Genomic DNA, 243793 nt, shown 5'->3' with positions numbered 1-243793 from the left:
GGCTTTCTTACTCCTTCCACTGATATAAATAGTTTCGTCTTCTGTGGCAGCTCTGCCTGCAGTAACAACGCTGCAATGCAGCTGAGACGCTCGTGTCAGGACTGCAAATTATGCATTAGGGATGTTCTTGCTGTGCTCCAGCTTGAAAGCAGAGGCTTATTTCTGAGTCCACACCTTTGCCTGCCAGCGAGACAACAGAGCGTGACCTGGGTGCCTTTGGCCATCTGGATTCGTAAGCATTCCAAGCCAACATGGATGATTCCATGACCAGGAAAATAACAACAATATACGCCCCTCTAAACAACAACAAAACGCTCACCCCTTTCATAATTGTTTTTAACTATTTCAGAATAAAGATTTTAAACTCTTCATGGATTCACTACCTAGAATTGTTTATTCAATCCTTGGGATATGGTGTAATAAAGTCTAGGAACTAGCTCAAAAATATTACCAGTATAACATACCCTTAAAATCAAAGTATCATCTCTCATCAAAATTTTATCAGCCCTTTCAGCACTTAAGTCCCTCAGAATATATTTGAGAATCTAACACGTAATGAGTATCGAGCTATCCACAGAGAAGACAACCAAATAAAGATAATATACAGCATCTTCTTTGAAGACCTTTTAACTTACGTGGGGCCATACATATGTAAAGTTGACTACATGCCATGAAGTTACAGATACATAGGACTTACCTTAGGAAATAGACATCACGCTGGGGAGAAATGTTTGGAGAAGGCTTCTCAGAATAGATAGAACGTGAGCTGAGTAAGACAGGTAGAGGTAGGGTTTTTCAAGCCAGAAAAAGGAGCCTATCTTTGATGAGATATACAATAAAGAGCAACTGAAAGTTCTTCAACAGAAAGTCTCGTTATTAAAGCAGTACTTTTAAGACAATGTGTTTGTCAGCAGTAAATAAGGCACAGAGAATAGGGAGAGACCAGACAGATGCAGCTCATCTATAAATGCACGTGTTTAAGAAACTGCAACAATTTTCATTATAAGCCTTCATTTTCCCTGGGTGGCAGAAACGTCACGTCAGTCAGTTTCCTGGGGGTGCCTCTCATGTTTGGGTGCCACCGCGATGCTAAGGCACTGAGTGTTTGGCAGGGGCTGAACATCTCGTCCTTGGTCATCAGCCCACACAGGTCTCTGTTGAGTTGCCCCTTGTTGTCATCCACAGTGGCTCTCTCGGATGGCTCCCTTGTCTACTATAGGGCCCCTCTCAGGTACACGGGAACTCACTCTCCTGCTTCGCATGGGAAACCTCTGAGAGTTCTCAGTCATTTCTCCCACAAGCACTTTCTAGTATGCAGGGAATTCTGGGGTCTACTTGAGACTAGGACACAGATTATCTCTGCTCCTAATCCCCTCAAACCTACGGGGCTTTTTGTTATGTTATCCCACTCCTCTAGGGTTCAGCCTGGAAGGAACCTAAGGCACATGCCCCTTTCTCAGATAAGCAGCCCAATTTCCTTCTGGCTTTCCTTCCAATTCTCCCTCTCATCCCAGTCCTGGAGAATCTTCCTGGGCAGGGCGAGTCCTTGCTGCTACATCATCATGGATTTGCTACTACAGGAGCCCTGAATCTCCTGAGACCCTCCTGGGCTTCAGGAGCCTTTGCTCCTCTTCTGCAATATCATTTCTTCTCCCAGTCAATGCCCCTGACTGAACGGGAGGTCATGGTTAGGGGGATAAGAGGAAACGCAGAGCCGGATGTATGGTCTTTGGCTAACTCAAAATGTTACTGCTATCGCGGTAACGCAGAAGTGAAGCTGTAAGAGCCAAGTGGCATAAGAAAGGAAATGATGGGAGATGAAATATAGAGATGGAAGAAATAACAAGATCTTGTTGTGGAATACTCACGGGACACAAGGTGGGAGGAAATGAACCTGAGGGATTGGATGGAGGTGATGTCAGCTGTCATGGGACATATTTTTCTGTGGTTCATATCCCCCTTTCTCCTTTCCCTTCACATACTCTCATCACCAGGTCCTGTTAATTAATTAAGTTCTTCAGATCCATATCCCTCCTCTCCATCACCACTGTCACAGCCCTTGTTCATGCCAGCATCTCTCCTCTGGACTATCTATTACATTAGAGTCCCTATTTCTCTCTCTCTGTCCTCACCCTTCTGTAATTTATCCTACATTCAGCCGCAGAAATGACCTCTCTAAAGCAACAACCGGATCATGTCAGCCAAATTTCTTCTCTGGCTCCGTAGTACCCAAACAGTGCATCTAACTCCTATGCACATGGCCTTAGGGAATGCTTCATCACTGGGCCACTCCTGCGTAGGGCTATAGCCTGGGCCAAACCACAAGGCAGTGCCGTGCAATGGTCTAGAGCGTGGACTCCTGCCACAGCCTGGCTGAGTCCTCACCGCACTGCTCCCTTGGACAAGTTATTTGACTACAGTGATTCAGCGTCTTCATCTATAAAATGTTGTTGGGAGGACTAAATGAGAAGATATTTAAAAAGTGCAGGGTGCTGGCTCCGTGGCCGAGTGGTTAAGTTCGCGTGCTCCGCTGCGGCTGCCCAGGGTTCGGATCCTGGGCGCAGACATGGCACCGCTCGTCAGGCCACGTTGAGGTGGCGTCCCATATCCCACAACTAGAAGGACCTGCAACTAAGATATACAACTGTGTACAGGGGGGATTTGGGGAGATAAAGCAGGGAAAAAAAAAAAGATTGGCAACAGTTGTTAGCCCAGGTGCCAATCTTTAAAAAAAATAAATAAATAAATATAAAAAAAAATTAAAAGTGTACCTGGTACATAGTAAGAGCTATGGAAGCATTTGTTAAATAAAAGAAAAATACTTCCCTGGGTTGTCAAGTTTCTTCCTACCCCAGTGAATTTCCACCTTCAGGTTCTTTTTTTAATTTTATTTTATTTATTTATTTTTTTTTCTTTTTTCTCCCCAAAGCCCCCCAGTACATAGTTGTATATTGTTCGTTGTGGGTCCTTCTAGTTGTGGTATGTGGGATGCCGCCTCAGCGTGGCTTGATGAGCAGTGCCACATTCGCGCCCAGGATTCGAACCAACGAAACACTGGGCTGCCTGCAGTGGAGCGCGTGAACTTAACCACTCAGCCACGGGGCCGGCCCCCACCTTCAGGTTCTTAAACCCACTTTGGGGGCCCCTCTTCCCCTTGGTCAATTTTCAGTCTTCCTTCTAGAAGGAGCTGAAATGTCAGGTCCACTGTGAAGCCTTTCTATTACCCTTTGCTCGTCCCCCTATTTGCTGTATTACAATTTGTATCTGTTTTCTGTGGTTGCTGCGACAAATCACCACAAACCGGATGGCTTAAAACAACACAAATTTATTCTCTCGTGGTTCTGGAGGCCGGAAGGTGAAATCAGCATCACTGGGCTGAAATCAAGGTGTTCGCAGGGCCACACTCCTTCCAGAGGCTCTGGGGGGAGATCCGTTCCTTGCCTCTTCCGGCTCTGGTGGCTGTCCCCATTCCTGGGTTTGTGGCCGCACCACTCGAGTTTCTGCCTCGGTGATACCAGGGCAGCCTCCTCATCTGCCTGCGTTAAATCTCTTCTCCCTCTCGCTTGTAAGGACACCTGTGACTGCACTGAGGGCCCACCTGGACAATCCAGGCTAACCACGCCATCTCAAGAGCCTCAATTACCACATCTGCAAGACCTTTGCAAACCACAGAAGGCAAGATTTACAGCTGCCAGGAATTAGGAACGAACGTTTTGGGATGCCTTTATAAGTGCTCGCATGTATGTTGGCCTCTTCACCTTTGTATGACAAGGGTCCATCATGGAATAAGCACATAATGTGTAAGCAATAGATGACATGCATACAGAGGTAGAGCGGCACGAGGTATAGGGCCATTGTTCACGCTCATCTGCATTCCTTCTTGGCTAAGGCTTTATTTCCCCAGGCCAGAGCTATTTCTTTCATGTGCTAATCTCTGGTTGGAAGGATATTTACTCATAAATCAGACTGACGTCTAGGTTAGAGAAATTAGGCAAAGGGGGCCTTCATCCTTATATTGCTTCTTCTGGGCTACAGTGAGGTGAATTAACCAAAAATCTCCATTCAGACTCCATCCCTTCCCAGCCCTGGGGCGGAAGGGAGTGGAAAAGGTGGAGGGGCTCTGGCAGCTGGAAGGCGACTTTCACGGAATGTGAGAATGTGGAGTGGCAGAGTGACAAGCATGAGCTGCATTAAGAGTACTGTCATCGGTTTGCCCCAGCTGGTTTGTTGCCATTCCTTGGCCGTTTATTTTAAACACGGTTTTCTCCGTAATTTAAGCTCCTAACTTCACGGCTGTTGCTTAACTTACCATTTCCCCAGTTTGAGTCACCTGAGTTCACACAGGCATTTTTCTGAAATGAGGCTGTTTCTTTTCCAGTGTTCTTAAATCCCAGTCACCTTTTCCCCCGAGAATAAATCTGTTTCAGCCGCGGCTCACCTGGAAAGACAACTCGGCAGCTAGGCTGTTATTTCTCTTGGCTGTTGGAAATCTTGATGAAAGAGGAAAAAATTAATTGCAATAAAAAAAGCAAAGAAGTAGGTTATTTTGCACAATTAATCCTTGAAACAGTCAATTGTTTACTGTATTATAATTGTTTGTTTACTTCTATGTCAGTCTTTCCATCTTTGTGCTGGTTAGATTCCCCCAGAAATCAGGAAGTTAAAAAACTACAGAGCCCCCCCTAATTTATCCAAGATTTGCCTAAGTAGGCATGTGTCCAGAAACTTCTAAGGTTTGAGAAAATTCTTTCGCTAACACATAACATCCATCTGTAATAAAACATAATTGTCAGAGTCTATTTAGGTAGCATGACTGGCATAAAGCTCCTCTAACATAATAGTCTGGCACCTGTCAGAGGCTTTTTTGAACAGAGTAGACTCCTGAAGCCTGTCCAATAAGACCTACTTACCTCCTAAAATCATCTCGAACAACACTCTCCCTCTAGCTCTGCTCCAGCTACTCTGTCTTTCATATGGGTCATGCTTCTTCCTATCAATGGAACTTTGCACATGCTGTTCCCTTTGCTTAGAATGCTTGTGCCTCCTTGTCTTCTCTTGATTAAGTGCTAGTCATCCTTTAGAACTTAGTTCAGGCATTATTCTCACTGAAAAACTTTCTCAGACTAGGTCAAACCCCCAAAGCACTGCCTCAGCACTCAGACCACTGACGGTTTGTATTTGTCTGTGTGATTATCTGATAAATGTCCACTTCATCTGCCAGACTGCACAGAGCTCTGTGAGGGCAGGGAATAAGTCAGTCTTTGCTACCATGACATCAGCAGCCCTTACGACTGTTGCCGGAACACAGTCAGCATGTAACAAATATCTAAATGTTGACTATGTCGTGGAATCTCCTGCTAGCTCTGCCAATGGGTTATTAGGCAAGTTACTTAACTCTACAGGGCCTCGCTCTCCTCTTTGGTAAAGAAAATGCTTCTTTCATTCCCCAAATCCTAGGATATTTATGCTTCCTGTCTTGAGTCTACAAGATTGATCAGGCTAAAGCTAGAAAGTTAGAAAGTCAACATTATCTGTTATCGGCCTGCCGTGTATCTCCTCACATGGAAAAATCAGATGCCAAGCAAGAAATTGGAATTACCTTCAACATCTTTGCCTCTTTCCCTCATGCCACTGCCTTGATTCCAGCTTTCTTCACCTCTCACTTAAAATACTGCAGATGCTCCCTTAACTGGTGGTCCTGGGTCCAGTGCTCTCCCCTTCCAGTCTATCTGCAAAGCTGCCAATAGAACTCGGTCTAAAACACTGGACCGATCAATTGTGGCACCCCTCTGCTTGAACGCTGTCAGTGACTCCCACATCACCTCTGGGACAAAATTCATTTGTTGAGAAGATGCCCTTCCACTGTTCCTGCCTCACCTCCTGACCGCTCCTCGAGAGCTCACGCTCCACTCAGAACGGCTCCAGGGGGCCCAACTACACATGGTTCTTTCAAGTCCCTCTGTCTTTGCATGCAGTTCCTTCCGTCTGGAAAACTGTTCTCCTTTCCTGCACTTGCCAGGTCCCGTCCATCCTTAGGCTCAGCTCAAACGTTACTTGAATGTGGCACCTGCCTTGATCAAACTCTCATTACCCAGGCTGAGCTTGTCACACACTGCCTGTGTTCCCACAGAACACTTTGTACAAGCCACTGTGATGACACTTATCTCAATGAGCTGTAGTTGTCTGCAGAGGGACATTTGGGTTAAGAGCATGGGCCTCAAATTCAGACTGAGTTGAGGTTGAAACCAAATTCTGCAACTTACTGTGTGGCCTTGGAAATCCTTCTTTCTGAGTTCTACTTTCCTGATTTTGGAAAATGGGAGACAGAACACCTGACTCCCTGGGCTGTTATAATCATGGATTAAAGGAGATAATGCACTTGGCACAAAGCCTGACCCATAATACTCAATAACTAACGGTAATGATCATTGGCTTGTCAACGTGTCAAATGCAAAGATCCAGGCTCACGTCTTGCCCATCTTTCTATCCCAGTGACTGGCACACAGTGGGTGCTCAGTGAATGCTTCTTAAAATGCATAAACGAAATAGTATCCATAATGCATTTTTCTTTACAGGAAGGCTAGAGGTTTATTCATTTTAGGAATTTTATTCAAGTGTCAAAAACTCTACAGATCTTATGACATACTCCAAATCACATTCAGCTTTCCCTTTGCTAAACTAGCCTGCACTTAGACGTGTGACAGTTTCAGATCAAACCTAGCTTTAAGTATTAGCGTTTTCTGCTCAATTCTCTCTTCACACTGAGTCTTCACTGTATTCACATCAGTTTCAGCCTTTACACAATCCTCTGTGGAACCCAGATTATATCCTTCTTCCTCATGTGAGCAACACCCACAGCATGCATGTGTATGGGACTTGGGTGCCAAACACTGTTCTATGAGCTTTACGTGTTTTAAATCCGCACCATGACTCATCATAACCTAACTGACTTTTCTGAGATGACAGTGAGCAAACCGATTCAAACCACTACAAGTTCTAGCCTACTGTTCTGGCCACAGCCTGGCGTTGCCCGCAAGAAGCCTAAGTTCCTTGAAGGCAGTTGCCTCCAGTTTCCTCTCCATGGTCCCTGTCCGTCCGCAGAGACGCCCAGGGAGCTCGGCTCACTGTGTACTTCCTCTTCCGTCCACGTAATTAACTTCTACCAGGGGCCAGAGGGAAGACTGTGTTCACACCGAGTACTCGAGAGACGCCCCAGGTTTAAAGCCTCACAAGGTTTAAAAACTTTGAACCTGGGGAAAGCACCCTTTAACTGTCAGCACATCAAACTTTCCCACCGTGGTTTCTCTTCGGTGTTCCCCATGACTCCTCCTAGGGTGTCCCATCAGCACATAAGAGCAGAAGGTTGAGAAGCATCTTTGCCCCCTTCAATTTACCCCGGGCGGGTCATCCTATGGGCCACGCCGACTGTCCAGGGGAGGCCTTGGATACCTGTCCCCCTAGGCGACCCCATCCCGCCCACGGGTGACGGGACGGCGTCCGGCTCTCCGTAGAGACGCCGCGGAGGCGCAGACGCCGGCTGCCCTCCTTCCAGGAGCCGCCAGGGCTGCAGCTTTGTCGCGACCACACCAGAAACGGCCCGGGGCGCGTGCGGAGCGGCCACCGAGGGTCCCGCGCGCCGGGCTGGGCGGTCGGCCTGTCCCCCTCCCGCGGGGGCGCGTCAGGACCGGGCGGGGCCGCCGTCCCTTCCGGGGAGCGCTGGCGGCCGGGCCGCGTCCGCCGGGCGGCTCCCCACCCCGCCCCCGCGGCTCTGGGTGACGCTTCTCCAATAACAGCTCGCGGGGAGCGCCACTCCGGGCACAGCCGGCGCCCTCCGTGCCAGCGCAGCCGCCCGCCTCGCCGCCACCATGCGGGCCGAGGGCGACGGCGGCCTGGAGCGCTTCTGCAGCCCCGGCAAGGGCCGGGGGCTGCGGGCCCTGCAGCCCTTCCAGGTGGGGGACCTGCTCTTCTCCTGCCCGGCCTACGCCTACGTGCTCACGGTCAGCGAGCGCGGCAACCACTGCGAGCACTGCTTCGCCAGGTAGGGCGGCGGCGGGGCGCGCGCGCGGGCGGGCGGGGGCGCGCGCCGGGGCTCGGACCGCGGCGGGAGCGAGTGCGCGCGGCGCGCGGGGTCCTAGCGCCCGCGCCAGGGGCAGCGGTCGCGGGGGCGCGCGGGCGCGGGTGGTGCGTGTGAACCCCACGCCGGGCTGTGCCACGTGCGTTAGGAAACAGGAGCCAAGTTCCCGCGGCACGCCTTGCACGGCACGTTTTCAGAGTTGCTCACACGCAATGTGCAAACCTGGGAGTGCAGGGTCCTGCCCTCCCACTTGGGCTCGGGTCCAGGCTTGGTCCCAGCGTGGGCAGGCGCTGCCCTCTCGGTGCAGTCCGGGTTCGGGCAGCCATAGTCTGTCACCTTTAACTTGTGCTTCCTGCGGTGTATTGTGTCCCCCACAGCTCAGCTCTGCCGCAGACTTGCCGTTTCCTCCAAGGAACTTAATGACACCTCATATTTCATGTAAAGTACGTGGCCCCTCTTCTTCCTTTCTCACTCTCTGCACTTGGTGTTGGGAGAGAATCCCGAGGGGTACTGACCACACACCCGGGATTCTGAGGGGCTGCACTGATGGGATTTATCTAGCCCTAGTTTGAGATTGAGAAAACGTGGTCGCTGGGGGGATGAGGCAAAGTGTGCGACTGGAAATGGTATTTACCTGTAGCATATCATATGTGTCTATGTCTATGTCCATATGTATTCACATACACTAACACGTAATTATATCCTCAAGCCTTAGGACAGTGACCTCAAAGGCACATTAGAAATCACCAGTGCAACACTCTCTCCATTTTACAGGCGAGAAAACGAATGCCCAGACAGGAAGTGTGACTGTATGTATATTCACGCTGCAGTTAAGGGAATGAAATTGGTCTGTTCAGTTCTGCCCGTTTCCCCCCTAGTGAGGTGCTCCATGAAATGACCGAGACAGGAAGCGTGGCGTTGGAGTTAAGTTTGTACCTGGCCTTCCACTGCTTTCTGAGGAACCAGCCCTGCTTTACTCTCTTTGAACCTCAGTTTCTTCATCTTTGAAATGGAGATTCCCAGATTAAGCCAGCCTGAGGTCCTGCAGGTACCTGTTAGTACAGGTCTCAAGTCCAGCATACACTGAAGTACTCGATCTCCGAGATCTGTGCGCCTTATTCTGCGATAAGACTTAGCAAAAGAAGGGACAAAAGCTAAATACTCTAGTAATCTTGCGCAGACTCCCTGCCAGAGCTGTCTTCCGCTCGGGGGGACCTGGAAAGGAACTAGACACAGAATCATGCCGTGGGCAGCTTAAGGGCTGTATGTGATGTGGCTCTTTGAATTGGTGAGCCAAGAGCTAAAGGGTCATGGCACCACTTTGCGACGTTTGAGTGAAGTGAGCATTGGGTTTTCCCAAAGTTAAAAAGGCTGCTGTGACTGGTCCCTTGATCTTCTGAGCCTCGCTGTGGCTCGGAGTCTGAAGCAGTGTGGGTGTCTGGAGTGGCAGGAGCAAAGCAAGGTCACCCAGCACAGAAGGTGCCTCCCTCCCTCAGGGATCCTGGTGATTCCCCGGAGTCCATGGTGAGAGAAAAGACTGCAGTCCAGGCACATAGTAGGTCTCAGATGATTGTCACTGGTCCTCCCCTCCAGTGAAGTAAAGATCAAATCCCTCTGGGTTCAGAGGGGAGAAGCAGAGCTGAGAGATGCTTCCCTTTAGCTCTGAGTCTCCTAACTGTGTCTACTGCGCACACCCCAACTTTGAAAGATTAGTGTGCAGTCAGGTGCAACTTTGCAGATCACCCTGCCATATGTGACGGAGTTTGCTCCCCCCCTTTTTCTGAAGTTAGTGTCGCTAACTGTTGCCTTAGACCCCTCACTAGGGCTGCCACGTGGCTGGGGCGGTCTCCTGCACCTGCCCCGACCTTTCTCTCTGTGGCTTAGGTGAACTTCTGTCAACACCCACAGTTGGTTTCCTTTCTCTCCCCAAGGAGTCATTTGAAATCAACTAAAATGTACAAGAAGTGATGATACCGCGATGCCTACGAAATGAGAAGTCTTTGTACCCCACGCTATGATTTCTATTAAATCCAGTTAGTTTAGAGGTAGTGGTTAAATTATTCTCATAGATTGAACACCGTTTCCTCTGTCAACTGTTTGTATGTGTTCGAGGACAAATCAGTCTGTCCAGCTGTACTAGAGGAACATGTCTGTGTCCCATTGTGCCTCAGGGGAGAATGACTAGAATTCTCAAATAGGGAAACGTACAGGGCAAAATGCACTACTTCCCCTCCTCGTCCCTCAAAAAGACAACTGCTTCTCAGCCTTTCTGTGCCAGAAGTTTAACATACACAGTATTGCTTAAGATGAATAAGCCAGTAGAGATTTTCCATGTCATAGTCATGGTATCAGAGTTTAACTTATTTTGAAGGAAAATAAGTGATTTCTTCAGGAATAAGTCTGTTCTATAAGTTAAAAATAATGGGAAGTTTCTTAGGTCACAATGGAATAATGGGATGCTTACTGTCAGCGCAGTTCAGACAAAGGTTTGTTTCTGGGCGTTTTAAATTTGTATCCCATTTTCTCAGTTCAGTGGGTGATGCCTGGGAAGATGTGTGTCTTGCCTCAGCTGCTAGAAGGCAGTTCCTAAAAATATAAATGTCTTTCAATTGGGAACTGTCCTTATCAGACCTCTTCGATATGTTTTCTCTGTACACACAGACACACAAACAAACACACACACACACACAGACATGAATGTTTTTTGGCCATTGGCCAACTTTTTATGACAGAATTGTTTTATGTTATATTTCAAATTTGGTATTTGGCATATTGTAACACGATGTAATTTGTCTCAGAAAGGGAAAAATCCACGGTAAACCTGTGTACCATCTGAATATTCATTCTGTGTGCAGTTTCTTGGGTGAGCACATGTGCCCTTCTTGATCATTTAAGGTCATTGAAGGGCAAGAATCTTGTCTTTTTTGTTAGTTTGTTCAGAATATGGGAGAAAGGTAGGAAGGCCCACTTAGTCTCCTTAGATTTGAGCTGTTGGAACCCAGTTTCGGGGAATTTATATTATGTCTGGCTTACTCAGAGTGGTTGTTTTAAAAATTAGAATGTTTGCAGGAGCACAGCACAGTGATCAAGATGTCCTTTTTCAGCAGTTATGAAGATGTCGTGTCCCCTGCATTTATTCAGTAGCTGTGTTCATCTCCTCTTTTCCATTGTTTTACCAACCTGTCAAAGGAATCTCCACTTGATCTTAACCAGGATTAAGAGCCGTGAACTCTTGATGCTGTTTTCGTAAGGCTGTCTGAAGTTGTCCTGGTCCTAGCCACCTGAAGCTGCACAGGCAAAGGCGGTGTTGTCCCAGGGCTACTGTGATTCTGCTAATTCTGAGAATTGGAGTCACTAAGGAGAGAAATGGCTTCAAATCTATTCAAATTATCTTGCTTTCTCAATGAAAAATTGGGCACATGCTCTCATAGACGATTCCCCCCTTTCTACATGTATTTTTAAAAAATGGGTAGTAAGATAAAAACATACAACAGATTTCCTCTAAAAGGTTACAATAAAGATTACAAAACCCAGCCTTCTGTCTATTAGATAATGAGATATTGTGTTGTCCCTTTCAACATTTCAAAGTTTGTATTTATTTAGAGACAAAGGAGGGACTTTGGTCTCAGATTGACTTGGTTGGAATTCTGGCTTCATCCCTTCCTGATGGTTTGTCTTTAGGCGAATTATTTAACCTCTCTGAACTCCCAGGTTCCTTTGTGTGTAAAATGTGCGCATTAATACCCACCTTCGGAGCTGGTCCTGGGATAGTGGCAGTCACGTGGTCAGTTCAGCCTAACACGTAGTAAGCTGTCAAAATTGGCCTGGTGTCTCGTGTGTACTTGTTTGATGAGCTCTGCCGGCTTAATGTTAAACAGAGTGGTAAAATATTATAATTTCAGAGACATTTTTATGAAGTTGGGGTTGGGGTGGGGGATCCTGGGAAGGAAGTACTGGAAATTGTTGACCAGTGGAGTTGTCATTCAGATGGCACATTGACCTAGACCTCAAAGCAGTGGTTCTCAGCCTTGGATCCCCCAAAATAATGTGGGTGTCTGGAATCAGTTTTCAGTATTTCCAAAAACCTAATGGAGATGATATCATGAAGCTACTCAGCTAAAGCTTTTTTTTAAAAAAGAGCTTTTTCTAGCTGCACAGTGCTTAGATGTTTTAATACTCTTCTACCATGAGGTTAAACAAATATTTGAAAAGAGTAAAGGAGGGAAACAGAAGTTTCCACATAACAAGGACGGCCTGGCTGCTCTGTTCTTTTTGTTTAGTATGAATCTTTCCGCTGTGGCGAGGAGCAGTCCTGTAAGACTTCAGATGTGTCAACTGCTGTAACTCACTAATTTTTCAGACAGGGGGGACACAATTTCTGTTATAGCTTTTAGGGGCTCAGGGACCAAGTTGCACGTTTGGAAACAATTGGAGCTGAAAGAGACGGAGGAGCAGCAGGGTGTCCTGGAGTGAAATCCAAACCCTGAGGAGTGAAAATCAATGCCCAACACCTTTCCCCTGCAAAAGCAATTGCACGAAATCTCTCAGTCCAAAAACTCTGAAGATCCCACATAAAATGACCTTCCTTTAAATCCTGTTGCTCTTTGCAGCTCTTCAGGCGTTTCCAGATACGTCTTATTTTGATCCTCCCGAGAGTGGCTGGGGTAGAGAGGGCCTTATCCCATTCTATGTGGGAAAGAAACTGAGTGTTGGAAAGGGTCAGTTGTTTCCTTGCATGTCACATATTTTTGGTCAAATATTTATTGAGTGCCTCCTAAGGGCCAGGCTTTGTGGAGCCATGTCTTCCTATTCTGAGTGTGAATTGTGTGCTTCACACCTGGACGCAGGGACTTAATTCATCTCTGATTTCTCCTCCAGGGAATGCAATTTTGATCCCCACTTTTTCTATGCTTCGCCCTCCCCCAGTAGGTAATTGAACAAACTAGCATGTTGTTTCTAAGTTTGACAAAGAAATGGATTCAGCTGTCTTGGATCTATATCTTCTGCTTCGGTGGGTTCAGAGATGTTTTTAGTACAAGGCTTTGGAATTTGCATAAGAGACACATATATTTTTTAATGTATCAATTATTACATAACAAAACTTTGGTCCTTTTGAGAGTTTGGAATATTTTTAAATATTATGCTAGAACTAAGATGAGTTTGTCATCTTAGTCTTCATGCCTACATATGAAAAGTTTCTTTCTGTGCCCTCTGAGAGGGCAGAATCAGAGTATAACCACTTTTCTTTTTCTTTAACATAGCCATTCTTCAGAACCTTGCTCTATGCGAAGTTAAATCAATGAGGTTTGGAAATAGAACGTATGGTGCAGCTATGCTAGGAGGCCCCTGGATGATATTCCTGTGGGACAAGCACATTGCACACTAGCTATCAGAAGCTTCTTTAAAAAATGCTAAGAAATGTCCTAAATTTCTTTGGGAAGATCCATAGCTCCGTGCTATAGTTAGGCAGCAACTGGTCTTCAGGAGAACTCCGAATTGGTGAGAACCTGGGAGAGCAAAGTTGTCTGCTTTAGAACTTGAACTAGAGAATTATAAAGACAGTTTCTATTTTATTTTGGTCTTTTAGACTTACCTCTTTTGCCTTAGGTTAATAGCTCTTTTCTTTTCCTTGTCAATATAAAGGAAATATAAAATAACTACAATTTTATGCAACTTTATTTCTGCTTCCCAAGGAGGCAATCAATAATTATAAATATCGTTTATATTCCTGGAGTCATTAAGAAGTCAAGTCACTCCTGACCACCACACATCCCCCCTTCTTTTGGACCTCAGGTGTAGAGTAAAGTAATCATATTTCTCACTTCTGGGCATGCTTTCATCTGATCTGGGCAAGGCCTCTTTGATTTACAAGAATGTCCCCTCTGTTGCTGATTCCCCATTCCGTCTCCCGCTCCTCTCAGACTGCCCCTCTCTGGGTTTGCCTCCACGTCTTTGAATATGTGTGTCTGCGTGTCCTGAGCATCACCGGGGAACTAGACAGGCCTAGACCAGGCCACCCTGCTTTGACTGGCCCACATTCAGACTTTGAGCCCTCCTCTCGTCAGCCTGGCAGCCCGGCAGTTTTCTGTAGCAGTTCCGAGCTGAGAGGCCACCCTGCACCGGCCCCATGTCCCTGGAGAGCAGCCAGTTCAGGACTAGAGGTGTCTGTCCCCTCTTAAGCGACTTGCATTATCAGCCTCTATACACCGCCATCACCTCTCCCACCCACATCCCCAACCCTCACATCTTTGGATTTCTAGCAAATCTCTGGTACTTTAGGGGTGCAGTCCTCCGGCAGGGAATTGACTGAAGTAACTGCCTTTTCAGGGGTTGAACCCGTGACCTTGGCCTCATTAGCACGGGCGCTCTAACCAGTCACAAAGCCGCACACCTCACTTTGTGTAACTTCTGCTGACTCTGTTCCTACCACCCTCGGAGGCCTCCTTTTCAATTGCAAAGGCGTTCACACCAACACAATAGAACAGACGGAAATCAGATCTCTTCAAGACTTCTCTGAAGGACAGAAATATGCGATTTAGCAGGAAAATAATACCCAAAAAGTCTTGAGGGTTCAGGAAACAACTTATCTTTCTAGTCCATGCATTTGCTGAGTATCCAGCTGTGTCTCACAGATTCTTCTCCAATCATAAATTTAAAAATAGCACGGAACTCTTTGTGCCAATTTATTAACATAAAATCTGATAACTCGTACACAAATTGGAAGGTTACAGATGACTAAGTGGAAATATTGCATGTATCTTATTCCAATGGATTGGGTTAGATTTTATAGGAAGGAGTGGATCTGAGAATTCCTACATGCTTCTCTTTGGCAAGTTTTAGTCCCTGGAAACCAAAATGAATGTTTGCTGTGATCGCTAAGACCCTGGTATGTATCAGCAAGTGTGCTATGTTGTACAAGGCGCGTCGGTGCCCAGGGGATCCGGAGTCCCAGGGAGGAGAGGAGAAATAAGGACAAGTCACTGGAGAAGAGAATTTCATACCAGGGCTTGAAGACAGGCATATCCTGGGGGAGGGAGGTGCAAAGAAAATCTGGCTGACCAGCAAGGTACAATTTTTCATCTGAGCTGAATAAAAATCTCAAGGATTTTATATCCTGGCACTTGGAAGGAGTTATGGTGCCATCTGTGACAAAATGAAAAGATCTTGGACAGGGGGAGCTTTTTCTCTTCAGTCTGTGCCAGGAAAGACTCTTCAGGAATGTGGGTCGTGGGCTCCTATTTTGTTGATTTTCCTCACTGTGATAATATTTGCATAGGAGACACTCAGCCATGTGACACCTGAAAAATCTCTTCTCTCTTGTCAGTTGCACAAATCTGTAGTAGAGTGACCATTGCTGTTCACAGTGACAGCCTCACATCTTCTTAAAACCTCAACAGTCAGGGCTGGCCCGGTGGCTCAGTGGTTAAGTTCACATGTTCTGCTTCGGCGGCCTGGGGTTCGCCGGTTCGGATCCTGGGTGTGGACATGGCACCACTTGGCAAGCCATGCTGTGGTAGGCGTCCCACGTATAAAGTAGAGGAAGATGGGCATGGATGTTAGCTCAGGGCCAGTCTTCCTCAGCAAAAAGAGGAGGATTGGCAGCAGATGTTAGCTCAGGGCTAATCTTCCTCAAAAAAAAAAAAAAAGAAAAGAAAAACCCTCAACAGTCAGAGACATTTAATTATGAGCAGATGGTAAACTCCCTGAGGGGAGGGATTCTGTTTTTAATGTACTCAACAAATATTTACATTAATGGAGACTTGCTGCCTTCTAAATCCCTAGGAAACAACTGTGAAGAGAAGGAAGAAAAATCCCCACCACCATCGAGCTTATATTGTAGTAGGTTTTATTAATTTTTATTTTAACCCACAGTGCCTAGACCTTTTTAACGTTTCAGCAGATTTTTTGTTCAGGGCAGTAAGGTTTTGGGGTTGAATATTTTCTTTTTCTTTCTTTTAGTTAGTTGAAAACTGGTAATCCATGTATGTCATAAAGAAAATTCTGGTGACCAAAATGTTTACCCTCACACCCTAATTTATGACTTATGCAAACTAAGGGAGCACTTTGATCAGATGGGACCTAGGTTTAATGAAATTCTAACATCCCTGCATTGTGTTAAAATGGCAGCAGCTTTGGGTAGACATTTTTGGAAAGTTAATGAAATTTAGTCTACTCATCCACCTGAGTAAATATTTCTAAATATCCCTTAAAAAAAAACCTGTAGCGTTTTTTTCACCTTAAAAACTTTCAGGCTCACAAAGTAATAGGGATTTAATCTACTACGTATTTCTCTCAATATGTAATTGATTTCGGCACGTATTCAGGCCTTCCGAGTCACCCAGCTACTAAATATGTTCTAGGTACAGCGAGGGGGGAGAGAAGCACATCTCCACCTTCTCTTTCCATGGATCTTCAGAGAAGGGCGGTGCTGGACCTCTGCTGGAGAGTCGGGGCTGCCTGATGGGGAGCCCCTAGAGCCAGGCATCAGGAGTCCTGTTTGAGTCCAGTTTGCTCTGCTGTCCCAAAGTGCTTGTAGTGATACACACGCATGTGCATACATGCGTACAAACGCGCATACACGCATACGCATGCGTCCTGCTGATTCTCTCCTAATTGTCCCTGTTGCCCTGTCTGACTCTCAGGTTCTAAGAAGTCTGTGCTGATTTCTGCAGACTGGATGAGCTCTCTTCATCTTTGCTCCCAGTGCAGCTTGTACGACCCTCCTTCGTTGCACTTGCTCCTGGAGTGCAGGAGCTAGACCTTACTCATCCTTCTAGCCCGAGGCCTGGCACTCTGTTACTTCAGTAAATATTTATTAGATGAATAGTCTCATTTCTGCAACTTGTTTTCCTGGTGGCTCTTTGGGCAGGCCTGTCACCTATCTAAATAGACAATTCTGATCATTCTTGGAAATGAATCCTTGTAACTACTCGCAGAAGCCTTCATTTATCCCTGTTTTCTTCAGGACAGGATCTTGACTCCATAGTAAGTGCCCCTGCCACCCGCTCAGCATTACCCTCCGCCTCTTTTTCACTTACACCCTAAACACCATCTGGGTGGTCTTTGCAGCATCCAGCCAAGGTGCTGTGTCATTGTTTATCCTTCCTTTTGTCCATTCGTAACCTAGAATGCTTTTCTCTGCCGTGAACCCTTCCTTCCTCAGCCTCCCTCCCAGGTGAGCCTTTGTGCCCAAAGTCTGTGCCTCCTCAAGGAAGATCCAGCTCAAATTCCATCTCTTTTACGAAACTTCCTCTTAAATACTTCAGCCCACGGATCTCTTCATTTTATTTAGTTACTACTTTATGTTTATTTCACAGTAGTTTGCTATTTGCATTGACTGAACAGCCTGCTATTCCAGGCACTGTGCTCTAACCCTGGGGATTCAAAGATGAATAAGACCACATCCTCTGTAAGTACTCTGACTTCCGTGTCTGCAAAGAGCTCGGTCCTAGGAGCAGCTTCCTGCTTTCAATTCAGCGTCAGCTGGGCCATTTGGGTGCTGAATCATTTTGCTTTTATATTTACCATTCTCATGAAGGTAGGGCTTATTTCCCCAAATAGCTCAACTTTTACAAAAATATCGTTCCTCCAGAGCCTGGCACAATACTTTACACAGAAAATAATACTTTTTGAATAGAAATTACTTGGCTCAGGTAGATTAACGTATTTCCTTCCTGCCTCATCTACAAGGCTTTGTAATATAAGAAAATGTTCTTTATTCAGAAATACAAGTGGAATCGATATGAATTGAAAGAAAAATGTCTGTTAAATCTGTTCAAATGATATCTGATAAATTTGAGTTCTCACAGTAAAGTCCACAATTGGGATAATTTACCTAAACAAACTGGCAATTCAGTTTTTTTTTTTTTTAAAGATTTTATTTTTATTTTTTTTCCTTTTTCTCCCCAAAGCCTCCCGGTACATAGTTGTATATTCTTCGTTGCGGGTCCTTCTAGTTGTGGCATGTGGGACGCTGCCTCAGCGTGGTCTGATGAGCAGTGCCATGTCGGCGCCCAGGATTCGAACCAATGAAACACTGGGCCGCCTGCAGCGGAGCGTGCGAACTTAACCACTCGGCCACGGGGCCAGCCCCTGGCAATTCAGTTTTTAATTGTTTGTCTATTGGGAAATAAAACCAAAGGGATGAGAGAGTGTCACCTCTTAAAATTCTTCTGTAAGCAATTAAACAGGGGTTTTTTCATGTAAGTCAGCTTCAGAGCAGGTCACCCATTTCCTGGGCAAGGAGTTAATGCTCGTGTTTGGCTGCAGAGGGCCTGGCCATGTTATGGAACTCACATTGAGCATTAGGTTATAAAGTTATTTTTACTTTTTTTTTCCCTATTCTGTGGCTGGAATGTTGAAGTGAGGAATATTGTGTGGAGGATTTTCAGTTTTTAACTAGTTAAATTTATATGACCTTGGTTTTGTCCTTTTCCTTAATATTTCGTCACCTGGGTGTTGTGAACGTTAAGGCAACAGCAGTCATAGGGGAATCCAACATTATTGCTGTCCATTACAGAGTACTAATGATAACGTCTATCATTTGTCCCATTGGAGGAAGTGCTGGATGTTACTTATTGTCTGTTCCTTTATGAGAGAACTGTGTTAAAAAGAAAGGCACTAGTTGCTTCTTTCCTTTTGACTTCCCAATCAGTAGGCATCAGAGAAGTAAAAGATCAAGAAGCAAGAAGTGTTATTCTGATCTCCCACAGAAGTTAAGAGAGAAAGCATTTCCAGAGGAAGATGTTACATTTTAAAAAGTGCATACCTTCGTTCTTGGGGCAGGCTTCAATTGTTAGGGGTTTTACAGGACCTGCAAGATGAGGTTTGGAGGTAGGTGTCGTCGAGGGGCTGAAAACATTGATTAATGTTCACTGTTCCGTAGGCTGAGTATTTTGCTCCTGTGTCCGTAAGTTTGGTGAATTTTTTTGTTGCTAAGGCAAAGGTAAATTTCATTTCGACCAGAGCCTGCATTAAAACAAATCCTAAATCAGAATCATCATTTTTTTTCATTGCTGAGCTTGACTTGTAATGAATCAGTAATGTGTAGAGTCGTGTTTACAGTATTCTTTTAGCTTTATTGAGGAATAGTTTACGAATATAATTGTATATGTTTAAATTGTATAATGTGGTGATTTAATATACCTATACGTTGTGGAATGTGTAATTAGTCAGATCTAGATAATTAACACATCTGTCACCTCACATAGTTAACTTTTTTGTGTGTGCTGAGAATGTTTAGGATCTACTCTGAGCACCTTTCAAGCATACCATATTGTATTGTTAGCTAGAGTCACCATGTTATACATTAGACTCTCAGAACCTATAACTGAAAATCTGTACCCTTTGACCTCCATCACCCCAGTTCTCCCCAGGGTCATAATTTTATAACAAGGCCAGCCAGCCATCGCCAGGACCACCAAGCCTAGCGTTCGCCTTGTAAATCACGGCTCCTCTTCCAATAGTTGGGAAAACCTATTAGTTGCTACCTTACTGCCCTAAATATTTCCTGTCTCCCCTAGATCTAGGCCCCGGGCTGTAACTTTTAACAAGCCTCAGAACAAAGCCCAGGGGAAGGTTCAGGAAGAAGCTTCCCGCTTCACGTGGGTTCCGTTTCCCCGTGACATTGTGGATTAAAGTGCTATGTGGAGCGTCTTTCACTATTACACAAAAACCTATGGCCTTAGTATTCTCCTTGTCCCCTGACCAGGGTTATAATAGGTTCGGCCACAATTCCTCCAATTTTTATTTCTCTCAAATAAAAATTTGCTAGTGTGACCACACTCTCTCTGGGTGGGAGGCTAACTTTGTTTCTGACTGTCTTGTTTCAACCCATGTGAAGTTATATTGCGCCGCTGGGCTTTTTTCCTTTTCTCTTTTTCATTTGACTGGGGCTGCCTCTGTTCGACAGAGCCTACTTGTCACTTCTTCTGTCACCGTTAGTTAAAAGTAATTGTTATTGCAAACCCCCTCCATGCCAGTATCATTTTCTTTCATGGTAAAACCCACTAAGCATTCATTTCAGTAGCAGAAAGTAGGGAGCTCACAGGATCAAATCCTTTTTATCTGGATCAACAGCACCTGCGGCAACGCATTAACTAGCAGGAGTTGTTAATTACATCGCTAACTTGTTGATCTTCATGGCTTCCGAATTTTAAAAGCAAGAAAATTAATCACTGCATGTGTCTCCTCCACTAGAAAATGACAGGAGCGTGTCTTCCAAGTTCTGTTCCAGTCACTAATAATCAAATGCTTGCATTTTCCTATAACGTTTCTTTCCTCCCTTTGTGGACGGAACCATTTCTTAAGTTCAAAGAGCCCTTCCATTCACAGCAGGGTAGATATTTCCCAATAAAACAAAGGTTTTGGAAACATAAATTGTCTAAATATGAGTCTGAGTGAGATTGTACTGAAGGTATTTCAATAGTTGATATCACTTTAAAAAAAAAGAGTGAAGGCTAATTAAAAGTGTAGTAGTACACTCCACTTGTATTTTCTCATTTAATTTTCATAACCTATGAGGTTGAAACTATATCTTGATTTTACAGTGGAGGGAACGGGTTCAGAAAGGATTAATAACTTGCCTGAGATCACATAGGGCCTCAAGCACCAGAACGAAAAAAGGATTTGAGATAGGGAGGTGGGAAAGGCAACTCATCAGATTCATCCTAAGTTGTGAAGCTGAGGAGGAGGAGGAGACAAAGCTGAGGCTTCTGTTCGAAGTCTCACACCGGCTTCCAGAATACAGGCTGGTCCCCCATTTACGATGGTTCAACTTAACGATTTTTTGGCTTTATGTAAGGTGGTACAAAAGTGATACGAGTTAGTAGAAACCATACTTCGAGTGTTGATCTTTTCCCGGGCTGGTGATGGGCGGTCTCAGCCTCTTTCGTGATGCTGGGCAGCGGCAGCATCCGCAGCTCCCGGTCAGCCACACGATCACCAGGGTAAACAACCCATACACTCCCAACCATGCTGTACCCATGCCACCATTCTGTTTTTCACTTTCAGTACAGTATTCAATAAATTGCATGAGATATTCAACACTTTAGTATAAAACAGGCTTTGTATTAGGTGATTTGAGGTAGGCTAGTCTAAGCTATGATGGTGTGTAGGTTAGGTTTATTGAATGCTTCTGCTTAGGATATTTTCAACTGCCGATGAGTCTATCAGGATGTAACCCCTTCATAAGTCAAGGAAGGTGTGTACTGACTTAGGAAGGTCAGCCACTTTATTCTTATTTAAACATTCCTCATCAAGGTCACTAAACAAGCTAATCCCTAAGAAGAGTTACATGGTGAACAACCTGCATTGCAGAGAAGAAGCCTTCAACCCTATTCAGCAACTTCTGCTGTCAAAAAAATGCTCAACCCGGATGGATGACCATAGGCTTGGGCCCATGGTTGTGCCTTCTAGAAGCGCATTAGAATCTCCTGGAGAGCTTTCAAAAAAATCTCAGCACAGACCAAGCAAATGAGAGTTGCTGGGTTCTGCCCCAGGCCCAGACGGGCGTGTGCTGGAGAGGGTGAGAGCGTCTGTAGGAGGCTGTTCGTGATTCACTTTTCACTGTCTTTCAGTTCCATTTCTTTGGGGTTCAGTTCATTCCTCCAAGTAACCTTTATTAATCTGTCTTCAAGGGGAATTTTGTTTTCCTTGTTTTGGTATCTTTTCCCCAAACCTCCTGGATAATTCAGATTAGGTTACACGGCAAATGGAAGATTTATGGCTGTGTCTTCTGTAGGGTCAGAGTTTATTCCAAATGCCTTGTATATTCCTGCAGTGAAAGTGGATATCCCATATGAAGTTTCTTTCTGGCTGAACTCCTCAGTCAGCGAGAGTCAACCACTCACAGGCTATCTCTTTCTCGTTCTCTCCTTTCTCTCTCAAGCACGTACACAATGCAGGTACCAGCTCGGCAAATTTTGGTTTGAGTTTCAAACATTAGATTTATAAAAGCTTACATCTCTCCCTAGCTGTGGAAAGAACTGAAGCATGAGACACATATCTGGATAATGTCAACAGAGCTCCCTCTCCTGTCCCCACTCCACCTCATCTAGAATTGCTCCTACCAAAGGAGATTCTTAAGCTATTCCCTCTCAGGGACTGGCTTAGCTTTTCTCCTTCTCTGTTCTGAAGGTAGTCTGGCTCAGGACGATCTATATTAAGAAAAGTCACGTATAACCGGGTGGTCGACTTAATGAGTGTATATACGGTAAACTCTGCTTCAGAGCCAGGCAGAACTTTTCAGCTGTTTGTGAGAGCTGCAGTGTTCTCTCACTCGGTTCCCAGAGGACGTGATTCAGCTTGGACTTGCCCAGTGTGTGTCTGAGGAATACTTAGATTTACTGCACTGAATGAGAGGGAGGGACCTTCTTTGCGCGGACTAAATACAAAATCAATCCTGTTTTGTTTCAACCCATTTCAGGTGAAGTCAATTCCTGTCTCACAGTTGGTTGGAAGACCCTCTTGGTGGGGAGGCTCCCTCCCCAAATTTCTTTTTGAAAAATGATCCTAGATACTCCCCATTGCATCTTTGAAGCAAAGTGACATTATTGGGATGCCATTGGAGCTGGGACATGATGCAGACCAGACTACAGAATGCTTTTACTTAGGCTTTGTTATTACTTTTAGCTTATCCAAACATATAGATTATTTTTGCTTCAAGTGGTATATCCTCCTGGATAATTGTCACAGTACTCAAGAAAGGATGCTCTTATAGGATGAAGACAAAATGTGCACATTGATATGTGAATTCAGATTCTGCTACCTACTTGCTGAATGACCACGTTGGGTTAGATATTTCACCTCTAGGATCCTCCTTATCTTCATCTGAAAAATAGGAATAATAATATATTCATGGAGCTGATGTACTTATTAAGATAGATCAGCAGTCTTCAAACGTTTTGGTCTTAAGGACCCCTCCATACTCTTAAAAATTGAGAACTCGAGAAAACTTTTGTTCATATGGATTATATTTATCAATATTTACCATATTTGAAATTAAACAATTATAAAGCATTCATTTTAAAATGGCAACAACCATTACTGTTAAGATAACATTTTTTTAATGAGAACTGTTTCCCAGAACAAAAGAATTATAACAGTGATGTTGTTTTACGGTTTTGCAAATCTCTTTAATGTCTGCATTTCCAGAAGACAACTGGATCCTCAAATATGCTTCTGAATTCAGTCTGTGGTATTAGGTAGTTTGGGTAGGCGTATATGGGGAAAATCCAGCCTCATATAGATATGTACATAATTGGAAAGGGAGTACCATATTAATAGCTTTTCAGTTAATTGTGGATATTCTTTGATTCAACACCAAAACTCCGTAAGTGATACTGTCTTAAAAGTTAGCTGTAACGTGCAATCTGAAGCCGTATCAATGAACTTCATGTACTCAGTTACATTAAAAATCCCTTGGTCTGTCTTGTACTTTGAGTGACTCTTTTAGCCATGCATAATTTTTTAAACAGCACACGCTGGTCATTTGGAAAATATTGGTGCACTAAATTACGTGGACCTTCTAAAAGTTGAATCATTTCATCAAACTATATCCAAAAAAATCACAGTTGTTAATATCACCACCAATCTCATCAGATGAGAGACTGTCAAGCTCGGGGTGGCAGATATATGTTTTCCAGATTTCTCATTTTTGCTTGAAAGCCCAAATTTTATCATTGGCAACAAATATTGCCAATTGTTTTCCCTGATGTAACAGGCTCACTTCATTCGTTTCCGTCACGTGTCTGCCAAATGCTCAAGTCAGAATAACCACAGTTTGTCTAAAGGTGTTCTTTCAAGTAAAATGGTATTCCAAGAGAAAAGTGGCTAGTTCAGTTTATAACTAGGGGTCACCAAGTGCCTTTCCTGAGACAGCCATCATACAGCAGTAGGCAGCAGAAATACTTTATGCTTTCTTCCCAGTTCATCACAGAATATCAAAAAGATGCATACTGAGGAGTCGAGATTTAATAAGCTTAACATTTGTTGCTGGTTCATCAGGGACATTCTTAAGTGAAACTGGCTTTTTTTCCCTTTGCTGTGAGTGTGTGGAAGTGAAGAATCCTGGACAGTTTGGGGCCACTGTGATTTGTACGAAGGCCCTGGAAATTTTGCCTTCCAGGCGCCTTGACACCTTAAACCTTCTGCAGCACAAATGTCAAGATGGTAGTATTATATGAAAATAGTTTTGACCACACTGACTCCCTGAAAGGTCCCTGGGACCCCAGAAGTCTACAGACCATGACTTCAGAACCACTGGGATCGATGGTACATACTGCTAACACTTAAAATTAGCTTTTTCTCCCTCTTCTTCATTGTTTGTGGTTTGTGGCCTTGGTGACTGGCCGGGTTGAATGAAGCCCGGCCTCTAGGAGATCTATTATTTTGATGAAATCCCGCTAGAATCCTCACTAGCTCACTAGAGTCCAATTGCCTTCTCTCTCCCTGGGATGCCAGCTTAAAGCTGAAAACAAACCTTGGTTTCCTGTTTACTTTGCGGCTGGCATCTGTGCAGGAAGACCTCTGTAGTCCTTGCTTTTTTGTATGGTGTACTGCTAATAAAGATATTTTTGTGATGATTTCCTATTCTTTTATATCAAGGGCTCTTAACTGGTTTCAGAGGCTCTTCAGTGATCGGTGTATGGGCTTTAGGTGGCTCACGAGCCCTTGAAATTTTACAAAATCTTTTGTTGCTTTTTGGGGGTCTGAGAAATTAATTGCTTCCATCAAATTCTCAAAGAGCTTCTGTGGCCTCTCCCCCTGCAGAAGCAAACATTAACAAATGACTTTTTTCAGATGGACATTCTGATAGGGTGACATCTACCCATCCATTAGCCATTTGCAAATGCCCCTCTTTTGGGAAAGAATTTTCAAAATTCCATCCCTGGTTTTACCCATCTTTAATTTCCATCCCCTTGGCATTTCTTCACGGTCCACATCACTTAGCGCTTGCCTGCAAGTCACTTCACGGTTGTTTTTGAGTGCACCTCTGTCCTTTTCCCCTTGGTATAAACTGCAAGAGAGCAGGGACCGCATCGTATTCCAGTGCACCCTCGAGGGGTATTTCAGGCTGAAGAATACACTCAGCTAAATTAGCGGGTTCCTTTTTGAACTATTGAGATATGCAGACTTGGAATATTTATTTATTGCATCCACCACAAGATGTGTTTTCCTCCCACACGTTCTTCAGTCTGCTTCTTGGAATCCAAGCACTGTCATGAAAACTGCAAGGCAGTCTGTTTAGTTCCAACAGTAGCATTTTGGGAACACTTTCTCGATTCCGTGGGAGGAGTGTGGTGACTACCACTCGCTGACAAAGAGCAGAGGAGGGCTCTGCAGCGTGATTCTATGTGTATTATAAACTATGAGCTCCTCCCGGCACGCTGCAGGAGGGGTGGGGGTGGTGTGGCTCGGCTGCAGTGCAGCACCCCTGGCAGCAGCGAGACTGCCCGTCGTGGTGGCGGCATTTCTGGAAGTCAGAGAGCTGGGTGCGTGAGAATTAGACGGCAGGTTTTACAGACAGTGCTCTGATCTAACCCTGTATTTGTTCTTCACCTCAAAAGATTTTTTTAAACTCTATTGTGCGTGGCTTAATTCAGTGACTTCACAGTTTTTGAAAAAGCTCCGGCTTGTCTAGCACAGCAAACACACCAGCACCTAACAGCTGGGAAACAACAGCATCCCTGTCCTTTTTGGGAAGCAAGAAAATAATATGGCAATGAACAGGGAGCATTGACCTAATTATGAAGGGGCAGAAGAATTGCTCCATAGTACATCAACAAGGTGGCTGGGCGTACCAATCAGATCCAATAATATTTTATTCCAGAATACGTCCCCGCTTGCTCGGTTGCATTATTTTTTAACTTAGCTTTCTGGACAACGTTTGAATTACTGACATACTCAATTCTATCTTCTGCCTTACTTGCGTGTCTGAATAAGAAAGGTTGTCGCTCCCATTGCATTGTCACCAGTGTAAGTGTGTACCCCAATCCTCTGTCTTTATGATGTCAAACCTCCAAGAGGGTTTTGTTTGTTTCTATCCCTCTTTAGCAGGTGAGAAAATCAGGACATAAGAGCCTTTGACTTGCCCCAAACTACTGAGTAATGGTGCAGGTGATGTTAACAGCTGTGTCATCCCAAGCCAGGCTCATGAGTCAAAGAGCACGGTATTCATCTCTTTGGAAAGTGCCCTTCACGCTGTCAGGGTCGGTAACTGTTGGAGCGTGTGCTATTTGACTAACTCACTCCTACTCAAGGACTGAATCTGGTCAAAATCTCCTTTGGGAAAATGCCACTTCTCAGTGGGAGAGTAAGGTAAGGTGAATCTTGGCTCTGCTTACCGACCAGATGGCTTTTATGATTGCATGATAAAATGTGCAGCTTCACGTTTCTGTGCCTCTCGCCACTACAGTGCCCTTTCTGTTTTTAAGGAAAGAAGGATTGTCCAAATGTGGAAGATGCAAGCAGGCATTTTACTGCAATGTGGAGTGTCAGGTAGGTGCTGGGCCACCTGGCAGGGAGGGCCTTGTTTCCTCGGAGGATCCGGACCCCAACGTCCTCCTCTTCCTTGTCGTGGCGTTCCCCAGCGCCCTCCTGCAGCCAGAGCTGGAAAGCTTAGTTGTGGCGTAGGATGTGGCTGGATACCCCTGGGTGCTGGCCCAAGACTAACGGGCAGCCAGTGATAAGCAGTAACATTTTGGGGCCACATGCAGGACCAAAAATGAGGTGCCGGAGAAGTAGGAGGAGAGCCATGTTAGATGCAGGCAGGTATATTACCAAGGTTGACAGTTTGCCCCCAAGGCTGCCAGCAACAGATGGAACATGCAGAGATGACAAGTGAAAAGTGTTGAAATGCTATCTTTAAAATTCTAAAATTTTTACTGACACAGGCCTGTATTTTTATAAATCCCTGTAGCAGGCCACACGTCACTCTTGGGCTGTTTGGACCCGGCCTGACTCCAGCTAGACTTAGGGGAGCCCCTGGCACAGCCTCTGTAGAGCCAGACGGCGGCTGCTCTAAACTCGTACTTGGAACGAGTGCCTCGGAAGCAGCGGGGGCTGAGCGGGTTCAGGAAGGTGGTTGTGTGCACACCATGGCTCGTCTGGTCTGGTGGATAAGTCTCAAGGAAATCCTCTAATGCGGGAATGGGAAGCTTATGGAGGAGTCTGCAGGAGCTCTTGCTAGGCTCTTTGAGGAACTAGGAATAGTGTTTTCCAAACTTTTCTACTAGATGCTAGTTCCACCAAATGTTCAGAGGTATTCCACAGAAAATGCATTCCGTGTTCTAACGATTTGAATTTGGAGAGAATATGATCTTTGACCTCCGTAAACCCTCCCCGGTCTATTTTTTAATGGAAACCTATTCATATACTTTGGGAAATACTAATATTATTAAACAGTGGCTTTAAGTGACAGGAAGGGTTTTCTGCATATCTGTACCTCTTTTTATGTTGTTTTCTTCCCGTACGTGGTGTCATTCACCTCCCCTACCAGCTCTACCCCTGGTCTACTTCTGATTACCCACTATTTCATTGTTTTCTTTCTCTTCTCCCTGTGCAGTTGGCCTCCACAAGTCCCCAGAGAGCCTTATTTAGCAGTGGGAGACGTTGCTAAGCCTGATGTCTCATCTGACCGTAGAGCTCGGCCACAACAGCTCTGGTCACAACAGCTCCTTGCCAGAATCAGGCACAGGCTGAGCCACTGGCTTGGGAATGTCTTCCTTGGCTCTGAAGGCCACATGCACAGTCCACTTCCCTGTGTCTCCCACGGCAGGCTTCCAGAGATTGCCAGCTTGTGTGACAGCGAGAATCTAAGTGGGCTCCTCGCTGAGTTTTCAGGGAGCATGCCTTCTTCTGAAGAGACGAAATCATACTTTGCTCCTCCAATTGTGGAGAGAGCATTCTGGGGTTAGATTGCTGCAGCATTGGAGAGATGAGCGAGCCTTGGGAATTACGTGACTTGATTCCAGGCCTGATAAGTTAGCTGTTTCTATATTTAAGTTAAACACGTCTAGAGAAATTAACTCATTGTGTTCTGGTTCTTTAGAGAAGCAAGATAATAAATCACATACAGTCGAGACGATATAACATGGAATAGGAGGAGGAGGGGATCCCAGCCCTGTAGCTTATGAACTTGGCAAGTCACAGAACATCCCTGAGTGTCAGTTTCTTCAGATGTAAATGAAGACAATAGTGCCCATCCTGATGAATTCTAAGGACCTAGTGATATGATAGATAAGAAAATTCTATATACACTGTGATGTTGTGGACGGGTATGAGGGCACAGGAAAAATAATATTATAATAATTTAGGCTGGGCTGAAGCTTAGCTTCAAGCAAAGAATAAAGTATACAGCATACTTTAGATTTAAGGGACTTGTTTTTTAACCTAAGAGAATGGATGGATTCTAAGAACTTGAGAACACTAATGGTGTACGTTATAGAGTAAGTGACGCTAATTACAAAATGAGTCTTAACTTCTCTGGTTAACTATGAAGTCTGCATTAATATAAAACATCAGAATGTATGAGATGCTGAGCTATCTCTGGGTGTCCTGAGTGTGCTGCTAAGCCATCTTTCATCAGGCCTCACTAGGTGGCATGATTTTGATGAAATATCATGGTCTGAAGTTGGGGTTTTGGAGGTGGCCATGTGGTTCCCCTGCCTTTAGGACCTAGTCTCCCAGGTTTGCAGACTCAGAAACCTCGTTTATGAGCACACAGTGAGGGGTGCCTTCCCTTGGGAGGTTCACATGCACCAAATACACCAACCTGTAAGTACCACAAGTGCCCGTTTATTACTTTACAGCACGCAGTGTTGTTTGACAATCCGTGCATTCTCCCCCTACAGACAAATGGTACAGGTGGTCAAATTATAGTGAGATCTCTTGGGTAGCGAGGAAGCCCAGGATGGAGGATAGAGTCATGTGATTCTAAGTTGTGTCCAAAGGCCTTAGGCCAAGACAGTTTGCCATGTCAGGCTCATGATATGGACTCTCCCCTGCTACTCATCCAGTTCCTGGGCCAGCGCTCCCTCAGCCCTGGAGTGTACTTCTGCAATTCAATGTTTCTATGCTTCTCTTAAGTCTCTGGTGATCAAAGTACCCTCCTAGAGGACAACTGATAACACAGCTCCTGGAGCCCCTTGTTTCTAGAGGTGACAGGCAGGATATGACCTGTAAGTTTCATCTGTCTCCTATTGTTGAAGGAAAAGGCTAATGGCCATTAAGGCTTTGCATCCTTTAGTACTGAAGAACTACGTAAGTGCAGGGCAGTGTATGATAATGAGAGAGAGTGGTCATAAAGGTTTAATAAAAGTAAATGCCTAGGAATAAATGGCTGTACAAGGGCTTCATACGTAAAATCATTAGGGAGGAATCTGGGACATTTACTCCAGATAAAAATGTATTCAGGGTTCTGCCTAAAGGAATGCTTGGATGGGATCAAAGTGGAGACTGCTCCAAGATAAAATGTGTCACAAAACAAGAGCAGTGATGAGGAAGGTGATTGAGTGATTCTTCCCCTAGGAAAGCACGGCCTTCAGCTGCCCATGCTTAACTGGGCCTTCTTCAAAGGTCGACCTCCCCGACCTGGAGTCACAGGTGGTCTCTATCACACAGCAGATGGTGGGGTTGGAATGGAGCTTGTCAGATCCAACTCATCTGTAGATAAGGAAACAATGTCCACCGTGGTTGAGTGACCTGCCCAAGGTCACACAGTGGCAGAACTGGGACTAGATTGTAGCTAGGGGAGGGCTTTCTCCACTTCCCATCGCTCTGCTTGGGAGTCCTGAGGGCCGTCCAGGAGAAGAGGTGCTGAGGGAATGTGTCAAAAGAAAGAGAAGTGGCCTTTGATGGACGTGAAATCCAAGAGCCCCTTCAGTGCTGTTGTCTTTGCCAGAAACCTCTCCAAGAGGGCCAAGGCACACGTTCCTCCTGGAGGGTTTCCTGTTTCGACAGAATACAGCATCTTGGGAGATCCCAGTCACTATGTTTATTCTGTTCTATCTTCGGTGCATTAGGATTTTGCTTTATTTTATATAATCTGACTATAGGTGTCTCGTCCTGTTTACTTCCCTCTTCATTCACTTGACTCAGTGTGATCCTGCCAGAGGAAAGATTTTAATTGATGATGCATGAAAGGATAATGGGAGGAAATATAAAAGAAATCGAAATTCCTTTTTAGTTAGGCTTGTTTTGTAACCTGTGTGTTTTAATGAACTCTATTTATTTTTATAAATATGCCTAGAAAGCTAAGTGTGTTATTCACACTTCTTCATTAAATTGTACCATGACACGTTCAAGAGAATAGTTTTAGAGAGTTATTGTATAGAGGAATCGCTGTGGAGGAGAACATTCTAGGGTTGCATGTAGGGTATTATTTTTTAAACATTAACAAATAGAAAAAAATCTGTTTGTGTTTTGGAAATGGAGGTCATGGGCTATGAGTGTGCTTTTGGAAGTAGGAAGGAGCGTGCCCCGATGGGGATAAAAAAAGCCTGTGTGAGGAGCATGTGACTCAAGATGTGAGAAAATTCTTGACTTTGATCAACTAGAAAATAACTGAAATGTAGAAGATGTTTGAGAAATGCTCACATGACCTTGTCGTTGTTGTGGGTCGTTAGTGAGTGGGGCCAGAGTCGTAGGTCTAATCCTCGTTAAATTAGCTTTGGTCTCTTAACCCAGACATAGGAAGCATCTCAACCAAGCCACTCTTCTTTCTAAGTGTTTAACGTCACTGGTAGGAAAAAATGTGTATGAATGAATGAATCCCATCACTCTTTTATGGAAATATAAAACAAAGCTTCTGTCCTCATGCTGGGGTTCGGTGACAGTAGTCATTTTGTGTGAGTTGGTCTGTATGGACCTGATTCCTTTTGCACTCTTCCTCTCGAAGGTAATGTAATGGAAAGCAGAAATCCTGTGGCATTTTCTTACCATTCCACATTTTAAGAGATCACATATGCATGCTATTCCACATTTCAGGAAATCACATATGCATGTGTACAAGTAGACTATGTCTGTTTTGGAAGCTCCATTACAAGAGAAACACCGAATGCAAGAGTTAGAAAAGGGGACTTCACAATAAAAATCCGATCTGCTTCTCCAGGAAGACAATGTATCATTTGCTTAGCAGAAAACTGGAGGACGTAACAATCACTCTTTTCTTCCAGTGTGGGAGATGCTGGTACACCCTGAGACAATTTTGCAACTCTCTCTGCATCTTTAAGCATTTTTGTCCAAGCACAAAAAGCAAAATCATGCAGAGTTGTTATTACAGTGGCTGAAAATGAATTAGAAGTTTATAAAGGATACAAAAAAATTCCGTCTTACTTTTACGTAGATTTGTTTGTTTATTGCACAAATCATCTATGCTCATTATAGAAAAATCAGAAGGTACAGACTGAAAGAAGAACAGAAAAAGTCTCCATAATCTTATCCTTCCAGAGAAAATCACTGGTAGCACTTTGGCGGCTGTCTTTCTGAATCCTTCCTATGTATGCATTTATTTATATACAGTCACGTGTCGCTTAACAGCAGGGATACATTCCAAGAAATGCATCGTCAGGCGATTTCATTGTGCGAACATCATAGGGTGTCCTTACACACAAATCTAGGTGGTATAGCCCATACACACCTAGGCGACATGGTACTGGTCTTATGGGACCACTGTCATATGTGCTGTCTGTAGTTGACTGAAACGTTGTTATGTGGCGCATGACTGTATTATTTTTCTGGAAAATGGGATCCAAGTTTACATAAAATTTTATAAAGATTGCAATCGTGGCAGGAGTAATAGCTTGACTTTTGAAGAAACATAGTAGAAAAAGTTTTAGAAAAACTGACAAAAATGTTTTAAAAAGCATAAAGTGTTGCAAAACCATTCTCTGTACAAAGAAACTGCCACTACTAAGAAAACAAGAACAAAAACAAACTATAAATTGATAACATTCATTCTTATTCATCAGGCTGGCTGAAATTCCTTTTCAATTTTGTCCAAGCTGTTTGTAGTTTCTTATGGGCAAATTGCCCGTCAGTTTCTCTAAGATGTGCGAACCATCTGTATGAATGAAGAAGGTGTGTTGAGATTTGCTCAGAACCTATCTGACATTTCTTCCAGACGCCATCCTCCTCTACCTTTCTTTTTTAATAATTAAGCTGAGTAGTGCCCCTGTGATACAGCTCTGTCAATCCTCCCTTAATCCACATCTCTCATCACCTTCCAACAGAAAGTGACAATTTATTATCCTGGTGAATTTCCCTTGAACAACTTACGTCATTCTGCATTTCCTTGAATTTATCCAGCTCTCTGATCTAACTGCTGTGTGTGGGACATTACAGGTTGTCTTACTTCGACCTTGTGTTCTGACATAGTCAGAAACTACTTAAAGTCAGAGACTTCATCTCCCATCCCTGCCTCTCGGGTCCGTTGCAGGCCTTATTGAATGAATGAATGAGCCAGTAAATGAACAGTTACCACCATTGTTGAGAGTGCACGGTGTGCCAGGCGCTGTTCTAAGTGCTTCTCGTGGAGGAGCTTACTGGATGCTCACAATGACCTTTTATGGTTGCACAAATGCCTGGTTATCCCTGTTTGAAGGTCCTGCATTTCTTGGTATTCTTCAATCTATGTGTCTGATTATCACTCTTGGAAGGTGTAAAATCCTAGACTCAGGATTCCGGACCTGCTAAGTAACTTAGGGATCATGTTCTTTACAGCCCGGGATACAGATGCACAGGGATTAAGAGTCCTGCCTAGTGTCATGTAGCTTCTTTGCCAAGGAGCAGGGATAAGAATGTAGGTTTCCTGAGAGCCCCAGAACGGTGTCCTCCTGCTTGACAGCACTCTGCTCTCCTCCCAGAGCGTTCCTTGTAGTTAGCCTCTCTTCCCTTTGAGGACATTTGCATCAATAAATGTCAACATTGTATTATTTATATTAACATTAATTTTATATTAATTATATTAATAAATTAATTCTATTAATAAATAATAACTGAATCATATTAAGAAAGGTTAATATTAAACTTTCTCCCAGGAGCTCATGGTTGTTAAACACCAAAGACACCACCTATAATTTAGAAAACCAGCATCTTAAAGGCCCTGCAAAGCCCTTCTCTTCGAGTTCCCGGGTCATAGCGGACGATTGTTCATAGATGTTAATTATCCATCTGTCCCCGGCTGGTGGTCTCCATTTCCCTCAGATATCCCCAGGCCTGAAGCCCTCTGTCTTTTCCTTTTTGCTTTGCATCTGGAGAGGGAGCTGGTTTGTCTGCAGGGAGCTGGACCCACCTGTTCCTACCTCTTTGCCTCATCACTGTGCTGTCATTTTAGACTTTGGCTAAAAACAGATCCTCTTCTCCTTGTGCATGTCTTGTCATTTCTTCCTCTCCCTGCTCTTAGTTATATTCGGCACAGCGTTATTGAACTCTGCAGAACATCTCGGCACAGAATTTGAGCCAAGGTTCTGTACCATGTACATACTTCAGTAAATCACTTAGTGGCATCATGTGCTTCCTCCTTGGGATGGGGGTGGAGGGGAGGGTGGAGGGAGACATCTTCATTCATTCAACAACTTTACTGAGTGCCTGGTAAATGTCAGGCGCTGTTCTAGGTTCTGGGGTTATGCATGCAAACGAAAGAGACTGAGTCCCTTTGTTTTAATGGGAGGAGACAGATACTAAACCAAAAAACTAATAAATAATGTAATATATCAGGCGGTGAGAAGTACTAAGAAGAAACACAAAGCCAGGAGACGGAGAGTGATGGGGAGAGTGCTGTTTTTGACTGAGTGTTCATGGCAGGTATCTTGAAGAGGTGAGATTGGAGCAAAGACCTGGAGGAGTGAGGGACGGAGCGATATGAACATCTAGGGGGAGAGGGTTCTAGCTGGGAAGTACAGCAATCGTAAGAGGTCTTGAGGCAGGGGCGTGCTTGGTCTGTTCAAAGGACAAGGAGACCGTGTGGGCGACGTGGAGTGAGGCGAGGGAGAGCCTGGTAGGAGATGATGAGGTCAGAGGAGCGGATGGGTCTCCCATCTTGTGTGGCCTCGTAAGTCAGTTTTAGGACTTTGCCTTTGCTTTGAGGTGAGAAGCCAGTAGATGGTTCTGTGCCGAGAACTGGCATGATCTGAGTTTTGTTGAATAGGATTGATTACTCTGGCTGCTCTACTGACCACAGTTGGTAGGGGGCAGGGGCAGAAGTGGGCACTGGGTAGAAGGCAAGGGCTAATTCCATGAGAGGCGTCGGGGCTGTGACAGGGTAGGAAGGTGGGGGTGGTCAGAAGTGATGAGACTAGATGTGTTCTCAAGGCAGAGACGGTGGATTTTCCAGACAGCTGGATGCGGAGTGTGAGGGAGAGAGAGGTGGCAAGGAGTCTGTGGATATCTGGCCTGAGCATCTGAAAGAATGGACTTGCTGTTTTCTGAGATGGGAAAGGCTGAGGGAAGAACAAGGCAGTACCCCATTCCACTGTGAGAGAGTGTGCAAAGACTCCCATCAGTACCAAAATGTGCTCTGATAGTTCTCATCCCAAAGATAACTCCCCCTCCTCCGTCCTCTGTGCCTTTGCCCCATTTCTCCCAGTGTCCACATCTCCTCCCATTCTCTTGAATCCACTCCAAGCAGCTTCTCATCCTCATCATGTCACCAAAACTGGTTTTTATCAGAGTCAGCCATGACCTCCATGATGTGCCATCAGTTCTCAGGCATCCCACGCTAACCCTGTCACCAGCGCTAGCATCATCATTTACGGCCGCCGCCTCAGAGCGCTTTCTTCCCGGCCTCCGCAACCCCGTGCTGTCCTTCTCTTCCCTCAGCCTTCCCCGTCTCAGTTGATGGCGTCTCCACCCTTCCAGTCACGAGTGTACATCCTTTGCCCTTCAACCTGGGCAATAAAAGCTTCAAGACATGTGATAGAAAGAAATCGTTTTCCTATTTGGTCAAGTGAATCTTTAGGAAGTCTGTGTTCCTAGATATTCCCAGTAGGTGCCCATAACGGATTCTTTGAGAGCCCTTGACAAAGCCCTCATTTGTGTTCCATTTTTGTCACCTATAAAAGGGGACTAGTTGTTGGGTCTGTCCACTGTCAGAGCCGGAACACAACTGTAAGGGAGCAGAGCCAAAGCAATGGCTAATGCCCAAATCACTCACTCCTATGAGTCGACAACTTCCGCAGATAGTGGAAATGTATATGTGTTGTTTGGAATAATGAGGAGCGAGATGAAAGACATGAGATGCTTGATGAAAAAGCACAAAGCACATTTTCTCATCCCAACAACCTTGGCCGGGCCCGAGTCAAGGTTAAACAACCATATCTATCTTAAAGGATGTTTTTCTCTCTAGCTTTTGTGAGCATCGTCGTGTTTTCCAAAAGGAAACATATTTCACTTGACCTTAACTAGGAGGACTTACTGTGTCCTCTCTTCCTGCACTTTATTCCAGAGTGTGTGTGTGTTTTTAATAATTTTTTTTAACCTTTCCAGAAAGAAGATTGGCCCATGCACAAGCTGGAATGTTCTCCCATGGTTGTTTTTGGGGAGAACTGGAATCCCTCAGAGACCGTAAGGCTAACTGCAAGGATTCTGGCCAAACAGGTGAGGAAATGGGATCATATTCAAGTGCATTTTGTTTTATTTTTTTTCTTCAAGGTCAGAAAGATGAGTAACTGACTTATGGTGATCATCTCTTGTGAAACATTCTTTCAAACATTCTTGGACTCTATTTCCTGTCACATCCATATGGACAGGGGTGGGAACAGCACTCCAGGCATAAACCGGTTTGAATTTGCCCTGTGCAACTAAGATGTCGCCTGTCCCAGGCCAGGAACATAGCCACAGCCATTAAATTCTGAGCTTTTCATGAGACAGGTTTACATAGAAAAATATGGCCTTTCAAGGCATGGAAACCGGAATGAAAATAGTTAGAGCGTCCTAGGGAACCTGACCGACCGGCCTGCGGGGGTTCGAGATTTTCCCCTTTTCTTTCTGACAGAGAGCATGCTGCCCACTCCCCTCCCGCCCCCTCACCATCCTCTGCCATGTCGTTCTCTTCCCTGTCTCCTGGCTTGCTCGTGCCTAGGCAGGCAAGCAGTGGGATGGAACAACCAGCGTGGCATATGCAAAGAAGAAAAAAGAGAAGGAGTGGAAAAGTAGAAATCGAGGCAAGGGGAGAGAGGAAGAGGGTAAAAGGAAGAAGAAGGAGGAAAGAAAGAAGTGCCTCTGGTGGGCACAGACAATGGGCATCAAACAGTTCCTCCAAAGATGATGCGGCGCTGGCTGCCTTCCCGGGTTTGGTCAGTCTTGACTGATCACATGATAATGTGATGCCCGGTCTCCAAACCCCATAGGACTTGTCCCTGTGACCCAATGAAATAGGCCGTGTGCTTAGGAGGTATCTCTCCTTGGAGGTGCTCGCTAATAATCAGTTAGTAGTAGGGAAGGCCTCTGTCCTGTCAGTCTTTTAAAGCTGAAATTTCATCCACATCTTCTTTATACCTGCCACCTCCCCAACCTTTACAATTTTCTGTTTTTTATCCAAGCCAAATGTGATGGTAATGAGTAGCACATAGCTGTCCCCAGACCAAGTCAGGATCCTGGGCCGCATAAACAGAAGTCAAGCATTTCCGACCTCTGAGGTCATTGTTCCGTTCTGTTCAGCTTGGGTCAGGCGCCTGCAGAAATGCCACTTCACCAGCTCAGGGTAACCGAAGGCATTCAAGGGTTGCCTGTGAAGTGAGAGCGAAAAATCAGAATTGTTTTCCCTGGAGGAGGTTAACTTTGGGATCCTCAGTAGCAATTATCTTTAAATACGTGCGGAGTCCTTGGTCAGAAGGAAGGGGTAGGAGGAACTGGTGTGATCGGGTGAGGCATCGGGTAAATAAACCATCAGATTAGATCTCTGAGCATCTGGGGAGCATTGAGTGACCAATCTGCTGGTTCCCCCACCCCCAACTCATTGATGTCATTTATAATGTTGAGGGTAAGAATTCAGAAGAAGCTGGTGTACTTTCCTGAATGAAAAGCCTCCCCAGGCAAGATGACTTATGAATCTTATGGAGCGTATCCCGTGAATGGAAGATTTCGACTCCAAAAAAGAACTATTGAACTATTTTGGCACCAGGAGGGAGGTCGGAATGCTATGATGAGTTTATACCAGTTTCATTCAACTTTTATTATAATTACTGCTCCTACTAATAGTCTATTAAATGGAAAGTTACCTGGCCATCTTTTCATCTCTATAGGACTTGATGATTAAAAAAGCAGACCATTTGTATTCTAGTAGCTTGCAAAGGATTAGGGGAGACAGGCTACCCAACTACCAAGGGGAAGCTTAACATGTTAACTAGGGAGGTGAGAGCGCCCTGCCAGACCACCTGTATCCCCAAATTGAATAGCCAGATTACAAAGACGCGGCCTCGGGCCAGCTCTTGAGCTCTGCTTTTGAACTCTTGTCAACACCAAGTTTATTCATGTCCTCAAAGCCTAGCGGGTTTACTATTGTTAGCTCCTCTTGGGGTGTCTAGAACAAAGCCAGCAACACGTTTAAAGTGAATCCGGGCTCACAGATACAACCAAAAGTGTTCTTTTTGAAACACAGAATTTGAGATCATTTTAGCCTATGCTTAAAGAAAGTGTAAAATGGATGGGGGGTTTGATTTTGTTCCTTTTTAGAAGGAGAAATAATAAATAGGATGGTTCATCTGCCGACTCAGTCCTTTTAAGTCGGGGCCCTAAAAAGTTGTTTTCTAGCCAGTGTTCTTTCCCATAACAAGCATTTTTGAGCCTACTGTGTGCAGGGCATTATCAGAGTGGTAGGAACGCGGCAGACACTTTAAAAAGCTTTTCAAAAGAGTCTTTTGGATTTCGGTGTTGGGCAAACACTCTCAGGGCCCCAGTGGCGGACTCCTTGGATGGCCTTCTTTACTTCATTGAGAATTGTTGCTTTTTCTTCATGTGGATGTAAAAGTGAAAGTGCCACTTTCTGCACTGCTTGTTAAAATCTGTATCTGCCTGATTTCTTCCCCAATTACTAGAAAATCCATGCCGAGAGAACACCTTCCGAGAAACTGTTAGCTGTGAAGGAGTTTGAATCACGTAAGTATTCCTGTGACTGGCTGAGGAGTTATTTTAGCCACACATTTATTGTGGATTAGGCGGGACTGAAGGAAGAAAGGGGTCGCTTGTATTCTTAGTGATGGTGATGACTTCTTAATTATTAGTTTTTATTTAGATTTGTATGCTGTTTTGAAAAATGACTATAATTTTTTTTTGAGTTGACAGGATTACTAGGAAATAATTCAGGGAAAGGAGGAACTCGCAGGATGAAGGATTGCATCTCAAGCTATCTCCTGCTGGCTCTCCTGGCATGCTGAATATTTTTGGGCCTTTGCTGAATTGCAGTCCTGTAAACAGCTAATGTCCTTAATGAAAGGCATTAAATCAGGGGCCATCCAGTTTCTTGACCATGACACTGATTCCACGGCCAATTGGGGGGCCCTTGACTAGACTGAAGCTGTTTATCAGTCACTGCCACTTATTCCTGACCTCATTGCTAATGGTCAGTTGAAATTTCATGTGCTGAGTGATTTCCAGTTGTCAGAGGAAGAGGAGAAAGAAATGGCATGCCCTTCTTCCCTCAGGGCATATCAGTTAGACCAAGTGATGGGAAGAACATTTTCTAGGGGTCTACATTTTTTTTCCTTCCCCTCATGCCACTTACTAAAGTGAAAAAAAGGATGTAGCTAGAAATCAAGAATTTTCTACCTGGTGAATAACGGACTGTTCATCCACAGATCTGGAGAAATTAGACAATGAGAAGAAGGATTTGATTCAGAGTGACATTGCCGCTCTCCATCACTTTTACTCCAAGCACCTTGAATTCCCTGACAATGATAGCCTGGTAGTACTCTTTGCTCAGGTAAGAAGGTCAGCATCAGGTAACACTTAGTCTAGCCTTTCCTTTTCCAAGCCCCTCTCCCCAGCACACAGTCAGTGAAGTTGAATGGAAATAGAATGATGGGATCAACTTGACGACAAGGCTCTTGACCTGTTGGACCCTGTTTTGCTTAGCCTGCTAGGTGACCTTGAGCGGCTCAGGTCCTCTCTCGGCTGGCCCTCACTGATGGGTGGAGCATAGGAAGTTTGCCTCTGCTTCTGCTGCTGCTGGAGAGTTTATAAAAACAGAGGAGTTGCCGGAGCCCCGGTGCTGTAAGATCTTTGAAAAGAGAAGACCATTTGAGGCGCCTACATTACATTTTACTTTCCTCCTCTTAAACCTTCCATTCTGACAGTCGTGCTTTTTTTTTTACTCCCCCCACCACTGTGTTGACAAAGCAGAGGTGTATACAGATGTCCCCAAGTGGGAGGCTCTCTCTGATGGCCCTAGGATAGATAGTCACCATAGAGAGGAGCCCAGGTGGGTCTAATACCTGAAGTCTTTCCTGACGGTTGCTAAGAAATTTCCTTTAGAGAAGCCTAGGTTTACCAAAATCAGATATAATAAAAAATTAGAGAGGCTTCTAGACAAGAGGAACTTAAAAGCGACTGAAGAACTGGAAACCAGCCGTGTGGAAAGGCCAAAGCTGGGACATTGTTAGGACAAGGGAAGAAGGAGCAGGTGTCACCTTTCGGCTGAATGCGTGATCTGGCTGTTTCAGTCTCCCTGTTATTTCAAGAGTGGCCCTTCCTGGCACAACTTGCCAGACTGGATTTCTCTCCCTCATACATCCTTGTGTTTTCCCCTACAAGCTGGGCATCCAGTTGAAGGTGACCTTCCCAGACAGAGAAATACTGGAGTACTGCTTGATGGGTGCAAGTAGCTACATTCCCCTGCCAGAAACTTCAGTCTCTAGAAACATAAGAGCTTGGGTGGGTCCTTACATATTTTTGTCTTAGAACAAATTTTGACTTAGAGCAGAATAAGCTTTGACCCAGTAATTCCATTTCCAGGAACCTGTCCTAAGGAAATAATCAGAGATTATGGTCAGAGATTGGCACACAAATTTTGTATTGTGGGGTTCTTTAAAAAAAAAAAAAGAAGAAGAGAAAGAAATATTATAAATGGCCATCAGTAGGAGTTTGGTGTATAATTTATGGCATAGCCTTATGGTGGAAAGTTATATAACCTTTGTAAGTTATATTTCAGAGAATGTCTAAAGACATGGGAAAACATTGATGATACGTTAAATGTAAAAGCAGAATAAAAAATGTGTATAATATAAAAATGTACATATATACTTAGGAAAAGATTAAATGGAAGTTCACAGTTGGTTATCTTCTGAGTTGTCGGAAAGTTTTCCTTTTTTTCTTTGGATGATTTTCTGGATTTTCTACAATGAGCATTTATAACTTAAGAAAACACTGAAAACAAGAAAAAGATAAAAAGCACTCATAGGGGCTGGCCCCGTGGCCGAGTGGTTAAGTTCGTGCGCTCTGCTGCAGGCGGCCCAGTGTTTCGTTGGTTCGAGTCCTGGGCGCGGACATGGCACTGCTCATCAGACCACGCTGAGGCAGCGTCCCACATGCCACAGCTAGAAGGATCCACAACGAAGAATATACAACTATGTACCGGGAGGGCTTTGGGGAGAAAAAGGAAAAAATAAAATCTTTAAAAAAAAAAAAACACTCATAATTCTTCCTTCCACTTTAAAAATGACGCATATAAAGGAGAAAGAAGTGAGTCTGCATTCCTTCTCCCACCCGCTTCACCTCTAAGGGAACCGTTGTTAGCCTTTTGGTGAATTCCTTGATAGACTTTATGTTTCTATAGATAGAGTTCTGTCGTGTGACTGTCATAATCAGAAAAAAATGCCGTTCTTTGTAAAAGGAAAAATAGGTCCCAGTTATAAGTGTTAAACTAGAAGTGATAAGAAACCTTCCTGATTTTCATCCTATCATCCTGGATTTGCATCATACTTGCCTAAGTGTCCTCAGACGCTGGATTTGGGTGAGAGTGGAAGGTTCAGGAATTGACTTCTGTTATATATTTTTAAAAACTAGATACCTGACTTTTTTTTCTGGATTAGATGAAGCATGGTTATGTGGGAGAAGAAATAAATATAGGGTCTCTTTACTTCTAGCTCTGGAAAAAAGGTCACTTTTCCTCCAGCACAGAAGCGCCTGCTGACAGGACTTCTCAGTGTTGGTGTAGTAGATGTGGGCCCATATTTTCCTAACCAAGAATCAAGGCGCTTCTCTCACAAGCAGAAGTATATTTGTGGTGAAAATGACTCAGAGTCTTTGAAATTTGGACTGACTCAGAAAATCCAGGAAAAAGACACACACACCCCTACGCACACAGATATAACTATAGATAATTAATTCCTTTATAGACTTTATATTTATATTTACCAAATCATAATATCCATCCTGAGATTGTATATACACACATACACACACGCATGTATCTTTTTTCTTATGTAAATTTGAAAGGGGCATTCTGTATCCCCAAAGAAAAATCTAAAGCAAAAATGAAAAATGCCGTTCCAGCCCCACGCCACCCTCTGGTCCTGCCCCTCAGCCCCCAGCTGCATGTCCGCTGTTCCAGCTTTTCAGTTCTTTCCTCCTCCTGGTTCATGAGAGGGTGTTGTGGGTTAACTTGTGGCCCAGCAACAGCTGGCAGCAGAAGGTGACTGTCCTCCTCCGACAGCACTGAGGTGCGTTTTAATCACTGGGAACATATGCATGGTTGGGAAATGTATTTTTGGTGTGCAGCCTACATCTAGTCTAAATGCTAATTATGAGAATAGCTTCAGCAAAGCACTTACGCCTGGTTTGACTTGAAAAAAAGGCTTATGGCCCATGCATCTTTCTTAACACGCAGGTTCACTTTCCTTCTAGCAGGCAAATTGCTATGCAGTTTGGCTTAAACATCATCACCACCTCCCAGAAAGGAACAGTGATGACACTTGTGCTTACAGGAGCCTTTACTTATGAAGTAACACCCTCACTCTTCCACAGAAAGAGGAGGAGGGCAGAGGGAATAAACCGACCGATGGTCACGGAACATTCGAGCCTGAAGGAATCTGGAGTCATAGGCTGGTCCACTTGGGCTCCATGCAGAGGAAGAGGCTAAGAGGCGAAGAGGCAAAGTCTCCCAGCCCTTAGAGTTAGTCAGGAGCTCTGTCCCTTGATTGGTTGTGAAAATTGTTGCTAAATTCTTTCATTCATTGTTTTCATTCTGCAAACATTTGTTGTGCTCTCGTGGGTACCAGACACTGCTGAGGCATCGTAGTGTCCAGTCTGAGGCCGTATATGGATCATTCAGTACCTAGTAAGGTGCAAGACGCATAGTTCTTGCTCCAGTAGATTTTAGTGAATGAATGAATATCCTCATATACCCTTACCTAATGTTGATTGATGGCTGTAGGTTAATGGTAACTGGTTAATGTCCTGATGACAGAATAAGTTAGGGTACCTGAAGTTGGCACAAAAAACAGTATGCTAAGTTTTCTACTTAGAAAATGCTTAGCCCCTCAGCATTACAAAGGCTGTGTATGGTTCTGCTAACCTGCAGTGATCGTCTCTTTTTGTGCTGAAAATGGTAAACACGATTGTAAATATGTTGAATTGTAAAAAGTACAAGTCAAACCCATCATAGCCTTTACTTCTCTGTGTACCAAGACTTCCAAGCCTTTGACGTTGGCCCTTTAATTTTAAGTAAAATTGCCACGTGGACGTTCATAGATCAGAACAGTTTTAGAAGAAACATGGTGTAGTGGAAAGAAACATTTGTGTTTTGCTGTCAGAGTGTCTAGTTTGAATTCTGACTCCTGTTCTGCCGCTGGCTACTTATATGGCCTTGGACAAATTACTTAATCATTGACCTCCCTGAGCCTCAGTTTCCATATCTGTAAAGTGGATTATGCCAGGGTAGTGTTGACAATTTATGAGAAGGTAGTATGCAGTACCTAGCATAGTGCCTGGTCCAGAATAAATGCTCCGTGGATGTTGATTTTAAAAAGTCCATCCATTGGCCTGAAGTGTGCCAGTGCGCTCTCCTGTGTTGAAGAGCATGGTTCCAGCCCACAGGATGAAATCGTTCAGCACACATGCCTTACAGACAGCCTTCACAGCAGCTGGGGAGGAGCAGGGCTCTCAGCGTTTACCCCAGGCTTTGGGCAAGTCACTGCTCCTCTCTGACCTCAGTTTCACCATCTCAAAAGTAAAGAGACTGAGTCCCCTTCCAACTCTGAAATTTCAGATACAAATGAGAAACACTCACTGAATTATCTCCCAATAGACTGGGTGTTTCTTGAGGGCACGGGTTTGGGCCCGTTCATCCTTCTGTGCACAGCGCCTCCAGCACATAAGGGCTCTCAATGAATGTCTGCGGAAAGAATGAATTTATGGAACAACATAAAATTGAGGATGTATACTACTAATTGTTAGCCTGCTAGCTCTAAGTTAGACTTCCAGAACAGTGAGAGTTGCCTTTGGTATTTTTCAATGCAACATTTCTTTTCAAGGATGAGAAAGTGGCCAGTGGTTGATTTGGCTGAGATGTGAAATAAAGGTCTGAGTTCCTTAAGTTCAGGCCCTTGACCTCTCTGCCTCTCAAGGGGATAGAGAGCAGTTAGATTAGCTGTATAAGGGCTTTCATATTTACTACCTGACCGGATGAGATGGGCAGGGGATTAAGTGGCTTTTTTTTAACGGGAGAAAATCGAGGACAGGCACTCAGTGATGGGCTGAAGATCACATGACAGATCTGTGGCATAACTGGGCTTAGACCGCAGGTGCCCTAACTCCCATGCGTACATGCAGACTTCAGTCCTTGGAGCCTTAGGGGGCTGTGGCATTCTTGGGCCACTGTGTGTACGTGGGTGGGAAGGCTGGACCAAGGAGGGCCTGAACCCTGACAATCCTTTTATTTGTTTACACATGTGACTGATGGTTAAAGTTTGTTTGAACAAAGGAGACTGTGGCCAAAAGAAAGGTTTGACGATCGCTAAACCAGAACATCTTCCTAGCTAATTTGTTAAAATAAAAGAAATGATTTCTAGCCAGAGAGAAGCTTTAGCTCAGTTTTCTCTTTCTTTCTCCTCCTTCCTCACTGCAGGTTAACTGTAATGGCTTCACAATCGAAGACGAAGAACTTTCTCATTTGGGATCAGCCATATTTCCCGAGTAAGCGGAGTTTGACTTCATTTCTTGTCTTTTTACTTTTATTTTTAACACTAATTTGATTTTTGTAAAAAATTTCTAAACAACCTGCCTAACTGCGTGTGGTAGACATGAAAGTCCAAGTGAATTAAGACGCCCTTTTAATTCTGCCAGAGTTCAGAATATTTCCCCTCCATTTAAGGATCCGAAGGTAGTAGTTAAGAGAACAGTTGCTTGTTAAGTCCTGCTGGGCAGAGAGCTGTTATTAAAGAATATTTGAAAGTGTGCACAGAAGGAACAGCCCATGCCCTGCTGAGAAATTTGCTTTTTGCATATCTGTCGTTCTAGAAATCTTTGGGTTTCTTTTACTCAAAAGTAAAACAGTAATTTGCAACCAAGAATTGGCCATAGGCTTCTGTAGGGAATATATGAGCTTCTTCTCCATCTGTTGTTTTTGAAAAATACCAGTATAGACACAGCACAGTTTGGAGGGAGAATATGCTAAAGTGGTGAACGAGGGGAAAATTTCAAAGAACTATAGGATTTTTTTTCTCTACTTCGGGAATACTCAAGTAATTCAAGAAAGGCTAGCCAGTTGACAAACGGAGATCTTTATGGCTCTGACTTTAGTAGATTGCCAAGAATGGCTTTGCCATTGTCTCTTTGACGGAAAGGGTATTTTCAAAACGCTTTAGTCGCCTGAAATCAAGCCCCCTCTTTACAAATGGAGCAGAGGAACCCTTCCTGCATCCCTTGTCTAAATGAATCCACAGTGTGGATTAGTTCCATCTAAAGTGGAATTGCTTAATATGTACTACAGGACCCCTTGGCTTTTGGGTGAAGCAGATGGAGGAAACTCTTAACACCCGTGCGTTAGCCATGGGTGATGTGTGCGCCCCTGGTGTGTGTGTGTCTGTTGCTGCCCAGCTCTGGGCCTTGTACAGGTCTGAAACATAAGGATGGATCTGTACAGCTCTGTGCCTCGTGAGCAGCTGTCATAGGCTTTCTTGAACCAGAGAAACAAAAAAATTTATTCACGTAATATTACTAGCCTATGGCCAAAATGTGTCATCTGCAGTTTGAATTCCAATAGTGAGGAAACAAGTATTTTTGAGAAAGGCTCTTTTGAACTTTTGCCCTGGGAGAAGGAAGAAGAAAAAAAGAAAGGCTCCTGTTGACAACCTGAAATGAACTCTGGAATGTCTCTGCTCTCAGTATCTTAAAGACGGAAAGAAAGGATAAGAGTTACAGTATTGTTTCGTCCTTTTCCATGATGGCCAAGACAATAATGATACCAAGAGCATGAGTTGTTTTAGGTTCTTTGCCTTATGGTCCTTTTCCCCCACCTTCATTAAAAAGATATGGAGGAGCTGTCTTGAAATGAGTTACTTAATACTTCTGCAAGATGGTTCTAGAAATCTGCTTTTCCGTTAATAACCACTTTGGGTGCATTTGTGTATTTCCTAGGGTCTGGTTCCCTGTGCACCACTTACTAGGGAGCCAGGTGGGCTGTGATGCAGGGCGGAGGTGACCATCCCCAAAGACAAAACAAGGAAGTTGCTACATGTTGTCCCAGGCTCACGGCCAGCCACTAACGTCACTCAGCCCTCTAGCAACCCCACGGTGGAGGACGGCTCCCCCTCGTACCCAGACAACCCAGGGCAGCTCATCCTCATCAGGCTTTGCAACTCCTTGGCTTTTTTGTATTTTGGGGGTAAACAGGAGAGGGGTTTTGGTCACTGAGGGTTCAGGCAGGTGACACCGGCCACCAGAGCAGTGATACATATGGATGTGAGTGCCCATATGAGCCCCAGTTTCCAGGCAGTTTTAATTGGGGGAAAAATCCCTTTGGGCTGAAATCATAGCGGCCTTGTGATTTCAAAGGCAGCATTTTCAGAGATCAAGCACTTTTCCCCTGTAGTTTAGAAATTTCTGTTCTCAGAACTTTGACCTTGATATAATCAGAAAGCTCAAAGCCCCTCGCACAGGCGAATCTCTCTATCCTCGCCGGCCCTGAAAATCAGACAGCGAGCAGCAGGAACAGTGGTGTCCCAATTTTCCAGATGAGGAAATTGAGGTGCCGCGAGACTCAGATGGGCTTCTCCAGGTCTCTGGGGGGATCACAAGCCCTCGCTTAGGAAGCTGGCATCTCCCACCGTGGCGATTTCTCAACATCTGAAGAAAAGATGGTAGAAATAATCCACTACTATAAAAAGTGCTTGGAAATAACAACCCATTTGTCTTGCACGGTGGAGGAGCAGTTCACTGCAGGAGTTGGGTTTTGAGTCCTGCCTCTAACAGGAAGGAATTTCTGCGGGATTTGTTGTTCTGCTGTTTTTATTGTTGTGTGCTCTTTGTTTTTGGTTTAGACGTCACCATTTGGAATTGCACATTTCCCTTTTCAATATTGTTAAAGTTTAAGATGTTAGATATTACTATAAATGCATGCAGAACCACCTCCTCAAATACGATGGCCAAATATTAGATTTTTTTGTTAATGTCTTGCAAAAACCCAGTTCCTGTAACTTAGCAAGTAAGTAGCCAAGGAGTTACCTGAACAGTCTGTCTGCCTCACTGAGAATATTGGGTTTTCTCTTCTGATTGACAGTGTTGCACTGATGAATCATAGTTGTTGCCCCAATGTCATTGTGACCTACAAGGGGACCCTGGCAGAAGTAAGAGCTGTACAGGAAATCAACCCAGGAGAGGAGGTGAGTGTGTGGCCAAAGGTGGCTGTGGCCGTGTGCTTCAAACAGCTGTTGTAAAGGACAGTGTAGAAAAACCAGCACAGCCTCACCGGACAAGACTGGCTGTGAATGGCTCCAGCAGTCACGCTGTGTCCATCCTCACACCCGCCAGGCTTGATGCTCAGATTTGTGGCCTGTGGCTCAGAGTCCCAGACTTTTGTCTTCCGCCTGGTGCTCGCCATTTCCATCTTTGGCCAAGAAAAAAACAGGAAAGAGTAAATTTGAATTAAATTCCTCACAAGGATTTATGGAGATTTATAGAGGAAGAAGACTGCCAAAATGATCAATGTGAAATATTTGATTCTGTTCAGGGTCTGGGTATTCCTATTGCCAAACGATTCAATTTGAGCTCTTTTTTCTTTTGGATTAGTGAATTTTGGCCTGTTTTGCTCCCCAAGAAAGGTCAAAAGCACTGTATCTAAAAGAGAAAGAGCACCTCAGCAGAGGTGGAAGAGCTCTAACTCCAGGAACACATCAGCATTTCACTTCGTGAACTCCGGAGAGCTTGGCTTTTAGGGAGGGCATTCATGGCTGGTTGTACCCACTGGTAGGGCTGTGGCCAAGAGGCACCCTTAGCTTCCCTCCTTAACTTAGGGCCGTGGAGAGGACCCGGTGTTCTGTCCCCTGCTCAGTGGTTCCCTTTTCCTTTCCCATGCTGTGATTCTGTGACTGCTCGCGGAGACATCTCACCTCGAAGAGGCTGGCCTGGCAGATTGCTCCATGTGTGATAAATGAAATCCCTAGCAGGACACGTAAATTTTTAGGGAATATCATCATACACTTTAAATTTCAGTTGAATAATCTTTAATGCTATTGTGAGTGCATGTCTGGGTATTTTAAATTTTAAATATGATCAGTGGGCTAAATGATAAAGGTCTTACTTTCTCTGGAACTTGTTAACTGACCCACAGCTGGCCCGGGACCTGAAGCCCAGTGTTCACATTAGACTTTCTACCTGTTGCTAGATTCATCATGGTGAGGGTATCCCGATTTGGGTTTGGGTGTCTTGGTTTCCAAATGTATAGTGGAGACTGCCCTGATGCCTCTAGAACAGACAGTTATAATCAGAATGTCAGTCACCAGGCCCCCGTGCTCCTGTGGGCTGACTGGAGACACGAGCAGTCAGTCACCTAGCCTGGCTCTGTCTGGACCTTGAGCAGTGACACTGAGCGGCCTTTGTCGCCATCTTCTGGGCCCTTCTGTTTGCTGCACTTTGTGTCCGTCAGTCATTTCAAAGAACTGAGGCAGGCTCTTGCCACGGGAGGCAGGGAGAGCTTACTCCTGTTGGTTTGCCCCAGTGTTCTCACAAATCTGAAATGCAGTAATCTCGTTTCGGGGAAGTCCCTGCTTTGGGGGTGACCCGCCCTTCAAAGAGGAAGAAGCTCATTCCCCAGGGTGTCAGAAGAGCCACAAGGTCTCCCCTACCGCTCTTTGGGTGAGGGAGAGCTTGGCAGCACCTGTGAGCAGCACCTAGCCCCTTGGGAGTCCCCCGCTGCCTGCCAGTGCCCGAGGTTGCTGGCACGCTGACAGCTGTGTGACATCCATCTGTTCAGTCAGACATTTGCCTGATGGTGTGGGATGAGCAGCAAAGCCATCCCCATGAGAAGATAATGGGCAGTTTAATGCCAGCCTCCTCCGTAAGCTCCAAGTCTCTTATAGACCCCATTAGGAAAAAAAGCAAAGATGGGAGGACCCAGGAGCCCAAAGGTAAGACTTTTCCAAGCTCTTGGGCCCAGCTGGGAAAGGCAGCAGCATGCTTGTGTCCTAGAAGCAGCATGCTGACTTGTCCCAACCTGCTGAGCCGAGCTTCTTGCTCCATTGCCAGCTGGTGGAAGGAGAAAAGGAAACATATCAGTATGTGTGTGTTCATGCTCCCCCTTGACCCACCCAGCAATGCATCTGAGCCGTCCTGACTGTGAACTAAAAGAGGCTAAATAGAAGCCAGGCAGACGCAGCGCAGGGCCAACTCCAAGGCTGAGTGGAGTCTTTGCCGCGGGGATGGTGGCGGGGCGGCGGCCGTTGCTTTCATACACAGTCAAAGGCATCTGCTGGACAGGTCCTCAGCTTCCTCTCCACGTCCCTAAGTTTGGGGAGGAAAGAGGCGAGGGTGCTTTTACTCCAGTCTACTGTTTTAGGGACTCCTTGCTTCTGCCGAAGGTGGGAGGAGAAGCCCTATCTGTCCACCCCAAGGAGGGCAACACCAAGGGGCTGCTGAGTTTAAGGAATTCGGCATGTTAAAGTAAAGAGCGTATCCTGAGCGGTGGTCCTCCTCAGGACCTCCAAGCAGACCACCACAGATGTTGGCGGAGCCAGAGGAAGGACAGGGAGCGAGTTTACCTGCAGCAGACTGAGGTGTCAACTTTTTGGACCCCCTTAGGTTTTTACCAGCTACATTGATCTCCTGTACCCAACAGAAGATAGGAATGACCGCTTACGAGACTCTTACTTCTTCACCTGCGAGTGCCAGGAGTGCACCACCAGGGACAAGGTGAGCCCCCTGAGCCGGCCAGGGCGCTGCCCACGCTCTGTGTCTCAGGACCTTCTGCCATGTGATCGCCCCTGTCTGACTTGGGGTGTCTCCTCCTTTGGTATTTTTGACCCTTTAACCCACCTTACTAAGACAGCCAGGGGGATCCGGTTAGATCAGGTCTCTGTTCCAACCTGCTCCTCGTAGCTGATGAAAACATTTCTGTTACACTGTACAAATAAGAAGAGGATCTGCCCAATGGCTATTTCTTGAAAAGAAATGACTGCTCAAAAGAGAGGGAAGGGAAAAAGTACATGAAAATCGTTTTCGGGCTTTCCAGCCTATTCACCAAAATATGCGGATTCTTTGGCGTTGCCCAAATTATGTGACATTGCCCAAATTATCGATGCCTCCTCTCCTTATTGTCTCCTCTTGATTCGTAGATGTGTTAACACATTTCTGCTCGTCGGAAACATGGCCTAGGTGTCCTGCCTAGATAAGGATTGTCTAGAAAATTAATACATTTGTTTGTTTTTGTAAAAAGGTAGTGGAGTTTTGAATTTCTCTTGGATTCCTTGCCTGATTTCCTGTCGTTCTTTTGTAACTTTAGAACGGGCAAGCCTCTACCTCTGCTTGGGAAAATGTGCTATGTGAGAGGTTTCCCCATCAGTCTGGTTTCGTGGGAGGTAATGCCCTTGCACTTGTGGACCTTTCCCTCAGGATAAGGCCAAGGTGGAAATCCGGAAGCTCACTGATCCCCCTAAGGCAGAAGCCATCCGTGACATGGTCAGATATGCGCGCAATGTCATCGAGGAGTTCCGGAGGGCCAAGCACTACAAATATATCCTTTCAAGTGTCCCTCAGCTACAGGGGTGTTGGAGAGTTGGGAAGAGGGAACCAAAGAAAGATGGGTTTAAGATTCTGCATTTTGAAGGAAGAATGTCTCCTAGTAAAATGTGTAAAGACTTGGTGACTCCCCATGACTTGAGTCAACCACATCAAAGTTTTATGATGTTGATCTTATCTTACTTCTCCCTGTTTGACTAGTTTGGTCAGGAGCTTAATGTAGCGGGAGAGTTTTATTGTCTAAAACTGTTGAGAACAGTTCCTTGAAGGCCCTCCTTTATTGGGTATTTTATTTGGGGGAAGGCCCAGCGCTGAGGGCTTTGAGTATTATCTCCCCTCATCTCACAAGGACACTCACAAGGGACTGTTCTGTCCCCCTGTAGCAGATGAAGACAGACTCTTAGCTAGCAACTAATTTGCCCAAGGGACAGAGTTTACCATGGCAGGTCCAGGATTTTGCCCCAGGTCTGCTGACTACTACAATCTATAGTCTTAACCACTACCTTATAGCATTTTCTTGGGTGTTGAAAAGGCATGCGATTTTTTACTGAGAGAAGAACTAAAACCAGTAAAAGGAAATTGGAGAAAGGCACGTTTTCTCTCAGTGTAAAAAAAGCTTTCCCGTGGTGGGGACTTCTTCCTTAAAAATGCTTCAGCTAAAGTGCTCAGCTTGGGTGAGGGTTTAAATTTAATTGGAAGATTGAAGATTTGTGACCCTAATCAGCCATGTTTACAGCAGAACTCGAGTCTGTTCCCTGTGGCTGAAATTCTTGAGTTGTGTTTAACAGCTGAGGTCTTCCCATTTTTCCTAGTTTGTTTCTTCAAGAAAAATGTGATTCCTTTCACTTTTGCTTGGCTTTCTGTAATTTACTTTTTTGGAGGGTGAGGGTAGGGGCAGAGTGGATGAAATAACTCCTTGAAGGCAGTCCTGGGAAGTCTGCAAGCCAGGTGGGCCCGGCCTGTCGTTTCCTTGACTCCAGAGCACCCCCTAGTGAGCTGCTGGAGATCTGCGAGCTCAGCCAGGAGAAGATGAGCTCGGTGTTCGAGGACAGTAACGTGTACATGCTGCACATGATGTACCAGGCCATGGGCGTCTGCCTGTACATGCAGGACTGGGAAGGAGCCCTGAGATACGGACAGAAAATCATTAAGCCCTACAGGTGATTGCAGTGGCTGTTCCCATCATCTTAGCATGGAATGGAATTTGGTGATTTGGAATGTGTACCCTGGCTGTCTTGCCTCTTGACCGTATTGTGTTGGAACATGCCTAGAACAGCTTTCTCTTCTCTGCACCCACATCTGGAGGTTCAGTGCAGGGTGCTGCTCCATCGGGCCCAGCCTGTTTCCTCCACCATCTGGAAGAGACACCTATGGAGGCAGGTTGAGTTATGCAGGGGGTGCTGGGGCAGGATTTCCCCCAGGATCTATCTGGGGCGCTATCTCCCTAGTGGTTAGTTCAGACCAGTATTAAAAAGCCATCAGTTGGTTTCTTTTCCCTCCTATGCCTTCCTGGTTAAATGGTACTTCTTAATTGGTAAGCAGTGGTCTCAAAAACCCTGCTTTTCCATCATTATTCACACTCTCCCCACCTTGTGCTTTTAAAAATTGCAGCCCAGTTTGCAAATGGAGAAACTCTGGGACCATTGGGTTGGCTGTGGTTATTCAGTATCCCCCCTAGGTTTGAATAAAACAAGTTGGGTTTTAACTTATGGGAATAATGAATATCAACTACGGGGAAGTTTCTTGTTGAGAGGGTTATTAAATCTGAAAGTAGATGACAGATGGAGGTCGTGGCATCGTCCTCTGGCTCTGACTAGCTACTTCATGGCTGGGATGGCCGAGATTGGGTCACTGGGGTGCTTGTCAAACACATTTATTTACCTTATGAATTGTCTTGGGTCTCCCCAAGACCAAGTGGATCAGAATCTCTGGACATTAGAGATTCTCTGTGATCATCTCCGTAATCCTTGTGTTCCAGAAGCACCCCAGGTGTTTCTCATGAATTTGAGAAGCCCTCAGTACTCCCTTGCCTTCTAAGATTGGGGACTGTGAAGTTTGTGCCTAGTCTGAATTGCCACTGCCAAGTCGCCCTCCACTTACCTCTCGCTGCCCTGAGTAGTCAGCAGGGGGAGCCCAAGGGGAATCGAGATCCTAAAATCTGCTCTTAGAAACAGTTTGCTGCACTGGGGATAATCTCAAAGCCTATCCTTCTTCTTAGGGTGGGTGAGGAAGTCCTTTAGCCTCATGCACACTTCCCTCTGTGGGATCTGTAGGGAGGGAGAGAGAGAGAGAGAATGAGAATGAATGAGCTCATCTTAGCCTTGTGGTTCCTCTCCCAGCAGGGTCTTGCAGTGCTGGAGCCTTCCTCAGCTAAGTGAGACCCTCCTGGAGGCCCAGCTCTGGCCTTCTGTGGGGACACTGGCCCCAGGGCTTCCTCCAAGCAGCATGCTGCCCCCTGCCCAGGCATACAGCTACAACATGTCTCTTTTAGATGGATTTTGAGGGTAGAGCAGTACAGACCAGCCTGTAAACACATACCTCCAATACACACATACACACACGCACACACACACACACACACACACACATTCACACACTCTCTTGCCCACAAGCTGCCTTCTGGTCTCTGTTCCTAGGGAATGGCTCTTTCCTAGGCAGGCACCATCAGTCAGCCTTCAGTTAAAACCAGACAGAGAATACCTTGTGTATGTAAAGCCCTTCAGTGGACAAGAGAGAGAGACTATCTAGAAGAAACAGTTCTCCTGATGTCAGAGAGCTTATAGTTTTGCTAAACCAACTGACATCAGAGAGTGTGAGAGGAAGCTGGGGTCTTGAGACATATTGGCGTGTGTATATTTAAAGTATACTGCCTTGTTAATAGGAGGCGCTAGACCTAAGGTCCTCATAAATAGGGAATGTACTCTAAGAGATGTTTTCCCAGTGCCCTGCTTTGGGTGCACCTGAAACAAAACTCTGGGACTGGGATTGCATGTTGTGTTTTTATAAATGCTTCTGTATAGGATTTCTCCTGCAGTTTTTATATAGCTTTTCAGAAACTCACAAACTGCATAAAATGAGGTGCATCTACTTCCTTGGTTAGAAGTGGTTAGACAGGGTTGAACCATCCACACCTTCCACCCAGAGCCTCCCAGGGTTTGGAGAAGCCTGGCTGCCGTGGAGAGTGTGGCCATGCGCTCGGCAGCCACTGGCTGACTGCTGTGGCCTGTGCGCTGCTTGGCGGCCTTTGACAAGGCAGCCTGTTGTCCTCTCTCTTCTTCCAGTAAGCATTATCCTTTGTACTCCCTCAACGTGGCCTCCATGTGGTTGAAGCTAGGAAGACTGTACATGGGCCTGGAAAACAAAGCTGCTGGAGAGAAAGCCCTGAAGAAAGTAAGTCGGTGACGTGAGGTTGGGATTCCCAGTGCCCGGCCGGCCTCCTTAGCATCCTTCCTTCATGCCTGATAAGGCTGAGTGACTGAGGTCGTGGACAATGACCAGCTCTTGACCCACCCTCTGGCCAGAGAAGTGGGAGCGGGTGGGTTGAGCAGGCGGCGGTGGAGAAGGTCATCAAGCCTTTGCCAGGTTTGTATCCAAGCCCTCCCCTAAGGAAAGGGGTGTACACATTGAGAGGGGTTGGCCGTGACTGCAGGCTCAGCCCATGCCTGGGGAGAAGCAGGTACAGCGGCTGTCCCATGTGAAGCCATGGAAGCGGACAGACGCCACTGGATGGGTCAGGAGACCGTGGTGAGGGAATTTTCCATTTGTCTGCCCTATAGGATTTACAGATTTGTGATAGTGTATGCCTGATTGTGGTGAAATCAAGGCAGCTGGCTATGGAGAGTTCTTCCCCATTAGGATTGTGCCTTTGTGGTTTCTAAAGTGTTGTGATGATCACCATCACTGTCCATTGAGTACTAGCTCCACGCCAGGACCCTCTTGTGTGTTTTTTCTTTTCATTCTCACAAAAATGAGAGTCCTTGTTCAACTGGGTTCTTTCTGAGTTGAAAGCTTCAGCTCCACCCACTCCTGCTGTGACTGACACACAGGGCAAACTGGGACCCTGGGCAGCATCTGCTCCCCTCAGTGTTTCACAGCTGCCCTGCTGCCAGTGGGCGAGGGCACCCGACTCTGACCTTCGCACCTTACAGCAGCTCAGGGTCAACGCCCTGAGTGCTGATTCTCATGGTTCTTCATGTAGAAGTTAGCCGTTGATAAACTATCTTTGGGACAGTCTCTTGACTCCTGTCAGAGAATGTTTGTAAAAGTGAGGGCCACCAACTAGGCCCAGATGCCTAATTCTCCAGGTTCCCCAAATCTTCCCAATAGACTATTCAGAAAGATGGAGTAAGGGTCCCGCATCCCCACTGGAAGGGTCAGGGCAAGGCCAGGCTACAAGTGTGAGTTACGCATAAAATTTTTTGTTTTTAAACCATGGAATTTGCCATCTAAGATAACATATTTGTTGCCTTAGTGAGTTGAGGGAAGATAAGATTACCCAGTGTGGTCACAATTGTGACGTGCTGGTGGGTAATTAAATACAAGATCAATGAAGGATAGAGTAGATCTGAGCAAGGAACGTGAGCCATGAAATGAATGCAGAGGGCGAGGGGAGGCATTCACAGCAGAGATTCCTGAAGGCAGACACCGTTACTTGGCCTGCCACCTATTGGTTTGGGATCCAGAAAGAGAATAGTAGAATGGAAAGGAATGCCCGTCAGAATCATAGGCCCATCCCAAATTCCCTGTTTGAGGGAGTGGAGTAATTTAGGTTTTTCTGTCTATGAGTAATATAGTTGAATACAAAAGAGCAAAATAAATTCTTATAGATTATATTCGATATATACTTCCTGTTTGCCAGGCACTATTACAGACACTATTCTAAACTCTTGAGAAGTAGGCATCATTCCTACTTTAGGGATGAGGCAAATGAGGCACAGAGCACTTAAGTATATTGCCCAAGGTCACACAGCTAGGAAATGATGGAACCTCTGGCACCTCTTCCACTTTATATTGCCTCACTATAAAGAAACCTTATTGGACACATTCTCTCTAGCTTCCTCAAATAAAACCTGCACCTGTTTTTAAGTTCTTTAAAGAATATGTGTTAAGAGGAAAGCATGCACTGTTTGAAAGGGAAAAATGGTTTAATCACATCTTTATTAGTGATGTAAACCAAAATCAAAGGAGTTTTGATTAAAGTTCACTGTGGCCTTTTCTGTTTCAGCATTGCCTGTTTACGTAGTTTAGCACAGCCAAATACTTCTGTCCCCAAAGCATTTTTTACTGAAATATCTAGAATATTGAAGCAAAAAAAAAAGTCATGAAATCAATTTCTCTGCATCATTTCTGCAGCTATTGCCGAATGTTTTACTCAGAATGTTTAGAGACTGGGTGACCAGTTGGTTACCAGATAATCTTGTCTCTCTATTTTTTTTAAAGCCAGACTCTGGATGAGAACACAGGCTCTAAAAGCCGGGTTGTATCCTGTGCCTTAAAGCGAAGTCCGACTTGGATTAAAGTTAGCCGGGGTGGCGGTGCAAGGGGACTGGCTGCAGGTTCTCAACTCTTTTTCTCTCTCTTTCCCAGGCCATTGCCATCATGGAAGTAGCTCATGGCAAAGACCACCCCTACATTTCTGAGATCAAACAGGAAATCGAGAGCCACTGAAACTATGCCAACGTGTTAGTTTTTATTTAAATACTAGCGCAGAAACCTCCAAGGATTTGAATATTTCAAATCGTACACATCACTCCAGCACTTCCATAAAATCATTGGAATGAAAATACTACTTGCACTTAAACCTTACACATGGCTTACTTGGAAGTTGGTCTTAATCTTTAACCTTAAATTAATTTTTGGATGCTTTTTTTTTTCTAAGAGAGAATGGCATGGTTTCATATATTATTATATACTTTAGACAGAGTTTAAAAAATTCAATTATTTTTCCCTTCATGCCTATTATAATGTTCTGAACAACCTCAGTGGTGAAAGAGAATAAAAAAAGATTATAGTACTTAAAGTTTGTGTTTTCTTCTATCTCCGGGAGGATTTCAAAGTGGCGGTGGGAGCTAGGTCTTGGAGCGGATGTCATGCTTTTTGACACCTCTTCTGAATCAGGTGGTGGGCTCAGGCCGCCCCTGGGGCAGGGGGGTCACGTGGCCTCTAGCTTGCAGTTGCTTTCAGGGTCCACTGTGATGGAGGAAGAAAGAGAGAAGCTGCAAGAAGGGAAGAAAGATATCTGTGGCGGAGAACAATTGACTGGGAACCCCTCACTGACGGGAGAATCTGCCTGTTTCAATTCTTCTCTTAGTGTCTGGGGTCCATTCAATGCATGAGGCATGCCTCTCTTCCTTGGCTTTTTTTTCTCATCTGTCTGAAAGCAGACTTTCCGTCTCTCATTTTGTTGATTGTTCTGTGCCGTACTCTCCTTGTTTGGAAGCACTCCAGGGCAAGCTTGCGAAGGAAGAAAAATTTTCCTTACCAACTGTGTTATTGAGCAAACAGGATCGCTCCCCGCGCGGCCAGGCTTCCCCACAGCCTGGATGGCAGCAACCTGGGGAGTGTTTGTTAGCAACCACGGCAGAGAGGGGCACAGCCCAGAGGGGTGCTCTCTGTGGAGGTCAGGGATGTTTCTCTTTGGAGTTTCTTGTAGTCCAAAGACAGGAACATCCCCGTTAGGTAACAAAGCCTGGTGGAGTTTACACTTCATCTTTCTTTCATAGTCCTAATCTGCAGACAGCTTGAACAGCTGTAAATCTGGTACATTACCCTTCCTTACTCGCCTACACACCCCCGCACGCAGCTCTCAGACACACAGTTAACTGCACACAGTGGGAGTCAGCAGGTAGAATGCATTGCTTGTCCAGTGAAGTGCAATGACATTTATTGAACACCTACTCTACACAAAGCACTCTGTGTAGCTCTGTGAGCGCATAGATGCATAAAGCATCGTCCTGGTTCTGTGGAGCATGATGTTTTAAGAATGCTAATGTAGCTAAGCTTAAAATGTGCTTAGCCTACTGTCTCTATAGGATTTATAAAATTTATAAAATTAATACTTTCTGGGGGCTGGCCCAGTGGCATAGTGGTTAAGTTCCCACACTCCACTTGGCAGCCTAGGGTTCATGGGTTTGGATTCTGGGCACAGACCTACACCACTCATCAAGCCATGCTGTGGCAGCAACCCACATATAAAATAGAGGAAGACTGGCACAGATGTTAGCTCAGGGACAATCTTCCTCACCAAAAAAAAAAAAAAAAAAGTAATACTTTCTCAATTTAAATAGTACAAACATATCTGAAAAAAAGCAAGCTGTTCCTTCTTCCCTGTCAGTCCCACTCCCCAGAGGTCACCACTGTAGACAGTTTACTTATGTGGTCCCAATTTTTCCCCTGCCTGTATAATGTATCTATATAAATAGATTTAGAAAAACACAGGCAGAATGGTACTGACATATTTTGTAATCTCCTTCTCTGACTTAACAATATGGATCTCTTTTCATTCCAGCATTCACAGACTCACTTCATTCTTTTTAGAAGCAGAACGTTGCATCAAATGTGGATGTCATAAGTTGCTCAGCCATTCTGTTTATGGACATGTGGTTTTCCCACTTTGCTGCCGTGATAAACAATGCCACAGTGAACAATCCCAGACACAGAACTTGGCTGATGTGTCGTAGCATTTTTGGAGACAGACTCCTAGAAGTGGAATTTCAGGATCAAATAGTGGAAACATTTTTTTTATTTGAATAAACACGGCCACATTTCCTTTTTAAAAAACTGCCATCAGTTACCAATAGGATATAATATTTTTGGTATTTTTTTTCCTCTACCCTCATAACACTGTATTGTTTTAAAAAATTTTTGCTAATCTAATGTGTGAAATATTTTGTTTTATATGCATTTTTTAATGAGATCAGGCATTTTTTCGTATACTTAGGAGTTGTGTTTCTCCTGTTGATCTTCATGGCCACTGCCTACTTTGCTATTCACGTCTTTCATGATGATTCCTAAGAAACAATGAATATTGAGATATTTGCTCTTCGTTCTGTATTGAAAATATTTCTCCCCTTGTTGTCCATTATTTTCCATGACACTTGCTGTACAAAGGTAGATTGTTTTCATCTTTAAATGAAAAGGAATAAAACAATTTTTTCTTTGTCTTTGATCTATCTAGAATTGTTTTATTTAATAGTAAGGGATCCGATTGTACTCTTTAAAATTTTTAATTTTCAAAATTGTTAGCCCTTTTGGCCAGCATTGGGCTGGCCTGGTGGTGCAGCGGTTAAGTTTGCACATTCCACCTTGGCAGCCCAGGGTTCTCCGGTTCAGATCCTAGTTGCAGACCTATGGCACTGCTTGTCAAGCCATGCTGTGGCAGGCATTCCACATATAAAATAGAGGAAGATGGGCGTGGATGTTAGCTCAGAGCTCATCTTCCTCAGCAAAAAGAGGAGGGTTGGTGGTGGATGTCAGCTCAGGGCTAATCTTCCTCAAAAAAAGAAAAAAAGAAAAGAAAAAGAAAGAGAGAAAGCAGGCCAGCATCATTTATTGGATGATTTATTGCCCTGCTGATTTGAATTGGTATCATTATCATTGCCCTAAGACCTAAGTTTATTTCTGCACTATTTCACTCCATTGATCCGTCTATTCCAATACCAATAAAATACTCTTAATTATTGTGGCACTGCAAAACTTTTAGTATCTACTAGGGCTAATCTTGTGTTCTCTTGAGTTTTTCTGACCCTTCTCCCATGTTTAACTCTCCAAAGTACTTGAGAATCATTTGGCCAAGGCCTCTCTGGGCCTCCCCTACCCCCACCCCCCGGAAAAGTGCTGCTGTGAGATTTACTACAATTGCATGGAGTCAGTGACACAGAGAGCTCAGCTCTTCCTCACATGAGTCTTTCTATCCAAGAATGTGGTGAGTTTATCAATTTGTCTACGTTTTGCCTTAGAGGGGTTCAGTTAGGTTTATACAAGTCCGACACATTCTTCTTAATTCCCAGATTTTATGTTTTCTATAGCTATTATGGAGGAGTTCTTTTCTTCTCTTATGTTTCCTGTTAAGTCTGACATGTTTTCCCCATTTGTTAAGTAAAATGTAAAATCACATAAAATAGACATGTTTGATCCTGTTTTTGTCATTTTATTGCATATTTTTCTTATACGTATCTTTGCTCTTTTGAGTTTTCTTCTCTCTTTTTTAAAATTTCCTTCCTCAGCTCTGCTAATATTCTATTTGGAGATAATCAGGTTTACTAGTGGTTAGTTTTATTTCTAAATTATGTAAGACTACTTTTTCTGTTTATCAACCAAAGGAAATAAACCAAGTCTATTTACACAGTCCCCGAAAGAGAAAACAAATTAATGTACCTTTTCTCTTGCCATTCCACTTGACTACTCTCCATTTTCATTGGAATTTTGTCTATTATCATTTTTTAATACTATGTGGCTTTTCTTTCAAGAACCTAATTGTCTTTTGGCCACATCACCATATACACAGAACTATTTATATGTTTAATGAGATTTGCTGCCATCTCCTTCCACCGCAGAGTGGCCCAGAGGATTCTCATTTTCATGATATGGAACAAGCTGACGCCTCTGGTAGATGAATGACTCCTGGTACAGTGACAGGGTTGTAGGCGGGTTACTCACAGAAGTGGTTATTTTGCCCTGTGACTTATCAAAGACACATTAAAAAATATCCACCCTGATCACCAGGGGTTCATGTGTATGTCTACAACAGTTGATTGGCTGAAAATTATGCGGCAGGACAGCCACCTTTAAAGGTAGAGATGAGTTGGGCTGTTAATAAAGTTGAAAGCCAAAAACAAGACTTTGGGTTCTATATCTGCCTGGTGCTTATCTTTTCCAGGTCAACAGTCTGGGATCTGAGTAAACATCAGCTGGAAAAAGGGCCATGGAGCTTAATAAGGTTTATCACTGCATTTGTGCAAAAGACCCATTTCTATGTATTCTTCATTGGCCTAGCCATCACCCCTTACAAAAGGTTTCTTCTAACAATGACAACTTTGGAAATTTCAAACTAAATTTTCAGTATGATCAAGTTATACAGGAATGAAAAGTGGGTGGTAATAAATGGGCTTTAAAAAACTCAGAAAGCTGATTTTCCCAGGCATTCCTGCCTATCCCAACATAATCCTAGAGGTAACAGATGTTGGTGCTTTCAACTAATGCAAACATACACAGGACAGAAGAGAGTTAGAAGATGCAACTATTCTCTCTGAAAAAAAAAAAGTTTATTGCATATGGAAATCAATAGATATCTTTTACAAAAAAGGTTAGAATAAAGATCTCACATTTGTAAAGGCACATATGAAACATTTTACAGCAATGACAAGGGGAGTGAGAACATAATATGCAACTAGGACCAATATCTAAATAAGACTTTATAAAAACAGATAGGAAACAGTGCAAAAAATACTGTCAAAAGTCAGTTTTATACACCTCATAATTGTGTATGAAACTGGCAAGCATAAGCTTATTTACTGATATAAAAAAGCACATAGAAGAGCATGCATAGTTTTATTTAAGGCTTTCAATATCATCAAATCGAGAGGGAGTTCATACCAAGGTAAAGTGGACATGAATATTTAGATAAATCACTCCCCAAATTAGGGAATGTCCTATACGCGTCCCACTCCCTCTCTCCCCTTATAAATGTAGTTTGTTGTCAAGAGACTGGACTTCCATCCTGCAAGGTAGCAAGAGGCCGGCCACCACGGGGAGAAGAATGTGTTTTCAGGATCCCAAGGCCCAACCTGGAATGCATTTCTCACAGCAACAACTTCATAGGTGGCTCGATTTCCAGGTCAGCCCACAACAGTCAACCAGCTCTGGCTGACACAGCCCTACATTTCTGCCGTGTTGGAGATCAGAAGGCTTCGGGGGGCTGACCCAAGAACCTTAAGAACAAACTGGTTTCTAAGTTGGGGACTTGTCTATACATCGTTTCAAAATGAAACCTATTCAATGTCAATTGTTTTCAATGATACCACAACAACAGTCCAGTGAAACCAACTAGATTGGCCGGTTACTTGATGTAACACAAATTACATAAGGTTATACGTTTAATAGTCATCTGCATATGTAAACCTTTTTGTCTTGCCATGTAAGTATCCTTAAGCAGGTTAGTTTGACTACTGAAGGAACAAAGGACATACACAGGAAATCATCTCTGATGAAGAGCAAGCTTACTTCTAAAAGGATAGGGTGAATAGATTTTTAAGATTCCAAACAGTGGCAAGAAAGTTCAGTCAAAGGGAACTGCAGTAACATTTTACAGTGTTCAAGCTGAAAAAGAAATGGCTCTGAATTACAGCTTTCCGCTCTCTGCTGAAGGTATTTATTAGCTGACACTGCAGGTGAGGAGGTGGGAGGCCCCTGAGAAATGCTGAGAATGCCAGGCACCCCCTGCTCTGAGAGCTGCCCTAGCAAAACTCAGAGCAAGATTCCTGAGATTTTAGCAAAATGGTTCCACCCCAAGGCACAAAAAGACTCCGATCCAATCTTTTCAGCTTTCTGTGTTTCCCTGAAGGAGGAGGCTGGGAAGAAAGAGTAGAAGTCACAGGTTGGATGGACAGCTTATCCTGCTCCTTCCTAGATAACTGAGACCTGATCACAACTCGTAAATGTTCCTGGAGAGCCCCAGAGCTTGACCTGTTTCACTGGATGGATCAGTCTGTGTAGAGGCTGTGAGGAAGGGAACATGGTTCAGCAGGAAGAAGCTAGAACAAATCGATTTGACTACACACTTCACTATGCCAAACGCAGCCACTGTGAATCTATGTAAGTTCACCTTGAAATAAATACCAAGAATGGTTGCAATCACCCTTTTAAACAGGACTGAAAAATCGAATCCATCTTTTCTTTCATCTCTTCTAGTACTGAATGATAATGTCCATCTCCAGGGGGAAGAAAAAGAGTACGTAAGGGCAGCTTCCTGGTTGCCAACAGCTTCGGAGCTCTTTCCACGCTGGTTATTTCCGTTTGCCAGATCTTATTCCTTGAAACTATATAAGCTTTTAAAAGTTAAAATTAGATTTCCTAATTACATAATTTGGAGAGGTTTAAGAGAAGGATTCTCTATGACTAGATTTAACTGTTTTGTAGAGGTTGCACTAAGAGAGTAGGGAAAGGAAAGAAAAAGTGCCCTGTTGAGAGCTGATCCAGAAGGCAAATGAAAAACAAGGAAAGGTCGGGACAGCCCTCAAGGAATGAGGTGCTCTTGGAATGAAGAGGGTGACATCAGAAAATAGCCCTGCCTGTGCCCCCCAGTGAGACAAGGAAAATGGCAGTCACGGTACTGACCTCCTCCCCACTTCGGTGCCCTGATTCCCCCCTGGGATTACAGGAGAGAGGAATCAAGATGCCTAGGAGCCGTGCTTGCTAACTCTGGGAGCCATGTGGATGCACAGAAACCCCTGCTATTAAGGCTTCAAGGAAAGGAAGGGCCAGCAGCAAGCGAGGGGAGACGGCATTCTTGAGCAGCAAATCGAGGCATGCATCAGAACCCGTGACACTCATCAAGCTCTCCTGCGACAGTGAAGACAGTTTAAAACCAGAAGCAAGGGTGAGACGGATCCCAACATCGCAGCCCAGTCTTTCTGAGGGGTGCCACCTCACCGTTTCCATCCCTCTGGCCTTGCAGAAAGGGATATAGGGAGTGAGAGAGACATGCCAGAGCTCAGAAAATTGTGAAACAATACACTTTTTGATAGCAACTTCAGGGCTGAGCTAAAAACCCTTCCTCTTCCCATTTATAGCTCTTCTCTGGGCAAGCTTCTGGCACTTTTTGGAAAGAATGACCCTGATGGCCAGAAGGAAGAGTGACTCTATGCAGATGCTTGTCATACTCGGGCTGCATGTCAGCTCTAGCCCTCCTGCCTTAGAACGAGACGTCCTTGAACTTATTTTTAAAATGGGAGGGCTGACTGCTCTGAAGAGGAGTAACTGAGGCGCATCCTTCCCTTTGCTGCACCAAACAACAGTAAATTCCCCCGTCCTCTGAAACCGACTGATGCCAGATACTCCACGCCAGGCTCACGGACATTTAACAGAGAACTTTTTAGTTTGACCTTGTGAAAGCAGATGCAGCTATATTAAGCTGCAAAAGATAAGGTTGTCAGCTCGATAAACATGTGCACCTACCTGGGTTTACAACCCGAATGTAAAACCTGAGAGCAGACAGGAGAAAGGGTAAGTATTAGCCGAGCTGGCTGTTGAGTTTCACAGGACCCCATGAATAACTGACTTTCGGGGCAACACATTTGGGTTGGCAGAATTTGATTGGATACACCCTCACATTTCTCCCAGGCACGTTGCTGTTAATTTCAACAGATGTATTAATAAAGTCTTTTCCCCCAAAATATCTTAGAAGTTGAGGCAAAGACAAGAGGCATTCTGCTCTCTTGCTCAAGAGTCCAAGGCAAGTGTCAAACAAAGTTTAACATTCTAGAGAGCCACTCTATAGGGCCAACTAGTTCTTCACCCGTAAAGCTGGAAGCCACTGGAACATCTGTGTGGTGTCCATGGAAAACCTCAATGTCTCCATGTGGAAGCCCTGCTGGATTAGTTGTTCCTTAGCTCACGAAGAAATCACTAAACAAGAGCGTGACGAGTGTCTGATAAAATCCACAGCCAAGAAAATAAAACACAGCAGCAGAAGAATCTTGGGTAAAACATGAAAAAGCTGAAGTCCCAAAAAGGGCCACCTTAAGAGCCCAATAGTAATTACTTGGTGCTTCTGGAAATTTCTTACTCTAGGACCCCCAACAATTATTCCCAACACAGAAGAGGAATGAAGGAGTCTAAGCTCCCTGGCATACATCTTAGAATGCCCTTGTACGTTCTCCCCCTCATCCACCTCAAGTGACTGACATATCTCCCCAAAAAGAAAATCAATAACCATAGCCACTTTCACCATCAAGCATACCACTGGCAGTGGAGGAGAGAAATTAAAAAGCACATTCTGCTTTCTGACCAAGGACACCTTCAGGTGCACACATCATGTTTCATTACCACTGGGCTGAAGTCAGCTAACACAGATGGTACATCAAGAAAGGATGGGAGCTGAAAACCCCATAATGATGTGCCTGATGGCCAACCCTGCCTATGAGAATCAACGGGGTGCTAATGTCTCTGCAAGGAGTACTTCCAAGCCCCAGAAGATGGCCCACTCACCGAGTGCGACAAGGGTCACTACAGCGAGGCAGCAGGTTCACAAAAAGAGCCAAGAGCCCACGGCACACACTTCATGTTCATTAGCACTTGTTTGGAGAAATGACATATGGCGTGCTGGGATCCATACTATATCAAGGAGAAGAAACAAACTGTACATATTAGGTTGACTCATATGAATTTCCTGTCATTATACATAAAATATGATCCAACTACTGGAAATTTCATATGGGTCAACCTATATTAAGCTGGAAAAGATAAGAAAAGTAGGCAGCTAGAGAAAAATGCTGATCTACTGTGTCCACTGGAGTTTATAACTGAACTGCAAAAGCTGAGAGCAGGCAGGATAAAGGCTCAGTGAGTACTGGGCAAACCAGTGGTCAAGTCCCACAGGACCCTCCCAGCAGAGCCCACAAAGACCATCTATCCAGGCTGATGGAGGAAGGGGCCAGAGATGGCCAAGGGACTCATAGGCAAACAATGACAGATTCATTACAGTCAAAAAACTTAAGTTCTTCTCAATCTAGGACCACAAAGGTTGTAAAAGTAAAATTCTGTTTAGGCTCCTCAAAAGTTTATTACTCAAAATATTCCATGTGAGGATGTTTTCACCTTCCCTAATCTTCCTGGGCCCCTCCAACTGAGGTGAGGAGCTCAGCCCTCTTTCCTCTCCTATAAAGAAATCAGCATTGACATCCCTCTCTAACGCAGCTAAATCCTCCTTTACTTCCTATCCAGGGAAAGTGGTGTATAAAAATGTAAATGCTACCAAAAGGTGACTCCTGAGGACCCAAGGAAACCAATAATGCTCAACAGGACCTCACTCAGCTTTGCCAGCAGGTTCGGCTCAGCTCAAGGATGAAGACGTCAAGCTCAGCCCCCATGATCCAGGGACCACAGTAAACAAGGATGAACACCGAGTCAATGTCTCCAAATGAGCGTGGATGAAAGAAACAAAACATCTCAACTGGAAACTTCAAGACCAGAGGCCTGAAAGTGGTGGATGGCTTTGTTATGAGATGGTATCTTTTTTTGCCCTCCATTTTTAATTTTCTCCCTTCAAACCCAAACTACAGCAACAAACCCTGACAGCTCCAGCTTCAGACTTGACGCATCATCAGGAGCTCATTCCAAAAGCTCTAACTAGATAACTAATTTAATACACTTTGCTTCAAGGTTTATTCCTTGGCCGGCTTCCCAGATATAAAGCATCTCTGGGCAATTATTATGCAGATGCCACTGAAAGGACTTTAAATGGCTGCTGCTAATTTAACGGGAGATATGTTGGCATTTACTGGAGATGTGAAAAGGAATGCAAAATGTGCTAAAGGACGAAAAGCTTTTGTTTTTAAAAATGAAATATGTGGAATAACTTTTAAATGTTTTCCTTTGGGTGTCAATATAAACGTTGGCTAGGAAATTGGATAGTAAACCCACTTCTTCCCTGCATTTTGGGCACTAATGAATATTCTGTAGCATAAAGTGGCAACAGTGGACGGCTTGAAAGGAGGACCATGAGCAAAGAGCTCAAAGAGACAGCAGGTCTACATGCTGCCCACGTGAGACTTAATTTGAACAGTGCCCATGTTGGGGCCTAAGAGACGAAAGAGAAATACTGACGTTGTTCATCAAACAATAAACCAGTTGCTGCAGACCAACTGTTAAAACATCCCAAACAGCAGACTATCCCAAGGATGGAAAATCTCTAAGGAAAGGAAACAAATACTTCTTTGCCTGTTGCTGATCAAATTCTGGGCGTCTCATAGTGAAGGTTATGAGCTCTGTTCCACTGAAAATACAAGTCATACTAACGGTTTTCTTTTTTAGAACATACACCAGGCTCCCTGAATCTACAGACTTCAGTTGAAGTTATACTCCTTGACTGATTCTGCAGACCTTGGAGGAAAAGAAAGGAGGCCCTCCATCTGCAGACACATGGAGTCTAAATACAGAGAATTACAACCCCTAGGAGGAGGTGAAACTGAGTTGATGGCGAGCCCGAAGTCGTTCGTTGGGAATCTGCTTCCACACCCGTCTGCCAGCATGTGGTAACAAACTCACAAAGGCACACTCTTTCTGGTTGTTTGATGCTGTTCTTTGCATTTTCAGCTCAGGGAAAAAAAAGAAAAAGGCAGCAGTGGAGGAAGGCAGGATGGAGCACCTCAATGGTCAATTCTAAGACCAAAACCACAATTTAAAAGTTGCATCCAAGAAAAACTAGACAGTAGAGAGGAAAATTCCCCAAAATTCAGCAAGAGGGAAAATGCATGGAAGATGATTTATTGTGTACTAACCTTAACCTCAGAAATTCAGAAGGACAGTGACCCATGAAGGCACAGGAAGAGACAAACCAAGAACTGAGCTTCAAACTCAGCAGCGTTAATGCCCTCACTGACCAGAGAGTGGATCGTATGGAGAAAAGGAAAGCAGCAAAGGACTTCGGCACAAATTCCACCGTCTTCCACCATGCGGGCCCAGATTTGGACTACAGGGTCCTGAGTGGGCTTAGTTCTACTCTCGCAGACCAATGCCTGGAGACGACAGCAGCACAGTGGGGGTCATATTTGGTGTGGCTCCTGGCCAGGCCCCTGCTCCCTGAGTGCCAAAGAACCCCCATAAATCAGCCTTCCCAATGGTTTCCTTTATAACCCTTCCAATGACTTCATGACTGATGCAGAGACAGAATGCACCCAGCACCTCGACCTCAGGCCCTCATCCAGCACACACATCATATGTGAATAAGAAACAGGATCAAGAGCCTGCCTGCCTCCTTTCTCTGCTCTATTATCTTTTCTCAATCAGGCAAGAGGCCTAGCTGCACAGATGGCCTGGCCCAGGGCCTCAAAGGCCACCAGACTGGGGCCCATTGGGCAAACGAGGAGAAGCAGCAAACACTGAGGCTGCAGTTCCCGGCAAGGAGACCCAGGCTCCAGAGCCCAGCACAAGGTGGTGGAGAAAGACAGAACACAGAGCTCCTCATTCAGCCTGAGTGATGGCAATTACTGCACCATAAAAGGAGCATTTCCCGGAGCTTTTCCCACCTTTCGCTCAAGCTTGGGGGCAAAAAAAAGAGACAACTGAGGGTGAAAACAGAAAGGAAGAGAGAGGAAACTGTTCATCAAGCCTCACGAGCCCCAGAATATAAGAGAATAGTGTCTTCTCCTTCAGGGAAGGGTCTTGCCCTTCATATTTTAGGATATCTTTATATTTTAGGATAAATTCATTTTCTTTCCATCTTTGATTTGGGCACAAGCAATTAAGCTGATGAATTTCAGTTGGTTATAAATATGGCTACACCTTCACTAGAGATGCATTCCCTTATGCCTCTGTCCCCAAAATGATCCACCAGGCAACCTTTCCCTACTGACGTATTACAATGCAGATCAGTCAAAATGTGGTTCAAAAGAAAAGTACTATATTATTGTGAAAACTGCATTACAATGACTCACAAAAGTTATTCCAAAGGGGAAAAAAATAAATTATCTCATATAAAATAATACATGAAGTTTTGAATGATCTTGGCTCCCATCTTCAGGGAGCCTGTGGCCTGCCGGCTCCAGCCATCTGCACCGTACTGGAGGAGCAGATGTTGTCTGGAGGTGCCTCCCCATCTGCAAGATGGAGCCAGATTCCTCTTCCAGGAGCTGGATCAGGGGGTTAAATGAGTCTGGAGTTTTGGAGGAACTGGATGAGAACTTGGTAGACAAACTTGTACTGAGCGATGGTCTGGATCATGAACATCCTTTGCTCCCTGAGGAGCCTCAGCATCATGGGCACTTCCACTTTCTGCAATAAAAGAGAAAAAGGACAAGATCTTGAGATGGGGGGCTTCCCTTGGGTCATTCCTCATTCCCTCATCCAGGAAGCATTCGCTCACTGCCCACGTGCAGGTACAAGAGAAAGCAAAGAACTGGGCCCCCTCTAGGTTTTCCCAATCAAAGACTTTACACCAACAAGTGGAGCACCTGGTCATCACGTACCACGGGTGTGATATTTTAAATAGAGACCAGTCTGTTAGAGAAAACATAGAGGCTGGAGTTAAACCCAACTGGTACTCTCAACTCTACCACGCCCAGTGGTAGGACTGAAGACATCTCTGGGTCTTAGCTTCTTCCTTGGTAAAACAAGGATAATGATGCTTCCTCTAATGGCAGTGTGGCCTTGCCCAAGTTTGTAACATTTCCTCAGCAATAACATGGGGCGATAAATAGCACCCACCTCACAGGATCGAATGATGAAATGCATGTAAAGCATTTAGCACAGCGTCTGGCACACAGTGAGCTCTTAATGAAGACTACTCACTACTATTTTATTAATATTAATCAAATAAGAACAAGCATGCCCATCGTGCCACGTCACGGGATCATAATCATGATCAAGCAAGATAATTTACGGGTAAACCTTTAAAACGTCAAAGCACAATCTCTGAATGCCAGTCACGTTTGGAGTGAAAGCCTTTAACTGAAAATGTCTTGAGTATTAAATGAGCTTGCCTATGTGTCAATTCATTGAGAATACAGATTTATCTTCAATGGAAGGGAATTAATAGGGTGGGTCATGGTGTATGAGCAGACCAGAAGCTGTCCTGGTCCCCTCAGTTGCATCACTTCCATCCTCCTGGACCAGCCACGGCAGAAGCACATTGAAGCCAATGACGCCAACGACGCCAACATACCCTCTGCACACTCCCCCTGCTCAGGCAATCAACCACACCCACAAAGTTATCAAGGACTGAGCAAGCACCGAAAAGAAAATAATAAAAACTCAGCTGGATGCCTTCTCGTACTTTACTTTCAAACTTTGCTTTCAAAAGTAATTTCAGCTATTTCCAAACTTTGTGTAGCTACGAGTCAACCCACGCCATCCTTTTTAGTTGCTCTTCTCCCAAACCAGTTAAGTAATGCACCCCACAGATTCAAAAGGGACAAAGTCAAGTCCCTGGTAATAAGGAAAGAGAAAAAGGTATGTGAATCCTCAGACTTTCAGTCAAAATATAGAGTCTAGACATAAAGTTCTGATGGTAACTAGTGGGTCTTTGCCTAAACTATTCTCCAAAGTGACTGATATCAAGATATACAACCTAGAGCCCCCTGATAATGAAGTTAATTAACATGACATTTGAGAGCATTACTCTGTGTTGGACACTGAAGATGAAAGGATAGAATAAGGCTGCTTCTCCCCTGCCCATCAGTCTGTGACACAGAGGCAGGGTCCCGCAGGAGGCAGGAGCACAGGCTCTGGGTCAGGCTTCATCTGCTGAATCAGAGCCGGAATGTGGGCACATTCCTTCATCTACCAGTGCCTCAGTTTCTCTTCTGTTATGCAAGGGCACTAATAGGACCACTCTCATAGGGGTACTGTGAAGGCTACTTGGGCTAATACTGTAAGGCTCTCAGAATAGTGCTGCCACAAGGGAAACACTTGAAACAGGTTTTGCTGTTGTTAGTGCTACAGTGACACTGTGTACAGCAGACTAGAACCCTTCCAGGTCTTTCTGCACCATCCTCTCACCTTCCGGTGCCGTGTCAGACAATGCTCCACTGCTATCCACAGGGTTTTCATGGCCAATTTTGTCGGAAGTGGGTGGCCAGGTGCTTCTTCCTGGTCTGTCTTAGTCTGGAAGCTGTGCTGAAACCTGTCCACCATGGGTGACCCTGCTGGTATTTGAGATACTGGTGGGGCAGCTTTCAGCATCCTGGCAACACAGAGCCACCACAATATGACAACTGACTATGGTTGCCTGACTGGGAAATGAACCTGGGCAGCAGGGTGAGAGTGCCGAATCTTAACCACTAGACCACTAGGGCTGGCTAAAATAGCAGCCACCTCCACCACTTTCACCACCATCTCCTCCACCTCCCCCTCCATCTCTGCCACCACCACCTCCATCATGATCATTACCATCTCAACAGCCTGTAAGACTCAGCCCCAAGGACAGTATATTATCTAATATGGGGCAGTTTGGAGACACGACAAAGATGGTTCCCCTGGTCCTCAACGAAAGAGTCCCAGTTGGCTTGAAGATTCATTTCCACAGGCTCTGCTGACCATTGTCCCTAACCCAAGAAAACATGTGGCAGCTGATTCTGGCTCAGAAGGCATTTTCTCCTCCCGACTCTAGGAAGGAAGGATAACTTATTCAGAAAAGCAGCAAGATCAAGACATCTTGCTCTTTGGCTAGTGAGACAGCTGAATCCAGGGGGCCAAGAGTACTGCAAACCATAAAACTAGTGTTGTCTGAAAAAGCGTATGGGCATTAAAATGTCATGGCTGTGGGCCACAAAGAGGCTTCTCAGAGCAGCCTGAAAGAGTCCCTTCCCGTCCCCACCTCACAGTTACCCGACCTCACTGTATGTATCTTTGTTCCAAGAGAAAGAAAAGGCATTTCACTAAGAAAACTCCAAACTATGAATTACAGCCTAAAACATAAAGTATGCTAAATCCAGAGGCCATGGAAAGAAGGCAGGAAAATTTGGACAGGAGAAAAATGGGACAAACAATTTCATATTTTTTTGTCAAAACCTTCGTTTAAAAAACCAATGAACAAACTAAAATGTCCCACTCTTCTCTTGAAATAAGGATTTCAATCTTACTAGCCAGGGCTGAAGCTACATCAGAACAAAGCAGAGGACTTTTTTCTCCGTGATCATCTACCAATAGCATTATGGGAAATAGGACAGAGAGGCTGGCTATATATATGCCAGGGGAAGGGAAGTGAAAACCATGAGTCATCTTGCTATCTTTGAATATCAATGGGAACAGAAGTCCTTTCTGGACTGACCACGCTCCAGCGAAGAATGTTCTGGCATGCAAGTGGGCATTGAGGAAATCCGCTATGTGCGGACACACCATAGAGAATTCAATCACCCCGAGCCCTCACCAAGTCCACACAAGGCCCCAGTGGCCGAATGCCTCCCTCTGCACCATGCTGGCCCTGACGCGTGGTGTTTAGGTTCTCCTGGGCCAATAACATCTGGTGATCAGTGCGCGTGCACATCATCACACCACTGAGGCTGAGCCTTTGATGGGTCTCCAGAGAGCTCAGGACAGAACAATTTTCAGGGCAGACAAGACAACTCAAGTCAGAAAGGAAGAAGAGGGAGCTGAGGAAGAAGAAAGGGATACAAGAGGCGGGGGGAAGATATGTAAGTGGGGAGGGACTGATAAGGCCCTCTGCGTCCCTGGAACCCACAGATGCCACCAGCGGAGCTCGGCTATGCTCAAGCCACATGCACAGTACGCTGATTCCACTTTATCTTACTCCATCTTCCAAGCACTGAGTGGCTTTGGGACCTTTGGGACTTAGGGGCAAGTCATTCACTCTACTGGAGACTTCTTATAGTGACAGGGTATAGGAAGCAAATAATCAAGAAATCTCATGTGAGACAAAAGGGTAAAAACTTATAGAAGATGAAAACTTTTGTTAAGTCTATTCCATGATGGTCATTTTGTTCATTAACAGGATGTCTGCTTTTTTTTTTTTTTTAACAATAGGCCACATTTAGTAAAACTCTTCCCCCCAGTTTTAGCAGCACAAACATTCCTATGGACAGACTGAAAGTTATACAATTAACTTTTTATAGGCAGGGAGTTTAAAAATCCTTTGAACATGTTTAAACAGCATTTATTGTTTTCCTGGAAGTTTAAAAAAACAAACTTTGTGGGGCAGTATTTAATCTGATTTTCAAACCATTAATGATATTGAGTAGACACATATATTATTATATAAATTTCTTTGCAGAATGTGCCTTAAAACGTTCCCTAATTTTAAAACTACTGAACCATTTCAGAAGTTTCCTTTGATTCTCCAAGCTGTATAATTTGATTGAACAAGAACCAGATGATACTGGGCATTTGCAGGCAGAGTGAAGACAGCAAGTAACTGTGGACCAGGAGGTAGGAGCCCTCACTTCTCACCTTGGTACCAGTGCTTAAGAGCCACGTGGCACCAGACAAGCCACTACATCGTTTCTGGGCCTCAGTTTCCAAATTTGTAAAACAGGAGGAGTGACATGTGCCTGGCTTCTCTACCTGGCTGCCATGAGGACCCTGACTAAGAAAAAGTGAAAGCCATTTAAAAACCCTAAAGCCCCATGAAAACAGAAGGCAGAAGAACCATTCTTCAGCCTTTGATTGCTGTTTATCTGATCTCTATGAAATTGACCAGCCCTCTGTGTAACTCCCAGACCCCCAGGGAGCAGTAACGGATTGCCGCGTCCCCTGTGGGCCCCAGCTCCACTGCAGCCCACTCCTCTGGGGGGCAGGGCTTGGCGGCCAGCTTTCGGCACGGGCAGGCCCTGTCTGTGCACTCAGATTATGTACCCCACTCTGCTACAGCACACCACTGCCAGCCAGGACGAGAACAGAGAACCTCCATCAAATAAAACCTCCCTCTGAAGAATGAGAAACAGTTTTAGAGTATACACATTTTCACATAGCATTTAGGCCAAAACACATCCCAGAAAAGCAAGATGCGTCTAAACTACACGTAACCAAATAACCCACCACGAAAAACTACCCACTGTAAGACCAGATGGTCTACAAAACACTGCAGACTTCTGGAAGTCAATGCCGACTAAGTTCAGATTTCCTAAATGTTTCCTATCTCACACTTTCATCTCTTCGTCTATATTGTCTGGGTATCTACAGAGAGCAGCAAAAGACAAAAGATAAGGAAGTCTGGAAATGTCAGAGTCCAGTTAGGAATCACGGGTTTGGAAAACTCTTGTCAGGAGAGAGGAAATTAGGCATTGGAAACGAAAGGGCACAGGGGAAGTTCTGGCCGTGGTGTAGATTTGTCCCCAAGGTGGAGTATTCAGAAACCCAGAATGACTCACTTCATTATGCTCCAGGCAGTAGATCATCAGCTCAGAAAGAATGACCACGCCGGTCCTTCCCACCCCAGCACTGCAGTGGACGACGATCGGAGGGTGCTGGTTCTTAGTGCCTTCCAGCATGCTGTTGGTATGGCGACGGACCGACTGGATCTCCTCCAAGTAGGCTGCCAGACAAAATGCAAATCTTGTCACCAAAGTCCTACATGGCTTTGCATACAAGTGAGGGGGGCGAACCTGATGGTGAATCTTTCTTTTTCAAGTGATGATAATTTACACTTCTTACAAGACACTAATTATTGGCTGGTACCCACTGTAGGGTCCGGGATCCAGAAAGGACCAGCTGGGAGTCAATTAGGCCAGGGGAGAATTTGTTCTTTAAATTAAATAGTTCTTTTTTAAAAATTAAATTCTGTTTTCCCCTCTGCAAATCCCAAAGTCCCCCAAGCAGATGATTCTCGACATTACTTACAGCAATTCCTACTATTAACAGACTGGGATCAGAACACCAGCGAGGTCCCCTTGAAACGACCGCCTGTCAGAGCCAATTTCTGGTGGGAAGAGCATCCATCTGCCCCTTCTTCCTTCCCCTCACTGAATGAGTGAATGTCAACTGAGGCTTGACTTCAGTTTTAGATTTTAAAATAGACTTGTAGGGGGGCCTGCTTTTCAGCTGGGATTCCATGTGGTTATGTGAGCAGCTCAAGATGAGCCCCCCACCCCCTTGCTTTCTGGAGGCAACATGGCTGCAGGGGGAGGGGTGGTGCCACCCCCCATCCCTTCCAACATCTGCCTGGCTCAGCAGGGCCGTGCAGGGGTCTGTGCAGTACGCCAATTGGGCACAAATGAAAAATTACAGCAATACAAGCCTTAATGACTTTTTTTTTTTCCATGATCATGGAAAAAAAGGAAAAGTATATAAATGTAATCCTCAAACAGTTCAAGAACCAGAAAAGGTCAAGTGGTAATTGAGATTTTGTAGTAGTTAGCTCAGGGGAGAGCAGATTTGAAGATTCTTGATACTCAGAAAACCTCATCCTAATGCAGCGATGTAAAACAAGGGGAAACACTCAGGTTCTTGAAGGGGAAAAAAAGTGAGTTCACACCATTCTAGTAATTTAAAGGTATCTGTTTACATACAATTAATAAGAACTCCTATTTTCCCTTATAACCATATCTAATTACAAAGTCATTTAAAGTAGTTTACCAAAAAAACCCTATTACCACCCTATTAAACCCTAGGACCACCACCACCAGTAATGTAAAATGAAACAAAAAAGAGGGAGGACAATCTGAGATGACTAGATATAGTAGTGGCTACTGGGTGCCAACAAGAGCTAAATACTGTGCGTGGAATTCTCTTCATGATTATTCTACGAGGAGGAAAAGAAATTAGGCGACTGAGCATTCTCTGTCTGACAGAAGGCAATGCTCACATACGAAAGACAAGGCTTTTCTTGTGCTAAATTTAAGAACAGAAGTAAAAGGAATATTGATCAATAAAGCAGATGCCACCATCAAATGGAGTTTCATGAAACACAGAGAAACTGGATTTAAATGAATGCTTTCTCTAGCCATCATATTAATAGAGTTCCTTAAGCTGTAGCTCAGTGAAGACACTTGGAGGCCAGAAGACAATTTGGCATAGGTCTTCTGCATCCAGGTAATCTAATACAAACATGAGCAAAAACCTTTTTAAATTCTTAAAAATCTAGAGAGCCACTGTTTCTAAGATCCTGTTCAGCACACTTGTCCTGAGTTTCTTAGAAACGTAAGTTAATAAATATATACTGTTTAAACATATTCTTTATATTTTTCAGTAATTTAAATTGGCATTCCTTAAATTGGTTCTGAATTAAAAGCTGTGACTAATTTTAACCACCTTTTGAACTTAATCTTCTATCAGAGGTATTGCCAATCAAACTGATTTTTTTTTTTTTTTTTTTTTTGGTGAGGAAGATTGGCCCTGAGCTAACATCTGCTGCCCATCTTCCTCTTTGTGCTTGAGGAAGATTGTCACCGAGCTGTGCCAATCTTCCTCTATTTTATATGTGGGATGCTGCCACAGCATGGCTTGATGAGTGGTGTGTAGGTCCAAGCCTGTGATCCAAACCTGCAAACCCCAGGCCACTGAAGCGGAGTGTGTGAACTTAACCACTACGCCACCAGGCTGGCCCCCTGATTTACTTTTATTGTTTCCATTTGCTGCGTCTTGGAGAAAATTCTAATAAGTCAATTACATAGCAAAAGATTACCAGAAAGGAATAAACAGAACACTGTTATGAGGAAAGAAAGTTCTGCAAAGGTCATGGCCCTCCTTATTAATATTTTGAGCTACAGATAACCGTTTGACCTCAAAATCACTAACCCTCTCTAAATCTTGCTCTAGATCCATTGATTCCAATCATCTTTCTATTTTCTAGTTTCAGTGTTCAACTCCTCAAGTACCATTGTCACTCTAATAGGAAATTGGAACTTGTGAAATGGTACTTTTAGGTACTTGAAAACTTAGTCTCGCTCTCTTCTCCACCCCGCTCCCATCTAAATGTACATCAAAATAAAATCAAGGTTTTGACATTCTCCAACATCCAGAGGATGGTTCCTTCGTGGTGGTCACAGGTCTTCCGCCAGCTGGAGAGTCAACAACATAGCAGGTATAACAGATGTGCAGAGAGCCCAAGGGCCTCCTTCTGAGCTGGGTAAGGAAGGAATGAGGCTTCTCCACAAGTGCAGGACATTTATGCGAACACGTGAAGAGGAAGAGAAAGCACTGCGGCCACCAGACGACAGTGTCAGATCATAACCCCTGGACTGTCGTCATGGGCCTTTCTCACGAGACTGTGAGTGCCTTTGAAACAGACTGTTTCATCTCTGGGTTCTAACAGCCCAATCCAGTGCCTGGCACATACTGGGCACATATCCAGTTTTTGACCTTTCAAATAAAACTCTGAGTATAATCTGGGTGAATTCGTTTCTAAGATACCCATATCCTGAAAAAACATACAAAACTTAATGAATGCAAAAATGGCAGTTGCAAAAACTACAAGTTGACTTCAGTAATTCTCGGTGTCTTAATCACAGGTATGAGAAAGTACTCATTCGGATTTACGGCTGTAGGGAAATACAGGGCTTGTGAGATGCAAACTTCCAGGAGAAATAAAAAATAAGTGTTTTCTTTATTGCTCTGTGGTTTTTTGATTGCGGTAAAATATACATAACATAAAATTTACCATATTAATCATTTTTAAGTGTACAATTCAGTGCCCTAAGTATATTCACAATGCGGTGCAACCATCACCACTATTCATTGCCAGAACTTCTTGGTCTTCCCAAACAGAAACTTTGTACTCATCAAACATTAACTTCCTGTTGCCCCTCCCACAGCCCCTGGTGACTTTTATTCTACTTTCTATCTCGATGAAGCTGCCTATTCTGGGTACCTCACATAAGCGGAATCACACAATATTTGCCCTTTTATGTCTGATTTATTTTACTTAGCATAATGTTTTCAAGGTTCAGACATGTAGGATGTATCAGAATAGTTCTTTATTAATGAGTAGCTAAAGGTCTAAATCAAGTAGAAACAATTAGTTCACCAGAGTTTTAGCTTATTTGCATAAAACAGAAAGAGAATATGATAAATGACATGTATTAGTCTTCTCTGTTCTACACATATGATATGAAGGGACATAAACTTCAATGTCATAAAACTTTTGCCACTTAAGAAAAAGCATCCTTTCTTTCCATTTCACCTCCAACTGATAAGACCATTGATGCAGTTGATCAAACCTCAATTGGGAAGAAAAAACTTACACAAAAATCCTTGGACATCCTCTGGGCAGCCATGATCGGGCCAGTCAGTATATTGCAAATGCCACACGGTCCTTTCCTGTCCAGACAAAAGGTGCTTGACCTTCAAGCCGGTGGTTGCATAGCAACCAGAATCTGTCCGGAACTTTGTGGTGACCTTAAACTTGCCATAGGTGGCTGAGCTGTGCTTGGAACCCAGTTTGGGCCAGTATCGGTGGCTCTTGGTTCGTCCACCTTCCTGAATGACACACAAAAGCAAAACTAGAAATAAGTCAGGGGAAGCGCTTATCCTCTTAATCTTGAAAGCTAAAGACAGAGGAAAATGCTAATAGCTTCTAAGTCACTAACTCAGTAGCACTGTGCAGTGTCTATCACAGAATAGATCCCATAAATTTTAGCTAAGAACAATAGTAAGATTTACAACGGTATTGTATTATATTAATGGAAAAGTTAACAGATTCACAACTGAGCTGCAGTTGAATGTTAGAGAGAAGAGCCGGTGCTAAGTCCAGAGGCAGAAACAAGCGTAGTGTGTTCCACAGACAGAAAGGTCTTCAGGGTGGCTGCAGTCTGGCGGGTGCTGGAGAGGGTAGTAGAGAGGAGGGCAGAAAGGCCTCCCAGCCACGGTAAGGACTTTGGGTTTCATTCCATGGACAGTGGGAAGCCAATCGAAGGTGATGGAGTGACGGATTCTGGCAATCGTTCTAGGTCATGCTTCTCATTTCTGACATTCATCCCAGGTGCCTTCTGTTATACTACACTGACTACTGACTACTGATGCTGTCTCTATCTTCTAGTGTCAATCTCACATTTTTTTTCAGCCTGACCCATTTGTTTTAGTTCAATCAACAACTCATACAGAGAGCTGGTTACACCCCTTTCTGTCTCCCTTAGTTTTATAATCTTTCCTGAGGGTGTGCATTTGCAACCATTTACAAATGGGGTCTGTTGTTAAGTTTGCAGGCTCAGGTTTCAGCTCAAATGCAATCTCCACAGAAGGCCCTTGGCTGCCCAGCTAATCTAAAGTTGCCCCCCACTGGCACTCAACCCCATCACCTGGTCCCATTTTCTCCATGGCACTTACCTCTATCTGAGCTTACTTTATTTGTTCCCTTTTTACTGTCCTTCCCACTAGGATGGAGCCCCCTGGGGCAGGGATCATGCCAGTCTTGTTTACCCCCCTGCCCCTGAGGGTAGCACAGATGGTACCCTGTATTAAGCAGAATGAATCCCTTACAGTGAAGCAATCTGGAAAGGTGATAAAACTATTCTAGAGATTTTAAGGAGACTTTACTCTTTGTAGGAAGGTCAAACAGTAGGTCAGCCTAGAGAAGTACAACTGGCTTTAAAGGGCTTGAAGTCCCTTCACCACTATCTTCTAATGAGCTGTTCTGGAAAAGCAACTGCTCAGAACAGTCAATGAAGGGAATAACAACTTTTTTCTCAGTTCTCTCTGTTCCCCATGCTTTTAAAACTGTTAGGAAAGAGGTATGCAATACCATAGATATTAGTAAAAGACAGATGAAGCTAGTCCCTTCAATGACTTCAAAGCATAAGCTAAAATTTAATGAAAGGAAAAAAAGGAAGTTGTTAAAATAAAAACTTAAAAACGTGACAAGAGAAGAAACACAAAACTTCTTCCCCTAAATACAGCAAGCTCCAAGCAAATTGCTAGATTGACTGGTGGTGCACGCCAGTTTTTATAACACCACGTAGAGTTCTCTGGTTACAAAGGAAAAACTATGTTTGACCTGGCAAAGGAAGAAAAAGATTTCTTTTTTCTCTCCCCAAAGAATAGAGACCTCTACAGGAGACAACAGCTTCTGGTCTTTCTGCAGCTGATAACCACGATGGCATGTGGAGCTGGTCATGCCCCCGGGTTGGGAATATGTGTCAATTTACCCAGAGCAGCCCAAAGTTCTCAGATTCCAGGGGAAGGATTATTGCTTTGTTTGGCACACGAACGTGAGCCGGCTGAACTGAAGTTTGGTTCGTTTTGTTTGTTCATTTGATTTTAGTTCACGTCAGTTCAAGGAAAAGAGTTAAAAGCTGGATGAAAATGGGAGGCGACAATAAATTGTCTTTGGAAAACAAAACAAATCTATGTGGAAGTAAGAAGAGAAAATAGATGCATGCCAAAGAGAAAAGGATTTGCAGAGAAATGGAGCTGTAGTAAGGAGGATGGGGCAGGAAAGTCACCAACGTGAAGCCCGTCTTCTGGCCACCCCGCCCCCGGGAACAGACGGCCGTATGCACAGCCATTCCTCTTACCTCTTCTGCGGTGACCATGGCGATCACATTCGCTCCCTGCTCCCACACCATCTGCCAGAAGTCGTGGCATGTGTGTGGCAGGGGCCCCTGAGTGGCTATGTAGTGCCATTCTGCCCCACCAACCACCACCTGGAAACCAAGAAAAACATCAGTGAATGAACCTCAAATCCAGGACAGAACTACCTGCTGACCACAGGTCCATGTGTATCCACCTGAAAACCTTGGATAAATTTTTTGGGGGCCAAATGGGTTACTGCCATTAATCAAAAACCCTGAGATCAAGATTGCTAGTGACATGTTCTAACATGAAAACACTTTTTGCCACTCGAGCCTATTAAAATACACCTAAGCTTTTTTGCCTACAATCCAAAGTAATTACGTGAAAACCAGTACATATTAAAAATATATACATATATACATAGAGAGGGAGACATATATATCCATACCCAAAATAGTACATGATTATACGTGTATACAACCTAATATAATTTGTTACAGAAACAATAGCTATGCTTACTATGTGCACGGCAGTCTGATAATTTCCATTCCTTTCTTTATTCTAGTCTATTTCATTAAAATAAAAAGACCCAAACTGGTCCTGATTACTACATTGATTTCACCCTCCCACTACTATATTGTGATCTGCAGTTTGAGAAACAGTGCTCTGGGGCATCCTTTTAAACAATAAAAAAGTCTACTATGGAATAACACCCCTTTGGGAACCATGTCTTTCTATCGCTGACCTGATATGAAGTGTATGATAAACCTCCATTGTACTTGCTCTTCTCTGGTGCCACACACAGTAGCAGTGTTATGAATGCACTTAAGTCAACAATACGTGATATTTTACCATTAACTTCCCTTTGTGCAGTACTACAGTGTCCAAGCGAATTTGGGAGTCCTGAGATGATTTTGGATAATAAAAGGATTACCCCATACAGCTCAGGCTGATCTTGGAAGGATAATTCTGCAGCTATCAATATCAGTGGCAGAGAATCATAAATAAGAATTTGTGCGCCAAGTGTTAAAGGTCATGCTACCAGGCTGAAACAGTGGCCTTTGGAGAGCTTCTTTCTGTGTTCTCTTCCATTCCTGTGCCTTGATATTGCAAAATCAGGCCCCCTTCCACATCCACCAGTGCAGATCTCTAGATAGTTCTAGGAGCAATGAAGTGATCATTGTTTGAAACTTTTTCCCCTCATTTATTTTATGAAACTATATGCTAACTTGATTCAAACGAAAACAATGTCGGTTATTGTCTCATTACACAAGACATGTTCAGGTCAAAGCTGGCAAGCAAAATCTATTTTCCAAGTACTGGTGGGAGATAACATTCATATATTTGTTGGCTGGCTAGGAGTTTGGTTTATCTGTGGAATTGTGATTTTAAACATTAGCCTCTCTGGCACCCAACCTATAGGAACCATAAATACTTCCAGAGTTTGCTGCGGCCTGGGGTCTTTCGGCATATTCCAAGTATTGACAGGAGGGTATTAAAAAGCGCATTAAAAACACAACAACCAATGCTACTGAGGTAGATTTCACAGACGTGATTCCACCTCTGGAGCAAATAAATTTCTGTTCTGTGTTAATGGCTCTTGGAACCCAGGGAGAAAACATTGGAAGATATACAACTCTATTCCAAAAACACAAAGACAAGTTCTTGCAAGCTCTATGGGTCTATTAAACGCACCCATGTCTAACCCAGATCCACAAGATGAAATGTGGGCCTCGGAGAATACTGAGGAAGTAACGCTTCTGTTAACAATACCCCATGGGCACAGCTGATGCAGAGTGACAGCTTTTTCCAGGGAGCAGATGGAAAATGGTGGAGGAGATTTGGCCAAAAGAAGAAGACAGTATAATATAACCACGTAAGATTTTCATAGACATTCTATCAAGAAGCAGCTGTGTCACCTGCATCTTTGTTTGAGTACATTATTTTGGTCATTGTTTCACAATCTAAAACTAAGCCCATGAAACTCACTGTTGTCATTTTACTTCAGAGTTTCCTGGGGTTCACTTTTTATTGTTTTAGTTCTCACTCTAAAAAATAAGAATAAAATGCGCAATATGATCCGTGATAGTTGCTCTTTCGTATTTCTTTTGACAGTACTTTCTGATACATATATATATATATATGTTTATCTTTGCTCTATGTACAAAAACACTACACCCAATCAAGGTATACTTTTCATATTCTGTATCAAAATCATTTTAACTGATACATGCGCCAGACATCTGGCTATATTTTAGAGGCTCAAAGGAACCTACCAATGATTCTTATAGAGTTAAAAAGTCCAATGAAGAAAGAAAATAACTCTGGACAAAGCCAGAAACAGGTTTCTAAGGCTACTGATCACGACAGACTATACTGTGAACTACGTATTTTTAAAAACATCCTGGAACAATTGTTTTAACATTACTATATGAACAAATTCTCCCACTTCAGAGCTCTGAGCAAATGGCGACTTTCTAAACAAACATGTTCTGTTATTAGGGACACTGAGAAGGTGAGCTATTTAGGGAATGTTTAACCGTATGTACGCTTTTATCCATGACGCTAAATTCTACCTAAAGCAAAGCTGACACATGAAATACTATATGAAAGACTGAGATGTGAAGGGTGGAAGTATCTGAAATAGAAACAAAGATTTAATGCCACTAATGCACTGAATAATTTAGCAAATCCTGCAAGATTCACTGTCGACCACACCTTTATGGTTTACGTTTAAAGGAGTCCACTCCTCTAAATATCACGCAGCTGGAAAAGGCATCACCTGTCACATTACAAGGGAGAACGGAAGAGTTCCTGCTGCTCTTGAACATCATAAAAACTCCAACGGCAGAAATACAATCTCTGTGACTTCCACTCTCCATCATCCGCTAATTACAAACCAAAAAGGACAATCCTCAGCTTTTCCTGTAGGTTTTAGGGAGTGGACCGACCCACAGAGAGAAGAGAAAGTTAAATCCTGGGTGATGAGCCAGCTTCAGAAATAGCTGACCTGAGGCTTCCCCGGAAGCTGCGAGGCTTCCCTCTCTCTGCAGTGGCAGGCATGCCCTTCCAGTCGCCTAAGAGGAGCACAGAAGTTCAAAAACACTCCCCTCAGGGTCTGGGGACAAGCCAAGACGCACAGTTGCAGCCTGGACGTTTTTTTCTCCCTGCATTTTCACCGTGAACCCAGCACTCCCCTTTCTCACCTTGATATGGGAGGCATTGATGTAACCTGTGTTATTTTCTTTGGTCGGTATCAGCTCCACTCGGTTCTCCTCGTAGGGCACTACTTCTCGGATTCGGCTGCGCTCGGCATTTTCTGGCAGAGCCGCTGTGCTGAAAATGCCATTCGCCTTTTTCTTTGGAATTTGCTCATATTCTGTGAACACCATTCCCTCTTCTAGCTTCTTCTTCAGGGTTCTGAACTGCAACAGAAATTAATCTTCAATTCTCCACATTATTTTATCCAAAACTCCAACAAAACAGCCAGATTTCTTTAAATATTTACAGTGATAGCGTTAATAAACAGTTTCAAAATGTACAACGAGAGCTTGATTATTTGTTCTCGTTATTGACCATATCGCTAATTTCTCTTGTCCAATAACCAATCTCCTTCTCGCTCATACCTTAAACAGAACAAATCTGCAAGACCAGGCAAGAGCTGAAATTCAAAATCAGTATTTTTGTTATTAACACCTCTGTTTAAAGTCCTAGTGACAAGGAGATCGTTAATCATAATTATCCAAACATTCTTTTCTCCACTTACTTAGCTGTTTCTCCTGAGCTAAATTTTAAGATGATATTGGTCCACAGTTCTCTTGTTCAGAGGATTAGACCCTCCACTCCTTTTATTTTTCCCATGGCCAAACTACTAATTACAATAACAAGGTATAAACTGGATTAAAGGATATCACTAAAGTTTCTTCTGGCCCTAAAACCCTTCTAATGCTTCATAGATACTGACAGAAACCTAAAACCCTCATATTATGAGCACTCTATGAAATTTACACGACCTGTTCCTTAACCTGACAGAAATTTCAGGGACTGCAGGAGCACCTTTCTTCGCCTCTAAAACCACCATGAGACTTCTCTTTGCTTTTCAAAACCAAAGTCATCACAATGCATTATCCCAACAACCATAAATCAGCCACATTTTATAGACAAATAAGAAGACAGCCTATTAAAAGAATTCTATAAATGTTTGGGTAAAATAACCAGTTCCTAATAAAGATTAATCGTTCACAAAAGTCGCAGAAATGGAGAGTTCCAGTAACTGCTTAACTTCCTCACTTTTGGAAAAGAAAAAAAAAAAACAGCCCCAAAGGAACTGAGTGACTTGACCAAGGTCACAGAGCATGTTAGGGGCTGGTCTCTCTCAAGCATCACTGCACCAGCTTGACAGAGAGACACGGGATGTTGGAAAGGATGGACTTGATGCAGCACAGACCAGGTCTTGCTCATTTCAAATCGAAGAATTAATTCATCACACAAAGCTTCTGCTGGCATGTTTGGGCAAGGAGAGAGCGCTGGAATTCTAAGACGACAGAGAATGAATCACATGTTTGACAAGCCCAGTGCTTACCCTCTCGTCCATGGGAACTCGGGTGGCATCGACTCGACTCTCTTCCCGCCCCGAGACCCGAGCAACCGAGAGTCCATTCAGTGCCGCCAACATCAGTGGCCTCTTCTGCGCCTCCAGACCTGCCATCTTCTGCTTCTCTAGATTCTTGTGGCAAGAAAAGGCATGTTCTCATTGTTTATAATACCAGTAGAATGCTGGAATGTGTTTTAATCTCCCCAAATCTGTAACTCCCCAGCCAAGGAATGCAGACAATCACCATTTGTACGGCAAATTCAAACAGAGCCTTCCCGTCCCTCCCATGGGCCTGAGGAAGCCGGTTCCTGCAGGATTCTGGAGCTCTTATTTAAAAATGGATGGATGAATGAACAAACAAACAAATTAGAGCAAAGACTCCATATGAACACACCCTGCCACGGGGCTCACAAAACAACAGGGTACAAGAAAGACACTTTAGGAAGATAAGGACTGAAGGAAGACAGGACGAGGAAAAGAGAAGCAGTTTCATGAATAATTGAATCCAAGCACAATCATGGACCTTTTATACAGATTAAATGGTAAAAAAACATATAAAAACTGTTTGCTGCATGGTTAAGAGATCTAGATACATAAATTGCAGAGAAAAACCTTCCCAAGTTTCCATTTGGAGGGGCTAAGACTGAGGATGTCAATCCTATATTGAGTCTCTGGTCACTGAGCTACATGCCCAGAATGAGAGCTGAGGTGGTTTAGCAAACTTACTGACACTAAAGTCTGGGGCCATCTACGATGACCCACCAGGCATTCCCTTTCATGCTTCTTCCAGAGGGCCCAAAGGAATGGACATCATGGCTCCCAATGACTATGGTGGGACATCACAGGATGTGACTAAGCCATGGGAGGATATGGACTTGGGGGCTGAGCAGACCAGAGGGAAAGGCTTGATGCTAACACCTGGCCCTTGGTTGTGGTCTTTTGATTTCCTCTCTAGCCTTGCCTGCACTGACCCTCTGACACTGGATCCGTCCGGGCCCTGGTTAGTACATCTACCACTGCACTTCCTCACGTCCTCCAAACTGACTGAGGTAGGAAAAAATCTCCTTTTACTAAGTAAAGGTAAGCCAATAAGAGCATTTCCTAAAAATAATTTTGTCTTAGAAGACAGAAGAACAGAGGGACTTCATAAGCACACAAACAGATGGGTTTTTTACTAAGTTTAAGATTTTGATCCAAACAGAAGTGAAGCTAATTTTCAGATTCCTTTGGCTGCCACAGGTGAAGGGGTCATCTCATCCCTGGCCTCTTTTCCAGCCGTTAGGTATTTTTTTCTTAGTCTATCATTTATAAACGGACTCCCTAGGGAGGTGTTTTGATGGAGCCATGGTGTTGAGAGATGACATGGGGTTAGCAGATTATTCTAATTGTGGGTAGAAGGGATGGTATCACACTCTTATATGCGTCCCCTGGTCATTGCGATGCCACCTACAGTCAAAATGGAGCCCTGGCCTTTGTGAGTGATGCTGCCAATAGGAGGCTCCGCCCAGGGATACAGCTGATGGATCAAACAGAAGGAGCATCTCAGAGGAGGATTAACTGTGAGAAAGTGAGAAAAGGATCAATGAATTTTCAGCAAAAAAGTATAATAGTCTGAGGAATGGCCCTGATTTCTCAATCCCAGGCTGACTTTGAAGATTTTAGATTTAAATTTTGGGGTGTTTGTTGGCTTATTTGTTTTTGTAAGGGAGAAATTTTTTCCCACCACCTCTTTGAGTTGAGAATCTGTTTCACTCTTGCGCAAAGCTTTCAGAAAGTAGGAATTACGGAAAAATGGTCCGGAGGTCCTCCTGACAGCCTCTGCTTCCTTCCCACCTGCACCCACAGGGGACCCTAACTGGGCCTAAGGCAAAAAGGAACTAGCTTGTCTTTCCCAGGAAATGATTATTCCTTACCTAGTGAAAACTGAGACCCCATGATAAACTATATCTCTTAGCTCCTTCTCACTTATCCTATCAGCTTATTACCAGAGATAAACAATAAATAACTCAAAGATCTGATTTGTCCTTTTCTCGTCCCTGCACCTGAATTTGAGTTACAGGGCTACAAGCAGTAAAATGTTTTCAATCAGCAGCAGGAGCCAGAAGGAGGAGCCATCAAGACAGCCGGCCTGAACCATCCATCAAGTAGACAAGCAGCCCCAGAATGATGGAGAGTTGCCACAGGGCAAATTCTCACCATACCTGCCCCCATCCAGTTCCCACTGGGTTAAAGCTTCTCATTGTTTTCTTATCCTAGAGAGGCGGACTGCCTTCTCTCCCCATCCATTCCTAACAAGCCAGGCAAAAGCTGCCCATGGCAGGGAGGGCAGAGAAGCAGCAGAGACGTGGGGTGAGTTTCTTCATTAAAAAAGAGATGGCGGCAGGGGGCTGGCCCCGTGGCCGAGTGGTTAAGTTTGCGCGCTCCGCTGCAGGCAGCCCAGTGTTTTGTTGGTTTGAATCCTGGGCGCAGACATGGCACTGCTCATCAAACCACGCTGAGGCAGCATCCCACATGCCACAACTAGAAGGACCCACAACGAAGAATATACAACTATGTACGGGGGGCTTTGGGGAGAAAAAGGAAAAAATAAAATCTTAAAAAAAAAAAAAAGAGAGATGGCGGGACCAGCCCCATAGTGTAGTGGTTAAGTTTGGCATGCTCCACTTTGGCAGCCTGGGTTCACAGGTTCGGATCCTGGGTGCGGACCTGTACCACTAGTCAAGCCATGCTGTGGCAGCGACCCTCATGCAAAATAGAGGAAGATTGGCACAGATGTTAGCTCATGGTGAATCTTCCTCAGCAAAAAGAAAGAAAAAGAAAAAAAAGAGATGGAGAACCATCCCAACCTTCAGTGTCCCTGGCATCATCACCATCTTGCCTGGCACCCTGGCTCACTGAAGAATCTCTTAATCCTACCCTAAGGTCAGGACACAGCCAAGGGCAGCAGTCCTTGAGCTCCAGAGTGTGTGGGATTTGGAAAAATGTCAACAGGGAAAACGAAGTTGGGTTGGGGTAACAATGTTTCTGAACTGCAAGTTAAGGAGTAAACTTGGCCACTCGCTATTACCTGTATGGATGGGATGGGAGAGCATATGCGGAAAATAGTGGAAAACCACCTTGCTACTTTGTGATAACGCATGAAGCTCTATGCAGGAAACCAGTGCCATGAGTTTGGCTACAGGCTTTGGTGTAACACAGGTAACAAGAGGATGAATACGGCCAAAATGAGGCCACGGGACCACGTAGGAGGCAATAAATATCAAGTTAGCAAAGGAAATAGCAAAGCTGAATGCTTAGACTGATGGGTTCTTGATTCTGAGTTATGTTCAAGGGGCCTGGGGCCAAGAAGTGCTGAAAATCCCCCTCAACCAATGAATTACTTTTTCCAAGCTGGGAAAGCTCTCCCTGAGGGCACCCACCCCCGCATTTCATTCCATCCCCCAGCCAAAAGGTTTCATTTGCCAAAGGCACAAGAACATCTTTCACAATTTCCCTCTAGGTTTGCAAAAAGTGGAAAAAGTTATGCCTGTACCAAATTCTTAGCACCACTCTACGGATGGCCAGAACGGTGGGGCTGCTCTTAGGGTTTGTCTAAACTAATCAAGTTGCTATGGATTAGATTCCTGAACCCAGCAACTTGGCTTCCTCAAAACTTTGGCCGTTAATTGTTCTTTCCAGATAGATTCCCACTGGAGAATCAGGGAGACTTATAAATGAAGGGAGTCGAATGAACTCCATCAAAACAAATCGTAAGTTACAATTCTTCTGGAGTTCCTAATTATATAAGCCCGGCCACCTTATGGTACAGATGTGGTCCATGCAGAGGAGCAGCCAATCGGAGTTTGATTTGTTAGAATGAAATGTTTTTTTTACTGTTAGAGGAGTGAAAATTTCCAGGAGAAGCAGCAATGGTGTTCTGGGATATTTTTTAAAGTAGCAATTACAATCTAGCAATTTTCTCCTTAGTACGAGATAACTCACTTTGTTGTTCTACGTGTGCTCCTATTGCTTTCACAGTCTGCTCTGACAACATAACAGGCCCTCCAGATGGCACATATTCTAAAGGGTTACTTATGTCTAATACAGGAATCTTTAAATGTTATGAGTGTGTGATGTGTATGTGTAGGTATGTGTGTATTCACATACCTGTGTGTGAATTCTTGATAGAACAAGCTTAATGTGGAGTTGAAGCTCAGTGGTAAACTTCCGAGTTTCTTGTAATTCTCTTGGATTTGTGTTAAACAGCTATTGAAAGAAAAATCTGAAAATAGAGCCGGACACATCATGGTCCAGTCTATACTGGAGAGCCATCTGGACAGACAGATCCATACAGAAAGCTGTGCTCTGAAGGCATCTTGCTCTTTTCATATCTAATTGGGAAAAAAATGCTTTCCCTGGACAATAACAAAATACCAAGAGATGCAGGAAGGCGTGCTCCCAGCAGCTCACCAAATAGGAAGTTTGACCCTGAATAAACAGCAAAATGCTGGCCAAGACATGGATCTCATCACCACCAACCTGTCACATCTTAACTCCCTGACTGCACTTTGCACCAAGTATCCCTATGAGAAGCCATCCATGAGAATGGAAGATTTATTCGAAGGGGCAAAAAACAAAGTTTTGTGAAATAAGGTACTACCTGCTTAAATGCCAAGGGATTCTTAAAATCCCCAACACACTCCCTGAATGAGCCTCGCCCCGTCTTCAGTGCCTAAAGTATGTCAGCTTTCACACTCGGAGTATGATGACGGAAAAGGGGCAGAGGAGCCGGCAGGGGGAGACCAGCACGTTTAACTGTCTCCCCAAACCAGCCCCGGGTGAGGAAGACACTTACCCTGATCATCATCTCTCTTTCTATGATGCTGTCCTCCAGGGAGAACATTTCCGACACAGGTCTCTCCTTCACAGGCTCTTTTTTGACTCGTTCCTTCACGCTTGTCAGGTCGGGTTCAGAGATGGATGGACCAAGAGAGGACCCGTTGACGGCCAGCTGGTCAGCTCGGGAGACGCTGACGGCCTTGGCCGGCCCGTGCCTCAGCAGCCTAGCTCTGGCCATGGCAGGAGGAAGGCTAACCTGGTCGTGCCTCAGCGCCCCATTGCTAACACTCTTCCTCGGTCCGGGGTACTCGGGCGGGGGCTTGTTTGGAATTCGGGCTAAGGCCGCCTGCAGCTGGGCGCTGTACTCCATCTTCTCGTGGAGCACGGGGATCTGTGGCACTGATTCTGGAGCCTCCTCCTCGTCCTCCTCGCTCTCGCTGCTGTGGATCAGCATCGTGGCATCAGAGAAAGTCTTCTTGTGGTGATACTGGGGAAGCGGGTGAACCTCGTGGCTCCCTGGCACCTCTTCCGGGGGTCCCTGCTCCCGGAGAGTGTTTCGGCGAGCCATGGGGATGTTGAGTGACTTCAGTGTCATAGCTTCCATGCCCCGCACCATGCTGTTCATCACCTCCAGACTGTGGCGCTTGTTCACGGTGCCATGATGCTTGGTGGCTGTGAGGGGCTCGCTCACCTCCTGGAGAGACTGATGCACCACCGGGGAGCTGTCCTCTTGGAAGGTCTTCACCGAGAGCTGCACTTTGCGGGTCACCAGGTCGGGGCTGCTGCCGCTGACGTACTTGTGGCGGTGGCTGGCCAGGTCTGGGGTGCTGGTGGCAGGGCGGGGCCGTGGGTAGGGGGGTGGCGGCCTGAAGAGATAGTTTTTGAGCATATGGGCCGTGTTGTAGTTATGGGGGCCTTGAAGTTGCATGTTGGCCAACTCCGGGGTGCTCACTGTGTGCGAGATGGCACTTGCCCCCGGCTTGCTCGGTACTATGTTATTCTTTGGGTTTACCTGGTCAGATGGCCCGAGAAGTTTGTTATTGTAGCCCCCATGTGGCCCATAAGGGACAGTGTAGGGGTGCCTCTCCCGCATCTCGGGCTGGCTGTACACCAGATCCTCTGGCTGGTTGTAGGCATGGGTGTTGATGATGTTGAGGTTTCGCAGAGACTGGCTCTGGCTGTCTGTGTGCATGACCCCCCTCTTCATCTGCCGCATGACTGTCTCGTAATCAGGTGTCGGTCGGTAAGACGGCACGATGATCGCGCTGTGCCGGTGGCTAGGGATGTAGTCAGCCCGCATGATGTCACTCCCAGGGATACTGAGGTTGGAGGATACTGGAGAAGCCTGGATGAAACTCTGGGAGCAGTTGAGGGAGTTGACGCTGTGAACACTACACACGCTGCCATTGGTGACAGTGCCATTTAAATAATTTAAGTCCAGGCTGTTGTGAGAGTTGCAATACAAGGCTTCTTCATTCGCATGGAAAATGCTGTCTACAAGAAGGCAAACAAAGGCACGTGAACCTCCATGCCATCCTGCTTCAATAAGTTCATCCTCACACTCATGGGGGTGATTTGTAACTTACAGAAGTCATGACACGGGAAATCCCATGTCTCCACCCACCTATTCCATAGAAAAGCTGGTAATCTCTTAGACAAGATGCCAACATACAGAAGGAATGCTTTAAAGTATACTAAAAAGAAAAAGTGAATCTGAACAAAGAAAGCTACGCGTATTCGGAACAGTATCGCCTGGGTAAGTTCTCCGTTTTGCCATAAGCTTCGAAATCAGGCACCAACAAGGGTCCTCGTGTTGGGCAGAGCTTCCCCCTTGTTCAGGGCTCAACAACAGGACTGGCTATTTGGGCCAGGAAGTCAGGAACGTCAATAAGCCCAGAGATTTGAAGTTATTGAGTACTTGGAGCTGATCTTCCTGACCACAATGGAAAAGGTCCCGTCACCCAAGGGACCACTGAGCATCCATAAAGACACAAGACAAATGATGTAGTCAGGATGTCAGCAGGCACGGCTAGTTCACTCTGATCAGCAACCAATGGAGGGCAAAATAAGAAAGAGGAGTTCTTTTAGCCACTGCCTAAAACTCTTCTCTAGAATCGGATGTATCATAGAGGTCAATTCACAGAAAAACTAGTAATAGCTTAAAGAGGTATCTAAAGAGAGAAAAAAGTAGATTTCTAAAGTCAGGCCCATTCTAGGTGTCTGGTGTTCCTATAACACTAACACACAAACACGTCCCATAACATGCACACACATCCCATAAAACACACACACACACACACACACACCCCAGGAGGACAAACTCTTGCCAAAACACTTTTCTGTGTGCAAAGTACATTCATTTTCACATGATAGATTTAAGCAGGAGCAAAGCAGAGGAAAACAAAGGCAGAAAAAGTGAAAACCAGAAAAGGTGACTGAAAATACTCTGCTGCCTGAAGAGAAGGGGTGTGAACACAGCCAGATGAGATGAGACAGGCAAGAAACACCAGGAGAACAGAGAGACAGAGCTACTGCATTTATCCACGTCTAGCGGGGTCTGGTGCCTTCCCACAGAGCAGAGTAACTGTGCTAGTCTGCCTATAATAAGTAGTGTTTTGTTCAATTAAATCATCTTGATTATCTGTTTTCATGCTCGCACTTTGACGGTGCAGAGAGATTCAAAACAGCCAAGCATATAACATAGAAATTAATTATGCATTTAAGATATTGTCGACATCCAACGTTTAGTACCATTCCTCTGAGATGCAGTTAGTGTAAGGATTAAGGGTGTTGGCTCTTATCAAGATAGCAAGTCTCAAATCCAGGCTCCTCCAATACCCTTTCTGTGTCCCAGTGCCTATATCTGTAAAATGGAAATAATAGGCTTATTCTGAGGATTAAATGAGACAGTATATTGCAAATGCTTAGAACAGCGCTTACGGAGAGGAACTGCTCTATAAACATCAATTATTATGATGATTATTGGAATGGGGTTTTTCACACATTTTGCATGGGAGTGTGTGGGGAGAAAAAGAGGAATAAAGCAGACTTCCTTCCCTCTGAGGCAACAGCAAGGGCACTGAGAAAGGGGCTGGGGGAGAGATGGGAAGAAATGGTGAAATGAGGGGTTGAGATTATTTGTGTGTTTTTATTCAGTTACTCTGGATGTCTGTGTTCTCTGGCAGCATGAAAACCTGCCTGCCTGTGACAACCTGGCAGTGAGGATAGAGAGTCGTGCGCTGGGCTGGGCTGTCCCTCTCTCTTCTCTAAGTCCACTTAGGAGAGAAGGAGCTGGCTCACGGGCCTTCTCCCAACTCCCTCTGCAGCCAGTTCTGGGGAAATTTTTCTCTCAAGGGTAAATGACATTTGATGCCTTTCACAAGTCAAAGCTGCTGCTGTCTGCTGCCATTCACACAATGACAAAGTTAAAATAAAAGTATCATTGTCATTCAAAAAAAAAAAGACCTTCTGCTTACTGGTACTCAACTTTTCATCTTAAGAAGGGAAAACGGCAGGCCAGTTACCTTGTGAAGTGTGTGTTTCCGAGTAGTGTTCGCCACACTGGACGTGCATGGGAGGCAAGATGTACGGCTGCTGCCGGGGCTGAAACAGAGAACACGGCACAGGTGGAGCAGGCCTCGGCGCAGCAGCCATCGACTCTCGCAGAGAACCAGCCCACACACGACAGTCCCCATCACTCACCCACGTCCACAGGGAGGCACACTGTGGCTGCTCTGCCTGTCCCCCCTTAACCCAACCCTCTTCTACTCATCTGTACCCCCATCTCATCACTAAGGTTAGGACTGGAGAAACAAGAAACAAGGTTGGTTCAAGGGGAGGAAGAAAAGAGGCTACCATCAACACGAATGCACCTATTTACAACCTATTTTCTAACAGACTTGCAAAGCTCCCAATGCCTTTTTAAGGAATAACTCAGAACATGCATATTATTATATTCCACCCAAGAAATAATGAGAATTGTATCCAAAATTGGCTCCCTCCTGCAGCCACCAGCTCATACACATCAGCACAGTTGGATCTGTGACCCCAGTTCACAGCACCACATCAGCCTCAAACAGGGACAGAGGCAGTGGTAAGGCGGGCCCACTTGCCAATGTATGTAAAAACCTAAAATGTGATCCACAACAATGAGTGCGTAGTTCTCAAGACCACTTGCTGACCCTCCCACTACAGAAGCAAATGCGGAAAGGCCTTGCTGAGAATCCAGTTCAGCCACCCATCCCTTCCATGAAAAATCTTTTCCATAAGACTCTTAAAGATGGCCATTTAGACTCAACCTGAATAACTTCCTGATGCAGGGAAGGGTAAAATCTTTTAGAGAAAAAAAAATGCTTAGATGGGTTCAGTATGTGGTGAGCCAACAAAGGAAATACGGTTACTCTGTAATGCGATCTAGCTTGAGTCATTGAACCTCGGTAGGTCTCAGCTTCCTGTCAATCAAATCAAGCCTCCTCCAGACCCCTGCCTTAAACGTGATCCATTCTATTTATTTATTGGGGTTCTAGATAAGAATTTGTTTGAAGAGTTTTGATGCTAAAAAATAAAAAAAAAAAACTTTAAACTTTTAAACCACCAAACAGGATGTTCTCTTATATTTCTATTTGACGACTTTAAAATTAGCCTTATAGGTATCACTTTAAATGTTACTGCTTTAGGAGAGAAGCTGACACCAAGCCCAAAAAAAACCGAAGCCAGCAGGGGTCACACTTTCTCAGTATCCCTCAACAGAAGAACACTGGCCAGAGTTGGAAGCTGGGTAAAAGCTCATCTACTCTCTCCCCTGCCACATATAATGCTTAAGCATCAAAAGGGCAAATAAAGAAGGTAACGAAGACAAAGGATCCAAAAATTAAAAAGAATCGGAGGAGAAGAAATAAAGAATTAGAACTAATCTAAGAAAGAAGTTCAAGATATGAAAGAAAAGGTGCTACATATCAGCTCTCCTAAGGATTCTCAAATCCTCTGGCTGGTTTTTGAGTTGCAATTTAAAACTATTTTTCCTCTTCTTGGTAATACCTAATTCAACTCAATTTTTCCAGAGTGGGACAGCCAGTTTTGAGGCTTAAAAAAGACATCGTAGGAAGGGATTCATACAAGAGAATAGAAACACATGGCAAAGCAAAATCGGTTCACTGACTTCTCTTACTCTTTTTTAAAAAAAAAAATCCAGTAAGTAAGTGACTGTTTATGAACTGGCATAAGTGTACAGGCAGAGGACAATAACAGCTAATCCTCCAAGCACCATTTCAGGATTATATTATTTATTCCATGTCTTTATATATTCCAATATATTCTTCTATTGCTTTCCAGACCTGCTAAAACAGAAACAAATTAAATGCCATCACACAGGCAGCAGACGGGCAGGAGAAGAACAGCAGTCAGTAGCCATGGTTGTCAGCTTGGAAGCCAAAAGGAGACAATGTTATCTGGCTTTATTCTCACTCATCCCAAGGAACTTTTGGTGAAATGGTTTAATCTTAAAGGGCAGAGGAAAGGGAAAAGCATGAATCTGGCTTCCTGTAGATTGTCTTCATCCAAATAAAACAGGAAAGCCTCTGTATCTTCTCTGGATAATTAGGATGAGATTAAATCACAAGATAGTCTTAAAACACTTTGCCTCCCATGGTGTTTCACAGACGTAAGTGAAAAATTATCTCACTAAGAAGACATGTGGACTCTAAAGAGGGGAAAAGGAAAACAATATTAACAAAGGAGAAGAATAAAGATGCCAGTGCCATGAAGAAATCTATTGGCACTTCAAGGGAAAAGCCCAATGTGACCTCTAGGTCACCAAGGCAAAGTCTACTTGTGAGAGATTGTGCATAATATCGAGATTAAGACTATTCACATAGGTGCTCGGGAATTATTCTGTGATGATGTAATGGCCCAACTCTAGAATTCTAAGTGTTCACGTCTATGCGTGTTAAAAGACAAGTTAAAGATGTGCTATAGGGCATACGTTGTGTATGAAAAAAATTCAATTTTAGTCTCCTATTAACTCGAAGGAACTTTTTATGTAGAAAAATCTAAAGGCAATATGCTTGATTTCATGTAAAAAATCACAACCTAAAATAAAAGAATTATGACTTAAAACAAGTAGATACTTTAAAGGAAACCAGCTCTCCCACTCTTTCTTTGATATTATCCTTGAGTAATCCACAAAATAAAACACAGCCCAAGACAGGACACATGCATTGAAATTGGAGTTGTGTTTCCTGATTCACAAGATGAGGAAAGCAGTTTAAAAAAAAAAGTTAAAGTTAGGTAGAAAAGTGGATCAATTCAAGTTTTGTTGCCCTTAAAATTAGACAGTGTGCAATTAATCTTCCCACCAAATACCCTACCTGGGATCATCAGCTAGACTCATTCAGTGCTTGCTCATTTAAAAAGCATTTTCTGTCTAGTTTATTAAGCTCTGTCTACGGCAATGAATACAAAGGAACTTGTGGCGCTTATAACTGAAGACATGTCTATACGCAACAACGAGAAAGAGTGACAAAGCAAGTAGATAAAAACACACAGTAGGTTGTGTGCTGAAGGAATATGGTCTCATCAGCCTGGAATAAGAGTCACGGGGTGAACCTTGAACCACACTTAGAGAAGTGAGGGGTCTGGGTGGGCACAAGAGGGACCAAACTTATGCGCATCAGCCCTGCTTGGTGGACTGATGTCCTTCTGTGTTCTCACCAGATCTTGCCCGGTCATGATGCTCTGGTCACCTTTCCCCAGTTTATGTAAATTATCCCCAACAGTCAGACTACTTGACAGCTGAAGGCTTTACACATACCAGGGAGGACCGGCTCCAGGTGGGCTGGCGTCTGATAGGGGGTGGAGAATTCGACTGTCTACATGAAAAGTTGAACAAATGAGAAGGGTTATTATTATTTACCAGATACAAGAAGATCAGATAAATGAGAGAGAGAGAGAAAAGAGGAGAAAATAGACAAGCAAGACTTACTGAAAAACACAAACGTTATTTCTAGGTAGTGAAGTTAAGAACAATTTCGATTTCGTTTTTTATCCTTTATTTTCAAAACATTTGGAACATGATACTTTCATAATAAGTTTTATAAAGTAATTTTAGAAGAATGAGGCTTATTTATATAGAAAGAGTATAAGGGAAATTAAAATCAGTGACAGTTTTTTAGAGGTCATGCAGTGGAGCCCTCTGGAGAAGGATGCTGTTAAGATGATGCTAGTTTCATGAAACTCCAGAGGGATATCCCAGGCCTTCACGTATCCGGTGCTGAGACTCTGAAGCTGTGTACACAATTTACTGTGTATGCGGGGGGCGTGTGTGTGTGTGTACTTTTTAAAGAGTCCCAGTTTTTATCAGATAGGAGGTTAAGAACAGCCCATACTCGCTTAGGAAGAAGAATGGAACGGTTACTACAAAAGCAGAAAGGAAAAAATATAATTTCCTTAGTTTTCAATCTGATATGTGATGTTTGCTTATATTCAAAGAAAAGACCACAAAAGCAATACAAATAGTCATCATCTTTTATAATAAAGCCACTTGCTGAGAAATGGTGAAACCAGAAGACTACAGCGAAATTTACTTCTCAAAAAACATTTTTAATTCGCCCCTATGGAACGCGACTATAGAATTCCTGTTAATGTCAAAGACACCCCCACAAATCAAAGGCGACGACAGAACTGTAAAGTGACCTATAGGTAATCTGGTCAAAGGAACGGCATGTGAGTGTGCGTGCGTGTGTGCAAGTGTGAGTCTGTAAGGTAGATATGGCTGCTTAACTTGCCACTCCTTGATCAGTGCTCTTCTGACCGCACTCGCAAACTTTGCAGGCAGACCTCATACGATCAAATAGAATTTCAGACTCTGACAGTGACCAACGGCAGCAACTAGTTTGAAAGAGCCTCCATCACGTAGAGAAAAAAAGTCTGCCAGGACCCGATGCTCCAGTTCTAAAGCCGGACCTGCTCTGGGACAATACTTACACGCCCTTGGATGTGTCCACTGGGGGAGTGGAAACACAGTTCGTCTCTTGCATTTACATCCCCAAAGCTTTGTGAAACAAAATTAAACACCTTGGGTGCCCCAAGTGCTTATGTACTCTGCTGAGGAACGTCTTTTGAACGCAACCAGGTAAAGGCAACGACAGCGTGAGCCCCAGCACGCTATAGCCAAGGTCAGATCACATTTAAGTTCCCTCATCAGACTCCCATTATCATCTTTATTTCCAAATTAAATTAAAAAAACACACATGGATTTGTGACATCCATTAGTGTCTTCCAAGTCTTCCTCTAATTACCCTGGCCTCTCATTTACAGGCAGATGACATGACCCAGAAGCACACGCAGGGTTAGCCAACTGTGTAAGCGAAACGGGGCTGAGGATGACAGGGAGCGTCTTCTCTTTCAAGTTGGCTCGTCACTCGGTTACACGCTTCTGAACATACTCCACATCTGACACGAAGGGGCATCCTGGCAAATTGGGAACTGCTCTGCTCCTCCAAACTCAAGGCAGAGGTTGGAAAGGCACTAATGTGGGCCAACCTGTCCAGGTAGTCAAGCGTTCACAGTCAATTTGTGAATTATTTTCTCTCTAGGCACTCGTACTACACTAGTCGGTCTTTATCATTAAAGTTCTTTCACTCCTGCCTGGCTTCAGCCAACTCCTTTAGCTTCCACAAGGAATGAGGGCGAAAAAAAATGAATGGAAAAAGCAATCTACAACATCCCTAAAAGCATACGAATTTAATCTGAGCAAGCCATCTAGTGAGAGGGTGGACTAAATGTTTACTCACTCAGTGCAGATTTTGTTTTGTTTGTAAAACTTGTGCCTTGTAGCAAACAACCGTGAAATATACTTGGCGTTTTCAATATCATCCTGGGAAGAGACAGAAAAAATAAACATTTGTTTGATGATATATACATTTCACTAGGATTCCTCTGGGCAGGGGCACATCCCTCCCTCCCTTCATGGCAAACACAAAATAATACGCTGAACCGCAAACCAACGTGCTGAAATTCAGCGGCAGCCATCCCTAAGAAGCCCACTACAGGATGGCAGACGATGCTGCCTGCAGAAGAATCCTTTATGCCCAAGATGCTGGGGTGAAAGCGATGAACTACCAGGTCTGTACATAACTGCAAACTAAGACCTTTAAAAATAAATAAATGAATCAAGGCACAGCACGGGATGAACGTCAAGCATCAAGAAATGAGAGGTACTGAGGTGCATGAACAGCCTTGCCTCTGGAGGAGGCACTCAACAGATGGGCAGTCACTCAGTTTACTTCAGGTTAGGCTGGGCTGTAATGGCTACGAAAATCCAGGTCAGCCAGCAAAAGACAGTGCCATGCAATATAATCAAGGGTTCCTGGATAAGGCTGTAAGGAGAATGCTGAGGAACACGGCCTGCCACATAACATGATCCATCACAAACAAGGCAGGTGGAGAAACCCAAATCCAAGAGTCAAAACTCAGCCTGGAAACCAGGCATTTTGAACAATAAATCACCACCACGATTCTGAAATGAGTAATGGCAGCACTGGGCAATATTGGAAAGTTATGGGCTCAACAGAACGTTTATTCTCTCAAACATGGAGAGCAAGGAAAGGTTATTATGAGTTGAGAAGTCAAACAGCGAGTTGCTTGTCCGAGCCTGCCTTTGTCTGTCCATTTTGCTTACTGTGTGGAAGAGGGCAGTCTCCTCCTTATTGATGAGCTCCACTAGGATCGTCGACTTGTTATGAGTGATGTTCCCAGTATCATTCCACCTGGTTAAAAGAAATGAAACTGTGCTTGCGCAAAGACCTCCCATGCATTTATGAATCAGCACAGCAGGGTCATCTGCCACTGATGAGCCTCATTTTCCGAATTATGATTTGCCTATATTTTTAAAAGCTAAATGTTCCTTCTCTCAAAGCAGGAAAGTAAAGAAAACCCAACATGCATCTATTTAAATAGCTTAAAATCCTATGTAAACTCTATCTAGATACTACTGTTTATGAAGTATCATTTCTTCTATGACTAGCTATGAGGAAAATTTGCAAGCCCTTTCTGCCACCTTCTTTTTTACATTTCCAAACTGACCAAGCCTTTCCTGTGATCCCTGATGGAGGCGTATATTATTTAAAAGTCGCGTGTTTCCAGGAATCTAGGCAAAAGAATCTAAATCCACATAGATTCCGTGTCGCAATGTACATTACAGGCTGGTTATGCCACCGAGGAAAAATGCCTGGGGAGTGCTTAACGTGCCTACATTTTTGTGATCTAAACACACATACACACAGAATTTCTTTCCCTTTCCTCATGGAGACCTTATCTAAAACGAGATACGCAGAAATCACCACCAGACAAGAGAAGGCAAGCTATTGCTTCCCATTCTACTTGGAACCAATTGCTAACCATCTCTTACTGCTATCTACCCTTCATTCTGTGCCCCAACTCAAAAAGGGGACCCACTGCCTTTTCACTCCAATGATGGACCATCCTGCACCTGCATGATTCCGTTAAGACTCGGTTCAGGAGTCACCTTCCTGAGGAATCCCTTCCTCCTCCCCAACCACTCACATGCGGGGAAAGAACCTGGGGGAGTCCTTCATCAGTCGCCACAATGGATTACAAATTGTTCACTTCTGTGACTAGATTGCTAACTAAACCAAACTGGACCACAGACCCCATGGCCCAGGGAGAGATCTACTTTCTTCACCTCTGTATTCCAAGCCCTGAGCCAAGTACCTGGCACACAGCATGCAAGAAAGGTTTGCTGAAACAATTAAAAGTAATCCTATTGCCTCCCGTCTGTACAGAGTTCGGTTCTTTAATCAACTCTGTAAGGTAGACAAAGCAGCTATTTTTGTTCCTACTTTAGAGATGAGGCAGTTCAGGCACAAATGAGTACATGACTTAGCCACATTCACTATGCTCATCAGGGATAGGTGAGTTCTATACCTGGGGCTTCCAGATTTTCCTGCAGTCACCTCTCCATTACACCAGTACCAACTGTGTTTACCTACATCTGCCGGGGCTACACTCCACAGGAGCTCAGCACAGCTGCTGCGGATTTACAATCCCATCAGATTACATCTACGTGGACTCATAGTTACATGCTCCTCAGTGAAGGTCCCTAGAGATAAGAGATATTTGGTTTCCTCTGGCTCCATTCCTTCAAAGCAACTCCAAAACTCTGGATCTCCTCCTCACTCCACTGTATGACTTCATCTAGTGGCACGATTAAGATGACACTATAGTAAAAGTAAATTTGTATCTTGTAGGGGTTTCAAGATAAGTGCTAAAGGAAGAACACTGGAAACTGAATAAAACCTGTGTGTGGCTTACGATCAGCAAACTTCGAATTGCTATTTTTTTCTATTTAACCTCAATAGCTGGAATGCAAGACGTGTCTACTTCTCTTCTCCAGGCTCTAGGAGAAAATGAAGCAATGATTTAGCTATGGAGAACGGTACGGGACAAACGCCTGGATAGCTTTAAATGGGCATAAAAATTTATAGCTATGATTCTGCACATATTCCTCTATTTCACTCAATTAATTTATAATTTGCTGTAGGTATATAGAGTTGACTGAATATGTCCAAAAGTCAAAAAGTTTTTTCTGTAGTTACAAAGATCTTTCTTCTGACTCCTGCTTCAATGCCTTTATTGAAAGAGCAAGAGAAAATAAACGGACAAAAATAAAGCCAGGGTGGGGACTTCGGGAAATAAAAGCCAATTAGGAAGCTTTTGGTGGAAACTTTCTCAAAATGACCTGCCGCAACTGCTGATCCAGAGAGCACATGGCTGGCCAAGAGTCACTTCCAGAAGGTAGACCGTGTTTTGCCTCTGAGAGCTGTCTTTATCATCTGCCCTAGATGCACGGCTCTGTCAATCAGATGCACACACAGGAAAGCTGTGCCTCCAATAAATAATAGGCCATACTGCCCTTGTAAATGAAAGCAAGCATTTTAAATTATTGACACTACACTGGAATCTCTGGGCACCAATACAAAGCAAGCTCATTGACATGTAATGGGCGGGACGCTCTGCTGCATCCCTACACTGGATCCATTCATGTGAAATGGAAAAGAGGGAAAAGCATAAAACAAGAAAAAGTACAAAAGTCCTTTAATTTATAACAAATGGATTGACTTTTCAAAACACATTTTCACAGATAATCCTCTTTTGTTAATATAAAAACTAGTTTGCACTCTTCTAGCACACGTGGGTAGGCAGAGGGTGCAGGACAATGGAAAGAAGCCAGTGTGGGTTTCCTGACTGGTCATGGATGATGCCAACAAAGGTAACCAGCAGGAGACTGACTGGAAAGCCTGTTTCCAGTCAGACTCCTGGAGTTCAGTTCCACTCTTCCGGCTCAGTGAGGTTCAGCAATGCCACCTCGGGGAGGCAGCTGGGAAGAAGGCTTTCCTCCAATCCCCACCCCCAAACAGGCCTCCAGGAAAAGTGAGGAGAATTTCTCCACAACCGCTTAAATCTCTGCAGAGGGCTCATCTCATCTGAGCTGAGAAAGCTCGACTCCGATGACAGTCTGTCTCTTAACTCCTCTGGATAACTTTCACATTCAGTGGGGTTTTCTAGAGTCCCTCAAGGGGAAAAAGGGAAAAGGAAAAAAAGACAAATAAGACTACCTGTATATTACTGCTTGTCTTCCAATTCTGTTGCTCACGAAAATCCCCATGAAGAAAATGCCCAGGTGCACACTGTTTCCATGATTGTCCTGCATTAGATCAACAAAAGATTGTTGTGATGGAACAGATGACCAGCAGCAGGGCAGCATCAAGCATTTGCGCAGCAGCCTACCCAGGGGGACCGCATCCGCTTCTCACCCATAAGTGGAATGAATCAGAGAGAGCATGAGGGCAGTAGAGCAAGCAGGTCCTGAAGGGAGGTCCCCTACTGCACATCCTAGGGACTATGTCTACCTTTTTTTCTCACTTTGTTGCAACACATTTCCTGTTTAAGAGAGAATTTTAGGATTTTCTCAGATTTGTTGGCAGTTAGTATTTTCTCTTTCGTGAACATCTAATAATATCTTTTTTACCTTTGTTTCTCTTTTTTAAATCAAAATTATACATGCACATAATTGGATTACATATACATATACAATTATATATATACAATTATATATGCACATAGTTTGAAGAACTGAGTATTTTCTAAAGCTTTTTTAAAATCTGGCCCCACCATTTCTTCTCCCTCAAGGTACCAACCTCCATCGCCAAAAGCCCTAGTATGACTGTTTGCATCCATTATCCTTGGCCTTTCAATTTAGAACCCCATGTTCCTCAGTTCTGGGATATTTTCTCGAATTACTACCTTCTGTTTTCTCTGTTAACTCTTCTGAGAACTCCCATTATTCAGACGTTGGACATCCTGGGCTAGCCTCTAATTTTATTTCCTGCCTCCTACATTCCATTACTGGTTTTTGGTGAGATCTTCTTAATTTTAGTTCCTATCTATTAAGTTTTACATTTCTGCCTTCAAATTTGTTTTGTGTGTGTGAGGAAGATTTGCCCTGAGTTAACAGCCATTCCCAATCCTTCTCTTTTTTTTTTTTTCGCTTGAGGAAGATTAGCCCTGAGCTAACATCCATGCCAATCTTCCTCCACTTTGTATGTGGGATGCCTCCACAGCATGGCTGATGAGTGGAGTAGGTCCTCACCCAGGATCTGAGCCTGCAAACCCAGGCTGCCAAAGCAGAGCACACAGAACTCTAACCACTTGGCCACAGGGCCAGCCCCTCTGCTTTCATATTTTTAATTTCTGAAAGTTAACTTTTATTTTCTGAATGTTCCTTTTAAAAAGTACTCTATTCCTTCAAGGAGGTAATATATATATTATATATATATATATTACATATATATATATATTTTTTTAATCTGAGACTCAAAGTATGGTATTTTGGGCAGGTGGTCCTTCACCCTGCCGAGTTTCCATGTCTTCCAGGCTGTTTCGTTCTCATTGAACTGGCCTCTGTCACAACCATTAGGGCACTGTGTAGGGTGCTGCTGGGCTGTCTATTCACGTAACAGAGTGGGATGCTAAACACTGGTTGGGAGCTTTCTGGGCACAGGAGGGGCATGTGGACCGCAGACTTCACTATCAGGCAATCTGCTGGGCCCTGTGTTGGGGAAATTCAGATGTCTTATCTTCAGTCTGGTCTCTTGGTCTAGTCAGGGGCTTCCAATGTCCTCCCTGGGAGAGCATAACCTGGCTGCCAGTGTTCTTGAGAGTGGAGTGGGAACAAGGTTCAAGATCCAGGGAGTAAACTGTCACTCAGCCCCCTGCTTTCACTGGGGGGATGTCCTCTCTGTGGAGTGAGAAGAGGGCCACGTACAACTAGGCATAAGATTGAAAAGAAGGACCTCTACATCCCTCAGAATATTCAATTCCCCTTAGGGACCAGCCTGGTGGCACATCAGCTAAGTTTGCACATTCCGCTTCAGCAGCCCAGGGTTCGCCAGTTTGGATGCCAGGTGAGAACCTACACACCGCTTGTCAAGCCATGCTATTGCAGGCGTCCCACATATAAAGTAGAGGAAGATGGGTACAGATGTTAGCTCAGGGCCAGTCTTCCTCAGCAAAAAAGAGGAGGATTGGCAGCAGATGCTAGCTCAGGGCTAATCTTCCTCAAAAGAAAAAAAAAACACAAAGATGACAGTGTTCCTTCTCAGTGACCTCTTCTCAACCCACCTACCTAAGCTGACATTAGAAGAGAAGTCTTCTAACAGGGTAAGGCTAAGACAACTGCTGGTGGCAAAAGCAGAAAGCTTTAGGAGAGAAAGAACTGGGAAGAAGGCAAAAAAAAAAAATGCTTTGGTAATTATGAGAAGGTAAAAGGTAAATTATACTACAGAAAAATATATGTGGAAAAGAAGATAAGAGAAATGGAGAGGGGAAGATAAAGGAAAATTCTGCAGTAAGACTTCCCTGAGCAATTCGCCAGTAGATAGGTACAGAAGTCTGGTGGGGATGGGGACATGGGAAGAGCAGTTCACCAGGACAGGGCAATGGAAAAAACACCGGACGGATGCCTGCGGCACTGCATTGGTCAAAAGTTAAGAGCTCCAAGGATGGAGGCTCCAGATTCTGTTTGACCCATTCCAGAAGCGCCCTCCCCGTGTCCATGTGCTCGGACAACACAAGAGTGACTGAGGCAGGGCCACACGTGTGTTTGTGGAGAAGGAGGGGCAGACCTGTCAGGAAATGGACCAGGACTCCTCCAGCCTTCAACAGTTTTGAGGAACCACTCATGGACAAGCCCCTGCTAAATGGAAATTTTCTTCCCCAGGACACATCTGTAACACGCTTTTTCACTTTATTTGGTCAACAAGGATCAGTCCTCACCAAAAGGGCTCCAGTGCCATTTGCAGCCTGTCCTTGCACACTTCCCTGTCTGCATTTTCACTTATCTCAGAGCAGACAACATCACTGCCCCCACTGGTACTGCAGCCCCACCCATCATCCTTGGGTCACCAGGAGTCATGTCACCTTAGTCATGAACAAATATGTGGGGAAAAAGAAAAAAGAAGAAGCCTGGCTACGTTACTGAGCAGTGAGTCAGCAGTGCCTGCCTGCCCACTCAAGGTACAGTACCCCCTTGTACTTTTCCCACTAAAGAACATACTAGAAAGTGCATCAGAACCAAGCACAGTGGATTTCAACAATATCTCACTTGCCCCTACTTCCCACAGTTCAGAATCACTAAAAACAACCCAAGCAAAGGCCCACGATCACAAAACCCCAACTTCCAGGGACTGAGAAGTCAGTTTTCCAGAAGTAGAGAAAAGTTTACTCTGATTTTTCAATGACCCTAAAATATCATGACTATATATGGGCTGCTGCAATGTAAGTGGGATGCAGATGGCTTCATAAGGCATTATTGCAAGGAAAATGGCTTACAACCCTACGAAGGGCAGCCACTAGAGAAGCAAAAGAAAATTAAACAAATCTAAAAAAAGAGCCATTTAGCCCTTTTCGCAAGCTGCGGCCACCCTGCTCGATTCTACTTGATGCACATGGGCAGTTCTCATTAAGGCAAATTGCAAACGCGCAACAGAGAGGGAACAGAACACTTATAAAACAGCCAGCGGAGCCAGTTTGGAGTGAAATGTTTGTGCTGAAATGGCAGGCGTCTCCCAAATTGCTGAAATGTGCCAGTTGCTTTTAGGTTTCTGATAAAACTCCATCTTTTGTGAAGCTGGTCAGCAGAGAGAGGAAAATGAGTTTGGAATATGGGCTGAGCTCTATAAATGACCATGTACCATAACCCCCACCCCCCCAACCACACCCACTTCAGGAGGTGGATTTGTTGCAAAGGACGTGATGTGCTGTAATGGTTTCCTAGGCATAGTTTCCAGAAAACACCAAAGGGGCTGGAAACCCACAATGCAGACGCTATAGAGGTGCAGAAATAAAGTATGATTGCATACAGGAAATGTTTCATTCCACCTCACAATTATCCCTGTATCAGCTCAAAGAAGGAAAGAGAGAATAAGCCTGTGGAAGAAAATTACTGGGTAGGGTCTTTATTAAGGCACACATGACATTAGCTACTTGTCCCCTTGTGAGACTGGACGTGTGCCTTGATACCTTCACAGCGCCAGATGGGCTGGGGTCTGGTGCTCACTCAGACGGTTGTCTTCCAAATGAGATATTCTACTCAAGACCACAGAAAACTTCAAAATCTCTTAGTTAAGAAAAAGCGTTTGCTTTACCTCAAGTAAACTGGACTTGCCAACTATGCTACGGAGAAGAAGAAAGCCATGCCGTTCTGGCCCGCTGCCATCAACACTGGTTTTCCAAATGCCTGCACCATTCTGAGAAGTGAGGACGGGCCAGGGTATGTTACCTTTACAGGAAATATTTCCTGTCCAAATCCGTCCAAACGTTCCACTTCGTTGATGTACATAAGCTCAGCTTCGGCGGGCAGGATTCCACTAAGACCAAAAGAGCAGCGAAGGAAGAAATGATTAAGGGCAATAAAGTCAGTGGAAGCTCCTATCCTCGTGGTGGCAAATTCCAGAGCTGTGGTTTAGCTCTCGTTTCTGGGAAGAGCAATCATCACCCGACTGCGAGGGCATCCTGCATTACTAAGGAATTCATTAACATATTCCCCAGTAGGCTTTTACTTAACAGGGAATAATGAGAGGAAGGTAAAGGATTTAATTAAGAGCCACAGCCCTATAAACACTAAATAATTATTCCAGACATCCCTGTGAATAATGTTGCCTGCTTTAAAAAAAAAAAAAGAAAAACAGAAAAGAAAAGAAAAATGAAAGAAAGAGAAAGTTGACGAGGATGCTATTTTGGGAGCTAAGTGGCCATGACGAGAGAGCCCAAGACCACTGCAGAGGCCCTCTGAGGTTGGAAGGGAAGGGTGTTTGCTCTCCCTTGGTCCCAAAGAGCTCCAGGTGGCCCTGATACCAATCTCCCAGAGCTTAAGTTAAAATCTCCCTCCTTTTCTCTCTTGATCCTGACCTTCCCCCCAAAAGTTGCTCTGGAGGTCTTCATTCCTAGCACAAGCAGTCCCTGGCTTCCTAGATCCATCCACCCATTTTTAGGAAGGTCACGGAGAGGAATTCTCCTGGCCAACAACTCCACATCTGTGTGGGCCTGTTGGTGCTAAAGAAGAAAAGGAAGCAAAGAAAGGGAGAGAGAAAGAAAAAAGAGAGAGTGAGAGAGAAGAAAGGGAAGAGAGGGCAAGCAGCGCAATTCCCAAATCTACACACACCTCCCAGAACAGAGCTGAATCACAGCCTGGAGGAAAACAGAGCTGTGTTGACTCAAGTCAGGGGCGGGTAGCAGGGAGCTGAATGCCTCCTGCCTGCTGCGGACAGGACAGCAGCGACGTGCTGGGCCCTCTGCCTACCTTACCTGTGGGCTTTGTGTTCCTGGGCAACCTTCTGTGTCAGCTCCTCCAAGACAGCCTCCTCCAGAGCCAAATCCTATCCGAAGAGAAGGCAGTTAAAGGCATTCACTAGTTTGCTTGCAAACCTTAAAAGCTCTCTTCTGCAGAAAACATTCCTAACTAGCCTTGCTTCCTCAATCTCCCCTTTATTCCTTCGAACAAAATATTGCAATTTTTAGGACTGAGGGTTCATTTTTACTTTCATAACATGGCTCTCTACTGTAACTTAGGCTATTTCAAGGCATATTTTGGGTTGCCACCTAAATTCTGTAGGGCCCGGGCATAGCTCTTTTTCATTTATCTTTTCCTGTATCTGCCTAGCTCTCAGACTTACTTGTATTAAAAAATGCTTTGTAAGTACTTACATGTTTTTAGCAATCAGGGTACAGGCAAATGAGTTTCTAGGCCATCAGTCCTTCAAAAGCTGAGCCTAGGAAGAGACTGTGCCTGGCTTTTTTGTCCACCCTCATGACACCAGCAAACTAATTCAGAGCCACCTGAAGGCAGTGCAGGCTCATTCGGATGTCACTTGACAGCGTGTAAAGCAGAAGAGGCCAGGACGGCTAAAACCTCAGGAGAGCTCTATAAGATAACAGCTGTCTCGATCAACTGCATCCCAGGCTCCCGGGACCACTGGTGTGCCAGCTCCCATGGGATTAGAGCCAATGACAGACATCTCTTCCCAACTCCTCTTCAATGACAGTAGAAGTATTTACAGGGCTTGTTAAACATTTACCAGCAAAGCACCGTCTGGGGTGGAGAGATGGAGTCTGGAGGAAGAAATCTAAGACAGGAAGACCAGAGCAATCAGTTCCTGAGACACTGACAGATGTGGTGATGCTAGAGCCAGCTGCATCCCTTGTGTTGGCCTGGGGAGGCTCAAGCCATGGGGCCAGCTGCCTCCAACATTCCCAGGGAGCAGCTTCCACAATCCAGGGCTAGCAAGCACAGAGGCAAAGAGAGGCGTGCACCACTTTCCTCTGAGCTCCAGAGCGGGTATCAGAAGGGGCTCTGAGCTGTGCATCCTGGTAAGGCCCGCTCAGGCTTACCACAGACATGGAAAGTGGGGGGACAGGGCTAATGTTTTGGCAGAAAACATCCAAAATGCCTCAGTCCCTTAATTCTAGAATACCATTTGTACAAAGATTACCTCCGATTTAGCAACTTTTCATGGATGAAACACTATCTCCAAAAAGGTACACCTCAAATCTGCAAGAAACATCCCCTCTCAAATCCTGAAAATGTGAAAAATTAGTAATTTTTGAAGCTGGAAAATGAGAGTGTAACTATATAGTGGAAATTCTCTAGCTCTGCAGATGGTCGTGAGAAACCTGAGAGAAGATGGAGAGAATTTCCGGCAGCTTTTATTTTTCATGTGTTAATTGATTGATTTGCTGTTTCCTGTTCAGCCATCCACTGAAATGACTCAAGTCTGTGATAGGAAAGAAGCTTGACATTTTCAAATTTACACTGTGGAATAACAAAGATACCACATGGCTTAGAAATTTAGCTGTGTGTGTGCATCTAGGTATTGAGTAGTCATAATAACCCGATACCAATTTTGAAAAGCTAATGAAAGGCATGCGGCAATGAATAAAATGAAGAAAGATAAGTGAAGATCAAAAAGTGCTTCATTAAACCTCTGCTTCTTACTTTCAAAGAGGAAAAAGCCCCAAGGTACCCCTCTGCTATTGTACTCAACTCAACCGCCTCCATCTGCGTCCGGGGCCTCCCTGAGGTATGTGCCCCTGCCACAGAGACGTGCGAGAGTGGCCCCACACGAATGAAAAATGGCAGCGTGCATGCCTGTACACAGCTGCACACCTGTGGAGCGCCTGTGTACTTAACTTTGTTCTTTTCTCTGCTGCAGAAATGCCATTTGACAAATTCGGTTACTTTATAAGATCAAACACAGCCATTCATTCCATCTTCCCTCCCCCACCAAAGGAATGCATTCTTCTCTTTGAAAGCTCTAGTGGAACCAAGCAGAAAGTTTACAACCTTCCATGGCTCCCTACTGCCTACTCAATTAGGTCAGCACCTGGGCCTGGCATTCAGACCATTCTTCAACGTGACCCAGCCTTCCCCTCCAGACCTCGTCTCCCAAGGGCTCAAGGCTTCAGGTAAACTTTCTCCTCCCAACACAGACTGCTTTCACATCTCACTCACGCTCATGCGTGACCCCTCCTGCAAGAACCATCCAGGCCCATCACATCGTGTGAAATGTCACCCCATCCTTCAGGTCCCGTCTCAGCTACCATTCCCTCGACAGGGCTTCCATCTTCCCCTGGCTGGATGTAAGCCTTTCCTCCCCTGCGCCTGCCCCTTCCGCTCTGTGTGTGCCTCTCTTACCGCCCTTACCATAGTCTGCCGACTGTGTTTCTTACCTACTTATTTGCATACTCATGCTTTATCCTTGTCTCCCTCCCTCTACGAGATGACAGGCACCTAAAGTCAGCAGTTCTTCTCCATGCCACTTCCAGGGCTATCAGAGGGCTTTTATAAATGCCAGCTTCTAAGCTCTCCACATACAAGTTAGCGATCAATAAATGTTTGCTGAACTGAACTCAATGTGTAATGCGAAAGTTTCATATTGTCAAACAAGAGTGTTTAATTACGCAAAACTGGTTAATGACTGTACCCTCTGCTTGTCCTCTGTCTGCTTACATTTCAAAATGCATATAGTATTGTTACCTGGAAAGCACACTCTTTAGCATCCTTGAGCTTGCACAAAGGGGCAGAATAATAATGTGGATAATAATAGTATGACGATGACAACAACTAAACACTTCCTGAGAAATTTACCATGCCACAAGCGAAGTACTTCACATGCATTCTCTCCTTTCATCCTCACAATCGGACTAGGCTTGTTAGCCTCATTTTCAGATGAGAAAACGGAGGCTTCAGTTAAATAACTTGCCCAAGGTCGTACAGGCAAGTAAGTGGCACAGCCAGGATGTGGGCACAGAACAGCCTGAATCCCTTACCCTAAACCTCCTGACCGCGGGCCACAGTGCATCCAGGATAACACAGGGACGGGGGGAGCGGATAAAAATTCACGACTGATGGCAGAAGACCAGGGATATTCACGATTCAGATATGCACACTGACATCAGCTTCTGCCATGTCATCTTCAGTGCCATCCAATAGGACTTTCTGTGACGATGGAAAAGTTCTGTATCCAAGCTTTCCAGTACAGCAGCCACTAGCCACATGTGGCTTCTGAGAGTTTTTTAAATGCAGCTAATGCAACTGAGGAACTGAATTTTCAATTTTATTGAACTTTTATTAATTGAAATTTGAATGGAAACAGCCACCTGTCACTAGGAGCTACTATCCTGAAGAGGGAAGTTTTAGATCCAAGAATAATCAATATTTGTCGTCCATGATGTGACGTCACAAGGTCTATGCTATTTAAATACCTGATTTGCTCAGAGCCCAGTGGAGACAGAGGCCTATTCTGAAAAGCGTCTGATACACAAAATAACTCTTTTACTGCTTTTTAGAACTTTAACCTGTCAAAGCATTTTCCCATCTCCAGACTCATAAATAGCATGCTGGTGACTGCCCATGAAAATTCTAAATAGCACCCAAGCCTGGTCTCTGCCTAAAGGTTATGTGATGAAGACCTTTAATGAGAGAAAGGTGAAAAAAGATTGTGGAAAATTATCAACCCAACTCATCGTCTCCATTTGACACAGAAATGCACACTCTCTAAAATTCGAAGGTAGGGGCTGTCCTTTCCCCTAACCAAGGCCACCGGAAAACCTCCTGACTTTTGAAGCCAGCTGCTGAGATGCTCATTCAAGCATGTTGACACTAAGTCATATGAAGAACTTCTCCAATAATTAATATGCTAATCTCTTTGAACAGAGGTTGATTTAATGGTTAGAATTAATAAGGCATAAAAAACAACAGGCCCAGTAGATAATACTGTTTTCTTGAAGGGAAGAAGAATAAGGATAGAGTTATTCAAGAAAAGTTAAAGAAATGGCAGTATTTTCCTAAGCTATGAGTATATAGTAAGCTTTGGACCAATTTAAATGCATCTCATGCACTGATATGGATAATAATGCAGCTTTACTCATCCTTGTCTCTTAAAACTTAAAACCTTTGTCAGGAGACACTCTATTCTCTCCCATATGCCACAGCCGATTAGATGCCAAGTTCTACCCATTTCACTTGAAAACTATCTCCTGCTTTGCTTTCTTGTTTTTCTTTGCTGCCAACACCTAATTCACACCTCTTGCCAAGAACACCACAACAGATTGTCATCTGACCTCCTCCCACAAATGGTCTCATTGCTCTAATCCAGCGGTTCTCAAAGCACGGGGTCTGCAAACCCCTGGATGGAGCCCATGCGTTCCTACTCCTCAGGAGTCTCAGTCTCATCTCCCACCACTCCCCTCCAGCACCAGTGAGCACCAGTCAAGACTGACCAGCTGACTCGTATCCCATCACCCACGCCACCCTGCCTCTGCTCCTTCTCTCTCTGTTTCCATCATTCCTTGCTCCCTACCTCTCTGCCTGCTGCAATGCTGCCCAACCTTTAAGATGCAGCTCACACACCCTATTAGTCTTTAAACCTTCCCCAACCCGCCAAGCACAGGTCACCTCTCCCCACATAAAATCCAGCCCGTACTTTATTACACTTGGTTTTGATTCTGATTTTTGCAAACTTCATATCTACTCAACCACTCTGTTGTCTGCCTGGGAACAAGCACACCATTTCTTATATAACTTCATCCCCTGGGGGTTAGTTATCCAGGTCAGGGCTTTGGGCAAAACAGTTGATCAAAAAAATAGGTGGTGAAGAATCACGATTTCTAAAATCAGAGCCAGAATGTTGGAGCTCTTCCCTAAAATGGCTTTTCAAAGGTTTTAATCTGTCCTCATTAAACCTCTCCTCATTTACTCCAAAGCTACCAAAAAACAAATAAACGAAAATTCCCCAGGGATTAAAACCTAGCTTCATCCCTAATTTAACCCAGGAATGGACATTTTACTCCTTTGACAAACTTTTATGAACACAGACTATGTGTCAGACAACAGTGAACAGACAGAGAGGGTCCCTGTTTAGGGACACAGAGCTGACATTCTGGCTGACAATAAATAAATGAAAAAAATAAATAAATAAAATGAATAACTTTAGGTACTGAAAGAACTCTGAAGTGCACACATCAAAGGTGACTCAGCAGGAAGCGTTTGACGGTTGGAGTGTATCGTATAGATGGTCAAGGAAACGGAAGCCCTCTCTTAGGGGGCAATATTTGAGTCAAGACCTGAATGACGCGTCCTAGGAAGATCTGGGGCAGCGCAATCCAGGCAGAGGAAGCCCAAGTACAAAGGCTGTGGGATGGGAACAAGCTCTGGGGGCTCAGAAAGGAAGAGAGCCCCAGTCAAGGCACTGGGGGTGGGGGTGGGGGACAGGAAGCGTCTCGAGGTGGGAGGGGGCATCTCTCCATCTTGGCGTTTTATAGCACTCGTCTCCACTTTATAAAGGAGCGGACTTTCCTCCCCAGGGAAAAGATGTCTGTAAAATCCTCCGAGATTTTTCAAAGGAAAGAATTAAACATCCAAAGAAGGGAGAAAATTAATTAAGAAAAAGGAAATTACACTTACCATAGGAAATAGGACATATTCTCTGAGGAAATCTTGAGAATCAAACTGATTATAGTCTCCAAAATCAGCTGAGAAGAAAAGAAGGGGGAGAGGTGTTTATTACATGAAATTAAAGATGGAATAAGATAGGGTACACTTACCACCACATTTGTTCTTCCCACTTCATCCTATTTCTGCATTATTATGAAATACAAACTGTGCCAAGACGTGTTTGATATTGTTACCACTTTTACTTAGCAATACTGTAAATATAATGTGAGCACTGCTGCACAGTTTTCTAGAAAGAAGGGGGAAATTGGAAAGTGATTCCTTAAAGGAGATTTTAAATTTTTAAAACAAACCTGTATTTGTCTGTTTGTTAAATATGCATCAATATGTATCTTAGGAATATCTGCCAAGGGGACTTTTTAACTCAAGGTTAATTTAGAGAACTAAACAGCCAAACCCATCTGCATCTTTTCATATATCTGCAGCTGGAAATTCCCTCTGTCAATCACCCTTGGCAAGCAACCCTGCAAATCTTTCCACCTCCTAAACAACTGCACACGGAGCAAGATGCCAGAAATTCTGTTTTGTCCTGTTTCCATCTCACAATGGTATGTCTGAGCACATGCAAAAATGAATACAGTGAGTCTATATCACAAATGTCTTGCTCCTAATAATCCTATTCATTCTTTAAAAAGAAAAAAACAGAGGACAGCCCAGTGGCTTAGTGATAAAGTTCATGTGCTCTGCTTCGGTGGGCCAGGGTTCATGGGTTTGGATCCCGGGCGTGGACGCACACACCACTCATCAAGTCATGCTGTGGTCGTGTCCCACGTGCAAAGTGGAGAAAGACTAGTACAGATGTTAGCTCAGGGGCAATCTTCCTTAAAAAAAAAGGAAAAGCCAGCGTGAAATTTTAATTTCATGTACAAGATTTAGCATCATGTAGACATGGATTCAGGTAACTTTAAGGAAACAAGAGGTACAGAATGTAAAGATCCACACAGTAAGGCCAGTGTAAAGACATGGCTGAGAAGGCAAAGACCCACCTACAAACTCAGCACATACTTCATTATCAATTAGGTGAGGTATTCAGGAAGAGCAAAGATCATGCACTCTGCCTATTTTCAAGTTACGTCATCAGTTATCATATTTCATCACACCCTATATCTCCTTTGATGTATCTTTCTAACTGCCCAACAACGGTTCCCAAGGAAAATTATTTTACAAAGCTTGTAACTGGAGGAGGTTTCAGCAGACTGAACAGCTGGCTTCAAGGACCCAGTGGAAAGGGAATTCAGAGTTCATTTCACCAACTTCACTCAGCCTGAAAGCTATCACTAGTGTCCTCTGATATATCCAGGACGCTTGGAACAAGCCTAACGATTGAAGAGTGAGAGGAAAAAGAGAGAAAATAAAGCGAATGGGGAAAAAAAGCTTTTTCAAAGGAGAAAGACTCAATTTGAAGATGGGGGACGTAACGGATCTTTCCTTTCTCCTCCCTCTTGAGAGTGTCTCCCCCCTGATTTCAATGATTTTTCTGTTATAACCACCGACTGTTCCGTTATAACTGGGCATAGTTTCTTCCCTTTCAGTCTTTAACTGGACAGACGGGATACAAAATATTTTGTGTACTCTCACCCACGGGGTAACAGCAGAAGCTAACTACGTAGGAATCGTACGTCCAACAAAAATTGCTAAACTGCTAACACCCCGGAATGAAGGAGGCCATGCAAAGGCTGCCTCTTTAGACGTTTTAGAACCCAGAAGATTCAACTTCAGTTCAGTCTGGGATGGGAAGTTCCGTTCACAGCTTCTAGAACAGCAGTCCACAGAGCAAGGACTCAACAGCTGGCTGGATTACATTCGAACATTATTAAAGAAAATAATGACTGAAAGGGAAACACGTTTCTCTTAAAAAATTACATTCTCTTGTTTTCAATATGACTAAAGACAATTTAACCACCACTCAATAAAGAGTAATATATAAATATTTTTTTTAAATTATGTAACATATTACATAAATATATGTAAAAAAATATATAACAATTTAGAGAAGATAAAAATAGCTGTCTGACAAATCTAAGTAGGACAGATTAAAAGAAGAATTCGCTCCAATACATGTTTGTTGTTTCACATTACAACTGTACGTTTTAAATTTCTCTCTTTGTGTAAGAATAAATGATACTATAACGTTTAAAGCTATCACACTAGAAACTGATGTGAAAGTCACACAGTCATTGCCTTGAGCCACAAAATATGACCACATTGGGCAGTGGAATAATTCTGAGAAAATGTTCCATAAACCCTGAAATGTAGCTTTAATTAAAGGCAGGATGAAAGCTGCTATTTCTTCAAATAAAACTGAAATTACACAAGCATGAGCAATTTTGCAAAGGACTTTGAGAAATCCACCATCCTCCCGCCAAAAATCACTAACTCCACATTTTCAATGTAAGATATCTTGAAACGAAAAGCGGGCATGACTAAGGGATCATTTAAGTAAATCTAACTTTCCCCTCTGAGAGGCCAGCAACAGAGTAATCAAACAGGAAGTGGAATTTCACATGCTGGTCATCACTCTCTCTTACCTTGTACAGCTAAGCCGGCCAGCCGAATCACCTGTTCCAACGTACACCGCAACCGCCCTTCCAGCACATCTTTTTTGACTTGCAGGTAATACTGATATCTGTTCATGGGAATAGAGAAACAAATAACCTTAAAAACACATACTTGGAATGTATTCCCACGACACTGATGTCTCTAGATGTAAAACCCTGTGTACACAGCAGGATACACAGGTGATGTTGATAAAGGTCAGCTCTATAAAAGATGGAAAGTGACCTCTGCCTGTGTTTATCTTTGTTTGATGTGGCAGGTGGCACATCCCGTTCATTCTGAGTTTGAGCACGTTTTCATCAAATCATTTCATTGTGGGCCAGCAGGATGAATCACTGATAAGGACCAGTTCTTCATAACAGAGATCAAGAATGAAAATGCTCTTCCACACCTGGACACCCACAACAACACAGCTGCCAAAGCTACATTCGACAGTGTGCATTCCTGAAAAAATACTGGAAACACAGCATTTCTTCAACGCAGAAGTCTGGTAGGTTGGATGACAAAAGGGCCAAATAATCTGGAATTCTGCTAATGGATAGGATAAAGCTTTTCAGAGTGTGGTTCACCCTACGTGTCTGTGACTCATAAAAATTTAATCTAATGCAATCTCGAGCCTTCCAACCTGAAGTACTTTCTCAAACCAGCAAAGTGCAGACGGACAGAACGTGCCCATACACAACATCAAACCCCAGAGTAGACCACCATTCTCAGAAGCTGATTCACTGTATTGTTTCCTTGCCAATAAAACTGCACTCTTAGAATCACCTAAAAATTTAGAAATCTCCTCACACCAAACCTTTACTCCCCAGGACTCCACCTCTTTGACCACACTCTTAAAACACGGTCACCTCTACAACAGCCAGACCTTCGTAGCATTAATTCCTGGCCAATACTAACGACCTTTTTGCTCCTGGTAACCATAACTCTCTGCTTTTTCCAAACTTTGACATGTCAATCAAGGAAACTCAGGAGTGAGCCAAAGCCCACCTCCTTTGGAAACTGGCAATCAGCGTTCAGAGCTAACCATCGCTGGCTCCAGCTTGATATGACAGATATCATTGCACCACGATCTAGCGCCTGTCTGAGGGGAGCATCTGGCTCTACACCCACTCCAGCACAGTCTCTACTTCTTCCATCCTCTTGGGTCTACCGGACAGGGGAAAGACAACCATTTTGTCTCTCAAGGGAAAAATCGACACTCAAATCAGAAGGACCAACACTTGGAGTTACTTAAAAATTCTTTTTAGTCAAAATTAATACATAATAGAAAAGCAACCCATTTTTCCTACTCCCATCCTATCTTTGACCTAAAATATCCATAGTCATTTTACAGGGTTCACTACTGAATCAATACTTTTACTGCCTGTCCATATCATTTGACTAAGTTAATTAATGTATATACAAGCGTCTTCGCTGATTTTCAGAGATAAGTCCCTGATACGTTAGAAAACCTTCGTGCCCAGTCACCACCACCCTGAGACCAGTGGACACTGCTTCACCTAGTCATTGCGTCCCTAACTGGTTAGAGGCATCATGGATTCTAAATCCCACCAAATAAGAACAGAGGTTATATATAAGAACTTGTGGTTAAAAGTCTTTTGCCGGTAACAAAGTAGCAGTTCTGCTGTTTCTGAATGTGCACAAACAATAAGGAAGAAATACTAGGTAGGATACTTTTAAAAACCCTGTGAAACTGAAGGCACTGTGGGCATGTGTGGGTGTGTGTGTGTGCGCGTGGGTGTGTTTGAGGGAGTTTTTGGCAACAATACACGATGGATGGAAAAGGGGAAGTCATGACCTGCCTCTTCATTCTTCATAGGAGAGAGTCAGAGTAAACGAAAATATTTTGAAGCAATAATTGTCTATGAATTTAAAGAAACATCAAAAGAGTAAATCAAAATATCGAAGTCTAAAGAAATCTGAATTGCTACAGTTAAATATGCCATGGTATCTTCTGGCTTCCTTTTTCCCCCTGTTCACTAAAGTTAAGCCCCTGATCTTGGGCGCGTTTTCAAATGTTTCGCCCAAATAAGTTAACATTACAGAAGGGTGGTCCCATGTACCCCCATCACCCAAGTCCCTGCTGTTTGTCTGATTGTCTCCATTCCAAGCGGAGAAAGAGAGCAAGTCTACATATGGTGGGTGTCAAGCTTCCATAGTTTCATTTTGCAAACCAAAAGCTTCAACAAAAACGCTTTACATTCACACCTTTGCTTCAAGGAGTGTGCACCCTGTCAATTATAGGCAAATCTCAAGGTTTTATAGACTTATTTAAGGAACAGATTTATGTCTAAAACCAGAATGTAACAATGCACACTTTTTGTTCATCTCCTGGGAGAAAGCTCAGTAAAACTTTAACTAGGAGAGAAAACATGTGCTTCAGAAGCTTTCTTCTCACACCATGTAGCACGTTTCCTGTCTGTGTTCTTCATCCTTCCTTCGAGGTGGCTGTTCCTCAGCCCTCTCTGCCATGCTCTTTCATTGTTCCCCAGCCTGTTTCTTGGTTTTCTTCCGGCACCTGTCTTGTGCTTCTGGGCCAGTTCTCAAGAAAACAGCAAAAGGTCCACCCATCTGTATGCGGGAAACTTCCCTTCAAGAGACCTCAGGAATTGCCTGTGAGTCTTTTATGGAAGATCTCTTAGTTTATCCCCAGCTGGTTCTTAGACAGGAGAACACCCTTCCGTGGAAACCTACGCAAGCAAGTGGTCCTAGGTCAGCAAAAGATCTTTTAAGCGCCAAGCATTCATTGTGAAAGCGGATAGGTCTTTGAAGAGAAGCCACTTAGAATCTGAAGACCAGACTTTCAAAACTAGGGGAATAAGAAAACAGCGATGAGGAAAAGTGTTAACTTCATCCTCTTGCCAGAAAATCCCCCTGTGCCTTTCTTCAGAAAAGTTAAAGGATACCAAAAAACAAATAAACAAAACTACCAAAGAACTTAAAACAGAATCTCGGGATCGGGATAGAAAGGAATTTTAAAGTTTACTGAAGAAAGGTACAATGGGATTCTGAAAACAAACAAACAAAAAACCAGAAGACACAATTTCAAGGTAGGAAAGGATGGTGAAGCTCACCTACTCCTCCTAATCAGACAATGTTTGAATCTCTTCTGCACGACATTCACTCCTTCCCATCTCAAGTGGTTTCAACTTATTTTCTGCTCTACAAGCCCATGGATATTAATACGTACTCCCTAAGCACTTCCCCCACATATAAGTCGGCTGGATGCCAAGGGACACCCTAGAGAGGTCGGAGAAGGCCTTTGACTTACAGGCATGCTCATCATCTCTTGGACCACTGCTGTCATGTTTGTCTCTCTACTGCACTATTACGGGTTCAATTTTTTAAGAACCAACAAGTGAAACATTTTAAAAGGTGTCATCCTGGCATTATCTGCCATAGCCAGAGTCTTCTTACGTCATGTTGGAGGTGAAAATGCTCAGTTGATATCTTTAGGAATAGACCACCAACTAATTAATCCACAGGATCCAGGAAAACACTAGTTCTAGCTTTCTTACTCTGCTGATCCCAACTTTCATCTACAACTATCACTTCTATAATGTACAAGCAAATTCCAGATCTATCCCATGCTAGGTGACCTTGAATCCCCAATCCACTAGGAAGCAACAGCAGGATTGTTCCTGGTCACTTAGGTTGGATGTAGGTCTGTACTGGGATACAAAACCAAAGAGCTGAAGAATGCAGTGCTCTTTCCTGGAAGCCATCCAGACTATGAGAGACTCTGAGCAGCGTTAATGACATGGTGCTATCACCACACGAGACTGTGGATATTACCATACGAGACAGCAGAAACGAGGACAAAATTTGGACCACTTTGGAAATTGTTTGCTTGCTACATTTTTGCTCAAAAGGCACTTATATAAAATATAATAATTCTATCTTACACGAAACTAAATTAGAGAATATGAGCTGAAATTCTATTTCTAGAATGTTTGGTTTTTACTTATTTTTGATTAGAGATTTGATTCGAACGGCAGTAAAATATAACAGTGAATCCTATTTTGGAAACATGCAATTTCATGGAAGTGTACTCCACCCTGTCATAGCTTTGGGTGGAGGGGAAAAGAAAAAACCAGCCCTGGTGCCAGGAAAGTAAGTATCTGCCAACTTTCCAAACGGATCCTCTTTGAAAACCCAAGCTCACAAGGAAAACTCTTGAATATTTTTCATATTCAAAGACCTGGAAATAGTCCCTCAGACCACTGAGGTCCGATGAATGGTTTTAGCTTAGGATTCTGCTCCCCTCTAAGAACTGGTGAACATAATTTTGCTTGTTGAATCAACGTAAAAGTTTTATTTCCAAAGTTTTTTGTTTTTGATCTATAGAGAAGATTAATTTATGCATTCAATGCAGGTTTCACTGGGCGAAAGAGAAAAGGCTTTCTGATAATCAGTGATATTAAACATTACAACTGGAAACCGACAGACGCTATGAACCAGTCTCTGGAGGTCTCATCTGGAATACTTCTATCCAAGCTCAAGAAAATAAGTGGTGTTTACATGTTCCTTCCTCCCCCGAAGATTCTGAAAAGAAAGTTTTAAAAAATGCCATACCATGTCAAATCAATAGAGCATTCAGTACTCTGACAGTGGTATCAAAGAACTCTTTCAAAATTACACCCCATAACACTATCCTCAACGTTTACAGATGTACAGCTAAGATCTTTAATCTCTCTTTTTAACTCATATATGAGGAATTTATCTAAGCACTTATGCAACTATGTTTTACTTGCAGGTCTGTTAATACTTCTCAGATTGAGAAATTCCATGTGCTGTTCTGAAAAGTATGGACTGTACTACCACAGAACCACAAATAGACGAGAGGAACTCCGAGCCCAAGTTCACACTGCTTTTAAAATGTTCCTCCCACCCCTCCCACAAGTGAAATATTCACTCCGAGTCCAGTTTGGCGGAAGTGCCTCAGCAGGGAAGTGCCATGAAAATGAGCAATCCTGAAGACCTAATTTGGGTCATGCTTCTACTCAAGGACTCCACATCCTCACCATAAATCATAAAATGATGGAGACAGAAGGGAGGTAGGCCATTACTGTTCCAAATGTCTGCTCCTGTTCTCCATGGGGCTTCCCCTCCAAGAGGGTCATACCTGCCTACCTCATTAACTCTGCAACTAGCCATAGGGTCAATGAAATGTGGGTGGAAGTGACATGTGCCACTCCCAAGCAAAAGCCTTCTGAGCCAGTGCCTGGTCCCGTCTCCGTTTCCCTCTGCCCTGAGACCTGCAGTGTCCAGGCAGGCACTGCTGCTTGGTTAGCCTGAGCCCAGGGAAAGAAGGTAGAGGATACAGTGGACAGGTAAGATGAGCAAGAAACAAGCCTTTGTTTTTGAAGGCCATGGAGATCTGGGGGTCATCATATATGTTGCAGCATGATTGAGCCTAAGCTATTTCATAAGGGAAGGATTTCAAAACCCAAGTCTAACCCTTTCATCTTTAGAGAACAAAATTGTGTTGAGCGAGGAGAATGACTTGTCCAAGGTAACAGTGCTCCTTGAAGGCAGGGCCAGACACACCAGGGCCTAGAGCTCTTCTACCACACGGCAAGCACACAGGCGATAAGAGTGGGATCTGATTCCCAGCCATTGCAGACTAGTCATCAGTTTCAATGAAGTCTAAAAACAAAAACAAAAATAAAAACTCCACTACCTGGTGATATTTATGATCTCGATGCTTCTAAGGAAGGGCTTTGATACCCAAGCTGCCCTCCCCTATCCTTAGATAGTCTGTGCCACAGAATATGAGGCAAATATCGACGTGAGGAGCTTTTTGTAAAAACATATGACAGGACAAGTTTCATAGCTTGACCCACAAATTATTCAAGATCTGTTTTCTTCCCTCAGCAGCAGCCTCTGGGATATTTCACGTTCCTCCTCCAGAGGTAGAAGGAAGGGAAAGAAGACTGAACTACGTATGCATTCGAACTACTTGTCGACAACTTTATAACACACAGAGGGACAAAAGTAAAATGGAGCAATGGGGTCTCCCATTGTAGGCTCCTCCCTGGAAGGAAGGCTAGATCCAGCAGCGGGGGTACCAACGGGGCCCAAAATGTGTTTTTTTTTTTTTAAAAAGTAAATTGCAGTTCACCATCACTGTCACACCCAGTCCGCACTCTTGCATTGAGTAGCCTCATCCTGTTGCTATTCTAATACTCCCTGATGATGCGGTATGATCAGCACATTTCACTCGTGCATTATTCTCGTTACCCCCATTGCCCAAGGAGATCTGAAAGAAAGACAATGCTTCTTTTCAGTTAACAATGGGTTCGTGAAAGCAATCTGGAAGCTGCATCCACTGACCTGCAGGATCACTGTTATTATCATACAGCTCCTGTCTGCCTTTCCCTCCTACAGTTCAAGGTCAAACCAACTTCTCTCTTCCCTTGTGCATGGTCTGTACGAGTGTGACAATTTAGAAGGCAGGGGTAGGGGACAAATCAATAGCACCCTTAAATTCCTCAGTCTGTGCAGCCTTTCCATAAAACTACTGGGGTCTTAGAACGAGAGAGAGACAGACAGACCGTTTTGTCATGGTTATTACTAAGAAAAGGGTGAGACCTAAATTGCCCTTTCCTCACTAGAAAACGCCCTTCACAATTAACAATCTCAGAAGAATCTTGCTCGAAGGAACTGGAACCCAGGACAGTGCAGTATGTACCAAAGCATTAGCATTGCTCTCTGGCTGACATTATTTTGGGCAAATAAGAAATAAATGGACAAAGTTCTGTACTACAAAAGACAAAAAAGAGGGGACTGAGGACAAGCTGTCCTAGCATTCTGGGGTACAGGACAGCAAAGGAGCATAGTTTTCACTGCTAGATGGACAGAGATACCAAGAGGAGAGAAACAGCACATTCCATCCATTCCAAAAGGTGTTCACAGCTGTAAATCCAGATAATGGACAAGGTGGCCCACCCTGTTCTCCGTCTGCCAGGGCCAGATAAACAGTGCGCACGCAGGCATGCAACCAGATAAACCTGAACGCCCGCCTGCCTCTGTCCCTCCATCCTCCAAACCCCTGGGAAGAGTTCATTTATGATGATTCAAGGATAATAACGTGTTTGGTGCCTGACCCATGCACTATCTAAAAGCTTTTATATTTAACGACCCTTCAAACTGACAGTCAATTAAAACCCTGCATTGTCAAGCGGACTGCAAAGTCAACACTCCAGAAACTACGCAAAATTGAAACAACCCAACAAGAGGGAAAGAAGGGAAAAGACTAAAACTATAACTCGACAAAGATAACCTTAAAAGGGAAAGTTTTTCTTCTAGACTTTTTCACACCACAAGCCAATACGTGCGTGTGCACGAAAATACAAACATGTGCATATACTCAAACACATACGGACAGGAGTGCCTTGGCAAAAGTTCCATTCCAGAAGTTTGCAACGTTCATCGATCAATACCCTCTTCTGCCAGAGATACCTAACTTCTTACGGAGACTCCCTAAGTTTCAGTGAGTCAAAGGATTGCAATTCTTTCCTAAAAAGGATAATGTTTGTTTAAATACACACAAACACACACAAGCCTTAACTACTAGTGAGAAAAGGCCAATGATAGCAAGGTGTTGCCAAAGAGAAAAGCATGCCACAACCTGATCCTTGCTTTCTGCTCTTGAACTCTTGCATTAATTATAACAAATTACAGGGAATCCAAGTGCAGTTTATAAGTACAATAAACTCCCTAATAATAGCCTATCATTTAATCAGGGGTTCTCTTTGAAAAAGCAAAACTCATTCTCTACAATACATCATAGAGGGAGAGAGAGTACCCTGATACCACTTCTTTCTGTCCCCTTCTATGCTATTGGGTACAGATTCCTTTACAGCAATAACATTGATGGGATTTAAAAGAGCCAAGTAGGTTTCACTGCTGTGGGGTGTGATGCCCTGAAGTAGGAAAACCAGACAACAGGAGTAGAAATACCTAGCCTCAAGACAAAATACTGGTGGGCCAGCCCAGTGGCGTAGTGGTTAAGTCCATGGGCTCCGCTTAGGTGGCCCAGGGTTTGCAAGTTCGAACCCTGGGTGCAGACATACACAGGACTCATCAAGCCACATGGTGGCAGCATCCCACATACAAAATAGAGGAAGATTACTACAGATGTTAGCTCAGGGACTATCTTCCTCAAGAAAAAAGAGGAAGCTTGGCAACATGTATTAACTCAGGGCCAATCTTCCTCACCAAAAAGAGAAAAGAAAATACTGTCCTAAAGTGTGTGATGTTAAAATAGAATCTGAGTCTGTTTTGCTCTGCCTTAAAAATCTCCAACGAGGGCCAGCCCAGTGGCACAGAGGTTAAGTTCGTGCCCTCTGCTTTGGTGGCCCGGGGTTCGCTGGTTTGGATCCTGGATGCAGACCTATGCACCGCTTGGCAAGCCATGCTGTGGCAGGCATCCCACATATGAAGTAGAGGAAGATGGGCATGGATGTTAACTCAGGACCAGTCCTCCTCAGCAAAAAAGAAGAGGATTGGCAGTAGATGTTAGCTCAGGGCCAATCTTCCTCAAAAAAAAAAATCTCCAATGACTTGGAAAACAGTTTGGCAATTCCTTAAAAAGCTAAACATGGAGTTGCTCTATGACCCACAAATTCCACTCCTAGATATATACCCAAGAGAACTGAGAACATGTGTTCACACAGAAACTGGTACATGAACAGAGACAGTATTCATAACAGTCAAAAGGAGGAAACAACCCAAATGTCCAACAGCTGATGAATGGATAAACAAAATGTGGTCTCTCCATACAATGGAATATTATTTAGCCATAAAGAAATGAAGTACTGACCCGTGCTACAACATGGAAGAACTCTGAAAATATTACGCTAAGTAAAATAAGACAGACACGAAAAGCCACATATTGTATGATTCCACTCATATGAAACGTCCAGAATAGGCAGATCCATAGAGACAGAACGTAGATTAGCGGTTGGCAAAGGCTGGGGTAAGGGAGAACGACAGCTAATGTTTTGAAATTACATAGTAGCAATGGTTACACAACTTTGTGAATATAAAAAACCACTGAATTGTATACCTTAAAATGATTACAATGGTAAATTTTATGAGAATTTTATCGTGACAAAATAGAACATCCAATAACCCTTATCAGGAAAAAGTTCCAACTCCTGACATAGCACACCAGGTGCTTCACGATCCACTCAAAACTACCTTCTTTCTAACTTCATGTCTCAGCACACACCATATACTTAGGTTTACTGTGCTTCCCGAGGTCTACCATGTTCTTTCCGGCCTCCTTACTGTTCGCTCTCCCTCAGTGCCCTTGCCCATCCTCCTCCATTTGGACAATTACCTACTCATCCTTCAAAGCTCAGCTGAAATTGATCTCCTTTCGTAAAGCTTCCCACACCCTCTCAACCAGTTAAGGGAGCCCTCTCCCAGCCCCACCACACTTCCTCCAGGCCACTCCTGCACTGTCATCAGCACCCGCTCTCCACCATAACCTCCTCACAGACTAGGGACTGGGTCTTATCACTTAATGTCAGTACTTGGTACTAAGTAGACACTAAATAAACATTTCTGGGTAGATGAAATATTGACAGAGCAACAAAGATGAAGGGAGGGTGGGAGACTTATCAGCTCATAGTAAGACTATTAGCTGTTATTTCTGGGGTATGAAAGAGGCACCTAAAAGTTTCAGAACCATAACCCATCACATATCAAGCTGGAAGAATTAAGAAACTTTTATTTTGAGGCAAAGGGAAAAAATATTCCTTCAAAGACCTATAATAGCCAACACAATATTGAAGGAAAATAACAAAGTTGGAGGAATGATACTATCTGACTTGAAGATTTATTATAAAGCTACAGTAATCAAGATGGTGTGGTATTAGAGAAAGAATAGACAAACAGATCAGAGGAACAGAATGGAGAGCCCAGATATAGACCTCCATAAATATAGCCAGCTGATCTTTGACAAAGGAACAAAGGCAACACAATAGAGCAAAGAAAGTCTCTTCATCATGGTGCTAGCACAACTGAATCCACATGCAAAAACATGAATCTAGACACGCATCTTATACCCTTCACAAAAATTGACTCGATATGGATGACAGACCTAAATGCGAAGTGCAAAACCATAAAGATCCAAGAAGATAACAGAGGAGAATATCTAGATGACTTTGAGTATGGCAATAACTTTCTAGCTATAACACCAAAGACACAATCCGTGAAAGAAATAGCTGATAAACTGGACTTCATTAACATTAAAAACTCCTTCTCTGCAAAAGGCAAGCCACAGACTGGGAGAAAATATTTACAAATGACACATCTGATAAGAGACTGAACCAAAACATACAAAGAACTCTTAAAACTCAACCATGAGAAAACAAATAACCCAGTTGAAAAAAAGGAGCCAAAGACCTTAACAGACACTTCATCAAAAAAGATACACAGGTACAACTGAAACTTCACAAGGTTGTTAACTATCATAATCTTAACAAAAAAAAAAAGATACACAGATGGCAAATAAACACATGAAAAAATGCTATTCATCTGTCATCAGGGAAATGCAAATTAAAACACTGAGACAGTACTACACAGCTGTTAGAATGGCCAAAATTCAGAACACCGACAATACCAAATGCTGGTGAGGATGCGGAGCAACAGGAACTCTCATTCATTGCTGGTGGGAATGCAAAATGGTACATTTGGAAGACGGTTTGGTGGTTTCTGACAAAACTAAACATACTATTACCATACAAACCAGCAAATGTGCTCCTTGGTATTTACTCAAAGGAGCTGAAAACTTACATTCACACAAAAACTTGCACACAGATGTTTCTAACAACTTTATTCATAATTTCCAAAACTTGGAAGCGACCAAGATCTCCTCCAGTAGGTGAATGGATAAACTGTGGTACATCCAGACAATAGAACGTTATTCAGTACTAAAAAGAAAGGAGCTATCAAGCCATGAAAAGACAGAGGAACCTTACATGCATATTACTAAGCAAAAGAAGCCGATCTGAAAAGGCTACTGTATGACTCCAACTATATGACATTCTGGAAAAGGCAAAACTATAGAGACAGTAAAAAGATCAGTGGTTGCAGGAGGGAGGATGAAGAGGCAGAGCATACAGATTCTTAGGGCAGTGAAAATACCTGTATGATATTATAATGATGAATACACAGTCATGCGCCGCATAATGACATTTTCGTCAAAGACAAACCTCACATATAACAGTGGTTCCCTAAGATTAGTATCATATAGCCTCGGTGTGTAGTAGGCTATATCGTCTGGGTTTGGATAAGTACACTCTATGATGTTCACACAATGATGAAATCACCTAAGGACGCATTTCTCAGAATGTATCCCCATCATTAAGTGATGCATGACTGTATGTGATCACATATTTGTCCAAACCCATAGAACGTACAACACCAAGAGTAAAACCTAAGGTAAACTATGGAGCTTGGGTTATTATGATGTGTCAGTGTAGGTCACCCTTGGTAAAAATTCTGGTGAGTGATGTTGATAATGAGAGTTTCTGCATAGATGGGAGCAGGGGGTACAAGGGAAATCTCTGTACTTCTCCTCAATTTTGTTGTAAACTAAAACTGCTCTAAAAAGTCTTACCAAAAAAAACCAAAATGAAACTCTTCCATGGTGGACCACTGGTTTACTTGTAAATGGTTTAAACTGTTTTCTGAGCTACCAAGCAGCAAAGAAGGAACTCAGGGCTGAATCACAGTCAAGAACCAATTACAGCATGAAATAGACCCTCGTGGTGGGCAAAAGGAGCACAAATCATGGGGGAATGAGGCTCCATGAGGATTAGCGTAGGCAAATCCACTCCTCTACACTGTCGCTGTCAAATGCGGAGCCTTCTCCTTCTTACACTAGGGATAAATATGTGTTGACTCATCAGCACAAACTACACACCTGTCTGCCCTGAAAACCATGTGTTCATAACATTATCTACAACTCCACTGTGGGAAAAAGCACTTTAAATTACATCTGGAAGCTGGGTGAGTCAATTGCCCAAAGATCTGTCTTCCTGGTAAAGAGCCAGGTTCACGGCTAAGAAGTCTGCATAAGATTCTTAAAAGTTTGGTGAGCGAGCAGGTGGAAAAGCAGTCCTGTTGTTAGCAATTTGCCTGGTCTGAAGGAGAAAATAAATAAAAATCAACGAATGTGAGGCAAGAAGATCATCTCTGTGGATGGGCATGAGTTATTCCCTACAAACTCTAATTAAAGATAGACCTACATTCTCACAAGTGAACGACTGTCAAAAGAAGCCAATTCTTCTGTCAACGAAGTAATGTCCCAGAAATGAGTAGGAAATACTGACTATGGCATTTATAAAAGTTTCATGAAGGAATGATGGAATGAAAGTAGTTAAATATACATTCCTAGAGACTATGGTTGAAATAGAAGTTCTTAGTCTATATTATATTAAGCCATACAGCTAGAAACAAGGTATTGGACCATTACTAGTAACCAGGAAACTCAGTACGGATGGAGTTGAATGGGGAGACCAATGGGTACCAGGATTCCATCTTTTTCAACCTAGTTTCCCTACCATCAGAGCAGAAAAGCATGAGGAGGAGGCTTTCTTCAGCTCTTAAAAATGAAATGTGCTAGTCTATCCAACTCTCTCACACCTGCTGGACTGAAGAAACAATCTAAGATTCTATATTGACTAAAAGGCAAGAGACAAGCCAGGCCAAGGCCTTCCAACTATGAGGACCTTCAGTCTGAGATGCCTGTTGGAAGGGAAAGATCTGTCATTGATGGTGATTCTTTTGTGTCTTCATGGTGATGGGCTGAGAATCGTTCCTGCCTTTAGCTGTCTTCAGTTGATTCTGACACCTCAGTCCCCTGTGTGAACAACACCATCCACATCCCTCCCTCCAGCATCTCTGTCATCAAAACCATGGCCCCACTCAAGTTCTGTCCCTAACTAAGAGCTAGCCAAGTCTAATTTTACCCTCTGGCTGCTGTTTTTACTTATTGACCAATCTAAGTTTTTCATATTTTTAATCACTGGGCTTCAGGTATTAGTGCTTAAATTCTGCGGGTACGCACTTATCCCATGCTCTTTTAGTCACTTCATGCACTTTTTCTCATATTCACAGCTTAAAAATGTCTGAACACTAAAAGAGCAACCCATGTTGAAAGAATATTGCCCAAAGATTTTAAAACATTGACAGAAAAAAGAAAAAAAAAAAACTACACAAGCTAGATGGGATATTCATCGGAAGTAGCGAAATAGCTGCTATTTCTGCCCAGAGGTCAGAAACAGAGGAGATGCTTTGAGACCCTGCTGGATGACCTTCATAGAATAGACTTGTCGTCCCATCCCACCCCACTTTCAATTTGGCCAATAAGACCCATGTCCAACCCCTCCCCAATCACAGCACTTCAGTATCACAGACTTTCTGTATTTCTAGCGATGAAAGGCTCCTCCAACTCTATTGAGTCCAAAAGAACTTGAGGGCAGGGACCATCCCTCTTTGCTCAATAATTCACAGACCCAGATCTTAGATTTGGGAACTATGCAGAAAGCATTATGATCGTTCACTGACTCAGAGAAACCCAGAGGGTAAAAAGAATGTTTTGGAAGTTAGCCACGCAAATAGTTGGCATAAAACAACACAGGACTCAGTAGCAAAACAAAAACCCCAAAATCACCTAAACTCCAGATATTGCATCATACAAAGCCTTTCCAGAGCCACTGAGTTGGAATCATTCATTCCACCCGCTGTGTTCCCACTGCATTTTGTAACTCTAACAGGGTACTGATCAGGCAATTGGTTTAACTATGTGGATCTGTTCTCGCCTCCTTGACTATTTTATAAGCTTGCTTTGTTCATCGTGGCATTCCCCCTCAACACCTGGCATACAGTAGGTCTTCACTGTACGTGTACATGAGAGCAGGACATCATGACAGCTTATATGATGTGGCCCTCCATCAAAGCCAGTTAATTACAGACTGGCTGAAAGAAATTTTACACCGTTCCTAGGGTTCTCTGAAAGAAATAATAAAAACACACTACACGTCTATCAAAAGCTTTGGAAGACTTAAATTCTCCACAATTGAAATTTTAAACAAATTTTCTAGATGTTAAGAAATCAAAGGATTCAAACAATCCTTAATAATAACAGTGTTTTACATTCATGGAGTTTTTTCCAAGTGTTTTCATGTGTAATATTTCACACCATTTCTTTAAGATAGTCACTATTTCCCATTTACTCACGAGGAAATGGAGACTCAGAGAGGAAAGGTGACTTGCCAAGTCTCCTGATCTTACAGCCAAGCGCTCTTTCGTTACAACATGGTGCCTCTGCAATAAACTGGCAGTCTCTGTAGTTTCTATAAGTCTAGGGCATAAAACTGAAAGGAAAAATTGGGAGGAAGAAAAAAACTATGGAAGATTATATACACATTACAACACGAATCCCTGGTCATTTACTGAATTTCTGCTGCTGGAAATGAATACTTTTCTTCTGCAGAATCTTCAAAAGCAGTTGAGGATATCAAGTGTGGCAACAACAGACAAAGATAAAATACCAAACCAGCAAACATGTCACTGCCCAAGAATCTAGCATCTTCCTGTGCTGTGATTTCTGCCAAAATTGTGCTTGATATTTTCAGGCATGAAAATGTCTCTCTACAATTCTTCTTTTCAAAGCCCTTCTGGGGCTCTAGGATTAAAGGACTAGATACGTCTTTTGTTGAATGCAATTTAAAAATAACTTTAGATGGCCTTTCTTCTTTTAGAGTCGTAATTTTCTACCCGCCTCAGTCTCTACAGGGCAATCTTTACAACCCCCAACACATAGTAAGCTTTAAGGTAGAAAGTGCAATTTCCTAGAGAAAAAAATGATGACCCGAAGTGACAATGGACTACACACAGGTGGAAAGAAGCCCTTTGTTTAGTATAGGGACAAGGAAGGGGGAGTGTCAAGCAGAGAACTATAATTCCCATACCAGAGAAAATTCCTCATGTCTTCGATTTCATGGAGAAGGTTGCTACAAACACACTCCTCCTTCTTATTCTATGTTTAAGAACTTAAAGCTATCTTATTAGAAACCAGAATAGGAACATCAAAAGCCTCTTTAGGAACCAAGAACTCAAGACAGGGTGCTGGTTCTGGATGGTCAGTGGCTGCACTGAGCATGCGCTGTGGGCATAAGGCCATGTTCAAAGGACAGGATTCCTAGGGAAAAGAAATACTAAGTAGGTACTCAAATTTCTCATTAAACAAAAAGCTCAGCAAGCCTCTCCTAAAAATTGTGGCTGCAGAAAATATATGGCCTTCTATATTTTAATATATTCATGAAGCCAACACAAAATTTCCAGTTAAAAATTATTATAAAAGCTGCCAAATTCTATTACTATAATGATTTCTTAAGCTCTTATAGCACTTTTATTTAAAAATTAAACCAACTTAGATCCAATTTACTGGTAGAATGTTAGAAATGTACTAGTGAATACATTCAATTATTAATTCATCCACTCAACAAAATGTAATGAGCATCTATCACATGCCAAGAGCTGTTCTCAGGGGCCGGGCCGGTAGTGCAGCGGTTAAATTCGCACGTTCTGTTTCTCGGCGGCCCGGGCTTCACTGGTTTGAATCCTGGGTGTAGACGTGGCACCGCTTGGCAAAAGCCATGCTGTGGTAGGTGTCCCACGTATAAAGTAGAGGAAGATGGGCAAGGAAGTTAGCTCTGGGCCAGTCTTCCTCAGCAAAAAAGAGGAGGATTGGCAGTAGTTGGCTCAGGGCTAATCTTCCTCAAAAACAAAAAGAGTTGTTCTCAGCACTATGGATATAGCAGTGAACTAAAAAATCCCGGTCCCTGCTCTCCAACAACAAACTTGCACTCCAGTGGGGACAAGAAGCAATAATCAAGTAAATAAATAAGCTCACTGACATAAGTCAGATGAGAGGTATAGAGAGTAACAAAGTGGGAGGTGGGCAAGAAAGGGCTCTGATAAGGTGAACTCCGAGCAGAGATCTGACAGAAATGAGGAGTGAGCCATGTGGCTTTCTGGGGGGAAGGATGCGCTTGTTCAGCAGATACAGGGGCTTCCAGGAAAGCACGTGGTGATGTGTTCGAGGATGGCAAAGAAGTCGGTATAGCAAAGCATGAACAAGAGGACAAACGGTAGGCAGTGATGGGAGAAAGGGAAGGAGTGTGTAGACCATAGAGGCCTTCCAGGGCAAAATGTAAGGATTTCAACTCTTCTCGGTAAGATGGCAAATGAGTGGAAGGTGCTGAGCGAAGAAGCTACATAAACTGACATACGCTTAAAAGGATGGTACTGACTTCTGGGTAGACACCGGACTCTAAGCGGCGAGGTGGAAGTAGGGACACCCGTCAGGAGAAATGACGGTGGACTGAGCGAGAGCAGTAGCAGTAGACGTGGAAGGAAGTGGTCAGACTCTGGACACGCTGTGAAGGTTGGATACGGGGTGTATGAGACCGAAAGAATTCAAGGACCACTCCAAGATTTTTGGCCTGAGCAGCTAAAATGAAATTTTCAGATAGACTTCTCCTTTTTGGAAAATTGCCAGACTACTCTTTAACACACAGTTTTTAAAGAAATGGATTTAATTAATAGCTAAAAAAAATTATAGCCAGATTATATTTCACTAAAATTTACAAGTTCATCAAACTACTTCAGCCAAACATCTGATCTCATCTTTCTGTAAAAGCCGGGGTGGGGGTCTCTTTGCTATAGTAATGGATTCACTTTTTTTCATCATTCTTCTTCCTCTTCCTTGACCCCCAAATCCTCGCTTCAAATTTCCAGAAAAGAAATACCTTTACAGAATGAAGTTCATAGATATTTCTACCTGTTTTCTATGATCTGAATTTTGAGTTCAGATCAAGAATGGCAAGGAGGCCCATATAGCAAATGTGGAGTGAGCAGAAGGACAAGGGCTAAGAAATGGAAAATTAAACACTAGTCTCACCCAGTCTTTGGCAAAACCTCCAGAAAGCCCAAATCACAAGCACTTCCCATCCCACTTGACCCCCATTAGAAAACCGTCATACTTTAAAAAAAACGACATCATCAGCATCAAATTAAGGGATAATAACACTAAAAACAGTCTTTGCAGTGTAACTGGACCAAAAAACACATAAAAGATTACAAGTTTGTGTAATTAACAGTTACTAGTCCACGCATTTTCTGCATTTTCTGTTATTTAAATTTTATTATTTTGCGTGTGGTGGGGGGGCTGGCCTGGTGGCGCAGCGGTTAAGTTCACATGTTCTGCGGCAGCCCAGGTTCGCCAGTTCGGATCCCAGGTGCAGACCTATGTACTGCTTATCAAACTATGCTGTGGTAGGCGTCCCACATATAGAATAGAGGAAGATGGGCACAGATGTTAGCTCAAGGCCAATCTTCCTCAGCAAGAGGAGGAGGATTGGCAGCAGACGTTAGCTCAAGGCTAATTTTCCTCTAAATAAATAAAAGAATGAATGAATGAATGAATAATAAAAATTTTATTATTTTTATGAAAAGCTATCTAGAACCACTATCATCTTTACACTGGCAACTAAGTTTTATAAGCATCCCACACAGAACTAAATCCCAAGGATTTCTCCACTTTCTCCAATTAATACATTCTGTATAACTTCCATCAATTCTTACATAAAGGAATGACCGTGCTTTACAGACAGGCTGATTTTCTCATAAAAGTCATGATCAAAAATTTAAGTCAAGTGTAAAGGAGAATTTGATCAAAAACTTATTTAAATAAGAACAGACATATTATAGTGGACTCTTCTATGGTTTATCACATATATGTTTATAGAAACATCTTCTGTATGTTTATCATCTTCTCTATAGAGGGGACCTGTAATAATTATTACATGAAAGTATATCTTATTAGGAAATTGAACAATATGGTTTCACAATTTTTTTAGAGAATACAACTTGGTACCTGATTTGATTCATTTAAATAACTAGGTATCATATGCTATTATAATTCCCAATCTGAATTTCATAAAATGGAAGGAGACATTCATAAGCTACTATAAATATTTCATAAATCTGACCTTCATGAGGCCAGAGACTTTCTCTATTTTGTTCACTGCTGTGTCTCCATTAATTAGATGATTCCTAGCACACAACAGATGCTCACTAAATACTTTTTGAATGTACACATGAATACATGAATGAATAAATAAACGAATGAAGAATCCAATTGATTGGTATACTGCCCAAAACAGCTGTCCAAGCTAAAATATAAATTATGTAAAATTGTGTTGTTATACTAGTTATTCCACGTTAAGGATAAATATGTGGTACTTAATAAAATATTTTTAGGAAGTAATACAGGCGGATAAATTTTTTGAAAACATAGTTTTATGATGAGAAGTAAAAATGGTCTCATTTTTATTATGAAAATATAGGGTACTCCAGATTCAGATGATAATACTTTTCCTTAATGATCACCAAATCAAAACTGCAAAGAAGGAACTGCATAACTTAGTTCCAGGATCAGAAAAAGATTGCACCCCAGGAACCTGGGACCCAACAGTAACAGGAAAATCTTCAACTTCAAAAAATTCTTTCTTCCAAGAAATCAAAAGCTTATGCAAAAATAGTGAACTATTTCTATAAGACGGAAATTTTCAAATTCCGCTGCGGTAAAGGAGACATTCGTTACTAGCTGAAGAAAATAACAGAGCAGCTAACTGGTTTCTCCAAGGTCACACAGCAAATACCCAGGGTACCAAAAGCAATGCAGAACTGCTGCTTCCTGGTCTTCTCTATTTCTGGCTGAAACCACATAGATTCAATATAATTCAACAAGTGGCTATGTCCATGTTGGCGAAAGGGAAGAATAAACTTCATCATCTGTACTTTACAGACGTGGAAACTGGCTCATGGAGGGTAGTCAGCTTGAATGGATTACACAAGAAGTGAAGGGGTGAAGCCAAAACATAAATCCATGGCTCCCTCTGCTACCCTTTAGCTGCTTCCTACCACATTCTAGCACATCGTGGAGGAGATTACAGTGCAATTTTCTTCTCTTCTGATTTCCTCTGCTAGGAATGTTCTCCCTTCAGACCTTCCACCTTCACCCACCAGTGAGTTGCTGCTACTGATGGGAGTTTCCTTACTGTTTAGGTATTTTCAGAAGAAAGCGTGTTTATAGCCCCTGGCCTAGCTTGTCTTCCCTTCCAACAGTCTTGATTCACTTATCAAAATCCAATGCCTTCTTCAAAGACCAATTCAATTGACACTTCCTGTGAAGATTAATTTTATGTGTCAACTTGGCTAGGTCTTGGTACCCAGATGTTTGGTCAAACATTATTCTAGATGTTTCTGTGAAGATAACTTTTAGACAGGATTAACATTTAAATCAGTACACTATGAGTAAAGCCAATTACCCTCCATAACGTAGGTGGGCCACGTCTAATCAGTTGAAAACCCTAAGATAAAAACTAACCTCCCTGAAGAAGAGAGAATTCTGTCAGCAGTCCACCTCTTGACTCAAACTGCAGCTGCTCTCTGGGTCACCAGTCTGCCGGCCTATCTTGCAGATTTTTGACTTCGCCTCCATAATCATGAGAGTCAATTCATTAAAATAAATCTCTCTTAAAATTTATCAAAGGATAAATTTTACACATATATATACAAACACACACACATATATATATACACACAAATATATAAAAAACATATTATATATTGTTAGTTCTGTTTTTCTGGAGAACCCTAACACACCTTCCCAGTTTCCCCTTATCATTCCATCCATGAAGGGAACCTCCAGTTGGCATCTATCATATACTACCTTGTAGGTCAGATATCTTTATGTGTCCATCTAATCTTCCCTAATAGATTGAAAAACTCATTCAAGGACAGGAGTGACATCATGTGCCACTCTGCATTTTAGAGTGCCTTATACTTAGAAAATAATAAGTGGTCAAATGAATGTCCAGAGATGAGTCTAGAAGGCAGAGGAGGCTTCCAAGGCAGCAAGGAAGAAGGAAAAGGGAGATACTTCAAATACTGGCAAAGGAGGAGGAAGGACTGAGAAGCCCAGGGTCTCAAGAAACACTGAGTACACCAGGCAGACAAGTAAGAAGGGTTTGTGGAAAAAAGTAAAAAGCAATAGGGAAGACATAGCCTTGTAATGTTTCAAATGCCTTTGTATGTTTCTTTTTATCTTCTAGGCAATGGCAAGTCATTAAACATTTTTGATAAAAGAAGAAAAATAATGAAAACAACAACCCTTAAGAAAAATGCTTAGATGTGAACCTCATGGTAACCACAAACCAAAAGCCTACATTAGATATACAAAAAATAAAAATAAAAGAATCCAAACATAACACTAAAGAAAACCATCAAATCATGAGGGAACGAGGGAAGAGATCAAAAGAAGAAGAAAGCAGAGAAAACTACAAAAACAACTAACAAAATGGAAATAAGTACATACCTATCAATAATTACTTTAAATGTAAATGGACTAAATGCTCCCATCAAAAGACACAGGGTGGCCAAATAGATCAAAAAACAAGACCCATCTATATTCTGTCCACAAGAGACTCACTTCAGAGTTAAAGACACACACAAACTGAAAGGGAAGGGACTGAAAAAGATATTGCACCCAAATGAAAACTAAAAGAAAGCTGGGGTAGCAATACTCATATCAGAAAAAAATAAACATTAAAACAAAGACTAACAAAGGACAAAGAAGGGCATTACATAATAATAAAGGGGTCAATCCAAGAAGAGGATATAATCCTTGTAATATTTATGCACCTAAAATGGTGGCACCTAAATATATAAAGCAAATATTAACAGACATAAAGGGAGAAATTGACAGTAATACAACAATAGTAGGAGACTTTAACACCCCACTTACTTCAATGGATAGATCACTCACACACATCAATAGGGAAACATTGGCCTTAAACAACATATTAGGCCAGATGGACTTAATAGGTATATACAGAACAGTCCAACCAAAAACTGCAGAATACACATTCTTTTCAAGTGTACATAGAACATTCGCCAGGAGGGATCACATGTTAGGCCACAAAACAAGTCTCATTGAATTTAAGAAGACTGAAATCACGTCAAGCACCTTTTCCAAGCACAACAGTATGAAGGTAGAAATCAATTACAGAAGAAAACCGGAAAAACCACAAATATGTGGCAACTAAACAACATGCCACTAAACAAGCAATGAGTCAATGAAGAAATCAAAGAGAAAACCAAAAACTACCTTGAGACAAATGAAAACGGAAACACAACTTTTCAAAATCTATGGGAGGCTGCAAAAGCAGTTTTAACAGGGAAGTTCAAAGCAATACAAGCCTACCTCAAGAAGCAAGAAAAGTCTCAAATGAACAATCTAACTTTACACCTAAAGGAACCAGAAAAAGAAGGACAAACAAAATCCAAAGTTTGTACAAGGAAAGAAATAACTAACATCAGAGTGGAAAAAAATGAGACTAAAGAACAATAGAAAAGATCAATGAAACTGAAAGATGGTTCTTTGAAAACATAAGCAAAATCAATAAACCGTTAGCAGGACACAAGAAAAAAAGAGAGGATCCAAATAAACAAAATCAGAAATAAAAGAGAGAAGTTACAACTGACACCACAGAAACACAAAGGATCATGAAAGAGTACAAACGATTATACACCAACAAATTGGAAAACCATAGAAGAAATGGATAAATTCCTACACACAAACCTTCCAAGACTGAATCAAAAAGAAACAGAAAATCTGAATAGACATATTACAAGTAATGAAATTGAATCAGTAATTTAAAACGTCCCAAAAGAACAAAAGTCCAGGACCAGATGGCTTCACAGGTGAATCCTACAAAACATTTAAAGATGAGTGAATACCTATCCTTATCAATTTATTCCAAACAATTGAAGAGGAAAAACATGCTTGCAAACTCATTTTATGAGGCCAGCACTACCCCAACACCAAAACCAGACAAAGATACACCACAAAAGAAAAAGGCCAATATCCCTGATAAATATAGATGCAAAATTCCTTAGCAAAACATTAGCAAACTGAATTTAACAGTACATTAAAAGGATCATAAACCACAATCAAATGAGATTTATTCCAGGGATGCACGGGTAGGTCAACATCTGCAAATCAATCAATGTGATACACCACATTAACAAAAAACAAAGGATAAAAATCATATGATCATCTCAACAGATGCAAAAACAGCCTTTGACAAAAGTCAGCATCCATTTAGGTAAAAACTCTCAACAAAGTGAGTACAGAAACAACATACACCTCAACATAATAAAGGCCATATAAGACAAACTCACAGCTAACGTCATACTCAATGGTGAAAACCTGAAAGCTTTTCCTCTAAGATCAGGAACAAGAGAGGGATGGCCACTCTCACCACCTTTATCCAACATAGTATTTGAAGTCCTAGCCAAGCAATTAAGAAAGAAAAAAGAAATAAAATGCATCCAAATTGGAAAGAAGTAAAACTGTCACTATTTGCATTGTCATTTTTCATATAACTATTGTCATTTTTCTATAACTATTGTCATTTTTCATATAACTATTGTCATTTTTCATATAACCTGATATAACAAAACTTCATATAACAAAGTATTCTAGAATTTGTATGGAACCACAAAAGACCCTGAATAGCCAAAGCAATCTTGAGAAATAGTAAAAAATCTGGAGGTATCATGCTCCCTGATTTCAAACTATACTACAAGGCTATACTAAACAAAACACTATGGTACTGGCACAGAGATCAATGGAATAGAATATAGAGCTCAGAAATAAACCTACACCTATATGGTCAACTAATCTGTGACAAAGAGGCAAGAATATAAAGAATATACAATGAGGAAAAGACAGTCTCTTCAATAAATGGTGTTGGGAAAATTGGACATCTACACGAAAAAGAATGAAACTGGACCACTATCCTTCACCATATCCAAAAATAAATTAAAAATGGATTAAAGACTTGAATGTGACACCTGAAACCATAAAACTCCAAGAAGGAAACACAGGCCGTCAGCTCTCTGACATGAGTCTTAGCAATATTTTCTGGATCAGCCTCCTCAGACAAGGGCGACAAAAGCAAAAAGAAACAAATTAGGTTACGTCAAACTAAAAAGCTTTTGCATAGCAAAGGAAATCATCAACAAAACAAAAAGGCAACCTCCCTGAATGGAGAATATATCTGCAAATCATACATCTGATAAGCGGTTAATATCCAAATATATAAAGAACTTACACAATTTAATATCAAAAAAATAAACCTAATTAAAAAATGGGCAAAGGACCTGCATAGACATTTTTCCAAAGACAACATAGAGATGGCCAACAGGTACATGAAAAAATGCTCAACATCACTAATCACTGGGGAAATGCAAATCAAAACAAGGATGAGATACCACTTCATACTTGTCAAAATGGCTATTACCAAAAGACAAAAAAATAACAAGTGTTGTCAAGCATGTGGAGAAAAGGGAACTGTCTTATACTGTTGGTGGGAATGTAAGTTGGTGCAGCCACTATGGAAAAGAGTATGTAAGTTCCTCAAAAAATTAAAAATAGAAATACCATATGGTCCAGCAATTCTACCTATGGGTATTTATCTGAAGAACATGAAAACACTAATTCGAAGACGCACCCTTATGTTCATTGAAGCATTATTTACAATAGCCAAGATAGGGAAGTAACCTATGTGTTCATAGATAGATGAATGGATAAAGAAGATGTCTATATATACACACAAAAGAATATCAGTCATCCATAAAAAATAAAATCTTACCACTTGCAACAACACGGATGGCCCTAAAGGGTATTACACGAAGAGAAATAAGTCAGAGAAAGACAAATACCATATGACTTCACTTCAATGTGGGATCCAGAAAACCAAAGAAACAAACCAAAACGGAAACAGATTCAGGAAACAAAATGGTCATTACCAGAGCAGGGAAGGGTTGGGGAACAGGTGAAATAGGTGAAGGGAATGAAGAGGTAGAAACTTCTAATTATAAAATAAATAAGTTATGGGGATGTAATGTACAGCACAGGGAACATAGTCAATAACATTGTAATAACTTTCTATGGTAAAAGACGGTAACTAGACTTATCATGGTGATCGTTGTGTAATGTATATAAATATCACTGTGATGTACACCTGAAACTAATAGGATATTGTAAGTGAATTATACTTCCATAAAAATATAAATAAATAATAAAGTCAGACACTGGGAGCGGAATCCAACAAAAAAAAAAGAAAAAGAAAGATGCTTAGAGTTAGTATGTACGCAATATTACACAGATGGATGGTAGAGATGTAAGTTAGGAGGCCAAATGATAATGATAATAGTGTCAGGCACTATACAGCATGCTTTACCATTTACTAACAAGTTTAATCCTCACAAGATCCCTCTGTTCACTAAGAACCAGAGCCCTACGAGGAATGAATAACTCACCTGAGGCTGAACACAGAGCAAATGGCAGAACTAGAATTCAAATTTGAAATTGAAAGCCTGTGCTTTTCACCACTTCACTGTGTTTCAGGTGGTAACAATAAAAGCTTTTTTTACTAGTAGTAATAAAAATTTTGGAGAATTCTTGGGTAAAACTAGTATATGCACCCTCAGGAGAAATGAGCACATCCATCAAAGGCAGGTGTAAGAATGTCCGTAGGACATGTACTAGAATGTCTTGATACATGTATTAGACATGTAAACAGCAAAACAGTTCATAGTAGCTCCAAAATGGAAACAATTCAAATGCCTTTCAACAGGAGAATGGGTAAATTGTAGTATATTCACATACAGGCCTACCTCGGAGATACTGCGGGTTTGGCTCCAGAACACCACAATAAAGCGAATATTGCCATAAAGTGAGTCACACGGATTTTTTGGTTTCCCAGTGCATATAAAAGCTACGTTTACACTATACGGTAGTCTATTTAGTGCGTAATAGCATTACGACTAAAAAAAAATGTACACACATTAATTAAAAAATACTTTATTGCTAAAAAATGCTAACCATCATGTGGGCCTTCACTGAATCATAATCTTTCTCCTGGTGGAGGGTCTTGCTTCGATGTTGCTGGCTACTGGCTGATTGAGGTGGTGGTTGCTGAAGGTTGGGATGGCTGTGGCAATTTCTTAAAATAAGAAAACCATGAAGCTTGCCATGTCAACTGACTCTTCCTTTCACGAACGATTTCTTGGTAGCACGTGATTCTGTTTGGTAGCACGTTACCCACAGTAGAACTTTCAAAATTGGAGTCAGTCCTCTAAAACCCTGCCACTGCTTAACCAACTAAGTTGATGTCATATGCTAAATCCTTTGTTGTCATGTCAACAATCTTCACAGCATCTTCACCAGGAGTAGATTCCATCTCAAGAAACCACTTTCTTTGCTTGTCCATAAGAAGCAACTCCTCATCCATTAAAGTTTTGTCACGAGATTGCAGAAATTCAGTCACATCTTCAGGCTCCACTTCTAATCCTAGCTCTCTTGCTATTTCCACCAAATCTCCAATTTACTTCCCCCACTGAAGTCCTGAACCCCACAAAATCCTCCAAGAGAACTGGAATCAACTTGTTCCAAACTCCTGTTAATTTTGGTATTTTGACCTCTTCCCATGAATCACAAATGTCCTTAATGGCATCTAGAACAGTGAATCCTTTCCAAAAGTTTTTCAATTTATGTTGCCCAGCTCCATCAGAGGAATCACTATCTATGGCAGCCTAACGAAATGTGTTTCTTCAATAAGACTTGAAAGTCAAAATTACTCCTTGAGTAAAGGATGTTGAGTTAGCAGACATGAAAACCACATTAATCTTGATGTACATCTCCACGAGAGCTCTTGGGTGACCAGGCGCATTGCTAATAAGCAGTAACATTTAGAATCATCTTTTATGAGTAGGTCTCAACAGTGGGCTTAAAATACTCAGTAAGCCATGTTGTAGACAGATGTGCTGTCATCCAGACTTTGTTGTTCCCTTTATAGAGCACAGGAAGAGCAGATTTAGCATCATTCTTAAGAGCCCTAGGATTTTCGAAATGGTTAATGAGCATTGGCTTCAACTTAGAGTCACCAGCTGTGTGAGCCCCTAACAGGAGAGTCAGCCTGTCCTTTGAAGCTTTGAAGCCAGGTGTTGAGTTCTCCTCTCCAGCTATGAAAGTCCTAGTGGGCTTCTTCTTCCAATAGAAGGCTGTTTTGTCTCCACTGAAAAGCTGTTGTTTAGTGTAGCTCCTTCAGTAACTGTCTTAGCTAGACCTTCTGGATAACTTGCTGCTTCACCTTGCACTTTCATGTTATGGAAATGGCTTCTTTCCTTAAACCTCTTGAACCAACCTCTGCTAGCTTCAGTTTTCTTCTGCAGCTTCCTCACCTCTCTCAGCCTTCACTGAATTAAAGAGATTTAGAGCCTTGCTCTGGATTAGGCTTTGGCTTAAGGGAATGTTGTGGCTCGTTTGATCTTCTGTCCAGACAACTAAAACTTTCTCCATATCAGTAACAAGGGTGTTTCACTTTCTTATCACTTATGCGTTCATTGGAGTAGCACTTTTAATTTCCTCAAAGAACTTTTCCTTTGCGTTCACACTTGGCTAACTGTTTGGAGCAATTGGTCTAGCTTTTGTTCTGTCTTGGCTTTTGACATGCCTTGCTCACTAAGCTTAATCATTTCTAGCTTTGATGTAAAGTGAGAGACGTGTGACTCTTTCTTTCATGCTGACACTTAGTGGCCAATATAGGGCTATTCATTGGCCTAATTTCAATATTGTTGTGTCTCAGGGAACAGAGAGGGCCGAGGAGAGGGAGAGAGATGGGGGAACAGCTGGTGGGTGGAGCAGTCAAAACACACACAGCAGTTATCAATTAAGTTCGCCATCTTACATGGGCATGGTTTGTGGTACCCCAAAATAATTACAATAGTAACATCAAAGATCACAGATCACCGTAACAAATAATAATGGAAAAGTCTGAAATATTGACACAGTTACAAAATGTGAAATAGAGACATGAAGTGAGCAAATGCTGTTGGAAAAATGGTGCTGCTAAGACTTGCTTGATACAGAGTTGCCACAAGCCTCCAATTTGTAAAAACACCCAGTATCTGTGAAGAGCAATAAAGCAAAGGGCAATAAAATGAGGCATGCCTGTATTAGAATATTATGCAGCAATGAAAATTAATAATCTCTAACTGTGCACAATAATATGAATGATTCTCACAAAATGTCAACCAAAGAATTAAGACACCAAAAAGCACACACTGGATTATTCCATTTAAAAGGTTAAAAAAAAAAAAAAAAGGCCAAACTAATATATGTTAGACATCAAGATAGGAGTGACTCTTATGGAATAGAGACCGGGAGGGAGCAGGAAGAAGGATTCTGAGGAGGTGGTGATGTTTTGATTCCTGATTTAGAGACTGGCTACATGGGCATGTTCACTCTGCAATGATTCACTCGAGGTATACGCTTTGATTTCTGCACTTGTCTGTACATGTTATACTTCAACAAAAAGTTTATCTAAAAAATTACTATTGGTGTAGGTGACAGTGTGACTCCAAGTGGAAATGCCTACATGGAAGAAGACACCTGGGCTCCTTTGCTCTGCCTCTGATCAGGATTTTCTTTACAGAGGAGTCCGATTTGATGATTTGTAGTTTCCTTTAGCATTACAAAATGCTGGTTCTTAAATGAAAACCCTAAGAGGAGCGTGTGCACAGTGGCCAAAAGAGCCTCCTTCACAAGATGATTATTATAATCTATATATATTTATAATCTATAACTAAATATATATGTATTTCATTCCCATAATCAAAAGCTAGATTGATTCTCATTTATTTTAATGCACTCTAATCCAATTATTTATATATTGGGTCAGGGGTAAAGGAGGTAAAATGCTTTGGTCCTGGTATGTGCATGTGTATGTGTATGTTTTCAGGTAAAACACAAGTATCACAGAGCAGTGGATAAGAATCTCTGTAATTCAATTCAACATTCTTCTCCTACAGATGTCCAAAGCTCTAAATGGATTTCCAATCATGTTACAGTTATAATTATACAATGTTATAAATTAGCAAATAATCACATTAAATCAGAAAGGAAAAAAAGCCTACTTTAGAGCATGACAGTTATATAATCCATGACACCCTTCTGAAAAAGAACCAGGTGTAAACAATACAGCTCTCCTCTATCTGGTATTTTCCAACTTCCTGTGGAGAAAATATTTCCAAGCCATTTTTTTTTTTAAATAAGAGTGGAATTTTCTTGTGAAAGATTGTCAGATTATGAGCTCTCAGAATAGCACTTTCAGCACTCAGAACCAGAGGGAGCACATCAGAAAAACACGGGCCGGGGCAGTGTGTGTGCAACACAAAATCTGTCAATGTATAGTAAGGAGGTGATCAGAGAAGTTTGTTCAGAAAATTAAGATAACTGCTATCTAAAACTGAGCCTTTCTTCCCTTATTTCCTACTGAAATACATTATGCTTCGGGTTGTTAGCTGGAATTCCATGAACCAGTCTAGAAAATAGTATCTTTTTTAAAAAACTGATCATGAAAAGAAACTGATGTTTTCACAACTTCAGAATTTTATTTGGTTGAAATGATTTTGATTGTTTCTCAATTTACCTGTTGTTTCATCTTACATTTACCTAAATTCAGTAGAAATTCACAAATCAGAGAATGGCAAAAGAATTACTGAAATCTGCAGACGGAATTCTCAGTTCTGAAAAGTTCTCATTTTTCTTAAATTAAAATTAAATCTACAATTTCAAAGCCGGAGGAAATAGTGGAAAAAGTCTCATTTAAGGTTTTAGGGTCTAAGAGTAGTATCATTCAGGCCAGTTGTTACTATTACTTTTATTAAGGACGCACATAATGCTAAATTCTTGTACAACAAATATACCTCCTAAACTTATATATGTACGTAAACTTCAATATATTATGCATAATCTATTGCACATTATCGAAGTTTAACTAACCAAAATGTTATATTCTGAAATAGAGGAAATACAAATTGACCAAAATTCTTGCAAACTTGGGTTTCCATTTTGTTCATTCCAGGACCTCCACGAAGATGCCCAGAGTTATCCTACTAAAGAAGACCACGCCATCTATCCTCTAAGTCCTCAGCCTAAACGCCTAAACCAGATGTTCCAAATTTTGCAACTCTTTAATCCCTTCCCAGTTTGTCAAAATCTACCCTCAGAGTCTCTAACATCGATTTACTGACATAAAACACCAGCTACGACTGAAAGAACATCAGGATATGGTTACGTTCTATGTAACCACCTAAGTAAGGCTAAGAATCATGGTGTCACTAATTTAACACATTCTGATTCTGGAAGGCAGGAGTGGAGAATAAGAAACTACACTTTTAAGGAATGCCACAGGCAATTCTGATATGTGCAGTCTAAGCACCTCATTTAAAGAACCAACAGGTCCCCAATGTCTTAGTTTAGTTTTCTTAATCATCATCACTTACCAAGAGTCCATCATCTCCTTAAATAATCTTTAATTGGAATCTGTTTATCTTCTTCAGACTACACCCTCTTCAAGTTACAAGTACGGCAAGATTAGCATCAGGTCAGCCTGGGCCCTCCTGCGGCGGCCAACCTGGCTTCCAGACCCTGAACAGCTGCTCTGACCATCTGTGAAGCTGTAAGGCCAGGCCTGCCTTATCCTGTTTCCTCGCACTCGCCTGATAACCTCAGCGCAGTAAGCAGGACCAGCCTGGGGCCTTCTGGACCGGATCTGCTCCCCTGTATGGGATTGGGGCAAGGGCGGGGAACCTCCTTGGGAAATATATGTTTATGACAACAATACACTTTTTGCAACTCCAGCTTTGAGAAGTGCCTGAGAAAATAAGGGACGAATTTGAGCTTCTCTTCAACGACATCAAATCCTTTGTCTTTTGAGGGTAATTTTGATTTCTGGAAGTCATGAGTCAGTACCAAATTTATACTCAATAAAGTTTCTACTAAAACAGGGTTTATAGTGATTTGCGCTCTGCTAATCATCAATTATGTACTAAGCCTTTGGTGGCACTGTAATGTCTCAGCTTGCTAGGCTGAACTACATTTCCCAGAATGCTCTTCCCTGTATGCTTCTGGTGAGTGTCAGGCCAGGACTATTTCTTCTACCAGGTAAGTGATACCTACTTGCACATCTTCCTGAGGAATGCAGCAATTTCTTGCTACCTTCTAGTATAACTTTTTCATTTTAAAAACAAATGTCATTTGAATACCTAATATGTGCTGAACATATTGATAGGTGCTTTCTGAATTAACCCTCACAACAGCTATGCTGGTATCATCTCCTGACTGTAAATACAGGAGCTGAATTTTGGGGAGTTTACGGAGCTTAACTAAGAAACAAATAAATATCTGAGAGCTAGGTCTTCTGACTTCAAGTCTGTGCTCCTACTATAGCAAAGTTTTGTTTTTGAATTACATCTATTCCCAGCTATTATTCTCCCTGAAGATTAGACAATGCACTTCTTTGCTGATTCCAACATTCAAAATATACAACACAGTGTGGCAGATACATAACTTGCATTCAAATTTTCCCATCAGTATCTATCTTTTCACAGTTGGTCAGTTATTTCAAGGATCTAAATTACTAACCTTTTTGAGTTTTCCTTAGATCTATGAGTTTCTCTCTTTAGTTATCATCGTAAATGTCTTCCAATTACCGTCTTTAAAACATCTGTCCTGGTCAAAACATTTGTTTCTAACATTGCTTCATCTCCTTGATTTTCCATTAAAGCATCATGTGTCTGACTTGTATTTAAGTTAAACATATATAAAATTTGCTGGGCTTTGCTCTGAGTAACGGTAACACATTTTTATGTCTACTCACTCTCCCCAGCTGCAGGCACAAGATTGACAGGCTGACCTTGAAAGAGAGTTCGGGTGCTGTAAACTGAAACATGTTGCAACATGCCCCGGCTAGGATCACTCCTCCCCTACTTTCACAAACTACACCAGAAAGCAATATCATTATTTCATAGTCACACCTGGCAACGTGACACTTGCTGACACCTTCCTACTATTTCCAATGTCTCAATTTTCCACTCTTCTCATGGGCTTAGTGTCATCTGAAAGCTGGCACTTTCACTACGTGCCCAGGGCGGCAGATCACTGGTAAAAATGTTAAGTAAAACCCATCTTTAGTTCCAATCTCTACATAATGCTCACGATTTAAATGGCTCCATTCAAAGCAGTGCTTTGTGCTTCTTTTTCTTTGTTTCTTTATGTTTAAACTACTTTCTTCCCTTTGACAAACTCATCTCTTTCAGTTCACAGAGTGTCTTAGCCGTCACAGGGCAAGGGAGGGGAGGATGGGCAAGGCTTTTGGAAGTTTAAATAAATCCTGTCCATGGGCTCTCCCACGTCTGCATGTTTGGTTCACCTAAAACCATTCTGCTACTGGCTGAAGAGCCAGGCTCCTGTCACTAAGCAGCTGTGTGACATGGGCAAAGTCACTTTATCTCCCTGGTTCTCAGAATCTTCACCTGTAAAATAAAGCAACTGGCCTCTGTAATCTGTGGTGTTTCATGTTTGGATATAAAGCTACGATTCTGGTAAAGCTTAATCTGTCTTGATACTAGAGATGGCAAACAATACTTTCTCAAAAAGGCTGTGTTTGTTTAAGATGTGGATGATGTTTATTGGCTTACAAGACATTTGGTACCCTCCTTATGGATGGAAACTTTTATGGGTACTCAGAGATGAGACACACATTGAAAGCAATAAAGAGAAGCAATCTGACAAAGCTGAGCCACATCGCTACAACAGGAAGTACAAGGACATGTAATCTAGCATCCTGGAGGGATTTCACATAGAAACAAAGTTTTCAAATGAGGACGTAAGGGAAATGATACTTTCACATCCAGTTGAACCATCTACAGTCTCTGGCAAAAGGCTAAAGTGTTAAGACAGCTAGACGCTGAGTGGCATAAATCCAACTGGGCCACCGAGGAGGTCTGGGTGGAGCCAAGTACTGAGAAGCACTTGAAGTTATATGAAAGTGCAAGAATCGGCGGTCACAACTTAAATGCCTACAGGGCCAGGCAGCCACATGCATAGGTAAATATTGCTGATGGTAACACTGTAGAAGTCGAGGAACCAGGGCAAATTAGACAGCATGTACCTATCCATAAGGCATCTGAATTCAGTTCTTTAAAAAATGGTCCACATGAAACAAAACCCACCTGTACACCAAAATTAGCCCTCATGGTACCAGCTGATACTCGCCAGCTTTAGAAATACTTCAGCCCCCTGGATTTCTTTGCTGACTCTTCTGTAGAAACTAAACCCCCTGTTACTCCAGCAAAGCTGTGAAGTAGAGAGACATGTGGACAGACATATTTCTCTGGAAAAGTAATGTAAAAGATGCAATTTATCTGACAATGAAATCTCCACTTGTTAGTAATAAAATTTCTACTAGGAAAAAAACCACACAATCCTTTTTCAGAGAATAATAATAGTGCCCACTATTCTACGGCTCTAGTGAGGACGGGAAAAGGTAATCACTTAAGATACTCAGTGCAGCACCTCGCATATAAATGCTCCCCCTATCATTACTGCTCTATCAGCTGATGGAATGCAAACTACATTCTTCTACAGAACCTCAAAGAATTATAACAGTCACGCACTGCATAACGAAATTTTGGTCAACAATGGACCGCATATACAATGCTGGTCCCATAAGATTAGTACCATATAGCCTAGGTGTGTAGTAGGCTATGTCATTTAGGTTTGCATAAGCGCACTCTGTGATGTTCGGACAGTGATGAAATCGCCTGGCACATTTCTCAGAACGTATCCGGTCATTACACCGCGCATGACTGTAACCTCAGGCTGGGGAGGGTTAGAGATCTTACATTGGTTCAGACAGCAGCTATATCATAAAGCACAAAAAAGAATTCTGTGCTTTCTAGATCCTGCTATTGCTCAGGCACTCTGGGCCTCTTTAGGGTGTGACTACAGCACATGTGTCAGGTCCTCCGTCTTCCCCACCCACTCTGCCATACTCAGGTCCTAGTGCTTAAGATTCCAGGGAAAATGCAGGGCAAAGGATTCTAGAACATCTACTCCTTTTGCCTCCTCTTCCCCTCAAGACGTTTTAAATCCATTATTGAAATTAACACACCACCCCCAATCCCACCCTTTATAATAATTCTCCTACAAATCCTAGAAATCCTTTATAAGGAAGTGGAGGTCTTTAAAAAAATTCAAAAAGCATAGCTGGCATGCTTTGACATGACAAAACACCTCTACCCATAGCTTCTGTTTGTCTTTCCCCTCTCTCCACCCCTCAGCTGAAGGTAAGTAAACACTGCTGTGCGGGATCATCATGTTCTACCCAACTTTGGAAAAAAGAGAATATTCCAAAATTTTAATCCATGCTTTATTACAAATCTTTATTATTTCATGGGTCAAATACTGAATCCTTCTCAGTCTTCTGCAATGTGAGTCACTAAAGAACCATTTGGAATTAATGAATGAGTGAACTGAAAATCAAGAAATACACAAAGAATAAAATTACTACCCTTGCTGAAAAAATTATTTTCAAAACAGCCCCACAGAAACACACGATTTTTGTTCACTTTTGAGGAGCTTAGACTAGATCATCAAATACTAGTAAATACATATTAACCGTATGATTAAAAATAAAATAATTTCAATATGTTAAATGCAAAAGTTTTTTTGAGGTATATACTACTTTACTTATTTTTTCGAAACTTTGCTTTACTAATGGTTAAAACTTACATACGTATATCTTGCTTTATAAAGGGTGAAAATCAAATATCAGATGCATTCAAGAACCCTAACATTATATGAAGGCTCCTTTTGAAATGTGAATTATGCCTCTGATTTATTTCCTTTTGAAATTTTGATTTTTCCATTCATTATAAGACACTTACAATGAATAATAATGTCAAATGACATTATTAAAGAATACTGATTTATTTTACTGTTTGTGTTCTCTCCCCTAAAGGAAAAGACTATCAAAGAAACACCAATCATGTTTAAAGGTTAACTTCATTTCATTTGTCTATCCTTCCTTGTTCTAGTGGCAATGGGTTGCCTAAATAGCTAACTACCTCTCTGCATATCTTACAAACTATCTCTTTTCCAGGAGGGTAGGGGGATGAACAAGCAGCAGCTCCATGCATTTGAAGACTCATACAACGAAGCAGACACTAAGGTGTACTCTTGATTTAATCAAGAAGAGTAGAAACTCTGTGAAGTCGTCTTCTCCACAGTGAAACACAAAGAAATCCTAGTTAAGGATTGACATAAATTAATCAACCAGCTTCCCCGAAAGGAAATTAAATTGATTTATAACAGCTCCCCAGGCTCTGCAGGATTTTCCATTGAGTCGGGTCCAGGACCAGAAATGGTCACCACGGCCACGTTTCTATTTTCATATTTGCATAGGTAGCAAAAATTTTATTTTTGTTCCCCTACAGGTTTTTTCAAATTTGTTTTTTCTCTTTGATCACACTCATAACAGTAGACTCAGATCCACCCATAGCTAAGAGCAACTCATAAAAGTAAAAACAAAACAAGCAGGGGTGAATGAACAGAGATGGAAGTAGGAGGCTGTCCCGGGCAGGCTGGCTACATAATTTGCAAAGGCTAGTGAAAACGAAAATGCAGGGTCTGTTGTCCAAACCTTCTTAAGAATTTCAAGGGGGCAACAGCAGAGCGTTAAACCAAGCGCAGGGCATGAGCATGCGGCCCTGTGCAACTAACTGCACGGGTCGCAGGCCCATGAAGCTGGCCTTGGTCCTGGAAGACACTTGCCAGGTTTTCTGGGTTTCACCAAAACAGTGAGAAAGCCTTCTCCCGGAAGTAAGCAGGGTTAGTAATGCAAGCTTTAAGAACAAACTCAAATCTCCAATAAACCAAATACATGGAAATGAAATAAAGCCTGCTTGGAGATATAGCTCTTTGCGGGAGAGGCAAGAGTGTTGAGATCTGTTCATTCTTATACTCCCACTGACTAGCAAAACGTCTAACATGGGACAGATGCTTAATAAAAGTTGAAATGAAAAACAATGCAAATGGCAATGAACATTTTCATCAACTGATCTCCTTTTAGGAAAGCAACTCTTCTTCCCTTGAGGTTGCCCTGTTTGTTCCAGACAGCCATTTTCCTCTCTCATCTCATCACACAATACATTAACCACACAGCACAATGTTGGCGCTTAAATCCCAGGACCTAGAGTATTCTAAAATATCTAAAATATCTGGTAAAAACAATTCGGTTTACGGTCATCAACAGAGAGAGAACAAGTTCCCATTCACCAGCTGGAGCTGGCCAGGAGGAGGATTTGCCCTTCTCAGCGAATTATATTATCCACAGGGAATTCATGCTGAATCTTAAGTCTGACTTGAAGGGAGTCCCTATCTCCCAGCCCACGGGTAAACTTTAAATAGCCATTAAAATGACATTTCAAAATAATAAAAGAACTCAAAGAACCGGAGGAACAAAATAAATGGTGTTGTAAAAGGAAATGGAAACATTACCATAATTAGAGCTTTTAAAAGAGACACTTTAAACACTGGTTGAACATTGACTTGTTTACAATAGCACTCAAGGCACATTGTGAGAGTCGAAGAGGGGAAAGCAACAGTATTCACAAGAAGGGAAAGGTGAAGAAAGCTTTCGTAAGGTCATTGGAACTACTTCCTGAAATCTAGTTTAAAAAAAAAAAGTCAGAACACCATTTTGGCCTTTATGGAAGACTTCACCTAACCTGGCTTTGCCATCAAGATGCAACAGGTCCATATACGTAACTGGAAGAACAGTCTAAAAATGTAATAACCTAACTGCCTTGTCACTCATCATCACACCAAAAAATGCACTTACCCACTTTTTGGTACATAAACAGTGCAGTTTTCAGTGTGGGTATTTATTCCCAGTTAGTGGAATGACACTTTGTCCAGTAAGTTGTTCCCAGACAGGAACTACATGTAACAATGGAACAATGCCCCACACAAGCTCATACACAGATTAAGCATCTTTTAAATCCTTCTGGTAATAACTGCTAGGCAGTTTTACCTAGCAGACTAGAACATGGCTGCGTAGTCCAAGACTTCAGAGAAGTTGAGAGACGTACAGAGAGACCCACAGAGGCTGAGAAGAGCAGAAAACACACACGCAGCCCCTACTAGAGGGAGGGAGCTTGGAACAGGTCCCACAGACCTGGACTTTCCACCAGATGTACCACAGTGTGCTAAGACTGTCCTTGGCGAGTAGAGTGACTGCTGGCTATGGCAGTGGTTCCACCGCTTTGCTTCCAGACTACACAGTGGCTCCCCTCTAGGAGGGTGAACAGCCCCATCTGAACAGCAGGCTACACACATGTCCTGGAACAGAAGGAAAGGTTATCTGACCTCATTAGGGCAATCAGAAGCTCCTTTGCACTATGCAAACATACCATTCAACAGTGAGTAATGCAAAGACAAATATGTTTTGGTAAGAAGAAAAATGTCCCAGAATTAAAAATTTTAGAAACCATACGTGCAGCCAGCAACTTAAAGTTTGAAGCCTCAATCCACTCTTCAGAAATTATTTTTGCTTGGAAAACTTTTCTCCTTAGTATTGAAAAAACTAAAGAGGGACTTCCTCACTGGAGAAAGACTTGGAAAAACCCCAGACCCAAACTAAAAGCAGTGATGCTGGCCAGCAGTTTTCTGGCTTCCTCTTGCTATTATTAAGTACCCTTCTGTTTGACTAAGAATTTCTCCACCTCTCACAAACCATCTTTTTTCTTTCTGTGTCCAGAAAAATCTGAAAACCATGTGTTTATAATGAGCCTGTTGCTATGCAAATCATTAAAACACATTACAAAAATCTTTCCTTTGAGTCAGGAGAACACAACGGGAGAAGATAACTGCTAGCAGAGAGTCCCTTTGCTGAACACGAAAGCTGGCGAAAAGGAATAGGAGACGCAAAGCAAAATGGAAAAAATTATGGTGGTCCCATCCCTTGAGTCATTTTAACCAAAGGGGGAAAACTAACATTTTTAAATCCCCAAGGTAATATATCTTACAATTTGGATCTGGGTTAACAGACTCTCTTCTTAATCTCTTTAATTCCTATGGTTTCATGACTCATCCTCCATCTGTCTACGAGGGTGTCCTTTTCACCAGTTTTTTCACACTTCTATAAAGGATCTCAAGAGTTTTATTTTTTGTTCTTTTCATGTGTGCTCCTGTGTGTATTCTCTTTTCATATCTTTTGTTTCCTCCTTCAATTATCACCTAAATGTAGGGCCTGAATTGTCCATTTCTTCTTCAGCTCCATCATAGCAACTTGGCACATTTCTCTCACTTACGAAGAGATTTGTTCTTCAAAAGTCATATCCGGGAGAGGAGGTAAGACAGAGTACGTTAAAATTAATTTCAAAAAAGCAGAGCTTCTCAATTTTCTAATTTAAAAAATCTGGACTTGATGATTTTAATGCAGTCAATCACCTTGTTAAACAGTTTGCAATCACATCACTCTCAAATTTTTGTTGTGCTGCTCTGAACACTCTATTAACCTGCAAGTTTTCAAGGGTGGGACTGTCTGGGTACAAGAAACGAAATACACACCTTTTAAATATATCTTCCTTTCACCCCTATGTGTCTTGATATGTACAGATTCACTCACATGCCAAAAAAAAAAATATAGAGTATTAATTCCAAACTCTCTGTCCTTATTCAGAGAGAAGAAACGGCTAGTCCCAACTAATGCTATAGAACCTGTTTTACTCTCAGATAGAAGTAGCCAAACCACTGCAAACATGTGCTGGGTGAAAACTAGTTTGGTTGGCTCCAGACAAAGGCTTATTTTTTCAGCACAGATGGTTGAATGGCTGCCTCCTCCAACGGGTTGCCCACAATGAAAGACAGATTTCTATTTCTAATCTATGCAAATATCTTACTCCGGGGAACATCACAAAGACTAACTGTTCTGTGTCAGATGCTGTAGATCCCAGGTGCTCTCCGAGATGCCAAGGCCCATCTCCACCTGAGAGCCGTGGTAACTCCGATAACAGTGGATGACTGGAGGGTTAGTCACCACCCCGCTCCTAATGACTGTTGTTGGGGCCTTCTGTGAAACATTCCTCTGGAATCCTGCCCCACCACCACTGCTTCTCCTTGGCTGCTCTGCCTGGGAGAGAGTTTCAATATTCAGTTCAGACCCCAGATGCTTCTAAAACCTCCCAAGAAGGCTCAGATTCCCAAAGGCTCCTAATGACCATCAGGGGCATTCTCCACCTTGAGTTCGGCTCATGTATTCATCTCTAACACCAAACCCAGAGGCCTTGAGCATTTACAAATGTTATTCTGTGCAAACCAAGTCTCCTTTATACACTCTAGTCCATACGCCTACAACCCACTGTGGGTCTCATGACTCATACCTGGGTTGTGGGTTATGGCCCTCAACTTTCTCAAGCACGTTATTCTCTCTTCCTAATCTTTCTCCCTCTATCAATTTTGCTTTCTTTACTTACAGCACTTTTCTCTCCTATTTCTCCACCTCCCCAGCTGAAGTCTCTCATTTGCTCTCATACCCCTTGGCACATACCAGTTTTAGGGCCCCTTGGGGCTACAAAAATTCCTGCAATGCTGAAAAAAAATTTTTTTCAACCCACACACAACTAACTCCTCACGCAAACCCAGCTCCTAACTTTAAACATCTTTTGCCATAAAGAGAAGGTTATACCTGAAATCTACATAGTTTAGTTCCAATGTTTAAGTCTAAAAATGTCTTTCAAAGTTTTCAATTATTTTCTTTGTTAGTATTTCTGATCGATTGACGGTGACAGAGTTTGCTTCAAAATCCTGTGTTGGAAAACACTTCTTTCCCTCCTTACCAAACTTCATCTTAAATGAAGCAAGCTAATCGAGCAAAAAGAAATTCTAAAGAAAACGAAAAGAAGTTCTTCCTAGTCTCCAGCCTCAATAACCACCACCACCAAAACTTCTCACTCAAAACCTCAATTTTTGAGAGTTACACACTTTTTGCTTCAGCCTATGAATGCAAATATTGACAGCAAATAATGTAGCATTAAGTTTACTTACATGGCAAATCTAAAACTGTAAACAGCTTTAGAGGTTAACGAATTTATTGATTCTCAAGTCCAGATGAACATCAGAACCACATGAGGAATACTGTTTATTTTAAACAATACATCCTCCTGATCCTCAGCCCTAGACATTCCAATTCAGACTTCTGGTACAGCCCTAGAATCCATGTTTATAATAAATGCTCCAGGTAATTACGATATAGCAAGCCCTGGTCTCTGTGAGGACCACTGATCTATTCCAACATCCTATTCAATATGGCGGTCTCCTCTACAAGACACCACACCAGTCATCCACTCTGTGCTACAGAACTCCAGAGACCAGGCTCTTGCCTTTTTATGAGACTGCTTGTTCCACATTTTTATGGGCTTAATTATTAGAAACTATGTTCCTCTGTTGAGCCAAATAACCAAAGTCTTTCAACCCTTTGAACTTCACTTATTATTGGCCCTAATTTTGTGCTCCAGAGCTGACAGAGAATTCCCTCCCCACAAGAGTCTTCAAATATCCAAAGGCAGCTACTGCACTCTTGCAAAACTTCATTTTTCTAAGTTTAAGCAACTTTTTTTCTTTAACTCCAAAAAGCACAGTTTGAGTCCCTCACCATTTGAACTGCTCTTCCTGAACAACAGACCCTACCGAACACGTCTGTCTAGAGTAACAATACTCCATTTTTTCTTATAGACTGAACCTTTTTCAATATGCATTAATTTACAGTCCATGTTTCATCCTTGTCACTCATTGCCTTGCATTTAACGGTCCAAGAGCCACGAATCAGCAAGTACATATTAACCTAATGCTATATTCCTAACACTGTGTAAAGTACTCAAGAAGGATTCAAAAGCCAGTGGAAACTGTGCCATTTTGAGGAGTTAATAATTTCTTGTACAGAAATAACTTAGATAAGTGAAATAACTTGAAAACAGTGTGCAATGGTATGTAACCAAGTGCTTCAAATGAAAGACACCTGGAAGAATGAACAAAGGTGTCCTGGGTCAAACTGTGGGCTATCTCATGGCCTCTGTTTATACAAACGCCACCCATTTAACAACAGGTTTTGATTTTTAAAAAAAGAAAAAAGATGGAAACGCTCACCTTAAAATCTATTTAAAAATTTCAAATGCATTCTTATTTCAGAAAGTTAAAATCTAAGAAACTACACATGCAATAATCAAGTAGAATACTGTTCCTTCTTCTCAGAGTGTCATTGGCAATGATTCCCAAGCGCTCTGAAGGCCGTGATCCAAGTAAAAGGCAAAACGTAGAGGGTTTACACAATTCCCTTTATTACTGGAAATAACCACTTGATGAGGAGACACTCCCCTACATATTTTAATGGAAAACTCTTACCCGTAAGTGAGCTTTACTAACACCAACAAAAATGTACTTGTTTTCTTCACAGAATCACAGACCACCAGAGCTTTAGGAACTTTATGCCACTCCCTCACTTGGCCGAGAGGGGGAAACACCATTTCAGAGATGGCAGGTGTTTCCCTCAGGTAAAGCAGCCACTCAGGAGGATGAGACCAATCCCCAGGTCTTCTCTCTCCAGTTGGCTCCCTGTCTCTTCTTACTCAACCTAGGACAATCAAAACTCATGCCCTCTCAACATCGTCCTCAACCCTACTCCCATTTTCAGTTACCTCTGCAATCCTCAAATCCAAAGTCTGACGTTACATTTTGTTTGGGCACATTTTGAGGGAAGGGCTGGACCAAACAGTATTAGGTGGTTCATTTTTTATTAAATTCTAGCATACCTATTTTACTCAGTTTCTAACTAATACTTCCATGGTGCTAGACACAAAATTCTGCCTGACTCAAGATCACTGTTACCTTACTAGTATTATAAGGGATCACTGGGGTTAGGTACCCGGATTCAAACAAAAATTCTTAAGCTGCAAAGCAACTGGTGAGCACAAATCCCCACTACCCCACCCTCTCCCCACTCCATCCACACACACATACACACCCGTCAATCAACCAGCTCATCGACTTCATCTGAAGCCTCACAGTTAATCCACACCCACATTTGGAACATGGGAAAAAATGCACCTACCTTGTGGCCTCTTGCTGAAGCCATGACACATTTGGCACATAGAACATGACCCCGAAGAAGAGCAGCGGCTCATTAGCGAACTTGTCCAGATGCTTCTTCAGAGGTTTCTCCAGCTCCACCCATCGTGCTTGCTGGCTCTTGCTGAGAAACCAAAGGCCAAAGTAGTGCGTCTAGATCAAAGGGAAAAATCGAATCAGTTCATGCTTATGAGGGGCATCTCAAGACCACACAGGAAACCAGACTCCAGTGCCCTATGTGACCTTTGGTTCCCCAGCCCACACACAAGGATCCAGCTTTTACTTTCTAACTTTGGGACAAATTGAAGGAAACCACATGCACACAACACTGTAATCAACACTGAGTATCTAGGTGCAGCATTCATACCCACTGGTGCCATTGTACACGTGGGTACGGATGCAGCTATGTCAGGTAAGGGGGATGGTGCAGAGTCGGGGACAGCGTTGACTTTTTCTAAGATCTCAAGGCCGACTTTCCTGTGCCTTCCGAACGCCCCGTGATCTCACGCGGTGCATGCTGGCAAAGGCAAACGCACTTCCTACACCTGCTGCGGAGCAAATTATTACTCGGCTCCTAAGACAAAACCTTCTGCCAAGTGAAAGCTTCCACATTGTGGAATACTTTCGCAGAGTACCAGATTTTAACAGAAAATCGATTCACTCTTTTTGAGCTTTAATGAAGTACTTATAAAAACATCAGCTCCAACCACTTCATTATACATGAAGTGCAGCAAATCTCTCCCCTGTATCAAGCTTTGCGAGTGGAAGGGTGTCCTCTCCGCAGCTGCCGCAGGAGCCCCTGGTGGCTGTTCTTGGCAGATTACAGTGGGACTTGATAGATGAAAGTGAGATTTTCCCTCCTAGACTTGAAGCTTCAGCCGGTTTAGTTTTGAACAACATGCTAAATGATTAAAACAGGTACTTTCATGCATCCAACCCCATCCTTATATTAACTCATGCTAAGATTTCAGGATTAGCAGAACAATCACCAAAAAACAGATCACCGCTTTTGAAGCATTCTTTCATATTTCAATTATAGCCTAGAATGGTTTACAGCACACCTGGAAGTCTGCCTTCAAAAGAATGTTTTCATTACAATGTTTAATTTCCAGAGGCATTTTCGTGCTGATGTTCCCACTCTAGCTGGCTGCTCCCTCCACAATCCCATAGATCAACCCCCAACAAAATCTGCACTAAAGTCTTGACTCTGACTTTACTAGAAAACCAGAAATGTCCCTGCCTACACAAAGCTACAGGCCCCAAACACTCTAAGGGGTATTTTTAAATGGGTGTACCCTCAGATGAGAGCAATGATTGGATCAGCTTTCCTCCAGGATGTTCCAAAGGGCAAGTTCACACCAGAAATCTATGCATTTCTCGAGCAACAAAATGCCAACAAACAGAGCCAAGGTTATATTTCAATTAACTCAGACAAACTGGCTTGAGTGAATTCTGACCCTATTGGTCATTTCCCAGCTTCACAGAGTCCACTGGCTGTTCCAATGTGACTGATGATGTAGAGGAAATGAAATGTGGCTGAAGGAAAAGAAAACAGGCTTTGAAGTCAGGTCATCTCCCAGCTTTTGCACTCACCGTCTCAGTAACTTCCAACAAGTTACTGAGCCACTTAGTCTCCGAGTTTTGTCATCTGTAAAGTGGGGATGATGATGACAACTATCACCTGCAGGCTGTCAGGGGTGTAAATGAGATAAGGCCTGTCAACCGTGTATGTGGCACATGTTAAGTAACTACTTCATAAATGGTGCTTTCTGTTGATGCTGCTGCTTCTACTATCATCATCATCATCATCTTCATCGTCTATAAATGAAAGCAGGCAAGCCTCAAGTATCTTTTTTCACCAGCACTACTGACATGCCTGTGAACCGCAAAATTAGAAAACAGAGGTTATCTGGAAATAAACAAGAAAAAGCAGGCAAAGGTAGAAACTAGAAGGCCTATGAATAACATAAAAACCTAAAAGATATAAGAAAAACAAATCACAAAGCAGTGCCTCCCCCAAGACTGTCTTTAGAGTCTCAGAGATGTTCATGGGACACTGGACCATCACTCTGATGCTGTCCTCGGGCATCCGTGATGCAGGCCTAGGCTAACCTTAAAATGAGGTAATCTGGGTACTTAATAAACAGTCTGGAGAGGGTCCAAGGCCCTTGTGCATTACACTGAGTTCCTTTATGGAGCACAGTGCCATATAAGGGTATTCCACCGTATTTTGGATGGCTAGGAGTGAGTTTGCATATAATAAATGAGGTAATATATGTAAACAGTAACCTGCTATGTAATAATTATTTTAGTTGGAAAAGAGCTCTGTTATAAGCACAGGTGGAGAAAGGGAGGGCAAACTTTGCAATTGCTTAATAGGCCAACCATGATCTATTATTTTTTACTAAAAGTAGTCTTGACATTTGGGGGTATAATTTTAAGGTCCATCCTTCATTCAAATTATAACGTCCGCTCAAATTAGTAACATTCAAATTATAAAGGGTCCAGGGTAAGTGCATCAATATTATACAGTAGATTCTGCAAAAAAAAATTTAGTTTTTTACTTCTCCTATGCTTTCAAGTCTAGTATTTTTTTTTATTATTATTTTTTAGATTGGCACCTAGGCTAACAACTATTGCCAATCTTCCAGTTTTTTTTTTCTTCAAAGATTGGCACCTGGGCTAACAACTGAGGCCAATTTTTTTTTTCTGCTTTATCTCCCCAAACCCCCACTGTACACAGTTGTATATCTTAGTTGCAGGTCCTCCTAGTTGTGGGATGTGGGATGCTGCCTCAACGTGGCCTGACGAGCAGGGCCATGTCCACGCCCAGGATCCGAACCCTGGGCCACCGCAGCGGAGCACGCAAACTTAACCACTCGGCCACGGAGCCGGCCCCTCAAGTCTAGGATTTTAAATTTCCTTTTCTCATTCTCACCCACCCAATCATTAAATCAGACCTGATCTTCCCCCAAAAAACCACCCTGAGAGAGAATATTCTCTCTCAGGGAGTACAGATACACATACACAAGTGTGCACACAGCTACAAGAACACACACTTGCGTGCACTGAAAAGGATGAGGATGAGGTAGAGGAGAAACCATGGTAACAATCTTCAGCCACAATTACTAGTACAGAGCTCTAAATAACAAGGTAAACCACTTCTTATGCAAAAACCTAACTCATGGCATAAGATTTTTTTGTTGCTGCAATATAGCCTTCTCCAAAGGACACAGGGTATTCCAGGGTGACTCGCCATGCATTTTAGCCAATTAAATGATTACATAACTACTCAAGAAATCAGGTTTCCAGTACAGGGTAGAATTGAGGGAGGTAGGTAATCTGGAAGACACAGTTTCTACCTACTCATGGCCAGAAGAACCTAATTTGGGAAGCGTTGAATTCAGTAATCTAGTAGGAAGCAAAGTCCCTTTAGGAGATCCCCACGCCCACAGTGTTCTGTGAAGGTATGCCCGAAGGAACCTTCTCCTTTCCCACCCTACCTCCCTCATTCTTCCTCTAGCTACATTCCTACTCTAGAGTGTGCGGTAGAGGGGCAGGGCCCTGTCTCAAAGTTCGGAGCCTGCTCTACTCAAGTTTACAATGCAGCAGAGGTTTATTCTGCCATGTTATACAGTGCCTCACAGGAAACAGAATCAGAACCTATCCTCTCACTTAAAGTAACGTGTGCACCAATCAACTTCCTGTGTATTGGCCAAGGGACCACGAATCCCGTCAGGCCCTGCTGAGATCACACCAGGCCTGTACATAACTGCCTCGCCAACTGAAACTCCAGCTGAATTCTGGAGTCTGAGCTTCACTGCTGAACACTGCCAGATGGTTGAGGACAATGTAGTGGATGATTCCAAATAGAAACCGGCTCCTCCACGACCAAAAGGATCCCGGCACGTTGCCTGAGGAAAGGCCTGACACACCTGTTTTATCTCTGAAACGTCAAACAGGAGCCAGGTCCAGGTAATCCTCAAGATACCTCTGGGGGAGCTGTAAATCCCATTGTATTTCTCTAGTTTTCTTTAGAAAGAGCTCTGGGGGTTGGCCAGGTGGCACAGCAGTTAAGTTCGCACATTCCACTTCAGTGGCCCAGGGTTCGCCAGTTTGGATCCCAGGTGTGGACCTACACACCGCTTGTCAAGCTATGTGGTGGCAGGCATCCCACATATAAAAAGTAGAGGAAGATGCGCATGGATGTTCGCTGAGGGCCAGTCTTCCTCGGCAAAAAAAAAAAAAAAAAAGGGAGGATTGGCAGCAGATATTAGCTCAGTGTTAATCTTCCTCAAAAAAAAAAAAAGAATTTAAAAAAAAAACTCTGGTGCTGTGAATTCTGCAAGGAGTTCATTACAACGATGAGGAAAAAAGACAGAAGACCCAGTACCCAGGCAGAGGAACCACATCTCTGAATCAACGACTAAAAACGCACTACTAAGAAACAATGTAAGGAGAGCCTTGCTAACATGTCATTTTCCTACGAGTGGTTTCCTAGTTTATTCAGTTTGGAGTTTTGCATTTTAACAGAGGAGGCACAAATGTATGCATGCACTCAAACACATGCTGTTTTCCTCAGTGGCAGACTGGTATGTGAATACATTAGGGTCAAAGTAAGACCCTTTTCTGATATCATGACAAGATTCTAGTGAATAAAGGCCTTTAAAAATAGCTTGGGGAGCCAGCCCAGTGGCCTAGCAGTTAAATTCGCACGCTTTGCGTCAGTGCCTGGGGTTCGTGGGTTCGGATCCCAGGCATGGACCTGGCACTGTTAAGCCACACTGTGGCGGCATCTCACATACAAAACAGAGGAAGATTGGCACAGACGTAAGCTCAGGGACAATCTTCCTCAAGCAAAAAGAGGAAGATTGGCAATGGATATTAGCTCACGGCCAATCTTCCTCACACGTACACACACAATTAGTTCGGAGTGTTTCTGATTTGTTTGTTTTTATCTGCAGAGATGGTAGCATCCCCTACATTAGCTACTAATAGGGAAAGATTGTTTTGAGGGTTTTGTTTTTCCATTTTTGTGACCAATGGCACTGCTTTAATGCTATTTGTAAGGGTTACAGACGCAGTCTTGGCAATTACCAGGGATTAAATCCATGATCTTATCTCAAGCATTTTGAAGAGCTAATCAGCCAGAAGCAACAATTTAAAATATCTTGCATTAAGCTGTAATAGGTTGCCCTAATACCCAGTATTTCAGTTGTAAATTAAGAGAGAGAGAGTTGGTATGCCTCCACATAAAATATACAAGAATTACACCCAAGCATTAAAACTTTCACTGAAGCATGGAAAATACTTCAAAAGATGACCATAAGCAGACTCTGAAAGAGCCCTTCATACAATTACATTCCAAAGGCTTTGGCAAATAAACCACCGTACATCAGTTGGAAAACTGTAAAAAACAACTTGTGTGCAATCAGCCTCTACTCTGGGTAAGTCTGGGGTTTCTACAACTGACACGTCTATAATTAACAACTGCACCATCTTCATTTTCCTGGCCAATCTCTGCATAAAAACACAGGAAAAAAAATTGCAGAGTAACATAGACCCAAGAAGCAAATCTCATAGCCAAGAAAAATCACTCTTCCGGGGCTGCACAACTCACTCAAGAATATACAAAAAGATGAAGACTTACAAATTAAGAGGGGAAATTATTTCACGTACAATCTCTACATCTAGAAAACGGACGCTGGTGCCATACTTACCTTACAGAATTGACATTACACTAATAAGACTTCACATCATAGTCTTTAGAAAGACAAAAAGAAATACAAAATTCAAAGACTAGAAACCTCCCCAGCAGTCTACTCTTCAGTGGATTCTTAATCAGTGTTGATTATTTTGGTCCTCTGCAAACACAAACATATATGGCTACGGTTAAGACAACTATAAAATACAGCAAATTCCATATTATCCGACAGTGCCTGGGAATGAGGTGCTCCATTTAATCAAGTACACCCATAATCACACACATGTTACCAATTTCCAAACGACTCACAAAAAATCAAACCACGGAAATATCCTTAACGTAAGTTAGCTTTTCTTTGAAGATAGGAAATGCACATTAAGGTTCTGTATCTTTATAAACTCTAGCCATTATGAAAATAGCAAAATGTGGGACATTTCTACCGTAGCTGACAGCTTTGGATAAATCAGCTTTTAGTAAAGATGAAAACATAAATTTGCAAAAGAAAAAGGGGATAAGTTAGCGGATAAATTAGGGGACAAGAGGAAAATCTTTCCCTATTAATAACTAACGTAGGGGATACGAACACCTCTACAGATAAATTAACAAACAAATCAAAAACACCCCAAACTAATTTTTTGTGAATGTGTGTGAGGAAGCTTGTCCCGGAGCTGACATCTGTGCCAGTCTTCCTCTATTCTGTATGTGAAATACCGCCACAGTGTGGCTTAACAAACAGTGCCAGGTCCACGCCCCGGATCCGAAGCCGCGAACCCCAGGCTGCCAAAGCGAAATGATTAGGTATGCTCTCTGCAAAACAATTATGGTTTTTAGGCTCCTACAAAGACCAGGGCTCTAAGTCTAGACTTCGGAGAGGCCCAAGACTTATTGAACTCACCATTCCCAAGAATGCTGAATTTCCTAATAAAACAGTTCTCTATCTTGAATAGAGTTTAGCTATGAAAAGTGTCTCAGGTACCTTTGTTAAATGATTTACTCCTCCTCTATGTATTATTTTTTTAATTAAGTAGAGTCAAGATTATCAAAAGTAAATAATTCTAGTACATTTTTACATTTTACTGGAATTCTTTATATTCCTTATTACTAATAACATGGCCTCCTTGGCTTTATTAGAACAGCACTGTTTAGTAGAAAGACAATATGTAAGCCACATATGTAATTTTAAATTTTCTAGTAGATATACTTAAAAAGTACAAAGAAGTGAAAGTAATTTTAATCAATTTAAAATGATACCTTCAAAATATTGTTTTCAACATGTAACTAACATAAAAATGATGAATGAAATATTTTAACTTTATTTCATACCAGATCTTCAAAATCTGATGGTTATTTTATATCTACTGCGCATCTCAGTTCAGACTAGCCACACTTCAAGTGCTCAATAACCCGTGTGGCCACGGGGTTTGGACAGCATAATCTTACATTAATAATAACTGTTCAAGGAATTGAAAGATTTTGGCTCAGTGTAAGATCACTGCTTCTAATAAGTAAAGCCATCTAAAAATGGAATAAGCACACTTATAAAAGGGTGAGAGCTTGGTCTCTGGAAGTGCTGTAGCAAAGTCCAGATAGTCTTTGTGGGGTCTTGGAGGGGAGACCGCCATACTGAGTGCTTCCTATGTGCCAGGCACTGTGATACTGTGGCAACTTTGCAAAAACTATTTTAATCCTCCCAGCAACTCATGGAGGTTGCCACTATTACCATCTCCATTTACAGATGAGAAAACTGAGGCAGAGAGTAGTTAAGTAACTACCCAAGATTGCGTAGCTAATAAGTGGCAGAGCCAGGATTCAAACTCAGGCAGTTTGGTCCAAGCTCCCATTCTAGGCACTACCCTCTGCTGCTTCTCCATGTATTGATCTTTAAAATAGAATTAGTCATAAGGCAACGTTGTTTGAACTATTTCTCTTTTAACCTAGGTCAGTGATTTCCACACTGTGCTGGGGGCACAAGAAGATGAGACTCCAGACATCTATCCTCTCCACAAACTGAACAGCTCCACGTTATACCTTCAAGTTCCACTTACGATTTCATTTGGGGAAAAGGAAAAGGGTGAAATCCATTATTCCAAATATGCTGTAACTACATTATCAGAACTCTAATTCTGAACTCCTGTATCTCTTGAATCTCTTCCTTAATAGCGTTCCCTGCCAGAAACTCATACCTAATTTTTTTTTCTCAACTTACAATTAAAAACAACTTTTTTCCTAAAGAGTTCATTTTCTTTCCTCTTGCCAGGATTATTATGTCCACCTAACTAGCATCTCTGTTCCCCCTGTCACCCCAATCCCCAGTCTTTTTCTGCTATTGAGTTCTTTTCCTAAAATGCAAGGTGACCATGACATAGTCCGCCTTTGAAATCCTTTGATGGATTTCTATCTCCCGGCAGTGTTGTATTCCCCAATTCAGAGAGTATTTAATAGAAAGCTAAAATAATTGTGAAACACTGAATTCAACACCTTTATTTTTTAAAAAACTATAGACTTGACAAGAATTTTTCCCAAAGCCTTCTGCCACGGCCCCTCTTCTCCCACCACACACCCCTGGGAACTAGAACAGTGCGTCCAGAGGGCCCAGGCCTGGTTCTGTAGTCAGTAAACACAAGGCCTGCGGATGCTGAACGTGATAGGGTCTCTGGCCCATCTGCGTCAGGGACCCCCAGTCAGCCTACCTGGGTTTGAGCCAGCCCAATGACTGCAGGCAAGTCACTGTGCGCTGTGACCCCCCCCACCATTTGTAAAATGGGGACAGCAAGAGTAGTCACGTACAGACTTATGATGAGAATTAAACGAGTTGATATATCAAAGGTGCTCAGCATAATATATGGTACTTTAGAAGGTGGCAATTATTATTTTTTGACACATTTTAGAAACAACGTTCTACAGGATCTAGTTAAAACTCCCTTGCCAAATACACCAAACCCTTCAAAAGCAGACTCCCACCTGCCTTTCCACACTCCTCCCCTCGCCTCCATGACCCCTCCACACACAAACAGATCAGTGCAAACTGAACTCTGCCCTTCTCCGACAATTTCATGTTCTTTCCTGTTTCTACACCTCGGCACGGGCTGTTCCGTTTGCTTTGTTTCTTGTTTGTCTTATTCTCTAAACCCTAGGGTTTCTGGGAGCAGGGACCCAATCTTATTTAGCATCCCCAGGGCTGGTGTTTACTGAACACACGAACCAGGCCTGGGCCCTCTGGATGCCATTTGAAATAGAAGCCCATCAGTGCATTCAAAACTAGATTTGACCCTCAAAAACTCCACCATATGGAAAGGTATCATTATACATTTGTCAAAACCCAGAGTGTGGGCTGGTCCGGTGGTACAATAGTTAAGTTCACATGCTCCACTTCAGTGGCCCAGTGTTCACTGGTTTGGAACCCGGGCACGGCCCAACACACTGCTTGCCAAGCCATGCTGTGGCAGCCATCCCACATACAAAGTAGAAGAAGATGGGCATGGATGTTAGCTCAGGGCTAATCGTCCTCAAAAAAAGAAAAGGGGGGGGGGAGGGGCGGGGCCATCCCCACAGCTGAGTGGTTAAGTTCACGTGCTCTGCTTCAGTGGCCCAGGGTTTGGCTGGTTCAGATCCTGGGCACGGACATGGTACCAGTCATCAAGCCAGGGTGAGGAGGCATCCCACATACCACAACCAGAGGCACCGACAACCAGAATACACAACTACGTACTGAGGGGCTTTGGGAAGGAGAAGAAGGTAAAAAAAAAGAGGAGAAGACTGTCAACAGTTGTTAGCTCAGGTGCCAATCTTTAAGAAAAAAAAATGCACCAAGTGTACAACACCAAGAATGAACCCTGAGTAAACTATTGACTTTGGATGATAACAATGTGTCAGCTGTAGGTTCATGGATTAGAACAAACATTCCACTCTAGTGTGGCATGTTGACCGGCTGGAGGGGAGGGGCTATATGGGAACTCTCTGTACTTTCCACTCAATGTTGCTCGAAACCTAAAACTGCTCTAAAAAAATAAAATCTATTTTTAAGTTACCTAATAAAATTAAGCAGTAAAACACAAATTGTAATTAATGTAGATCAAAAATTAAATCAAAACTTCTTTTTTTCAGTCTGCCATACTGAATATAAAGCCATTATAAAGTTTGGGATACATCTAAACTATAGAACACTTCCAACGGCAAAGCCAAATATCCACCATAATCTGGTTTTCAAGGCTTCATAAAGACTGAACATCTTGTTATATTTTAGATGGATTTTCACTTTTTCCTCTAAAGCACTTGTCAGCTCTATTTGGAAAATGACCCAAATACAAAGGCAAGAGTGGAGCAGACCCATGCTCACGCCTCCTACTTCTGCCTCTGGGTGGAGAACACATTCCTCCTCGACGTGTGTCTGTGAGAATGAAGAACAACGTTTAGATAACTGTTCTATCTCATCCTTTGGTTCAAAAGTTGGTACAGGATTGTGTCACAAAAGGCCATACCTTCCATGTCATCTGTCACAGAACAAAAGCATAAAATTTAAAAAGAAAGTGACTTGCTCTAACGTGGATGCCCCTGTTTAAGGTTTGTCAAAATAAAGCCAGCATTAAACACAAACCCTACCGCAGCACGCAGCATTCGAAGATCAGTCACACTGCAACACACACTTGACAGTAGAATCTGGACATCAACACTTTACTCTTTGTGACAATGCAGTTGTGGGATAATCCAGGGTTGACCTTTGCCCTCTGAGAAAAACAACAGTCTACCGAGAGTAATTATTACCACACACATCCCCAGACACGCCTCACCTTGCACCTCACACTCTTAGCTCTACCTAGTGATTCACAGAGACGCCTTCTCAGCCCCCAACCATGGTGCCTGCTCTTTCCCATCCTGGGATCTTTAAAAATCCACCTTCCCCAGGCCCAGGGGGACCCTGCCGTCTTTCCCATCTGCTGAACTTCTGCGTATCCTGCAAGTCCTGGTTCCAAGAGTGAAGGTTCCGTTCATCTTTCACTGAGGCTTCCTCTCCCTGTGCCAGGGCTGCAGTGTGCAGCAGGGCAGACCGCACACTGCACAGCTCTAAGGAAAGCCACTGCCTTCCAGGCCTGCCCTGCACTGTATTTTAGCACGGACCACGTTCAATCTGAATGGCGTGTTTAATGCTGGATTCTCCTCCTGGTCTGTGCATATCTTGAAGACAAAACTGTATCTTATTTCCCTTAGTTTCATCGGGTCCTAAAACACTGCCTGGTGCACTGCAGTTGCTCAAGATTTTCTTTAATGGAAAATTGTTTTTAAGACTCTCAAACTGGAACAATTATAAATTATTGGACACAGCACTGTGCATTTTCCATACTGTCTCTCTTCTTAATATTCACAACAGCCCTATAAGGTAAGTAAGGTGAGTATCATTATTCCCATTTTATAGGTGAGAAAACTGATGCCCAGAGAAGTGCAGTAACTTTTCCAAGGACACCTAACTAAGGAAGTGACAGGACTATAATGTGAACCCAAGTCCAAGACTCCAAAGACTGTGTTTATAACTACTAACTACGGGTATACTGCCTCCCAAGGCATGCAAAGAATACTTAGTTACTTTAATTTGAGTTGCTGGGAATACTCAAAAGTAAAACCACTGTGTATCTTTTTAAATGACCTATAACTAAAATGTTTATAAGAATTTTGACCAGTCTACTGACCAAACAATCCGCAGTATTAAGGTTTTTCCCTTCATGCCCACGCACATGCATATGTTTAAGTATGTATACCCAAATGTGCTATTAATAAGCGAAAAATGAGCCAGCCATCAACCAGCAAGGTCAGAACACTTCACAAGTTTGTTCTCTTGTGTCAGCTACCAAGCTACATACATCTGTTGGGCAGAACAGTCTCCTACATAGGAAAATAAACTTCAAAAGAAGACCTGATCACTGAAACCAAAGTAGAAACATGAAGACCAGCAGGAGACAGAAGTGTTTAGGTGAAACAGTCCCCCAGAGGATAAGAGTCAGCCTGTGCAGGACACCAAGGGGGGAGGAAGACCTTCCCCGACCCCAGCTCCTTTGTACACGTGAAAAGAGGGAGGATCATGAGGGGTGAGGAAAGAGATCAAACGCCATCACTTCCAACAGGCACCAGCCCCTCTCTCTACCACCTGAGGTGTTGGGCAATGCTGTCACTTGGTCCCTAGGAGACCAGAGGGCCTGGGACAATTACAGAGATTTTTCCTCATCCTCAGGAAGGCTTGTCTCTCAGGGGGCTTGCAATCATTTCAGCACTGGCAACCATTCAGCCGTACCACCTTACCCACTAGCCAATATGCCACGTGGCTCTCAAGACACAAACGCTTGTGTGGGTTTCTGTCAAAAGTGTCTTCTCCTGAATGTCTGCAAGACTAATAAAAGCATCAACTACTAGAACTATAAAGTTTGTTATAAAGGACATTCTGCACTAAGAATCTCTTCTAAAGAGCGGTCACGTGACTGTCTTAATGGTCTACGCTGGGTTTGCTTACAGCCCAGAGAAGCCCCCCAGACAGTAAAGAGAAAACAAGGGTCATGAGGACTCTTAAAAGGAACAAAATCCCCATTTTACAAGCTCCCACCAAAAGCCTCACTGGTCATGCTCTCTTTAAATGCTTTTTCCTTTTTTTTTCTCTTTGAAGGGGAAAACACAGAAAAAAACCACAAAATTAAAGCAGCTGCAACCATCCCATATGTGGGAGTTTTCTCCGTGATATGCAGCCGGAACGCCAAAACACCAGCTCCCCACTCAATTGTTTTAAAGAGAGACAAAGACTTTGGCACAGAGAGTCTCTCGTTTGCAAACCCCCCCCCCCCCCACCAAAACCTCCTATTTGGCTAAAACACAAGGGAAGCTGCCATCCAGTACAAGCTCTAGATGGTGTCCTTGCTTCTCACAACATCAGAGCAGGTCTCCTGGTCCACTGAAGGCTGTAAGATCAGGCCCATGTTAAGAACAACAGGATTCTTCTAAACACAAGGCTGAGGCTGAAAAGCATGGCAGGTGGCACCAAGAGACAGGTGGCTGGTCCCTTTGGTGAGTTCACACTCAGGCACCCACCACACACAGACTCTTACCTCCCGCAACTCCAGCCTCTGGGCCACAGCCTCCAGACACTCCTGCCCCGTGCTTTCCACCGACAGTGTGCACTCGATAACATTGCTGTCCAACAGGCGGATCCGGGTGACAAAGCAGTTCTTGCTCAGGACATTGTAGCGCCGCGTCCGGCGGAGCTTCAGGCCGAAAGGCATGGCTGTGTGCCCCTCGGATGCCGCCCTCTTATCCTGGCGCCCACGCCCCGGAGATGGCCTTAGCAGTTTCGTGACTGGGTGATGACACTACCACCCGTGCTCCTCCAGATACGGAAAAAGGTGTCCATGCCCGGTGTGGCACTCGGGAGGATGGCTGCAAACAGAAAAGCAGCAGCAAGGTCATGAGCTGGAAGGGAAGCCATGGAGGGTATGGCACAGACTCTACATACGTGAGCACACCACCCCTAACAGATGAACATCCAGACCCCAAGACCCAGCCAGCTCTGTAACGCCCGAGCATCTTAGTGTAGCCTCTGCCCTTTACCTCATCTTACATGGATGATAATGATAAAGTCCACTCGACAGCTAAGGAACTGAGGGTCAGAGAGATTAAAAGAACCCATCCAAAGATGCACAGAGTAAATGGCAACCAACGCCAGAATTCAAATCAAATCTACACACCTGCAATTCACATGCTTTTTCCACTGCCCAATCCTGTCTGCTCAAGAAAGCAGAAGGAGTGGAATTTCAACAGCTTTTCTTTAGCTTTTAAATATATTATCTCATTTCAACCTGATTAACAACCCTATCATGCAGATTTTATGATTCCGATTTTACAAATGAAAAAGTGGAGTTCATGGTTTAAGTGACTCACTGATCCTGAACTTAAAAATCTTATCTTGTTCCTCCTCACTCTTTGCCAACACTGCCCCTTTACTTTCATTAACATTATCTGCTTTTATTTTTACTTAGTTTTAATACTTTTTCAACTAAATATTTTTATTTAATACTTTATTTTATTTACTTTATTTACTTAGAGTGGATGACAGAAAAGGGAGGGAATACACATTTAATCTAGCCTGCAACTTTCTACTTTAAAAAATTTTTTTAATATATAAATTCTACAATGTACTTAAAATCACAACTATTTGTGCTTTTTTTTCAGCAAATATTTAGACAGATGTGGGGCACCACCCTATCAGCACTGTGTTCCTTTGCAAAACTCTTGATGCAAAAGCCCTGTCACCAAATTACAGATAATTTAACTTACTAATAAGGAGATTTATTAACACCCTGATGTCCCACCACATGCGAGTGATGACATTATTACCATGGAGAACACAAGAAGAAAATAACAACAAAAGGGGCTTCACCATTCCACCCTGCGCCAGCAAGGCTCCCACTGGGAGGCTCATTAAATGTACCTTCCAAAGAAGCCAGAAATGTCCAGCCAGCCCCTCTGTTCAACTTTCTGTTCTCTACTAAGCACAAAGGACCATCTCTTGCTCATATGATTGCTCTGATAACTTGATTCCCTAAGTCAGGCGGATTCAGCCTGTCTTCACACCCCTCATCCACAGAATTACCTCTGAGCCCCCGACTCTACGCTCCGGATGGACAAATATGCATAACTACTTGCGGGAATTCTTGAGTCAATAAATAAAATGGCTTGCATATTTAGAAACCACGCCCTGCCAGTACCCCAGGCCTCAAGGAGGTTGTCAGGGCACAGCCCTACAACACAGCAAAACACACTCCCCAGACTCCTTCGGCCAGTCTTTGATGTCTGCCCTCGGCACATTCCTTCGCATGACAGGTATATGTTTTATGATGGCTTAAAATACACATGCTAGAAACTTCGGCTTGGTAAAATATATTAACATTTCTAAATCAATTTATGTTGGCAGAGGATCATGTTTACCTCAGGTACGCCAACCTGAAGATCTCCTTCTATCTCAGGAAAGAATACGGAGGGACCCACCCAAAAAAGGAACAGACAAAAAAAAAAGAGCCAGAATTCAAATACAGACCCCCTTAAGAGTTTACTACTCACACATTCCCTCAACTTGTTGAAGCACAGGGCAGAAAACACCAAGATTCAATTCCTGTATTAGCCAGGGACCCTCCAACAGAGAAAAATATTTGCTCTGGGGGCCCACGCCACATTTCTAATCCTGGGCCAGACTCTCTACATTTGGGTGTGTCTCTCCTTAAACACCTACGAAAAGAATGTGGCTGGCCTGGTGTGCATTCATCCCAGCCACTATTAAAAACAATCCCTTCTACATATTCTATGGCACGCCATCCATAACGCAGTTAGCGAAATAAACAGTAAACTGCACAATAACGTTTATAGCTGACCTCAGCTTTATAACAAATAAACAAAAACACACAAACAAATGGGACCAAGATGATTAACTGTTATCTCAGGGCTACAGAGCAGTGATATGAAACAGAACTCTCACTTTACATTTTATATATTTCTGAGTTGTTTGAAGATTTTACAACTGATTTATATTATTTTTGCAAATAAAGATTAGTTTAAAATATATTAGCTACTGAAAATGGTCTATCAGGGGCAAGATCTGACAATCTGGCAATATATCTCCTAGAAAAGATCTGACTATTTTAAGTTTTTAAAAACTTTTAAAATAAATCTTCAATTTGCAAGGAACTTGCCAGGTAAGGTATCAACAAAAAAGTTATAAGAAAACTGGTGTGGGGGCCGGTCTCGTGGCATAGTGGTTAAGCTCAGTGTGCTCTGCTTCAGCGGCCCAGGTTCATGGGTTTGGATCCCGGGCATGGACCTACACCACTTGTCGGCCATGCTGTGGTGGTGATCCACATAGAAAGCGGAGGAAGACTGACACAGATAGTAGCTCAGGGCTAATCTTCCTCAGCGGGGGAAAAAAACTGGTCCTGTCATGTGTCAATGTAATGAAACTAAAAATAAACAAGGGAGATTAGAGAGGGGCTACTCTAGAGTAAGAGATTTAGGAGTTATAAAAACAAAATGCTATGTGTGAGAACCTATCAAATTCAGGTTTGAAAAAAATAGCTATGAAAGACACGAGACAATTAGGGAAATTTGAAATAGAGAATAGAAATTAGATAATATTGATGTATTATTGTTAATGTTCTTCCACTTTTGATAATAGAATTGTGGTTAGGTAGGAGAACGGCTTGAGGAGATGCCATGTATATATCTAGGGGTAAAAATGTCAGGATGCAGGTAACTTATAAATGGCTAAAAAACAACTCATAAGCACATACACAAATTCAGAATCGAAACAAATATGACAAAACGTTAACGGCTGCTGAATCTAGGTGGTGGGTGTACAGATATTCACTGAGCTATTCTTTTAGCTTTTCTGTATATGTAAAAGTCTTCATAACCGAAAGGTAAGGGGGAAAAAAAAGGCAACCCTCAATGCAGGCACTAAACAGGCTCCAATCTTACCTACTCCTTATGGCTCAGTTTAAATGCTGCAGCCTCTTTCAATAGACATGCGGATCCTTCCCATCAGAGGTCATTTTCTCTTTGTTGGAACTCCCACAGCCATTTGTGCTTATTTAATATATCAATCTAACTTACGGTAAAAGTATTAACACGGTTTGACTCTAAACTTCTCCAGAGCTATAAACATGTTTTCTCCATCTTTAACACACATCATTTACCTAAACTAAAAGTTCATGGCATTTACGCCCAGAACTTGTGTAGTCATAGAGCTGTGCTTCTTGGAAGGAGCTTCCAGGTACTCATTTAAGACAGACATCCCTTACCTTTTGAAAGAGCAACATCTCAACTATCCCAGGTAAACAATCTGTTGGACACTAACCTGTAACAATGGGGCTAGAGAAATGATGTCTTAGTCCCTTTCGGTTTTAACATTTTAATAGTTTATGAATTATCCATCACGTTTAAGCTCTCAAAGCATCCACAGCACGTGTCACTAATCCACTTTCTAAATATCCACAAAGGCATACAGTTCTACCTTAAACGTAACCCAGCTTCCTGCTGTATTTTAAGCCCAGTTCCTCTGCTTTGTCCTTGATTTCTTGACAGACAGAGAGAACAAGGACTAAGATATCCCACCACATAGTAGACTGGATATAAAGTTTACTCCAAGCAAGTCCTCTCTTTTCAATAGTCTGGCTCTGGCCCCTTTCTGACTTCCCCCATGTGGTTGTCTGGGGCCTCATCATGCTTAGATTATCACATGAACATTACAAAACCTAGAACTAAATGCATCGTCTCATAGAAATGTCACATGTTAATGACACTTGATTTTCCTGATGAGACTGGCTTTTCAGAAAAGATCAAATTAGGGACTCATCATTCTACTTACTATAAGGTTTTTTTTTTTATCAGCAAGCTCCTTTAAAAATAAAAAGTCACTTAAAATACGTATAGAATTTTATTTATCTACTTTTCAAGAACATTTGTAGTAAACAATGTCAAGCTTCAGTTGTTGCTGAGACCCATTCGTGGAGGCTAAGGCGACTTATTTTTTTTGTTACTATAGATGGTAAAACTAACAGTGCTGACTCATGATTTTTTTCAAGACAAATAGTAATTTATTCTCATTTCAAAACATAACGTGCTAATCCTCTTTTTCTTAGGTGCATCTTAGGAAGAAAGTAGCATTGGATAAGAGAGTTAGACCATGGCCCTTTAGCAACGAGAGTAATTGGGAATAAGACAGCAAAAAAAAAAAAAAATGACAGGGGAAGTACCACAAACTCTCTGAATTCTCCAGCTCCCAGGTGTCTCAGTAAAGCAACTGGAAAGTGAACGTTAAGGGCTGCTGGAGGAGGGAGAGCCACAGGCAAGCTGAGAGGTTCTAAGAACCGAGGTCTGCTCTCGGGGGAACGGAACATCTGCAAACCTTCGTGCAAGAAGTGGCTTTAACCAGAGAGGCCTGCAGTGAATGCCAAGTGACTGAGCCTCAGCCTCAGTTTACGGATCTATAAAGATAATACTGAGCCCGCCTGTATGTGAGAAGTAAATGAGAAAATGTTTCGAGGGGGCGCTCAGTGGGTGCGGCCACATTCCCTTCTACTCCCCCTCAGAGTAAGCTGGGTTTGCTCAAAGGATAGCACAGCAGGTGTGAAAAGAAGGGCTTGGGGACCTCACCACCTACTGTGGAGAAAGTCTGTAAAAAAACGAAAAGAGCTAAAGCAAAGAATACAGAGTTTAACATGAAGCTGTGGCGATTCCACAGGAAACTGGACCAAGTGTAAAACTGAACCCCACATTCTCCCAGCACTGAGGCCTTGTAATCCCCCAAACTCTGACACCAGGAGCAGAAAGGAGCCAATCATTAGACAAAAATCCCCATTACGAGCCCACCATGAGTGGATAAGAGGACTGCAGCCTTCGTATCTCAGTCAAGAACATGTGTATAGTGTCTGGGTTAGCAGCTGTTCTTTTGGTACAAAATCGATTCCAGATTGCCTTTGGTCTGATAATCCACGTGACGGTGTCTCTACAGTGGACGGCACATCACAGTGTCCCTCACTAGAGAAACGCCCGGGCGTGTCTTAGCTCCCCAATTAGAATCCTGAAGGGAAAGATCTCTGTCAGACTCAGCTTTGTGGTCTCCTAAACTAAAGTGGAGCTGTGTACACTGCAGGAAGCTTCATAAATATTTGTCATTATGAGGAAAGAAAGAATGGATCCTGAACTAGTTGAGTTTTTGATGCCAAGGTAGGGCAGGGACCTCCGGGTGACCTCAGTGATGCTTGAGGAATTTGGAGCCTCAGTTAGGTCTGACTTTTAGGGGCTTAAGACAGGCTTAAACGGTGGAAAACAGGGATGAAAAGTTATTCAGCTCACTGGTGCTCTCTGGGGGGAAAAAAATTGAACCCAGATTTCTAAAAGAAGGTTCCCACCATCCAGGTGTCCCATGTCCCTTGACATGTCTTATACCGGAAGGGGTCTCAAAGACCAGAGACATACCACACCCCACGGGAGTTCTTTGCAAAAACTACAATGGAACTACTGATACGATAAACAGTGTGGTAGAGCGCCAAGTTTGCTGTGCTATTTGCTCTGTAAACACCATACTTTAAAGGCCTTTTATAGAATAGGCTATGGTGAGAGAGGATATACAGAAAAGCTTCTAAGACACTTCTAAAAGTCAATCAGCTTCCGAAAAGTTCTAATATCTAAGTTTCCATCTTTAACTATCAGCTATGGATTTCCAGTATCTTGTATTCCCATTTTTTTTCCTAAACATATCAACGAAAAGCCCGCAGAGTTGAAAACACAAAGCAAAGACAGTTTTCTCATAACACAGAAAAGCCTTTGGCTAATCTAATCAGTCTTTAACTATGATGGGTAGGTAAAGATATCTTTGTAATATCAACCAAACACAGCTTAATCCTCTTTACTGAATTACTTGTACAGTCTTTAGAGAAATGAAAGACAAATTAAAATCCAAATCTTAAACACAGCCATCACACTTTCTTTTTATTTCCCATATTATCTTATGTAGACTTGCCCTTTTTTCCCCTAAAGGTAAGTTCTGAAATCACTAACGCAAGCTAACTGCTGTTCAGCTGCATTCTATATTTACCAACAGTCTCTGGCATTTGTCCAGCATCCCACATTATTACAACTCCCAATCACACCTCACAGAACTATGCACCCCTGGTCCGGGTGTGAGAAGAGAAAAACTGATGCAACCAGTCCATCCAGTGTACAACCTGCAGAAGGCACAGCTCAGTTTTGAGAAGGACTATGTCATTTTCCTAAGGAGAGTTTTAAAAAGGGATGCGGTGCAAGGGGATGGAAACAAAAAAAGTACGTCACGCGTCGCTTAACGACGGTAACACGCTCTGAGAAATGCATCGTTAGGTGATTCTGTCATTGTGCAAACATCATAGAGTGTACTTACACAAACCTAGATCGTACAGCCTACTACGCGCCTGGGCTATGGTGTACTAATCTTCTGGGACCACGGTCATATATGTGGTCTATGGCTGACCAAAAACGTTGCTACGTGGTACACGACTGTATTGAAATGTGTTCTCTAATTTCCCCCTTAAAGAATAGCAACAGGGAAGTTCATTTTGTCTGGTGAAAATTAGACTATTAGTTTTTTCTATAAATTTCATTGCTATAGAATACCCAAATTATATCCATACATCGAATTATTTTTAGCCAAGTAAAATTCTCGTACAAGGTTTAAAACACATGCCCCAAACTTTTAGTTACTAAATAACTGTAACAACAAAAGTAGAATGGTCAACTTTTTAAATTCCTTCATTTCCCCCCTTCTAACTCACTTTCAAACATTCAATGGTGAGATGGAGAGAAATTTTTCCAAAAACACATTTTCCAATTTTCCTGTGCACTAACCATGTAAATGACCTTTCAAGTCTTTCTTAAGCTGTATATGAAATTAGAAGAAAGATTCCTGCTATATTGTGCCCATTACTGTGATACTCCACCTACATGAAAGGCAGCTACACAGCAACAACATCCAGGCAGAATATTGCTGAAAAGCAGGAAATGGAGCCAGAACATCCTTAGAGTAATCAAAGGCACTCAGAAGCAAACCAGTCCTACTAGGTATCAAAGGCTATGATTGTCATTGGTGGGGGGGCAGTGCCCTGCAAAAGGCAACTCTGGGAGGACATGTAGTTTGAAAAAGCCCTCCAAGTAACTGTTGAAAAAATCATTTCCCCAACTCCCTGCTTTGAGGATCACTGCCCTGAGGTTTCTAGAGATGTGATCTTCCCACAAGAAGGATCTTACAACATGGAAGTTTTCATTTTTTACTTTACTGAAACTTTGAAGGCATTCAAAGCGCATCTTGAATATTTATGGATAAATTAATACATTGTCTGGTATTTTCTTAAAAATAACTGGGTGGGAGAATGACGTGGGGGTACAGATGAAGCAATACTGGCCATGAGCTGACAGTCGTTGAAGGTGGGAGAGAGATGTGTCAAGGCTCACACCGTTCTCTACAGCTTTGTATGTGCTTGAAATTTTTCATATTTAAAAAGTTGAGTTTTTTAATAAGTATTTCTTAAATGGTACGTTGTAAAGTAACCTGGTAAAACAGGTAACAGTACCTCTGCCCACTTTGCAGAGGTACCTTACAGAGAAAAGGGGTCAGAATCTTCCCTCCACCCAAACCCCTCCTGCCCTTTCAAAATGTAACTTGCATTTAATTAGATCAAATTGACAGAGTTCTTCAGTTCATTTATAAAACACGGCAGGAAAAAGTCTTTTTGTAAGTCAACTGACAAGTTGGATACAATACAAAGAACAATCAACCCGGCATAAGATGGGGAATTCTTCCCTGTCCAACTTGCATAATCCGCTGTATCAGCATACCTGATGGGGCTTCCTTCTCTACCGAGCTTTCTCTGTCTATTCATGCCAGGAATGCTTCGTCCTAAGAGACTCCACCCTTCTTTGAGACACAGTCGAATCTGCAACTCTCCAATTCCAGTTCTTTTTACTGTCAGTGTCTATACCCACACTGATGGGTGCCCTGGAATGTCACAGCTAGTCACAGCCAGGAACCAGAATCGGAGATTCCCGCAGTGTCAGAAGACTCAGAGAGTGATAACGAGAACTTCCATTTTCAAAGCAGACACAGTGACAGGGGCACTCTGCTGAACATTATCTCCAACAGCCCTATGAGATGGCTATTCTCATTGCCCCCACTTTACAGAGTAGGGCGCTGAGGCTGGAGAGGTTAAGAACTTGCCCAAGATCACACAGTTACTAATGACAATATCTGACTCCATGTTGTTACTCAAGGAACCATGCTGATAACACCCAGAAACAGGGTTGGAAACAAGAACCCACTGATGTAAAAATAACAACAACAAAAGAAAGCAACCACATCCTATATGGAAGACTACAACATACCATCCGCAGCCTATCTTTGCTCACCCACAGAGGACTTTATTCAGATAGGGCGGAGATGGACCCTGAGGCTGGTGACCCATTTTCAGCTCTAGGATCTTCTATCCAGAGGGCATGGCAGCAGAATCAGGGTCCTGGCCCTGCCAGAGCACCCACTCCCCAGTCTCTCTTACCTAGACAGCTTCCTCCTACAGCTCAGGGCTGTACAGCACGGTGGGAAAATCCTAGCACGTCGCATACACCCTCTTCAAAAAACTATTTCAAAAACACATTCACAAGAGCAACCGAAGAGGTTTTCCAACCTGGTCATATGACTCACTTGTCAAAACAAAAGAAATTTGATGAAGGTAAACACACCTTTAGCTTGCTTCACCCTTCTCTGGGATATGTGCCCTAAAGGGACAAAACCGATGGAGAGAGGGGCTCTTTGTGAGAGGCTGTCCCAAGTGACCTCCCTTAGCAAAGTTTTCCACACCTCCCTTTCCCGTTTCCTTCCTGCCCATGCCTGAGTTCCCTCAACCTCCCTCGCAGGTCCAGGGCTTTCGGATGGGAGGACTCAGCCATGTCACTTCCTATCCAAACACAAGCAGCAGCCAAGCAACTCTGCCAATGCTCTCCGACGGGGTCTGCGCGTCCAGCACCCAGCTTCTCTGGGCCCATCGCCCTGTTCCTTGGTTTCTCGAGCCCCACCAGCGAGCCTCACCCAGATCTGGAGTAATATCTGTGCATAAGCCACGTACAGGCTGTATAACCATGGCTCAGAAGCTGCCTCACTTTCTGCATTTCTAACATGGGGGTGGTAACAGTCCCCACCACACAGAGCTGTTGGGAGGATGACACGAGTTAGTAATATACCAAGCGCTAACACAGAGCCTGGCGCACGGGGAGCACTACTTATGTGTCTGCTCTCCCTGCTCTTCTTACTGTTGCTGTTTCACTGAATGTTGCAGGGAGCCCAAGGAAGCACAGACTGCCTGCTAAGTACCACAAGAGTAAAAACTGCTTTCCAACAAGCCAAGAGTTCTAGAATTTTTAGTTAAGGCTATTCATCACAAGGAGACAAAAGATGAATACAAAACAAGCCACGACGCGTCCCACTGACTGGGAACCGTGACCGGGTGCCCAGTGGGTTCCAGATATGTGACCACTCCAGTGAGTCAGGAATACAACCACGCGGTTCTAAAGCTCTGTAATGCAATCCTTCTTCAGGGCCAAGAAGCTGAATCAGTGGGGAGAAAGAATGAAAACAGGTAGGAACTAGCGTCAGCTGTTAACGAGTTGCATAATCCCAACTGATGTAACCAAATGTTAATTAGTAAATAAGGAAAACAAAGCTTCTAAACAGAAACGGTCATGCTCCACATAGGAACCTACATGGAGGTAGGCTATATCTACACATGCACACACACGCACCACAAACCCAACATAATTGTCCTTTCTTCTCTCTGTCCCCTGACTAGCAGAAAGAGAGAGGCATGCTCATGCGCGCGTGCTCACACACACACACACACACACACACCCCCTTAAGTGGATACTTGAAAAAACTTAAGTTGTATGAAGTAGCTTTCAGTGATGTTACAAACAAAAAGAACCTGTCTACCTCTAGTGCAGTAACCTGACGGGTGTAAAACCATTTGTTGGCATACCACCACTCCTGTAACCTTCAGTGACCTCAAACTGAAGGTGGGCTCAGCTGCCTGCATCAACACTGAGCAAGCCCGGGCCTCCGCAGACAAGATGCTGCAAGCAGGGGATGTCTGCAACCCTGTGGGGTGTGAGCACAGTAAGGAACAGGAGGGCCAAGGTCAAGTACTTCAGTTCTCAAGTTGGACTCTTAGCTCTGAAAACTTCAAAAACTTAAACATGTACAATTTCCTGCAAATTCCTATCTAGTAAATAGAGCAAAGACTACACAGAGTAAACCTAATTCAAGAGGCTCCCTTTGCTCTCTTGATTATACCTACAGTTCAGAATGTGAAGGATTTCAAACTTCCCTGGAAATAAACAGCTTTCATTCCTCTGGCAGCAGAATCAGGGTCCTGAAATCTTTGTACCTAAGCAAAAAAAACCCCTGGGAAAATAAAGGCATATCTGTTCTTCAACTGGATTGTAAGACGACAGGAACCAACACAGCTTTCTACAGCTTTTGTAATCCCAATCCCTCTGCACTATAATTAACACTCACTCTGACTCCGTAATGCGGCTTTTGGGAAACTGATTGGAAATAAAAGCAACGGACCTTAAGATTATGTATAAGGATGCTGCAGTAAACACTGTGTGTAGTAGAAGGGTGGGGGACTAAAAACAGCCTGAATATCCATAGTTGAGTTATGTCCAAGTAAGTTCTGGCACAGCCATGTTATTTAGGGTATTGTGCGGTTATTAAAAATTAGTTAAATCTGAATCCATGGACTCAGTGTGACATCCGTTAAAAATTCTGTGACTATGGGCTTGTTGGGAAAGTTGCAGAGAAATACATAAGGCAAAAACAAAGCAAAAGCAGTCATCTTGGATGTGTTAATGCTTATACAGCTTGGAGAAAGGGGAAACACAACATCTACTTTGTCTTTACACAATCTTTGGAGTATTAACATTACGTTAGACCAAAAAATTATTTTCGACCACTTAACCTCTGCCTCTTCTAAATACTATATATGAGAAAATTTGGAAGAAGTCTTCCTTCCGGAGTAGTAGTATATCGGCTATCATTTATCATTTCAGCGATGTCATCTGAGTGATCACTATGTGCCAGAATTGTGCTAAAGACTTTTACGTGCATTATGTCATTTACTCCACACAATCCCAATTTGCAGATAAGGAAATCAAGACTACATAACCTGGCCAAAGTCCCGAAGTCAGCAGGTGGCAGAGCCTCACTCCAAAGCCGTCGTTCACCATCAGATTATACCGTAAGATGCACAATTACCATACACGACCCCTTTAGAAACAACAATATTTAGAAAACTTATCTCACTAACCAAATGGCTTCCAGCACCACATACAATCACACCTTGATTAAAAGCCAAAGCAAAAAAAAAAACAAGAAAAAAAACACTTGGGATCAAGCACTCCTTTTCAAAATCAGAACTGATTAAAACCACTTAAATCCTGGAACTTGCATGAGTTTACATTCTTTTGAGTTATTAGGGTTAGAAATGTCATTCTTTTTCTACTTTTAGTAAAAATTTTAATAATCTTTAATACTTTCTGATTATAAATTCATTATAAGAAAATTCGAAGTTATAGGAAACTAAAAGGGAAAAGTTAAAATCACCCATAACGTCACCCCCTAGAGAGGATCAAGTGCATATTTTGCGTATTTTATCCCATTCTTTTAATTAAGTATATTTTCAATTTGTTTACATAGTTGGGATTATACTACACTGTTTTATAGCTTTCATTCTTTCTGATTACCACTTATTATTTTCCATTATTACTGAAAATTTTTCAAAAACAAGTTTAAAGGGTTGCATAACAGTCTACGGTATAGATTAACATTTATTTACCCATTCTCCACTGTTGAAATGTTAGGTTGATTCTAATTTTTTGCTAATATTCAAAACGATCTGCCTATACCTCTGATGTTTTCTTTAGGGTAGATTCTTAGGGAGGAGCGTTATCAAGCCAAAAGCTGTATATTTTTAGAAATCTCTTATTGCATACTCCTAAATTATAGATTCCCAAAGGCCTGCCAAATGCAGAAGCTATGACAAATTGCCATGACTTCCATTTCTTTACCTGTCAAATGACAGAAATAATGTGTTTTCTTAGTATTTCAATAAAAAGTCGCATAATATAAAACAGAAAGGAATCAAACTTGCAATCAAAAGAACCAAGATCAGGTTACATGCAGTCTTTTTTCCCCTGTTGTGTTCCCTTAAGCATGACTCCCCAAGAAGGCAGAAAAGCTTCAGTAAAGGAAAATTTCAACCCAAAAGTGATACATCAAAGTCCCAATGTCCCTGTGCGACAAGAGCTCTGGGCAGCAGAACGCCTCCCAATATCCCGTGTGCAATAAATGAGCTCGCTTCTCTCAACAGCTCCAGTGCTGTGTCGCAGAACCACAACCAGAACCACAGCCAGAAGCAGCAGCTCCAAGGAGAGCTTTAGAAAAATATAACATGTTGCCCTCCATCAAGCAGCAACTGTGGAAATTACTTGGCCTGAACATCAAATGACTGTACTTCTTTATATTTATATATCATTTCCTCGAAAACTATTATTCACTCAGCACAGACTACTGATTGTGGGAAATCCCAAAGCACAAGTAAAGACACCCTCTCTGCCTACCAAGTCGTAGGAAATGCTAAGTAAGGATAAAAACAGGGAGCGGCAGATATGCTGGGCAGCTGGAAGTGATCAGCCCAGACAGAGGCCAGGGTGAGAAAGAAACAAGAAGTGGATGAAAATGCGCACCAAACATCTGAAGACTGTTCTAGGGCTCAGGATAATCTACAAAAGGTAGAGAGGGAGACGGCAAAGGTGACATGGCTCAAGAAGAAACGAGCTTCCAGGGTGGCGAGGTTATAGCTGAAGATTATGTCCCACCTCATTTTATTTCACTTAAATGCAATATTGGAAACAGAAGCAATGGGAGGTCCAAACAAATACAACACAAGAATAAAAATCAAAATATTCTAGTTATCTTACTGTTACGTATGGTTTTTTTTAAACTGTTCAAATTAAGCAAACACTGGAGCTGTAGTCAAGAGTTCTCAAGAATATGGCTGCACGTAAAGTCCAATTGAGAAACGAGGATTCTAATACAGCAACTAAAATAGGCAAGGAGGGAAGAATGAAAATTTCATTCTACTACCTGCGCCTGGATGCTCTCAACGGAGAGTGAACTGATTTGGAAAAAACGTAATGGCCCTGAGTCACTTATATACTAAGTTAGAACTTTCTGATGGTGGCTAAACACATCAAGGAAACATTACTCAAGGTGACCATAAACCGATGGCTCGTTCCAGTAACAATCTTCCCTGTGTCGAAATTTTTTCTTTGTAAAATAGACGTAAATCTCTGCTGCTAATTTTATCTTTTACCTCCTAAAGTCTTTCATCATGAAAAGGGCAACTGGGAACCATCATTTCGACATTACACCGTCACTTATTTAACACTGTTACCATGACACTCACTGCCTCAGATTCTCCAACATAAACAATCTTACCTTTCTTACCTTCTCTTTCTAGGTACTAGTTCATGGCCCTTTATCTCTGTGGTTCTCTATTAACTCTCAATTCTCCTTGTTTTCCTTTAGTTGTAGAACTAAAACAAGATAAGTGATCTTTACAACCTAACTCATTGAGATGGGCTTACGATTCAACAGAAAATATGGCACACAAGTTGGATTTTCCCATAAAATCTTTATCTGAGGGAAAAGATCTCTCCCTAGAGGAAGACACAGAAACAAAATGTAAGCCCACTCTCACCGGTATCAGATAATGAAAAATAGAAGAAGGAAATACAAAGTATATAATTGGTCTGGAATATCTACACTTAATTCCTTGCTCTGTCTGGTTACTTTAATTCAGTCAAAAATCAGAAATTTGAAGATAGAAGCTAGGAGACTGCTGAGTTTAAGTGGCAAAATAAAGATGTTTTCACCCTTTTCCGAACTGAAAAATCACTTCAAATCGAGGAGGGAACAAGACAACAGCTAAAATCTCCACATTTGAAGAAACAAGGAGATGGATTTGAGAACCCCCACATCAACACACACAAACACAGAAGAGAAAAACCTGCAAGAGCAAGCTCCGTTGGCCCTCTGTAAGCTTAACTTCGAGAGGCACAAGGTACCAACCGTTGTTTTGTGAGGCGGCAGGTTGTTTTGTGTTGTGAAGTGTGTAGGTCGTGAGAAGGAAAGGATTTGAAAGTAGGGGAACTGTTTGAACGTCTTTATTAGGAAGTGTTACTCCTCCCAGTCCACATGGAACAGGAAGCAAGAGGGTTCTGAGAGGGCTGCCTCCAGGAGGCAAGAAAGAAGGGAGAGGGGGTGAAATTATCTGACAAGACTGAATCATATGGAAAGTTGTATAAGAGGAGTGTCATAAAGCAGCTGGAGGTGTGTGGGAAGACTGAGTCAGATGTTTAAAGAAAACCAAGCAAAGGAAAAGGTGAAGCATTTACCAAGTTAAGAAAAAACAAAATTGTGTTCAAAAAAGAAAATGTAATCTCAATACCATATTTGGCTTAGTTGTAAACATTACGTACATATTTATATTGAATAGAAAGTGCTGAACTGAGTCTAACCAGAGTATTAGTGCCGCGAATTATACTGGAAGGATGGTGGCCAGGAAGATGGAGTACAAATGAGCTTAAGTCCTTACCTACCTCCCACCACCACCACCACCACCACCCTCCTAGCTAACATGATGGAGCACTTACTATGTTTTATATTTTTTATTCTGAGTACTTATAGGTGGGCCCCAGGTCTCTCCTAGGAGTCAGGAAGCTGCCACAAGACAAAAGGCACCATGAAGCGTCCCAGACTGAGAAAAGAGGGAAGCTTCTCGAAAAAGGAAAGCTCCCCTTGTCTGGCCTAGAGTCAGCTCGTGGAATTCCTTCAGCCAGGAGAAGAGGAGCATCCCACTCAATCTCAGGAAGCCCATGATAACCGCCAGGAGCGAGGCCTCAGAGCCAAAAACAGATGAACAGAGAAGGGCTGACGGACACTGGGCTGGGAGAAGTGGACCTGCAGAGAAATCTAAAATACAACTGACCTAGACCTCCAAGGCCCCATCTCCCACCCCTCAAATAATACAGGAGGTTAATCTAAATGCAAATACGAACAGCTTTTATACTGAGCCTAAATCCATGAAGAGGGATGACCATGCATGGGGCTGAAGACATCTAGTCTTCTATATATATGGGGTGATTCCTTGAGGACAGACATCTACAGATGCTGGCACTATTATGGACAGTATTACTGTGATCACCAATGAGTTATGGTCACTAAATCTTCACGGCTAAAAGCCATACCCTAATTTTACCAGAGATTATAGTTACCACTTAGGGAGCATTTTCTCCATACTAAATTCTGTACATATATTATTTCTACTACTCACATCTATACTATGGGTATAGTAGGCATTATACCCATTTCACAGATGAGTCAACTGAGGCTTACAAATTTTAAGTAACTTACCTAAGACAATACACTAGCTAGCAATGGAATTCACACAGTCTCCATCAGGCTATGTGGTCTCTCATCTTCCACAATACCTTAAAATATAAGCCTCTATCATGACTTTTCTACAGTCTGCAGGGATACACGGAAGTCAGTCTCTACCAATGGAAATAAATCTCAGAGCTCATGACCTACTAACAGTGTTGTATAAATCTAGGTACCACATTAGAGAAACATGCTCTGTGAGTACCCAGGGTTAGGACAATAGGAACAAAGTTGCTAGAGGGCCCAGGGCCCAAAAATAAAAGAAAGCACCGAGGTTAGAAAGGAGTGGAGGACTAGAAGCCAGTGTCTGTTCACTGTGTGCCTGGCGTAGGCTCTAGACACAGACCTGGCAGTTACCAGTATCGTTCCTCCCCTGTTTTAAAAACAAAAACAACCTCCCTGGAGCCTCACGCTCCTCCCAGGTATGAACAGGGGCCCATCTTGATACCGTAGGACTGGGGGGAAAAAAAAAAAGATGTGGGAAAATTCTCAGGTGTTTCCATGACAAACTGGCAGATCCCAAGTTTTAACTTCGGCACTTGTCAGGAAATCTGGAAAAGTGGACCCACTGTCACCCAGATGCACCAACCTGCTACCTATTCATATGAATTGGTGCACTTTGGTCAAACTCTCCAGAGCATCTTTTCATTCTACCAACAGAATAATAAATACCAGATAAATATGTGAGGGGGTGGATGTGTTCATCAATGAGGTCAGGGGAATCCTTTCACAATGCATATGTATATCAAATCACCACGAGGTCCACTTTAAATATCTTACAATTTTATACGTCGTTTATACCTCAATAAAGCTGAAATTTTAATAATTTTTTAAAAGAATAAATACCAGAAAAAACTATATGCTTTTATATTTTCATGGGTGAACACAAATTGCACTGCACTTTCTCCCCTTAAGCCAATTTGAGTACAAAAACAAATTCAAGTAAATCATGCCTATTTTCCAAGGCATATCCTGAAGTCACCACTTCATGGGTAGTTCACATATGACTAGAGAAAGTAGAAATACAGAAAGGAAAGGAAAGTGAAGGAAGGAGGAGGCAGGGAACGAGTTACTGAGAGGTCTCAAACACTAGCCAGAGTAGAATTAAGGAAGGCAAGTCAAAGGCTTTTAAATCCAATTATAAGAGCAATAGGGCAAAAAGTTTATTGAACCTATACTTTGCAAAAAACATATGAAAAAGGTCTGAAAGCATTTTGTTGCGAGATAACATGTTAAACAGTGACTTAAAGATAAGTGGGCTGCGGGGAGGGGGCCCCTCTCTCTCTTGCGTGCAGGGGAAGAGGAGGAGGATGCTGTCGGTGTGATCTCTAGGCCACATCTGAGACTGCACCTGAGACAGCGTGAGGGGGACGCATTGCAAGATGGCTTTCCTAGTCTGCCACAACGTACCTCCAATATTCAGTCACATGAACCAGAGCAAACGAGCAGAGCTGGGACCCAAAGTCCACGCCCCAAAACACTGTACCCATTCAACCCAAAGACTCAGGCCTTAAAACAAGACACTAATGAATGACACAGGGGAGGGAGGAAGCAAAGGGTTTGGATACACCATATGGCACATAAGCCAACCTTTTAAACATTAGAGCATCTCCATCCAAACTTGACTTGGCGAGAAGGCAATCCTCCCACTTATGGGCCAAGGAAAGTAAGAGCAAGATTTGTCGTCTCTGTTAAACTAAGACTGAAAATAAGCTAAGTCAGACAGAGAAAGACAAATACTGTGTGATATCACTTATATGTGCAATCTAAAAAAGTTGGACTCTAAAAACAGAGTAAAATGGAGATGACCTGGGGGTGGGGGAATTGGGGAGATGCTAAGGGTACAAACTTGCAACCAGTCAATAAACAGGTCCTGGGGGCTGGCCCCGTGGCCGAGTGGTTAAGTTCGTGCGCTCCGCTGCAGGCGTCCCAGTGTTTCGTTGGTTCGAATCCTGGGCGCGGACATGGCACTGCTCATCAGACCACGCTGAGGCAGCGTCCCACATGCCACAACTAGAAGGACCCACAACTAAGAATATACAACTATGTACGGGGGGCTTTGGGGAGAAAAAGGAAAAAATAAAATCTTTAAAAAAATAAATAAATAAATAAATAAATAAATAAAAAATAAATAAACAGGTCCTGGAGATCTAATGCACAGGGTAGGGACTAGAGACAATAATATCGTATCATAATCGTCAAACTTGTTAAGAGACTAGATCTTAATTATTCCCACCACAAAAAAGAAATGAGAATTATGTGATGAGACAGAGGTGTTAGCTAACGCTTATAATGGCAATCGTATTGCAACACATAAATGTAGCAAAGCAGCATGTTGTACACTTAAACTTACACAATGTTAGATGCCAAATATATTTAAATTTTTAAAAAGACTATATTTCAGGACAACATCCTAACCTATATTTTTAACAGAAATACATTGTTGCAAAAATTTATGTGTCAGGCACCATGCTAGACAGCAAGGATGAGACTACTTAAGACAGACACAGCTGTGCTGTCCTCACAAAGTTCATCCGCCATAAAACACCTTGATGTCTCTAAAACAACTCTCTATACAGGCACGCAAAAGGATTAAAGTCACTAAAACATCTAAGCAGGGCAATGTCATAGCTGAGCACACAAAAGTCACTGAATAATGCACTGTCATAAGTCTTATCTTTTTTCTTAACAATATCTGCCCTTTCTTTAAATGTCAAATACCAGAACAATAAGGAACATGATTAATTTTCACACATTCAACTAATTTCCACTGAGCAACAACCAGGTGTCAGGCACGGTAGACACAAAGATGAATACAATATAGTCCCTGTGTTCAGGAAGCTCATAATCTAGTGAGGATGAATTCTTAAGATCAGAGAGGGCAAACGGCCTCCTCTAGAAAGAGGTTTGACAGCTGTGTTTAAGAAGATTGGTGCAAAAGTGACACAAAGTAATATTATTGCCTTTTCCTCCTTACATATTTCCTCATAACAAGCACTAACATCAGAACAGGCTCTTGACCTCTGTGCTATGTTGGAATGCATTTCATCCAAATGAGCTTGTTGCTACTTCTCAAAATATGAAATGCACTTTACCCTCCAATGATGGCAGTCAAAGACATCAGAATTTTCCTTTGTCTATGGTGTGGCTAAGGTTACTCGTAAAGATGAAATAAGGTGGTATGAGGAAGGCCTTTTAAGATCTGGTCCCTGCCTACCTAAACCATGAGGAGGAGGAAGAGGTCAGTGATAACAATGATGGTGACTAGTAATTGCAGCTTCACTGCACTGAATCTTACTACATGTCAAGCACTGTGCTAAGGAGTTCCAGGGCATTATGTCATTTAACTCTTGTAACAGCCCTATGACATGGGTACATTATTTATGCCCATTTTACAGAAGACGAAACTGAGGCTTGAAGACGTTGAGACTTTGCTCAAGAACACAAAGCTAGGAAGTGGCAGAGCCAAGTTCAAATGCCCTCCTGCAGCTGCCCTCTCCCCACAGGCACCAATCACCTGCAATGGGCTAGAACCCACCACGCCATTTCTCATCTCCAAGCCTGTAAACGCTTTTGCCTCTGAGAGGCCCTACTTTCCAATCTTCATCCAGCCAACTGCTACTTGTCTTTCAGAACTCATCTGGAGTCACCTTTCCAGGAAACTTTTCTAGACATCCCCTCTCTAAAGTCTGATAGTTCTTCTCTAGATTTGCTCAGCCCTACGCATGGAGCCCCCCCTCCCGCCCCCGCCCCATCTCACAGCACTTATCCCACTGTGCCATTCAGTCATGAGCTGCTCAAAGTCCCGGGCCATTTCATATTCCACTTTGGAGCTCCAGAGCCAACAGAGAGATGATGCATAAAGGCATCATATCAATTGCGTTGGTTAGTCAAACAAATGAATAAGGAAAGAGAACCGAAGCTAAGGGCTTTTTCCAGGACAGTCTCCAGAGCCAGGGATACTTGAGTTCAAGTCCTGACCTCATTTCTTACCAATTTGACCAATTTACTAACTTTTCTAAGCCTCACTGTGTCATTTATAAAATGAAGGCTGATAAGTAGCATCTAGCTCAAAAGGCTGTTCTGAGGGTTTAGATTTAGCAACTTAGCTCATAAGTAGCACATAGTGTGTGCTCAATAAACGTTAGCTATTAGTAGTGAAGTACAGGTCAAAAACAAACCCTCTAATGATACAGGACTTTGCCATTGGTACCCAGTTCGTCTCTTACCTCCAATCTCAAGGCTTCGAGCAAACAGAGTACCTGCTCCTACAATGTGAACAGAGGGCAGAAGGATCACTTCCACAACCAGTCTAGATCCCTTCCAGAGCGAAACACTTAAAGATCATCTACGTTTTTCTATAAAGCTTTGAGGGAAAAAAAATCTTTCACATATAACCTTGAATTTAATCTTTTCTCCCAAGACAAGCATTTCCCTGGGACCCGATGACCTAGCCCAGAATAAAGCAGTTGCTACTGAAACATTTACCTTTGACAGAGCACTATTAGTAACTGCGCCATGTTGAACACTAGGTCATAGTTAACAATATTAGACATTTCATGCCATATTCATCCAAACATCCTTGGCCATAAATTAGACAACAGAAGTGTTTCCTATTTTGTATACATAAATGATAATACCATGAAAGATGGCAGAATTCATAGTTATATTTATGCTACTTTAAGAAATATAATTTGCCAAATATGGTATAACCCATATTCAGTAGCAGAGGAATGATTGTTTTTAAAATTACATCTTTAATAGGTTTTAAAAATCTATAGATTTCATTATAATAAGGGACTAACGATGGCCTGGAAAAATTCTCAAATCAAGCCTCATTTTATATGTTCTCATGATGCTGCAGTGTAGTTTTAGTTCTTGGATAAAACTGCGACGTAAGACATCTTCAGCGGCTGTAGATTGCCAATGCTGCTGGAGGATTCCAACTTCCATTCACCAGTCTTGATAAAGCAAAGCACAACTGTAGCCCCCTCTAGGCTTATAATGAAAACTTTGGAACTTAGAAAGTTGGTTTTGGAAAGAGACTATGGGATGAGATGGAGACATGCGGATATCCCCTCAAAGTTTAGTTCATTGGAGTAGCCTGCCAGAGCAAACTTCCACATTTTTCCTTCCATGCTTCATTTTTCTTTTATATCTCTCCCTCCAAAAAGGGCTCATTTACTATACTACATCTTAGTCTGAAAATCCAGAACATTAAGAAATGTACCTTTTACACACTATTTTAATCTACTCAGAGTCAGAGTGGATCAGAGTAGATGTTATAAACTGATATGCTGGCCCATGTCAGACCCACTTTGTAGACATACAAGGTCACCTATGTATGATCAGGAGCTGCTCAAATCTGAAATACTGGTAAACTGATTATGCTAGGAGGACCTTTTACAGAACATACTCTTGTTGGCACCTATCAGAGAAAATAACAATAGTTTCTAAAGTTGCATTCAACTTACACGAAGCCAACCAAATAAATTGTTGAGACCCTCCACCAATGTCCTCTCTCCCATATTTGGTGCCTTCCTTTTCCTCTCTTTTCCCCCTTCTCTCCTCCTTACCTTACACATATGTCAGTGGTCTTGTTAGCCCTATTGCATAGGCTAGCATCCGCCAAGGTTACAGAGATTGGAGAGTCCTACTAAACAAACATATGCTTTAATCCTTTCTGGTCAAAATATGAGCAAGCCCTGGGTAGACTTCTCTTTACCTGCCAAGTTAACCAACTTAAACTGCACACTCCATAGTGCTCCACTGTTATCTAACATTAAGAAGTTAGAGCTACTTTTTTCTGAAAGAGTGGAAAGAGAAGATGGTAGGAAACTGGTCATACAGAAGCAGCTCTTACATGAACAAGGCAGAGAGAAGCGAAGCTAACAAAGTACTTGGGAGTCTAAAGGAACAGTGGCCTCTCGTGACATTTCTTAAGCCAAGAGTCACTACTACGGTATTGGATGGAAGACAGGGAATAAGAGAGGGTGACTGTGTTCCTTGACAAGATTCAAGGAAAAGAAGGAGTGAAGTATAATTAGCAACACTGACCATGTGTCATCTTCACCACAAGTGAACTGAAGGGAAAGAGATGCCTGCAAGACCTGGAATTCCTCTTGTCCGACTCATAAAACTAAACAGGTCTTGGAGCTTACTTCATGCCTCGCTTTAGATCAAGCAGCAACTGTCTGAGAACTGGGACCAGCATTTGTGGTGAGCCGTATTCTCTCTTCCAACCTCATACCGGAAAGGGATGGAGACACATCCAGTTGCTCATTAAGGGGAAAAAAACCCTAAGGACATTATAATAGTTATAGCTTGGGATTTGAAGTAAGAGAGCTCCAAATCTGAACGCTAAGTTTCAATTTTAACCTACTGTAAAATCTTAGGCAAAGGCCAACTATTTAACCTATCTGAGCCTCAGTTTCCTAACCTGTAAGATAAAAATAATAGTGACTAAACTTCACAGGGTTATGGGAAGGATTAAATGAGATAATGCATGTAGTTATCAGCGTATCTGGCCCACAAATAAATGCCTAATAAGTTATCTATTATTATAGCTATTATAATTGAAAGAAAGTTGGTAAAAAATGAATACTCAAGAAATACAAAGATTTGAAAGGTGATACTAAGAACTAAAATTTATTTGATACCTTCTGAAAAACAAGTAAATAATGTTAAGGTGAGGAATAAGAATTAAATGGTCAAAAAAATCTGCAGTAATGCTAGGAAACTATTTCCAAATAAGAAATAACATGCCATTAATCCACTCCAGGAAAAAATGTATCTGGACAAGACTGAAGTTATCAAATTAAGATGAGGCAGAAAAAAAACTTTTTGAAATAGTTATCATATACTATTTTAACACATTTTTCACATCCACAAATAAGCAACACTTCATGTTTCTTTTCGAAACATAAAAATAAAACTCTCCTGGCATTCTTGGTCCTGAGCTTATAATGTACTCAGTAATTTTCCACTTCACTTTTGTGCTCACAGATTTAGAAATGTACTTCAGTCCTTAACAAAAATATTTATGCTCTGAAGTATTTATTGCTTCTGCATAACTAGATCCCAGTGTACAGATGAGAAAGGTATCCAAGAGGAAATGTGGAATAATAGTGTGCAAAGTGTTCTAGAGCAGAAGGTCAAACTACACAGCATACTTTATAACTGTAACAGGATAGGGCTGGAAACAGAGGGAGGCTCAGCCCAGCCCTGCCCGGGGAGCTCAGCCCAGGTCCTCAGGCAAAGAATTCCAGCTTGAGTGCACAGTGACCACACGCATGACCAACACCAATGCCCGGGAACCCCTCGGGGAAAATGGGTTACTATTATCTACTCGACTTCACATACATTAGCAGATCAGTGGTTTTCCGTTTCTTTTCCTTAAGCAACATCTTTATTCTCATATGAAACACTAAAGACTTGCTGACACCTGTATATCCTCTACAACACTTCCCCTCCAATCTAGTCCTAAGTCTTGGGACCTCTGGTGACCAGGGAACACTATTTGAAAAGACAAGCTAAATGAGAGCTGGAGAAAGATTTGAAAATCCTCAAGAAAAATGCATCTGGAACATGTAAATTTCCATCATTCACTTTTAACTTGATGTACTATTATACGAAATTGCTTTGGTAAATCATAAAAAATCCTATACAAAAATATACCAATTTTCTTGAGTAACCTACAGAGAAGAAGGAAGAGTAGAATTCAAATATTTAATCAATCTATTCAGTTTAAATACAAGAAAACAAAATTATAAAAGTGCCAGAAGAAAATACATTATAAATGTGAAGTTATAGAAGTCTTCCCTAAATAAGATCCCAAACTCAGTAGCCATGCCAGATTTTATGGCATAATTTGAAATTCTTCTATGGCTAAAGACAACATAAAGCAGGTGAGAAGAGAACCACTTAGGAGAAAATACTTCCAACATACGTAACAGACAGTATCACATGTAAAAAGTCAATATCAAACAAATCCTAATAATAAGAAACTAGAAAAACGAACAATTTATAATTGAAAGACACAGGGCTAAAAAGCATATGAAGATATTCAACCTCACTATCAAGAAAATGTAAATTAAATATGTATATGAGAGTGCATTTTTTATCTCATTGAAAAAAGTTAAAGACTGATCATTTCTGATGGTGAGGCTGCTCATCAATGCTGAGGAGGATATGGTGTTATTTGTTGAAATATACAGAGGAAGACATTTTTAAGGGGAAATTTGGCATTATCTGTATAAGATATACATAATCTTACGTGTGCATGACCTTTAACCCAGTCATTCCACTTCTAGAAATCTATCCTACAAGATTCTACTATCTATGTAAAAAGATGTTCACCTCCACATTGCTTATAACAGGGAAAACTAGATACAACTGGAACGGTGTAAGGGACATGGTGCAAATATTTAAAAGAACTAGGATCCAGGGACCGGCGTGGTGGCATAGTGGTTAAGTTCGCAGGCTCCACTTGAGTGTCCCAAGTTCCCATGTTCAGATCCCAGGTGTGGACCTAGCACTGCTTGTCAAGCCACCCTGTGGTGGCATCCCACATACAAAACAGAGGAGGATGGGCACAGATATTAGCTCAGCGACAATCATCCCCAAGTAAAAAGAGGAAGACTGGCACAGTATGTTAGCTCAGGGTTAATCTTCCTCAGGCAAAAAGAGGAAGATTGGCAACAGATGTTAGCTCAAGGCCAATCTTCCTCAAAAAAATAAGTAAATAAATAAATGAAAATAAAAGAACTAGGATCTGTACATAGTCACACGACAGGCAGCTGACCACCTATCTGAGTGGCAAAAGTAAGCACAGCATTATGCATAGTGAATTTTTGTTCCTCATTTATTTTTTAAAACTTTCTTTACATTTTATATTATATATCTTTGTGCACAGGGAAAGTTCTGGGAGGACATGCCCCAAACTGTCAGCTGTAGGCAGGGTGAGAAAAGGAGAATATAAAATTCTATCAGCATGCTGTTCCCAAATTAATTAAACACACACACAAAGAAAAAGACAAAAGAATTGATGGAGTGATTATCCATGGGTAGAAGGATTCTGGGAGATTTTTATTTGCTGCTTTACAAAATTTTCTATATTTCTTACATTTTCTACAATGATTATTATTACTTTTATATTCAGAAAAATATTAAGACATGCTTCAAATGTTATAATAAAATGTTATAGTGAAGCGCTTGAGGGAGCTTTAAGAATCTTGAGAAAATTGTATTTATTGAATGTTACTGTTTCTGTCCCAAGAAGGAGACAAAAATCACAGAGCAAAGCCACGAGTGAAACCCCTCCTTGCTCTTTCTGCTTGAACACTCTGATTCTCCCGAAATGGCCCACAAACATGATACAGATTAATTTTAATAAAAGCATATAATTGAGTGCACGCACTAAATGCTGTCCTGGATCACTAAGAGCTAGAATAATTATAGAAAGTTCCAGGGAAGAAGGCAATACTGAGGTGGATCTTAAAGACGTCGAGGGGCAGGAGAGAGGACACGAATCCAAGAGTTCCTCACATTTCCTTATTTTTCATCTTCTCTCAATCTGATAGCTCTCGACGTTTGAAAATTGCCACTTAAACACCTAGCTTCCAAAAAGAGACTCAAATATGACGATGCAATAATAAAATATACACTGAAATGTATTTAAATACACAGACATTATAGAAACATGCGTATTTTCAAATTCCCAAATTCCCACCCCCACAAGAAAGATTTCAAAGCTAACAGTCAACAAGGTACCTCAATACATTGCTGGTGGTATAACTTCTACGGCAAGCAATTTGGCAATATCCATTAAAATTACAAATGTACAAAACTTTGACCCAGCAATTCCACATCTAGAAATTTATTCTAAGACTCACATATGTGTGAAAAAACTCTTTGCAATTACACAGTCTGGAAACAACCAAAAAACTCCATCACAGAGGATAGGGTAAACAATGGGGTGTCCATATAAGGGGAAAAATGAATGAGGAGGTCCTCTATACTCTGAAATGAATGGCTTCTAGGACAGGAGACAACGCTGACAGAGAACAGGAGTGGTGTGGCGTACTAGACGTGTGCAGAAAGGAAGGAAGGGATATGTATGTGTTTGTGTGTATACAAAATATCTCCGGAAAACCATACTAAAAACTATTAACGGTTGACCTCTAAGAGAACAGGGATGGAATGAAGACATTTTAGGCATAATCTTTTGTACTTTTAAAATTTTGCATTATGTCCCTCTTTCACCCATTCAAACAAAAATAAACATAACGTAAATTCAATACATTTTCTCTCTGCCCTCAAAAGAAAACTTCAAAGCCAACGCTTTACATAGTAAAATGATCCATTTATGTGAACTCAGAAAGTCTGCTCGAGTTCAAGGAACTCTAATTTTTTAAATGGTTAATCTGTCAAACTCTCTGTAAAGCCGTTACGTTATTTCTAATTTGAGTATAAATTTTCTAAAAATGCCCATGAGACAACTCCTAAAAAGAAAATAATACTCAGTTTTGTTTGATGCCTCCAAATAAAGAAACACTCTTCACAGCGCAGGAAATTCAACTTCAAAAGCCACTGCATTTCCTACAGGAACTTTTGTACAGACACATCTGTGCCAGCCCCTGGAGGAGGGGAGAGGGCGAACAGGTCTACCTGCCAGTGATGCTGCCGGCCACTCATGTGGGACTGGTGCCCACTCTATACAAAGAGTCCCAACTCCCGTTTATGGCATTTTGGCCTTAGACTTCATTCTAAGACATCAATGAGGATGTGCCCAAGAATAAAAGTTCTCTGCAGAATATTCTCCCAAATAAGCAACACATACCCACATGGGTCCACTTGTTGATACATTTGTGGCAATGATGAAAGATACCTAAAAAATAATCTTAGCAGCCTGGGACAAAAAATGGACTCAGGTCCCAGATTCCTAATGAGAAGGGGCCACCGATGTGCCCCACTCCCTTCCTAGGCAAATGGGCAGCCTCCTCTACAACACCCCCAAGTTGATTCAAATTTTGTGTAAACACCCTGACTCCCCAGATTCTTCCCCAGACCACAGCTTCACCTCTCCTGAGCGCTCTCTCGAGAGGTTTCTTATAATCAGTGCTATCCTTTCAGCAACAGAAGAAAGCCACCAAGACTCTTCTTCTAGAACTCAGTAAATAACTCTTTTTCAGTTCCTAATACAAGTGGCTCGAAGACAACTGGCTTACTGAATAAAGTAGCAAAACCTCTTTTGAGAGGAACAACAGTCTAAGATGTCAGAACCACTAAGGGGCGGACAGAAACAAATGGTGAGTAATCAATTCACCACAGGTCACACACGATTTCAATGTACATAAGGAATCTTAGCTATCACAGAAGGGGGTAAGGGGGAGGCCAGTATAATTTGTTACAGCTCAAAGGTCTTTGTAAGCAAGTTTGAAAGAAACCTGAAGCCAGCAGAGGACGGGGCTGCACACCACCATCCGTGGGGCATGTGGTACCTCAGGCCCCTGCATCCTTAACATGAGGAAACACAGACCCATTTGGGAGGATGGCTGTGAGCACCATTTGGCTGTGCCAAACTCATCGTTTCAGATTTTAATAATATTACAGTGTGATTAAAATAACATTACAGTCTCATAAACCCTATGAGAGCTGGTTAAACACAGAAACTTTAGTCAACAAAAACATAATAACAATTCTATGAACAGGCTGCTATAAACTCTTTAAGAAGTAACCCTATGCCTGTCTTACTCCTGTTGAATTTCTACCTAACACTGTGCCTGGAATGTATTAGAAGCTCAATAAACACTTGTTAAGAAAATAAATTGGGATCACCAAGTGCAGTATAGAGAAAAATTAACTTAATTTTTCATGCCACATACTCAATTAATTCCAAGAGTTATTATTTTGAAAATTTTTGACTGCAGCAGTTAAGATTCTAGGCTTTTGAGTAGAGACCTGGGTTCAATCAAGTTTTATTCCTCACTAGCCAGGCAAATGACGTGCACTTTATTAGACTGTTTTTCCGGGTGCAAAATATGCTTCATCTTCCTAAAATACAGCTCACAGAGTGGCAAGGATTAAACAAGAAAAATATATGCCAATGGTACCCAACACATCATAGGTCCTGAAAAATACCTGTAATATTAATTAAACATTTTTGTAACTTAAAGATAAGGAAAAATGACAGGTGTTTTAATTTAAGCTTTGGAGAAAATATAGCCTCTACTGAGAAATTAAAAGAAATTATCAAAAACATGGTAGAATTATTTGATTATATGAAAGTGTTCCATAATAAAACATAGCACAATGTTAAAAATAACAGTATCACAGAAAATACATAGGTAGAAAACATAAATGAAACAGTGTTTCATTCTTATATCAATTATTTGCATAGGATATACCCAGATTTCCCTCAAAGTTTTTTAACAAGAAAGTAGAAAAATTAAACGAGAAGCTGTTGAAATTTGTAATTTAAAAAAATCTATCAGTATAGATTATTGATAATATATATCAGCAGCCTAACACTAAAAAAGTTGACAAAGTATTTCAAAAGGAAATTCCAACCAAAAAGACAAAATCCAATTAATGGAGGGATTCTGAGATTTAAATTCAAAATGTGAAAATCATAATACTAGTTTATATTTGGAGAAACTTACCATTAAAAGCAAAATTTAAATACAGTTTTGTGAAAAATAATAATATTAATGATAAAACGGCAAGCACTATTTAGTGTTTACTGTGAGACACTCTTCTAAGTACTTGATAAGAATTCATTAAATCTTCAAAATAATCCCCAAAGGCATATAAGAGGTAACCTGACCTAAACACACATATAGAGTATTAGGGTTGGGGTGGGGAAAGACATTTTAGACATGGCATCTTTGACACAGCTCAGTAATCAGAAGGACTGAACCTTATTTAAACATAGCCATCAATTTATCGCCAGCCTCCCGTCTTTCATTCTCATCTCCAACATGCAGGTGTGCATTTGCAAGACAAGATAAACTTTAAAAATAGAGTTTAAGAAACAGAAAAATCAAAACCAGCATTGCACGTTCCCTTCAAACCTCATTTCAGGACGGTGACATTTCCGCCCTCTCCGGGGCTCATCTTTCCTCTCTGAAAGCAAAGTGCGGCCCTTTCCTATTTAGTCTTGTGATCTGACTATTGTGATGTTGGTTTACGAACAACCAGTTGGGGCAATTAGGGAAAATCATGACATATTTAGCTGCAGGAAGATCCTCGACTAACGTCAGCGATAATTATGGGTCGTTTTGTTTTATCTGCATATAAAACATTTCTATCTGTTCAGCAGCAAACATACCTGACTTCACCGACGCCAATAAGGTTTGCCTTCTATCTTTTTACTTGTGTTATTACCTCACAGGTGAGTCTCTGAACTTCCACAGTCAGGACAAGCCTAGAGCAACTGACGGGTCCCGGGACTCTAACCTTCTGTTCACAGAGCGTTCTCATCATTGAGAAGTGTGAGGGATAGTCAGGAAACTCTGGGACCTTCCTAGGTCCTACAGACCTAGGAAAGGGTTATTAGAATGCTGCCAGTGATGCCCCCACTTCCCAGCTCCTCCCTACTAGTTACAGGAACATGGGAAAGTCAACTTCACATTAAAGAAGAGTCTTCCAACTTACATGACGGAACATAAAGCACCTGCCCCTGCCTCCCGCTGAGCCCCACTCTGAGAAAACCTTCACACTGCGCTCAAGGAGTCAGAAAACACATGAGGACTGTGGCCTCAGTCAGTGGCCACTTAGCCAGACAGAGAACCTGCCTGTCACTGCTGCACCCAAGCATCCAGCCGAGCCCCTGGCAATGGGCAGCTGCCCAAACACATCATTACTGAGACCAGCTCTTCCCTGGGTGCTTCTGATGCATTATTGTTCCCTGATTCTTACAGCAGAGTTCTGGAAGTCTGTATTCTTCCCACTGCACCAAAACTGCCTCCTGCCCTCTATCACCTTCCCAAAGCTGTCACAACCAACTTGAAGCAAACAAATGACAGGCAGCACAGAAACAGGGCTTTCAGGACCAGGAAGCCCACAGACTGATGGCCCAGCCTCATCTCTTAATGTCAAGGGTAGCATATCCATCAGCCCTGGAATAGGACTCAGACGCTTCCACTAAATAATATATTTCCAAGGTACCACTCTGCTAGGCCCTGGGAAACTATGGTCAATGAGGTATGACCCCAGCCATGGCTAAACTCTATCGGTGGGGGACAAACAGGTGAACAGGCCTCAGTATACCCCAGGATGAGGAAGTAGGTCTGGGACTCTGGGGACTCTCTCGGCAGCAGGTAAGGTACATACTGAATCTGAAAGACAGGAGTGGCTTGGAATAGGACAGAAGTAGCTACCTTAGAGTAAGGAAAAGGTCTTGGTGCATGTGGCAGATAAAGGGTGACAGAGAATGAGGAGTTCAGGTTGACTCAAGTCCCCACTTTGTTTAACTCGACAGGAGGTGACACCATCACCAAGGTAGGGAATACAGGAAAAGGGACAGGTTTGAGGAGAAAGCCAACAAATTCCGTTTGTGACATTCTGAGTTTGAGATACTTGCAGTCAATCGCGTGGAAAATCCAGTAGGCAGTTGGAATGTGGGGACCCTGAAGAGAGAAAGGTCTGAGTCACAGATGAGCTCAGAGTAGTAGTTATGGACATGGCTGTGAACACCCCTGAGAAAACTGTGTCAGGAAAGCAGAGGATCAGACGAGAGACCACAGCTACACTCAACATGTGACCAGCGGAGGACCCTCAAAGGACAGTGAAAAGGAAGGCCCAGGGTAGGAGGAGGAACATGAGGGGATCCAAGCAAAGTAATGCTTCGAGGAGGCGGCCACAGTTAATGTCGAATTCCAAAAGAAGGTCAAATAAGATAAGGACTAAGAAATATGCAGTGTGGCATTTAGGAGATGCCTGGCCCCTTGGCAAAGGCAGCGTTGGAGGAGAGATGGGGCTGCCAGCAACGTGCATGGAGCCAAGCTCCACGGGAATGGGAGATGCAGCCAGCTCTCAGAACTTTCCCAAAAACCTTGGCTACAAAGGAAAGAGCCTAGTCTTTTTTTTTTTCTTTCTTTTTAACTTAAGAGTTTGTAAGAAGCAAGAAATATTCCGCCCTGGACCCACTTGTCAGCTCAGAACAGATTTACAATGAACTCTAGGGATAAATCCAAACCAGAGAGACACTGGCCATGTCAGCTGGGCATCCTCGGCTTAGACGGCAGACAGAATGGCAGACAGACGACTATGAAGAAAGGAAACTAGGAACAAGTGCTGAGACAGATTACTAAGAAAGGAAACTAGGACCCTGATAACAAGGGAGGAATCATTAACACCATTAAGAACAAACTTCTCAGAACTGGCAAAAATTCATCTCCAGCCAAGCTTTTTTTAAAAAAAATATAAAAGTTATTTCTAAAGATTACAGCATGTTCTTAAGTTGGCAAGAGCACCATAAGCTTCAGTTGGACAGAACCAATGGTGAACCTGAAGCTGCATCTTCATGGTGGTGGAATTCTACCAGGTGACCACGGCTCGTTAACCAGGAATGAGGTGGCTGGCTCCTCAGAGACAGCCACCAGGTCAGTGACAATGCAACTAGCCTGAAGCAGTCCCTGTGAGGGGAGGGAGACATCAAATTTTTCTTTGCTCCTTTTGCTTTTATTTTTTATCTTTTTCCAGTCCGGATGACCTTTCCCCATAAATAAGAAAATCTTACTGTCATATAAAGCACAGCAGACTAAAAAGACACGTCTGCTGACAAGAGCGCTATTCTTCATCGCGTTTTGCACTGAGGGAAGGACCATTTTGTGTTAGTCTCCAACTACACAGCTGTGATGGAGTTAAATGAAAATTGGGTAGCAATCATTCTACTAGTCCCTAAAAGGCAGCAAACTATTCATGGATACCACCTGCTTTCTTTGCAAGGAATGAGTCATAAAACTTCTGTGCTATGTAAATTTTATTTTCAAAAGAAAAAAAAAAATCTTCACAGTCTCACATATTTAAGAGAACAAACCATGGAAGGTATATGGTCTTAGCCAGAGGTAAGGAATGGTTAACCATTATTCATTCTGAGCGGTAGGTCTCATCAAAGATTAGGTGTTATGTCTGGCATGTTGCAGGAGTTAACCATTAACCTGCAGGTTCACAATAGCCCCAGCAATCCTTCCCAACCCTCCAGGTCTGTAAACCAGGCAGTGAAAAGGCAGGAACGCCTCCTGTTTTGAAGGCTGCAGAGATGGTTAATCCCACATCAATGTCTATTAGTAAAGGACATCTCAGAAGTCAAGACCTCAACATACGTACCTTTTTTCAACTAATCCTGAGTCAGCAGGGGTTCGCCCTAGATAGTAAACTATAGAATGAAATTTTCAAGAAGTGTACATAACACCTTTTAACCCTGAAACTACAAATTAGCTGTCACAGAATGAAATTTACTCTTCTCCAGGATTTGGGGTTTCAGACATTACCATTATTTTCACCACACTGATTCAACCAACTTTCTTTTGCTCCAACCAGTACCAACTAACAATGTGGTAGGGTGAGAGATCATTCATTTACTTTTCTTATACAGCTACTTTAAGTTTAGCAATCCCTTCTAAACACACTGAGCTCTCTGCCACGATGAGATGGTTCAGCTCTCTGAAACAAGGCTCACAGCCACTCTTCCTTCTTCATCTCCCTTCTTCTCCACAACCTCACCTCAAAAAGCTTAATCAGATTCCACAGAATAATGTTCTCAGGATGAAAAGTGACCCCTCTAGGATGGAAAAATGGCTGGGGATCCTCTCAATGTGTTTGTCCTGGGTAGGTCTAAACGTAGGCCAGGATACAGTAGGTCCTCTGAAAATGAATGGTATGTTGTCCAAGAAGTTAAAGCCAGAGGCCAGGGTTCCTAGCTTTAGTTTCTGATTCTTAAATGGCTCCTCGAGTTAGGTTGGCTGGATAAGCTTGTGCCTCTGTGCAGGGGCAAATACAATTACCTTGAGAAGATCCTCACAAGCTACACCAAGGCAATAATAGGAAACGTGTTTTTACAACTCTTGAAAGCTCACAGATTTGGAGCTACTCAACAGTAAAATACAAAACAATGGCCAACGAGCACATGAAAGGATTTCAACATCACTAGTCACGGGAGAAATGAAAACCAAAATCATAATGAGATACCACCTCATACCCATTAGGATAGCCATTATCAAAAAAAACCACAGAAAATAACAAGGGTTGGCAAAGATGTGGAGAAATGAGAACTCTTGTGCACCACTAATGAGAATGTAAAATGGTACAGTGCTATAGAAAACAGTATGGAGGTTCCTCAAAAAATTAAAAATAGAGCTACCATATGATTCGGTCATCTCAATTCTGGGTATATACCCAAAAGAATTGAAAGCAGGATCTCAAAGAGATATTTGTACACCCATGTTCACAGCAGCACTATTCACAATAGCCAAGAGATGGAAGCAGCCCAAGTGTCCACTGACAAATTGGATAAACAAAATGTGGTCTATACATACAATGGAATATGATTCAGCCTTAAAAAGGAAGGAAATTCCGATAATGCTACAACATAGATGAATCTTGAGGACATTATGCTAAGTGAAAATAAGCCAGTCACAAAAAGACAAATACTGTATGATTCCACTTACATGAAGTATCTAAAATAGTCAAATTCACAGAAACAGAATGGTGGTTATCAGGGGGTGGAAGTGGGTGGGGAGAGTTGTTTAGTGGGTATAGAGTTTATTTTGAAAGACGAAAAAGCTGGAGATCTGTTGCACAACAACGTGAGTACACTTCTCACTCTGAACTGTATACTGAAAAATGCTTAAAACAGTAAATTTTGGTTTTTACCACAAATTTTTAAAAAGGATTTAGAAACAAACAAAAACATAAGACGACACCAGAAATGCTGGTTCAAACACCAACTCAAACCAAAGGATTTTAAGCTTTGAAATACATCAAATCTACATATTCAGTTAAAAAATGATCTGGGCTGGCAGAGAAAGCAGCAGAAAAACCTAAAAGGTAGCAGAGGAAAGCAGTAGAGCAGAGGTTGAAAATGGCAGCCTGAGAGTGTAACGCAGTCCATAAATATTCATTCATTCATCTGTTTAACAAGCATTTTCGGAGCATCTATTATATGTCAAGCAGTGTTCTAGATGCTGTGCTGTGCATACTTCAGTAAACAAAACACACTAAAAACCTTGCTTATATTCTGATGTCTTGTTTCCCCCAGATAGTTTTATTTTCAAATCTGAATTTGTTGCCACTATTTAAAAATCAAGATGTTTCACACCAGGGGCTGGCCCTGTGGCCTAGTGGTTGAGTCCACACACTCCACTTCAGCGGCCCAGGGTTGCCAGTTCAGATCCTGGGTGCGGACATGGCACTGCTCATCAGACCATGCTGAGGCGGCATCCCACACAGCACAATCAGAGGGACCTACAACTAGAATATACAACTATGTACTGGGGGGCTTTGGGAAGAAGAAGGAAAAAAAGATGTTTCACACCAAAATATAGATTTCCATTAGCTCTTGAAAAAAAAGATCTGATAGCATTGGCCTGAATTTCAATCTAGCAACAATGAGCTGGGATTGAAGTGACCACCCATTGATGGGGGAAGCACTCTCTGGCTTGGCCGCAGTCCCCACCACTCCCTATGCAACTACAGGCATGCTTCATTCATTTTTCCTTCCTGCCAAGTCCTATAGGCATTTGAATCTTTAATCTGCACTATATTTTGTGCCCAGGCTTCCAAGTCAGACTTTACAGGGTTTGAATTCCACATCTGCACTACTAACTACCTGACTTTAGCTAAACTCTCTGTCTCAGTTTCCTCATTTATAAAATGAGGTGATAATAAAGGTACTCATTTCATAGGGTTGTCACAAAAACTAAATGAGACAATGTACGCAAAGGTTTTAGCACAGTGCCTGGCAGAGTAGGTCCTCATTAAATATTTGCTACTCTTATTATTTTTTGTTGTGTTTGTTATTACTCTCATCATCACCACCATTATGGCAAAAAAAAAAAAAAAATTAAAATATGGAGGAAATTCCAGGACCGCCCAATTGTGAAAGACTCTCTTTGAACTACCCCAGTCTTCAACCATTTTTCTTTTCTGTCCTTTTCTTCTTTCAATCCAGGATAATTTTGAGAGAGGACTTAGAAACTCCAGGTGGTCTTTTACCATCTGGATGTTCCCAGGCTACAAATTCCAGTGCAGCATGCACATTCAACATATAGCCCCAGGGAGCAAAATTAATAGCCTGAGGCTGTCCTTAAACAGGATAAAACACCCTGTTTTAAAAGGCAATAAACCTGGTGCTTGAAATAGACTCTCAAGCTCTCTGCAAAGGTATCACGAAGGGACCATGATTTCAAGATGTGCTGCATATAGGAGCCCTGTTGGTTCATAAAAACGGCTCTGGGCCACTCACCCACCATCCCATAGCTGGATCATTTGAGGAAAAGATTTTCCAAAATTGCAAAATGGGCTTAGAGCAGTCATCTGTGGACAGGAAATTATGAACCCGTGGTTTTCCAACTGAAAAGGTACCCAGAGAATTTCTTAAAATGCAGATTCCAAGGATCCACCTCTAGAGATTACGATTCCCCACATCTGGGGTCCCTCGTAGGAACCTAGTTTTGATGAGTTCCTAGCAGGGCAGAGCTGGGACCAATCTGAGATACTGGAGGGTGCCAACACCTCCATCTTCAGATGCAGCCTTCATCCCATCACCTGAGCTCAAACCAATCACTGCACCGTGCACACCACCACACATTGAAGACGCCCAAAGAGACATGCTGTGTGCCCTCAGGAACCGCATGCAACAGAGAATCTGAGTGCCCTAAACTCAGTGTGAGGACCAGAGCAGCCAGCAGCGTTAGTCTAAGCCCTCTTAGCCCTGTTCAGGCTCCTGGCAGTGCCCTGCCTCCAGTTAACAATAAACCAGCACCCGTCTCCCTGGACCATCTGCGGCAATGATCGAGCAGAACGAACTGCAAGAAAAGAAATGTTTCCTCCCCATACATCTTCTAACTTAACAAAATGGCAAGATGGCCCAGGGAATGGCATATCTTCAATGCCTTTTGACCAGTCAACAATCCAAAATTCCAGAAAGACCCCTCCATTGGCAGAAAAAAGCCTTATCTTAGGGATTAAAAGACAATGAAAACCTTCAGACACTGAGTTTTTAAAAACTGTATTCAGTATATTCACTGGATTTTTAATCCCATAAATGGATTTTACTTCCTTCCCTCAAAAATGTCTGGCTATACATATCACTGCCCTTGGAAAAGTAACATTTGCCAAAATACAACTTTCCTGGCCAAGCTGCCACTGGACTAACATTCACATTAGGCCTTGTCCTACATCTGACAAAGAGGGTTGCATCTAACTTTTCAAAGAAGCTCCTGATATCCGGGTATAATCCTCATGAACCCCTCTTGCCAAACCACAGTAACAGGAAGTACACCTCCATCTCACCCCAGATGAGGGAGACTCCACCCCACCCCCTCGACCTCCACTCCGCCCCTGGGTTGCCAAGAAGAACCTCCCCGTAGTGGCACATGCATAGCTGACAAGTCCGGCCACAAAATAAGAACAAATCATTTGCCTCTCCAGTCTCATCACCCTTCCCCACCCACTTCTAACCGTTGAAGCCACAGTACTGAAGCAGCAGAAATAATTTCTGTATGACGTTTTGTTTTGATTTTGTTTTTCATGCTGACAGTGTAAGAGACCGAGGTAGGTATATAGATGGAAAAGTAATTCACAGCACTTCAGACTATCCTTTGCAAGGCCGATAGTGACCAGCGAAATACGGTGCTGTTCCCATTGGAACACGTTTAAAAGAGTCATCAGTGTGAAATGTATGCCAGGCATATATTACATTTGCCAGAAACCTAGTATTCCTGTAAAACAGATGGCTTATTAAGATATGTTGACTTTCCTGCTGGACATCATTCCTGCCAGATTAGCACCAGTGCAATACAAACACAAAATGTGGTTTGGTAAAGTTTGTTTGAAGCTACCTATTACTAAACGCTTACCCAGGCAATCCATAGCTACCAAGACTGTGAATATTTATTTTCTTTGGGGTCAGAACCAAACGGAAACAGAAAGGAAGTTTATGTTTCAAAACACTGGATTAACTTTGATACAAGAAAAAACCTCAATGAGACAGGCAGGTACTAAGTGTCCCCTCTAGGAAAATTCTAATCTTTCCATATAGAAAAGTCATACACATTCCTTTTTACCATAATATCCCGGCTTGAAAGCAATTCCCATTCTCCACCCCCACCGCCTAAGTACCAGGCATACTGGACTCCCAGCTTCCTGAACATGCCCCATGCTTTAAGGCATCCACTCTTAGAGCTCACATTCCTTTCTCTCCTCCTGGAGACATTCTCTCTCCTCTTCCTCCTCCTGGAGGTTCTATTCATCCTTCCAGACCCAGCTATCTCCTCCTCTGCTAAGGGTGTCTCATGCTGGGCAAATGCAGTCAGTCCCGTCTCTAAGCTTTCACAATATTCCATTCATATCACTAACAGAGCGATCATCAACCCTGCATGGTTACTTCCTTCTGCTTCAAAGGCACCTCTGCCTCCACTTCTGTGAAAGCACAGTAGGTGGACTATACAAGTCTTCCCCAAAAGCAAACTTTATGTATGAGTTACAAAACGTATGATATTTCTTCCTTGCTGAAATTATTATTGCACCAAAACTTAAGGAACCTAAGTGGAGAAGGGAGAACTCTTCCTCAAGTATATCTCATCAGAACACCAACCATCAACTAGTTCAAGACGAAGTCAGTCCATCCATCGAATCTAAGGAAGAAGATTGAGATGATGCTGCCAGGTCAACTCACCAAATTTAAGGAGGATAACATAAGTAAAATAGCTAAAGAAAGAAATATCAGTTTAACTACTTACATCCAAAAATCTTATCACAGCATTAACCAGGAGCCGTAAATGAAGAGATGCAAGGACATACCAGCAAAGTGAAACATATCTTTCTTCTGAGATGAAATGGAAAGAAAAAAAAAATGGAGGCAGGGGAGGAGGGAAAGAAAGAGGAAAGACTTAAAATATATAAAGTTTATAATAAAGTCATCTGAAAAGGGGACTTAAAATACAAAGAACTTACAATAAAATCCTATAAAGAAGGAAGCATGCTTTGGCATCTTTTCACAACCCCTCAAGTACCACGTCCACTTCATCTACCACACAGTGAACGATATTAGTTCGTCAAAAGATCGAACTGGATCCTGTAACTGAAAACCCAGCCTTGATGGACTTCTTTCTCCAAAGAGGAAATTATTGTCTTAGGAGGAAATGGAGAAGTACCATGTCATGTAAAAATGTTACAGGGATTTCTACCCAACGAAAATATGACTTCAGCATATCAAAACCACTCATCTCTACTCACTGGTACTAATAAGAGAGACTTCCCAAGTAGATTCAAAGACAAACTTCTTTAGAATTTGACCAATGATTCCCCAGAACAACAATATTTTATTTCACTTCTTCGTTCATTAAGGTCATTAAGTGGATTAAACATTACATTACACTAACTGTTCCAAATAGAAGCTCTTTCGTCTAGAAATCTGTTATTCTCCATCACGTGGCAGATGGTACATTTCACAGAAAATGAAAAACAGTAGATAATGATCAAGTAATTTATTCATATAGAGAGGATGAATCTTCAAAACTGAACTTCCTGGGGCTGGCCCGGTGGCACAGTGGTTAAGTGCGCACGCACGTTCTGCTTCGGTGACCCAGGAATGCTGGTTCGGATCCCAGAGTGTGGACATGGCACCATTTGGCAAGCTGTGCTGTGGGAGGCATCCCACATATAAAGTAGAGGAAGATGGGCATGGATGTTAGCTCAGGGCCAATCTTCCTCAGCAAAAAGAGGAGGACTGGAAGCAGATGTTAGCTCAGAGCTAATTTTCCTCCAAAAGAACTTCGTATGGGTTCTCTTGAGCCCGAGGACTCAAAGGAAACCATCCAATGCCCCACTGGACAGATGGGTCAGTTGGGTCCAAGTGGGAGAGAATAAGGAAGGGATTCAGTTATTCTGTTATTTCCTCTACCTCTGATACAACAGCTCCTCATTTTATCTTAAGTCAGATGCAGCTAAACAGAGGTAAAATTAAAAAGCTAAACCACAAAATTTATAGCCTTTACATTCAAACAGCAAAATAAAATAAACAGTAATCTGACGAAAATGTCCTAAGAATGTCTGCCCTGTGTTTTGTTTTATATTCCAGAAATGTTGGTTTTAAACTACTTGCCTAGATAAGTTGATCAGGGCCTTTAATTAAAAAAAAAAAAAAAAATCCCTCAAGAAGCAAGAGAGAAGTATGTTCCTCAATTGTGGCATCAATTGCACTCCTGTAGCAAAGCCCTGACCACTCTACTAAAATTATCTGATTCTGAGTCTGTCCCCACCCCCATCCCCATCCCCAAATGGGAGCACTTGATTCATTTTCATAGTCCCTGTTCTGTACCTCCAGCACAATAAATTCTCAATAATGCTTGCTGGTGCCTAATAAACTGAAGTAACTTCCTAACATACATTAATATTTTCCAGAGATGGTTTGAAAAAGGAAATATCCAAATAATAACAAAATCTTATTTCAGATACTAAAGCACTCTTATTTGTACAACAGGCTAACACTAAATTACTCTCACTTACTCATTAAATCTATCCTGCCTAGATTTCTGCTAGTTGATCAAGATAACTGCTCAGATGAACTATTTTTTCTAGTAGCATATAAATTCAAAGTTCCTTCAAATTAACCTGGATTATTAATATTCACAAAGAGTTTAACCCTCCTACCTCATGAAATTTTTTATTTGAGATATAAAAAAGCAGAGCAGTTAGGTATGAATGAAAGCTTTGCCCATCATTTGGTGGCGATGCAATGAGAAGATGGACAGCCAGGCTGCAGGAAAGACGACGAGGGCGTGTCTAGGGACCCCAGAGCCTACTATGTGGCAGTAGAAAATGTAATGGACTTCATATCCAGAGGCACTGTTCTCTTTCCTTTTTTTAATTCTCTACAAGCTCACATAAATAAATTTTTAAAAATACAGTAACAATAAAAACGGCAAAACTTAAAAGGTTTGAAATGCTTTTGCTTCACACAAGACTGTGGTAAGCAATGAAATCAAGTCATCAACTCCAGCACAAGGGAAATTACAGAATACACTAATAGTGAAAGAGAAGTTTCAGGTAGATAAGGTTAAGAAAAAGAATGGAGAAATTTCAGTGAAACAGAATTCTAATACTTCAGGATGCCTGGAATCTAAAAGCAAAATGCCACACCAGCCCTGATGGCCTAGTGGTTAGAGTTCAGCATGCTCCACATCAGCAGTCTGTGTTCGGTTCCCAGGGGCAGAACCACACCACTCATCTGTCAGTAGCCACGCTGTGGCAGTGGCTCACATAGAAGAACCAGAAGGACTTACAACTAGAATATAAAACTACATACTGGGGGGCTTTGGGGAGGTGGGAAAAAAAGAGAGAGCAAGAGAGAGAGGAAGATTGCCATAGATGTTAGCTCAGGGTGAATCTTTCCCAGCGAAAAATAAAGAAAAAGTAAAAATAAAAGCAAAATGTCAGGCAGTTCAGCAGCAGATGGGAACAGAATGAGTATAACTACATTCTTCATTATACCCACCCATGGCCACTGCAGCAGAGATTCTGATGGCCATCTTTCCACAGTGGGAACAGAAGAGCAGGGAAAATGCACTCTGAAGGCCCCTTCGAGTCCCCACTTTTACTGTTCTGCATGCCTCATATACTTTCCTCCATCACTTTGACTTGTTGAGTTTATTGGGATCAGTCTTGTGATTAAGAGCCTTGTAAATAAATACAAAACATTTCACCAGTTCACTCAAATGTTTTACTGCCTGACCTCCTGCTTGGAGGTTACACATGGAGCTGATGAAAAGAATGTCATAAGCATTCTTTTCTACCCACCTGGACTAAATTGTTATTTACCCCAGGCTAGTGTCTCTTTAAAGGGGCTAAAATGCCTTCCTTGCTTTTGGTAACACTAGGGGAAAATAAAACAGATTCACAATGACTGCCAGGTCCACATGTCATTTCACAGAAGGAATTTTAGGGAAAAAGAGTCATCTGTTTTCTTAAGCAGAGAACGAAATTTATCTTTGGAAGTGGCAGTTAAAAAAAAAAAAGAACAGCTAGATGCAATTAAAAAAGTTTTGTTGCAAAGGCATGAATCAGTGCAAGGTCCATGGAACACATGGCATGTTAATGGCGTGAATAAAAAGACCTCTCATGTAAATGTGTATACAAGTATGTTGTTCTCACAAAGTAGTTGACAGTCCCTTAGTTAGCAGCAAAAAGGACTTCTTCGCCTACTCTAGCTCAGGTACAGAGAAAAGCTTTCTGAAGAAACAACTAACACAATTAAAGCAGCAGATCCCTGCCTTGTGAGAAAACACGTATAAGTACTAAGTTGATGACGGTATAAACAAATAGAAATGAGAAAGAACAAGAGTTCAATAGGAAAACCTTCTAAAGGTGACAAAATAAGCAGTCAGAAAAAGTAAGGGCAACACTGATTCAGTATGCATTCCCCTAAGTGTTTGTCAGAGGCACCAAAAACCATGTTTCATGAGATTTTTATTTTGTTTGTTTTGTTTATATTTAATTTGCAAGAAAACATAAATTGGAAGCATCTTAGATCATTTTTTTCCACAAGTTTGAGAGATTTCACATAAGTAATGTAGCAACTTAAAGATTCAAAAGTAACTGAGTATGGAATGGCTAATTTGGGAGCTGGTACAGTCTCTCAGGCAAACTTCAGATTAAATGAGTGTCTCCTTTTCAAAAAGGATAATTTGCAAAATGACTGATCAATAATTAGCTAATTCAACTCATCCAGACCAGTAGAATACAACCAAAGAATGCATATGCACTGCATCTTTTATATCAGGTTCTGAAACGGAACTCGCTTTCCTAATTACGTTTGGCTTACACCAGCATTAAAAAATAGCTAATATTCCTTGAGTCCAAACCAGATGGTGCAATGGAGTAGATTGCCTAGAAGTTCGGTTAGCAGACTCCCAGCTATTTTAAAGAAAGAACATGAAAAGTGTAAACAAAGACCACCAAAAGAAAAAATTAGCGAGAAAGCTGCAAAAACTTCACTTGTAATCAAAGATAAACTGTGAAAATAAATGCCCTGGTCTTTTTAGTGATTTAATGTGCAACTTCATGTTTAATACTTAATAAAATTGCAGGTGATAACAATTACATTTAAAATGCTGGCAAGATAAGCCTGAGAGGAAAAAGGAGACAGCCACTAGGCCTACTAAGAAGTAGGGAAACACTAACTCAAGATTTTCTAAAAATTGCAGTGGTGATCAGGAGCTGACTATGTACCAAAATAAGGAAAATTATTCTGACTTTTAAGACTCAATCATACTTATGAGGTCTCTAAGCTTACAGGAGATGAATAAACTGTTAATCCTTGTGTGATTCTGACATTTTCACAATACAGGATCTACAGACAGCCATGCTCCATCTCTTTAGAGAAGTGGCCTTGGACCTTGCATCCAAAGATCAACATAATCTCTCACAGGAGCACATCCGCTATCCCCTGCTCGCCATCTCCCCATTTTCATTCCACATCCCTTATTGGTAGTCTTTCCTAACCAAGAATGAACCCAGAGTAACTTTAACTGGCTTTGGACACTTGACAAGAGGGCCCTCAGGGCAGTTTCTGTGAAGGCCCCAGGGGAAGGGGAGCGGAGGAATCCAGCGGCACTCCCCAGGCAGCCGGCCCCAGGAGCACAGGCCACAGCTATGAAGCTTGCAGCCCTTCCTCTTGCTGGGGCTCCCTCTCCAACTCCTGTCACTGAGCATGGAGCTAGGACTCTCTTCTTGCACTGAAATAGTGTTTAAGAGTGGCTTCACTCTACAGAAGGCTACATTAGAGGTAACAGGCTTTCACCAGATAGCTGAGAATTTAAGTGCAAATTTTAACATAGTTTCTAGAGGAAAATCAATTCCTGGTTCCCAGCTAATTGGTTTAAAACTTTTGGAACCACTCCTTGATAAAGTGGACCTAGAAATGCAAACAGTACACATGCTTCAAGGGGGTGAAAGCAAAAGAACATCAATTTGTATCAATAAAAACAAACTGTGTATCTGCATGTCTGTGTCCAGAATGAAAAAAAGTAAAGATTTTTGGTTAAAATTAAAATCTAATTATTTAGAGTAGAAAGTAAGCAACATAAAGTATGTTTTTAAAAACATGAAAGAATTAAAAATATAATAGGATCAAAGGAAAGACAAAATATATACTGTGAAATCTATTTTTCAGACCACGCTCCTATCCAGCAACCCTTCCATGTCAGCTCTGGCTCCTTATTTGGAAATCACTGAGCCACCTCCCAATCTTCTCTTTTCTCTCTGGTCTATCACATACTGTTGTCTAGACTGGAGATTGCCAGCCTAGAATTCGAAATACCCCCTGAATGTCTCAAACTATTTCAAAATAAGTTATGAAATGCTCAAAACAAATCAATGTAATAAGCAAATGCTATAAAGAAATCCGCCGCGGTGGAGGGCATCAGGAAACCTAAAACCTTAGAGATGATGTTGCAATTCCTAAAAGGATACAAAGCACAGTTCAGAAGAAGGTGAAGAGGCACATATGTGACACACAGCAACCCACAAACACTTTCAAGACCTACACAGTGACAGCAGTATGGACCATGAATCTCTGTGGAGAGATACGGAAGTGATGCCTGCACTGTCAGGAAAAGTAACGCTTTTGCAATGGATGGACAACAGGAAAAGTATCCTTTTCCACAGCACAGAGAAACTTCTGCTAAATTCCACTAATCTTCTCATCCCAACGACTTCCAACCTTTGAGAGCGCAAAACCTAAAACTACCTAAAACGCCTCCTTGACCAGGGTGAAGCTCTGAAAATATATCCAACAAAGTTAACATTAATTTAAGTGAATGCAATAACAAGTATACTGCAGAGGTTACAGCCCCGTTTTTAAGGGGAAGGATCAGAGGTAAATGCCACTGAATTATTCAAATAAAATGAGCAATCATGGAAAAAAAAATTTTAATTTGATATTTAAATATGCTACTTGAATATTTCCCTGGACAAAAATAAATCAGACTAGTCGTTTCTTCTGAGAAGAGTAACAGCACAGAGGTTTCCTTTTTTGCTCTGTCCACAAATCCAACCACAAAGCTGAAACAAAAAAGTTTTCTAGAACTATTGGGTTTTCAAAGCAGTGTGGAGCTAGGAACCTGAGGAATCGTATTCTACTTGACCAGCTAACTTACGATGAAGACAAGGAAACTGAGTCATGAGTGGCTAAGTAACTTGCCTAAAACCAAAATAGCCAATTAGTGGCAGAACCAGGACTCAGGTTTCTGAAATTCCCCAGGAGTGCACCTTCCCTAGACCACATGGGTGAGGACGGGGGATGGTTGGAGAGTGCAAAAATTCAAACTGGACTTGTCCCATTACACATCTGCCCAGAACGGTTTCATCTTACACGGCCTAAGGGACTCTCATGGAACAAGCCAGAGTCACTTCAGAACGCTGCTCCCTTTTTCCTGGGTAGTGGTTTTTTTAGACATATATGTGATCAAAGTGATTAAAATCAAGCTGGAGTTAAAGGGTACACATACCAACAGGAATACAAACACCGTTCAAAGAAGTCTCTACTTGGTTTTCTAGGTCAAATAGCAATTTAGGAAAAACACATCATTTAATGTATTCAATTAGCAGTAAAATATGCACAATAACGAGATTACCTTTAGAATCCATTCAGGAAGGACTCAAGGTCCCCAGACACTAAAAGAAGAAATATATATATAAGAAAAGCTAGCTTTAGTAGAGAAGCAGTTCTTTGAGAAATCAAAAAAAAAAAAATATATATATATATATAATAGTAAAGGAATTCAAGATTATACCCTTCTACTGACTGGGGACATAGCACAAAAGAAGGGGCATTTTGATGGGCAAACCATTTGAAAATCCAGGAGGTTTTCTGATTTTTTTTCTTTTAAGTCAGAGATGCATGGAAGAGATGATAGGTGACAAAAACGGAGGAAAAAGCAGAAAATCAGAAGAAAAGAAAGTGATGAAGTGTTAGAGACAGCAGGCGATGCAGGCAGAGAAAGGCCAAAAGGCATCTGTTCTCCAAGAGGCAGCACTGCCTTCAGGAGAGGGAAGCCCTAATCAAGACTTCAGAATCAGACCGGATGTTTAGAGCTATCTGGAGATTTCTGTCCAGGTGTAAACAAAGGCTTCTGTCTACATCTCGGGCTGGTCTTTGGCTATGCCTGTTAAGGAACTCGATTTTATGAGTTCACCCAAGAGTGACCAACGCCAACTGAGAAATTATACCGAGAAGCCTAACTGTCAAGGGGACTCAGCTCATTCTCGACCAAAAGGACGAATATCTGGGCAAATCAGTGTAGTACTCGAAAATTCTGAATAACGGGAATTAAATGATCCTATCTATGTGATAAAACAAGGACAGCCTGTCGCATGCAGTGATCCCTCTGTTGCCTGTTCAAGGTGTCCTTTGAAGATTAATTTCCTTTTTAACTCTTCTTTTTTAGTAATCCTTTTCATTACCCAACAACTTCTATCGGTCTAACAACACTATGCAGGCTGAGACACCGCTCAAGGAACACAATCAATCCAGGAGAAAAATCTAACAGGTTGTTGGGGAAAGAAGGTAAGCAGAGCTTACAGCCTTTGGGCCAAATGCTGGCTGGTGGTTTAAAATTTCACCTCTTCATAGCTTTTTTGTCAAAAAAAAACTCCCGTAAACACCATTTAAAAATCAATATGGTTCGCACAAAGATGAATGGTTACAACACTGGAAATGCTAACATTTATCCCATAAGCACTCCTCCCTAAAGCTGAACTAATCAAAATGTGTGAGCACCTACGAAGGGCCAGTAATGCAGTAAGAGACCTGACATCAAGTCAACAATATCCTAATAAGAAAGTTATTGTTAATCTACAAAACAAAACAATGACTAAATGTGAGCTGAAAATCTAGCAGCATGTAAATTGGGCAATCCTTGGAAGAGCGGTTTTGCCAAAAAAGAACATAAAAATGTGTGCGTTATTTTCTGTGATGTATTAACCCTCTCCTGGGAATTCAACCCAAAGGAGTGATCCAAAAGAAGACAGACACTATAGGTTCAAAGATGTTAATGGCACTTTATTTATAATAGCCAAAAATCCTGGAAATAACCCAAATAATCAACAAATGGAAATTGATCATTATATTAATTCAGTGAAGTAATTACACACCCATTAAATTTATACACAAAGACTGTGTAAAACAGGGAAAAGTATGTCTAAAAAGCTAAGTGGGGAAAAAGCAGAATAAAAAGTATTCTCTCAATATATTATTCTAATTGAATATTATTCGATATATGAGACATGATTATATTTATATAGTTAATAGAAAGGTTAGAAAGAATATAAAAAACACAGTGGCTATGTTTGCATGGAAGGATAACTGGTGTGAATATTCTTGAGACATTTTAAGAACTGAAGTATGGTTGTTTTAAAAAATGGGCTTCAAACCCTCATACACTGCTGGTGAGAATACATACTGGTACAACCACTATGGAAAACAGTATGGCGATTTCTCAAAAAACTAAAAATAGAAATACCATATGATCCAGCTATCCCACTACTAGGTATTTACCAAAGAACATGAAATCAACCATGTAAAGAGATCTATGCACCCCTATGATCATTGCAGCATTATTCACAATAGCCAAGACATGGGAGCACCCCACGTGCCCATCAACTGATGAGCAGATAAAGAAGATGTGGTATACGTGTATGTATATATATATATGGAATACTACTCAGCCATAAAAAAGACAAAATCCTGCAATTGTGACAACTTGGATGGACGTTGAGGGTATTATGCTAAGCAAAATAAGTCAGAGAAAGACAAATACCATATGATTTCACTCCTAAGTGGAAGATAAACACACAGACAAGGAGAACAGATTAGTGGTTACCAGAGGGGAAGGGGGTGGGGGGAGGGTGAAAGGGGTAAAGGGAGACACGAATGGTGACAGATAAAAACTAGACTATTGGTAAACACGATGCACCCTATAAACAAACCGAAAAACAATAACGTATGCCTGAAATTATACAATGTTATAAACCAATATGACCTCAATAAAATTTTTTAAAATTAAAATAAAAAAATAAATTTAAAAAAAAGGGGCTTCAGTCTGATACTCACAGGCACAAAAGTCAAGAATCATGGCCTAATCCATATGCTGTAGATACCTGATCACAAGGAAAGTATGTTTGTGAGACCAAAGTCTTCAAAGCAAGAAAGATGACAGGTCACTCACAAGACGGCTACCCCCAAAATGCACTTGTATTTGACAACCAAGCACACCAGCAAAATACAGTGTGCTGCTTATGCTTTCCTTGGGGATCTGTGGCAAGGACATACGAGGGAAATTAACACGGTTTTTGCCACTGCCCTCCCTATAAACAAGCCCAAACAGCTCATGGACATCAACAAACAGGACTAATTACTACATGACAAACAACTGGTTATAAGAACCACAAATTTGTCATATGTCTAAAAAGCGAATGGCTGGACTGAACACTTAATGTCGGTGAAAGACGAAGTATGTGGGTGCAGGGATGTTAAAACAGTCCAGTAGTCACAGGCCTTCTTAGGTAAACAATTACAACTTTTGGCCTGACAATCACCCATCAGTTAAGCCTCATGTCCTCTTCCAGGGCGCAGACTTCTTGTATCCTCACACTGCGGAAGTGGGTAGGGAGCTCTGTGGGGTCTTTGATAAGAGCAGTAATCCCATTCATGAGGGCTCCACCCTCAGGACCTAATCACCTCCCAAAGGCCCCACCTCCTAATACCATCACCTTTGGGGGTTAGCATTTCAACATTTGAATTTTGGGGGCACACAATCCGACCACAGCGCCACATAACAGGACTCCACTAGTAGGCCAGCATACTGACTAGAAGGGAAGGAAAACAGAAGAGAAAGGAGAAAGCACTGGGGAGTGGAGAGGATCACACTAACTGATTTGAGGCAACACTGTACAGGGTCCCATGGGTGGCACCACCAACCCTGGACCGAAAAGCTATATATACATTTAACACATTTTACACCCTTAGCCTCAACTCTCCCAAAATACGGAATTCAGTGAAGCAGAACACACTGCAAGGATAAGACTTTTGTCTTTAAAACTATTAGCTTAAGAAAACACCAGCATGACAACCTTTGAGAAGAGTTCAGTAGCAACCTTCTTTTTATAAATTCAATCCAGACATGTAATGTTTCAATGTAAACAAGCATCCTGTCTTACTGCACTGATTTTTTAAAAGTTTCTATAATAATTCACTTTCTTCTCTATTAATATAAAGCATCCTCGTGCTCACTCACTTTGAGGCTTGGAATCCAGTTTTCCCAAAAGATTGATCTATTACAAAATCGAAATTTCATAAACCAATTGGTCCTCATCTTCCAAAGAAATTGCAACAAACTCTAAAAAGACTTATACAAAATGAACTTAAACTGAAATAAGAAACCATTCAGAAACAAAAATCCAAAGACTTGCATGGCAAATGTATTCAATTTCATTTTTCTTCAACCCTAATCTGAATTTAATATTCACCCTACTAATACTCTAAACACTCACACATTTAACATTCTGCCATCAGCAACTACCAGTGTTCAAAAAACTCTAGTTCACACACTGACATCTGGTTCCCACGTCACTTACTTCTCCCACACCTGGACTTGCTCCCCAGTGAGCTGTAATATTTCTTAAGCTTTACCAGGCTGTGTCTCGAAACACAGAGAAGGGGCTTCTCAGTTCTGAGGATTTTTAACATTCCTCCACTAAACGAAGAGGGAGGCATTTGCACTCCAATGATAGCTGCAAAATCCGGGTATCATTCCCAAAGCCCAACACCACTTCCCAACACACACACACACACACAATCTGCCTCTTCTGCCTACGGACTCTGGATTCAGCAGCCTGAAGATTTCTCTTACCTGCCCTGCAAGTCTACTTGCTTTTGCTGTGAGCTCTCAGGGCCTTACGAGACGAAATAGAAGCAAGGATATTTATGGGTATGTCCAGATACCACTATTTCTAAGCAGAAGCCCAAGACACGTGTAGCAGCAGGCAACGTGACACTTGTAAAGTAAACCAAGTGAGAGGATACAGTGGGTAATAAAAAGTTTTAGTTTACAGTTTGAGGGGGAAAACTGTAGGAAAGACTGGTTCTTAAGTTTCAGTTGATATTTTCTGCTATATAAACCATACAGCAACAGGGGAATCTGAAAATCATGGAATTAAGGCAGGACCATAAATAAATCTCCTCTCCCAAGACTTTAAAACAGCCAACAAAATTCAGCAATTTGAGTAGGTTCAGCCATTTACCCAGTTCTATAGTAATAATTACTATGATTTGATTCAGATAAGAGTTACAAAATTTCAAATAAAACATGTTTTCTTTCTACTTTTTCAGCTGTTTTGCTTTAAGGTACAGGATAAAAATGTATTTAAGAAACAGTATACTGAGAAAAATGTGGGCACAAGAAAACAAAGAGAGGATGAAAACGAGTATTTTTTACAATGACTTTCAGCCACCAGGAAAAAAAATTATGTGGCTCTTGTTTTATTCAATTTAATAGATGCATAACAATACAATTTGTCCCAAAAGTTTTAGTTTAAAAACACTAAAAGTTTGTTTTAAAATACTAATTTTAATATACTAATGTAAAATTAGTAACTACAAAAAGTAAACTCTAAGCAATGATGAACCTAACAAAATGAACACTGCAAAACCCAGCACTAGTAGGATATGAGGAAAGTTGTATCCTTAAATATTGATGATGGCACCGTAAACTGATAGTCTTTCTAGAGAGCAATCTGGCTATATGTAACAAGATCTACAAGCAAGTCATGCCCTCTGACCCACACAGCCTACTTTGGAAACTATATTCCAAGAAAATACTCTCCAAGTAAATAAATATAATTTGTTCAACAAAGTTTATAGCAATGCTATTTATCATTGTTAAAACTGGAAACAAGGGAATAGTTAAATCAATGATAGCATAAAAGATGGGATTATTGATCCCAATCCTTTGCTCATTTCCTGTAATATTTCCCATCCACGTCCCTGTGACTTGCCTGGGAATGCTGTGGGGTGAATGAAGATCCCCACTCTGATTTTTGGCTGTGCCACGTGATATATTTTGGCCAATGGGATGTGAGCAGACAACATATTCGCCACATCTATGCAGCAGCTTTAAAGGAGATTGCATGCTTCTTGCTGTACCCTGCCCCCGGCCAGGCGACAGCATGTCCCTTTAGCCTGGGTTCCCAAATGAGAAGACATGTGGAGTGGCACCAGCCCAGTCAACCCCCAAGAGCTACAGGACATCCACAGCACTCACATAACACAGACAAGGAATAAATGTTGGTTGTCAAAAGCCACTAAGATGCTGGAAACTTTTTTGTTACCATAGCAAAAACTAATACAATAGTCATCAAAATATGGCAAATTAGAGAGTAGCTGATACAGGAAAACACAAGTTTGAAAAAAGCTTGTGAAAAAGAACAAGACAGAATAATAGGCAGATACCAATGACATCTACATAAAATAAGGCAAGCCAACAAGCACCAGAAATTAACTTAGAATGATGGAATAGTCTATAATTATTTCTTTTTATCAATAAAGTATGCACCCATGTATATCTTTAATTCCCTTTTACATGTTATCTTTACATAAATGTATTTTTCAATAATTCTATACATATCATATTCATAACAGAAATAATTCTATCCAATACAGTTTTTTCTGCTTTAAATGATATAAGGATTCGTGGACACTTAGGTGAAAAGCAAATCTAGTGCAAGGGTTATTATTCAGTCTTTGAATGTATGAGTGTAGGACTCATCAAATTCTTCTGTTGGACTACAAGGAAGGGAACTGTAAGAAAACAGACAAAAGCAAGAGTTATTTGCTAGGACAATCCACTTCCTAGTCATCAAACATTGTGCAAAGCAAGATCTGAAAGATAAGCTATCTGAAAATAAAGTCGTGTTACCTTTGAACTTCTCTTTATGACCTACGTGCAAAATTGCGTTCCATCTGTATCATTCAAGAGCCATAAAAATGCTCATCATAACAAGCAATCTCACTCACAGAAATTCATCCGAAAATAAATTCAACAATAATTTTTAAAAACTATTAATGTGAAGATCCCTGCTATCATCTTCTAAGGGAAAGCAAGAAATGTATGTATTTTCAATAATAAAAAATAAGAATAAGAGAATTTACGGTATATCAATTATATGAAAATACACTGAAATATTAATAAGACCATAAGAAGCATGAAAAGCATGCATATATGTGAAGGGGTACATAAAATACAACTATAAAATATGTTTACATATGAACAAAGACTAGAAAAATATAAAAAAAATTTTTTAATAACTAGAAAGATTTGTGGGTAGACTTTTATCAGTTTTTTTAAAAGTACTGTAAAAATATTGAGGAGAGAGAAAGATCGATGCTAGTCTTTGCAAAATCTGTACTTGCCATGAAATAAGTCAATGTCTTTCAGTTAAAAAGCGATGTGAAGTGTGCTTAAAATTTCTAAAATCAATTTCTGATAAATACCTTCCTAGGTAAGGCACGCTTTGATTAGTCAATGGAGTATATTAAGCGCAATTTCATCATTTCTTGATAACTGGAGGTCATTCTGAGGAAATCAGTTGTTGTACTATATTCATTCAAAGATGCTATCTGCCAACTCTGGGGAGAAAAACGCTCACCCTTCATAGGCACTGAATGAATAAATGGGCTGCTACCCATTGGTTCTAAGTGATCTTTTCTCTTTCGCCTTTGAGAGGCAGTGATGCAGAGTGGTTACAAGTCCCTGCTCTGGATTCACGCCCAGATCTGACACTCAGCTCCCTCATTTACCAGTATTTGCATGCCAATAATGTTGCAAATGGTAAACTAGTATTTACTAGTTGTAGGATCTTGTGCCTTAGCCTTTCTAAGCCCTAGTTTTCTCATCTATAAAATAAGCCAACAAGAGGGCTTACTTCACAGCATTGTCGCAAGGATCAAAACCATAATCCACTTAGAGTGTTTGACAAAGTACTCACACATGCTAAGTAGTAAATAAACGCCAGCTAATAATAGTCTCTCTCTGCTGGTCATCTAAGGTGCCATCAAGCTTGCTTCTTATCATCACCAATAACTATTTCTAATTTCTGTCTCTATCCACTGCTCCCCGGTCCTCTGAGGCATTGCTCAGGTACTAGGGTTCCCAGGAAGAGTCTGATAATCTTTCCAAAAGAAATATAATATGGACTACAAACGCAAGCCACATGGGTAATTTAAAATTTTCCAGTAGTCACATTTAAAAAAGCAAAACAGAAGAAATTAATTTTAATAACATTTTCTTTAACTCAATATATCTGAGATATCATTCCAAATTGTAATCACCTAAAAAAATTACAATGAGATATTTTGCATTTTTTTCTTGTACTACGTCTCCAAAGTCTGGTGTGTGTTTTGATACATACAGCGTATCTCAATTCAAATTCAAAGTACTAGTCAAATGCTGAACGGTCCACACGTGGCCTGTGGCTACACTATTAGTTGCTTATTCTTTGAAAGATCATGACCACAGAAAGCATCCCCATTTTTTAAAATATCAAAATGCATTTATTAAACAAACTGATGGATGGAAGGAAGGATGGAAGGAAGCAATGAGGAAAGCAACGAAGGAAGGAAGGAAAGAAGAGAGAAAGAACAGATGTTCCTGACCTGCCTAGACTTCTGGACCTAAGAAGCTGAGCTGTGGGGTCAGAAGAACTGGGTTCAAATCCCAGTTCTTCCACTGACTAGCTGTGAGACTTTAGCAAATAACCTCTTTAACTCCTATTTCCCAAGGATAACTATAGACAAAAACAACATCTCTTTCATAAGATTGTTATGAGTTTGAAGGTTGTAGAGGAAAAAGTGTTTCCCTGCATAAAGCTCTAGAAAAGGTCAGAAACGGGAGTGGGGAACATTAATGAAGGGAATACTGAGCAAATCAGCTTGAGATAATAAGAGGCCATGGCGGGAAAAAGCTGTTCATGTTATAGTCACAATGCCTTTGTTAAAGGCCCAGTCACACAGAACAACTCAAATGGGCACAGCTATTAATAAAGTAATTGCAGTGACATTTCTAAAGCCCTCAATGGTTTATACTTCCTCAGTTGGCCTGCTTTCTTCTTGGCAGTATTATCAGTAATAGGGGAGGAGCACTGATTTCCAAAATTTGGAGAGCCAAGATTTTTCAGTAGTGTGTACATTAACCACAGCTTCTGGTCTCAATAAGATGGACCACTGAATATATCTGGATCTTTCTCTGAAGGGTGAGGTTCCTGTGGTGCCCTGAACTCAATCTGAACACTCTTCTTCACTGTATTTCAAATACATAAAATGAGACTAAATGTTTACTGTCACTAAAACTCCTTTCAAGTTGGTTTTGTGAATAAAGTCATGATATTTTAAACTTGCTCTTGTTCTGTGCTTCCCCCACACACAAAAAAATCCAATTAATACAAATAAATAAATAAAGCTAGTCTGGTTTGCCAGTGAAGACTTAAAATGTTTACTCATCTCAATAATCTAAGTCACTATACTCTCTAATTGAGATGCTGAGTTTCTTCAAGACAAGAAATATGTCTTGTCTTCTCTATTCTAGAGACCTTCTTTTTTATTTTAAGATTTTATTTTTCCTTTTTTCTCCCCAAAGTCCGCCAGTACATAGCTGTCTATTTTTAGTTGTGGGTCCTTCTAGTTGTGGTATGCGGGATGTGGCTTCAGGATGGCTTGATGAGCGGTGCCATGTCCGTGCCCAGGATCTGAACCGACGAAACCCTAGGCCGCCGAAGCGGAGCGCACCAACTTAACCACTCAGCCACGGGACCGGCCCCTCCAGAGACCTTCTAAACAAAGCTTCTTCTAGAAAGTATTCTACGTAATATTAGTGTCCCTTGAGATTACATATCTTCCATAAAATCAAATTTAAAAAAAAACAATAAGGGGGGGCCGGCCCGGTGGCTCAGCGGTTAAGTTCGCACGTTCCGCTTCTCGGCGGCCCGGGGTTCACTGGTTCGGATCCCGGGTGCAGACATGGCACTGCTTGGCAGCCATGCTGCGGTAGGCGTCCCACGTATAAACTAGAGGAAGATGGGCACGGATGTTAGCTCAGAGCCAGGCTTCCTCAGCAAAAAGAGGAGGACTGGCAGTAGTTAGCTGAGGGCTAATCTTCTTCAAAAAAAAAAAAACAATAAGGGGGCCTGCCGGGGGGTGCAGTGGTTAAGTTCGCACGTACTGCTTCAGTGGCCCGGGGTTCAACAGTTCAGATCCCAGGTGTGGACCTACACACCACTTATCAAGCCAGGCTCTAGCAGGCATCCCACATATAAAGCAGAGGAAGACGGGCACGGATGTTAGCTCAGGGCCAGTCTTCCTCAGCAAAAAAGAGGAGGATTGGCGGCAGATGTTAGCTCAGGGCTAATCTTCCTCAAAAAGAGAAAATAAAAAATAATTCCTTACTAAAATGAATTCGGCTTTGACACACTGTCGTTGACTGTAAGACTTCTTGGAGTCTTTAATACGCCCATGTACACAGATTCAAACTGCTATGCTCAGTCATTATTATCATTTTATCAGTCTACAAATGAGAAAAAATAATACAAATTGAGAATCAAACAACGGGGAGACCATCTAATTATCCCACGGAAAGAGACATCCATTACAGATGTTTGCCCTGAATGTCTGGCCTGATGGGCTGCCACTGTACACTTCTCCTTTTATAATCCCTGATAAATATCAACTTTAAATACATATACAGAATCAGAAGCTATCAGAACTCTCCAAACGAAGGTTTATTATAAAGGAAGGAAGGGAGGGAAGGAGAAAGGGAGAAAGAAGGGAGGAGAAGGCACTGGAGTAGGAAAGAAGGAAGGAAGGAGAAAACTTCTTTGAATAGCTTAGTAAGTGTAAACATCACTTCATATTTACAGGCAAAGCTGAAATGCTGAAGACATTCATAAGGATGCAGGCACATGAAATTACACACTTGTACCTAACGCAGCACTTGGAAAATAAGCCTCATTTTGAAAACAACCAAACAGCTGCTCGGCAGAAGCACAGCACAAATCATCCTTTCCAGCCTTTATTTTTAGATGCCACTGAAGTAAAACAATAATTTTCTAAAGAATATAATTAAGATCGGTAGGTGTCATTTCATTATTTTGGAGTTTTAATTTGTCTCATGTCAGTCACACTTTTTTCCCCTCATAAGTCACATAATTATATAACATTCCATAACCATTTCTTACCTTTGAATAAAAGAATGTACCTGATCTTTTCAAAATGTACCAATTTTAAAACAGCACAACCCACGCAGAACGTTAGTTAGTATCACCCATGGGTTTAAACACAGGGAGTCTGAAACTCAGCCCCATTTTTCAAATGATAATTTGGAGACTTGTATACGTCTAAAAGAATGTGTAGCTTCATCATCTAAACACATTTTACAAAATGTATAATAAAAAAGAATATGCTTAATAGATCACAGGATTTCATTGGCAGAAGCAAATGCTAATTGCCTGCTGGAGTCTTTAATGAAACCTAATTGTTGGCTTGAGCTGTCACCACTGACCCTGGTAACAGACTAGTACACCCTTCATAAACATAATACAGCATAATCCTCCTTCATTACAGTTATTATAGCTCTGCAGCGGGACACGTCTGCCACAAAAATAAACTCTGCTGCCTCTCCTCCAAATGGACGTGTTGCGTCTCCGTCCCAGAGCAAATAGTGTTGATGGCAGAAGTCACCCTAACAACAAGTGGGACCACTTCACAGCCCAGATCTACTTCCAGACCTGGACTCACACACACCCTAGGACACTACTACAGAAACCATCAACACACTCCATGGTGAAGGATGTGGGGGAACAAAAACAAACCAGGGGCCAGCCCCCTGGCTGAATGGTTAAGTTCGCGCGCTCCCCTTCGGCGGCCCAGGGTTTCACTGGTTCGGATCCTGGGCGCGGACATGGCACCGCTCATCAAATCATGCTGAGGCGGCATCCCACATGCCACAACTAGAAGGACCCACAACTAAAAATACACAACTATGTACTGGGGGTCTTTGGGAAGAAAAAGGAAAAATAAAATCTTAAAAAAAAAAAAAAGACCCAAAAAGATCAAACCATCACCCATAACCATAAGGTAAATGATAATAGCAGAAGAATGATTTCTAAACAAATCTTAAGTTTGAATTAGAAAATCTGCATGTAAATCCATTAGATTTGCAGTCTAAATTTCAGATATTGAGCCCAAGAGATATTCCCTTCAATTTGCTTTAAAGTTTTTTGGGACACACATAAAAAAAATTACTTCAATTAAAAACATTAATCCTACACCTACTACTCAACAAGTCCCCAAAACGTTATTGAAAATCTACTCTGCAGCAGGTGCCAAGAACCCAAAGATAAATAAACCACAAAACATGTCCTCAAAGAGCTCACAATTTGTGGAGATGGATGAAGCAACGATAATATCAGGCGATGCATGATGGCAAAGGACAGGTCAAGTACCACAAGACGACAGGTCAGGTGACAATGAACAGGTCAGGTGACAATGAACTGTCCCCAGTGATAAAAAGGGGATGCCAGTCAATACGCCTAAGAAGTCATAAAAATCATACTAGAAATTAAAGAACAGAGGAGGAGATTATTACGTGGCCAGATGTGAAAAGGAATTCAAAGCCACAGTGTTTCAACCGTGAGAAATGTTTGGAGAAGGAGGACGAGGACCCAAGAGAGGTCAGCCGAGGCTGGTTAGGTGGAAACAAGAGCTGTGATGCACAGCCTTGAAGGCTGGGCTGGGGAGTCTGCATTGAATCGTGGGCAACTGGTTGTGTTTTTTAAAAGAAATATTTTAGACCTATGGGAGAATATAGTAAACATACATGTTGCCACCACCCATATGAGGAAATAAACCAACACCACATCTCTATCCTCACCTCCACCCCCACCGCCCCCCCCGCCAGATCTGGTGTTTATCCTTCCGGCATTTCCTTATACTTTTACTAGAGACATATGTATCTCTTAACAATATAAAGTGGCAAGAAAAATGTCAAGCAGGAGAGTGAAAATATCAGATGTGTTTAAAACAAGACTCTAGTGTAGAGAGAGTGGTCTGGTCTCTGGAGTGCATCCGTGGGACAGGTGACAGCAGTGAGACAGGTGACCAAGAGATGCTGAGATAGCAGTGACCATCAAAACGAAGGGAGAAGGGGCAGCCTCAGCCTCGGGGGGGCATTCCTGAGACAAGGAGGAGGCAGACCTGAATGAACCAGCAGCGCAAGAGAAGGGACAGTCTGCTGAGCGAGCGCTGGGAGGGAAACGGAGAGGAGTAAGGCAGGTGGCAGCTCCCAGGCTGCCGACAGGCTAATGAGGGGGATGAGGCAGGTAACTAGCACACAAAGCACAAAGAAGTAAATGCCAGGAGCAAAGTGGCAGGAGGGCCCGTCCAGGGAGCGAGATGGGGGGAGGCTGCCCAGAGAAGCAGCATTTGAGGTGGGCCTCAAGAGACGCTTTTGACAGGCAATGCTGAGTGCTGGGATTCTGGGCGAGGAAACAGCATGAACTTAGGTGGAAAATGACTGGGTCTGTTGAGGAACAGCTGCAGCTTGGCAGAACCCAGGGGAATAGCGGGACATAAATCTGAAGAAATGAGAGGGCCACTGGAGGTTATCTGCGGAGAACTTGAAATACTAAGCTGAAGGGTGGATAGTGTGTAGATGTAATTCATAACAAACTCACTTTCATTACCATGAAATCTGCCTTCATCCCTTGTACTCGAGAACTAAAATAATGGCGGGAGCCAATCTTGTGATTTAGGGATAACATCAATGATATCATTGCTGCTTATTATCTTTCTAGATGTCGAACAGGACATCTTGGTTAAGGGCAAGTTGGCAAAGCTGCCATGACGTGGTGTCACAGAGGGTCTCTCTCTCCCTGTCTCTCATTTTAAAAACTAGTAACTCAGAGGTTGAATGATGCGTGATTCTGTCTTTTCCTCTTTAATATAAAGTATAAAAGAAAATAATGCATAGAAAGGAAATTAAGCATATTCTAGTCAATATTTCTAAACCTGCAAGTTTTATGCCCTAATGCCCAAATGTTCCTACTTATGAACCATTCTGTGATATTTATACTCCCCTGATCTGCAAGGTTTCCTAGGTTTGAAAAATGAGGGGGAAAATGGACACATTTTTGAAAGTATCCAAGTAAAGCAAAACAATATTAAGAAGCAGAGTATCAGTAGCTTCATAAAATAATGTAGGGAGGATTCATCTCCTCAAATGAACACACAACATGTGTGTAATAAATAGCACTGATATCTGCTTAATTTTTAAAATCACATATATCATTAATATGATGTAATTTCCCCAGAGCACCACATCTCCTATTAGGGAATAAATAGTAAATTCCAAACCAGGCTGGGCTCTAGTCCCTCAGGTCAGCATTTCAGAAATGCATTCATTCACTGATTCTATAAACACTTTAAAAAATCAACTCCATTTCATTCGCTGCAAAATAGCGACAATAAGAGTACCTACTTCATCGGGTTGCTGAAAGATTTTAATAAAATCATCTGAAGTGCTGAGAACAGTGGGATGGGGTCAGCACCAATAAATGTAAGACATGGCTAATGCTATGCAACCTCCATGTGGGGTGGAGATTCTGAATCAAGCGAAACATGAATCCTGCTAGGAAAGGCTTATAACTTAATAGAGGAGACAGGGGGGTAAACATATATCAAATGGTGAGACAGACGTCACCAGTCTAGGAAAGCGCGAAGTGCTCTGGGACTATGACGTAAGGAATGCCTAACTGGAGAGGGAAGGAGGGGCAGGAAGGCGAAGCTGAATGCGTAGGGCTAAGCTGGCAGCAAGGGGAGAGGTCACGCTGGGTTGGAATGTAACAAAGGGAGGGGAGTCCACCACCACCAAGTGTTAGGGCTCTCGCTTAGAGAGAGAAAGAGTGGAAGACGGGGAACGGGAAGGGAGTCAGGGGTAAAGATGCCTTATCCTACAGGTAATAAGAAGCAAAAGAAAACTTTAAATAGCATAAAACCAGATTTGTGTTTTTAAAAATTCTTTGAAAAAGTAGATGAAGAATACATGAAAGACAGCCTTTGAAGCTCTTGAACAATCTCTAGGGCAGTGAGGATGGAGGGAGGGAAGGGAGCAAACTGAAGATATTTTAGAGATGCAAACTCAAAAGGATCTAAGGACTGGATGGGCTTGCTCGTGGGGCTGGAGGGTAGGGGGTGGAGGGTGCTAAGAAAGAGTGACATGCTAAAGAAAACTGCAAGAGCCTGGCTTCAGCAGCTAACTCAACAGATGGCAGTGTCACTGGCTAAGACAGGAAATGCAGAAGCAGCAGATTTTGTGGCAAGAAAGTAGTGAGTTCAATTTGAGACAGGTCGAATTTGCCACGTGTATCAGTTACCCAGACAGAGAGAAGTACCAGATAAACCAAACTGTTTGGAACCAAGTGGAAGGGTCTGGATTGGATACGCTCTCCACGGGCCTGGCTAGGGATAAATGACCAGGGAGGGTCTCTCAGCCTCTCCAGAGCTCTCAAACAACCAAGAACAGAATCATTCAAACCAACACGGACAAAAACAACTGACTACCACACCAAGCCTGAATACAGGGGTAGATGGACCAACAGGAGATTCCTTAACTCTCTGATTCTCAAAATGCAGTTGATCAAGGACCAGGAGCATTAGCATCACCTGGGAGCTCCTTAGAAATGCAAATTCTCAGGCCCCACCCCAGACCTGAATCAAGCTGGGGTGAGCCTGGGGAATAGCAATCTCTGTTTTAACAAGCCCTCCAGGTGATCTGATGCTCCCTGGAGTTTGAGATCTACTGCCTTAGCTAATGCCCCAATTACTGAGGGGAATGGAGTGTGAAAGAAAGAAGTCCCAGGAGATGGACTTCCAAAGAAATTAAGTGTTAGGAAAGGCTACACTTTGCACAAAGATAAGCATCAAGAACTTTAGCTAATTTTCAACAATGGGTGATTTTTCCCTGTGAGCTAAAAACTTGCAAGGCAAAGCAGATCCAGTCAGCGGCCCACACAGTAAAGCTTCCAAATTTAGGAGTCTAATCAACAGTAAAATCGCAAACATCACAAACGTGAAGAGGATATTCTGTTTCTCAGAGGATGCCACACCACCAGCCAATCCCCTTCACATTTTCTCACCAGACACCTCCCTGTTGACCTGCATTAAGCATTTATGGGATGGGTCCCTAGGATTACATGACCTCTGGATATGCAACAGACTTCTGGATCAGCTAACTGACCAGGCTCAGGACGAAACCCTTGAGCTGGGCCTAATATAGTCCCCCAAGGAACTGAGCTAAATCACCCACATATCATATTTCACACACAAGATTGATCTAAGAATGGCCACAATATGTTTTTTCCAATAGCAAGGCCCACAAAGCAAGTCAAACAAAAGCTTGACAGGAGAGTGAAACAAAACCAAGCCAAGGAACATAGAACCAACAGGAAAAAGGGAAAGGAAATTAAAACAATGTTAATACGCCATTTATAATCCAACTTAGACACATAACCACCCTTATCCCACAAAAAGGTACTTAGTCACTATTACCTTTCATCCTCAGCTACGCTAAGTCCTCATGCACAAGCATTGCATCATATCCTTTCATTCAGAATTATAAATAATTCAGAGTACTTATTTTCATAATCAGCGTGCATGCAATGTACGGCAAAGGCATGGCTGGTCTGGGCAATGTGGATTTCCTCTCACTGCAGAAATCCCCGCCAGATCCGCATTTTCCCTAAGCTTTCTCCCGCGACCCCTCAAAGGGGTCCTCTCACGACCTCTTGGCCCGCACGCAATCCGGCATGCAGGATTTAACCATTCTTGGCTACAACAATCCATTCTGCTTCCAGAACACATACTACACCTGCCCTACTGACATTTTAGGAGCTTCTTTCTTCTAACATTCCCTCCTGCTGGGAGGGTGATAGGAAGATCAATGCGTTAATGTTTGTCAAATACCTTAGGCTTCTCAGATGAAAGGCAATATTAAAGTTCAAGCCACCTGAGGCTGGCATTACACCAGAGGTGTAGCAGTTGACTCTATATTTGGACTTCAAAGAGGGAAACGAAGGATGCAAAGACACTCATTTGTGAAGATCAACTACCTTCTGCCTTTTTGCTAAAGGCAGGCAGATTTATTCCAACATCGTTTCATTCACTGGATTTCAACATTAGAAATACAAGGACCCTTAGCACTGGACCCTTCTCACAGTAAGTAGTGTACAGGGAGAAGGATCCTCTTCTCTGCTCTTCTCTAAGTGGCTTTCCCTCCCCAAACTATCCTCCTGCCTGGTCGTGCAACTCTCAACCTCCTCCTATATGGGGGCCACACGCCAGCTGCCAGCCAACATGTTTGCTTTGAGCCAACAGACCAAAAAAAAAAAAAAGTCAAAGACAAAGCTTTATGTGTATGTTGGCTCGCACGTGAATTCAGGCTGCTGGAAAAAAAATGACACACACAAAGAGTACATTCATGGCCACATAGAACTCCTGGAACATATAAATAGCCATCTTTGACCCAGCACCTACCCTGCACGAGGCACTGTGTTAGGACAGGAACAGACGGCATTACACTGAATTCTCCACAAATAATATCCCGGCAAGTTAAACACCACTGGCCCCATCTTGTTGATGAAGAAATTGAGACTCTGAAAGGCTGCTAAGTTCCTCCAACATCCCACAGCTAAAAGATGGCAGAGCTGGAATTCAAACCTAGCTATATTTCAAACTCCCAACCCTGGATCCCCTGCTCCAGCACACTGACGGCCAGGAAAAGCTGCAGAACTTGCCCCACACACCCCTTGGACCACTCAACAAGACCTCCGTGGGGCTCAGACTGGGCAAGGGTAATTAAACCAGAAAGGAGAGGTCACAAAGTCTTATTTCAGACATTAATTTTAATCTCCTCTCCACCAAAACTTGTTTTTCCTCCTTCTTTTCTAATCAGCGCAAGCAACAAGAACCGGCTAACGATTTCATCTTCTCTCTCACAAAGCGTGTAGCACTGCTCTGAGGCTTAGTACCAGTTCAAAAAATACACAGTACTTGATGACTAAGTAAAGAAGTTCGAATGCAGGATTGCAGGGGAAAAGGACAAGATTATGGAACCCAGTGGGCTACAATGTGCAATCAAAGGGTTCACATTTGTGTCCCTGGGGGAAAAAAAAATCCTCATAGTTCTTGGACCGTGGCCCATCCGTTCCAGACACATAAGAATTCCCTAAAAATTCTGATTTTTCTCTGAATTCTTTGGGTTCGTCCATAATAAACTAGTCTAACTGTTCTTTCCATGATAGCTGTCCGTGCCCCACAGTACGCAAAAGCCTGAATCATTGAAGGGTTACTAACAACTTTGTGTTTAAGCCAACGATGGAAGCCGGGCAGGTACCTGGATTAGCAAGAAAGAGCTGCTCTTCAGCCCTTTCTCTCATGCAGGTCCTATGCCTTCAGGAAAAGTCCTGTCAAGGGGCTGTTCTTGAGATAAGAGAAGGTGTTTCTGCAGGGGCTTGGCTAAACACCCAAAACTGTAGGAAGCCGGAGTGCTCTTCCCACTCTGATGCACTGAGGTCACTGAAAGCTGGACCTCTGTCATCTCAGCCAGGACTCAGCCCCTATGAAGAATACTACAATGCCGCTTCAGCCCGGTGAAGAGGCGCCCTTGAAAGACAAACCATGTACAGAATGCTCCCGCTCTACAAGGAACTCTGAAGGCAGGATTGCTAAATCTTGGACCATTAAGTTACAACAACCTACTTGAACATATTCCGTTTTTATAAAGTTTCAGAGGAAGGAAAAGTAGCCCTTACAACTATGCTGAAGCAATAATGACTTTCAAAAGCAGAGAATCCTATAAGGGACACAGTGACACATAACACGTACTCATTCTGCACATCATGGCCACCCATTCAGATTAGGCAAAAGAGCATCACGCTGTTCAGCTCCCACTCATTAAGGCTATCATTTCTACGGCACAAGCTTTTAACCCCAACACCAAAAGATAAAGTGACTTGAATACAAGGTTCTGTAAGGCTGCAGTATTATCCCCTATTGCCACCAAGCGGCTCTTTAAAAGGGAACCAATACCATTCTAATGAAACCAGGCACAGGCCAATTAGTGCCAATTAAAGTTTAGATGGTCGCACAACTGCTCCTTTTTGTAGAATCAGCAACGGGCATGGAGGTGTGTCCACAAAGAGAGACTTGTACTCCTCTGCAAGCTACTTCATTACCGTAAGTGGCCAACACGCTTCCAGTTTAATTTCTGATAGTAAAAGAATTTTTCAATAATGCTATCTCTGCAACACTGCAGCAACCTGACCGTAAACCCCGCTGGTTGGGAGTTAGGTATGATCCTTTTGGACTCACTTTTTGGACGACTCTTACTTTGCACAAGCTGTTTCCTCTACTGGACTGCACTCTCCTGATCACTGCTCCAGATGAGCAGCACCTCAACCCTATAAATAAGCTCAGCGGCGCACCTCACCCCCTCACCTCCAGGACCAAGCCTTCCCCGGCTGTCACGGAACCCCTCTCTCACCACACTGTAATTCCCGATCAGCCTGTGCGTTTCTTCCAAGGGGCTGCAGCTGGATCTTGTTTTAGCATCTCTGCAGTCCCTGTTCCTAGCACGCAGGAGAAGCTCAATACTAGGTTTGTTGAATGAATGAGTGAACTAATCCATTTTAAAAAATTAACACATGGGTGGAAATCCTGTAACCGTATATGCAGCCTGCAATCTAGAGATTCCTCACCTTCACAAAGAGCCTCCAACAGCCAGTCCCTGGACAGACTGAAGCCGAAACCCCACAATCTCCTTAAATTGTAGGTGGGGTTGGGGATGGGGCTGACAGGAACTGAAGGAAGTGGATGGAGGGGAACGGGAGGCAGCGGGGGCGCTACCTCACTGCTCCCTCAAAAAGGCATAAAACCCACTTACAAATAGGCAAAACCCAGATGTAGGGGTCATGCCAGGGAGAAAGGGGAGAGTGTGTATCAATAACAGTCTCAGAACTTGTTAATACTCAGAACTTGGAAGGTTGGCGGTGGAGACCTGTTCTGAAATTATGTGGCCACAGGTTTTCCCTATGAGCCAGCCCGACCACCCAAGTGGCAGCCGAGAAGCCCAGGAGTTTTGTGGCCCGGCTGGGGCCTAGTGGGAGGGCATGCAAACTCCTCTCCCTCCCGAGATCCTGTCCCCTTGGGGGGCAGAGGAGGGTCCGGAAGTGAGACCCTCTCCCGCTGGAGAGCCGGCAGTGTCGTTCCTTTCATCGTCCTGCCCCCAGCGCCTTGGCTATCTCCAGCTGCCCCTTCCAGGCCCTCTCTCGTTCCCAAAAAGCAGAAGGGAATGGGGAGCAGGGGGCGAGGGGGCCGGTTTAACCGCAAACTCTCCAGACAACGCTCGCCTTCCACCTTCACGCCCCAGACGAGCCGTGCGCCTCACCGCGAGCGGCTCCCACCGCGACTTCCAACTCCTGCGGCCGGGCCACCTCGCGCCCCCGCTGCCCTGCCAGGCGTCCCGGGCCGCCGACTGCAAGCTGGCGCTGCCAGCGTTTGCCCAAGCCATCGGCAAGGCGCCCGGAGCGCGAGGCGGCCCCCAACCTCGGGCCCGACTCCCCCGCCCCAGACGGCGCTTACCTGCTTACATGGCCCCGTCAGTGCCTGGGGTCCCGCGCGGAAAGGCTGCCCTCCGCGGCGGCCGCGGCGCCCCAATTCCCCAAGGAATTGATTCCAGTGGCTGGCGGAGGAGGGGCGAGGGAAGAAGCCGGAGGAGGCGAAAGGGGAGGGAGGTTTCCTCCGCGATCCCGGCGCGAGAGTCGGCGCAGGGGCGCACGGAGGAGGAGAAAGGAGAACCACCTAAACAGGGGCTATCCCGCCGGAGGGGGCCGAGGCGAGGAGGCTGGGCGAGGTGGGAGGGGAAGGACCGGCAGCGGCCACTTGGGGTCTGCCGCTCCCCGAGGACCTAAGCCAGGAGGGCAGGCAGCTGAGCGAGGAGGAGCGCAGCAGCCAGCCCGCTGCCTGCGCCCGCTCGGGGGAGAGAAAGTTGGGAAGAACTTTTAGGGGCCGGGAGAGCCAGAGCGGCAGGAAATGCGAGCAGCCGGGAGAGGAGGGACGAAGGGGCCGTGCGAGTGGGAGGGGACGGAGCAGGCGCCGGCGGCCGCGGCTCCCCCACCCCCGGCCGGGCTCGGCGGCGCGGGGGGCCGGGAGGCGGAGGGAGCGCGGGGCGCGCGGGGCGCGCGGCCGGGGGCGGGGAGGAATGCGGCGGGGGGCGCGCGCGCGGCCGGGAGCGCGCCGGGGCGGGGGGAGCGGCTGCGCGTGGAGCCGGAGGTCCCCGGCGGGAGGCGCGCCGGCCTTGGGGACGTCACAGCGCTGGAATCCGAGGAATGCCGGGCTGCAGGAGCTCCTTCTGCAGGCCTCGAGAAGTCGCGCACTTTTAATGTGGACGCTTGGGAAACTGTTTTCCAAGGTGAAGGCTGAGGACGGAGGACGGGATGAAACTCCCTATAGAGTAAGAGGCGTGGGAGGGGAGAAGGACAGGAGACCGCAGCCAACCCAACCTAGCGCCGCTCCGGCGGGGGCGGAAGGCAGGAAGAAGGGAAAATCCCACCTAGACCTCCGCAAACCGCAGTGGCGGGGCAGCGGGAGGAACTCGCCCGCTCCGATCTAGAGCGAGGATAGCCCATCTTATTTCGGGGACTCCTCCGAGAAGGACGTCCCTATGCAGCCGCTGCACAGGGGAAGACAGACCAGGACAAAGTAAGGTGGCTTCACGGAGCAGGTTATCTCAAGAGTTCTCCCTCCAGGACACCCGGAACCTCAGGGTACCGGACCTGGTGTCTTCATCTCACCATCCCTCCCCCCTCCCGGAATCGCAAACGCACTTTATGCTGGGACTATGTGGTTTTCCAGGTTCTTTCCATGCCACAGAACCGCCCCACCCTGCCTCGGTAGGCACTGGGAGGGAACTTCCTTAGTACTTTCAGAGGTGGAGTTAATGAGACGCAGCTGGTATGATGGAAAAAGCACTGAGCCAGGAGAGGGAACCTATGTTTTAGGCCCTGCCCTGCCCTGCTGGTGACCGACTGGATGACTGAGGGGTATGCCAGCCCCCAAAAGCCTTGGCTTCTGTAGCTGTAAAATTAAAGGGTTTGCCTACATTTCTGTGGTCCTTTGCATTGCTAAAAACATGTCTTCGGAGTCTGTTATCTTACCAGGACTCAGGCCCAGCCCTTTCAACCTTTGTTAGCTTGAAAAGGATCCTTGAAGTCTTTGTCACAGAAGATATTGTTCTGTATTACTTCACTGTCCCACAACTGATACTAAAATTCTGGATCTCTTGGGGAAGAAAATGGGAAATGAAAGAGCAAAGCTTTTCGTACCCATCGTGTACAAATTTGTGGGGACTGACTTCTCTGAGCATTTGCCGATCTCCAGAACTATAAAGAAGTAGAGAAGACCTCAAAGGGATGGAAGGAAAACGCTGAAGGGAATTAAGATCAGTTTCTCAAACTTTCTACGAAATAGCTGGATAGCTTCAATATGGACTTGCTGAATTTCCAAAGAAAATTAGGGAGTGCCTTACTGTGCTCCCGGAAGCCTGGCAAGCACTCTGTGCTCCTGTGTTCCTGTCCGCATTTCCTAGGTGAGGAAAGTGAGGCGTGAAGCAATTACCTGTCTCACCAAGGGTCACACAGCTAGGAAAATATAATAATGGACTGTAGTCTGTCTGGCCCCAAAATGCAAACTCTTAATTTCTGAATTTTGACCAAAACAGGATTAAGATTAAAGACACGGAAATAGCTGCAGGCTCTCAAGGTAAAACCTAAACTCCTGTTCTTTCCTGTGAGATGGGAGGCCTCTTAGAGTCTTAGAGGAAAGGAAGTGGCATTTGTGTATTGTGCGCTGAAGCCACCATGATACCAAACTGTGAGCACAGCATGCTGAGGCCCTTGTGGTGTAGAAGGAGCAAAGGACTTGCATGCAGACACAGAATTCTGGTTCTGTCTCTGACCAACCCTGTGACCCTGAGAAAGCCACTTCACCCGTAGGCCTGAGTTTAAGTGGAGTGTGACATAGAGGTCAGAGCTTGGTTGAATTCCTTCATCTCTGAGGTTTTTCCTAGGTCTGAATTTGGAGGAAGGTATATTCCTCCAGGCAGATGGCATATCTATGGAGGAAGCTAAGAGATAAAGCCAGGATGTCACAAGCTTCTTTCAAAAAATAAAAAAAGCAGCCCGTTCCCTAAGTCTGCGTCGTACTCACGTCTCCTTAACATGCGTCAGAGGGCCCAAGAGTTTGGTTGATGGGACAGGCCCCAAACACATCACTGCACCTTTAAAGGTTTGTATGTTTAGGAACTTGTCAGTATTAAATGTCCCCTCAAAAGATTTCAACTTGTTCAAAGCCTGATTCCAACTATAAATACAGGATGCCAAGCAGAATCTCGTGGGCCTCCATGGTTCCTCCCACCCCCAATATGTTCTTCTCGTTCATTTCTTTCTATACCTTCAAAAACATTGAAATCACTGAAAGCAAACAAAACAAGTTCTCCCCATCAAAGCAAACTGGAAAGTAGACAGTCTTAGGAAAACTCAGATGATCTTCAGGGGCCTTCGACACATTTAAAAGTCAGATACGTATTTTTTTGTTTTTATCCCCAGCCTAATTCTAATTCCTGAAAGGATATTTGGCAGTTTATGGTAATGGAGGGAAGGAGAAATGGGGAACTTTTGCAAAATACACATCCTTTCTGCATCCCTCCTCACTATTTTTTATTCATCTTATTCTCTGGGTCTAGAGTAGAGACTTCGGTTGGTGTATATATGAGTGTGTATGTGTATAATATTTTTGGACAGCATTTTATTGAGATATAATTCACTTTCAATAAAAAGCACAAATCTTAAGTGTACATCCAGCATACATATGGATACATCCACAAGACTACCACCCAGATCAAGACACAGAAAATGTCCATCACATGGGGGCTGGCCCCGTGGCCGAGTGGTAAAGTTCGCACGCTCCACTGCAGGTGGCCCAGTGTTTCGTTGGTTCCAATCCTGGGTGCGGACATGGCACTGCTCATCAAACCACGCTGAGGCAGCGTCCCACGTGCTGCAATTAGAAGGACCCACAACTAAGAATATACAACTATGTACCAGGGGGCTTTGAGGAGAAAAAGGAAAATAAATAAATAAATAAATAAATAAAATCAAAGAAAATGTCCGTCACCAAAGGAATTTCCCTTCTGTGACTTGTCAGTTAATATCACCCCTCCAGGCTGACTTCTACCGTCATGCATTACTTTTGCTAGTTCTCAAACTTCATATAAATGGAATTACATATTGTGGGTATGTGTACATGTCACAATTTGGTTATCCATTCTCTTGTTGATGTATTGGGCAAGTATATTTTGAAAATATTTCCCAAGCAATTCTGTTATGCCTGGCCCTCTCCAATTCAGAACTGCTGACCTACAGCAAAAATATAAAAAAAAATAAGGCTAGATTAGTAACACCTGCAAAGAATATTAAGTAACAGGGGCCCTCCAAAGTTCAGCCTTTCCCCAGGTTGACTAAGCAGGAAGTCACTATTCTCCAACACTGATCAAATGGAATAATAGGAGACTTTTGTAGAGGCATTGATAAAATGAAAGTGCACAGTGTTTATTTGAGTTTTCTCGCCAGTCTCTTGGAAGCCTTCCATACCTGTACCTTTTCATTTTGTAAATTGTGTCCATTTTATCATCTTTCCTAATGTCTCAACTCTCATTCCTGATGCACCCTCATCCCCGGCCACCAAGCCTCCTGGTCACCACATTACCTCTCCATTTCATTTCTTCTACCTTTATCCATCTCTCAGGAAAAGGATCCCTGCCTTCCCAAGGGACTGCCCTCACCAGAGTCAAAGGAGAGAGGGCCTCCAGATCCGTGCCTGTCACCTGAGGCTGCAGATGAATTACTTCCTTGTTGCTTCCTTCTGGAAAGAATACCAAAGATTTTTAGGTTGTGTTTTCTCAAGGTGGGAGGAGAAAGATGAATCTGTCCTCCTGGGACGCTGTGCCAGCTCCTCTGGCTACTGCAGTTGACCACGTGGGCAACGATATCAGTCAGAGTCACATACTTCAGGCAGACTTACTCTAGGCAGATCGTTAGTTTTTCCAGTGAAAACATACAAGATTCAGCCAACTGTTTACTCTTTAAAAATTCCATAAGGCAGCAATATATATTAATCAAGTACACTCTAGGAACGATAATTCACATACGTTATTGGGACTTTCAGCAAGATTTAAAAGAAATAAAACCTAGGCACAATTAAGTATCCTGCCAGTTTTGATGCATTTTTTTTTTATCATTCTCTACTAATTTCACCTTAGGTTGAAAACTCCCTTTGAATCGGGTCTTAAAAGTGTAAGCTCCCTAATGATATTCTCCTGGCTCAGCTGCCTGACTTTCCCTGCCTCCCCCAGCCCCAGCCTTGCCTTCCAGCTTTTCCAGGCTGGATGGGAACACACAGTGTATCTCCCTACACACGGCGTGTGCACACACACATCCAGTCATCACCATATCCCATATGGAGCACGCTGCCAGTGAAGTTTACCCACCCCTTACTGCTGAAGACTATCTATTATCCAGAGAAGGAGGCTTCACTACCCCCAAAGTCTCTTACGGAGGGCTTCTTAATTTTGATTTAAACCATTGTAAACTTTGTAATGAAATAGAGTCATTTAAAAAAAACATACACACACGCTCACCATAGTTGTTAAACTCAAAAACATCCTCCACCTGAGATCTGGTGGTTAGGGCCAATTGTCTTAGTACAAGTTCCTTCCGTTTACAAAGAACAAAACCCCACTTCAAATTGTTCATGCAAAAACGGAATACATTGGCAGGATACTGGAACATATGGAATCCACGAGAGAGAAGGGTGGGACCAGAGAACCATGAGGGGACTCTGCTTTTCTCCCTCTGGCTGGTGCCATCCTCCAGATTTGCCCATCTCCAGGCTTAATGGCTATGTGACCTTGGGCAAAATACTAAAGCTCTGACACGTGAATTTCCTCACGTGTAAAAGGGGAAGTAATGAACATAGCTATGTCCTGGGGTTGTAGTCATGATTAAATGAGTCAATGTGTGCAAAACCTTTAGAACAGTACCAGGTATGTACTGAGCTCTCGATATGTTACCTATTAATATTATCATCAACCACATTCTATCTCTGCAGACTGGATTTCTCACCTTCAGCAGGGACTGAATCTCAAATCCAGTTCCCAAGAGAAGGAATGTGGTTTGAGTTGTCAATCAAGGGTCTTGGAGAAGAAACAGGCTGCTGTGGCTGGGCCTAACCCTTTGGGTGGGAAGGACAGTTCTCAGAATGGAGACAGTGGCCCAGGGGGCATCTGAAGCCACACCAATAAGGAAGGGAGAAGTTTTTTACCAAAATGAAGTCTTGGGAACCCCTCCACTCTCAGTAACTGTGTATACCATCTATGCAAAGGGCCAACCTGGCTTCTCACATGTGGAGAAGAAAGTGACCCACTAAGGAGGTGAGTGACATAGGGAAGAAGGTATGGAAACCAATATCCATCGAGCACTTGCTATGCTCCAGGAACACAGGAACAAGGCTAGGTCCTGTATATACATAATCTGAAGTAATCCATGTGACAGTGTTTGAGTGTTATGGACTGAATTGTGTCCCTCCAAAATCCTAAAGTTGAAGTCCTAATCCCCAATATGGCTGTATTTGGAGGTAGGGCCTTTATGGAGATAATTAAGGTCAGAGAAGGTCATAAGGGGTAGGACTCTAATCCAATAGGGCTGGTGTCCTCATAAAAAGAGGAAGAGACACCAGAGCTTGCTTTCTCCACGCATGTGCACAGAGAAAGGGCCATGTGAGGACACAGAGAGAGGGAGGCCATCTGCAAGCCCAGGGAAGAGGTCTCACCAGTTACCAAACCTGACAGCACCTTAATTTGGACTTCCAGCCTCCAGAACGGTGAGAAAATAAACTTCTGTTGTTTAAGCCACACAGTGTGTAGTATTTTGATCTGCAAGCCTGAGCAGACTAATGCACTGAGGTTAGTGTTTGTTGTTGTTTAACAGAGAAATAAACTGAGACCTCAAGACACTAAGTACCTTGTAGTTAGACATGTACTTAGACATTAAGTACCTAAGTAAATGGTAGAGCCAAGATCCAAACCCGGACCTTTCTAATTCCAAAGTACATGTTCTTTCTAATCCATCATGTTGCTACAAAGTTTATTGAGCAGCACTATATGTCAGGAATAGGGTTAGGTGGTAGCTAAAATTGTATAGTAAAAACGGGAAATAAAAACATAAGCAGGAGAGAGTGTGGTCAAAATTCCCCATTGAAGAAATTTACCAGGGAAGAGCTCTACCTGGTTGATGGTCAATTGTGCTAAGGAGAAGGTGCATACCCAGAGTATGCATCTCCAGTTATTTTAAATCCTTCTTTCCCCATGTTTTTCTGAGTACACTCAGTGAAAGGGGGAATGGGAGCTGCTGCTATAAGATCAGAGAGCAAATCCTTTCACAGAGCTTTAATACCTCACTACTCTTTATGTCATTGGCTCCCAAGATTCCTTGCAGTTTATGCGTTCACCTGTGTAAAGTCCAAGAAATGGCAGGTTTGGTCCATGGTCCTTCTAGCACACGGGAGGTTGCCTTCGACTGGTGTGAAGTCACACTTTCTGGGAGTGTGGAGTCGTTTCCATTCATAACATCAATCTCAAAGGTCAGAAATACCCTAATTCCTAAGAATAGTTAGTTAGGAATCTCTCATCCATGAACTGAGTTAAACTGTTCTTCATCCTGTTTGTATCCCTACCTGGGCCAGCTCTCAGGAAGGTACACAGCGGTAGAATGTACCGCGACTGGCCAAGGAGCCATCAACACCTTCGTGGAGTTGCATGAGGGCAGGTCAATGATAGCTGTAATTATCCTCGTCTAATCTTCTCCGAAATATCTGCCTGGTGCCATTTTGTGGCATGATAGTGGGAATAAGTGCCAGGTTGCTAAGAATAACGAAGAGAAATTCTGAGTGGAATCTTAGAATCATGTTCATAGGAGATAAAGAAAATGATGGCTAATCATGCTTTTATAAGAAGTCAAGTCAACCAGGACATTTCTGAGTAAAAAGTCAATAGATCCCCCTCTTCATTACGTACTTTTTCAGTCCTTTCCCACCAACCTCAGAAGAAAAGTATTTGGAGCTGGGCTGGGGTGGAGGGGGCGGTACTCTCTCTTTACCTTCTCTTAATGATGGTGTTCAGAGTGAAGGGGCCAGTCCAGGTATGTTCCTCTTTCTGACACTGTCTGTGTTTGCTAATATTTGCAGCTACACCGAACCGCTGAAACTATATCCAGCCTGAGAAAACTGGATTCCCATCTTACGGACCCCTAACTCTTCTAGTAGTCTTAGATGTCACATTTAAATAAAGCCCCAACAGGTAGCAATTTTTTAGTTTGTTTTTCCCTCATCTCCTTGGTTCTGGGCTTATTTTTTTAATGTAATTTAAAGACCTAGATGAAAGTGTCAACAAGTAATGATGCAAACGGTGCTACCAGATTTATGGAAGTAAAAACTGGATAGACTTCCAGGCAGGTTACAAATTCAGAGATGAAAGTAAAACAAGAACGGGGTGCGTTTGTTTCTGACATGGGCAGCTGTAGCCAGAACACCTCTCTGAGAGGGATGAACATGAGAGAATCTTAGGCTGTGGGTAGCGACAAGGAACAACCTTCACTGGGGGAGGGAAGGGCCAGGCCACATTTGAACGCCTTTCTAAAGAACACGTATGCCCCAGCCTGCGGGGGCGAGATAGGGTTACCCGCAGGCATGGGCAGGGCTGCGGAAGAGAATCCAACAGCACCAAATCAAAACCTCCCCTAAGACCCAGCTGCTTCCTGGCCTCCTCCCCTAGAGTGAAGGGTGACTCAGACTGTGGCTGACTCTGTGACTTCAAACATTTGTGAGTAATTCCCACAGACCTGGACAAGGGCAATGATAGGTCTGGTTTGGAATGACCACTGAGGATCGAAAGATCCTTCCTGTGGCCAGGAGGGGAGAGGCAAATTGCCTAGGAAGCTCTGTTGTGAGGGGTCCTCTGCTACAGCTAGGAGGCAGAGGTATCTTCTGACTAAAAGTTGGCTAACGTAAGATGGCGCACACTGGGCCTCCCTCCACGATTGGCACCTCTGATGTCATGGACTACACAAAGACAAAATTTTCAAATGGTGAAAGAGAAATTGAATTTTTGGTGACAGATGAAGACCCAAATGATCTGGCCACTGGCTGACTCTCTGATCTAATTTCCAATTACTCTTCCCTGCTTCACTTTGCTCCCTTGATACCGTTCTGCCATTCCTTGAACATACAGCCAAGTACACTTCCACCACAGGATCTTTGCACTTGCTCTTCCCTCTGCCAAGTACTCCACTCCTCTAGATGTTTCCTGGCTTGTTCACTCACTTCGTTCCTTGGATAGACCTTTCCCAACCATCCTGTCAAAATCACACCTCTTCACATCCCATTCTCTGTTCCTTTACCCTGTCTGATTTCCTCAGTGGCACTCATGCCACCTCACATTATATTACCTGTTGATGTTTATTTGTTCATTGCCTGTCTCCCCACCCCCGATCCCAGAAGCTGCATCACAGTGGAGATTCTTGTCTGTTTTGTTCACCATTGTATTTCACTGCCTGGTGCATAGAGGATCCTCAACAAATATTTATTGAATGTCGGAATAAATAAAAACTGTATTATTTTTAAGTGAGTATATGTTGTTATTTTCCTGTGCTCAGAATTCTACATGTATTATGTTAATTAATCTTTACAACCACCCTGTGAGGTAGGGGTTACATTCTCCCATTTATAGATGAAGAAATTGAGGATTAGAGATGAAGTAACTTGTCTGTTTTTGTTGTTATTTTTAGATGGTGGTTTCTGTGTTTTGGGGATTTCGATGTTTGTTTTCAAGGACCTCAGTCACACTGAGTGTGACAGCCAGACTTATCCCCACTCCTAACACACTGTCTTGCTCTGTTCATGCACTCCCTCTTTTCTGCTTGGTTTATAATTTTTTCCCTTTGTGCCGTATTCCTAACTTAATTCCCTTCCTCCAGACTGACATCTGACATAGTAGATCTAAGGCAGGAAATAATAGTTAAGGGTATATACTCCAGCTAGATGGCCTGGGCTGACCTCCTGGCTTTGCCATTTACTAGCAGTGTGACACTGGGAAATTCTTGGTCACTATTATTGAACTATTGGCCTCCCTCCATTTCCTATTTATTCCTCTGGTGTCCCTAATGAACAGACTTTGACACTTACCTGATTCTCCAAATTTCTTTTCTCTCTTTTTTCCATTCTTTATCCTTAACCTTTCCTGATGCCTCCTGGGGGAACTAGTGGACCTAATCTTACTGCTCACATATTAACTTCCAATATTTAGGCAATGTTTAAATTTTTTGTTCCATAACTACAGGATTCCTTTTTTAATTTTTAAAATTTAACTTTTTTTTTTCAGCTTTATTGAGGTGTAGT

The 243793-nt window shown here is 42.7% G+C and overlaps 2 protein-coding genes and 1 long non-coding RNA gene across 5 annotated transcripts; 1 reads left to right on the top strand and 2 right to left on the bottom strand.

The window, feature by feature from the left end:
- Window positions 1-4207: 4207 nt before the first annotated feature.
- On the bottom strand, window positions 4208-5740 carry LOC139078935 (uncharacterized). Its single transcript, XR_011532130.1, has 2 exons — window positions 5600-5740; window positions 4208-4490 (listed from the first exon to the last, which is right to left on the bottom strand). It is a non-coding gene; the product is annotated as an uncharacterized lncRNA (long non-coding RNA).
- A 1903-nt stretch (window positions 5741-7643) lies between these two features.
- Window positions 7644-56249, top strand: SMYD2 (SET and MYND domain containing 2). The gene is made up of 12 exons (XM_070591275.1): window positions 7644-8038; window positions 26509-26572; window positions 35558-35668; window positions 38107-38167; window positions 38866-38990; window positions 44133-44200; window positions 46785-46887; window positions 49301-49411; window positions 50111-50231; window positions 51222-51396; window positions 53518-53626; window positions 55823-56249. Exons 1-12 carry the CDS (start codon window positions 7866-7868, stop codon window positions 55901-55903), a joined length of 1302 nt encoding a protein of 433 aa, XP_070447376.1. The 5' UTR covers window positions 7644-7865; the 3' UTR covers window positions 55904-56249.
- A 4227-nt stretch (window positions 56250-60476) lies between these two features.
- PTPN14 (protein tyrosine phosphatase non-receptor type 14) lies at window positions 60477-234461 on the bottom strand. 3 transcript variants are annotated; one of them, XM_070591273.1, is made up of 19 exons: window positions 233870-234461; window positions 168884-169211; window positions 156081-156250; window positions 114876-114973; window positions 112300-112367; window positions 106644-106714; window positions 105619-105706; window positions 101396-101484; window positions 98440-98527; window positions 97553-97635; window positions 95572-95629; window positions 92288-92366; window positions 88780-90257; window positions 83934-84077; window positions 82558-82776; window positions 79354-79482; window positions 77086-77320; window positions 73276-73439; window positions 60477-68224 (listed from the first exon to the last, which is right to left on the bottom strand). In XM_070591273.1, the coding sequence occupies exons 2-19, from the start codon at window positions 169055-169057 to the stop codon at window positions 68096-68098; spliced, it is 3564 nt and encodes a 1187-aa protein (XP_070447374.1). In that variant the 5' UTR covers window positions 169058-169211; window positions 233870-234461; the 3' UTR covers window positions 60477-68095. The 3 variants fall into 3 exon arrangements, with proteins under 3 accessions (XP_070447374.1, XP_008513367.1, XP_070447375.1); XM_008515145.2 differs by lacking the exon at window positions 233870-234461 and adding an exon at window positions 177905-178238; XM_070591274.1 differs by lacking the exon at window positions 168884-169211 and having other exon boundaries at window positions 233870-234354.
- Window positions 234462-243793: the final 9332 nt, after the last annotated feature.

The sequence above is a fragment of the Equus przewalskii genome, chromosome 23 (genome assembly GCF_037783145.1).
Source record: "Equus przewalskii isolate Varuska chromosome 23, EquPr2, whole genome shotgun sequence".
NCBI lineage: Eukaryota > Metazoa > Chordata > Mammalia > Perissodactyla > Equidae > Equus > Equus przewalskii.
The sequence above is the reverse complement of the archived record's forward strand: the minus strand, read 5'-3'. Positions and strand labels throughout refer to the sequence as shown.

Excerpts from the sequence above, each read along its gene's own strand:
- SMYD2 (XM_070591275.1), top strand. The coding sequence starts at position 7,866 with ATGCGGGCCGAGGGCGACGGCGGCCTGGAGCGCTTCTGCAGCCCCGGC. Across the intron at positions 26,573-35,557 it reads ACTGCAATGTGGAGTGTCAG|AAAGAAGATTGGCCCATGCA; the intron begins GTAGGTGCTGGG and ends TAACCTTTCCAG. Across the intron at positions 46,888-49,300 it reads AAATCAACCCAGGAGAGGAG|GTTTTTACCAGCTACATTGA; the intron begins GTGAGTGTGTGG and ends GGACCCCCTTAG.
- PTPN14 (XM_070591273.1), bottom strand. The coding sequence starts at position 169,057 with ATGCCTTTCGGCCTGAAGCTCCGCCGGACGCGGCGCTACAATGTCCTG. Across the intron at positions 112,368-114,875 it reads GGCCGGCTTAGCTGTACAAG|CTGATTTTGGAGACTATAAT; the intron begins GTAAGAGAGAGT and ends TTTTCTTCTCAG. Across the intron at positions 73,440-77,085 it reads GGATGTCCAAGGATTTTTGT|CCTACTTGGAGGAGATCCAG; the intron begins GTAAGTTTTTTC and ends TTTGTCTGGCAG.